General features: G+C 47.0%; 1 protein-coding gene across 1 annotated transcript; it reads right to left on the reverse strand.

Moving 5' to 3' along the window:
- Nucleotides 1-163731: 163731 nt before the first annotated feature.
- LOC147709803 (uncharacterized) lies at nt 163732-165711 on the reverse strand. The gene has a single exon (XM_086928268.1). It carries the CDS (start codon nt 165290-165292, stop codon nt 163931-163933), a length of 1362 nt encoding a protein of 453 aa, XP_086784394.1. The 5' UTR covers nt 165293-165711; the 3' UTR covers nt 163732-163930.
- Between the last annotated feature and the right edge of the window lie 122647 nt (nt 165712-288358).

A 288358-nucleotide genomic window follows, 5' to 3' on the forward strand; every position in this document is an offset into this window, starting at 1 on the left:
AGTGTCAGTCAGTATCAGTCAGTCAGAGTCAGTCAGTGTCAGTCAGTGAGTGTCAGTCAGTGTCAGTCAGTCAGTCAGTGTCAGTCAGTCAGTCAGTCTTAGTCAGTCATTGTCAGTCAGTCATTGTTCAGTCAGTCAATGTCAGTCAGTGTCAGTTAGTGTCTGTCAGTCAGTCTGTCAGTCAGTGGCAGTCTGTCAGTGTCAGTCAGTGTCAGTGAATGTCAGTCAGTGTCAGTCAGTCAGAGTCAGTCAGTGTCAGTCAGTCAGTTTCAGTCAGTGTCAGTCAGTCATTGTCAGTCAGTCAGTGTCAGTCAGTGTCCGTCAGTCAGTCAGTGTCAGTCAGTGTCTGTCAGTCAGTCAGTCTGTGTCAGTCAGTCAGAGTCAGTCAGTCCGTGTGAGTCAGTCAGTGTCCATCATTGTCAGTCAGTGTCAGTCAGTCAGTGTCAGTCATTGTCAGTCAGTCAGTGTCAGTCTGTCAGTGTTAGTCTGTCAGTGAGCAGCTCTGCTGACCTGATTCTCTGGCACCACAGCAGCTCTGCTGATCTGTTCTATGGCTCTAAAGCAGCTCTGCTGACCTGGTTCTCTGGCTATAAATCGGCTCTACTGGCCTGCTTCTCTGGTTCTAGAGCAGCTCTGCTGACCTGGTTCTCTGACTCTACAATGGCTCTGCTGACCAGGTTCTCTGACTCTAAAGCAGCTTTGCTGACCTGGTTCTCTGGCTCTACAACAGCTCTGCTGTCCTGGTTTCTCTGGCTCTACAGCAGCTCTGCTGACCTGGTTCTCTGCCTCTAGAGCAGCTCTGCTGACCTGCTTCACCAGCTCTAGAGCAGCTCTGCTGACCTGGTTCTCTGGCTCAACAACGGCTCTGCTGACCTGGTTTTCTGGCTCTAAAGCAGCTCTGCTGATCTGGTTTCTCTGACACCACAGCAGCTCTGCCGACCTTGTTCTCTGGCTCTAAAGCAGCTCTGCATACCTGGTTCTCTGCCTCGAGAACAGCTCTGCTCACCTGGTTCTCTGGCTCTACAACTGCTATGCTGACTTGGTTCTCTGGTTCTGAAGCAGCTCTGCTGACCTGTTCTATGGCTCTAAAGCAGCTCTGCTGACCTGGTCCTCTGGCTCTAAATCAGCTCTACTGACCGGCTTCCCTGGTTCTAGAGCAGCTCTGCTGACATGGTTCTCTGGCTCTACAATGGCTCTGCTGACCTGGTTCTCTGACTCTTGGAGTTCTGGACTTTTTGGTTCCGTCCAGAGGTGTCAGGGAACAACACCCAAAGACCCCGGAGTTCCACCTGCCTTGGTGCGCAAATGAACAGAAACACGGGCTTCTCGATGGTGGCGTCAAAGACCAAAGGTTTATTACTGCAGGGACACAGAAGTCACAGAAACTACGCATGGGCAGTAACTAGGAGCCTGTTCAAATTGTACAAAGAGGGTTGCTCCTTATATACTAAATTTTGGCCTTCAGGCGAATTCTTCACATGTTAGTACATTCCCAAAACCTTTGTGTCATAAACAATAAATATTTGGCGTTGCACAGGAATCGTCGACAATATCTGATGTCAAAACATTACGAACGAGGGGTTCCCACTTTTCCATCATAATCTCATGTCAACTTTTCATTCAAGACCCGGACCGCCTCATCGTAAATTTCGTTACCTCCCCCTAATAAAGGCCCAGAAGGAAAGGAGCAGAGCCAGGTGCAGAAGATAGAAAAGCAGGATAAGGGATGTTTGTGGGTTGTAAATGGGCAAGGCTACCGGCTTCGGCCGCCTAATCGTGATCAGGACAATGGACACGAAGACCAGTTTAGCAGGACTGGCCTCGGGCAGAGGAGGCAGCCTTTGTCGAGTCATGCAGCTACAGCGTGATCTGGTTTAAGGTGCACGTGTCATGAAAGAGGTGAATCTCCGGCTAAGGCTACGTGTCCTTAATCGAAATGAAGTGATCAGAGGTTATTGCGTATGTGAGGGCAAGGAACACAAAATGGCGGCCATGATCTAAGATGGATGCCGTGGGTAGATCAGAAATGTGTTTATAAAAGGAGTGCTCTTGCTCGTAGCGTAGCGAAAACACCAGGATATGCTAAATGGATCATTTGCGGTTCGCTGATACCAATATTATGTATTTCCGACAATATTGAAAACACGGGTTCAAATCGTCACGGAACCTCAGACCCTCCTTTTGCCCTTACATAGGCAATTAATTAATCTATGTCAGAATCTAATTCTATGCTCATCAGGTCAGTGACATGCTGTTGTATCATCATCCTTTCTCGTGCCTTTTCTCCAAACGCAGGTGGTTTTCTAAGACAGGTTGCAGCACAAAGACTACACAGAGCAGGACCACACTGGATAATCAGGCAACATGAGAACAGGAATACTAAGATGACACCAATGACCATTAGAACCTTCCATCCCCACGCTGAGATCAGAGTCCAAAACCACTCCATGAAGGACCAGTTTCCCTTGTCTACGTGAATAGAGTCGGAAATCTTGTGTAGCTTAGAGATCGCCTCATAGACTGTTGGAGCATTATTAGGAATAAAGACACAGCAGCTCGATTGGATCATTCTGCATACCCCACCTCGATCTGCAAGGATAACGTCTAGAACCATACGGTTCTGCAACGTCATGAGTCTATCCGCCTGAAGCTCAGCTGTCAAATTGCTAAGGGCACCAGCAGTTTCGGTAATAGTAGATTCAACTACGCGTGTTAGCTGACGTATGTTTCTACTATTGGCCATAGGCCCCCAGAACGGAAGGAAGCCTTTGAAGAAGTCTCCATCTTCCTGACCAGCAGTATCTTCCTTGCTGAAGACACCTCTCGCTACTCTGGTTCTGTGGTAATCAGATGAAGCAGTGTATGTCGGAGGCAACAATCGAGCAATATAGCATGATCCTGAAAAGTCGGCAGGCAACCATGTATAAGCTCTATCTCGACAGATGAAGTAGGTACCCCTAGCAGTAAGAAAGGCAGGGGAAGAGTTAGCCGGAAACACATAAGTCTCTACGCACTCACTCCTCCCTAGCTGAGCTCTCGGATTTCTCCCATTCCCTTGCAAACAGACCTGACCTCGGTGAGGTACGACCCAGATTGGAGTTGAGCTTTTGCGCTTGCTTTCTCCTAAACTAAGGCGATACTCTGAAGTATTCCAACTTAAATATACTCGCAGTTCGTCTCTAGGGTAGGATGGAGTATTATTGACGTCCTTGATCATGTCAATAATTCCCTGGACTAAAGCTTTGTTGGCAGAGTTATATTTAGTGGAACGTGGTGGACGTGGAGGATAAGTTTCAAGGGCATAAGCAAAGATGGTTTGAAGGGCCTGAAATGATCCATTGTAGCTGAAAGGCAAAACCAGATAGGGAATACCTTTATCCACATTGTTGGGTATCAAGCCACACACCCAGCAGTCTGTAGTGTTAACTACCAGTTGGTGTTGATGCAAGAGCTGTACAAAAGTGTTGTTAATGAATTCTGAGCGTCGGGCTTGCTCATGTTCAGGAAACGAATGAAAAGAGTGTATAGAAGAAACAGTAGAAGTAGCAGGATCAAGGGGAGGTGCTGTAGTAACTGGCACAAAAATCAAATTTATACTGAAAACGATTCCACCCACCAACACTATCAAAACAATCAAGAATGTAATGGCACATTGTATTAAAAAGCATTTGCTGTGAAGGATTCTGTAAAGTCTGTTTCTGTGAACATAAATCACATTTTCTCGTTGCAGCGCAGGAAGCTCCATCTTCTACAATCCGCTCGCGACCACTGATGATGTGTACGTAGATGAAAATGCCTCTATCAGCCCTGGGAGTTCCCAGAACCAACAGAAAGATCGACCTTGTGTCAGACCCCCGCAGATTCAACTAGGCACACAGCCACGACCCTACGGCTACCCAGACGGCAAGGCAATTTTAAAACAACAAAATAATAGCAAACTTCCTGGCTGAAGGCAAAAGTTCAAAATTTCAAAATATCACAATGGGCAGTTGCCTGCTTTATTTGTCCATTTTACGGTTTCGTAAATTATATCTTTGCTTCGCAGGTACTGTCTGATCGGCAAATAGCGTTTCACTGGTAGCTGTTGCAGTGTTTAAGTTCGCAGATGACAGAGTTTTTTCTGATGCAGGGGACAAATGTTCAGAGTTCAAAGGAGTCTTTTCTGAAGGAGAGTCAGAGCTTGGAGTGTCAGTGATTAATTCGGCATCGCTGAAAGGGATGAATTTTGGCGTGCTTTCAAATTCGGAGGAACCAATTCCCTTCTTCACCCAGTCGTCGTAAGGAAGTGGCAAAGGTACACGCTTTACGTGGGATGCATGCACCCAATGCTTGCGACCAGCCACACGAACTGCTGTTCTTGTTACAAGCAGGACCTGGAAGGGGCCGACGAATCTCGGCTGAAGGTTCTTCGTCCTCGCGAAATTCCTGATAACCACAAGATCTCCTGGTTTCAGCTGATGCCCTGGACTCTCCGGAGGCTTTGGTAAAGCATCGAAAACCTGTTGGTGAATAAGACTCAATTTAGCAGTCAAGTCGTAAAGGTAGTCTATCAACATAAGATATTCTAGAGAACAAAACTCCTTAGGCCTCGGCACACCCCAAATATTTGCCGGACGGCCAAACACTATCTCATAAGGGCTAAGCCCCACTCTAGAATGTACAGTTGCTCTCGTTGATAACAAAGCCAAAGGAAGTGCGTCTGGCCAGGCTAAACCTGTGGATGCTTGTATTTTAGCTAGTTTCAGATTAAGGGTGCCATTGTAACCCTCCACTAAACCAGCAGACTGGGGATAGTTCGCACTGTGGAACTTTTGTTTCAGACCTAGGCCAGCACACACACTCTGCATAACTTTCCCTATAAACTCACTTCCGTTATCTGACCATACAATCCGTGGCATACCGAATCTAGGGAAATATTCTTTGAGAAGAATCTTGGCAGTTGATAGGGCAGTATTGTCCTTTAGTGGGTATGCTTCAATCCACCTGGAAAAAGCACAGACTACCACCAGGACATATTTCAAATTATTACAGCGATCCATGTGAATGAAGTCTAACTGAATCACTTCAAAGGGGCAGGAAGGAGGAGCGAAGTGACCAGCTGGAGTTGGAGTTCCCTTGCCAGGATTATGCATCAGGCATACCATACAATTTTTCACCACTCTCTCTGCACACTTACTGATTCCATCATTCTTCCAGACTGGAGCCAACATTTTACATATTCCTTTAGAACTTATATGTGCTACTCCATGTGCCATCGTCACTACTGCAAGCACATACGCATCAGGCAACATCCAACGCTGCTGTTCTGTCAAATCAATCCAACACCCATTCGAATCCAAATTGCCCATACTTTCTTTCCATACACGTTTTTCCTCCTCAGTTGCTTCTTTCTGAATCTCTTTCACACTTTCCATAGTATCCTCACACATTCCAGACTCAGCAATCCATCTTGCAGACGTAGCAACATACATTCTGCTCATCGCGTCTCTAGCTGTCTGTTTAGCAGTTTCATCAGCAAAAGCATTCCCGCGACCAACATCATCCGTGATTGCTTTATGAGCACTGCACTTTACAATCGCAACTTCAGTCGGCAAGGTTAGAGATTCCAACAAGTCGTTAACTAGCTGACCATGTTGAATCTTAGTCCCATGGGACGTAATGAAACCTCTTTCTCTCCACAAACGGCCAAAACTATGGGCCACGCCAAATGCGTACTGACTATCTGTAAAGACATTCACTCTCTTTCCCTTAGCTAAAACACACGCTCTTGTTAGAGCTATTAATTCTGCAGCTTGGGCAGAATTCTGACTCACTCTTGCAGTCTCCACAATCGTCTTCAAAGTCGTTACTGCGTAAGCAGCAGTCACATCACCATTCTCCAATTTAAAACATGACCCGTCCACATACAGCGTGCCATCTGGATCGGATAACGGAGTATCCTTTAAGTCAATGCGTCCTTTTGTCTCTTCCTCCGTTTTAAAACAACAATCATGTGGTTCGGAATCACTCGACTCTTGATCAGTCGGCAACAGCGTTGCTGGATTCAATACATTACATCTTTTGATCTGAATATGACTCGCTAGTAATGTTAGCTCATAACCAGATAGTCTCGCACTGGTAAGGTGTTGTGTCTTCGTTCGATTCATGAGTGTATCCACCGCATGAGGAACCATGACCACTAGCATGTTGTTCATCACCAAACCAGCAGATTGTCGAATGGAAGCCGCAGCTGCCGCTGTAGCTCTCAAACAACTAGGCAACGCTCTAGCTACCGGATCTAATGTTGATGAAAAATACACACAAGGGCGTTGTTTATCACCAAACTTCTGTGTCAGAACACTCAACGCGCAACCTTCTCTCTCATGAACATAGAGCGTGAATGGCTTACTGTAATCAGGTGTACCCAATACAGGAGCTGAACACAATGCTTTTCGTAATTCAATAAAACTTTCTTGACATTCATCAGACCATGGCACCGGACTCGGAACATTTTTCCCAGTCAAAGCTACCAACGGTTTTGCTAAAAGAGAAAAATTTGGGATCCACTGCCTACAGTAAGAGGTAATACCTAGGAAGGCACGTACTTCTCTCTGTGTGCGTGGAACACTCATCTGCGTAATTGCTTTTATTCTTTCTGGGGTCAACTTCCTTCCCTCCTTTGACAAGAGATGACCTAGGTAGGTCACTTCTTGGCAGCAGTATTGCATTTTCGAAGGTGACACCTTATGATTCAAATTAGACAAATGATGCAATAACGAAATCGTAGCTGCTTTGCAAGTTTCCTTGTCATCGGCAGCCACTAGAAGATCATCTACATACTGTACTAGAGCAGAACCTGGAGGAAGGACAAAGGAATCTAACTGGCTTTTTAATGCTTGACTGTAAATAGATGGGCTCTCACAATAGCCTTGTGGAGCGCGTTTGAATCTGAAACTTCGACCTCCTAGACAGAAGCCGAAAATATCTCTGCTTTCCTCGGCTATCGGAATGCTGAAAAAGGCATTCTTCAAGTCGATGACTGAGAACCAAGTGGCTGTAGCAGGAATTAATGTTAACAAGGCAGTAATGTCTGGGACCACAGGAAACTGTGGAACTACAATCTTATTAACTTCTCTGAGGTCGATAACAAACCTATACACTGGAGGCTTTGTGGGATCAGTTCGTTTCAAAATCGGTAGTACAGGACTGTTACAGACATTTCCTCTAGTTTCTTCAACCACACCTTTCTTAATCAAATCTTGCACAATCAATAAAAGTGCACGCTCACCTTCACTAGATATTTTGTATTGCGGAATTCTTGGAAATTTTACATTTGCTTTCAAAGTTACTACATAAGGTGGTATTTCTAAAAGGCCTACATCATTAGGACCAGTCGCCCAAAGAGAATCAGGGAGTGAACGCAGCTCTGGCGGGAGTGCATCCATTGACAAGTACATCGGAGAAGTGATATTTTTACCCAATGTAAGCTGTACTCCTTCCGGAGAACAGTACAATGTTGCATATAGTCGTTTTAACAAATCTAAACCAAGCAGATTTTCATTACAACCCGTTGTCAAAATCAGAGGTGCTTTCAAGTGACACGGTCCAACAGAAATAGACAAAGGACCAGATATCGGGTTGTAAACAGGGGCGCCTGAAAAACCTACAGAAACATTTGTTGAGCCGGACAAAGGTGCGCCAGGGAGTTTCGCATGAATGATAGAACTTTTTGCGGCACCAGTATCCAACAGAAACGGTTCGACTTCACCTGATGTTGCTACTGCGACATAAGGCCCACTCTGATCCACTGGAACTGATACTACTCCCTCTCTCTGTCCATGGCTGTCCTAGTACCCAATTTGCTGAAATCCCTCATCCACTTCACAATAATCTTCAACAAGATATTGTTGAGATCTATTTTGCTGAGTAGACTGTCCATTTCGTTGATCAAAGTGATTGGAAGGACGATCATTCGTTTGTGGAGGCATAGTACCTCGCCCTCGACCTCTAGAATTCTGCACAAAACCACCACGACCTCTCTGAGCTGCTGCTGCATTATTTTGCGCTAAGATCGGACATTCATTTTTATAGTGACCCTCTTTCTTACAGTACGCTCATTGGTTCCACTGATATTGAGGTCTCGATGTACTATAATCTGTCCTTTGATACGAACCCTGTTGCGTATTAGTCTGATTCATGCGAGGCGGATACGCCTGTTGCAAAAGAACTTTAGTCTTTAAGTCTTTCGTTTTCTTGTCTGATTTCTCCTTTTCCTCTTTATCCCTATTTTCGTAATACTGTGCAGTTGCAAGTATTTGCGCAGTTGTGGAAACAGCCCACGCACTCTCTGAATCCTTTAATTTATTGCATAATTCAGGTAACAAATTATGCACAAATTTATCGACAAACAGTCTTTGTCCTCCTTCTGTGCTCATGTCCTGACCACTATGATCTACAAAAGTCTCTTCGAACCTCGTGAAAAAGTCGGAGACACTTTCGTCTTTCTTCTGCCTGCATGCGGATAACTTGTCCCAATTAACACGCAATGCGGGCATCAGAGTCTTCATTAGATCAATTATCCTACCTGGAAGATTAGCAATTAAGGGTTCAGGTTTTGCACCACCTGTTTGCTGACCATCCGCTGCAGTGATAGCTGCCCAATCACCACCTAAGGCAACTTGATGATCCTCTCTACGAATTTTAGCCCACACTGGTTGCGGAACTACATTGCCAAATAACATATCGATGTCTGCTAAGTTCATTATACAAGCCTCAACTGTCTGTGTTAATTCCTTATAGTATCCAGCAGGATTCTTACGTGGATCTGGCAAGGCCTGCTTCACTGCTAGCACTTCAGCTCGTTTCCACGGAATGTGTATCCACACCCTTTGGAATTGCGCTGGAGCAGCTACAATACCATTATTATGATCAGCTTGCACAGCTTCGCGCCAAATTGGAGGAACCTCCCTCATTGGATATTGGCGACTTAATTTCATTTTGCCTTTCTCTAGATCTCTCGGTGAACGAAGTGATGGGTCATTCCTATAACTTAAAATCAATTCCATCGCTTCTCCTATATTATCACCCACTATCATTCCAGCAGCAAACTCTTTCTGAACCTTAATTAAGTCTTCTAAATTTGATTCAACATCGTCTTCTTCTATCTCCTCACGTAGCAACGAGCACATCTCGTCAAATACATACCGTTGCGTTGGTTCTTTCCACTGCATAAATGTTTCTAGCACGTCTCTCGTACTATATCTCCTACTCTTCGAAATCCATCTGAGAGCCGTGGAATCTAAAATTCCCCGTTCCTCAGTACTTGGAAGCTGACTACGTCTCTGAACAGAGTCGGAAGTAGGAGTCTTGATTAAGGTTTTATAGAAAGGAGACAGCATACTAGACACAGAATCAGTGATTCTCCGACGAACAGAAAGTGGAGTCAACACACTCGCAGATGTAGAAAACACAGTAGAGGTAGGAACAGATAATGGAACAGTAGGAGTATCGAGAAAAATAGTTTGTGGAACAGTAGATGTGAGTGAGACAGATACTGGTATAGAAGTCGGCAACCCAGGAAGAGGAGGAGCCGTAGGAACATTTACATTGACCACAGGAGGTACGGGAACCTGATTCTGAGGGACAGGAGCAGGAACACCAGGTTGTCCAGCAACCGGCAATTGAACATTTGGCACAAATTGGGCCGTAGCACCTTGTGCATACGGTGGAGGTGACCGTAACAAATAAGACAGCAGAGGATCGTTTTCAGAATCCTCCAGTATCTTAGCTGTTTTAGATGGCAAGGCAGGATAGCACTTGTCAATCGCTAAATTGTGCTCTCTAATGGCCACCTCTATGGCTTTCTCACACTCGTTATCCTGCAACTGCTTAGTTGCTTGTTCTAGAGTCAACTCTTCCTTCTCTTTCTGTTCTTTCTTTAACCTTTTCATTTCTCTCTGTTTGGATTCTTTTCGCCAGTAACGGAAAGAATCAAACATTGCCGGCCGGGCTTTCTTCCTAAACAATTTCGCTTCTAAATTGTCAAGAATTTCGGGTTCAAAACTACCATGCAGTGGCCAACTAAGGACACCATCTTTCTCAGTGTATCGGACCCATACCTCATTATAAGATATAGGACCCACACCATGTTTACAATACAAGTCATATAGGGGAGTCCCAATCGGAGGAACCAGACATGAGTCCTCCAATCGTGAGTCACTGTTGCAACCAAAACACGACAACATACAGTTTCTCCGACTTACCATTTTTCAGTCCGGAACACAAAACAAATAAAACACGAAACAGATATGTGCACTTGAACCAAGAACTTAGGCCTACCAAAACGAACTGATGTATCGATACCCAAACTAAACCAAATAGATTATCGTAACCAGAACAACCAGTGATAATCTTACGAGACCAAACCAAACCAAGAACCAAAAAGGATTTTAACAACCCTCACAAAGTAACTAGCTAGCAACCACTAAATACTTAACTGAGGCACTGAAGACGTCACCAAGGAGAAACCCGTCACGTTTCGCTGTACTAAGGACTGCACCTCGGGTCCAAGACAGGGCGACGGTCAAGGCAACGGCCCACTGCAGCCGTCTTGAACGGGAACCCTCGTGGAAGAGAACTTCGGGCCACTTTTGCGATATGCCGGGATCGATGAAGTGGGGCGCCTCCCTCAGGAATCTTCACACGAAGCTTCTCGAACTCTTCAGGCTTTTGGACCGGTACCGAATGACGTCGCCCCACGTTGGGCGCCAATTGGAGTTCTGGACTTTTTGGTTCCGTCCAGAGGTGTCAGGGAACAACACCCAAAGACCCCGGAGTTCCACCTGCCTTGGTGCGCAAATGAACAGAAACACGGGCTTCTCGATGGTGGCGTCAAAGACCAAAGGTTTATTACTGCAGGGACACAGAAGTCACAGAAACTACGCATGGGCAGTAACTAGGAGCCTGTTCAAATTGTACAAAGAGGGTTGCTCCTTATATACTAAATTTTGGCCTTCAGGCGAATTCTTCACATGTTAGTACATTCCCAAAACCTTTGTGTCATAAACAATAAATATTTGGCGTTGCACAGGAATCGTCGACAATATCTGATGTCAAAACATTACGAACGAGGGGTTCCCACTTTTCCATCATAATCTCATGTCAACTTTTCATTCAAGACCCGGACCGCCTCATCGTAAATTTCGTTACCTCCCCCTAATAAAGGCCCAGAAGGAAAGGAGCAGAGCCAGGTGCAGAAGATAGAAAAGCAGGATAAGGGATGTTTGTGGGTTGTAAATGGGCAAGGCTACCGGCTTCGGCCGCCTAATCGTGATCAGGACAATGGACACGAAGACCAGTTTAGCAGGACTGGCCTCGGGCAGAGGAGGCAGCCTTTGTCGAGTCATGCAGCTACAGCGTTGAAGGACTGGGTTCTTTTGGACCCAGCGGTGCCAGGGCACAACACCTGAAACCTTCGTGGGTAACCTGCTCCGGCGTACAAGTCACAGAGACACGGGACACTTCCTTCGGCGTCAAAGAGTCAAGATTTATTTACTGCAGGGAACACAGAAATCACGACAAGCACACCACGTGCAACTTGGGGAGACTGCTTCAAATTGGTTTTGTGGATCGCTCCTTTTATACAGTTTTTACCCATAGGCTAACATTGAACACAAAGGGTTACAACTCAGTTCCCACATCAAGCTCCCAGAGGGGTCGCTTTGGTCGCTTTGAAACATACAAGGTCCGGAACATAAGTGCGGAAACATTTGGCGGTTCCCAACTGTAAAAACCCATCTTCCCACCATTAACAAATTCCAATCAGCAGTAAAGTAGATCGAAACAGGGACGAAGACAGGTGCAGAGGAAGACGGAGACAGTGGGGAGATCGGAAAGGGTGTAAAAGGGGAGGTGCCGGGAAGCACGAGATACAGGCATCAAAGGGATGTGCCTAATGAGATGCACGGCTGAGACAATAAGTCCGTGCGGCAAGATGAGCCTCGAGCGGCGCCACCTGCCTTACAGTAGCAACCCCCTCGTCATAAAGACACTTTCAAAGGACATGTGTCTTCCGCAAATATCTTGGGAGTCCCAGGGTCGCGAAGCGGACAGTGTCCGTTCGCTGACTACTTGAGGGCAAGAGACAAAATGGATGCCGTATCTAAGATGGAACCCGTGGGTACAGATGAAAAGCCCACGAAACAAACGAACGGTTTAAGTTAGCACAGCGAAACTGCGCACACTTACTAAACTCGTCATTTGCGGTTCATAGATACTAGACTCGACCATATTCGTGCGAGTCGAAAACACCACTTACAATTGTCACGGAACCTCAGACGCTCCTTTTGCCCTCATGTAGGCAAGCACTAGTCGGAATCATATTCGATATTCATCAGACCATCAAGATGTCGTTGTAGCATAGATCTGTCCGACCGAGTCCCCTTGGTAACAGGTGGTTGTCTCATACACGTTGTAGCACAGAGGCCACATAAGGCAGGACCACACTGCACACAAAGGCAACACGTGAACAGGAACACTACCACAACCCCGATGATCGTCAGAATCTTCCAACCCCAAGTCGACATCAGGCCCCAAAACCAACCGAGTAGCGTCCAATCCCCTACATCCACGTGTATGGATTCGGAGATCTTATGCAACTTCGAGATGGCTTGATAGACAGTAGGAGCATTATCAGGTATGAAAATGCAACAGCTCGAATGGATCACTTTACATACCCCACCGCGATCTGCCAAGACGACATCTAAAACCATACGGTTTTGTAACGTCATAAGTCTCTCCGCCTGAAGTTCTGTGGTGATATTACCAAGGGCACTGGCAGTAACATTAGCTGTCGATTCTACCACTCGAGTCAAATGTCTCAGGTTCCTACTATTAACCATAGGTCCCCAAAACGGGAGGAAACCCTTGAAAAAGTCTCCTGCCTCTTGACCGGCAGTATCCTCTTCGCTAATTACGCCTCGTACAACTCTAGTCTTATGGTAATCGGCATCTACAGTAAACGTCGGAGGCAACAGATTTGCAACAAAACATGAGCCCATAAAGTCTGAGGGCAACCATGTATATGCACGATCATGACAGATGAAGTACGTACCCTTGGCAGCCAGAAGCACAGGGATCGGGGACATTGACAGAACGTAACTTTCAGTGCAAGCACTTACTCCAAGTGAGGCTTGCGAACCACGACCCACGATACAAAAATTACCAGTGTGGGGTACGACCCATATCGGAGGCGAGCTTTTAAGCTGCATTTCATTAATGAACGTAGTATATTCCCCTCTATCCGGTGCCCTATAGGCTTGTACCTCTGCCTTAGGGATGAGAAAAGCATCATAGATCTCATCTTCCAAATCCTGTATTATCATCGATACCACCCACTGCCACGAGGTAGGACCCGGTTTGGGGGAACGTTCTGGAGAGGGGTGGAAACCTAGTGCGCTTCGAAGCATTGTTTGGTATGCTCGAGCTGACCCTTGGGAACTATACGGTAACACCAGATATGGAATTCCCTTACCCGTAGTATGTGGCATCAACCCACACACCCAACAATTAGTAGTATTAACCACTAACTGATGCTGATGGAGGAGCTGGATAAAGGAATTATTGCGGAATTCTACACGTCTAGCCTGTTCGTGTTCCGGTAAAATATGAAAGGAATGGGGAGAAGCAGTAGTAGCAGTAAGAGTAACGTTAGAGCAAGAAGTAGGAGTAGGGGTAGGAAGTAAAAAGTAAGACATAGCATAGTACACCCCACCCGCCAGGAATGCAGAAGCAGTTAAAAACAATACAAACAATTGGAATACAAAACATTTAGTACGACTAAGTTTCTGCAGTTTGACTCTATACGCCTGAACTCCTTCCAAATCGTCCAGCTTCGAAAATGCCATTTCCCTACGACCGTCCGCAACGTTTCTTGACGCACTTCGTTCTGTGCAGCAATAGTCAATCCCCAGGAGTTCCTAGGAACCGACGGCCTTTAACCTAGCGTCAAGACCTACTGTCCAGAAGGAAGTACGCGCGCGGCCCTACGGCCCTCAATACACAATATGTATTTTATTTAGCACAAAAAATCAGCTGTGGAAGGAAAAAGATGTAAAAATCTCAATATATGTATAAACAATTTTCAATCATACGGAATGTTCAGAGTTGATCAGGGGAAACGAGGATATTGCAGCTATCAGTTTCAGCAAAGCAAGAAAACAATTTTATTTGTCCTTATTATGAGAACGCAAAGAATATCGATGTTTCCCGGGACGTGTCTGCTCGTCAAATAAAGGATCCGTTGAAGAGACAACGTCCTGCTGATCAGTTTGTTGATTTGGTCTTGAGTCTTTTGCTGACAATGTTCCAACAGTGGCTTTCTGCTGCGCTGAGTGTTCACCAACAAGTTGTGCGTCGCTAAAGGGTACAAACGCCGGCAATGTCTCTGCTTCTGTTGACGCAATGCCTTTCCTCACCCACGGGTCTGCCGACAAAGGAATAGGGACTCGCTTACAATGGGTAGCATGTACCCAGTTCTTCCGGCCCTCAAGACGAACGGCAGTCCTCGTGGCCAAGAGCACCTGGTGAGGTCCAACAAAGCGGGGGTCCAGATTCTTCTTGCGCGAAAAATTACGGGTGACAACCCAATCACCAGGCTGGAGCTGGTGGCCTGGACCCTCCGTCTGCGTCGGCAAGGCGTCGTAAACCTGTTGATGAATTAACCTCAGTTTAGCAGTCAAGTCATGTAAGTAATCAATCAACATCGGATACTCAAGATCAACGAATATACCTGGCCTAGGAACCCCCCACACATTCGCAGGACGGCCGAACACTATTTCATAGGGGCTAAGCCCTATTCGGGAGTGTACAGTCGCCCTAGTTGACAGTAATGCTAGAGGCAAAGCATCAGGCCACGAAAGTCCAGTCGTAGCCTGAATCTTCGCTAATTTTAGTTTAAGGGTACCATTGTAACCTTCAACCAATCCAGCTGACTGGGTATGATTGGCGCTATGGAATTTTTGATTAATTCCAAGGCCCTTACACACACTCTTCATCACGCTTCCAACAAACTCACTTCCGTTATCTGACCACACGACTCTAGGCATTCCGTACCGAGGAAAGTATTCCTTCAGTAGGATTTTCGCAGTAGACAAAGCAGTATTATCTTTGAGGGGATAGGCCTCAATCCATCGGGAGAATGCGCAAACCACAACCAACACATATTTCAGGTTATTGCATCGCTCCATATGGATGAAGTCCAGTTGAATCACCTCAAAGGGACACGAAGGAGGAGCAAAACTGCCAGGGGGAGTTGGGGTTCCTTTGCCAGGGTTGTACATTATACACACCATACAATTCTTCACCAGACGTTCAGCACACTTCGTAATACCATCATTCTTCCACACATCAGCCAACAACTTGCAAACACCTTTCGCACTAATATGTGCTAACCCATGTGCCATTGTCACAACGGCTAGTACATACGCATCCGGTAACATCCATCTTTTCTGATCCGACAAATCAATCCAGCAACCATTCGCATCCAACCTTCCCGTACTTTCTTTCCATTTCATCTTTTCAGTGTCGGTGGCCTCATTCTGAATTGCTTTCACGCTCTCTATAGTATTCTCACACATACTCGATTCTGTAGGCCACCTAACCGAACTCGTCACATACATTCGAGTGCTAAGGTTCCGGGCAGTCTCCTTAGCAATCTCATCTGCAAACGCGTTACCACGACCAACATCATCCGTCACCTTGCGATGCGCACTACACTTAACAATTGCAACTTGAGCAGGCAAAGTCAATGCATCCAAAAGATCGTTCACGAGCTGGCCATGCTGTATTTTCGTGCCATGCGACGTGAAGAAACCACGCTCTCGCCACAACCGTCCAAAGCTATGCGCTACACCGAAAGCATACTGACTATCGGTGTACACATTCACACGTTTACCTTTTGCTAATACACATGCTCTAGTAAGAGCAATCAGCTCTGCAGCTTGGGCAGAATTCTGATTCAATCTCGCAGTCTCAACAACAGTATTCAACGTCACAACAGCATAAGCAGTAGTCACATCACCATTCGGCAATTTAAAACATGACCCATCCACATACAGGGTGCCGTCAGGGTCTTCCAATGGGGTGTTTTTAAGGTCCACTCGACCTTTTGTTTCCTCCTCTGTACGCAAGTAACAGTCATGTTCTGCTACTTCATCTGACTCTGCACTAATTGGTAACAAAGTTGCCGGATTTAGGACATTACAACGTTTTATCTGAATGTGGCTTGCCAAAAGCGTCAATTCGTACCCAGACAACCTTGCACTCGTCAAGTGCTGAGTTTTCGTTCGGTTCAAAAGAGTATCGACTGCATGCGGAACCATCACCGTAAGCATATTATCCATGACCAATCCTGCTGATTGTCGGATGGAGACCGCAGCTGCCGCAGTTGCTCTCAAACAACTCGGCAATGCTCTAGCTACTGGGTCTAAGGTCGAGGAAAAATATGCACATGGACGTTGCTTACCACCAAAAGGTTGCGTTAAAACACTCAACGCACAGCCTTCCTTCTCGTGAACATATAACGTGAACGGCTTGCTGTAATCAGGGGTACCTAACACAGGAGCCGAACACAATGAATCACGTAATTCAGAAAAACTTTTCTGACATTCTTCCGTCCATGGTAAAGGAGTTGGAACATCCTTGCACGTAAGAGCCACCAATGGTTTCGCTAGCAATGAAAAATTTGGAATCCACTGCCTGCAGTACGACGTGATACCTAGAAAGGCACGCACATCTCTTTGGGTTTGTGGCACAGCCATTCGCGCAATTGCTGCAATTCTCTCTGGGGTCAATCTCCTTCCCTCCTTTGACAATAAGTGACCTAAATAGGTTACTTCTTGACAACAATATTGGAGTTTAGAAGGTGACACCTTGTGATTTAACTCACAGAGATGTTGCAGCAACGATACCGTAGCAATTTTGCAAATGTCCTGAGTATCAGCAGCCACCAATAAGTCGTCGACATATTGTATTAAAGCCGCACCAACCGGCAACCTAAACGCATCTAGTTGACCCTTCAAAGCTTGACTGTAAATCGATGGACTTTCACAGTAGCCCTGAGGAGCGCGTCTGAACCGGAAGCTACGTCCTCCAAGAGAGAAACCGAAAAGGTCTCTGCTCTCCTCGGCAATCGGGATGCTGAAAAACGCATTTTTCAAATCAATCACCGAAAACCATGAAGCAGTAGCTGGAATCAGAGTCAGTAGCGCCGTGATGTCAGGCACAACAGGGAATTGAGGAACCACAATTTTATTTACCTCCCGTAAATCGATAACAAAACGATAAACAGGCGGTTTGGTAGGATCAGTACGTTTAAGAATGGGCAGTACAGGGCTGTTGCACACGTTTCCCCGAGTCTCCTCAATAACATCTTTCTCGATCAAATCATAGATGATCGCTAACAAAGCTCGTTCACCATCAAGGGAGATACGATACTGGGGAATACGTGGCAATCGCACATTCGATTTCAACTGAACAACATAAGGGGAGATATCAAGTAGGCCCACATCGTTTGGACCCGTCGCCCACAAAGACGCAGGAAGAGAATCCAATTCCGGTGGAAGCTTATCGAGGGACAGATACATGGGAGAGACTACTTTCTCTCCGAACGTAAGCTTGACACCCGCAGGAGAACAATACAAAGTTGCATACAAACGTTTAAGCAAATCCAGACCCAAAAGATTTTCACCACAACCAGTGGTTAAAATCAACGGAGCTTCGAGCTCACGAGGCCCAATTTTAAGGGGCAAAGGGCGCGAAACTGGATTGCTAACGGGGGCGCCAGAGAATCCAACGGATACATTTGTTAAGCCAGACAAAGGTGCGCCAGGGAGTTTCGAATGCATGATAGAACTTTTCGCTGCACCAGTGTCCAACAGAAAAGGCTCAACGACGCCCGATGTAGCAACTGCGACGTAAGGCCCTCTCTGATCAACCGGAACTGATACCACTCCCTCTCCTTGTCTTTGGCTGTCCTAGTAATTACTGTCGTCAGTTCCCTGATCGACGTAATAATCGTCTACATTGTACTGCGCAGATCGTCCTTGTGATGATCCACGTTGCTCGAAACAATTATTAGAATTTGATGAGTTGTCAGAGCGGTCGTTCTGAGCACCACGACCTCTACCACGTGATGCATTCTGCGAACCACCACGGCCTCCTCTAGACGAATTACCACTATTACGATCATTTAAAGCAGGACAATCAAATTTAATGTGTCCCTCCTGTCTACAATAAGCACATTGGTTGTACCCTAAGGAAGATCTGTTGAAAGAGGAATCATTACGCGATTGCGATCGATTCGATTGCGACTGTGATCTATTCTGCTGAGACGCATTCTGATTAGAACGCGGCGGATATGCTTGTTGTAACAACACTTTAGTTTTCAGCTCTTTTGTCTTTTTATCAGCACGATCAGTTTCCTCTTTTTCTCTATTTTCGTAATATTGCGCCGTAGCCAGAATCTGAGCTGAGGTAGAAACGGCCCACGCACTTTCTGAATTCTTTAATTTATTGCACAAGTCGGGCAATAAGTTCGATACAAATTTATCAACAAACAGCCTTTGTCCACCCTCAGTACCCATATCCTGTCCACTATGATCAACGAATGTTTCCTCAAACCTCGTAAAGAAGTCTGAAACACTCTCATCTTTCTTTTGCTTACAGGCTGACAATTTGTCCCAATTTACCCTCATAGCTGGCATGAGCGTTTTCATTAATGTAATGATTCGCTGGGGAAGAAGTTCAATCAACTGATCGGGTTTAGTAGCAGCCGCTTGTCCAGCGTCTGCCGCTGTAATGGCAGCCCAATCACCACCTAATTCATTAGTGTGATCTTGGTGACGAATCTTAGCCCATACCGGTTGCGGTACGACATTGCCAAACAACATGTCGATATCGGCAAGATTCATTACCGTAGCATCTACAAGCTGCGACAATTCCTTATAATACCCAGCAGGATTTTTGCGAGGATCGGGCAAAGTTTGTTTCACCTGAAGCACTTCCGATCGTTTCCAGGGGAGATGTATCCATATTCTCTGGAAATGTGCCGGAATTGGAGCGTTAGCATTAGTATTATCAGCGGGTACCCAAACCGGCGGAACTTCACGCATAGGATATTGGCCAGACTCAGCTTGTTGGCGTTCAAGATCCTCTACAAACAGTGCGCGAGGAATGGGAGCTAGACGGAAAGACAGCAACTGCTCGATAGCACGTCGAACATTAGTATCGACTATCAGTCCAGTTGCGAACTGAAGCCGAAGATTAGACAGGGCGGTCAGCACCTCGTCAGGCGCAACAGCCGCTATCTGATCATGTAAAAGTTTACACATTTCGTCAAACACATATCTCTGAGTCGGTATGTTGAATTGACTAAATGTTTCAAGAACAACACGGGGTGGATTTCTCTGCGGATTGTCCATCCAACCCATCGCCATATTATATAGCGCAACACGTTCTCTATTACCAGGAAGCTGACTACGCCTCTGCGGTGGACCATCAGAACCAGCGGACCCAAAAACAGGTCCGAGCGACTGAAAGAAGCTAGCCGCAAGAGGAGAATTACGGTTACGAGTAGAGGGACAAGAGTAAGACACAGGACTAACAAGAGAAGGAGTAGAAACATTAGCAACAACAGGGGTTAACAACACAGGAGCAGTAGTGTGAGCAGGAGTATATGGAAGCGGAGGAGCAGTAGGGATAGACACAGGCACAGGAGCAGGAACAGTCGGAAGAGCGGGTGCAGGTTGAGGAATAGGCGGAGGAATAACAGGTGGGAGAACAGGTACGGCAGGGACCACAGGAGCTGCGGTACCCTGTACGTACGGGGGTGGCGACTTCATAAGATAGGACATTAAAGGATCCTCGACTGCCTCTTCCTTCTTATCCGACTCCGTAGGCAAAGCAGGATAGCATTTATCTATGGTCATACGCTGCAGCCTCTCAAACACTTCCTTATCCTTATCTTCCTTATCACGCTGAAACTGCTCAGCTTTCTTTACAATAGTAGCAACATTATCTCGCTCACTACGTTTATTCTGTCTGATCTCTTTCTGTCGGGCTTCTTTGCGCCACAACCGAAAGGCATCAAACATGGCCGGCCTAGATTTACGTTCGAACAACTTTATCTCCAAATTATCTAAGATCGACGCTTCGAAGCTACCGTGAGGTGGCCAACGAAGATCGCCGTCTTTCTTTGTATATTTTATCCAATAATCGTTAAAAGCAATCGGGCCTAGCCCATGTTTGCTATATAAGTCATAAGTAGGAGTTCCTACCGGAGGTATCGGACACGAGTCCTCCAACAGGGAATCCGCACCACAAGGTCTAAAGCAACTGAACAAAGTACTGCGACCAGGCATCTTGCACGCTAGCCGAGTTTCACAAACTTCAAGGGTTACGGGATTTACCAAATCCCAGCAAGAACAAAACCCTCGGTCTTTGGCGGCTGCAGTCGTCAAACAAATACAACAACAAAGTTACGCTAGCAAAGTGTCACCGACAAAAACACTCACACAGCGTGTACAACAACAACAAACCACTAGTGTTTACAACAAAGACACTCGCTAAAGTGTCTACAACCAAGGATTCTGGGAGCGACCCACAAATACTTAACTCAAAGATCAATGGCGTCCTCAGGAAGGCCCGTCTATCGTCTCGCTATACCAAGGTCTACGCCAAGCGCCAAAACAGGTCTACAGTCAGGGCAGCAGTCCGTCGCAGCCGTTAGGAGGCGGGAATCTTCGCGGGAAAAGTCTTCGGGCCACTTATTTCGACAACAGGATCGATGAAGCGGGGTGCACCTTCCCTCGGAGATTTCACACGAAGTTCCTCACGATCGTCGGGCTTGGACCGGTACCACTGATGCAGCCCCACGTTGGGCGCCAACTGAAGGACTGGGTTCTTTTGGACCCAGCGGTGCCAGGGCACAACACCTGAAACCTTCGTGGGTAACCTGCTCCGGCGTACAAGTCACAGAGACACGGGACACTTCCTTCGGCGTCAAAGAGTCAAGATTTATTTACTGCAGGGAACACAGAAATCACGACAAGCACACCACGTGCAACTTGGGGAGACTGCTTCAAATTGGTTTTGTGGATCGCTCCTTTTATACAGTTTTTACCCATAGGCTAACATTGAACACAAAGGGTTACAACTCAGTTCCCACATCAAGCTCCCAGAGGGGTCGCTTTGGTCGCTTTGAAACATACAAGGTCCGGAACATAAGTGCGGAAACATTTGGCGGTTCCCAACTGTAAAAACCCATCTTCCCACCATTAACAAATTCCAATCAGCAGTAAAGTAGATCGAAACAGGGACGAAGACAGGTGCAGAGGAAGACGGAGACAGTGGGGAGATCGGAAAGGGTGTAAAAGGGGAGGTGCCGGGAAGCACGAGATACAGGCATCAAAGGGATGTGCCTAATGAGATGCACGGCTGAGACAATAAGTCCGTGCGGCAAGATGAGCCTCGAGCGGCGCCACCTGCCTTACAGTAGCAACCCCCTCGTCATAAAGACACTTTCAAAGGACATGTGTCTTCCGCAAATATCTTGGGAGTCCCAGGGTCGCGAAGCGGACAGTGTCCGTTCGCTGACTACTTGAGGGCAAGAGACAAAATGGATGCCGTATCTAAGATGGAACCCGTGGGTACAGATGAAAAGCCCACGTAACAAACGAACGGTTTAAGTTAGCACAGCGAAACTGCGCACACTTACTAAACTCGTCATTTGCGGTTCATAGATACTAGACTCGACCATATTCGTGCGAGTCGAAAACACCACTTACAATTGTCACGGAACCTCAGCGTGATCTGGTTTAAGGTGCACGTGTCATGAAAGAGGTGAATCTCCGGCTAAGGCTACGTGTCCTTAATCGAAATGAAGTGATCAGAGGTTATTGCGTATGTGAGGGCAAGGAACACAAAATGGCGGCCATGATCTAAGATGGATGCCGTGGGTAGATCTGAAATGTGTTTATAAAAGGAGTGCTCTTGCTCGTAGCGTAGCGAAAACACCAGGATATGCTAAATGGATCATTTGCGGTTCGCTGATACCAATATTATGTATTTCCGACAATATTGAAAACACGGGTTCAAATCGTCACGGAACCTCACTCTAAAGTAGCTTTACTGACCTGGTTCTCTGGCTCTAAAGCAGCTCTGCTGACCTGGTTTTTCTGGCTCTACAGCAGCTCTGCTGACCTGGTTCTCTGCCTCTAGAGCAGCTCTGCTGACCTGGTTCTCTGGCTCTACAACAGCTCTGCTGACCTGGTTTTCTGGCTCTAAAGCATCTCTGCTGACCTGGTTTCTCTGGCTTTACAGCAGCTCTGCTGACCTGGTTCTCTGGCTCTAAAGCAGCTCTGCTGACTTGTTCTATGGCTCTAAAGCAGCTCTGCTGACCTGGTTCTCTGGCTCTAAATCAGCTCTGCTGACCTTGTTCTCTGGTTCTAGAGCAGCTCTGCTGCCCTGGTTCTCTGGCTGTAAAGCAGCTCCGCTGACCTGGTTCTTAGGCTTTACAACTGGTCTGCTCACCTAGTTCTCTGGCTCTAAAGGTCTGACCATTCAAACATACCTCTGCAGTCCAATCCCGCCTCGCACGAAATATACTCATCAGCTCATCATAATGTGCAAATGAATGCATGAATAGATTGCTTTAAAAAGCTAAATACCAGAGAGTTAAGGTGTGTTGATGATGCAGCAGAATTCCGCATTTTGCAAGGGTGGGGCCTGAAGCGGGAGAGGCTGTCAGCTGCCATTATAAGTGTTTGGACGGCGCTGCAAATTAGAAAAAAAAGTGCTTCGAGTCCATTAAAGGAAAAAGTGTACATCCGCCCGTAAATGATCCAATCCCAGTGGGCGTGCCTAAAATGAGACAGTCTGGCAACAAGGAATGATTGGCATGCCTTCAGTGCAATCATTACACTGCTTTAGGCATAATATGCGACGCCAAACGACGTGCACGAATGAAAGCTAAAGCAGAGCTGGGACGAGGCTTCTGAAATCATATTGATTCCAAGAAGGCTCATATGACGAGTGAGGCGCATACGCTGCTGACGTCAGGCCGAGACCTAAAAAGGAAGACGTCAGGGTCAAGAGAAAGGCTAGTTGCAGCACCAACACCAAAACCCACACTCTTCAATTTTGGCAGTAAAAATGGAAAACAGACATTTTTCTTTCTAAAGGATCCAATGGCTGCAAATTATGCTCCAACAGAAACGTTATCAGGACTGCCTAGCCCAATAATGCCAAGGAAATCAGAAAAAAAGGACACCACAGCCCAGGATGGTCAGAACAACAGGGCACGTCGGTTCCTATCAAAACGAGTCCCCCTTCCCCTAAGGCAGACTGAATCAAAGTTCAAATAGAGAAATCAGCCCAGCAAGGAATAATCGCAGCAAGTAGACAGTTAACCACTACAGCACAAGTTCACTTGAACCTATCCCCACTGAGTAATAATAACGAAATAGGAAGAAGCTTACATATGGGCAACAATAATGTTGCAACAGAAGATCCAATAGAAAACCTCAGCAGTGAGGCAGTCCTTTTGGACGAAGCTTGGACCTGCTCCTTCTCTTTTGCCACTGACGCCAGTCTCCTTCAAATCCTGGAAATAAATATGATAAAACAATATACAACCACTTCAGCCAAGCAATGGGAATTTCCATCAACCATCTCCCCAAAGGAATGGACATCTGGTGGAGGGGGGGGCGACATCCACCCCCCTAAACCTGACCCCAGAAATAACCCAAAAGAGGAAAACTCAAAAGAAGGAAGCTTCCTAACAAAAACCAATCCTATATGCCAGTCACCTCCAATAACACTTTCATCAGTAAGCAGGATTTAGTTACAGTCGGGCTATCGGGAGTGTCCACCCAAGAGATACCAACTGCCCCATGGAGCAAATCCTTGCTAGGAACACTGGAGCAAGCAATAAGGACTCTAAAGTTTCAATCGGATAAAATGGAGGTGCAGATTGACTCCATCAACTTGATTGCAGAACCAATAGCAGGTATAAACGTCAAACTGGACTTAGTTACAACACTACTCAACAGCAGGGCCTGCTTAGAACTTCAACAACAGGTTACCTGCGGTTGCAGTACAATTATCAACAAATTGGCCAAGCTACCAGAAATACTCACAAATGTATTGGGGGTAGTGCAAATAACTCGCAAAGTGGAACCTACAGAAGGCCTGCAAGAGATAGACCTTAATGAAGCCAAAGCAGAGCCCCTAAAGACACCAAAAGAGACCACAGTGACTAATGGTAAAAACAAAGGGGAAGCAGAGGAAGAGGAAATATCAGGTGTAGGGGTTAACCAAATAGAGGCAAAACTGTCTTCCGTCAATCTCTCTCAAACTGCAAAACCAAGTAAAAGACAACAAAAGCGTGCAAGGAAAGCAAGACTAAAGCAAACCACTCGCACCACTTTAGGTCCAGGGAAAACCTACTCAATCTTTTCCAACCAAATTTTGTGTAAGAAAAAAACCAGGAACCAAAAAGAAGGAACGTCAGACGGTAGTGGACCCAAATAACCCAATCAAAATTCACTTGCTTCCGGCTGTAAATATTTCCAACTCCAAAGAGTAACCTCGACAGGAACACACCAACACAACTAAAAAACAATAGGACCACAAAGGAGTGCAAAAGATAGGTCACAAGAAGCGGAATCCATGGTTCCATGGTGACCACTGCTGCTTCAAAATCTACCCTACTCCAATATAACCCACTCCACTACTATCCACTCAATTTACTCTAGCCCAGTCTACACCAGTCTACCCTCCTCCAATCTACTCCTCCCCAATCTACCCTAGTCTGTTCCATGCCACTCTGCCCCAATCCAATATATCCTACCCCAATCTACCCATCAACACTCTATCCCTATCTACCCCAATTCATCCCAACCTACCCCACTACACCCTACCCAATCTTCCACACACAAATCTATCCCAATGTACCCCCACTCTACCCTCCCACTATCTACCCCACTCCACCCAAATCTCCCAGTTCCAATCCAACCCATTTGAATCTACCCAACTCCCATCTACTCCATGCCAATCTACCTCACTCCACTATACTTCATTCTATCCCTCCACCCCACTTTTCTGTAGGCATACAACTTTATTCTACTCTACCCCACTCAATCTACCCTACTCGTCTCTACCCCATCTACACCTCTCCATTTCACTTTATTCCAATCTACCTGATCCCACTCTACCCCAAACTACCAGATTCCACTCCAACCCACTACACTCTACCCTAATCAGCCCCACTGAACTCTACCCCAATCTACCCACTCCACTCTACCCCACTTCACTACAATCTAGACCAATCTACCACCCTCCAATCTATCCCACTCTTTTCCAATATACTCCACTTCGATCTACCCTACTCCACTCTACCCCATCCTATTCCTCCACTCTACCCTAGTCTACCTCACCACACTCTACCAAACTCCACCCCAATCTACCCAACTCCATTTTCCCAATTTATCTCACCCCACTCTACCCCAATCTACCCCACTAACCTACACTCTACCCAAATGTACACCACTGTACCCCAATTTACCCCACTCCACCCCAGTCTGTCCCAATCCACCTCAGTGTACCCCAACCCACTCTACACCACTCCACCACACCAATGTATTCCACTGTACACCAATTTATTCCACTTTATCCCAATCTACTGCACTCTACCTCATCTACTCCACTCTACTTGATCCCTACTTTTCACCAATCTACCCCACCCTACCATGCTTCCATCCACCAACTTTTAGCCATGCTGAACAGCAGCCAAATTGGTTTACAACATGGTTAAAACACTATGACAAAAACTTAGCTTTCGCATAGACGAGAACTATTGGCTTTGCAATTGCTTGTTTTAAAATATGTCACATACTTGAGGGGCCAATTAACCATATGGAGAGATTCATTGTTATAGACTATGCTCCTAAGTATTCCATGCATGTCTTCATTGTAGCCTTTCTTGCCAACTTATGATTGGTGCAGAAAGAGATATCCCTTACACAGCATAGCTCCACCATACAGAGCATAGTTCTTTGAACCACGGCATAGTTCCTCCATTCCATGACAGAGTGTAATAAAGCTGATTATTTCATGAAATAAGGATGAAAGCTGGAAGTAGTTTAACAGGTTCACTTTAATCGCCTCACCCACGAACAGCCAGGATACAACTGACAATATTCACATAGGATTCTCCATTCTAAGAATTATGACTAAGGAAAGATCTAAACTCTAAGAGGAAGCAGGAACTCATGAGTAGAGTAAGACATCACACATCTCCCTCCTTTACAAATTGTGATAAAACTGATAGGAAAATGAAAAAAGAGATAAAGAAAAAGAACAAACAACTTAACGTTACTAATGATGGAAACAAAAGTGGGTCAAACATAATCTTTCATATAAGACGGTGGTCTGCGTAGTCTCTGACTTCTCAAGCGATGATCGGTGAAATTGTTAGAACTGGAAACAGGAAATTTGATAGTGGAGGAGGATTCACCATCAGAATCAGAGTCACTTTGAGAAACATCCCTGGATCTAATTACAACCACACGACTTTTGTTCCAGATCCTTCCATCTTGTGTCTTAATGGCATTTCCAAATACCTTAATAACAGGCCTGACATTAGTGTATTTGGACCAAGATTTTCTCCCAACAGGTGCTTTAATTTTGACAAGATCACCTACTTTAATTTCATGAAACTGAACACATTTTTTTTATCAAAATACACTTTTCTACGAGCTTGCTTATCTAATTCTTTCTCCCTCCAAACACCAACATGATTGTCAACCAAACCTTTGTTCAGATTCATTCAACCAGGACACCACATATTGTTGGGTACTCTACCTTTAAATAATTCAAAGGGAGATTTACCAGTGGTAGAGTGAGGGGAACAACGATAAGCCTCAATTCTTTCTTTAAGTGCTACTTTCCAATTTAGACCATTAGCCCTAGCAAGCTGAATACATTCTTTTAATGTTTTGTTGACCCTCTCAATCGCCCCATTAGTTTCTGGGTGATATAAGGAGGTCCGTTTGTGCACAATTCCACATTTAGAAAGAAAAGCATCAAACATTGCTGAACAAAATTGAGGACCATTATCAGATAAAATACTGTTTGGAAAACTTTCTCTCATGAAAACCTCAGACAAAACTTTGATAACAGAATTCGAAGTTATCTCATTTACTGCACTCACTTCGATCCAACGTGAATATAAGTCAACCAATACTATCTAGTACGGAGTGTCTGAGACACCTGTAAGAGGTCCCAAGATATCAATTGCTATTTCGTCCCAGGGATGGTTGGGTAAATCTCTGCAAACCATAGGCATCTGCCTTGTCTTCAGTATTTTGTCACTTGCACAACATTCTACACAATCTCTCACCATGCGTTCTATTTCCAAATCCATTCCAGGCCACCAAAACTGTGTGCGTAGCATTTCTTTTGTTTTCACAATACCTAGATGGCCTGAGTGTGCATGTAACAATAATTTCTTTCGTAATGTAAAGGGAGGCACAAGTCTCAAACCACGTGTTAAAAGATCGTCAGTAATGGACAACTCCTGAGCAACTAATGACCAAGGCTTTTCTAAACATTTATTGTCTCTTAGTAAGGATATTACCTTGACTAACTCCTCATCCTTTAACAACTCAGCTTTCCATTCATCTTTCCCAACCACACCTTCAGTGACCTCACAAACATTGAGAAAGTCATCTACATTCTCAAATACCTCATCATTACAAAGTTCATCACCTTTTACAAGTCTTGAAAAGCAATCGGCAGCTTTATTTGAAACACCAGGTAAGTATTGCACCTCAAAATCAAACTCCTGCAACGATATGATCCATCTTCTAATTCTGGAGGAAATAGAGTCCAAACCTTTCTTACAAAAAACCTCTTTCAAAGGTTTGTGATCTGACTTTACAACAAACCTGGTACCCCAAATCAAATTCTTAAATTTTTTCAGAGCCCAGAAAATAGCTAATGACTCTTTCTCAATAACTGAATAATTAAGTTCTGGTCCACGAAGACACCTTGAGGCACAAGCAATCAGAGACTCATTGCCATGCTTATTTTGCACTAACACAGCTCCCAGACCTTTGTTACTAGCATCCGTAAACACATAAGTTGGCAAACCAGGAACAAATGCTTGAAGGCAGGGAGCTTTTTTCAACTCCTCTTTGATCTGATCAAATTCTTTTTTACAGTCATCAGGCCACTCATATATTACATTTTTCACTGTAAGTCTTCTCATATTCTTTGTTTTATCGGCAAAATGTAGAATAAACTTACCATAGAACTCTACCATTCCAAGAAATGACAGTAACTCATCTCTGCTTACAGGTTCAGCCATGTTATCAATAGATTCTACTAGATCTGACTTTGGAAATACACCTTCGCTCTTAATGCAGTGGCCAAGATAGTTTACTTCTTCTAAACCAAACTTGCACTTCTCCTTTTTAAGAGATAAACCTGCTTCAGATAATCTTTTCAAAACTTTACACACTCGTTCCTTATGCTCTAGCATACTAGCACCATAAATTAATAGATCATCTTGGTAGCATTTCACCCCCTGAAGTCCTTTTAAAATATGTGTCATAATTCTTTGAAATACGGAAGCTGCCGATATTAAACCAAAGGGCATCCTTTTGAATTTAAAAGTTCCCATTGGAGTTATAAAGGCGGTCAAATCTTGGCAAGAGGTATCTAGCTCCACCTGGTGATAAGCAGATGCTAGATCCAAAGTGGTAAAATACTTTGCCCCTTCTAAAGTTCCAACAATCTCATCTATGTTAGGCAAAGGAAATCTGTCTACTACTACTTCTTTATTTAATGCTCTTAAATCAATACATAAGCGAATCTCGCCAGTTGGCTTCTTAGCTATAACTATTGGAGCCAACCATTCTGTAGCTTCAACAGGTTCTATAATTTTGCTCTCAATCAATTTTTCAATTTCCTTTTGTACTTTAGCTTGATCCGCTAAAGGAATTCTTCTTACCTTTGCTACTATGGGTATTGCATTTTTTTAGCCTTATGCAATGTTTGTAACCTTTTAAACATCCTAACTGTTCTTTGAACACATTTGGAAATTTTCTTGCAAACATCTCAGACAAATTTTCCACCTCTTGTATTTGTACTTGAGGTGAAGCATTCGGATTGAGTGTAACACCTAAGTCACGTTGGTCTCTCCAACTAATTAATGCATCACCAACATTAGAGACATAGATCTTACCAGGAATAATGCGACTTCCCAATTCAAGAGTGGCCATGAAGTAACCCAATATTTTAATTGGTTTTTTCCCATATCCTAAAGGTATGATATCGCTTTTGAAAAGTTTGACATTCTTTCCAAAAGTCTTACATAATAATTCTTCATCAATCATAGTGATTTGGGAACACGAATCGAACTTAAACTCAATCATGGCATTATCCACCTTCACTAAGTGCGTGGGATGATCTAATTGACCACTATTGACTTGGAAAGTAACAGTTTTCTCTTGGGGCTGAGACCATCTCCTATTCACATTATCTCTCTTATTGCCTTTAGTTCTGCGACATTTTGAAAAATTACCTCTTCTACCACAATTATTACAAATTGACTTCAAAGCAGGGCAACTTGGCGAGTTAGCTAGATGACCAGTATTTCCACACCTAAAACAAGAAAATTTGTTAGAAACATTAAAGTTCGGATTGAAAGTATTCATCCCATTTTCATTTTTTTCTCCAGACATTTTTTCTTCTTTCTTTACTTGACACACAACTTCTTCAACTTTGGATCATCTTTCTTTTCAGATTCAATCGTCTTTTCCTTTTCACCTTTCAATTCATCAACGCACTTCGTCATATGTTCAACCTGCTTTGCTATAACCAGAACTTCTTCTAGTGGTGGTTCATCCTTCAACCATAATTCCTTTCGAATGCTATCGTGTGCGCATTTCAATACAAATTGATCCCTTATTCTTTCCTCCAAGGTCTGTCCAATTTTACACGATGAAGCCAACTTTCTTAGTGCAGAAACATACTCCTCAACTGACTCATCCTTCTTTTGCCCTCTTAAACCAAAATGATACCTTTCCATTATCGTACTCAATCTTGGGAGATAATGTCTGTCTAACTGTTCAATTGCTATTTCATATTCATTTAAATTCCTTTGTTCTGATGCGGTGAGTTCTGGTAAATGTTCTAAGACATCTTGACCTTCTCCTCCTAAACAGTGTAGTAGCAATGAATGTTTCCTTTCTGCACTTAAGTTTGTGCCACATACTCTTGCATAGTTTGCAAAGATCTTTTTCCATTTTTGCCATTTCACATTAGATTCACCCGGACTTGTTAAAAAAAATGCGGGTTGTGTTACATTCTGCATCTTTTTTTTTTTATATATTATACTTCTCCTTCTTTTTTTTTATTTGTGAGGATTTAAATCATATATATTTTTTTTAAGTAATAATATAAATGCTCCTTGTAAAAATGAATTAACTGCCTCCTGTTAATACCAAAATAAGAATATAGTAAACATCACTTATGTGGATTTCTATTGTATTTCCATGTGTTTTCTGCAGCAATAACTCCTTTCTTCTTTGTAAAAAAATATTCTTTCCTTTTTTTTTATGCCATTATGAGGACATAAGCAGTGAATGGGTTCTTTATAATGGAGTTCTCCTCTTGTAAATGTTCTTTGAACTGTCACAATGCCATTGTGAAGACAGACACAGTGAGCATGTTCTTTTTTATTTTTTTCCTCCTTGGTTCACTTACGCGCTGCAATTACAGTTCGTTTTCTCGCTGATTGTTCAGAAAGCTGCGACTATTGCATCAATGACACGCAGCTGATACGTCATTGAAACGCACGGCAATCACGCATTCGTTTAGTGCGTGTGTACGTCATTGAAACGCACGGACATTGCACTTCTGATCTCTGCGCGAGTAACGAGAGCGCGAGCAGATGCGCAAGCTATTTTAACAGTTAACTTGATCACGCGGGATTTATACCCTTATATTTCCTTATTTTAATTTAATTAAAACCCTCTTTTCTCTTCAACCTCCCGCTTTACTCCTCACCGTACAGGCTTCCTTTTTAAACGGTGATTTTGTAGATGAACTGCCGCTGGGAAGACAACGCTTCCTTTTAAGTAAAAGACAGCCGCTGGAGAGGTCAGAGAAGGCTGCGTATTGAGGCGGAGAGGTAGGATGATCGTCACCAGTGTAATAAAGCTGATTATTTCATGAAATAAGGATGAAAGCTGGAAGTAGTTTAACAGGTTCACTTTAATCGCCTCACCCACGAACAGCCAGGATACAACTGACAATATTCACATAGGATTCTCCATTCTAAGAATTATGACTAAGGAAAGATCTAAACTCTAATAGGAAGCAGGAACTCATGAGTAGAGTAAGACATCACACAGAGCTCTCTTTCCACATACCTGAACCCCCTGATGAATGATGCGCCAACTCTCATCCCTAATAATGTCGCACGTAAGGCCCACAGATATATAGCTTGTCTTCCATCCTTCCTCATGTATCCCTCCACACAGCTCACTTGTGTCTGCATCTCTCCGTTACACGTGGTGACCTCACTGGAAAATATCAGTAGATCCTCCTAAAGCAACAGGGCACATTTAGCCTAGCCTGTCTTATAACTGCCTTTATATATCACTTATTCCTATAGATGAGGCATTAAAGCATTGTATGATGAGTAACACGCTACTACCGAAGCCAAGGATAGATGTTAATCTACTAGTCACTATTGTTGGGGATCAGAATTAGACCTGTGCTTCCAGTAAACCCTGTCATGCATTTACTCCAGTGTCTTTTTGGTAGGTTTAATGAAAATGAGGTAGATGTCATCATTCGTGGGGGCTATGTGTTTATTTAAATGGTTTGTCGGATGAAAGATCGGCTAGTGAGATTCAGAATGCTTAGGTGGCAGCGGCGTGGACAATTTGAGATTCCCCTGGACTAAACGCCCACTTCAGCATTTCAACTAACCCCCGCCCTACAGGCTCATGCATAAGTCAATCACCAAGGCAAGCCCTCTCCCCACCGCACTGGGCCTCTGACTTGGTCCCCATCATTGTGACATCACTGAACTTGCCCATCTGCACAGGAAGCGACATCACTGGATTCCTATCATCCATCTGCACAGGAAGTGACATCATTGGATTTCCCATCCTCCACCTACACAGGAATTGACTTCACTGTTGTTCCCACCAAATCTGCTTTTAAAAGAAGTAATTTCCATCATCCAGCTTAATGGGAAGTCACTTCACTGGAAATATCTTCATCCATCAGAGTAGGACATGACCTCACTAGATTTACTAGCATTCATCTGCATAGGAAGTGACATCACTGGATTTCCCATTGTCCATCTGCACAGGAAGTGAAATCATTCCTCTCCCCTGCTTAGTAGTAAACCTGTGTAATGGTGGCTGCAGTGTGGAGGTACCCCAAAGGGAAGCCAGCCTGTACCTGGACCTTGTGCAGCAAACAGAAACATGTCTTACCCCTTCTCCCTGCTACCCAGCAGAGCCTTCCATGACCTCAAGCCATCTCCATTCCATACCCTACTGATTGCTGTACCACACAACATTGAGAGACCACTCTCCGGCGCTTTCTGCACATTTTCATGCACTTATCCACACCCAAAACTCACTGTACCCACACTGGTAACTCCAATACCCCACTCGTGCACAGTCCTGTAACCACCCACACACTCGCATGCATGCTCTTCGACATCCCTTCAGTCACCTAACACACTACAGAGATATAAGACATGCTACACGACAGCACTCCAGATCTGCATTTCCTCATAAAAACCTGCCAGACGCCTACATCGGCAGCTGATATCTCGACAGCCGTCCATCTCCCCCCAGCTATAAGATCTGTGGGTAAGATAGACTTCACAAGTCTGGAGGAGGAATCACTATCATCTACAAGAACACCATAAGTTGCACCACCTCAATGAACAGCTCATCCTCCAACATGGAGCACCGGACTTTCAAGCTTCATGTCACAGCTAACTTCACCCTATGCGGCACACTCAACTACAGGCCAGTGAGACCTTTCACCAAATTCACGGACTCCATCAGGTTCTTTTTCGCACCACTCACCCTTGATACAAGCCATTACATCCTACTCAGAGACTGGAACTTAGATCTGGAAGACCACCCTACCTCAACTCAAAAGCACTCATTGAAGAGCTTGGAAGCCTGGGCCTCACCAAATGAATAAAATGTCCCATTTGGAAATAATATTAAGGACAGGAACACCATTCTCAGTGGCCACCAAGCCGAACACAGCAACAGCCTTCACAAACGTTTAACAATTTCTTCTATGCCAACTTCATGTCCTCATCTTCGGCACAGTGAAGTATTTCACCTCATCGAAGGCCTCCTCCAAAACTGTTGTTCCTTTGCAAGATCTCTACAACTATCCGTCTCAATTCAACTACAAAATCACTCAAAAAGACATCACCAAACACCTGATCTTATCCAAAGAACCAATGCAACCACATTTCCCATTATCACTCCAGAAGAAACTGCTGCTACCAAGAAGTACATCCACTCAGGGAGCTCATCGGCCTCCTGCACCACCATGCGCACTCCATAGGACTGCAACCCATCAGCAACATGCTCACACCCACTCTGTATGCCTCCATCTCTTGCATACCGTTCACAGACACTTGCAAACAATCAACTGTCCTCCCATTGTTCAAGAAACCCTATGCAGATCCTTCAACTCTCACCATCTTCAGACCAATCTCCCTACTACCATTCCAAGCCAAGGTCTTAAAGAAAATCAATAACAGAAACCTCAGAATACCGCAAGCAAATAGTCTTGTGCTCCCAGTAAACAATTTCATGCATTTACTCCACTTTATTTGTGCGAGATTAAATTAAAAGAAGGAAGATGTGATCATTAGACCTACTCCTCAACACCACTCAGTCTGGTTCCAACGTCTACACAACCTTGGAATCCAAGGACATGCACTCCAATGGATCTTCTTCTTCCTTACTGGAAGGAGCCAGTCAGTCAGCCTGGCACCGCACATCTTAGACACCCATGACTTTATCTGCTAGATTGGAGTGTGACTGCAAGCACACAAGCACGGGTGGGAAAAGTGGACCCTGCAATGTGTGGTGGTGGTGATGGGGCTATCTCTACTGTGGATGTGGCAGGGCCCAGAGACTACGTTGGACCCGACCGGACCGCACTTGGTGGGTAGATGGTGACTGAAGGGGGTTCTTCGTTGTGTAGTGTGGAGTCAAACTTGCAGCAAAGGCCCAGCAGAGCCGGCAGTGAATGCAGTGTGACAGAGTGCTGTGTAACTGTGAGGGAGCACTGAGGAGAGGTGCTTCCTGTGTGAGGGAGGGTACAGCAGTCCTAAAAGACTGCAGCAACGCATAGCATTCAATGGCCGCTGAGGAGGGGGCCCCTGGCCAGCCCCGCCTCCCCTCCTATTTAGTATTTACTGGAGAGGGATCAGGCCAACCAGTGTGTGTTGGCACCTGGGCTTGCAGTGGAGCAGGAAGACTGGGATTGAGTGAAAAAGACAGCGGGGAGTAAGATACGGTGCACTGTTGGAGCCTCCTCCTGTCCTGGAGTACAAAAAGTAACTTAGTGTCTATTATATTTGGTGTTCCTGGTCCCCTGTGCACTGCCTTGATGTTGTTTTCGGTGAACTACTACACTTTTCACTGATCAACCTTGTGAACTTGGGCCCCACCCGCCCTTCCTCTGCTCATCACTCATGCCTTAGGGCAAAGACCTGAAACCACCCTGACAGGGCAAAATTGACCGATATAAATTAAACAGTGGTCTGAGAGCCCAGAACACCCTGAACTGCCAGACAATGCTGCATTGCCCAAGGTGATATAGACCTCTATCATGACCCTAGAATCAAGAATCAGAGAATTGTTGTGAGTGGCACCAGCCAAGAGTAGAGTATCTGAAGTCGAAAATATGGTCCATACCCACAAACAATAAGTCTCTTGGGTCAAGATGATTACGAAGGATCTTGCCTGGCATGTAGATGATGCCAAAAACAGAGCAAGGAGAAACAATATGAGGTTTGTGGGATTCCCCAAAGGGGGTGGAAAAAAGCAACATGGTGGACTTCCTGGGCTAGTGGCTCTGTACCACCTTTTCCACAGACAAATTATCCACTTGCTTTGTCATTGAACGAGCACATACTGCACTCAATGTGAGACCCCACTCGGTAAAACCCCCCTCCTGAGTAGTCATCACAAATTTTCTGAATTCAAAACCGTGAAATGAGCCTCAAGGATGCTAGACAGAAGGGAACTATCTGCTATGATGCATACACAATCATGATAATCCTGTACTACTTTAGAGAGGTGCAGAAACAGATTAGCACTTATGATGCAATTAATGGTAAGCTACGTGCACTCCAGTTATAAAACATGCTATTCTTCCCAGCAAATTTTAAAGTGATATTTTGGGACCAGACCATCATCTTCCAAACTCCAGAGGAGGCATGGCACTGGCTGGAGTAACACTCCCTACTTGAGACACCTGGTTACCACACACTAGATAGGACTGGGAGCCTGAACCAAATGTTAAAGTTCATTGAAGCGAAGAAGAGGGTCCCTGTGGGAGGTGGGGGACACACCAAGGAGGAGAGATGCTCAAGATTAAAAGGAGTGATCTATGGACTCCGGTGGAGGTGCACCACAGCTGGTGCGATTGACTCACTAGGCTGACTCCAATAGAGACATGGCACAAGACAGGAGATGGAGGGGAATAGAGCTCATCCTGAAACCACAGACAATGGGGTCCAGGTGGCAGAACTATAAGGACAAGTTGACTTTTCTTGGTAGTGAGTTTTCACAGCTACTCCCCTCATGCTGGATGGTACAGTGTGTCTTGCTTTACACTCCCAAATAAAAGAAATTCAGCACTCCCAAGCATAGACACTTGGTAAAGCAAGAAGAAAACACCTGGAAAGGGGGCTCCACTCTCATAAAATGAGGCACATCATAAGACAGTTTCAAAATAAAGCGTAGGGTTTTATTAATGCAACACTCTCTAAAAGAAAGACTTTCCCAGATGTCAAATGTCAAATTAAACCATCAAAACAATATGCATATATATATATATTGGGGCTGGCAACAAGTGGTAGTACTTGCCGCTGAGCCGCCCGTCTGCGCCGATTCCCGCTGCTGCCTCCCTGCGGCCCCGCCCACCACCAGCCCATTGGCCGCCCGCTCCCGCCTCCTAGCTGACCCACCCTCCCGGCTCCAGAGTTAAGAGAAGTGCTGCTGGCGATTCAGGAGTGACCACTGTGCCTTTTACTAGGCCGGGTCACCCCTCCTGCTGCCAACGCCTCCCTGTCTGCCTGCCTGTACCGAGTGACCCAGCCGCCGCTGAGCCGCCCGTCTGCGCCGATTCCCGCCGCTGCCTCCCTGCGGCCCCGCCCACCACCAGCCCATTGGCCGCCCCGCTCCCGCCTCCCAGCTGACCCGCCCTCCCGGCTCCAGATTTAAGGGAAGTGCTGCTGGCGATTCAGGAGTGGCCACTGTGCCTTTTACTAGGCTGGGTCACCCCTCCTGCTGCCAACGCCTTCCTGTCTGCCTGCCTGTACCGAGCGACCCAGCCGCCGCTGAGCCGCCCGTCTGCGCCGATTCCTGCCGCTGCCTCCCTGCGGCCCTGCCCACCACCAGCCCATTGGCCGCCCCGCTCCCGCCTCCCAGCTGACCCGCCCTCCCGGCTCCAGATTTAAGGGAAGTGCTGCTGGCGATTCAGGAGTGACCACTGTGCCTTTTACTAGGCCCGGTCACCCCTCCTGCTGCCAACGCCTTCCTGTCTGCCTGCCTGTACCGAGCGACCCACCCGCCGCTGAGCCGCCCGTCTGCGCCAATTCCCGCCGCTGCCTCCCTGCGGCCCCGCCCACCACCAGCCCATTGGCCGCCCGCTCCCGCCTCCCAGCTGAACCGCCCTCCCGGCTCCAGATTTATGATGCCTCCAGAGCGACCGCGCAGCGGACGCGCACAGCGGTAGCACCGACTGAGCGCCGAAGGTGCGCCAAAGGTAAGCCCGTCTGCGCCCGTCCGCGCCTGGACCGCGCCCAGTGCCAGGACCCCTGACCCCCGCAGACCCCAGCCCGCCCGCCGGACGTACGACGCCGCCACCCTCAACGCCGGCTGAGTCCCGGGCTGCTACCGAGCCACCCCGAGACGCACCCACGGACCCTTCTGCTGCAACTCCTGCAAGTTCACCTGCATCCGGACCTGCTCCACTCCAGCACCAGCCATGACCAAGACGAGCAACAGCAGCAGCCACCTGAAATGCATCCTGCTCAACACCCGCTCCGTCCACAGGCACGCCATCGAGATGTGGAACCTACTCGACACCACAGCCCCAGACGTCGCCTTCTTCACGGAAACCTGGATGAATGCCTCCTCAGCGCCCGACATCGCCATCGCCATCGCCATCCCAGACGGCTACAAGATCATCCGAAGGGACCGCATCAACCACACCGGAGGAGGCATCGCCATCGTCCACAGGAACACCATCTGCATCACGACCAACAACGACGACACCCTCGCAACCGCCGAGCACCTGCACTTTCAGGTCCACAACAAACCCCAGGACCACCCTCAGAGGCACCCTCATCTACAGACCCCCGGGACAACGCACACAATTCAGCGAAGACATCGCTGACTTCATCAGCCCGCACGCCCTCTGCTCCGCTGACTACATCCTCCTAGGGGACCTCAACTTCCACCTGGAGAACAACAACGACCGCAACACCACCACCCTGCTGGACAACCTCGCCAACCTGGGACTCAAGCAGCTGGTCACCACCCCCACCCACTACGCCGGACACACACTCGACCCCGTCTTCTCATCCAGCAAGGACATTGCCTTCAGCCACGCCACCGGACTCCACTGGACGGACCACAGCTGCGTCCACTTCAGCTTCGAAAGGACCACGATCCACCACCACCAGCAACAGGTTGCACGCATGAGCTGGAACAAGATCACAGCCGACCAGCTCGCGACCTCCCTGAGCATGAACCCTCCCACCAGCACAACGAACCCTAGCCAGGCGGCCACCAACCTCACGAAGTGGATCAGCGACTGCGCAGACGAGCTCGCCCCCCTGAGGACCCCGCCTAGCAGACCCGGTAGCAAGAAAGCCCCATGGTTCACCGACGAACTCAAGAGCTCCAAGAAGAACTGCTGAGCCCTCGAGAGAACCTGGTGCAGAGACCCAACACCGGACACCATGACTGCCCTCAAGCTCGCCACCCGAAAACACCACCAACTCATCCACGCCACCAAGAAAACTGCATTCAAGGAACGACTGGACAACAACGCACACAACAGCAAGGAACTCTTCAACATCGTCAAAGAGCTCTCCAACCCCAATGCCGGAAACAACGACATCACCCCTTTGCAAGACCTCTGCAACTCCCTCGCCTCCTACTTCCACAACAAGATCGCGGACATACACAACAGCTTCAGCACTCAACCGACGAACGCCACGACCGAACCACCGCCCCCCACCACCACCCTCCGCGCCTGGACTCCGATCAGCACCGAAGACACCGTCCGCACGATGAACTTCATCCACTCCGGATCTCCGACCGACCCCTGCCCTCACCACGTCTTCAACAAAGCCGACCCTGTCATCGCACCCCACCTGCGGGACATCATCAACACCTCCTTCAACACCGCTACCTTCCCGGAGAGCTGGAAGCACGCCGAACTCAGCGCCCTACTCAGGAAGCCATCGGCCGACCCCACCGACCTCAAGAACTACCGCCCCATCTCGCTGCTCCCGTTTCCTGCAAAAGTCATCGAGAAGACCATCAACAAGCAGCTGGCCGCCTTCCTCGAGACGAACGGATCCCTCGACCCCTCGCAGTCTGGCTTCCGGGCCAACCACAGCACCGAGACCGCCCTGATCGCAGCCACCGATGACATCCGAGTGCTGCTCGACAATGGAGAAACAGCGGCCCTCATCCTCCTCGACCTCTCCGCGGCCTTCGACACTGTCTGCCACCGTACCCTAGTACAACGCCTCAGCAACGTCGGAGTCCAGGAGAAGGCACTGGAGTGGATCATCTCCTTCCTCGCTGGAAGGACACAGAGAGTCCGCCTCCCTCCGTTCAGATCTGAAGCCACCGAAGTCATCTGCGGCGTTCCTCAAGGCTCCTCGCTCAGTCCAACCCTCTTCAACGTCTACATGAGCCCCCTCGCAGACATCGCACGCCAGCACAACCTCAACATCATCTCCTATGCCGACGACACCCAGCTGATCCTCTCCATCACCAACGACCCCGCCACCGCCAGAGCCAACCTTCACGAAGGGATGAAAGAGGTAGCCGAATGGATGATGAACAGCCGACTGAAACTGAACTCGGACAAGACGGAAGTCCTCATCCTGGGATCCTCACCTGCCGCTTGGGACGACTCCTGGTGGCCCCCCGCCCTAGGCAGCGCACCCAAACCAACAGACCACACACGCAACCTGGGCTTCATCCTGGACTCCTCCCTCTCCATGACCACACAAGTCAACGCCGTCTCCTCGTCGTGCTTCAACATCCTGCGCATGCTACGTAAGATCTTCCGGTGGATCCCCACCGAGACCAGGAAGACGGTCACCCAGGCCCTCGTCACCAGCCGTCTGGACTACGGCAACTCCCTCTACGCCGGAACCACCGCCAAACTCCAGAAGAGACTCCAGCGGATCCAGAACGCCTCAGCACGACTCATCCTGGACATCCCCCGTCGCAGCCACATCTCCGGACACCTGAGAGACCTGCACTGGCTCCCGGTCAACAAGAGAATCACCTTCAGTCTCCTCACCCACGCACACAAAGCCCTACACAACCAAGGCCCAGGATACCTCAACAGCCGCCTCAACTTCTACGCTCCCAATCGCCAGCTTCGATCGACCAGCCACGCCCTCGCCGCCGTCCCCCGCATTCGAAGAGCCACCACAGGGGGACGGTCCTTCTCCTACCTCGCCGCCAAGACATGGAACTCCCTCCCCACCCACCTCCGCCTGACCCAGGACCACCTCGCCTTCAGGAAGCAACTCAAGACCTGGCTGTTCGAGTAGTAGCGGACCCCCCCCCAGCGCCTTGAGACCCTCTGGGTGAGTAGTGCGCTATATAAATGCGATGATTGATATATCAAGTGCAATAGCCATGTCTGCTGCAACGCTGAGGGATCGTGAGTCGGCAGCTTAGGAGATGTTTTTGGATTCTCCTTCGGAGCAGCAGCATAGAGAAGGTAACACCATTGGGGCAACAACTGGAGGAGCCAAAAGCTTAAAGGATAGTTTTCACACCCTTGAGAAATGTATGCGCCAGGAACAAGCCAAGTGGTAGGAAGGAAAATCCCTCCAGAAGTATCTCAACGTGGGAAGGATCCCTAGAGGGCTCCGGATAATGCTAGCCCCTAGTTATGAGACACCCAACCTGCGTATGACGGCAGAATGGGCCAAATGCAATCTTGAATCCTCCCGCAGGCTGGTTCAGGGACCGGGTTGATCTCCAGGCCAACATAGACGCTTTAAATCAAGAAATCAAGGGGCATGGTGAACCACAGCAGAAGCATAAATTGCACAACAAAATGGTTGCCAGATTAAGAAAAGAGGGGTAAAAAATTAAACAGAGAAAAATATACAAATTAAAACGGGATAAGGACGATTTACACAAATGGCCTAATCTTCACTTTAGCCCACAAGTACGACTCATTTGGGAATGTCACTGCAAATAAAATCAAGCTCCACACGGAAAAATCTACACAGCAGGGGGGATAACATCAGCATCCAAGCTTAGCTATGCATTAGACAGTGAATCTGAGATGGAAGCAGCAACAAGGAGACCTGATCATTGGGAGGGAAAGCGGGGGCAAGCCACACGGACAACCAATTCGTGAGTGTAAAAGGCTGCTTTATTGAAACAGGTGCATATCACAATTTTATTAACACTGGCACTTTGCCTTACAAAACTAAAACCTCTCTATACATAAAATACCTGACCCCTTGTTTCTCCCACATCATAACAGCCCACCCTGCAACATACAATAAATAACTTCCATAACAATAATATTACACAATCTTACAATATATCATTTATAAATCCTAACCTCCCATGACCTAAAATCCTACCTGCCTTTATGCAACTGTAACTAACAAACCTCTAATGTAATCTTCCTGCCTGTTTAACTTTTCCCTGCTCCTGTTCACAAACTCCCCAAACTTAACAAAAAACTACAAAACTCCAGCCAAACTTGGGCAACTTCCAATCAACCCCGTAAGCACCTGCTTCAAGCAACAAGTCTACAATATATCGACCCCCTATGAACCTGTTCCAATAAAACCCCTGCAGAAAAAAACTGCCCTAACTGCCTCCCACTAAATCTCCCAAGGCCAGGGAGAGAGTGCGGGGGCAAAAAACCTGTCTCTACAGCGCTCCCAGCCACCAGGTCACGATACATAAAATGGTGGCTGGGAAAGCACGCAAACCCCCTAAATAGCTTGGTCTACTAACTAAAATTTGTGATACAATTGGGCTAGTCCCAATGTAGCCCAAAAACCACAAAATGGCAGCGCCCAGCTGGCCCCACCCCCTCCCAATCTGCCCCGGGGGGCAGACCTCGCGGTGCTCTGCTGGCCCCCAAACTCCCCTTGGGAGGGAAAGGGGGAGCAAGCCACACCAACAACCATTTTGTGTGTGTAAAGGCCGCTTTATTGAAACAGGTGCATATCCACAATTTTAATAACACTGGCACTTTGCCTTAAATAATAATAATAATAATAAGGCATTTATAAAGCGCATGGCTGCACAGACTGTGTATCCCCGCGCTTACTGCTTACAAAAACTGTCAGAGGGAGTGGGGCGGAGGAGAAAACTGAATATAGTTATTGTGGGAAGAGGTGAGTTTTTAATTTGGCTCTGAAAAGCGTTTCTGAGGGTTCCATTCGCAGATGAACTGGGAGGGCATTCCAGTGTTTAACTCCAAGGTAGCGAAAGGATCTGCCTCCCATTTTTGCTCTGAAAATACGGGGAAGTTTGAATTGTTTCATTCCAGAAGATCTTAAGTCTCTGATAGGACAATGGATAGTCAGTAGATTTCTGAGATAGATAGGTCCTTTATTGTGGGCAATTTTATGGGCGTAGCAGAGGCTTTTGAATCTGATTCTTTCCCTAACAGGGAGCCAGTGAAGTTTGGACAGGGCCGCTTTGGAGGATGTTCTTCTGGGAAGACCTAGTACCATGCGGGCGGCTGCATTCTGTATGCATTGTAGCTGGTGTAACTGCTTTTGGTTAAGGCCTAATAAGAGAACATTTCCTTACAAAACTAAAACCTCTCTATACATAAAGTTCCTGACCCCTTGTTTACCTGCCACCTCTACGATCCCCACATCATAAACCTCCACCCTGCAACATACAATAAACAACTTCCATAACAATAATATTACAAAATCTTACAATATAGCATTTATAAATCCTAACCCCCTATGACCTAAAATCCTACCTGCCTTTATGCAACTGTAACTAACAAACCTCTAATGTAATCTTCCTGCCTGTTTAACTTTTCCCTGCTCCTGTTCACAAACTCCCCAAACTTAACAAAAAACTACAAAACTCCAGCCAAACTTGGGCAACTTCCAATCAACCCCGCAAGCACCTGCTTCAAGCGACAAGTCTACAATATATCGACCCCCTATGAACCTGTTCCAATAAAACCCCTGCAGAAAAAACCTGCCCTAACTGCCTCCCACAAAATCTCCCAAGGCCAGGGAGGGAGGGCGGGGGCAAAAAACCTGTCTCTACAGCGCTCCCAGCCACCAGGTCACGATACATAAAATGGTGGCTGGGAAAGCACGCAAACCCCCTAAATAGCTTGGTCTACTAACTAAAATTTGGGATACAATTGGGCTAGTCCCAATGTAGCCCAAAAAACACAAAATGGCAGTGCCCAGCTGGCCCCACCCCCTCCCAATCTGCCCCAGGGGGCAGACCTCGCAGTGCTCTGCTGGCCTCCAAACTCCCCTTGGGAGGGAAAGGGGGAGCAAGCCACACCAACAACCATTTTGTGTGTGTAAAGGCCGCTTTATTGAAACAGGTGCATATCACAATTTTAATAACACTGGCACTTTGCCTTACAAAACTAAAACCTCTCTATACATAAAGTTCCTGACCCCTTGTTTCCCCGCCACCTTTACGATCCCCACAACATAAACCTCGACCCTGCAACATACAATAAACAACTTCCATAACAATAATATTACAAAAACTTACAATATAGCATTTATAAATCCTAACCCCCTATGACCTAAAATCCGATCTGCCTTTATGCACTGTAACTAACAAACCGCTAATGTAAACTTCCTGCCTGTTTAACCTTTCCCTGCTCCTTTTCACAAACTCCCCAAACTTAACAAGAAACTACAAAACTCCAGCCAAACTTGGCCAACTTCCAAACAACCCTGTCACCCAGGAAAAGGCAGGAGAGTATGCGGAAACGCCACATCCCCATGTTCCTGCCCCCCTGCCTCCTAGTCCTGATTCCTGCCCCCCTCATCCCCTGTCTAGACCCCTACCCCCTATGGACCCTCCAGAAAAGTGCCCCGTTCAGCCTCTACGCACACCCAACATCCTGGCCAGTACTTCTCTTAACTCCAACAGATACAAGTCTCCTGGCCTTGTCCACAGCCCCTGGGTTCACCACCCCCTCCAAACTCTACGTGGGACAAACTCCATCCACAATACTGTGCACCCCGACCAATGCCGCTTGATCGCATCCACATCGCATTTCATACACCTCATCAGTGCCAAGCCGGTCTCCCTCACCATAATATTTTCGCCGAGGTGAATGACCAAAACGTCGGGGCACCTACCAGCCACCAACATCCTATTCAACACTTGCAAAAGTTCTTTCCAGAGCATTCCTCCCTTCCCTTTCCAACAAACACTGAACAGTTCTTTATTAAAACCAAGGTCCGAAATAGCTGGTGCAGGCCTGGACCTGAGCCCACTTCACAAAAGAATGGCCCAGATGGACCTTTCCCTGGCGATGGAACCCATTACCGAATCTGAAACGAGAAACACGAATGAACACAGGGAAAACACAGAACCGTGCTACACTGGGACGGGGGCGCTGCCCACATAACGCTGGTAACAGTCGGACGACCACCTGCCCAATCTCATAATATCCCTACGCCCCCAACCCTGATTGTTTGCTACTGACGCTGCTCCGATCCTGAAGGAATGAGTCTCAAAACCTTTGTCATCTAACCCCAGCTGAGACAGCCCCTTCCTCAATACAGCCAGGGGCTGAGACCCCTTCGCCACACGTCCATCAGAATGTCTGAAAACCAATCCCAAGGTGTCTGAGTTCAAAAACCTCCATCTCATCCCTCACCTATACGGGCAGGTCAAGCCTGAATCTGCTGCCTGTAAAGAGACCCATGGTCCCCCACCCCTATGGTCTGTTTTCCTTTTCCTCAGCCACAGGCAGACCCTGTTTCCCTGGAGGGAAACCTCAGTCTATAACAAATCCTCCCCCCATTTGGAACCCAACAACTCAGAAACCTGAAATGCCCCAAAAAGCATCCACGACATCAACGTGGAAAACAGACACAGCTCCGAAACATCCCTGCATATCCTTGGCAAAGGCTGCAACACCCTCTCCAGAAGTTCCCATGACAGGGGATTCCAGACCCGGGCCACTCAACCACACTCTCTGGCCCAAACTTCCAACATGCGCGACCCTATTTCCCCGCGGACGGCGCGTAACCCCACAAAAACTTTCCCATAAAAGCGATCTCTGCCAGTTTACCCGCTATTGTCACCTTCGTGAGCCCTTTTTCGATCAAAGACAGGGTAAACTGTATTACATCTTCCCGGTAACCTGCCAGTGAAGCCCGCTGCCTTGCACCCGAGCCTAAGAACTTTACCCATGCCGTCATGTATGCCACCTTCGTCGATTGCGCCAGCAAACCTACCCCTGGCACATGCACTGCGCGAAAGGCAATATCATGCCGCAAACAGCCCATCACAAACACTCTTAGCAGTTTCAAAACTTGTGCATCTCTTTCAGACTGCTGATTCACAATTTCCACTACTGCCATGTTGTCTATTCTGAACGTCACCCGTCTGTGAGCCAGCAATTCCCCCTTAGCGAGATCGCCACCACCAGCGGGAAAAACTCCAGAAATGCTATGCTTCGTCAACCTCCCGCCCACTCAGGGGGCCACCGTTCTGCGCACCATTTTCCCTGCCAGTATAGGCCAAATCCCTCGCTACCTGCCATGTCTGAAAAGATCTACACTTCCCAAACCATGTTGTCATCCTGCATCATTGGTAAGCCATTGAAGTTCTGTAAATAGAATTGCCACATCCTCAGGTCCTCCCTCACCCCTGTTGACAGTTGCACGTGATGATGCAGAGGTTTCTGTCCCACCAGTGCCCTGTCCAGTCGCCTACAAAAAGTCTGCCCTACTCTCACTACCCTACAGGCAAAGTTCAGGTGACCCAATAGCACCTCTATGTCCGTCACTGTGACTTTGTGTCATGCCAACATAGCTAATTACAACAAAAGGTATCCAGGAGTCACAACCATGTTTTGCTCTTAGACTGACCACCACACGACAAACAAATTAAATTGTGAATTGAAAACAGTTGTATGTAAACACCATTCAAACACTCATACATATAACATGCAATCAAGGTAGGAATTTTTCCCATCAGTTGTCGTTCTGTACCACCACTATTACATCATTTGGGTTCTCCTTACCCAGGAGTTAGTATAAAGACAGTCACACTAGTTGGAAAGTGGAGACTGTGTGAGAAAGGAGACTGATGTTAGTTTTTTACTGAGTGGTGTCAGTATGGTGTTGGTGTGATATTTACAACTGAAAAAAGCAGTGCAAGTGGAAGTAAGTGAAGTGAGTAAAATTAGGTGGAACTGAGTAGAATAGGTATTTTTAATGTTTTCTCTCAGACCCCTAAGTTTTAAAAACAAGTGAAAAGTGAAAGAAAGTAGATTTAACATAATATCTACTCAGCAAGTGGTCGACATGTTTCTGCATATAAATGGAGATGATCCTATGCATTCATCAGGACCTAGATGTTGCTACTGCTGTACATAACTATGTGAAGAAAGAAATAAAAGGAAAAATATCACCTGTTTGTCAGGTGTTGATTCTCCACCACAATCCAATTTCTGTGGGGATGGCGCCTCACCTCACCTGGCTGCAGCTCAGGTAAATAAGGAGCACCGCTCTCTCCGTCGGTGTCTCCCAACGTCCCTCTGGGCTATACTGGGCTATACTGGGGAGGCCTCACTCACACAGTGAGGTTCCGTGACAATCGTAAGTGGTGTTTTCGACTCGTACGAATATGGTCGAGTCCGGTATCTATGAACCGCAAATGACGAGTTTAGTGGGTGTACGCGTTTTCGCTGTGCTAGCCTAAACCGTTCGTTTGTTTCGTGGGTTTCTTCATCTGAACCCACGGGTTCCATCTTAGATACAGCATCCATTTTGTTTCTTGCCCTCAAGTAGCCAGCGAACGGACGCTGTCCGCTTCGTGACCCTGGGATTCCCAAACTCTTGCGGAAGACACGTGTTCCTTTGAGGGTGTCTTTATGATGAGGGGGATGACACTGTAAGGCAGATGGCCCCGCTTGAGGCTCATCTTGCCGTGCTGGTCTATTGTCTTAGTTGTGCATTCATTAGGCACGTCTCCTTTGATCCCTGCTAATCGTGTTTCCTGATACCACCCCTTTTACACTCTCTTCGATCTGTTCGCTATCTTCATCTTCCTTTGCACCTGTTTTCTGTCTGTTCCTTGAGTCGTTTACGGCTGAACGGAATGTACTAATGGTGGGAAGATGTACTTTTACAGTTGGGAACTGCCAAATGCTACTGTAATTATGTTCCGGGCTCTGAATACATGAAAGCGACCCCCTATGACATTTACTGTGGGAACCAGGTTGTAATCTTTTGTTTGTCATGTTATCCTATGAAGGAAAACTGTATAAAAGGAGCGATCTACAGATACAATTCGAAGCAGTCTCCTCGAACCTACACGTGTTGTACTTCTTGTGACTTCTGTGTTCCCTGCAGTAATAAACCTTGAATCTTTGACGCCGAAGGAAGTGTCCCGTGTCTCTGTCATTTGTACGCCGGAACAGGTTACCCACAAAGGTTTTAGGTGTTATCCCTGGCACCGCTGGGTCTTAGAAAAACCCAGTCCTTCAGTTGGCGCCCAACAAGGGGCTGCATCAGTGGTACCTGTCCGAAGCCCGACAATCGTGAGGAACTTCATGTGAAATCTCCGAGGGAAGGTGCACCCCGCTTCATCGATCCTGTTGTCGACACAAGTGGCCCGAGGACTTTTCCCGCGAAGATTTCCGCCTCCTGACGGCTGCGACGGACTGCTGCCCTGACTGTAGACCTGTTTTGGCGCCTGGCGTAGACCTTGGTACAGCGAGACGATTGACGGGCCTTCCTGGTGACACCATTGATCCTTGAGTTAAGTATTTGTGGGTCGCTCCCAGAGTCCTTTGTTGTTATGGGTGCTTAGTTGTTGCATGGTTCCATTGCATTTTTGGTTGTCCTTTGTTGTGCTATTTGATGTCTGCAGTCGCCAAAAACCAAGGGTTTTGCTCTTTTGCAGGGTCATTTGTAATCCTATAACCCTTGACGTTTGTGAAACTCGGTTAGTGTGCACGATGCCTGGCCGTAGTACTTTGTTCAGTTGCTTTAGAGGTTGTGGTACGGATTCCCGGCTGGAGGACTCGTGTCCGATACCTCCGGTTTGAACTCCAACTTACGAATTATATAGTCGACATGGTTTGGGTCCGATCACATTTAATGAGTGTTGGGTTCGTTACACCAAAAAAGACGGTGTCCTTAGTTGGCCACCTCATGGTAGTTTTGAGGCCCTGATTTTAGATCATCTTGAAGCTAAATTGTTCCAAAGAAAAGCAAGGCCGGCCATGTTTGATTCCTTTCGGTTGTGGCGTAAAGAAGCCAAGCAGAAAGAAATCAAGCAGCCTAAACGTAATAAGAGAGAAGGTATTGTTACAACAATGAGAAATGCAGAGCAATTTCAGCGTGACAAGGAGGTGAAGGAAAAGGAAGTTTTCGATAGATTGCAGCGTATGACAGTGGACAAGTGTTACCCCGCTTTACCGACGGGTACGGATAAGAAGGGAGAGGAAGTAGTAGAGGACCCTTTGTTGTCATATCTATTGAAGTCACCACCTCCGTATGCACAGGATACCGCAGTTCCTGTGGTTCCTCCTGTTCCTCAACCTGTTCCTGTTCCTCAACCTGCTCCTGTTCCTCAACCTGTTCCTGTTCCTCTACCTTCTCCCGTCCCTACTGCTCCTCCGTCTATCCCTCCTCATACTCCTGTTCCCGCTACTTCTACTCTTGTGGTTACTCCTGCTGTTCCTTCTGTTTCTGACACTTCCCTTGTTACCCCTTTGCTTTACTCTTCTACTCCGTCTGCTCGTCGTCGTGTCCCTTCTGTTGCTGCTAACTTCTTCACTTCTCTTGGACCGATTATTGGGTCCGCTGGTTCTGATGCTCCCCAAAGACGAAGTCAGCTTCCTGATGGTAGGGAAAGCGATACGCTATATAACATGGCGACAAATTGGATTAGATACCCCCTTAGGAATCCTCCACGTGTGGTGGTTGATACGTTTTCTCAATTCAATGCGCCAACACAAAGATTCGTGTTTGAGGAAATGTGCAAGCTTTTACGTGATCAGATATCAGTTGATGCGGCTGATGATGTACTGGCTGCTCTGACTAACCTTCAGCTTCAGTTTGCAAGCGGAATAATGGTGGGTAGCAATGTTCGACGTGCGGTTGAGCAGTTGCTATCTTTTCGTCCTGCTATAATGCCTAGAGCATTGTTTAAAGATGAAACTGAGGAACTGGCAGCAGCACCTGGTCAGTATCCCATGCGCGAGGTTCCACCAGTGTGGATGCCAGGAAATCCTGGTGGTAATCCTGCTGTCTTGCCACATTTCCAGAGAGTGTGGATACACCTTCCGTGGAAACGATCGGAAGTTTTACAGGTGAAGCAATCTTTACCTGACCCTCGCAAGAATCCTGCAGGGTACTATAAAGAATTATCACAGCTAGTGGTTGCTACGATAATGAATCTTGCCGACATCGATATGCTGTTCGGCAATGTCGTACCGCAACCGGTATGGGCAAAAATTCGTCAGCAGGATCATGCAGCAGTATTAGGTGGTGACTGGGCTGCACTTAGAGCCGCAGATGATTTGCAAGTCGGTGGGGCTAAGCCTGACCAGCTCATTACCGATCTTCCTCAGAGAATAATCACCCTTATGAAAACGCTTATGCCAGCTATGAAGGTTAATTGGGACAAATTGTCCGCTTGCAAGCAAAAGAAGGATGAGAGTGTCTCTGATTTCTTTACAAGATTTGAGGAGGCATTCATTGATCATAGTGGTCAAGATATGGGTACTGAGGGAGGTCAGAGATTGTTTGTGGACAAATTTGTGTCGAATTTGTTGCCGGACCTAAGTAACAAATTAAAGAATTTAGAGAGTGCGTGGGCTGTTTCCACCTCTGCTCAGATATTGGCTACGGCCCAATATTATGAGAATAGAGAGAAAGAGGAAAGTGATCGTGCGGACAAAAAGACGAAAGAGCTTAAAACGAAAGTGTTGTTGCAACAGGCGTATCCTCCGCGTTCGAATCAGAATGATTCGCAGCAGCGGAACCGATCGCAGTCTCATTCAAATAGGTCACAATCGCGGAATGACTCCTCTTCACAGAGATCTATGCTTGGGTACAATCAGTGTGCCTACTGTAGGGGTGAGGGTCATTTGAAATTCGATTGTCCAGTTTTGCGTGATCGAAATAGTGGTAATTCATCTAGAGGAAGTAGCAGTGGTCCTCAACAGGCCTCATGAGGTAGAGGTCGCGGTGTTCAAAATGATCGTTCTAACAATTCTTCTGATTCTAATAATTGTTTTGATCAGCGTGGATCATCATCAGGCAGATCCGCACAGTACAATGTGGACAATTATTACGTCGATCAGGGTACTGACGACGGTAATTACTAGGACAGCCATGGACAAGGAGAGGGAGTAGTATCAGTTCCGGTTGATCAGAGAGGGCCTTACGTCGCAGTTGCCACCTCGGGCGTAGTTGAGCCTTTTCTGTTGGACACTGGTGCAGCGAAAAGTTCCATCATGCATTCGAAACTCCCTGGCGCACCTTTGTCTGGCTTAACAAATGTTTCCGTTGGATTCTCTGGCGCCCCGTTAGCAATCCGGTTTCACGCCCTTTGCCCCTTATAATTGGGCCTCGTGAGCTGCAAGCTCCTTTAATTTTGACTACTGGTTGTGGTGAAAATCTTTTGGGCCTGGATTTTCTGAAACGTCTGTATGCGACTCTGTATTGTTCTCCTGCGGGAGTAAGGCTTACATTGGGTGAGAGAGTTATCTCTCCTATGTACTTGTCCATCGATAAGCTTCCACCGGAATTGAGTTCTCTTCCTGCATCTTTGTGGGCAACAGGTCCCAATGACGTGGGCCTGCTTGACATCTCCCCTTATGTTGTTCACTTGAAAAACAATGTGCGTTTACCACGTATTCCCCAGTATCATATCTCTCTTGATGGTGAGCGAGCGCTGTTAGCGATCATCTATGATTTGATCGAAAAAGATGTTATCGAGGAGATTCGGGGAAATGTGTGTAATAGCCCTGTGCTGACCATTCTGAAACGCACTGATCCATCTAAGCCTCCTGTTTATCGGTTTGTCATCGATTTACGGGAGGTGAATAAAATTGTGATTCCTCAGTTCCCTGTGGTGCCCGACATTACGGCTTTACTGACTCTGATTCCAGCATCTGCGTCCTGGTTCTCAGTGATCGATCTGAAGAATGCTTTCATTAGCATTCCGATTGCTGAAGAGAGTAGGGACCTTTCCGGTTTCTCTTTAGGAGGCCGCAGCTTTAGGTTTAAACGCGCTCCTCAGGGCTACTGTGAGAGTTCATCGATATACAGCCAAGCCTTGAAGAGCCAACTTGACATGGTGCAGCCTTGATCCAATATGTCGATGACTTATTGGTGGCTGCGGACACTCAGGACATTTGCAAAATTGCTACGGTGTCGTTGTTGCAGCATCTCTGTGACTTACGTCACAAGGTGTCTCCTTCTAAACTGCAATTTTGTTGACAAGAAGTAACCTATCTAGGTCACTTATTGTCAAAGGAGGGAAGAAGGTTGACCCCAGAGAGAATTGCAGCGATTGCTCGAATGACTGTGCCAACAACTCAGAGAGATGTGCGTGCCTTTATAGGTATCACGTCATACTGCAGGCAATGGATTCCAAATTTTTCATTGTTAGCGAAACCATTGGTAGCTCTCACGTGCAAGGATGTTCCAACTCCTTTGTCATGGACGGAAGAATGTCAGAAAAGTTTTTCTGAACTGCGTGATGCGTTGTGTTCGGCTCCTGTGTTAGGTACTCCTGACTACAGCAAGCCGTTTACACTATACGTTCACGAGAGGGAAGGTTGTGCGTTGAGTGTTTTGACGCAACAATTCGGTGGTAAGCAGCGTCCATGTGCATATTTTTCCTCGACCTTGGACCCAGTAGCTAGAGCATTGCCGAGTTGTTTGAGAGCAACAGCGGCAGCTGCGGTGTCCATCCGACAATCTGCAGGATTGGTCATGGATAATATGCTTACGGTGATGGTTCCGCATGCAGTTGACACTCTCTTGAATCGTACGAAAACCCAACATCTGACAAGTGCAAGGTTGTCTGGTTATGAGTTGACGCTTCTGGCAAGTCACATCCAAATAAAGCGCTGTAATGTCCTAAACCCGGCGACTTTGTTGCCAATCAATATGGAATCAGATGAGGTAGCACCCCATGACTGTTACCTACGAACTGAGGAGGAAACAAAAGGTCGTGTGGACCTAAAAAACACTCCTTTGGAAGACCCTGATGGTACCTTGTATGTGGATGGTTCGTGTTTTAAGTTGCCGAATGGTGATGTGACGACTGCGTATGCTGTGGTAACGTTGAGTACGGTTGTGCAGACTGCGAGATTGAATCAGAATTCTGCACAGGCGGCAGAGCTGATTGCCTTGACTAGAGCGTGTGTTTTGTCGAAAGGGAAACGAGTGAATGTGTTTACAGACAGCCAGTATGCGTTAGGTGTTGCTCATAGCTTTGGACGGCTGTGGAGAGAGAGAGGTTTTATGACATCGCATGGTACAAAGATTCAGCATGGACAGCTTGTGAATGATCTTTTGGACGCACTTACATTGCCCAAGCAGGTGGCGATTATTAAGTGTAGTGCACACCGTAAGGTGACGGATGATGTTGGTCGTGGCAATGCGTTCGCTGATGAGACTGCTAAGGAGACTGCAAGGAATCTTACAACTAGAATGTATGTGACGAGTTCGGTAAGGTGGCCTGCAGAAACTGGTATGTGTGAGGACACTATCGAGAGTGTGAAAGCGATTCAGACTGAGGCCACCGAGACTGAAAAGATCAAGTGGAAAGAGAGAACAGGAAAGTTGGATGCAAATGGTTGTTGGATTGATTTGTCGGAGAATAAAAGGTGGATGTTGCCGGATGCATATGTGCTAGCTGTTGTGACAATGGCACACGGCTTGTCACATATTAGTGCGAAAGGTATTTGTAAGTTGTAGTCCCCTGTATGGAAGAATGATGGTATCGCTAAGTGTGCTGAGATATTAGTCAAGAATTTTATGATATGTATGATGTACAATCCTGGTAAGGGAACTCCTACACCCCCTGGCCATTTTGCTCCTCCTTCATGTCCCTTTGAGGTGATCCAGTTAGATTTCATCCATATGGAGCGATGCAATAACCTAAAATACGTTTTAGTTGTGATTTGCGCATTCTCCCGATGGATCGAAGCTTACCCTCTCAAAGACAATACTGCCCTGTCTACAGCGAAGGTCCTACTGAAGGAATACTTTCCTCGGTATGGAATGCCACGGATTGTATGGTCCGATAACGGAAGTGAGTTTGTGGGGAGTGTGATGAAGAGTTTGTGTAAGGGCCTTGGAATTACACAAAAATTCCACAGCGCCAATCATCCCCAGTCAGCAGGTTTGGTTGAGGGGTATAATGGCACTCTCAAATTAAAACTCGTGAAGATTCAGGCTACGACTGGTCTCTCGTGGCCTGACGCTTTGCCTTTAGCTCTTTTTTCAACTAGGGCGACTGTACACTATCGAGTAGGGCTCAGCCCATATGAGATTGTGTTCGGCCGTCCTGCTAATGTTTGGGGGGTCCCTAGACCGAGTGTGTTTTCTGATCTTGAGTATCCAATGTTGATCGATTATCTTCATGATCGGACTGCTAAACTGAGGTTAATTCACCAACAGGTCTTTGAAGCACTGCCGACGCAGACGGAGGGTCCAGGCCACCAGCTCCAGCCCGGAGACTGGGTGGTGACGAGGAATTTTGGTCGCAAACGAAATCTTGAGCCAAGATTCACCGGACCCTACCAGGTGCTTCTTGCCACGAGGACTGCTGTTCGTTTGGAGGGGCGCAAGCACTGGGTGCATGCCACCCACACCAAAAAGGTACCTATACCTTTGCCAGCAGACTCGTGGGTGAGGAAGGGCATCGCCTCGTCTGAAGCTGAGGTTGTTCCGAACTTTGTCCCTTTCAGCGACGCTCAGCCTGTCGGAGATACCTCAGTGCAGCCGGATGATATCGTTGAACACTTGTCATCAAGGAACTCAAGATCTGAACAATTGTCTGGTCGACAAGACTCTGTTTTATCATCGGACCAACTGTTTGAAGATCAGACACGTCCTGGGAGAAGTAGATATTTTCTTCGCTCCAACACCAGAGACAAATAAAAATATTTTTGCTTTCTCCCCTGACATTCACGTAACCCCATTACCACTTTGAACATTTTTGAATAACTGATTTTGTAAATTTTGAGTCTTTTTCTGCATATGAGTATTTGTTTCCACAGCTAGGAAATTTTGTATATACTGTCTGATTAAAGTACCTTACATCCGGGTAGACCGTAGGGCTGCGCGGGTACTTCCTTCTGGTTAGTAGGTCCTGACGCTAGGTCGGAGACCGTCGATTCCTAGGAACTCCTGGGGATTGACTATTGCTACACAGAACGAAGTGCATCAAGAACGTTGCGGACGGTTTTGGAGGATGGCTTTCTCGAAGCTGTCGGAATTGGAAAAGGCTCAAGTTCAAAGATTCGAATTGCGTAGAATTGCACCTACAAAATGCTTCATGATTTAGGTGTTCCTTCTATTCCTAACTGTTTCTTCGTTATTGGTGGGTGGGGTGTATTACATGATACAGTCATTGTTGCCTTCTGCCTCACCTACCTCTTCTCCTGAACCTAAGCCTACCTCCACTGTCTCTCCTCATTCCTTCCACATCCTACCACAACACGAGCAGGTTAGACGTGCGGAATTCATGAACAATTCCTTCGTTCAGCTCCTTCATCAGCATCAGTTGGTGATGAACACTACCAATTGTTGGGTGTGCGGGTTAATGCCACATACCACCGATAAGGGAATTCCGTACTTGGTCCTTCCTTACAGTTCCCAGGGTTCAGCGCGAGCATTCCAAACAATGTTTCGAAGTGCACTAGATTCCTATCCCAATCGAGAGCCACGTTCTCCACACTTTGGTCCCGGTCCGTACCATAAGTCTTTGGCAATAGCGATTACTGATTTAGATAGGGATGTCTATGAACCATCGCTTATCCCAGAGGAAGAGGTGTGAGCCTATAGGGATCTGAGTGAGGCTGAGTATAGTGTGCTCGTGGGTGATAGACAGCTTAAAAGTTCATCTCCAATATGGATCGTACCCCACCTTGGTAATTTCTGTTTGAAAGGTCGTGGCCGAAGCCCGAGAGCTCACCTTGGAGAGAGTGCTTGCACCAAAACGTATGTTTTACCAATGCTCTCTTCCCCTGTACTCCTGACTGCCAAGGGTACGTACATTGTCTGTTACGATCGTGCATATACATGGTTGCCGCTTGACTTCTCAGGCACCTGTTATATTGCAAATTTGTTGCCACCGACTTTTACGGTTGCCTCAGATTATCACAAGACCAGAGTTGTGAGAGGCGTGATTAGCAAAGAGGACACTGCCGGTCAAGAAGCAGGAGACTTTTTCAAAGGTTTCTTGTCGTTTTGGGGACCTATGATCAATAGTAGGAACCTGAGACAGTTGACTTAAGTGGTGGAATCGACCGCTAATATCACTGCAAGTGCCCTTGGCAACATCACAGCAGAGCTTCAGGAGGACAGGCTTATGACGTTACAAAATCGTATGGTTTTAGACGTCGTCTTAGCAGATAGAGGTAGAGTATGTAAGGTGATCCATTCGAGCTGTTGTATTTTCATTCCAGACAATGCTCCGACTGTCTACCAAGCCATCTCGAAGTTGCATAAGATCTCCGAGTCCATGCACGTGGACGTAGGGGATTGGTCGCTACTAGGATGGTTTTGGGGCCTAATGTCGACTTGGGGTTGGAAGATTCTGATGATCATTGGGGTTGTTGTAGCATTTCTGTTCACGTGTTGTCTTTGTGTACAGTGTGGTCCTGCCTTATGTGGCCTCTGTGCTACGACGTGTATAAGGCGGCCGCCTGTTACCAAAGGAACGCTGATGGATAGAATTATGTTGCAACAGCATCTGGATGGTCTGATGAATATCGAGATCGGTTCTGATTCCGACTAGTGCTTGCCTACATGAGGGCAAAAGGAGCGTCTGAGGTTCCGTGACAATCGTAAGTGGTGTTTTCGACTCGTACGAATATGGTCGAGTCCGGTATCTATGAACTGCAAATGACGAGTTTAGTGGGTGTACGCGTTTTCGCTGTGCTAGCCTAAACCGTTCCTTTGTTTAGTGGGTTTCTTCATCTGAACCCACGGGTTCCATCTTAGATACGGCATCCATTTTGTTTCTTGCCCTCAAGTAGCCAGCGAACGGACGCTGTCCGCTTCGTGACCCTGGGATTCCCAAACTCTTGCGGAAGACACGTGTTCCTTTGAGGGTGTCTTTATGATGAGGGGGATGACACTGTAAGGCAGATGGCTCCGCTTGAGGCTCATCTTGCCGTGCTGGTCTATTGTCTTAGTTGTGCATTCATTAGGCATGTCTCCTTTCATCCCTGCAAATCGTGTTTCCTGATACCACCCCTTTTACACTCTCTTCGATCTGTTCGCTATCTTCATCTTCCTTTGCACCTGTTTTCTGTCTCTTCCTTGATTCGTTTACGGCTGAACGGAATGTACTAATGGTGGGAAGATGTACTTTTACAGTTGGGAACTGCCAAATGCTACTGTAATTATGTTCCGGGCTCTGAATACATGAAAGCGACCCCCTATGACATTTACTGTGGGAACCAGGTTGTAATCTTTTGTTTGTCATGTTATCCTATGACGGAAAACTGTATAAAAGGAGCGATCTACAGATACAATTCGAAGCAGTCTCCTCGAACCTACACGTGTTGTACTTCTTGTGACTTCTGTGTTCCCTGCAGTAATAAACCTTGAATCTTTGACGCCGAAGGAAGTGTCCCGTGTCTCTGTCATTTGTACGCCAGAACAGGTTACCCATGAAGGTTTTAGGTGTTATCCCTGGCACCGCTGGGTCTTAGAAAAACCCAGTCCTTCAACAGTCTCCACTTTCCAACATGATTGTGACTCCTGGATACCTTTTGTTGTAATTAGTTCTGTTCTTGGGGGCATGTATCCAGTACAGAGTCATTAAATTAGCCCTTAGACCCTCATTTAAATAGTGTGTGTTTCATGCCAACATAGCTGCCAGCAACCCAACGTTGGCTGCTTTTTGTCTGCTGGTAGACGCGCTTCCATCGCCTCAGAGTCCAATTCAATTCCTAGAACTGACAGTGCCGTACAGGACCCCACCATCTTTTGCGGTGCCAGTGGCACGCCCAACTCCCCCATGATCTCTTGGAACCTGTCCAGAGCATCCTGGTAGTCCGCGGAGCCTGGGGGGCCCACAAAGAGCCCATCAGAAGTGCTTTGTCCACATACCAGCATCCGTTAAACTGGATCCACAGTAAGTCCCAATTGTCTGGGTGGACTGGAAGCAGCTGGAAAGCTGGCTTAATGTCGCACTTGCCATTATTGCCGTTGCGCCCGCGGTCACTACGAGTGACATGGCTGCGTCAACCGATGAATATGACACCATGGTCTCCTGCTCCTCAATGAAATCATTTACTGAGCCACCTTCGGGACACGGCAAATGCTCAATGAGGCGAAACTGCCCCTACTCCTTTTTTGGTACCACTTCAATGGGTGACACAATCAATTTACTTAGAGGCCAATCCTCAAAGGTTCTGACCATGAGGCCCTCACTCACTTCCTTGTTCAGTTTTACCTGCACCACCTCGCGGTGCTCCTTTGCCGACCTCAAATTGTCAGCCCAATGTCTTGGCCTCGGTCCGTCTTACCCAAGTCAAAACCCCTCTCGAAATCCGTTGATATCCCTGCAGGGCTGCTACCAACTTATCTCCTCTAACCGGTGTACGAGCCCTTTGGCCCAGGCCCCTTGGCCCCTCGCCCACCCCCTCGCTGTTGTTGAGTCCCTGACCTAAAACCCCCAGTCTGTCCCTGTTCTCCCCCTTGTTGATGACCACTCTTCCCACACCCCGAGCACTCTTGGCAAAACCTACAGTACTCATGCGTGCAGGAACCCTTATTATAGTCCGAACAGGTCCCTTTAGATCCCGATTGTCCACTCCCCGCACCTCCCACCCCTCCTCGTGTGGGATGGCCCTGAAAGGGCTGATACACTATGGGCAGCCCGCTGGCCGTAAAAATGGTCTTTCGTGACCCAGCTAACCCCATCGTATGCTGCCACAGGTCTGTGTCTAGCTCGCCCCATTTTGTCTCTGTGTCCCACGCCATGCGAGCCCAAAACTCTTCATCATATTGGGCCCAGGCATATCCCTCCCTCCCTGGAAGAGGTGCAGTGCCTGGTGAGTCAAACCAAGAGTGGCAGTCCTTCGGACTCTATTCCAGCTAGAATGATGCCGGTGTTGACTAAAACCCTGGGCACAGAGATTCAGTGCCTTGTGAACCTATCACTGACCGAAGGCCGAGGGCCCATGGCATAGAAAAAGGCATTGGTAAGACCTATTAGGAAGAATGCTACAATCCCTTGGACGGATTTGTCAAATCTCAGACCGATATCCCTCCTTCCATTCATGGGAAAGCTCACTGAAAGACATGTGAACAGACATCTTTCGAGCTATATCGAACAGACCGGCAGTCTAGACCACTCGCAATTTGGCTTTAGGCCGAAGCACAGTACTGAGTCGGCGCTACTGTCAGTGACGGATGATCTACATATGTACCAGGACAGGGGTCATTCGGTAGTCCTGGTACTGTTAGACTTGTCGGCAGCCTTCGACACTATATCCCATAATATTCTGCTCGAACGGCTCGCTAAGATCGGTCTTGTGAGTACAGCACTGGCCTGGTTAAGAAGTTTCCTATCTAACCAGACTCAATCGGTTAGCATGGGCACATTTCGTTCGGTGGAGACTGAGATTACCAAGGGGGTACCACAGGGCTCCTGCTTGAGCCCAACTCTTTACAACATCTACGTGGCCCCCCTGGCTAGAATCTTGAGAGAGTTCGGTTTCATCCCGGTATCCTACGCAGATGATACCCAGCTCCTGTTTCCTTTTAAAACTCTTACCGACGAGGTGAAAACATATTTTTCCAATGGCATGAAGGTGGTAGCAAATTGGATGACATCTAATTGCCTCCAATGTAACGTAGGCAAAACGGAGGTTATGCTCTTTGGGGAAGCAAAGATCCTGTGGACCCCGGACTGGTGGCCGCAAGATCTTGGCCGGGTCCCAGAACCTAAGCTGGTTGTTAAAAATCTGGGTGTGCGCTTGGATCATGAACTCTCCCTTAAACAGCATTGTAACATCACTGTGGGTTCCTCTTTCCATGTCATTGGCTTGCTGCGCAAGGTTTTTCCCTTGCTACCTGACTTCACCAGGAAAACCCTGGCGCAAGCTCTTATACTTAGTCGTTTTGACTATTGTAATGGCCTCCTGCTATCGACCAATGATGGAGTATTGGCCAAACACCAGATGATTCAAAATACTGCTGCCAGGCTGGTACTAAATGCCCCCCCTAGGACACAGTCTAAACCCCTCTTGGAGAAATTGCATTGGCTCTCAGTCCGTAACAGGGTAAAATTCAAGACCTGCTGTCTAATCCACAAGAGCCTAAATGGATTAAGTGGGTGGGTGGAGTGGTGTGGCTCACTGGTTAGAGGCGGCCGACCCGGAAGCAGAGGTCAGCCCGGGACCAGGGTTCGATTCCCGATGCGGCAGGGTCTTGGGCCATGGTCAGCGGACTCGATAATTCTCGCCTCGGTGCCTACTCCAACCATGGGTCCACTCAGAAACTCTGGGCAATAGCTTGCTTAATCTCTACTAACGGCCCCATCAGTGCCGGGGATGCTTGTCTTCACCTTGGAGATGCCCAGGAGGGACCATCTCACAGGGAAAGCCAGGATGGGTTCCCCAGCAGTATACAGCGCCGGGACGCCCCTTTGCTGGGGCAGCTGTGCGCTTTACAAGTATACGACATTTAACATTTAACATTAGGGCCATCGCACTGGAGAGATAAATTCATTCCATACAATCCGGTGCGGTCCCTTAGGTCCAGTAACCAGCTTCTCCTGAGAGTGCCAGCTGTGAGAAAGGCCAGACAGGGTGGCAAGGCCTTATCAGTAGTTGGTCCCACTCTATGGAACAAGCTTCCCCTTGCTTTGAGGCAATGTCCTGAACATTTGAGCTTCAGGAAGAAGCTCAAAACATTCCTGTTTCAGAATTAATCCGCTATCCATTGACTGCTTGACCATGCTTTTGGTGTTTTTTGGGCGCAGAGATACTCCAGAAGGAGTCGATTCAAGCGCCATACAAACCCGCAAATAAATAAATAAATAAATAATCTGGGCCTTCCTAATCACATCCATGTATTTAAACTTGGCCACAGACCTCTCTGGGAAGTTCTCACAGTACACGTTGGCATAGATAAAGAAAGCCTCCGTCCAGTTCTCTATCGTAAGAGGCACCTTCGGCCATTTATGAAGATCGTATTCCTCTTCTTTCGATCCTTCCTTGGCCCTGACCTCCCTGTGAAGGAGCTTAAGTATCTACACATACTCTCCCTTCCAAATACGCTCCTTGGTGGACAACATTAAATGGGCCCCCAACAGTTTTGTGACACCCATATATGGTAGCCGTTTTATCTTCAACTCCTTACTTTCCAATTTGACATCTCCATCCCCGGTCGGCCCGTCGCCCAACCCCATCTTGCTCACCTTGGCCTCGTCAGTCCCTTTGCCCCCTTCAGTACCCTTGGCCGTGGGCCCCTTTCCCGGGCCATCCTTCCCTCCAGATGCCTTACCTGCGCCCTCCGGTGCCCCCTTTTCTAGGTCCTCTGTCCCTACCCCAACATCCATCACATATGTACCTCTCCGTAACCTACCCCCGTGTCCCACACCCCTCCCCTCACTCCCACCGATACCATAAAAGTGGCCGCCCTGGCCGCCCGTTTACCTGGAGCTAGGTATTCCACTCGCCGTTGTCTTGCCCATCCCCCTGGAGGGGCCAACCTGTCCTCCAAGCGCGATGTCTGACCCGTGGGCTGCGCCTGGCATCGTGACACCTGAAACATACTATGCACAACGTTACTCAGCCCCCTCTCCCTCTCTCCTTCTCTCAACTCCTCCTCCTCCAAGCTATCATCATCATACATCAAATCCTCATTCATAGAACACCCAGCCCTCAAAGCCGGCGGCGCTGACTGCACCCTCTTAACAACATGCAAATCAACTTTCTCGTCGTTCCTCCTCCGAAGGTGCTCCCCGGGCTGTAGCTGCCCTGTGGGTGTTGGGGCCGGCGAGCCCGCTGTAGGCCTACTTCTGCCGGCCTCGACGGGATCCCCCGTGGGTACCGGGCACACCACCCGAGGCTCAACCCTCCCTTCTCCTTGGCACCAGAGGGCCGTTCCCAGCCCTGCCAAGTCTGATGCCCGCGTCGATCCGCTACCTGCAAAATAAACGGAAGGTCTGGTGTACTGAGACCCACTCTCTTCCCCCTACCTGTCCCACTCCACGTCACACCTACACCCAAAGTGCTAGCCGCCCATTCCCTACCTACCACGCTAAGGTCAACCCCTCCTTCTGCATCCTCCCCCTATCCCCTCTTTTTCCCTCCAAACCAACCCCCCCCCCCCCGCCCCACGGCCCCCTCCCGGTAAAAGCAGGTCCATGCAGCCGGCTCGCTGAGGAGGCGGATGGCCTCCAACACCCAGTAATCCTCTGCAGCCATAATCGTTATGTGACAGCACTAGCAACAATAATAACCACCACTAACTGGACTACACAAGGCTCTGACAAAGCTAACTACACTCTGACAAAAAAACTGTCTCTACTGCGCTCCCAGCCACCAGGTCACCAAACCTAAAATGGTGGCTGGGAAACCACGCAAACCCCCTAAATAGCTTGGGCTACTAACAGAAATTTGGGCTACAATTGGGTTAGTCCCAAGGTTATGTTATGTTAATATATATTTATAAAGCAAGCGCATTATCACCCAGGGGTCTCTAAACGCTATCAACGGACGTTCAATACTAGTCGAGAACGAAGTGACCTGCTCAGAGTGATCCCCATGCCTCTAAAAACAGTACAATTTTCAAATTCTTCCTGAGTTGAAGGAGATTAGTTTCCTTACGTAATTTGACAGGCAGGGGGTTCCAAGCCTGGGGGACTATGGTTGAGAAGGCTCTACCACCCAGGGACAAGCGATTAAACCGGGGGCGGGCCAAGTATCAGGTACCAGCCGACCGGAGAGCCCTACTCGGGATGTAATTGGTCAGTTGGTCCTTAATGTAGCTGGGGGGCTAAACCATGATCGGCCTTATGTGCAATACAGAGACTTTTGAATTTAGTTCTCTGTATGATCGGGAGCCAATGTAGGTCCTGCAGTAAGGGCGTAGCATGTGCATGTCAGGTTTTTTAAAGATTAATCTCACTGCGTCGTTCATTACCGCCTGGAGCCTGGCCAGAAGGTTCTTTGGTAGGCCATGATATAAAGAGTTACCATAATCGAGACGCAAAAGAATCAGGGCTGAAACTGCCAGTCTAATGGTGGCAAAGGACAACAGTGGAGACAGTTTCCGAAGCTGATGCATTAGGCCCACAGTGGTTCCGACCACAGCCGACACTTGCTGTGACATAGATAGCAAGGCATCAATCTTGATACCAAGGCTTTTTACTCAACAGCAGATTCGGGAAAGGGTCCCAGTTCTGAAGGCCAGAACAGATCATTCCAAGGGTTTGAGACTGTGGTGACCGCTAAAACTTCTGTTTTATCAGGGTTGATTTTTAGCGAATTGGCCGACATCCAGTATTATGGTAAACTTGAGAATATCTTGCATTCTCACGTGAGCCCTGGGTGTATGGTCAATCTGGATTAAAATTTGAGTGTCGTCGGCATAGTTATAAACCCTGCAATCCAATCGGTTCAGTGCTGCAATCAATGGCTATAAATTGGAATTGAAAAGCAGAGGAGATAAAGCTGGACCCTGAGGCACTCTGCATACCAGCGTGGCTGGATGGGACACCAAATCTGCTAGTTGGACTCACTCGGAGCGGTCCCCAAGGAATGAGGTCAGCCAGGCCAGAGCCATGCCCTGGATCCCTAGATCCCGATCCGAGATAGTAATTGGCAATGATCAACAGTATCAAACGCCACGGATAGGTCCAGTAATACCAGAGCACACAACACTTTATAGTCAGCCTTAAGTCTCAAATCGTCCAGTACGGAAAGCATGACCAATTCCGTACTGTGATGGGCTCTGAACACAGCCTGATTAGACTTGAGAAGCTGGTTAGATTCCAGATGATGAGTGAGGGAGTGTAGTACATGTTGTTCAAGGATTTTAGCCAAAAAAGGCAACTGGGAGATTGGCCTGAAATTCTTAAAATTTTTAGGATTGGCACCTAGTTTCTTTAAGAGTGGAATCACCCGTGCTTCCTTAAAATCAGACGGAACAAGCCCTGTTGCTAAAGAGCGATTCAGAAGGGAGAGCACTTTGTCCTTGATGCCCGGCCAAGCCATCTTAAAGATTTTAGGGAGCAGGGGTCAGCTGGGGAGCCTGATTTCACACATCCCACTAAGATGGACAGAAGCTCCTTGGTGAGTAGGGGCAGGGTAGTCAATAAATTTGATAGCCTAGGGGAGGGGTAAGGGGGCTCCAATGAGCAGTGCAGGGTAGGATTTTTGTCATCAGATCTTTTATCTTACCCAGAAAAAAGGATTGGAAATCATGGCAGTCCTTTTGACTGAAAGTAGTTTCTTGCATCCTAACCTTCCTTAACTCGTTTAGGATCCTGAAGACCTCTTTCTGAGGGTTAGCCGCCTGTGCGATGGCAGCCTCATAGAATTCGGCCTTCTGTAATTGGATGGCTTTTTTTGTAGGTGACAAACTTCAGTACATAGGCAGAGTGGGCACTGGGTTCATGGGATTTGCACCATGCTCTCTCACACTGACGAAGTGCTTGTTTTAATTCCCTCAGTGCGGAGTTGAACCAAGGTGACCCCATACCCTTGTCTACTAGTCTGATCTTGCGGGCCTGTGCCACAACCTTCACGGCTTCCCTGAGTTTGGACAATAGGGTGACGCACTCCGACTCCAAACTATCCTTACCGAGTGAGGTATTATCTGTGTGCAGTAGGATAGCTGTCAGGTTAGTCGCGTTGACCTGCGTCTAACTAACTGCGCAGTGTTTTCCATTCAGGCATGGCAATGATCTTTTTTGTAGAAAAGGGATATTGGCAGGCAATTAGATAGTGATCCGGCCAAGAGCAGGGAGAGATAACTATAGGGCCAATCAGTTGGCAGGAAGACCAGACCAGATCTAATATTTGCCCTTTCTCATGAGTAGACCCACCCACCATTTGGCTTTGGCCTACAGAGGTTAAAACCTCTTCTAACTGCTTTGCCTGACCATCCTTTGGGATTGTTTCCCAATGAAAACTAAAATCTCTGAGTACCATCATTCCTTGGTAACATGTATGGAGATCATGAACTAGTTCCAGGAAGGGCTCTATAAACCTAGTTGGGGTAATTGGTGGGCGGTATACTAAGAGAAACACAGCACAGTCTGTAGGGGAGCAGAATTTCACTCCTAATACATCGGTGCCTTCTATACTTTCAGAGCAAAGAGTTTCAGTTTTAAGTGTATTATTAAAGAGGAAAGCTATGCTCCGCCCTTTTACCATTAGGTCGATTAAAATGAATAGCAGCAAAGCCCTCCACTCAAACGGCACAAGCTGTGGTGGGCCGAGGCCTATGACCGCCGAGAAACGCGGCGCCAAGCACCAGAAGGAATCCTAGCCGGGGGGTAAGTCAATGCAGGGTTTTTTTTTATAAAAACAAGATCAATTAGCAGTGCAGTTTATTCCATAGGCGAACAGTATTAAATTAAAATGTGCAAAAGAAGCAAATCGGGCACTTTTTAAAACGTTATGTAGGAGCCAGAGGAGCTCAGAAACAGCATAGCAAGCGCCTCACCAGTAAGCGCGTCGGAGCCGGCATTCCCCTAAAATAGAGGGTGACGGGGGGAAGGCCCGCCTTCGCCGTCCCCGGAAGTACGTCACACCGAGGGGAGCCCCAGGCTATTGGTCAATGAAAGCCCTCCACTCAAACGGCACAAGCCGTGGTGGACCGGCGCCTATGACCGGTGAGAAACGCGGCGCGAAGCACCAGAAGGAATCAACAACCAACCAACGCACACCATGACCGAACAACCACCCCCCACCACCACCCTCCACGCCTGGACCCCGATCAGCACCGAAGACACCATCCGCACGATGAACTCCATCCACTCCGGATCACCGACCGACCCCTGCCCTCACCACGTCTTCAACAAAGCCGACGCTGTCATCGCACCCCACCTGCGAGACATCATCAACACATCCCTCGACACCACCATCTTCCCCGAGAGCTGGAAACACGCCGAACTCAGCGCCCTACTCAAGAAACCAACAGCGGACCCCACCGACCTCAAGAATTACCGCCCCATCTCGCTCCTCCCGTTTCCAGCCAAAGTCATCGAGAAGACCGTCAACAAGCAGATGGCCGCTTTCCTCGAGACGAACGGATCCCTCGACCCCTCACAGTCCGGCTTCCGAGCCAACCACAGCACCGAGACCGCCCTCATCGCCGCCACCGACGACATCCGAGCCCTGATGGACAATGGAGAAACAGCGGCCCTCATCCTCCTAGACCTCTCCGCGGCATTCGACACGGTCTGCCACCGCACCCTAGTACGGCGCCTCAGCAACGTCGGAATCCAGGACAAGGCGCTGGAATGGATCACCTCCTTCCTCGACGGGAGAACACAGAGAGTCCGCCTACCACCGTACAAGTCAGAGGCCACCGAAGTCATCTGCGGCGTCCCCCAAGGATCATCTCTGAGCCCCACCCTCTTCAACGTCTACATGAGCCCCCTCGCGGCCATCGTACGCAAACACAACCTCAGCATAATCTCCTACGCCGACGACACCCAGCTGATCCTCTCCCTGACCAACGACCCCGCCGCCGCCAGAGCCAACCTGCACGAAGGGATGAAAGAGGTAGCCGAGTGGATGACGACCAGCCGCCTGAAACTGAACTCGGACAAGACGGAGGTCCTCATCCTGGGCTCCTCTCCCTCCGCCTGGGACGACTCCTGGTGGCCTCCCGCCCTGGGCACCGCACCCAAACCGACAGACCATGCACGCAACCTGGGCTTCATCCTGGACTCCTCCCTTTCCATGACCAGGCAAGTCAACAACGTCTCCTCGGCATGCTTCAACATCCTACGCATGCTACGGAAGATCTTCTGGTGGATCCCCACCGAGACCAGGAAGACCGTCACCCAGGCCCTCGTCACCAGCCGACTGGACTACGGCAACGCCCTCTACGCCGGGACCACCGCCAAGCTCCAGAAGAGACTCCAGCGGATCCAGAACGCCTCAGCCAGACTCATCCTCGACATCCCACGAACCAGCCACATCTCCGGACATCTGCGAGACCTTCACTGGCTCCCCGTCAACAAAAGAATCACCTTCCGCCTCCTCACCCACGCACACAAAGCCCTACACGACCAAGGCCCGAGCTACCTCAACAGCCGAGTCAACTTCTACGCTCCCAAACGCCACCTCCGATCAGCCAACCACGCCCTCGCCGCCGTCCCCCGCATCCGAAGAGCGACTACAGGAGGAAGGTCCTTCTCCCACCTGGCCGCCAAGACCTGGAACTCCCTCCCGACCGACCTGCGCCTGACCCAAGACCACCTCTCCTTCAGGAAGAAGCTGAAGACCTGGCTGTTCGAGCAGTAGCGGCTCCCCCCCCCCAGCGCCTTGAGACCCCACGGGTATGTAGCGCGCTTTACAAGTGTCACTGATTGATTGATTGATAGCCTCGGGTAAGACAAAGCAGGCGGGGGGGTTTTGTAGCCCAAAAGCCACAAAATGGCTGCGCCTGGCTGGCCCCACCCCCTCCCAATCTGCCCGGGGGGCAGACCTCGCGGTGCTCGGCTGCCCCCCAAAACCCTCAAGTGCCATCAAGTTGTTGTTGCAGGAAGAGTTAAACTTCTTTGGTAGAAGCAGGAGAGAGACGCTAAGACCAAGAAACAACAGATCGGCAAAAAAACAATGAACCAAGAGCAGGCGAGAACGAAGGCAAGCAGCCAGAAAACGCGGGTAACAGTGGCAATGCAAGACCAGCGAGGGGATGGGGTCAATGGAGACGCAAAAAGAAATGACATCCCAATCCCCCCCGGATCATCCTAAAAGACAACACCATTATAAATTTGGCTAATGGGAATCTGGATGAAGCGGAGCAACAGCTATTATCTTTGGGACTTTTTTACTGCCCAGAAACGAATTTTGACTGCACCAACACACAGGCAGACATATACAAGTTCATCAGGAAATGGACGCTCCAAAAATTCCATCAGCTTCAAGACACTCTCAGTGAACGAGCTTTTGTATTCTATGGATTCTTGTCTATGCTTATAATCTTGAGCTTGTGTATTCTTTTATTAGTCATGGCTAGAATAATCTATTGCAGAGCATTATAAAGAAAATAAACATTTTTAACTGTTTCAAAGACTCTGACAATTATTGGTGTGGACAAGTGTGAGTAAGTGAAAAGGTTGTTCTTGATCCGGTGATTTCCTGAGATATATCAGGAGCGTTCATGCTCTGGGTTGTCTAATCAACTGTACCTTCTTGTATGTTTAGAGAAGCTCGTGTGAGACACTATAGCTAGCCGGTGGGAGTTTTGGGGCTCTGAGGTGATAGGTGGTACACCCCTATTACTGAGGTCCTTTTTCTCCTGTGCATAGTTCTGTGTATGTGCAGAAACCCCACAACATGGCACCGCCAACGTATTGGTCTGTTCCGTAATCTGTGAGATGCTTGAGTGACGCTTGTGTTTGTCCACACGACCCTTACTTTGGTTTCCAGGAGCCGTTGTGACGGTATACCTCCTATATAGAAAATAATATAGGTTTGTTCAAGCTTGAAAAAAATATTAAAAAGGTGTTTTAAATATTTAACCCGGTATTGTGCTGCCGTTCTTGTGTTGTTTTCCTTCTGTACAAAATGGCTCCTGTGGCTTTAGCTGCACATGCCAGGGCTCCGTTAAAACAACATTTGGCTCCTCACGGGGTGCCAGATGCCGGTGCCGATGTAATCTTTGTAGTACAAGCCGATCCATTTTACACTTTTGAAGTCTTTTACTCGTGAGTTTCCCCGCTGTGGATGACTCTGACTTTTGCTTTCATGCCTATGAACACACAGCTGTCCCACAACGATACACGCCTAATAGTTGTGTCGAAATTCCTTTGTCAGCTTGGCAACATACAGTTTGGTTTGATGGCGCCCTCCCATCCAGTCTCTCCGGATCGAATGGGTCCCTTGTCCATTCCCGGGGCCACATGGCCAGTGTTGGTTGGATTTACCCCTCATCCTCTCTATTTGACTGTCACAGTTGATGCACTTAGGCTGATGTATACACAATTACTGAACATCCATTGTGCAGTGATTCAATATGTCTTGCGCACGGTCTAGATGAGACCACCTGAGGCACCTGCGCCCCCTGCGGGTGCTGGTGGGGTTTCCATCAGCCCCGTTATGGTTAACTCAGTCATGTGCAGGCCACCACAAAGTAAGGATGATTATCCTTACTGGCTGGCCGAGAAATGTGCACAGTTCGAAGCTGTTTTTCCAAATACCTCTCTTGTGGATAAACACAGGATACTGACAACTAGTCTTCCTAAAGGCATCATTCCAGATGTAGCTGATTGTAACACCTGGGGCAAGGGGTTCACAGCTGTGTATTCTATGTGTTTCGGAACTCCTTCAATGACTGTCCTCCCCACTGTGATTAAACGTGTTCTAGAAGAACACGGCGCTGAAGCCGCAGTCGAGGTGGGGTTGCATCTGGTCGTGGTGATCAATGTGGTTGCTGATATGATTTTAGCAAACGTCAAGGGTGATGCACTGAGCTTTCAAGTGGCTAATGGCTTCGAGGAGGTACCAGCCCTTGACAAACCATGAGAATTACCAAAAATAATTGCAAAGGCTTATAAACCAGTAGGTCGCAATAGCTTAGGCGATAAGCCTTTTCTACAAAATAAGCAACAGTCACAGTCTCAGGATCAAGAGCAAACCGAATCTGAGAAAGATGGGCGTCCTCCTTTCCATGAGAAGAATTGGAAAAATAATAAAAATCACGGACAGCAAAAACAGAAGCAAGGGCTGCGTGCGGAAACGGCCCTCCTAAAACTTCTGAGCGAACTTATGACTTGCGGGACCGTGAAAAAATTAAGTCCCCTTAAAGGTTTTACGTTCCTGAACAGCGTTCTTCTCGTTCTTTACAGGAAACATCAAGCTCACAAGCTGGGGGCGGAGACCAACAGGACCGAAGCAGCAGTCAACATGCGTCACAGTCTTGTGACCAAACTCGTCAATTTGAAACGAAGGGGAAGCAGGCTGACTAAACACGTACAAAACCACAGTTTGCATGGACTAAGAAAAAGGTGGCTGCATTAGCAGCCAAATATGCACGACTCCTGGACCAGTCATGGGCAGTAATGCTGCTCGACATCGCAGCGAAAGTTACCATAGTTCGTGCAAATCTGCGTCCGCATCTGGATGCAACAGCAACTAACTAACTGGCGGAAGAGTGAGCATTGAATCTGGCCCCAGCAGTGTATAGCAACCAGGTGGGTTGGGATGTGGATTTACCAGCTTATGATATTCCATTGTGCTCTACGTCACAACCACAACCACAATACCCAATCAAACGTGAAGCCAAGGCTTCCATTTGTAAAATGTTGTCTCAGCTAGAGTACCAAGGGGTTATTACCTCTTGTACTTCTCAAATGAATAATCCTTTGTTTACGGTCCCCAAACCTGACGGTTTCTTTAGGATCATATTGGATTACAGAAATTTGAATAGTCATTGTCGCATTTTCGCAGTACAGAACGCACACAGTTCTGCGCGTGTGCACAAAAAACAAAACTACCCTTGACATTTCAAATGGTTTCTACAGTTACAATCTTTCAGATTCCAGTAGTGACTTGACCGCATTAACATGCGTCAGAAATCAGAAAAAAAATTAAGAATACCCATGGGGTATAAGAACTCCCCAGGTGTCTTTACTTCTCGGATAGTGTCTTTGTTACATGACATTGACCCCAAGGCACTCTTGTACGTTGATGATAGTTATCTGTCGGAGGATGAGAGTGACCATCATCTACTCCGGGTCAGCAATATAATAACTTGCTTCTCAGACCTGGGTTACAAATTCAATTTTGCAAAGTCGCAAATTGCCCATTTAGCAGTTCTCTTTTTGGGTTACGAACTCAATAATGAAGGGAAGGGACTAGCTCCTCACTTCTTGGAGAAATGTGCACTTTTGCAACCCCCTTCCTCTTTGAGGAAACTACAATCTTTGCTGGGTTTTCTGAATTTCGAGCGTACCTACATTCCTGAATATGCCCAGCATATCAAACCACTATATGCTTTGATTCAACCGAAGTTTTCTTTTGCCAGCTGGCTTCCAGAACATACAGTGATCTTGCAATCTTTACAGGCAAATCTGCTTCCTTCTAACTTCTTGATAACACCACAAATCTTGTGATCCGTATCATCGTGGGCACCGCGGGTTTCACATACTTAACATATAATGAAGGTGACACAGTACCTATTGCATACAAATCACATTTGTAAACAGCTGCGGAAATGCGTTTCTCGCCTACAGAAAAAATATTGACGGCTTTGCAGATGGCGATTCTGAAAGAACGTGCACTAGACCAGGGTAAAAGCATTCAACAAAATAGAAGGGGGTTCCCCAAAGGGATTTAGGATACTGGCAGGAAACAGGGGAAAGAACAGCTGAATAGAAACAAGAACTACCCTGCCAGGGTTGGTTTCAAGGTCCCAAAAGGGGATTCTTACAATCAGAAGGGAGGTGACAAAGAATACGTATCAGAGCAGACAATACATCACACAAATTCAATACACCTTTTTTATGAAAATATATATGATTTATTTGTTATTTGTTAGGTTTGAGTTCATATAGTGAATCCATATAAGTGCTTCAGAAAAAATATATATACATTGATTTAGAATCTAGCATAATACATATCATAATTGGAGTTAAGCAGAATGTATTCATTCAGGTCCCACACACTCCCACAGTCATCCACTAAAAATACACTCACTCTCAACCTCACTCACTACAATAATTATACAATCACACACATAAAATTATAAAGGTACATTAAGGTCTGCAGGAGAAATGTCTTGTGGCTGCTAAGGCTGAAGTTACAACATGGAGGCAAGACGATGTGGACAAAGTGGTTTAACAAAGACTACACTTGAGGCCATTCATGTGGATCATGCCAACGCACGTTTCGATGCAGGGTCTATTTAGGCTGCACCTTCATCAGGGCGAGGAAGACCAGGGGGCGGGGATACACACACACTTTTAACGCTATGTAAAGGACGCTTGGTAGGGGTTTTATCAGCACAGGGGGGAGTTTCCTGCGTCAATAATAGGGGATTCTCTAGGAGAGAGGGTGTTGGTTTTCGCTGGGTCCAGCTGCTAGGTTTCTAAAAGGCTCAGAATTCATGAGTCAGGGATACGATGAGGGGTCCTAGAGTTAGCAGATCAAAGGCCGTGGGGTTCACGGAGACTGGACGGGAGGAGTCTCTTATCCCAGGGGTTCCGTAGAGATGGCGCCTCGAGTGGATCAAATATTCGAGGGTTTAGTACCGGATTTGTTCCCCGTCAGGTGCGGGATATATACAGGAGCAAGGGGGGCCAGTGAATAACCCCCAGGTATGCAGAGATGGTGGCGCCTCTGGCGGGTCAAATCATAAAGGATCCAGCGCCGGAATGTTGTCCTGTCGCGGGTAGAATACAGACAGGATCAAGGGAAGAACAGGGGATGGTCCTGGGTCGTCGGATTTAGCACGGACCGCGGAGCAGCGTCTTCTCTCGAAGGGGGAGAAGCTTCTCCCCCTTCGAGAGAGGACGCCACCATCTCTGCATTTTTTCACTCTATTTTTTCGAGCACCTTCGGAGGCTTACCATTGATCCTAGTACTTGTTGCTGGTATCCTGATATTAATAATTGTGATTCGCAGCCTTGGGGGAGCTAGCGGTAGCTTAAAGGCGCAGAAAGGAAGCACCATCGCAGCGGCCATTTTGAATTGGGCTCAGAACCATACGATAAAAACAAACAAAACCACTCAAGTATCTGGGACTACTGTTTGAGAGAGACCTAAGTGCCACCCTAGAACACAACGAAGAAGCAACATTGAAGAAGATAAAAGAGAGACTAGACATATGGTCGCCCAAATACATCAGATGGTAGGGTAGGGTTGAAACCATAAAGATGATGGTAACGCCGGTCGTAAACTACACACTCAGCATGCTACCCCTGGCCATGACAGAAAACTTCCACAAGAAGCTCGACAAATTATTAAACAAATTCTTATAGAGGGACAAGAGACCGAGAATCAGCCTGCAGAAACTGAGACTAACGAAAAACCTGGGCGGGCTGAACATAATGAACTTCAAACATTTCCAAACAGCCTGCCTAGTCAAACAAGGCCTATTATGGGTCACAAACACACAAAACTACGAACCAGAATGGCTGGAAGTAGAAAGGAACATTTTAGGTGGGCTAAACCCGATAGCACTGCTTACTGCAAACAAACACCCCCTCAGACTGAACCCTATCATCAAACACACCAAAGAGGCCCTGCTGAAGGTAGACAAACTTATGGAACAACGCATCGGGGGAACAAAATGGGACTCAATTTGGTACAACTCAAGGATACTCTACCAGGGCAAAGTACTGGACAACGAACTATGGATGAAGAGTGGAGTACCATGCCAAACCAGCTAGAAACGAAAAACTCCCCACTCACCTTCCAGAATCTGCAACAGATCCACGGCCTCCCAGACACAGAACTATACACATTTCTAAAAATAAAGACGGCCACAACAAAGTCAAACCTAAGCAAGACACCACCAACGATCATCAAATACATGGACACCCTCAACACCACAGGCCATCACACAGCAAAAATATACAAACTACTATGCCCCCAAACATCCACGCTGAACAAGAAAGTGATGAACACATGGGAGGCACTAACAACGAGACACCTCAATGACGAGAAAAAAGCAAACTGTGGAAGTCAGCGACCAACAACAAAGTCACGCCGCAACTGGCGCAAACAACATTCTGGCTCCTTCACAGAGCCTACTGGACCCTGGCGAGGCTCCACAAAACAGCCATAAGAGACACTGGAACATGCTGGAACTGTGAAAGAGAGAATGGAAGCCTGGAACACCTCATTTTCGAATGCCAAAAAGTCAGGAACTTCTGGAAGAAAGTAAACAAGTTTATCAACGACGTGACAGGCAAGGACATACCAATTACTTTCGTAGATCTAGCCACAGGGTTCATGACACACAGCCTAGGAAACAAAGAGGAAAGGGACCTAGTGGATATCCTACTGACAGCGTCAGTTAAAATCATATTAACAAACTGGAAAAACACTGCCAAAGCCACCTTCAAAAATTGGATAAACTGGGTCACCTTCCGCAGAGGCGCAGACAACATCACGGGCAATTTCTCGAAGGAGCACAACGCCAAGACTGACATGTGGGAGGCCCTTGACGCACATTTGGAACAAGCCTGAGATTGCCCCCCCCCACCCCCACCCCACCCTCACCTCTGTCTTCTTCTTTCTCTTCCCAAGGGGAGGCATTACTGCACACGGAATGTCAAGCTGAGAAAGATATCTCAACATGTACAGCGCACAACCTGGTGGCAAGACTATGCCCAATCCCGAACATACCCTCCCCCCCCACCCCCTGCATACTCTGTACTGTTTGTATCTTCTGGTATGTATATCTATATTTTAATTTAAAAAAAATTGAAATAAAAAAAATAATAATTGTGATTCGAAATGGCTGCATACCTTGCGGTCCCAAAGCTGCAAAATCATTTGCTCCTATATCATGAACGTATGTTCGGCGTGTGTATGTGCCTACCCATGGCTAGGCTTGGAATCAGCTACACACTCAGTTTACGCTTTGCATATCACACTTGCGTGCAGCCTGTGTTTACATGCAATAACTTCCAGTTTTCATTTTCGTTCGATTTTTGCCTTTCTAACACTTGGTGTCCTGCCTCGGATTTTTGCCAGTTGTTGGGTACCTTAGAGACCCATGACTCGTCATAAACTGTGGATGATCGACTACCACGTACAGCTTTACTTGGAATTATGGAACAATGGGATTTCTGCGCGGCGGCACAATCCTTATTACAACGCAGTTTCATTGCATATCACGCAAGTATCCCTCTTGCAGTGCTGGAGGCTCCTGCTTATGCTGAACATTCTTGTTCCTTCGATCGAATTAACTGGATGTCATCTCTCTTTTTGGCTGATGATAAAGATGATCTGCTGGAAGGTATCTCTTTTCTTTGCACCCAAACCTTCATGGATTGACTGTTTTTGCCGTCCATCCGAACACACAAGGATCTCTTTGCCACATACATTACAATACCATTGGGCTTCCAACACGTTTGTTTATAATTTTCAAATTTTAAAAGTTTTTTTTAGCAAGTAGCAAAATGATAGTTTGCTGGAAAAAAATATTCTCTCAAATTTCTGTCAGGGTTGTTTGGTTTGCCCTACTGACTTGAACTCTCCATTCATTGGATGCTGACGCGAACTTGCACTGAATACCAACTGCAGTTTCTCGTTATCGCATATATAGATACCACACTGTAGCACATTTCCAAATGGTGATTTTCCTTGCTCTTGACTAGAAATAATAAAGATAAAAATATTCTTTTTTTTTTTCTACTTTTCCCCATTATCTTGTATTCTTGTTTCCTTTTATTCGTTACTGCCTATTGCTATCTGCTCATTATTCACACCTTCTCTTTCTCTAGGTTTGAATGACAAACCAAAGGGAGGGTGTCGTATGGTTTTTGGAATATGTACTCGTCTTTGCTTAACTTAGCATAACCAATGTGTGATTTTGCCTCGTGTTTCCTTTCATGTTTTCTGTTCTTATTGCATTGCTCTGGTCAGCCCTTTGAACCTAGCCATAACATCGGGGGGCAGCTGCGCTGAAGGTGTTTTCTAAGGTTTAATCGGGCACTGTGACATGTTTTCAGACACACTCGAAGCAAGACTTTCTCGGACATGAGCAACGGCCCACAAGATGTAAACTCCATCCTTTTAGTCTATAGGTAAGGGGCTCTGCCGTCAAAACCGTCAAAGTGGCCCTTCGTTTATAGAAGATCTCACTGACTTCATCAGCGACCAATACACACAAAGTGACAATCAGACCTTCGTGGGTGACTTTCATCTCCACTGGGGCGTACTGCAAGACTCCTCTGCGAACTCTCTGGCCACCTTCCTCTCTACAAACGATCTTATCCAACACTGCATTGAACCAACCCACTCTAAGGGCGCAATCCTGGACCTTGTTATTTCTAAAGCAGGCATGCTTTCTACCTCTACCCCAATCCATGTAGATTGGTCTGACCATCACCTCATCCCATTCTCTCTTCAACTCTCACACTCGATAACTCTTGGCCAACCCAAGAGGGCCATCTCCTGGTTCCGTGATGCCAAAAATATTGATGTCGGCCCCCTCTGTGAATCAGCTTTGCTTTCACTTCCAAGGCTAGACCCAAACATAGCTGTTGACGATCTCACCTCCCAATGCCTCACAGTGCTTGCAGCTGAAATTAATGACGTCGCTCCACTCAAAAGCAAAAGGATAAGGCCTACTCCCTCAGCACCTTGGTTCAACAAATCCCTTTATGAGGAAAGGAAGCAGCTAAGATTTCTGGAGAAGCAATGGAGACAAGTGTCCTCCACAGACAATTTAGCCATGCTTCGCACAGCAAGATCCAAGTACCACAAGCATATCTTCCTTGAGAAAGCGGCGCACTTCAAAACCCTCCTTGACTCCGCCAAAAATAGACCCAAAAAACTATTCGATCTCATCAAGATTCCGAGCTGCTCTCCCCCATCCTCCGAGGTGGAGGATTCTACTAAAAGAGCAGCGGACTTCGCTATTTTCTTCGATGAAAAAGTGAAATCACTTGTGGATCAGGTCGCTCATCCAACACCTCCAGAGGAGCGCAAATCTTTAGCCATTTGGCAGAGCTTTGACCCCATCTCTGAAGATGCCCTTCTCAAGTGCATACGCGAAACAAAGCCCTCCAACCATTCTCTTGACCCTATCCCCGGGCCCAGTGCCATTGCCTTGGACTTCTATACCCATTCCCTTTCCTATTGGACCACTCTGATCAACCTCTCCCTCTGGCAAGGCTCCCTTCCTGTCTCCTTCAAAACTGGGCAGGTCACCCCTCTGCTTAAAAAGCCCACTGCTGATGCGAAGGACCTCAACAACTTCCGCCCAATCACTAACCTTCCTTTCCTTGCGAAGATCACAGAAAGATGTGTAGCAAAACAACTCTCTCGTCATATCAAGGACAATGATCTTCTTGACAATTGCCAGTCTGGCTTCATCCAAAACTGCAGCACTGAAACAGCCCTACTGCAAGTGGTTGATGACGCACTGAGGATACTCGATTCGGGGGGGTCCTGTCTTCTAATTCTCCTTGACCTCTCCGCAGCCTTTGACACTGTCAATCACAAAACCCTCCTCAATATCCTTCAACAGAGAATGGGCATGGAGGGCACTGTGCTTAAATGGTTTGCATCCTTCCTCTCTGACAGATCCCAAATGATCAAAATAGCGAACAGTCTTTCTCCTCCTGTGGCGGTAGGTCAGGGTGTTCCTCAAGGTTCTATACTTGCACCCACTTTGTTCAATCTCTACTTAGAACCACTGGGAAACCTCCTAAGCAAATCCGGGATTCACTATCATCTCTATGCAGACGATACTCAACTCTACCTCAAGGTTGCCTCCACTCATGATCTCTCCTTCCTAAGCTCTACTCTGGACTCCATCCAAAACTGGATGTCAACTCACCAACTGATTCTGAATCCCTCCAAAACTGAATTCCTCCTCTTCTCCTCCTCACTCTCTCCTCCCCCGGTCCAATCATGGATGGATCAGATGAATCTACTAAACAATAAACCCAGCATTGTCGACAGCGCCAAATCCCTTGGAGTCATTCTAGACAAAAAACTCAACCTAACTCCCCACATCAATTCTATTGCTAAATCTGCTCGTTACCAACTGCGCCTTCTTTGGGGAATCCGACGCTTCTTCCCGGAGCAGGACCTCATCACCCTGGTGCAATCGCTGGTCCTCTCCAGACTTGACTACTGCAATTCTCTTCTTACTGGCCTCCCCAAATCTCACCTGTCCCCACTTAAGTCTGTTTTCCACTCTGCAGCTCGCTTCATTTATGGGGCCAAAAGAAGCGATCACATCACACCAATGTTATCCACCCTCCGCTGGCTTCCCTTCGAGGCTAGAGCTATCTACAAGACCGCTTGTATCACCCACAAAGCCCTGCACTCCTCCTCTCCTCGCTACCTGGCGAATAAACTGAAACTCTCTGGAGGCTCTAGACCCTCACGCAATGCGGAGAATCTACTACTTGAACCTCCCACCTTCAAGAAGGAGAGAACAATGGCCCAATCGTTTTCAGGCAACGCAGTGAGAATCTGGAACTCCCTTCCGCCTCAGCTCCGGACCACCGCCTCCTCCCAGGCCTTCAAAAGGGACCTCAAAGTTCTCCTCCTCCAGAGACACCTCCAAAAGTAATTCACGTCCTCTTGTTATTTGGAGGAAGGCTTCCCACTACTGATAATTTCCACGACCATGGAAGTGCCTTCCCAGTGTTTCCCTGGGGTTGGAGTGTCTGCCTCTTTGGAGTATTTTCCATGTACCTGTGTTTTGTGCCCTTTTGTAACATGCACACACCACCTTGCCCTTGTAACACACGATTTGCGACCTTTCACATGTTTTTACCTTTGATACTTGCACAAGTGCCACCTCTGCCTACATAACACTTGTTCTTGTGCCGGAGTGTCTAGCAACTTTTGCAGTATTATACCCCAAATGATACTTTGTCCTCTCTTGTAACTGCACACTTGTCACTTTTTTTCCTGTGCACTTTTTACTACCTCATGTATTTTTGGATGCGCACAATTTTTACTACCTCATGTATTTTGTTTGCTCACAATTGTCACTATTCCCTTTACTACCTCATGTATTTTTGACTGCTCACAATTTTTACTACCTCATGTATTTTGTTTGCTCACAATTGTCACTATTACCTTATGTACTGTAACGTATGCGTTTGAAATCTGTTTTGTAATGTTTCTCATTATGTTTCATTTCTGTTCCTTATGTGAAGCGCTCTGACACCTTCGGGTAAAGTCCGCGCTATATAAAAATGCATAAATAAATAAATAAATAAAACCCAGAGGTCTTCATACTTAGAATAAACTTCTTTCTACCAAGGGGAGAGGGGATAGCCTTTGTACTCTAATGATTCCCCAATCTAACAAATATTATTCCTCCCTTTGTACTCTATAGAGTTGTGTCTGTGCTTATAATCTTGAGCTTGTGTATTCTTTTATTAGTCGTGACTAGAATAATCTATTGCAGAGCATTATAAAGAAAATAAACATTTCAAACTGTTTCCATAACTCTGACAATCATTGGTGTGGACCAGTGTGAGTAAGTAAAAAGGTCGCTCTCCACCCCGCGATCTCCTGAGATATATCAGGAGCGTTCATGCTCTGGGTTGTCTAATCAACTGTACCTTCTTGTATGTTTAGAGAAGCTCGCGTGAGACACTATAGCTAGCCGGTGGGGGTATGGGGCTCTGAGGTGATAGGTGGTACACCCCTATTACTGAGGTCCTGTTTCTCCTGTGCATAGTTCTGTGTATGTGCAGAAACCCCGCCACACTGGGCTTACCAAGGGACCTGCACAACTTGGAACAAGATCAAGGAGCAGGAGGAGTTGATACAGGTCAGGAACTTGAAGGAATTTCCCAAAGTCCAGTACTGGTACTTGTGCTGTTTATTACTTATATCTGGCTTAGCCTTGCTGGGTTAGGAGTCAAGACCCTGTTTTGTTTATCCCCTTTATTCAATGTAGTGGTGCAAGTGAAGATATTGTACATTGAAACTAACAAATCTAGTAGGAACATTTCCAATCAAGAAAGAACGTATCGTCAGCTGATAGAGAAACTCAAAAAAGAAAAAGATGAAGTGGTCAGGAGCTCTGATAAAAGGGGGGACATTGTGTTGTGGCCCCTGAAAGATTACATGGAGGAAGCAGCTTCTCGGTTAAACAATCCAGACTGCTATAGGAAAAGTTCATTGCAACGGTTCGAAAGCACACAGGACCAGTTCTTCACAAGACTATTGGCATGGAAGAGCTTGGCCCTTTTGAATTTGGAGGAATATAGGTACTTAAAAAAGGAACACCCCACTATACCTGTAATATACTTTGTTCCAAAAATCCACAAAGGCCTAAGCAAGCCACCAGGTAGACCAATCATTGCTGCGTGTGATGGGCCACTTGAAAATATGTCTATTTATATAGACTTTTTCTTACAAGAACATGTTAAAAATGCAAAATCGTATGTGCAGGATACAAGTGATTTTTTGCAGAAAATAGAAGCTATATAATGGCAGGCTGGTTATCAATTGATGGAATGGAATCAGATTGGTAAAGCGAGTGGCTGCCCGGAGGCGTCCCAACGCTGAGTTTATGGAGCTGGCTAAGGAGCAGAGGTGACATAGGAGACAATGCTAGTTTTTAGGAGTTTGCGGAATTTCAGTAAATTGGCTTCTTTCCGAATAATGAGGGAGAGGGAGTTCCAGAGCTTTGCAGCGTTATAGGAGAAGAGGCGTCCACTGATGGGGCCTTCCTAATTCTGTGAGTGTGTGCGAGGAAGAGGTGGTCAGGTCTTATCTTATTATTGGCTTTGTAAGGAGTAATCAAGGCTCTTAGAATAGGGGGGCCCTTGCCCTGGAGGATTTTGTGCATTATGCAGAGGGACTTAAATGTAATTCTCTCCTGGATTGGGAGCCAGTGGAGGAAGCTTAGGGCAGGTTTGGCTGAGAACTGTTTTTTTTCCCGATGAGCAATCTGGCTGCAGAATTCTGGACAAGGTGGAGTTTGTATATGACAGTTACCGGGGCGCCTAGATAAAGGGTGTTACCGTAATCTAGTCTAGATAGGATGAGACCCTGAATGAGGAGTTTCCTAGAGTGGGGTGGTAGTATGGGTAGGATTTTCTGTGAGTTGGGAAGCAGGATAAAGCAGACACCAGCGGTTTTCCTGGCTTGGGTTTGGAAGGTAAGGTCCTGGTCGAGCCAGACACCTAGACTTTTTATTTCATTTTTTTGAAAGGGGGGCTGGTCCCATGCATGTCGGCCACATGGTGTTGGGGGTGAATGTAGATTTGTTGCCCAGCAACAGAAGCTCCGTTTTATCTCCATTGAGTTTGAGGAGAGAGTTGTTCATCCAACTGAAGATTTCTTTGAGGTAGGACCGTATATAGGGAAGTGATCCGACTGGTTTAATGAGACGACCAGTTGGGTGTCGTCTGCGTACGTGATCAGTTTGATACCGAAGGGGGCAACAATTTCCTCCAATGGGGACATGTACACATTAAAGAGTGTAGGGATCAGGGATGAGCCCTGCGGCACCCCGCATTGGAGATGGATTGCTCTGGAGCGGACGTTGCCTTCAGAAACCTGATAGGTTCTGGTTTCTATGAATGATTTAAGCCAGGCTAGAGCCGACCCTGTGACTCCCAGACTGCTGAGACGGTGAGTCAGGATACGGTGATCAACCGTATCGAAGGCTGCGCTTACGTCCAGGAGGATCACAGCTGCTGAGCCTCCTGAGTCCAGGATCTTCTTTGCCTCTTCTACAACTGCCACCAGAGCAGTGTCCGTGCCCTGGCCGGGGCGAAAGCCTGTCTGGGAGCAGCATAGGACCCCACCGGCCTCCAGGAAGGCGGAGAGTTGTTGGTTGACAAATTTTTCCACAACCTTGCTGATTCCTGGTAGTAGAGAGATGGGCCGGTAGTTAGCCGTCTCCAGGGGGTCTAAATGAGGTTTTTTTAATAGTGCTCTTACTATGGCTCTTTTCCAATTGGTGGGAAGAGTGCCATGTGTTAGAGAGGCATTAATTAGGTAAGTGATAAGGGAGGCAATAGTGGGTGTCACTAGCTTCAGGATATTAAGGGGCGCAGGGTCTAAAGGGGAGCCAGCTTTTATTGATTCTAAAATAGGGGGGAGTATCGCCACTGTGAGGGGGAAGAAGGAATCTAAGTGGGGGGTGTCATTTGAAGGAGCTGGGGGAATGTGTTCTGGTAGCTGATCGTTGGTTGGGAGAGATTTTAGAATATTTTGGATTTTGGTCAGAAAGAATTCTGCCTGTTCGTTACATCTATGGCCTGAGTGGTCGGGGGTGGGGGCGGGTCTGGGACTTTCAAAAGTTCTTTAACAATGCGGAATGTTTCCTTGGATGAGTTGGCGGAGGCTTGAATTTTCCCTGGCTGGGTTGTTTTAAGGGAGGCTTAACAGGACCTGATGGCTGCTCTATATTCAGTTTTTTATTAGTAGCCCAGTCTTTCCTCCATGAACGCTCTAACTTTTTGCATTGTTTTTCAAGTCACAAAGTTATTGGGTGAACCAAGAGGATTAGAAGGGTTCGCTTTTTTTAAATAGGATTTTTATAGGCAATACTAGGTCAAGTGAGTTTTCTATCCAGGTTGAGAATTTCTTGTCTGCCACCAAAGGGTCTGAATCGTATGTGGGGGCGGTAAATTCTAGTTTGCATCTCCAGTCTTCAAGGGGGAGTTTGGACCAAGGTCGTTCTGGATTGTATGGGGCCGGTGCCTGGGGGGGTCTCAGTAATGATTTGCCATGTAAATGGGACTAGAAAGTGGTCTGACCACGGGATAGGTAGGGGATCCCTGATTTTTATTTCGGTGATGTTTGAAAAGATCGGATCTAATAAATGCCCTTTTCCATTTATTTATTTAAAACACTTGTATAGCGCGGCTGTCACCTTACAGGCATCCTGGCGCTGAGATATCTCCGGGGGGGGGGGGGGGGGGGGGGGAACGTGGGGAACAGTAATACAGTGGCCAGCAGGTTAATATTTAGGAAACAGCCAAGTCTTGACACTTTTCCTAAAGGGAAGGAGTTCTTTCGTTCGACGGATATCTAGGGGCATACTATTCCAGAGTTTAGCAGCCTCAACTTTGAAAGATCAGCCTCCTGTCCAAGCTTTTTTAAATCTCGGCACTTTTACAAGGCATGCCGTTGTAGAGCGATGTGCTCTGGTTGGAGAGTACCAGTGAAACATGGCTTGCAGAGAGCTGCGCCCAAGTCCATGCAGGGCCTTGAAAACAAGACAGAGGGATTTAAAGGCCACTCGTTGTTTCAACAGGAGCCAGTGGAGTTCGGCCTTCGCTGCTGTGGCAGAAGATCTCCTCGGCCAACCAAGGGCCAGTTTAGCAGCGGCAGATTGTACTCTTTGAAGTCTGTCCAACAGGAAGGCCGGAGACTCTAGTAGCAGCGCATTACAATAGTCAAGGCGACTTAGAATAGTGCACCTGACTATTAACGCTCGGGCCTGTAAGGGGAGTAGTGGCAGGATCTTACGTAGGGATCGAATGAGGGCCGAACAGGTGGACACTGTTTTCGCAACCTGGGCTTCCATGCTGAGTTTATTGTTCATCATAACCCCCAGGTTGCGAACAGCAGCGACCGGCTGGGGTTTTTCCGAGGATTCTGGGGGCCAAAAACCCATCGGGAAAGGGCGAGGGATCCGGCTTCCAGCACAGAACAAGACCTCAGTTTTGGAGGCATTAAACTGCAGTGAGTTGTTGTGTAGCCAGCCAGCCGTGTCTCGCAGACAGTCATGAAAGGATTCCAGAGGAATCGATTCCTCACCCTCCCAAGAGAGGATGAGTTGAGTGTCGTCTGCGTAGTTGATAGCCTTCAGCCGGTAAGATTTTATCAACGTGATCAATGGTTTGAGATACACGTTAAATAAAATCGGGCTGATGGACGAGCCCTGAGGCACCCCGTGAGATACCGGGGAGAAGACTGATTGGGACGGAGGAAGGGATACAGCCTGCTTCCTATCCCGCAGGAAGGAACGAAACCAATGCAAGGCAGTACCACCCACCCCGGCTTCCCCTAGTCTCTCCAATAGAATCCCATGATTAACCGTGTCGAATGCGGAAGACAGATCCAGCAGAATCAGAGCTACTGCCTGACCCCTGTCTGCACGCAATCGAAGGTCCTCCATAGCAGTGAGTAGGGCTGTTTTGGTGCCGTGGGCTGGGCGGAAACCGAATTGTACTTCGTCCAGGAATTGATGCTGCTCCAAATGTTTGGAGAGACTTGAGCTCACCCAACGCTCAGCGATTTTTGCAGGGAATGGTAGCAAGGAGATGGGTCTGTAATTCTGTAGGCACTCCGGATTCAGGGAGGGCTTTTTTAAAAGTGGCGAAACAAGAGCCTGCTTCCAAGAAGCAGGAACTGTGCCACTTCACAGAGATTGATTACAGATCCTGCAGAGAGTAGGAAAGAGTTCCTCTCCGGAGGTCTTCCAGATTTTATGGGGGATAGGGTCCAGAGGAGATCCAGATGATATACTGCGAGCCAGTCTGTCGAAGTCCGCCTCAGTAATAGGGGGAGCTCCAACAGACAGTCTGCATGCTGCCATCCTGGGTTCCCCGCTCCGATGTCTATAATACCTTCCCCAGAGTGAGGGGGACAGACCAGAGTAGGGGAAGTACTCAAGCTGCGAATAATGGTTTCAATCTTTTCATTGAAAAAGAGAGCTAGATTATCGCAGAGGGCCTGTGTGGGAAGGGTCAATTTTTTTGAGCAGTCAGGGTGGGTTAGACTGTTCAGAATCTGAAAAATGCTTTTGGAGCTATTAGAGGCTGTGCATATTGTTGAGCAAAAATATTCAGATTTAGATTTCTGGATCAAGGTTTTATATTCGGAGAGTTTAATTTTCCAGAGCAGTTTGCTGGCTTCAGTGTAACCCTGCCTCCATTTCCTTTCCGCCTGTTTGCAGGCAAGTTTTAGAGCCTTTAGAGAGTCATTGAACCACGGGGACAACACTCTGCCCTTATGCCTGCCTTTTTTTAGTGGAGCAAGAGAGTCAACCCTCGTGGTTATCCTGAGATACAAAGCCTCATAATTGTCATCGACTTGACGATCCGGGGAGAAGCTGTCATCCACTTTGAACACAGCCTCAGTAGTTCTCAGCCTTTCAAGAACTTTCCAGTCTCTGTACATAAATTCAGAGGTGGTGCCATGTGCCTGAAATCTAGCCCCCTTACTATTAATATGGAATTTAAGAAGGGAATGATCAGTCCAACCCATGGGCAAGATTTCATCCAGGTGTACTAGCTGTGGGACCGAAAAGATAAGGTCAAGCTGATGCCCTGCTCTATGGGTGGATTCCCTGACTAATTGCTGAAGACCCACACTTTCACAAGAGATCAGAAGATTATGCAGCCCAGTATCTAAGGTGCCATTCGGCCAAAGGTTAAAATCGCCTAAGATAATCAGTTTGTTGTGGGAGGTCGCCATGTTGGAGAAGGTATTAAGTAGCGATTATTGCTGCTGGATGCTAAAGGCCCCGGGAGGTCTATTACAGATAATCACCGTAAAGATCGGCCCTGTGTGACTGTTAATGGAGAGGCCGAGCAACTCTGTCCCAACAACCGAGTACATATCAAGAATATTGATATTCCAAGAGGCTCTATAGATAACTCCTACCCCACCAACTCGTCCTTTCGGTCTGGGGAGATGCAGGACTTTGTATGGGCAGCTTGAGGGCTCTTAAGGTGGAGGTGGTAAGTGTTCAGGTCGAGTGCTAATTCGCCTGCAACTTTGTCCGCAGGATCGTCGAAGTGGAGGTTTAAATCTCACAGCAGAGTGAAGTTGGAGGAAGTGCTGGCTCGAGAGATGATGGTTTCCAACAGTGAACTGCAGAATTGCCCCAGTGCTCCAGGGGGTCGGTACAGGAGAATATCCGAGAGTGATTTTGTGGGGGATAGTTGAATAATAAAGTGGGCATTCTCACAGTCTCGGATGGGGCTGTCCAAAAAGCGGCAGGAGAGGTTGTTTTTATAGATGATCACAAACCCACCACCCTTGCCGCTTGCTCTTTTGAAGAGCTGAATTAAGTATCCCGGGGGTAGGGCCTGGACAATGTCAGGGACGGAGCTAGGGGACAACCAAGTTTCTGTTAAGAACAGCATATCTGTTTTTTTGTCCTGAAGGAGTAAGGAGATTTCCAGGGAGTGTTTGGGTAGGGATCTGCAGTTCAGCAGGGCCATGCTGACTGAGGTTTCGGTATGAGGTGGGGTTTCCTTGGAAAACAGAGTATACCTGCAGTGAGCGCAGAAGCTTTGTGGTTCCTCTGGGGAAAGTGAGTGGAGGCATGATGGGTTTGTAGCCTGCCTCAATTGTAGTAATACATTCCGTGTGTGTGGGGACTGAGGGAAGGGGGGCAGAGGTTCCTGGCCCTGGGCCTGGTCTGGCGCAGTGGCCATGGAGTTTTAAGCCCTAGCGTTAGAGACTAGAGCGCTAACCACTAGATGTATCTGCACTCTACACATGTATTAGGAATCAAGATGGCATCAAAGCTCTGGAGTACTTCCTCGCCAACAGGCCAATGAAATTTGCCCAACCTAACAATATGTTATTAGACATGATGTTGTTTTGCTTAGAAAACAATTTATTCCTGTACAAAAATCAAATGTATCAACTGATACAGGGTGTAGCCATGGGGGCCAGCCTCTCTCCCAGCTACGCATGTCTCTTCATGGGCTGGTGGGAGGAGCTGGTCCTCATGAAGCAATACAAGCACATTTACAATAAAATTGTCATTTCATGGCTGAGATTTATCGATGATTTGTTTATTGTGAGGAATGGTTCCAAACAAAGTGCTAATGATTTTATAGGCAAATGAATGATAACAATGTCAATCTGAGTTTCACCTCATCTATCAGCAATGAGAGTATAACTGTTTTGGATATACAGGTATAGACTGTAAACAACAGATTCTCAACATCTCTCTTTCGCAAAGAAACAAACTGCAGGCAACGCAGTGTTGCATGCATCCAGTTCAACCCCCCCCCCCCAATCTTGTACATAGCATCCCCTACAGAGAGATGCTCAGGATAAGGCATATCTGTAGTGAAGACAATGATACACTGGTCAAACAATCTGAATGCAAAAGCAAGATTTTTAGAGAGGGACACAGTACTAGAACCATTGATGCAGCAATTCTGAAATCTAAAACGCGAGCCAGACTGGATTTGCTCCAGTACAAATCCAAGTACAGGGTGTAAAAGATAAAAGATCAGATGAGTCAACTCGATCGATACTGTCATTTTCCAGACAAGAAGGACAGATTATATCCATCATAAGACACAACTGGCCTATAATATTGGGGGATCCAGTTAAAGGAGGGCATCATCCTAAGAAGCCAGCAATAACATATAGAAAAACTGTGTCTATGGGCAAATCATTGGTTAGGAAAAGCCCTGAAGACCAAGAAGCTGGTATGTGGTTGACAGCTAGAAAGGGGTTTTATAAATGATCTATTTGTAAGTCCTGTTAATATGGTATTAATAAGACTTCATACCTGACAGCCTTTAGTGACCGTATACATATGATAAACCAGCATCTGTCCTGCAAGACCGAATATGCATTATATGTTTTAATATACAGTTGCAACTTGAATTACATAGGCAGTCAAAATTGGCGTATCCAAAAGGATTCTACAATATACTAGGGCCATTGTAAATAATGACCCCAGTTACCCTGTTGCCAGGCATTTAAAATTTTAAAGAAATACACAATAGCTGTCTTAAACATTTTAATTATTTTCTTTAGATGCAATACCGCCACGAGAAAGAGGAGGCAACAGGGAGGCCAAACCTAGACGTCTTGAGACTAGATATATACTGGAACTAGACACTACACAACCAGGGGGATTAAATAAAAGTGAGGATATGTACACATACCTGTAGGTCCATATGGGTGAATTAACAATGGAAAATGTTTTAACAATCGTGTTTAAGCAGGTTTTATCTAATTGTATACAGTTTGAATGTATTTATAATAATATTTATAATATTTTATGATAATGTATTTATATCCGCATTTGTGGGAGGCAACTGTGAAAATTGGACATGTTTTAACACTATTGGTACCTCTTTATAATATTGTTACAAATATATAAGTATGAATTTATCTGAGTACTCCGGCAATGAAAAAGACATCAAAACAAACATGCAATAGTTACAAGGAATTTTATCCCAAAACGTTGTGCAGTTGGAATGCATTTTGTAAAGATGTGTACACATAATGTTCTACAATGTTTAATTTATAAAATTGTATATTTATGTATTTATATCTGCATTTGTGGGAAGCAACTGCCTAAGTATATTTTTGTGATGACCTCATGTAGGCCCCCATTTGGAAATAATGAGGGCAAGGAAACAAGGATTTATCCAAGAATGATTTGTTACATTACAGTAACTCTAAGTACTGGAATCATGCTGCTGAGATCAATAGAAAATATTTTGCACATAATTTTGCACTATGCAATTTATATTGACTTGCACTGTTATGGGGATCAAAGCACTGGACACTTTAAATAATTTACAGCTGAGTTTGTATGGATAATTAAAGGAATACGAGTACATATGGTATTTTACCACATGAAAATCTGTACACAATGTAAATAATTTTAAGGCAGGTTTAATAGATTTGTATCATGTCCTTTTGCCAACTTTTTAACAATGTATTTATACTTGTTATTGCTATCGCGTTTAAGTCGACATTGACAAATATGACAGTATGTCGTTTATGTCTAACACCTCAGCTACATGAGCACTGTCACTTTAAAAGGGAAGACCATGCCCTCTTGTGTTGTCAAGTGATCAAAGCCAGCAACAGCTGAAATGCATTATGGCAGAATGGCAGAGTGCTGAATAAACACTTAAAATTGGGCCCACTCTCGTTTTTCTCTGCGGAAAAGCAGGTGAGCGTTCCAGATGTATATAGATTACAAAGAGATCCTTTTGCTTGAAAGAACCAGCGGGACACCATGGGGTACTTCAAACAGGGGATTTATTTCAAAGAGCATTGGCATGACGTGTTTCGGACATTGCCTTTCTCAAATACCCGCTTTTCCCCCAATCAACCACAGTTCCATTTAAAGTCCTCCAGTCGTTCCACCATTGGTGGCTATATATATATATATATATATATATATATATATATTTACCACTTGGCTCCCTTCCTCTCCCGTTAGGCGCTGCTTATTCTTTGGCAGCGTTACTCCTGCGGTTGAGCCCAACCGCTAACAATTTCAACAGGTTTCCCCAGTCCTGGGGAGGTGTGGAGTCGCAAAGAATTGGAATCGTTCGCTTGTTATGGTGATAGTGTTATATTTATTCCATCAATCCAGGGGGTATCAAAGCAAAGACAACCAACGCGTTTCGACAGCGTCGGCTGTCTTGATCACGGTCAGTTGTGCTCAGTGCTCACAAGTTTTAAAGGAAAAAAGACCAAACAATAATGGATGCACCCATGTGGGTGTGTTCATGATGTTTTACAGATCACATGGTATATCTTACAAGTAATTGGAATTCTGGGAATTGTAGTTTCACATATAGTTAATCGAAAAAATCTTTTAAACACATAGGTTTGCATTCGGATAACTGTACATTAGAAACCATTTGTAAGGTGATCTGAAATGTCTCAAATTATTGTCCGCTTTTAACAAAAGTACTGCCCTCCAGTGGGCAAATCAACAAATACTGCCCTCCAGTGGGTGATATTAACTAGCTCGTAGCTAGGTTGGGAACAGTATTCATGTGATTTGTGAGCACATCAAAAGTGAGAAAAAGTGATGGGGGTGAAAACTTAACGGGTACATAAATTTTTAAATTGAATTATTATGGCAAGCAGGATGATATAAGGAAGTCAGTTTTTAGTCAAAGTCATTGTTAATTTTCAGAGATGTATATACAATTCTTCAGATTGGTTTAGCCCATACGGAGTCATAGTTCTGAAATTTAAGATGTGCTTGGACTCTTTGCGTCGAAGAAGCTTTTCATTGTGACCACCCCTTGCTGAAAGGCTCATTGTCTCAATACCCCAGAAGCGTAGTTGTTTCCAGTCCCCGTTGTGGTTCGATTCCATGTGCTTGGCAACTGCATTGCCACTGTCCTTATGTACCGTTGCTCGTACATGTTCCAGAATGCGCTTTTTCAGCTTGCAGATGGTACTGCCGATGTACCTCAATTTACATGGGCATTTAATCATGTATATAGTGTATTTACTATTGCATGTTATGCATTCCTTAATTTGCCAGATCTTATTATTCGGCATGAGTATTTCTGTTGTGGGTTTGGCAATCTCGCAAATTTTGCAGTTGTAGCATTTTATGAAACCTTTTGTTTGTAGCCATTGTTTCTTTTTCGTAGTTTTTTGAAAATGACTGTGGACTAGTTGGTCCTGGAGGTTTCTCGCCCTTCTGTATGTTATTATGGGGTGTTTGCCCATTTTTTGCCTATAATTGGATCTAACTGCAGGATCTTCCAGTTTCTTTTCAAGATTTGGTTTATTTGTTTGGTTTCTTTGCTGTAGTTCAGAATTAACCTGATTGGTTCATCCGCTGTCGTAGGTGACATTTCTTTTGGCTTTAGGCAATCTATTCTTGTTGTTTGATTTGCCCTTTCCCAGCATTGTTTTATGATGTGATGGTTGTATTTTCTTTTTTGGAAACGTATCATAGAGTTTTTGCTTTGCTTATGCCATTCTTGTTCTTCACTGCAGATTCTTCTTAAGCGAAGAAATTCCCCGTAGGGGATACTTGATATGAGGGATTGTTGATGGAAGCTCGTGGCCTCCAAGGTTGCATTGGTTGCAGTGCACTTTCGATGGAGTGTCGTTTCCACGTGGTTGTTGTTAATGTACACCTCTGTATCAAGAAAAACGGCTCTGTCGTGGCTGATGGTGTGGGTGAATTTTATACAGGGCGTTGATGGAATAAATATAACACTATCACCATAACAAGTGAACGATTCCAATTGTTTGCGACTGCACACCTCCCCAGGACTGGGGAAACCTGTTGAATATATATATATATATATATATATATATATATATATATATATATATATATATATATGCGCACTAATGCTCCCGCAGCATACCGCACAAGACAGCGCTCTCCAGGAGAACAAACGGACTCCAAGTTTTAGTGGTAGGTGTAGCAGAGTTTTTTTATTTTTTCATAAGCATAGTGCCAAAGGTGCCACGATCCAACGCGTTTCGGCAAACCTGTCGCCTTGCTTACCAGCGTTTGTGAGTGTGTACAATTTAAATAGTAAAACACCAATGGTAGCACTTCTTGTCATAGGTCACATGACCTTTTAGTCATTGTTGTATAGAAATAGAAAACAGACTCATATTTACGCTGTTTCTAAATGCTAATAATCACACCTGTCGCCTTGCTTACCAGCGTTTGTGAGTGTGTACAATTTAAATAGTAAAACACCAATGGTAGCACTTCTTGTCATAGGTCACATGACCTTTTAGTCATTGTTGTATAGAAATAGAAAACAGACTCATATTTACGCTGTTTCTAAATGCTAATAATCACAACTGAACTAATATCTGTATAAATACACAGTACACATCAACCTTATTATATTGACGATAAAAATCTCATTTTGATTGCATTGCTCTATTCATTCTAAAACAATAAATACTAGAATCATTATTAAAATCATAACAATACCTAGCAATGAAATGATTGTGTGCTTATATCTGCTTAATATAGTTATTTAACAGCATAATGGAACTGTTTTCAACTCCCAAAAATTCGCTCAACAATATATTTGGTCATGTATTCGAGAAAGTATTTCATGAAAGTGCTGCTGTGCAAAAAAGGTCAACCAAGTGAATAAAGTGCAAAATTATGTTAAAAAATCAATGGGAGATCCCAGCCAGGAGCCCCATGTAGCGGAAAAATCAGCAGTAGTGATCCCAATTGATCTGTAGAGTAATTTGCATTAAGATTCAGTCCAGAAAATGAAAGAAAATGCAAGAATACGAGCATAAAGTGGTCAAGTGCATAGCAAATGGGTATTTGTATGTGCAAAATACATATAACAGTTACATTCATACATTCGAGTGCCAATTAAAAGTATAAAAACCATAAATAAATAAATATTTCATGATAATTTATATACAACAACCAGCACCCCATAGAAAACATGAATATAGTTATGTACAAAATCTAAAACCCGAAACCTGCTATACAGAAATTCAATCATGACCACTTAAAATTTCCACAGATCCGAATGATTACTTAAATATAAGGACACATTCAATTATAGGTAATGATATATATCTTCACACATGTTAAGACCATTGGGGTTCTTTGTATCTAGTTCTAAGATATATTTTGTTTCCAGTTGTCGCAGTGCTTTCTCCCTGTTTCCTCCTCTTCTGTTTATGGGGACACTGTCAATGACAAAATAATATAAAACATTAAGATTGTTCCCATGTTCAGACTTTACGTGTCTTGCGATGGGATATGTTTGATCTGAATTGACAGTTGCGCGCAAATGTTGTAGTATGCGAGCTTGTACAGAAAGTTTTGTACTTCCTACGTAGCGGAGACCACAAACACAATTTAACACATAGTCTGCATACTCAGTCTTGCAGTTAAAATTGCCCTTGATCTCTATTAACTCATCAGAGAAAGCATTCTTGTAGGATTTAGTGTTTGTTCCAAACTTGCATGCCCTGCAGCTACTGCATTTAAAGAACCCATTCTTAGTGGAAAACCATATATCTTTATTGAGCAGTTCGGGGCTATTTTTGACCAGATCTGACCTCATTGAATATGCCTTTCGGTAAGTAATGTTCGGTTTAACAGGCAAGACACCTCTAAGAACCCCATCAGTTAATACACTGTTATGTCCAGTGTAAGTAATACCATATCATCTGTCCAATGCACATTATTTAGTTTGTTCAAAAAGTCTCTTGAGTCTTGAAGAAAAGTGGGCAAGGTTGTAACAAACGTCTGCAGATAGAAGTCAACATATTTAGAGGTACTTTCAAGGCAACTATTTATAGCGGAGATAATAGGTCTCCCTTGCAGGGGGTTCAGTCCTTTGTGAATTTTCGGGATCAGGTAAAATAAGGGTAGCACCGGATGTTCATTATACAAAAATTTGTATTCCTCCTTAGTTATTAACCCTTCCCTCTGCCATTCCGATAATTCGGTTTTGTAATCATTATTAATTTTGCGGACTGAAATTCCATCACTGCGTTCATAACAGTCTGAATCAGATAGTTGTCTAAATGCTTCTGCTCTGTAAAGTTCCTTGTCCAATAGGACTATGTTGCCCCCTTTATCCGCAACATTGATAACAACCTTTTTGTTCTCCTTCAATTTCTTCATGAGTTGGAAATATGCTTTTGTTTTGACATTATGCACATATCTCGTTTTACAAACATTTCTGTACAAAGTTTTAAGCTTGTCTGTTATTCTTTCATGGAAAATATCCAGGGCATCCCTCGGCATGATGGGCACGAACATTGATGGTGGCTTGAATGGACTATTACCAGGTAATGAAATATTAATACCTTCATTTTGTGCCACCACTTGTGAGTTTTGTGTATCCGTGCTGTCATGCATCAGCATGTGTAAAGTTACTAGTGTTGGTATTGTTCCCGCTGTTAACATTGCTGGTGTTTTAGATATTGAGAGATTATTCTTATTTGTGAGTTTACCCTGATTTTTTTGTAGAAAAAACTTTTGTAATTTTAACTTACGAATAAACTTGTATACATCCACTCGTGTGCGCACAAAGCCAAAATTACTTTCTGGGCAGAAACTCAAGCCCAACGATAACAACTGTTGTTCTGCAGAGTTAAGTTCAATGTCAGTTAGGTTTACGATAGTTTTGTTATCATTACCTGGAATTATCTTCGCCAATTCCTCTTCTGACGACCTCTGCCTGTTGAGGTTTGAGTGTTTGCGCCTTTGTTTCCGCCGTCTGTTCCTTGCTTGCCGGTTTGCGGTTGTGTGCCCCTCGACCGAAGGGACTGAAGTCTTTCTTCCCGGATAAAATCCAGTTCGTCCGCATATGTCGTGGGACCCAACGATATTAAAGATAAGCTCGACATCCCAGAGACACTGCCCGAGTCTGACTCCTGGCCACTCGCTGTCAGACTGGTGATGGACCCCAACTCATGACTGCTGGTGTTGCTAGCAGGGTCCGTTACATTCACACGTGTCGTTGGTGGAATAGAACGGGTGAGGGCCCTGTGTTTCTTAACAGAGTCGTACTTTCGTGCGAAAGTGAAGACTTGCCCCCTCTCGTAGTCGTTTTTGTCCCAGGCAAATTTCCAGACCTTTCTGGCTTTGATGGTGTCTTCTAATTTTTTTTTCTTTCCATGATATCCTTTATTAGTTTATCGACCATGCTCTTATTTTCAGGCTTAATAAGCGCATCAATCTCCGCGGTCAATCTTGCAATTTCCTTTAGATCGACTTCGCGGTCCACTTTGGCGTACTTTATCAAAAGACAGACAAGTCGCATCGATGCGTCGAGGTTGCTCTCCGCCCAGTCTTTCATTAGTTGTGGATTAGGATTGTCAAAGCTGGGCGCCAACATTATGCGCAATCCTCTTGGTACTCCCCCTGCTTCATGATATTTTTCTAACGACTTGATTTCCCACCACTTCGTCATTTCACTCCTGTGGTGTTTTTCCAAAGTCTTAGCCAAATTTTTAACATCCCCTGGTGTCGATAATGTTTCCACTCGTGTGGAAGGAGTGACAACAGACAGCAAGTTTGCAAACAGATCTTATGCTGATTTTTTCTGCAGTGCAAACGCTTCCTCCAGTACGTGGCACCTTTGGGTTTGATTAATGCTCGATATATCCACAACACGCCTCTCGTTGGCGGTTTGAGTAAATATACTGCTTACTACCACATCCTTTTCACCTGCTCTCAATATCTCGGTTCTATCAGGTCCCGTGTATTCGCTGGGGTTTCACGTTAACCGGCAACAGTCAGCCGACTCACCGGCACGTCCCACACCTAGCGCGGGCTCCTCCTTTGATGATGTAGCAGGGGGCTGATCGGAAATGACTCTCCATGAGCCTGCCTCCAAATGACTTGTTATGACGATCAGCCGCAATACGAAAAGGGGTCCGTTGAAGAAAAGCCAAGTCCAGCTCCTCTGATAAGTGCGCTAACGCTCCCGCAGCATACCGCACAACACAGCGGTCTCCAGGAGAACAAACGGACTCCAAGTTTTAGTGGTAGGTGTAGCAGAGTTTTTTTTATTTTTCCATAAGCATAGTGCCAAAGGTGCCACAATCCGACGCGTTTCGGCGAACCTGTCGCCTTGCTCACGAGATACCAGCGTTTGTGAGTGTGTACAATTTAAATAGTAAAACACCAATGGTAGCACTTCTTGTCATAGGTCACATGACCTTTTAGTCATTGTTGTATAGAAATAGAAAACAGACTCATATTTACGCTGTTTCTAAATGCTAATAATCACAACTGAACTAATATCTGTATAAATACACAGTACACATCAACCTTTTTATATTGGCGATAAAAATCTCATTTTGATTGCATTGCTCTATTCATTCTAAAACAATAAATACTAGAATCACTATTAAAATCATAACAATACCTAGCAATGAAATCATTGTATATATATATATCACTCCAGGTTGCCCCTGAGCTCAGAGACGCCACTCCACAGAGCTACAGGAAACTCCTTTTATTAATTAAAACCAGCACACTTCGCAAATGATTCATGGTCCCTTACGCGTTTCAATGCACCTGCATCTTAATCATAGGGCGGGGCAAAGTCAAAAACCACGGAGCAGACTGCAATCGTTTTCACCCTTCAATTATAGCCACCCTCCAATCCGTGGTATGCTGGGTATTGCAGTCCAAAATTACTGCCCTTCGGTGGGATCCGTGTGATTGTTCTTATTTTAAAGGCCCCCGAATGTTTTCCTCAATGTTTATAGCCCTCCAGTGGGCTCCAGGGAAATGCTCCGGTTTTCAATAGAATTTCTCCGTGCTGAAAGGCAGCTGCCGTTTTTTAAACAGCCACACAGACCTGCTACTGCTTTATGAGGTGGTGCAATCTCCCACGGCCGAGGCCGCCGTGTCCAAACATCACTCCAGGTTGCCGCTGAGCTCAGAGACGCCACTCCACAGAGGTACAGGAAACTCCTTTTATTAATTAAAACCAGCACACTTCCCAAATGATTCATGGTCCCTTACACGTTTCAATGCACCTGCATCTTAATCATTGGGCGGGGCAAAGTCAAAAACCACGGAGCAGACTGCAATCGTTTTCACCCTTCAATTATAGCCACCCTCCAATCCGTGGTATGCTGGGTATTGCAGTCCAAAATTACTGTCCTTCGGTGGGATCCGTGTGATTGTTCTTATTTTAAAGGCCCCCGAATGTTTTCCTCAATGTTTATAGCCCTCCAGTGGGCTCCAGGGAAATGCTCCGGTTTTCAATAGAATTTCTCTGTGCTGAAAGGCAGCTGCCGTTTTTTAAACAGCCACACAGACCTGCTACTGCTTTATGAGGCGGTGCAATCTCCCACGGCCGAGGCCACCATGTCCAAACATCACTATATATATATATATATATATATATATATATATATATATATATATATATATATATATATATATATTATATATAATATATATATATATATATATATATATATATTTAAAATTCATGAGAAAAAACTAAGTTTACAGAGACGTTATAGTTAGGCTGGCATTTCACTTGTACAAACCGGAGAAATTCAGCCGTTATAGTTAGCTGAGCTAACAATAACTCGTGCCCCCGCAATGCACTGCGATGATGTCACATATTGCATCACTCATGACATGGTCAGTGACATCACTGATGACATCTCTAATGACATTACTGAATAGAGAGAGTGTTTCTAAAAATTTTAAGAATGTTATGTATATATACGCCATGGTGTATTGAAGAATGAATAGGTGTATAAGTGTCTGTATGATGTTTCAATGGGTGAGTGACTGACTGTGTAAGTGAGTGATTATATGCCTCTAAGTAAATGTATGGGTGAGTGTTTAATCTGTGTGAATGTCTGTAAGTGGCTGCATAGCATGGGTTGGCGACAAGCTACATGAGTTTCTATAGGAGTTATTGATTGTATCAGTGCCTGAGTGGCTGTGTGTGGGGGGGGTGAGTCCCTGTGACTCCCTGCATGGATGTATGAGCGGGTGCTTCATTAGGTGTATGGATTCATGAGTGCATCTGCGAGGGGCTGTATGGGTGAATGAGCATGGGTATGGCTGTGTCTTTGAGGAAATAGATATCTCAGTGGTATATGGGTGAGTAACTGCATATGTCTTAGGCAGTATATGAGAGCATATAAGTGACTATATATGTGAGTGACTGCATGGATGATTGTGTGCTATTGTTAGTCATTGTATAAGAAAGTATGTGTTAGTTTCTGTATGAATAAGCAAAGTGGTTTGTGTATAACTGTATAAGCGAGGAAATGGCAGTGTGATTGACTCTGGGTGTATGACTAGGTGTGTGAGTAACTCTATGGATTACTGGCAGTGTGTGAGTGTCTGTATGGGTTTATGAGTACATATATCAGTGGCTGTATTGGTGAGTGACTGCGTGTCCGAGTGGCTGTATGGGTAAGTGAGTAGATATGTGTGTAGACCTATGAATCAGTGAGTGGGTATGTATTAACTGGTATTGGTGTGTCTATGGTTTCGAGAACGGTAATCTGAATTTTGGAGTGGGTGTGTGAAAGGTTATATTAGGGTGTGAGTAGGTGTATCGTAGATTATGTGGATGATGTCATCAGTGATGTCACTAACCATGTCATGAGTTATGTAATATGTAACCCCATGAGCAGTGCATTGCAGGGGCGGGCGTTATAGTTAGCTCAGCTAACTATAATGCCTGAATTTCTCTGGGTTTGAAAAAGTGAAATGTCAGCCTAACTATAAGGTCTCTGTAACCCTTGTTTTTTTCAGTGAATTTCTAACGTTTTTTAAAATACTAATTCCTAACTATAACGTCCTTGAAACCTGTAGCCGTTTCACTAATTTTCGAAGGTTTTTTATGCTAATTACCAACTATAACATCCCTGAAACCATGTGTTTTTTCCAGTGAATTTCTAAGGTTTTTTACGTACCAATTCCTAATCATAATGTACTTGATTCCTTACCTTTTTTATCTCTCTCTCTCTCTCTCTCTCGGTGTATATATATATTTCTTTTCCGAGGGATCGGATGTTCCGTGGCCCGCCTCGTCAATCCTGGGTGGCAGTGGTCTGCGAAACGTAAGGCAGGCTGCATTTCACCCCTTTCTCTGCCTACTTGGTCGCCGAGAGCAAGGGGCTGATGCGGTATACAGGGACTCGAGGAGACGCCACAAGTATCATCTTTGCAGGAATTAGAAATTACAAACACTATGGTGAGCCCTGCTCTCCGCTGTTCCACTGTGAGTGCTACCTTCCCTCAGCAGCACCTACTTGGATATTGCATTCTGGGACCAGTAGTTCCGATGAACTGCGGTGGGGTGAGCTTAACATTAGAAGGGGGTGGAGAGGATCCCCACCAATGGAGAAGAGGCAGGGCATACTTACGTGGGTGTTTCCAAGGACTCCTGATTATTCAAAGGCATCTGAGGAAGGCTGATGGAATTGCCGAAATGCATTTTGCCGTTATCTTGAAATAAATGTGTCTCCAAGCTGCTCCCCGTGTGGCCTCCGCTCTTTTCTTTGGGAGGAGTTTTTGTAGATATTATTCACGCTTGGCCAGTAGCGTGATACGGAGGCCCACGCATTACAAGATGGCCACGGACTCAGCTGTCTGCTGCCGCTTCGGCGGGTTTTTCTTTTCCGAGGGATCGGATGTTCCGTGGCCCGCCTCTTCAATCCTGGATGGCAGTGGGCTGTGAAAAGTAAGGCAGGCGGCATTTCACCCCTGCCTCTGCCTACTTTGTCGCCGGGAGCGAGGGGCTGATGCGGTATACGGGGACTTGAGGAGTCGCCACAAGTATCATATTTCCAGGAATTAGACATTGCAAACACTATGATGAGCCCTGCACTCCGCTGTTCCACTGTGAGCGCTATCTTCCCTCAGCAGCACCTACCTGGATATTGCATTCTCGGACAAGTAGTTCAGATGAACTGCGGTGGGGTGAGCTTAACATTAGAAGGGGCGGAGCGGATCCCCACCAATGGAGAAGAGGCAGGGCATACTTACGTGGGTGTTTCCAATGACTCCTGATTATTCAAAGGCATCTGAGGAAGGCTGATGGAATAGCCGAAATGCATTATGCCGTTATCTTGAAATAAATGTATCTCCAAGCTGCTCCCCGTGCAGCCTCCGCTCTTTACTTTGGGAGGAGTTTTTGTAGATATAGATATAGATATATATATATATATATATATATATATATATTCACTGAAAAAACCATAGGTTTCACACCAGTTATAGTTAGGAATTAGCATTTAAAAAACCTATTAAATTCACTGACAAAACCAGTTATAGTTAGCTGGAAATTTTACTGATATAAAACCAATGAAATTCCACGTTATAGTTAGTTGGACTCACTATAACTTGCGCGTGCAATGCACTGCTGATGACGTCACATATTACATCACTCATGACATGGTCAGTGACATCACTCATGACATCACTGATGACACCATCCAGTGAATATGTGTCTTTCTGAAAAATAAATATTAGTGAGTTATGTTTAAATATTTAAATTCATTTATTAGTGTTTCACTTTGTGTATAAGTGGCTACATGTGTTGGTAAGTAGCTACATGCGTATGTATATGGGTTATTAGATGTTTCTCTTAGTATCAGTATGAGTGTCTATATGGTTTGGTGGGGGTATTACTTAGCACATAGATGCATGAGTGACTGACTCGCTGTTTGTATGTGTTTTGAAGACAGCATATGTGCAGGACTGTATGGATGGATGAGTGTGTATATGTGTTTGTTAGTGAGTGAATGACTGTCTCACTAGTGTCTTTATCAGTAACTACATATGTTTTAATCTAGTATATGTGAATATTGATGTATATAAGTGAGTATATGTGAGAGTAAGAGATTGTAAGAGTTCCTGTTTAAATAAGTATGTGTTTCTATAAGTGATTGTTTAAGAGAATAAATATGTGTAATTTTCAATACAAGTAAGGTGGAAGTGTGTGTATAACTCTATATTCAAATAAATGGATGTTCAATAGTTTATTTGCACGTGTGAGTATGTGTGTGAGTAACTTTTGGATGACTGTCGGTGTGTAACAAGATGTATAGGTGTATCACTTCATATGATAAGTGAGTATATGTATGAGTGACTATATAGAACTGTTGGTGAATGACTGGATGTGCATATAGATGGTGGAATTACTGAATTGCTTGTTGTAACTGATATGGGTATCTCCATTTTTTTTAAATTTCAGTTTCTATTTTTGAATATGTGTTTCAAGGGTTACATTACAGTGAAAGGAGGTCTGTCACTATGTCACAAGGATGGTGTCATCAGTGATGTCATGAGTGATGTCACTGACCATGTCATGAGTGATGTAATATGTGACGTCATCAGCAGTGCATTGCACGCGCAAGTTATAGTGAGTCCAACTAACTATAACATGGAATTTCATTGGTTTTATATCAGTAAAATTTCCAGCTAACTATAACTGGTTTTGTCAGTGAATTTAATAGGTTTTTTAAATGCTAATTCCTAACTATAACTGGTGTGAAACCTATGGTTTTTTCAGTGAATTTCAAAGGTTTTTTAAATGCTAATTCCTAACTATAACTGGTGTGAAACCTGTGGTTTTTTCAGTGAATTTCAAAGGTTTTTTTAATGCTAATTCCTAACTATATAAGACCTGAAAGCCCACCAGGAATCTCCAGTATGCGCCAGGGGACTGCATTGCAGAGAGGTGTAATGAAGCCACAACCCTTTTTACACCTCTCTGCAACGCAGCCCCCGTGCATGTTTGAAGAGGGGAAACTAATTCCCCTTGCATACTGGGGGCCCCTGGGGGCCTATTAGCCCACCTGGAACCTCCATTATGCACCTGGGGCTGCATTGCAGAGGTGTAATGAGACTATGCCCCTTGTTACACCTCTCTGCAACGCAGCCCACTGCCGCGTTTGCAGAGGGGGAACTAATTCCCCTTGCATACTGGGGGTCCCTGGGGTCAACTAGTCCACCAGGAGCCTCCAGTATGCACGAGGGAGCTGCATTGCAGAGAAGTGTAATGAGGCCACACCCTTGTTACACCTCTCTGCAATGCAGGCCACTGGCGCCTTTGCAGAGGGGGGACTAATTCCCCTTGCATACTGGGGGTCCCTGGATCATATCTGCCCAAACACCGATATTCCGAACGATAGTAAATGACTTTTCTTGAGAAACATTTGGATTTGGATTATCATGTCCTATACTTTGGAATTTTTGAATGACTGACTTTGAGGATGCTATAAATTACTCAAGTCTGCCCGAATTGTGTGGGTAAAATTGATACCTAGTCACTTTGAATAGGAATATACTTATGTCTCGTCTAACATTTGGAAGAAATATCTAGTTATATGACAACGGGATACCGACATAACTTGAAGGAAATAAGAACGCCCTGAAGAAGTTCTGTTGTACAGAACGAAACGTTTCGGCTGGCTGTGGTACATAAACTTAAGGACAATAAAAGCATTTGAATATACACCAAGATTCAGCGCTTCAATAAGTACTCTAAGTGATATGATTTGATTGGACTCATTGTGAAAGTGGTGCTGTGCCAAACTTTGGAATATTCTCCACTACTCTCTACTACTTACTCTCTCCCACTCTCTACTACTCACTCTCTACTGCTCTCTACTACTCACTCTACTACTTACTCTCTACTACTCTCTACTACTCAGTCTCTACTACTCACTCTCTACTACTCTCTACTACTCACTCTACTATTCACTCTACTACTCTGTACTAATCACTCTGCTACTCTCTCTACTGCTCTCTACTACTCTCTACTACTCACTCTCTACTCTCTATTACTCACTCTCTACTCTCTACCTCTCTACCTCTCTCTTCTTCTCTCTCTACTAATCTCTACCTCTCTACCGCTACCTCTCTACCTCTCTACCTCTACACCTCTACCTCTCTACCTCTCTCTACACGCACACATATAGACATATATGCATATATATATGTGCATATGCATTTATATATATGTATGTGTATGTATAAAAAAAACAACAAAACATTTTTTTTTCTAAACAGCTACTTTTAAAACTGTCATTCTTTTTTCCCATGGTACGCTCCCAGGTACGCGCACAGGTGCGCGTACCGGGCGCTCCCCCCGCGAAAATCAAAAAAAAAAAAATTTTTTTTTTTTGCCTTGCGGGGCCCTTTTATGGCCCCCACATCAAACCTAGGGGGTCAGGGGGGGTCTACTCTGCCCCCTTATGGTCATTTCCCTCTTTGTTTTGGCCACCTCTTGTGTCTCGATTTTACCGAGACACAAGATGGCGGCCGCTCCGGACTGTTTAGAATGTTTACAGACACCCGAGAGCCAATCAGCTTTCCTCGCGCAAGTCGCGTGGCGCGCCCGGTGCGCGTACCCGTGCGCGTACCCGTGCGCTGCTATAGATATATATATTTTTTTGAACCTTAATTACTCAAAATCCACTGGAGCACATATCTTGAGACATAGCAAAGGCACATCGGGCTACCAGTCCCTACAATTTTGCCAAGTTTGGTGGAAATCCATTCAGCCGTTCGGGCTAAAAGTGAAATCGACCGCCCTATGGAAATTAACATGGGGAAAACGCGTTTTGGGACCCCCCTTTTATCTCGGCCCCCGCTTGATGAATCCCCCCCAAACTTTCAGGGAAGGACCGGACCGCCATGAGACCATTTTCCTGAAAATTTCAGGCAGATTCGTCAACCGGCGCCAAAGTTATTCAAAATAGAATGTTGAGATTTAACATTGAAAATTATCCTAACTATAACTACCTACTGGCGACCGCCAGTAGGTAATATATATATATATATATTTTTTTTTTCTGGCATGCAGATTCAGTAGTAAAATGTCAGAGTATCCCAACCGCACAGGTGATAAGAAACCCAATATAAAAATCAAACAGTTGCTCAATTGCAACTCAGAGTACACCATCTACTGTCTAACCTGCCCCTGCAAGCTGCGATACATTGGCAGCACTATAAAACCTGCAAAACTAAGAATCCTAGAGCACATGCGGGCAATTACCAATAAGGACAAAACATACCCTGTTGCCCGCCATTTTGCCGAACACCACCAAAGTGACTGGGAGAAACTTAGTTTCTATTGTATTGATCAGGCACCCAAACTAGAGCGGGGTGGAGATAGAGACAAATCCCTACGCATCCTAGAGTCAAAGCACATCATCAGCCTTAAAACCATGACTCCGTGGGGACTAAACAATAGTGAAGAACTATGGGTTCACCTTTGAAATATATATAGAAACTGACACGTATAACAACAGGACTAATATTATTTAAGATCACTTCAAAGAAATAGTCCATATGGCCGGGATGCCTGTCACCCCCTCCCAACACAATCCCCAAGGATGGGAAGACGGACACAGTTCTTGAACTTTTGGAAGGCGGGAGGGAGTTACCCTCCCGGCCGTATTTATTAAAATATGAAACAAAATTAAAACATTAAAATAACAGTTTCATATTATGTACAATTTTTCATTTATGACATTACGATGCAGACACGCGTATTGGCTAACCTTAACAAATCTCTAATACAAAGGTTCTCCTAGCAGAGTCTAGACATCCTGTAAATGCATACTTTCTAAATAAAAATTGTACATCCTAACATTACGGGCCAACGGCAAGGTCGTAACCGGTGTCAGATCCCTACTCCACAACTCCCCCCTCACTTGTGAGGGGCGGGCGCACAGAGGACTGTACCTCTGTGCCAACTTCCAATTTCCCTTGTCTTAGCGGGGGCCCCTTATTTAACTCAACGCCATCTTAGTGGTCGTCCGAGGACTCGTGTGAGGTGTCTAGAAGGTAGCGTAGACCCCCCTCCCACCCCACACTGCTTACCACATCCGCCGTCGCGGATGTCCTGGCCCCGAGAAATTCCTAGGAGGGGCCCGTTGCCGCCTCCTCCCCTGGGAGGAGCCTATGACCGCCTTCCCTTTCGGCGGCCCCATACTTCGAGGGTGCCGCCTCCCCGTGTGAGCGGCCAATGGCCGCCTCCCCCCGGGCGCTCCCATCCATAATGGGTGGCGCCTCACCTCTAGGGATCTTGAAATTACTGCTCACCGATCATGACCTTACCGCCCGACCAAAATAAATACGACGTTTTTTTAACCTAATGAAGAGCGGAAAAACAGTTAAACTGGACATTTGTGATCTAACCTTTATCTACACATGTACATATCCTTAAAACTAGACTGTGATACTCCGCTTAATTAGAGTGAGAAAACATGCTATGAAGCAAATCATTTTATTGCATCAACAAACAATCCAAATTTTATTACACATAAAACCTGAAAAAGAGATATTATCACCGCAAATCGACTGAATTGCAATACTAATCGTTGCCATAAGGGGATGGTGGGTGGGTCAAAATTGGCTCCTTGTTCCGTCGAGGGCTCACGTGCAACGAGGAGGTGCAGCTTCCAAGCACAGGAACAAGAGGACGCTTCCTTGGATTGTTGCTCCTTTTATCCTTCTTTGGGAGGGCGTGTACCCTCCTCCTGTCTGCCTACAGGGCGTGGCTAACGGTGTAGGTGTCTAGGACAACCCCTCTTGGGCGGGAAAAGGCGCGCCCCGGCTACGCCGCTTCGGGCATACCAGCCGAGACACGCCTCCCGCCCAAAATGGTTTCCCGGGGGGATCCAGGCCCCCTACCATACGTTCGGGGGACCGAGTGGTCACCCCTTTCCATATGGCCGGGATGCCTGTCACCCCCTCCCAACACAATCCCCAAGGATGGGAAGACGGACACAGTTCTTGAACTTTTGGAAGGCGGGAGGGAGTTACCCTCCCGGCCGTATTTATTAAAATATGAAACAAAATTAAAACATTAAAATAACAGTTTCATATTATGTACAATTTTTCATTTATGACATTACGATGCAGACACGCGTATTGGCTAACCTTAACAAATCTCTAATACAAAGGTTCTCCTAGCCGAGTCTAGACATCCTGTAAATGCATACTTTCTAAATAAAAATTGTACATCCTAACATTACGGGCCAACGGCAAGGTCGTAACCGGTGTCAGATCCCTACTCCAGAACTCCCCCCTCACTTGTGAGGGGCGGGCGCACAGAGGACTGTACCTCTGTGCCAACTTCCAATTTCCCTTGTCTTAGCAGGGGCCCCTTATTTAACTCGACGCCAATGTTAGAAATGGGATCCTGGCTGGCCAAGACTCGCGTCAAGGTCAGTCAGGGATCACCATTCCTAAGGTCAGGGCAAGGGAGTTACACGCCAAGATAACCCCTACTCGCCCTCTAGGTAACGTGGCGCGAGCAGCAAGGCTAAACTTGGAGGCGATATGAGTTAAGTATTTGCGCACGCACCCCAGCAACAACACCCACGGCCCACCACAAAGGAAACTCCACACAAGGGTATATATAAAAATAGCCTTTGTATTCCAATAAACACATTAGATAAAACACACTTTACAATGTGCCAGAGGCACGGGCAGAATTTACAGGGGATATTTACAAGACAGGGCCACCTGGACCACTGTCAGGAATCAGAAGTAACACTTTCAGAAATAGCACCTAGAATGTAAAATTACATTAGCACAAAATAGCACACAACCAGTAATCACTGGTCACCAGGACCTCACTAGCACCACCTGTACTAGGGAGAAAACAACCACCTACATATCACACTACCTGTAGGGGTGTAAGAGCATAACACATGATGCAATGCATAACATTCATTCAGAGGTGTAAGGGAGGAAAACACATGATGCATCCCAATACATTCAGAGGTGTAAGCAAAATGAACAATTGCGCCAAACTCACGTAAGTCACCACCTGTGACTGTCCCTAGGCCCTCTCGCCTTGTTGGGGCTAGGACGCCCTGTGTCCAATGTCAGGGTCCTAAACGTGGCAGCTGCCCACGAAGTGCTGGGCAGCTGAATCACTGTTGGGCCACTGCTGGAGCCTCGCAGGCTCTGGCCAGAACAATGTGGGCAACAAGGGAGAGCCTCTCAGGGCTCTAAAACAACAATGGGGCCAATGTGGGAGCCTCGCTGGGCTCTCAAGAACTAAATTGGCCCCCTGAGCCTCTCAGGGCTCCAAGTAAATCAATGCAGCCCCTCTGGGCTCTGAATGCACAGATGCAGCCTTGTTGCGCCTCGTGGGCTCGGAGAACAAATGCCCCCCTGAGCCCCACTGGGCTCTGCACACAAGGCCTGGAGCCCCTTTCCGGGCTCCGAACACAAAATGGGGGCGTAGTTGGAGTCCCCCTCCTGGGGACTCAGCGAACCAAGTAATGCCCACACGAGCCTCTCGGGCTCTGAAAACAACTGCTGCCCTGAGCCTCGCAGGCTCAAACAACAGGTAAGGCCCCCACGAGCCTTTTACTATGGGGGGAGGGGCGGGCACCGAAAATGCGCCCCGACACCCCCTCCCCTCCCGGGCACTCACCGGTCTCTGCAGGCTGCAGCACTTTCTGCCTCTGACTCCTGGCGGGCGGGGAACTCCTCTTTCGTGCTCCGCCCGGGGCACACGTCCAGGCTCTGTCTCTCCCTCGGGGCTCTCCCTGCAGGCAGCAGCTTCCGCCTGCCTCTCTCCTGCCCCCGGCCTGCCTGACTTCCAGGTCGCGGTTGCGGGGCGGGACTTCCGGTCGGCCCGCTCTTGGATTGGCCGGCCGGCAGAAACACTTCCGGGTCGTCGCGGGCAGCGCGGCGGCCCGTCTCCGGTGCTTCTAGGCGGGGGCTGAATTTACCGAGGGGTGGCCTCCCTCGAGGTAAATTATAAAAACAGCGGCAAGGTCCCTGGCAGGGTGGGCACCTGCCAGGCGACAAAACACTCGAGAATAAGCGAGGTGGCACTCGCTTGGGGCGGCCAATGCCGGGTGGGCACCGGCCTCTTCAAATAAAGCGCTCCCCAGCGCTACAAGCCACAAGAAAGCGCTCCAAAGCGCTATAGCAGAACAAAAGCGCTTCCAAGCGCTAAGAGGCAATTCCAGCGCTCCCAGCGCTAGAGGACAGCCCAAAGTCCAGCAAAAGTCCTCCAGGGGGGCAGGGGGGGCAAGGCTGGGCCCAGAGCCAGCACACTGGGTCTCCAGGCAGGGAGACACCCCAAGTGGCGGTCCTCTGGCCCAGCAGCAGCAGCAACAGCCCCCTCAGGATCCTAGAAGAGAACAACTTCAGTGGGGACACAGCCCCATTTTTATACAGTGCATTCCTTTGTCCAAGGGTGCAGAGTGGGGGCGGAACCAGTCGCAGCTGGTTCTTGAGTACTCTGTTTACCTCAACCACCCTCTCTATTCACTGGCAGGGCTTGGGTCATTAGACGCACCACAGGGGGGCGGAGCCAGCATTGTGTGGGGAAAACCCAGCCCCTCCAGGACACAGGTACACTCCTCCCACACATCACTCATGCTAATCTCCCACTCACCACCGGGGCAGACCCATCCAGACTTCCTGGAGCCTGACATGCCAGCCAGCTCCAGCCAATCACACGCCAGCACCCTCACAGCACACTTACAGCCATGTCTAGAAATGGCGCTTCCCTACTAGACACATACATGCTGCATACACCATCTCGCAGCATTCACTCTCACGAGTTCACACATACCAGACTCAAGCCTGTACACCCCACGCATCAGGAACTACCAGGGACACATACATTCCCCATGCATTCCTATGGACGGGCAGGCCTAGCTCAGCACATGCACTCAGAGTGCGCACGCACTTTCCACTGGGACACAGTGAAAGTGCGCAGAATCCCTAAAATCATCATTGCCAGGTCACCATTTCACGCAAAAAGTCTAGGGGTGAACCTGCCCTAAGGGCCAAAGTCCAACACAACCCCCTTCCAGCCAAAACGCAGGGTAGAACAATCACCACCGTGATGGACTTCCCTGCTTGGGGCGATAGAACACGGACGCGGGCCCGCAACTGCAGGGACACCCTCCTGTTCTATGCCACGGTGAACCCGTGGGATTCCTTCTCAACACATTGTCTGGACCAACTGGGCTACCCCACTGGTACTCCCAAGCTGTCCGCGGCCAGGACCAGGCCCTGGGCCACCCAGGTGCCACCGGTCCTTGCCTATTCACAGAGTGGGGGGTAGTAACCCCTGGTACGTAGTAGCCATTCTCCACTCTTCCTGTCTGCAAGACAGGACTAGACTGCCACTGGTTCACCAGCCTTTGGTCTACAACCTCAGGCGGACCAGGAGTCTCAGGGAAGGCTCTCCTCCCCCTACCTCTTCTTCTAGGGTTCCTCCTCCTCCGGCGAGGGGTACACCTAGCACGCCATTCCAACCCAGGGTTTAACCCCTCAGGTTGCACCGGGGTCAGAGGTGGGCTCTCCCACCCTCTGCACCCCCTTCCAGAGGTCTGCCCTCTCCCAACTGGAGAAGTTCCTCTGGAAGAACCGGTCAGGACACTGGTTACAGTCGTCCTACCCTTCAGGTCAGGCTGAACCTGAACCTGGCCTCCCAACCTCCGGTCTAAAACCTTTGGCGGAATAATTGCCTGGCACTCCAGGACTTCTGGGGACTCACACGCAATCCCCCTGAGGCTGACACATGACCCATGTGTCGTGTGACTGTCTGCCTGGCGCAGATCTCCCGCCTCCTGTCCACCTGACAGTGCGCAAAGATCCCCCAGCACAGAAGTGGCGCCACCCGGGTCCCCCCAAGAAGATCTAGCCCAACTGGCTAGTCTCTGGTCCACTGGTGCATCCACTGGGAAACTCATCCCCCAATCACTCCTCACTTCGGACTTCTGTGCACTCCCTCCTGGAGTAGCACTGCCGGACTCTAGAACCACAGGAGCTCTGGTTACAGACGCTCCAGGTCCTCTACTCACTAAGAGATCCTCCTCAAGTGTACTAACAGGACAGCCTAGGTCCCCAACCTGGTGTTCCCTCAAGAAACCACCCAAGTTCTGAGACAGGGCTTCGGGCCTCTGGGGGCTCTCAGCCACCCACTGACTCCTGCTCCACTGAGCCAGGTAGTCAGCCCCTCCACCCTTCTCACTATACTGGGACCTAGCTGGGCTACACTGAGCCTCTTCCACCACACTGGGCTGGAAGATACCTATACCACTACTGTTGGACTCACTCACTAGGGACTCTAAAGAACCTCTGGCCCTCTCCCAGCGGTCTGCTTCCTCTGCAAGATCGTATGGTTCAGACAATCCACACCCTACTAGGTGTTGGCGCAATCCTGGATAAACAACACTGAGCAACTGCTCTCTGAGAAACATATCAAACAATAGGTCCCAATCACATTTCGTGGGCTCCCGTACCCAATCACACAGGGCTCCACAACAGTCATCCTCAAAATCTACCCAAGACTGGTGAGACGGTTTCCTAAGGTTCCTAAACCTCAACCTATTCTCCTCCTCTGGGGAAACAGGAACCATACTCGGGGAACTGGGAGTGGGATTTCCTACACTGAAATCTATGTAGCTGCCACCACTGGACTCAACCCTCCCTGGAGAATCCAGACAAGCAACACTGCGCGCAGGGGATAGTCCACCCTCCAGAGCTACTTTGCCTCTGGTGGAGGCCCTCTCAGCCTCCTCCTGCGCTAAGACCCTCTCAGTCTCTAGCTGTTGCTTCTTAACCTCCAGCTGTTGCTTTCTAACACCCAGCTGTGCCATCTCCCAGGCATGCTCTAACCTGAGCTTCTCCATGGCCAGCTGGTGCTCCCTCTCTTCTCTCCTATCCACCCACTCCTCTGGGGACAGGGAAAGGGATGAGGCGCTGCCTCCTACACTGGACCCAGCAAGGGACTCCCTATCTATGGGGTCCTCACTATCTGCTGGCATCCCTGTGCTATCATCTTCTTCCTCCTCTTCTGAATCTTCAGGGCTCCCCACAGACCCACCACCCTCATGGTGTGAGACCCGGGCCCTTTCCTCACTGCGCGCAAGATCCCACTGACCCTTTTGCCATAGGATCAGGCTGCTCCTAAGTTCAGACTGAGTATCTGACTCATCCACTCCTATGCCTCTCTCTCCACAGAACCTTACCAACTCTCCCATACTGTATCCAAACAGATCACAGAAATCAAAAGCAGGCTCCATTCTGGCGGACGTTCTGGAGAAGAGATTACACAGGGAACCTAGGGGTCTGAGCTTACACAGGAGTACACAATTCACAAAGGTTCAGCAAGTTCCCTCTCCCAGAGAACTCACACTCACTTGCCTAGTGCCACACACCATTCATTCACACACAACCCCCCCCTCGGACTGGTAAGGCAGTTTCTACCACCCCTGATTCCTCAACCTGACCACATGTGACACAGGTACCAAACTCTGGGCGCGGGGCAGGGGAACAAATGTACTGGACACAATTGCACAATGATACCTCAGGAGAAGAAAATAATGGAACTTCAAAAACAATAATCCCCTAAAATGTGGTCATCTAAAATGCAGAGTTTTGTAATGTGGCCTGTCGCCACTGTGGTACAACGCAAACACAAATTCTCATCCTCACCGCTTGCCGCCAATGTTAGAAATGGGATCCTGGCTGGCCAAGACTCGCGTCAAGGTCAGTCAGGGATCACCATTCCTAAGGTCAGGGCAAGGGAGTTACACGCCAAGATAACCCCTACTCGCCCTCTAGGTAACGTGGCGCGAGCAGCAAGGCTAAACTTGGAGGCGATATGAGTTAAGTATTTGCGCACGCACCCCAGCAACAACACCCACGGCCCACCACAAAGGAAACTCCACACAAGGGTATATATAAAAATAGCCTTTGTATTCCAATAAACACATTAGATAAAACACACTTTACAATGTGCCAGAGGCACGGGCAGAATTTACAGGGGATATTTACAAGACAGGGCCACCTGGACCACTGTCAGGAATCAGAAGTAACACTTTCAGAAATAGCACCTAGAATGTAAAATTACATTAGCACAAAATAGCACACAACCAGTAATCACTGGTCACCAGGACCTCACTAGCACCAGCTGTACTAGGGAGAAAACAACCACCTACATATCACACTACCTGTAGGGGTGTAAGAGCATAACACATGATGCAATGCATAACATTCATTCAGAGGTGTAAGGGAGGAAAACACATGATGCATCACAATACATTCAGAGGTGTAAGCAAAATGAACAATTGCGCCAAACTCACGTAAGTCACCACCTGTGACTGTCCCTAGGCCCTCTCGCCTTGTTGGGGCTAGGACGCCCTGTGTCCAATGTCAGGGTCCTAAACGTGGCAGCTGCCCACGAAGTGCTGGGCAGCTGAATCACTGTTGGGCCACTGCTGGAGCCTCGCAGGCTCTGGCCAGAACAATGTGGGCAACAAGGGAGAGCCTCTCAGGGCTCTAAAACAACAATGGGGCCAATGTGGGAGCCTCGCTGGGCTCTCAAGAACTAAATTGGCCCCCTGAGCCTCTCAGGGCTCCAAGTAAATCAATGCAGCCCCTCTGGGCTCTGAATGCACAGATGCAGCCTTGTTGCGCCTCGTGGGCTCGGAGAACAAATGCCCCCCTGAGCCCCACTGGGCTCTGCACACAAGGCCTGGAGCCCCTTTCCGGGCTCCGAACACAAAATGGGGGCGTAGTTGGAGTCCCCCTCCTGGGGACTCAGCGAACCAAGTAATGCCCACACGAGCCTCTCGGGCTCTGAAAACAACTGCTGCCCTGAGCCCCGCAGGCTCAAACAACAGGTAAGGCCCCCACGAGCCTTTTACTATGGGGGGAGGGGCGGGCACCGAAAATGCGCCCCGACACCCCCTCCCCTCCCGGGCACTCACCGGTCTCTGCAGGCTGCAGCACTTTCTGCCTCTGACTCCTGGCGGGCGGGGAACTCCTCTTTCGTGCTCCGCCCGGGGCACACGTCCAGGCTCTGTCTCTCCCTCGGGGCTCTCCCTGCAGGCAGCAGCTTCCGCCTGCCTCTCTCCTGCCCCCGGCCTGCCTGACTTCCAGGTCGCGGTTGCGGGGCGGGACTTCCGGTCGGCCCGCTCTTGGATTGGCCGGCCGGCAGAAACACTTCCGGGTCGTCGCGGGCAGCGCGGCGGCCCGTCTCCGGTGCTTCTAGGCGGGGGCTGAATTTACCGAGGGGTGGCCTCCCTCGAGGTAAATTATAAAAACAGCGGCAAGGTCCCTGGCAGGGTGGGCACCTGCCAGGCGACAAAACACTCGAGAATAAGCGAGGTGGCACTCGCTTGGGGCGGCCAATGCCGGGTGGGCACCGGCCTCTTCAAATAAAGCGCTCCCCAGCGCTACAAGCCACAAGAAAGCGCTCCAAAGCGCTATAGCAGAACAAAAGCGCTTCCAAGCGCTAAGAGGCAATTCCAGCGCTCCCAGCGCTAGAGGACAGCCCAAAGTCCAGCAAAAGTCCTCCAAGGGGGCAGGGGGGGCAAGGCTGGGCCCAGAGCCAGCACACTGGGTCTCCAGGCAGGGAGACACCCCAAGTGGCGGTCCTCTGGCCCAGCAGCAGCAGCAACAGCCCCCTCAGGATCCTAGAAGAGAACACCTTCAGTGGGGACACAGCCCCATTTTTATACAGTGCATTCCTTTGTCCAAGGGTGCAGAGTGGGGGCGGAACCAGTCGCAGCTGGTTCTTGAGTACTCTGTTTACCTCAACCACCCTCTCTATTCACTGGCAGGGCTTGGGTCATTAGACGCACCACAGGGGGGCGGAGCCAGCATTGTGTGGGGAAAACCCAGCCCCTCCAGGACACAGGTACACTCCTCCCACACATCACTCATGCTAATCTCCCACTCACCACCGGGGCAGACCCATCCAGACTTCCTGGAGCCTGACATGCCAGCCAGCTCCAGCCAATCACACGCCAGCACCCTCACAGCACACTTACAGCCATGTCTAGAAATGGCGCTTCCCTACTAGACACATACATGCTGCATACACCATCTCGCAGCATTCACTCTCACGAGTTCACACATACCAGACTCAAGCCTGTACACCCCACGCATCAGGAACTACCAGGGACACATACATTCCCCATGCATTCCTATGGACGGGCAGGCCTAGCTCAGCACATGCACTCAGAGTGCGCACGCACTTTCCACTGGGACACAGTGAAAGTGCGCAGAATCCCTAAAATCATCATTGCCAGGTCACCATTTCACGCAAAAAGTCTAGGGGTGAACCTGCCCTAAGGGCCAAAGTCCAACACCCCTTATTTAACTCGACGCCATCTTAGTGGTCATCCGAGAACTCGTGTGAGGTGTCTAGAAGGTAGCGTAGACCCCCCTCCCACCCCACACTGCTTACCACATCCGCCGTCGCAGATGTCCTGGCCCCGGGAAATTCCTAGGAGGGGCACGTAGCCGCCTCCTCCCCTGGGAGGGGCCTATGACCGCCTTCCCTTTCGGCGGCCCGATACTTCGAGGGTGCCGCCTCCCCGTGTGAGGGGCCAATGGCCGCCTCCCCCCGGGCGCTCCCATCCAGAATGGGTGGCGCCCCACCTCTAGGGATCTTGAAATTACTGCTCACCGATCATGACCTTACCGCCACAGGCCGGATAGTTGACCGGCTATCCGAACCCCCCACAAACTCCTACTAAAGGTCATGGATTTACAAACCCCTTAACCAAGCTAGGAAGTCTCCTATGAGTAAGACATTCCCCTCCCGGGACAGATGAACCCCATCTTTGAGATACATGTGTTCCCCCCGAATACATCCATGCGGAATACAATGCAACTGTCCTGAGCGAAACAACCTACCCAGTTTGCTATTGACTTTCTTCACTGAATGATTCAAAGCGGTCACAGAGAGGGCCCCCCGCCACACCTTCCTGGGAATCATGTGTGACCATGCTATCGTGCACCCTGGGACCCTTCTTGCCAACCAACTAACAGTGGATAGAATTCGCTCGAGTAGAACTCGTCGACCAATGGTCACCAGATCATTGCCTCCCAGGTGTACTATGATTACAGACGGCGTTGACCTCGTCCGCCCTAACAGTCCCTCTATAAAACATTGAAATTGGTCAATACAGAGCCCGCCCCTTCCGTGGAAGGTCACCCTGTACCCGTATTCCCCAGCCACGTGAATCATGTCACCTGCTTTGAATACGTCCCCGGCACGTCTCACGTATGAGTGGCCAACGACCCACACCACTCTCTCCTCAGCCGGTGATCTTTGACCGCTGGTCCCCAGGTGTCGGGTCCACTGCACAGTCCGCCCCGCATAGCCTGCTCGCGAAACTGTAAACCAAACAGAAGACAAGAAGCGTGAGTGCATGACATTGGCTTCACAACATGTGCAACCGCACATACCTTTTATAACAGTTCGAGGACCAACGTCCCAATTGTTTCACCTTTTCCACACTCAGACCCCTGGCTGTAGCCTCTGTAGCAGCCCCTATCCGAAAGGAATGGGTCCCAAAATCGCTCGGGTCCAAGCCCGCTGCCGCGATTGCCATTGTTAACACCCGCTGAAACTGAAACCTAGTCAGTGGGGTGGCGTCGTTGTGTCTCAGCAAGCTTCCCCCCCATGATACCGCCCTTTGCGCTAAATATTCCTCCACGCATTTCACTGGGCACATGGGAGACCCCCGCACGCGCTGGACAACAACACTGTCCCCGATAGCTCCTTGATCGGTTTTGGACCTGGCTATTGTGACTACCATTGAATCACCCTTGATCAGAATGTGTTCTTGACACAGACCTCCCCCCGTATCCTGTTTATTCTTCGCCACCAGCTCGCTCACACGCATAGCCCCATGGAATGCTAATGCAAAAGCGGCCCGGAACAGCACTGCCTCTGACTGGGATGAACATGTCGCAGGGAGTACGGACATTAACAGGGACAACCTTTCTAGCCCAATCGGGCACCTCTCGTCCATTCTACGACCCTCGAGGCGTCGCCACCCACGCAGTGCCTTCTTTACCAGAAAGGACGATGTGGGGTCCTTGATGCCATGCGCCTGCGCCATGAAGGCAATGGCGGCCCGGTGCCTATTGGCCGTTACCGCTGATCGGCCTGCCTGGTGGAGTGACACTAGGAACTTCAGGACATACTCCTCCTGCCCACAATGATCCCCTCTTGCTGGACCCAAAAATGACCAATAGGAACGGAACGCCCCTTCGTATGCCTTCCTTGTCCTGGGGGCTAGACTTGCTCCCACGAGGTCCTGTAATCCGGGGCACCGAGTAACCAAAGAGCTTCGGGAAATGGTGCCGCCACCAAGTCCGCGGAAGGTAGATAACCCCTGAAGGCCTGCATGTGGGAACGAGAGAGTGCATCAGCCGCATGGTTCAGTACACCCGGCACGTGTCTTGCCCTAAACTGGACGTTCAGTCTCATACACAGTAGTACAATTTCCTTCAGTAATCTCAATATCCACTTGCAGCGTGCTGCCTTAATTATTTATACATTCGACCACGGTCATGTTGTCGGACCAAAACACCACTGTGCGATCACGAAACTCATCTGGCCATGCATTCAAGGCCACAAAGATGGGGAACAGCTCAAGAAACCCAATGTTACCTGTGAGTCCACTGTCGTGCCACCACGTCGGCCATGTTTGTGCCGACCATTGATTACCGAAGATGGCGCCAAATCCCACACTCCCCGCCGAGTCGGTCCATAACCCCAGCTCCTCTGAGGAAGCTGGGTGCTTGCTCCACACCACTCGACCGTTGAAGTCCGCCAGAAATGCCAACCATATGCGCATATCCTGGCGAACCTCTGCCGACAGTCTTGTGCGGTGGTGCCCTTCCTTGAGACCGACCATGGCTTGTGCAATAGAGCGGGAAAAGGGGCGAGCCATTGGTATCACTCTAAGGGCAAAGTTAAGCTGTCCCACAGTTTGCTGCAACTGATGGAGAGTTACTTTCTCTTTGCTGATGCATAGTTCTAGAGAAGCCCTGAACTTTACCACTTTTTCTTCGGGCAGACGGAAGCATCCCTTCACAGAATCGAGCTCAATTCCAAGAAACTCGAGTGAGGTCGATGGCCCCACCGTCTTCCCTGGTGCCATTGGCACACCAAACTGCTTCATGAGCGTGCAAAATTTCAGTAAAGCCTGTGCGCATTTCGTGTCACCGGCTGGCCCCAAGAACAGGAAATCGTCTAGGTAGTGCATAACCTGGGCATAGCCCGTGGCCCTGGTGAATGCCCATTGCAAAAAACAACTGAATTTCTCGAAATATGAACACGAGATTGAGCACCCCATTGGCATACATCTATCCATGTAATAGCGTCCTTGAAAAACAAAACCTAACAGACGCTGATCCTGTGGGTGTACCGGGAGCAACCGGAACGCTGACTCAATATCCGATTTAGCCATCAGCGTTCCAGGCCCCAGGCGATTCAACATGGCGACGGCCTCATCAAAAGATGCGTACCGTACCGTACAGATTCCTGGATCAATCGCATCGTTTACCGAATGACCCCTAGGAGCCGATAAGTTATGAGTTAACCTAAACTCACCTGGGTCTTTCTTGGGAACTACACCCAGTGGTGAACACACAAAATCATTGACTGGCGGGTGCCCATATGGGCCAGCAACCCGGCCAAGGGCAACCTCTTTTGCAATCTTACCTTCCACCACCGTCGTATGCTGCTGAACCGACAGTTGGTTTTTACACCGTGATTCCCCCCGAAAATCCCCCGCCGGGATGTGGAAACCATACGAGAAACCGTCTCGCAACACCCCAGCGGAGACATGATCAGGGTATTCATTCAGCCAGGGGATCATTGCCATGATGTCCACGGGGGTAGGTAGCGGTGCCCCTTGGTCGATATTAGACCTGTTTGGCCCCTCCTATACCCCCTGTATCACCATTCTTGGCTCTGCACGAACTCTCAGGGTGTGAAGAGTGTCCGCACCCCGCACACTCATGCCTGAATTTACATGTCCCTTGTGGCCTCGTGCACTTGCCTCTGTTAAAGCTCCAACAGACCCCTTTTCCTCCCCCGCTCCCACCACTCCTTGGTTGGTGCTCACTAGTGGTGCCCGCTCGAAAGGGCGCCGCCGAATAATGGCGGGAGGACTCCGACCCATTCCCGCCAAGCGAAGACGACTTCGTCGTGCCCGGCAGGAGCTGTTTCTGCCAAGAGATGGAGTCGAAACAATCCCACGTCAGGGATGAGTCGTGCTCCTTTGCCTTACGAAACTTACTATCATAACCCAACCATTGATTGCCTTCATAAGTTTCATAGAAATCCATTATACATGTCTGGTAGCAAGCCAATTCAGTCAACACCTCAGGCTTTCGTTCCCCCATGATCGCAGTGAACATTGCAAATGCCCTGGCCCAATTAGAGATCGTCTCATCCACCCTGAATCCCGCCATTTTTGCACGCCATGCGCTCGGGTGCAACAAATCCTTCTGACTTTTAACATGCTCCACCTCGTGGTGGTCAGTCAAGAGAGAAAACATATTCACATATTTATCAGCCCAAATCAACTCTTTCGTGGCCAGCGGGATATGCTGGACCACTCTTTCCCTTCTTGAGGGTAACGATCCCTCCCTTGCCATTGGCAACGGCTGCTTACCCGAATCGGTAGCTGGTCGCGCTGTTGTTCCAACGCCAGACGCCGGTTGTTCCGAGGGAACCTGAGGGGAAACAAGAGGGAGATTCGCCTTCGCAGCATCTCTCGATTGCCGCAACTGCTTCATTAGTAGCTTGGCCTCTTCGGCCGTGTCTCCTGGCGCCGTAGCACCCTCGGTATTTTTTCCCAGCCATGCGGCTAACTGGGCGGCCAACTCCGGAGGCATATCCCCCTCATTATTAGGCGTGACTACAACAGGGATCGGTTGTCCCGCGTCCAGGATCGGAACCGGGGCCTCAACAGGACTAACCAGGCTTGCCTGGGGTGACTCGGGAACTGGGGCCTCCCCCCCTGCCGCCCTATTCCTGGCCCTTTTACCTCTCCCAGTGGGGACTACTCCCGGCAATGCTGGTCCGATGACTTTCTTCGGCCTGCCCGTATTGTTCATTGCCGCCATCTGTTTTTTCATGCTCGCCATATCTTTCATCAGCATGCGAAGCATCTGCTCGGTTCCAGCCTTCTTTCCGACCTTTTTGCCAGGCATCGTTGTCGGATATTCGAACCTTGCTGCTCGACGAGGTCCTGGATCCAAAGATTCCGAGTCGCTGAAAGAGAAAAACAACAATTACAAGTTCTCAAAATTGGCTCCTTGTTCCGTCGAGGGCTCACGTGCAACGAGGAGGTGCAGCTTCCAAGCACAGGAACAAGAGGACGCTTCCTTGGATTGTTGCTCCTTTTATCCTTCTTCGGGAGGGCGTGTACCCTCCTCCGGTCTGCCTACAGGGCGTGGCCAACGGTGTAGGTGTCTAGGACAACCCCTCTTGGGCGGGAAAAGGCGCGCCCCGGCTACGCCGCTTCGGGCATACCAGCCGAGACACGCCTCCCGCCCAAAATGGTTTCCCGGGGGGATCCGGGCCCCCTACCATACGTTTGGGGGGACCGAGTGGTCGCCCCTTTCCATTCTTCTTCTGATCTGTATGCCATTAAAGTTTACTTGTGCTGCTAATTCAATTGCCCATCCAGGGCAAAATAACTAACACCATGCTGAATAGGAAACTATTTTTCCTAACAATTCTGCACTTTATTGGTTAAAAGTCTATAAGAGACACTGGTAATAGAAAATTCACATGAATTCAATGAATAACAGAATTGTTTGCACTTATGAATTTTACTGTGCTCAAGAACTGTTAAATAATTGATTTACGTTACAGGTTTTTAATCAGCCCTATGCACTTTACCTTTAGTCACCATTGATAGCCACGTATTACAATGCAATTTGCACATTACAAGATGGCTTCCATCTTTTTGTATGTTAGTAGCCTTTTTCTATTTCTATGACAATGTTCAACTGGCTAATGGCTTAAAATGGCGACATGTATTTTGCACTAACGTAACACTGACGAAGCCTGCAAAGGCGAAACGTGTCTGTTGGGGTGAGGGGGGTTTGGTGTAAATAAATCTTGAATTTGGATACCAGTGTGCCAGCCATTTTTTCCGAACTCGTGGATGAAAGTAGGAACGTGCAGCAATATATATATATATATATATATATCGGTATCACGCTTGTTGTACACAGAGCCCTACGTGTTTCAAAGCTTCTTTGCTTCTTCATCAGGGGCTGATTAGTTCAAAAACATGGAGCCACACGGACTTCCTTTCATGCAACTCGTGATTTATTGTGCGTAGTGCACTTACAAACAGAATGCTGGGACATGTGGTCCTTTAAGGAAAAAGTATTGCCCATAGTGGGTTCCAGGCACCAAACATGAAAGATTATAATTGTCCTTAGTAGGAGCGTGTGTGCCGAGGCATTTTTTCTTTGTAGAAAGGGTTTACTGAGCTGTACCTGCTGCAGATAGTTCCGAGCAACAGCCTCTCCAATCCTCGAGATAGTGCTCTCCTGCACGACAGAGAGGTTGTGTCATCATTTTGTTTTCCAAAGTACCAAGCTTCCCAGGGGGCATTCGATCAGTTTACCCAGAGCCTCGGTATCACGCTTGTTGTACACAGAGCCCTACGCGTTTCAAAGCTTCTTTGCTTTTTCATCAGGGGCTGATTACTTCAAAAACATGGAGCCACACAGACTTCCTTTTATGCACCTCCTGTTAAATATATATATATATAGATGTACATTTGTGATCTGATAAAGAGACATTTTAATGAGACCTTGATTTCAATGTGTGGGACTCTATGGAACGTTGGGAGTGCTGTCCCTTTGATGCTGGAATTTGTACATGTTTTGAATAACTTTTCAGAACCAGAACCGACTAATTACCTAGATCCTAAATAACTTTTTCTCACTAGAGGATAATAAATGTGGGGAAAGATGACTTATAAAACTTCGATAACAGTAGAAATTTTAAGAGAGAATAAGCTAAGAATATAGTACTTTACATAAATCATGTGTTTTCTTGCACAGGAAAAATTGTCGAAATAGTGCATAAAATTATAAACGATAGGTTGTGCAATACCTGGATAATGACATTATGCGCTACTGAAACTCATTCCCGTGGTTATATGATACTTTATTTAGATCACTGCAGCAATCACTGAACTTTAAAAATCTTGGTTCTTCTCTCGTAAAACTCTATGAATTGACTGTTAAATGATTGTCGAAGAAAATTTAAAATCATCATCCACCTTGAATTAATTTAATCCTCAGTTTAATATTTCACATGGAAAAGTATATTTCAATACCTTGAAATGATTAGATGGATCTAGGTGTAAATAATTATCTTTTGTGAATACTTCATTTAGAATTGTCGGTACTGTATGACAACTGGTACTTCACATTAATTTCTTACATTGATATGTAAAATAGACCATGAAATTGGGCAAATACTTTATTTTGAATGTATGGTCATAGATTTCAGTTATGGTACTTTACGTTAATTGTACATATTAGTGTATATACCTTTAAACATGTACTGGCCATGTGCTCACTATGCTGGGTGGGTTGGTCTAGATGACCATGGAAATGGTAGAGGGTACTCACACTGTTCACGCTATTTAAGCAAGGTCTAGACCTAGGGACTCTATGGTCCAGTGGAAGGCAGGAGCCGAAACGCGTAGACCGTCCATTTGATGCACGTTACTTTTTGCACTGGTGTGTAAATAAAGAGCGCTGAAAATCATCTGTTGCTGTGCCGTGTCCTTTAATCTACTTAACGTAGGAAGAAGAAGCTGTGGCAATATATATATATATATATATATATATATATATATATATATATTACCTACTGGCGGTCGCCAGTAGGTATATATAGTTAGGATTTTTTCTCTATGGGATTTTTGAAAATTCTATGTCTAATAACTTTGGCGTTTGTGGACGGAATTGGCTGAAATTTTCAGGAAAATGGAACATTTTGTTTCTGAGCAGCCCCTGACAATTTGGGGGGGTTTCATCAAGGGGGGGCCGAGAAAAAAGGGGGGTCCCAAAATGCGTTTTTCCCATGTTAATTTCCATAGGGCGGTTGGCCTCACTTTTAGCTCGAACGGCTGAATGGATTTGCACGAAACTTGGCAAAATTGTAGGGACTGTTAGCCCGATGTGCCTTTGCTAGGTCTCAATATATGTGCTCCAGTGGATTTTGAGTAATTTAGGTTCAAAAAAAGATATATATCTGGGCGGAGCCTAACCACACATCTGATCTGATTGGCTGTCAGCACTTCATCCAAGAAGTGTTGGCAGCCATCTTGGGACCAATATACATGATAGCACCTCATTAAAAAGCATTGTAGTTAATAGAGGGTTTTAGGACTTTAGTTACATTATAAATCATTTGTTGATGGTACCATACTCATTTTAAGAACTGTGGTGGGTTCTAAGGTGATTTTACCATGTGAAAAAACCTTCTGCTGTGATATCATGAATATTGTTTGAAAGAAAACTAATATCTCATGATTTTCCCACAGTGGTTTGGAAGGGGATCTATAAGCTAAACTGAAAGCATATTTTCTGTAAATTCACATTATCTTTCTCAGTCATGTGAAAATGAAGTCTGACATTCTCAGTAAAACATGTACATCCAACAAGGACAGAGACTGTCAGTTGATTCCTTTGTGTTCTACTGCAGTCTCCTAGAGTGTTCTAAAGAACAACTAGAGCGCTAACAGTCCTACTTATTACAAAGGTATGGCACACCTGAAGCCATCTTGATTGGAATAAAGTGGTAACTCTTAAAACATTTAATTTAAAAAGAAACAACATGAGGGGGTATATTTTGCCATAGAAAGTATGATTAGTGCTGCAGAATGAAAAATTAGGGCACATTTTGAGTGACTTCTCAAATCCTTTTCTATTTCATTAAAACATTCTGACATGCAGTCTCCCAAAATGGCCACCAGAGACAAAAGAGCCCAAATGTAGCCCAAATATCACCCAGATGTAGCCCAAGTATAGCCCAATGACAGAATGTCCCAGAGTGTTCTAAAGAACAACTAGAGCGCTAACAGTCCTACTTATTACAAAGGTATGGCACACCTGAAGCCATCTTGATTGGAATAAAGTGGTAACTCTTAAAACATTTAATTTAAAAAGAAACATGAGGGGGTATATTTTGCCATAGAAAGTATGATTAGTGCTGCAGAATGAAAAATTAGGGCACATTTTGAGTGACTTTTCAAATCCTCTTCTATTTCATTAAAAATTCTGACATGCAGTCTCCCAAAATGGCCACCAGAGACAAAAGAGCCCAAATGTAGCCCAAATATCACCCAGATGTAGCCCAAGTATAGCCCAATGACAGAATGTCCCAGAGTGTTCTAAAGAACAACTAGAGCGCTAACAGTCCTACTTAATACAAAGGTATGGCACACCTGAAGCCATCTTGATTGGAATAAAGTGGTAACTCTTAAAACATTTAATTTAAAAAGAAACAACATGAGGGGGTATATTTTGCCATAGAAAGTATGATTAGTGCTGCAGAATGAAAAATTAGGGCACATTTTGAGTGACTTCTCAAATCCTTTTCTATTTCATTAAAACATTCTGACATGCAGTCTCCCAAAATGGCCACCAGAGACAAAAGAGCCCAATTGTAGCCCAAATATCACCCAGGTGTAGCCCAAGTATAGCCCAATGACAGAATGTCCCAGAGTGTTCTAAAGAACAACTAGAGCGCTAACAGTCCTACTTATTACAAAGGTATGGCACACCTGAAGCCATCTTGATTGGAATAAAGTGGTAACTCTTAAAACATTTAATTTAAAAAGAAACATGAGGGGGTATATTTTGCCATAGAAAGTATGATTAGTGCTGCTGAATGAAAAATTAGGGCACATTTTGAGTGACTTTTCAAATCCTCTTCTATTTCATTAAAAAATTCTGACATGCAGTCTCCCAAAATGGCCACCAGAGACAAAAGAGCCCAAATGTAGCCCAAATATCACCCAGATGTAGCCCAAGTATAGCCCAATGACAGAATGTCCCAGAGTGTTCTAAAGAACAACTAGAGCGCTAACAGTCCTACTTATTACAAAGGTATGGCACACCTGGAGCCATCTTGATTGGAATAAAGTGGTAACTCTTAAAACATTTAATTTAAAAAGGAACAAAATGAGGGGGTATATTTTGCCATATGAATTATGATTAGTGCTGCAGAAAGAAAAATTAGGGCACCATTGGAGTGACTTCTCAAACCCTCTTCAATTTCATTAAAAAATTCTGACATACAGTCTCCCAAGATGGCCACCAGAGACAAAAGAGCCTAAATGTAGCCCAAATATCACCCAGATGTACCCCAAGTATAGCCCAATGACAGAATGTCCCAGAGTGTTCTAAAGAACAACTAGAGCGCTAACAGTCTTACTTATGACAAAAGTATGGCACACCAGAAGCCATCTTGATTGGAATGAAGTGGTAAGTCTGAAAACACTCAATTTAAAAAGGAACAACATGAGGGGGTTAATTTTTCCATAGAAAGTATGATTAGTGCTTCAGAAAGAAAAATGAGGGATCATTTTGAGTGACTTCTCAAATCCTCTTCTATTTCATTAAAAAAATTCTGACATGCAGACTGAAACATGCACTTTGAATACCAGCAGCAGACGTCCCTGGTGAGCAGTAGCTTTACTACAGTGATCTAATGTGCAACTAGAGTGCTAACATTCAGAATTTATGGCAAATGTGTGACACATCTGAATGCCTTCTTGATGGAACCAAAGTAAACAAGCATTGAAAATGCAATAGATCTCGCCCTCGTTTAAGTTAAAGCCATTCTGTTTCTAATGAGGTGGCTTTTTAGCTTTGCTTTTATTAGTGTTTTTTCAACTTTCATGTAAATAACATGCATCTGTATGCATATAAGTATATGTATGCATGCATTTATGTTTGTATTTATATAGATATACAGATGATATATGTTTATATATGTATGTATATATATATATTCACTGAAAAAACCATAGGTTATAGACCATATATAGTTAGGAATTAGCATTTACAAAACCTTGAAAATTCACTGAAAAAAACATAGGTTATAGACCATATATAGTTAGGAATTAGCATTTACAAAACCTTGAAAATTCACTGAAAAAACCATAGGTTATAGACCATATATAGTTAGGAATTCGCATTTACAAAACCTTATTTTACTCACACAAAACCATTGAAATTCCATATATAGTTAGTTGCACTAACTATATATCGCGCACCCGCAATCCACTGCTGATGATGTCACATATTACATCATTCATGACATGGTCAGTGACATCACTGATGACATCACTGATGACATCTCAAATGACATCACTGATGACATCACTGATGACAACATCCAGTGACTGTATGTTTCTGTAAAGTTAAAATATGTCTTACATATTGAAGAATGAGTGGATGTATAAGTGTCTGGATGAAGGATTTAGTAGGTGCATGACTGACTGTATGAGTGAGTGATTAAATGTGTCTCACTGAGTGCATGGGTTAGTGACTAAACTGTCTTAATTTGTGCATTATTATGTCTGTTGTTCTGTAAACTGTTGCATGTGTTGATAAGTAGCTATATGAGTAACTATATGGGTTATTGATTGGTTGCCCAAGTATTTGTATGGGAGACTGAGTGTGTGTGTGGGTGGCTGGGAGGTGTATGACTCTGTGCATAGATGTGTGAGCAGTTGATTCACTAGATGTATGGTTTCAAAAGTGCATGTGGAAACAGCTGTATGGGCGGTTGACTGTGTGCATGAGTGTATTGGTGAGTGAATGGATATCTCAGTGCTACATGTCAAAGTAAGTACATATGTAAAACACAGTACATGTGAGAGTTGACATATATAAATAACTGTGCATAAGAGCCAGTGAATGTGTGAGTGGCTGTATGGATCATTGTGAACTTGTATCAGGGATTGTATAAGAGAGTAAATATGTGTTAGTATATGTTTGAATAAGTAAAGTTTGTATAACTGTACAGTTGAGGAAATGGAGGTGTGATTGATTCTTTGCATGACTGACTAGGTGTGTGAGTAACTCCATGGATGAGTGACAGTCTGTGAGTGTCTGTTTACACTGATTGTATCTAAGGTTATATTAGAGTCTGAAGAGTTTCATCGTATTATCACATGAATGATATCATCAGTGATGTGATCAGTAATGTCAAATGAGATGTCATCAGTGATGTCATCAGTGATGTCATTTGAGATGTCATCAGTGATGTCATTTGAGATGTCATCAGTGATGTCATCAGTGATGTCACTGACCATGTCATGAATGATGTAATATGTGACATCATCAGCAGTGGATTGCGGGTGCGCGATATATAGTTAGTGCAACTAACTATATATGGAATTTCAATGGTTTTGTGTGAGTAAAATAAGGTTTTGTAAATGCGAATTCCTAACTATATATGGTCTATAACCTATGGTTTTTTCAGTGAATATATATATATATATATTACCTAGTCATAGTTAGGACCGTGTTTCTATTGAAAACGCGTTTTTTTTTTTCCCAATAACTTTGGCGCAGGTTGATGAATCTTCACAAAATGTTCAAAACTTATGGCCCGCTCTGGTCCGTCCTTATCTTGAAAGTTTCGGGGTGATTCGGCAAGCAGGGGCTGAGAAAAAAGAAACATGTTTTGTCCATGTTAATTCCCATAGGAAACTTTAGACACGGCTACAGCCCAAACTGCTTAACGGAATTACACCAAATTTGGCAAAAAGGTAACCCTTGATTCAGAAATAACTCTTTGTTAAATGGTGTAAATCCGTTCAGTAGTTACTGAGATAATCAAAATTAAAAAAGTATCGATATATAGAGGCGCAGTGGATCCGTGCACCCTGCCGATCACAAGCTGCCTTACTTCACCACTGTGCAAAGGCACCCCCTGGTGAGTTGTAAGTTGAGGAATTAATTCCCCTTGAATACTGAGGGTCCCTGGTGGCCAACTAGCCCACCAGGTACCTCCAGTATGCGCCAGGGAGCTGCGTTGCAGAGAGGTGTTCAGAGGCCATGCCTCTTTTTACATCTCTCTGCAATGCAGCTCTGTGGCACTTACTGGAGGTACCTCGTGGGATATTTCGACCCCAGGGACCCTCAGGATTCAAGGGGACTTTATCCCTCAACTCAAATGCACCACGGGTTGTGATTGCACAGTAGTGAAGGGAGGGGGCGGGGCCTGAGTTGAAATGTGTGCAAACACACCCTGTGGTGAGTTTTAAGTTAGGGAAATAATTCCTCTTCAATCCTGAGGGTCCTTGGGGGCCAACAAGCCCACCACTTACCTCCAGTAAGTGCCATTGCACTGCGCTGCGTTGCAGATAGGTGGCCCAGGCCATGCCCCTTTTTACACCACTCTGCAACGCAGGCCTGTGGCACTTACTGGAAGTAAGTGGTGAGCTAGCTTGCCACCGGGAACCCTCAAGGGGACTTAATCCAGGGGGTGCGTTTGGTCAGTGGAGATTCAGGTAAACTAGGTGAAATCATCCGTCTACCCCTTGTGTAACTACCTGGATCACACAAAATACACCTTGGTGATGCCCCCTTAGGTGGTGCGAGCCTTCGGTCCTCTGTCTTGGGATCCTTCTCTCTCATACCCCCTTGGATTTGTATGAGGGTAACCGCCGGATGGCTTTAGCGGACATAAAATTACTGTTGCTCTTCTGGAGGACTTTACCCTTAGCCCTAGCGGCAAGATAGTGCTGGCCAAGATGGTGAGTCTTCCCTGACTTCTTTATTTCTTCGCAAACCTCTATGTAGTTCCACCAAAACCATTTGTCAGGGAATTAGACACACTGGTCTGTGATCTTATAGGGGGAACCAAGTGCTGCAGAACCCCCTTGAAAAAATTGCAGCTACATGGATGTTTCAGTGCAAAGCTTATTACTTGGTGATGCGACTACAGTGGGTGGTACACTTGACAGTTGGGCGCCACTTGGGAGAAAGATGTCTTGTACAAGGCCCTCTATCTCTGCCACGATCAGGAGACTCTTACTCCCCTAGGTTGCGCCCCCATCCCCTGGTTAGCATTCGTCTCATACGTCACATCCCTGCTTATTCTCTAGAGATCCCTATAGTGGGCCACAATGCTGGAGGGAGCCATTTCTTGGTACCATAGGGGATGGACAGCGCCTTACTTTCGAACAACTTGTTAAAGACTACGGCATTTCAACTGGGCGATTCCTCACCTACAGACAGCTCCACTTAACCTGTCAGGCCCTTTGGGACATCAAGACACATAACCCAATACTCACCCTGCAATACAGACTGTACTCACCATGGGGGAGGGTCGCCTCTTGATCTCTTGGCTATATAAACCCATTTGAGAACTCACTGAGGCCCTTACGACATAGATGCGAGGAGGATCCTGGGAGGGCACTAAACGACTAAGAGTGGGAACAGGCCTTCAAATTCCTCCAGTTTGTCTCTAGAACCACTAGCTTTCATAATTTATAGTTCTTTATGCTTCACTGGCCTACCTGACTCATGCACAACTCAATCGATATTTGCCTGCAGCTCATCTTAACTGTCCCCCCTCTCACTCGCCTGACGCAGACCTACGGCACATGCTATGGTATTGCATGCCATTCAGGATTAGTGGCAGTTGATACATAATACATTGCAAGTAATCTCTGAATTTCCTGATATTTACTCTTGGGACGCTCGCGCTATGGGTATTGTTAAATGTAGGAAACAACACAGGCTAAGGACTCACTGTGCTGCCGAGGCACTTTTGTGGCAAAAAGGATACTTACGATTTAATGGAAGGCCACAATAGTGCCTTCAGTGGTGGTATGGCACAAAGCAATGAGAAAGTGGATGAGAACGGAGGAAGATGCTTTACGATAAGAGGTCTGCCGACTCTGTAAACGGCCTATCTCTCCTGATTGGGGTACACTTCTTACTCAGTTCCTGTAGCAGCTGGTACTACTGGGGGGGGGCGGGTCGCGTGGGGACATGGCGGGTCGCGTGGGGACATGGCGGGTCGCGTGGGGACATGGCGGGTCGCGTGGGGACATGGCGGGTCGCGTGGGGACATGGCGGGTCGCGTGGGGACATGGCGGGTCGCGTGGGGACATGGCGGGTCGCGTGGGGACATGGCGGGTCGCGTGGGGACATGGCGGGTCGCGTGGGGACATGGCGGGTCGCGTGGGGACATGGCGGGTCGCGTGGGGACATGGCGGGTCGCGTGGGGACATGGCGGGTCGCGTGGGGACATGGCGGGTCGCGTGGGGACATGGCGGGTCGCGTGGGGACATGGCGGGTCGCGTGGGGACATGGCGGGTCGCGTGGGGACATGGCGGGTCGCGTGGGGACATGGCGGGTCGCGTGGGGACATGGCGGGTCGCGTGGGGACATGGCGGGTCGCGTGGGGACATGGCGGGTCGCGTGGGGACATGGCGGGCCGCGTGGGGACATGGCGGGCCGCGTGGGGACATGGCGGGTCGCGTGGGGACATGGCGGGTCGCGTGGGGACATGGCGGGTCGCGTGGGGACATGGGGGGGTCAAGTGGGGTGGTCACGCAGGGAGAGGGCAGGGGGAAATGTAGGGAGAGGGCATGGGTCACATGAGGAGGGAGTTATTATTTAAACCTACCTCTCTGCCGGCCTGGGTCCTTCATCTTCACTGCTCCTTCTCTCTTGCTTCTGCCAGGCACAGGAAGCAGGCAGCCAGACTCCCTCCCCTAATCCAATCACAACACTCCAGTGGAGCCTTGTGATTGGTTGGGACGCTGCCCTGCCAGGGGCTGTAGGGGATGGCATGTTCTCCATGCAGGCTGTAATGCAGAGAAAGGCAGAGTGCACATGACTGGTTTGGGTGGCCAGAGAGTGCCGACCAAACAGTCTTTGTGCACTCAGGAGTGGGCAAACAACTCCCGCCTTGGTCTGCTTGGAGAGCAGGGCAGCTCTGCCCGCCCGCCCGAAATGGGCAAAGAAACATAAAAGGGTATAACTAAAAGTTATTACCATTTTATGTTTTGGCTTTCTCGCACTGCACTAGCAAGGTACACTTTCTACTTTGTCAATAACTGCAAATTTGCAAGACATTTGAAAATCACAGATGTTGTGTACCTCTTGTTCAGGAGAATTGTTTTAATGCTTTTTTTATAGTTAAAAAGGCAACAAGTTAGAGCCCACTTCAAAATATACAACACTTTTAAGGAGGAGTCAATAGAGATATAGTGTATTTCTAAATCATAATATTGTCACACTGTAAAGTATAGCAGTAGTTGTTTCAACTTGGAAGTGTGTGTTCATGACTACCTCCGAGTGGTCTGTCCAGATGTGAATGGAAGTCACTATCAAAATTGTATCATTATTTAGGGTTACTTTGTGTCCTTTTCGTAGAGTTGATGTCCTTGTATGGAAAGTATTTACATGTGAATCTTTGCAATTCATTGATTAGGTGTCATTGGCTAGGATGAGACAACTTATGTATGATATATTAATTGTGTACTAGAAAACAAAGTGAGGGTAAATTAAAAATACCTTCACCAGAATCAGTGTATTATTTATTCCTTCATACCGATCGTTGGTTATTCCTACTTTATCTGATACCCAGGTTGAGAAGGGTTATTTGGGTATAACCCTGTTGTTTTTGAACACTTCAAAATATACAGCAACATTTGGAACATGACACAGGTTCCCAAGGGCAGAGAAAAATACATAAGGCGTGCAAGCTCAGGTTATAAAATTTACAACTATTCGATCAGTTTAAAAGCTAGAGGGTTAATATTTTTATAATCAGAGTAACATTACATATACAGGCAAACATGAAAAGCGTACATATGTCTACGATTTAGGATGATGTTATATATACAGATTGACTGCTGGGCAGCCAAGGTTGCCAAGTAACTTTGGAATGGTACCTAAATATCTATAGGGCCGGAAGCATGAGGTAATAAGGATCCGAAGACTCTAGATTGCTCTTAGAATGTTGTAGGCTCTCTAAGCCCGCTCAGGGCCCCTCTCTTCCTCCAGTAGATAGAAACCCTGCCCTTAGCCAGTAAATGGGCAATGGCAGTAAGCTTCAGAGACAAATGGTGACATCCTTTACATATCCTAGCAGTGCCATCATGGGGGAGGTGACGAGCTCAGCAGAGAGCATAATCCTGATTGCTACCAGCGTGCATATGTGTGTGGACACTGCCAGGCCATGTGCATGAAATATGAATTTGTTGCACTACATCTCTAGCAAGTAGAGTCTACAACTAGTGTGCTAGCCAGATATAATTTGCTCAAAGCATATATTTGAACTGCATAAATCTAAATTTCCAGCTAGGGTGTAATATATTTAATGTTTGGGCCGCGTTATATCCACTTCACTTATGCAATCTCATGGCCCAAGTCTAGTTCCCATTTTGTCTTCATACGTAAATCCCCACTTGATGTTCATTCATACTACAACTGTACCTTCCTGTAATCAGCTTTTCAGGGCTAGGAATTGCAATGACCAAACTGAGGACAACCCAACCGAATGGACCGCATGGCATCTCCAGGAATAACTAATTCATATCGCATCGAAGTTGGTGGTGTCAGAAAATCTATAGCTGTGATAGAATCACATTGCAAGCATTCTGATACCATAATACATGTGTTAATATTGAAGATGTCCCCCAATGTTACCATTTTTTCTACTACGCAGACGTCTAATCACCCCAAGGATAGTTAATTCTTATCTACGGTTATGGTTCAAAGGGAAGTTTAGTGAGTAAGGCCTATCCTTCCTAACCAGTTTAGCCAGCCTATCACATGCCCAACAGGTACATCTTAGTGTATGGACGTCACCACATAGGTGTCTGACCTTCTGCCACAGACTGGTACCCAGCGGAACCGGGGCTGCTAGTTCCACTTCAATGTCAGTGTGGTGGTTGTCTTGTGTTGGGGAAGCAGTGATGGCCCAACTGTGCCTGGGCCGTAAGGTGATATACCTCATAGTTGGGAGCTCGAATCCCCTATGCTTCCATGACACCTGCATCTTGCTCCACGCTATTCAGGGCTGTCTCCCTACCCACGCTAGTCTGATCAACTGAAACCTAAGCTGTGTGAAACAATTCTTTATTTAGCGATGCCTGGATATTCTCAAATAGGTATAACCGTTTAGGGAGCAGCACCATCTTCATAAGGCAATTCCCCCACCACTGATATCAGCACTTTGATCCATTTATCTAAGTAGGGGCTTATTTACAAGCCCCGTGCAACACTTTTGCACCACCACTGCGTCACTTCTTGTGGCGCAGCGGTGGCATAAACAATTCACCAGAGTGTGGCCTATTCACAACGTGACGCATCTAGGCAGATGCATCACCTTGTACATCCCAGCGCCACTTTATACCTAATTTTCAGTTAGTGCCGGATGGCATAAAATGCCGGATGGCACTAACTGAAAATTCTTTTGAATATGAGGGACAATTATATTTACAGAAACATGGAACTTCCATGGGAAGTGCATTCGCTCCTTCAGTGGCAGGTTTGTATGTCAGCAATTTTGAGACCACCAACGTATTCGCTGCTGACAATCCCTTCGCTTCCAGTATTATTTACTGGAAGCGATATATTGATGACGTCCTTATGATTTGGAGAAAAGACACAGACCTGAATCTCTTTATAGAATGGCTAAATACAAGAGATGAATGTCTAAAGTTCACATTCACATCAGACGAGACCAGTATCGACTTCTTGGATCTCACTATCTTCATCAAGGACGGACAGATAGAAACTAAAACATTTACAAAACCTACAGCGAAAAATAGCTTGTTGTCATATAACAGTTTTCATCCTAAACCCCTCCGAGATAACTTACCTTACAGCCAATTCTTACGATTAAAAAGAAATTGTAGCCAGAAAAGTGACTACAAGGAACAGGCCCAAGAATTGAGTCAAAAACTTGAATGTCGCAATTACAAACCACAAACAATTTCCAAATGCCGTAAAAGAGCTAACAATCAACCAAGGTCATCCTTGCTGGAAACCAGAAGAAAAGAACCAACCCCTAACCTAGTCACCTGTGTAACAACATACTGCCCAGCCACGTACAAGGTTCAGAAAATAATAAACAAAAACTGGCGGATTTTAACTTCAGGCAACCTCAACTGGCCCAAACCGCGGTTTGCAAACCGACGTACCAGAAACTTGAAAGACTTATTGGTCCATACCCGCCCCCAAAAACAAATCCTGAGTGGGCAGCACAGAAACACAGATATGACCATTGTCAAAGGACACTATCCATGTGGAACCTGCCAAGTTTGTAATTCTACAACTACAACTAAAACATTACAACTAACAGAAACACTACTTTGGACCCAAAAACAAACAACATACCAATTGTAACTCATCACATGTGATTTATATGATCATGTGTCCTTGTGGAAAGAAATATATAGGAATGACCTGCAGGAAAATAAACTTGAGAATTGGTGAGCACAAAAGCAACATCAGGCTAAAGAAAAATAACACAAAACTCTGCACGCATTTTGTTGAATCAGGCCACACGGTGGAAGACATAAAATGGACCATCCTTGAAATGTTGAAGGACAAAACAGGCAATGCGGAGAAAGTCCTATATGAAAGAGAGCAACGATGGGTTAACCGTCTTCAAACTCAACTAACAGGGCTCAATGATACTGTCCCATGGCATCATTTTGCGTGAATCATGTACCCCCTTTTTTGAAATTGACCGTACAAAAATTTAGATAGTTCGCCATATCAATATATTATTGATACGAATTTCCATCAGGTACTGTCTCTATTCTTGCCACGTATGTTATAATGATGTTCACAATTACGAGCTTAAGATTTCCAATATTCACACAAATGTAAAACACACACATTGGGACAATTGACAATAATATTGGCCGTTTTTCCATGACTCTGACATGTAGAAATCTAATGTAGTCCCTTGTTAGTGCTCTTCGACTTTTGGTCCGTTTCTGCACCATTTCTTAAAGTTGAATGTAGTCTCTTGTCTATATCTATGCCCTCCCTACTACAGAAAAACCGGGAAACAGACACATTTCCGTGTCCGGGGGCAGCGCCAGCACAAGACGTCGGAGACTCTCCAGACTGCGGGTAAGAGAACGTCGAGGCAGTGTTTCTAACTGAATCGACCCGACTGACTCACAACTTGTTTCTCACTAAGTACTCGCTTTTCCTTTTTACTTTAGCCTGTTTTAATAACCCCGAGGAGACCTGACTTTGTGAACAATAAGGTAATTTAACCTGTGTGCATTAGCACCGACTCTGCGTGTCTGATCGTGTACATTTCTTACCTTTAGAGTTAACTGCAAAGAGCCTGGCCGTTAACTTTAAATTTCACTCACGATTAATTTAACAGAAAACTGAGACCAATGCCATTTCTCACTTATATAGTTCCCTTATGCAATTCGCTGATTGCTCTCTTCAATATGTTCTACATATCAAAAAAAAATTCTGATATTGAGTAATAATGTTACTTTAATAAATGTGGTTGGTTAACTAGCATGCCATAAATAATCTCACAGAACATTACAATTTGTGATTTTTATTGCAGGAAAATCAATTCTTGTTTACCTAACACGGTGGGTACAATACAGTCCACCTATATACTACACAAGTAGTGTAAGTATATATATTTTTATCCTTGTTTTGTTCTGACGAAAGCTCCACAGACCTGGCTGGGTAATACGGAGCTGAAACATGTCGACTGTATGTTTTAAGTGATATACCAAGATCTAGTAACTTGATCTGATAGTATACCCCCAACAATTTTAAATACAAATCACACCTTTTTGAATAAAATGGTAACACGGGTGATGACTTGCTTTTTAATATAATTCTACCCTCAACATTCACCTAAGTGGTAACGGCCAAACTCATTTCTGGACACTGCTACGCTGCTCCAGAGTGGTCCTCAGGCTTGAGGCAGGCATGCTGCACGAATAGATTACCCAATGACAAATGCCAAACGTCTATGAGGGGCGGAGAATCAAAACATACCGCACTCACGATAAATCATAGCGTTTATGAGGGTTCTCTATACCACTCCATGTAACCTAGTTACAAGTGTCCTAGTCTAATTCTTGATAGTGTACATCTTTATTGCTTATTCACTTTCTGAATGAACAGAACACCTGTTTCTTTTCAGCCTAAGTTCATTCGCCAGAGCGACAGACTAGTATGTAGTAAGAATAGCCTGACCTGATAAAATCTGACGCTCCTTAGCGACTGAGCGAGTAGATTCTTAGAGCCCTGCTATGGTGTTGCTCCCAGGGTGGATTTGTTGATGGTGCTTGTTAGAAATAAGGGTCTCTAGTTGGCACTGGCTGGCGCCACTGTCCAAATAGGGACCCTTCTTCCTAAGCCAGGGCAAGTGGGTTACCCCCTTTGACAACCCCTGCTCAACCCTGTGGTATAGTAGAACGAGCAGTTAGGCTCAGAGGCAGAGAGTGAAGCGTTTATGATCACATACCATAAGACAGTATAGACACCACAAAAGGACACCACTCAGGTAGATGTAGAAAAATAATATCTTTATCTAACAGTTCAACTCAAAACTATGAAAGCGGTTCTACAACTACAATTTACGTCAACCCATAGGGACTCAAAGAAACAACAACGTATTCATTCAAGCGTGACACGGACGGAGTTCAGGTCCGGGGCCTACGCAACCCGCTGCGCACCAGATACCTGTCGTGGAATGGGGTTACAGCACGCAGCTTCTCAAAGAAGCGGAGATGGTGACAGGCGAACTCCAGGCGACCACCAGTCTTAGGGGCAGAGGTCTGCAGCGTGCACGCACAGAGGTTCAGGCACTCGGGGACAGGCGGGCGCTCAGAGGCAGGCGGGCGCTGACTCGTCATGCAGCTCAGTGGTGTGCTTACAGCAGCAGCATCTCTCTCTCAGTTGCGGCGGCCCACAGGACAAATCCAAAGATGCAAAGTGATCAGGGGTGCAGGCGCTCAACATCCACAGCTCTCTCTTAGCTGCGGCGGCCCACAGGGTAAATCCAAGGATGCAAAGTTATCAGGGGTGCGGGCGCTCAACGGCCACAGCTCTCTCTTAGCTGTAGCGGCCCACAGGACAAAGCATGATGATGCAAAGTAGCAAAGGTGGCGGGCAATCAGCGGCGACAGCTCTCACTTAGCTGCAGCAGCCTGTGGGGCAAATCACGAGGATGCAAAGTAACCAAGGTGGTGGGCACTCAGCGGCAACAGCTCTCCCCCAGCTGCAGCGGCCCATGGGACAAATCACAGTGATGCAAAGTAACCAAGGTGGTGCGCACTCAGCGGCTACAGCTCTCCCTCCGCTGCAGCGGCCTGTGGGACAAATCACGAGGATGCAAAGTAACCGAGGTAGTGGGGCACTCAGCAGCTATAGCTCTCCCTCAGCTGCAGCAAAGAAGTGGAGATGGTGACAGGCGGACTCCCAGCGACCACCAGTCTTGGGGGCAGAGGTCCGCAGCATGCACGCACAGAGGTTCAGGCACTTGGGGACAGGCGGGCGCTCAGGGGCAGGCGGGCGCTTACTCGTCATGCACCTCAGTGGTGGGCTTACAGCAGCAGCAGCAGCAGCTCTCTTAGTTGCGGCGGCCCACAGGACAAACCCAAAGATGCAAAGTGATCAGGGGTGCAGGCCTCAAGGGCCACAGCTCTCTCTTAGCTGCGGCGGTCCACAGAGTAAATCCAAGGATGCAAAGTTATCAGGGGTGCGGGCGCTCAACGGCCACAGCTCTCTCTTAGCTGTAGTGGACCGCGGGACAAAGCATGATGATGCAAAGCAGCAAAGGTGGCGGGCACTCAGCAGCTACAGCTCTCCCTCAGCTGCAGCGGCCCACAGGACAAATCCCGGTGATGCAAAGTAACCAGGGTGGTGGGCACTAAGAGGCTACAGCTCTCCCGCAGCTGCAGAGGCCCATGGGGCAAATCGCGGTGATGCAAAGATTGGCAAGGGTGTTGGCACTCAGCCGTAGCAGCTCTCTCTCAGCTGCTGCGGCCCACGCAGCAAGGGTGGGTCACCACTAGACTGGCACAACAGTGGACGCTCAGCGGCCACAGCTCGCTCTTAGTTGTAGTGGACCGCGGGACAAAGCATGATGATGCAAAGCAGCAAAGGTGGCGGGCACTCAGCAGCTACAGCTCTCCCTCAGCTGCAGCGGCCCACAGGACAAATCCTGGTGATGCAAAGTAACCAGGGTGGTGGGCACTCAGAGGCTACAGCTCTCCCGCAGCTGCAGAGGCCCAGGGGACGAATGACGGTGATGCAAAAATTGGCAAGGGTGTGGGCACTCAGTGGTAGCAGCTCTCTCTCAGCTGCTGTAGCCCACACGGCAAGGGTTGGTCTCCACTAGACTGGCACAACAGTGGACGCTCAGCGGCCACAGCTCGCTCTTGCTGCAGCGGTCCACACAGATCCAGCGACCGGTCCAGAGGTGCAGATTCCGGCGACGGCTCTCTCTTAGCTGCAGCGGCTCACACGGATCCAGCAGGACGGGGAAGGCACAGACCTCGGCGGGCTCTCAGTGGTGGCAGCTCTCTCTTAGCTGCAGCGGCCCACACGATGGTAGCACCACGGTTCAAGGGTTTAGAGACATGCGGGCTCGCAGCGGCGGCAGCTCTCTCTTAGCTGCGGCGGCCAACACAGTTGCCACAAAAGGTTAGAAATTTGCACATTAGGTTCGGGCGGGCTCTCAGCAGCGGCAGCTCTCGCTTAGCTGCAGCGGCCCACACAAGTTCAGCAAGAAGGTTAGAAGGTGCCCAGTCTGGGGTCCTTACAGTAGAACTAGAGGCTCCGGAATACTCGGCAGAGGCCTCACCTGTACGTTGAATTACTCGCACAGGAATTCCGACGGCTAACAGGGTGAAGTCTAATGTCCCTGAGACTTCTGCAGGAGGCGCTCTCGATTTAGGCCCTCGGATAGTTTCTTCGGCAAGCTTGCAAAGTACTTTCCTCTTTTCACTCTGACAGAGTTTCGTCTTGACATACAGAAGGAACACACTTGGCCAAAGTTCCCAGCAGCATTTTATACCTACAAAGTCTTTGTTCTCTAAGGTAGCAAATCACTGGCTCCAGTCAGAACCAGTTTGGTGGGGTTGGAGAGAACTTGGTTTACGAGGCAACACCCTGCCATTTCGGAATGAGGGGGTCTGCTATTAGGCACCCAGTGGGAGGTAGAGACATCATTCACCTTGCCAGGCACGGCATCACTCGGATCAAAGAGTCACCCCTCCCCATGCTTGGAATACCGATCTCTCTCTCCAGCCATGTCTGACCCAGCTGGCCCTGCTGCTCCAAAATCAGACGGCCAATACACATACTCGCAATAGCCTGAAAGAAAGCTTAAGGCCAGAAACTACCACGTTTTCAGGAAAGGCATTTTACAACATGTACTATATAAACAATCCTCACCAAAAGATGGCCCGAGCATAAGCATATCAAACTCGAAGTTACAATAAGGCCGGATAGAGTGATAGAAAGTGATTCTTATTTATACGGCCATTTATGTACAGGGAGCATCCACCCTTTCACACTGAGGAGCAGTGGCACGACGCACAGAACATCTATATCCAGACAATACACAAGAAGAGTAGAGGGGAAAGGAGATCCACGCCAATGATGCCAGGTCTAACACGCATCCCCTCCAGCTGAAATGTGGGGAGAACTAACCACTCCCTTGGGGGTTCTCCTCACTAAGGCGAAAAAATCTGGACAGACCGTCAGCATTGGCGTGCTCTGTATCAGGGTGGTGCTCCACTGTGAAATCCATCCATCACCTTTCAGAATCGCCCTTTGCACTGCAGTCAAAACTTTTTCCACAGAGGAAAATCGCATTTCAGCCGAAGTGTACAAGTGTGACTTGTAAGCCATAGGGACTGCGTCACCCTCATTAAAAGTTAGGTACGTGAAACCCACCCCCCAGGTACTATTCTTATTACCTAGTTGGTGTGGTTCTCACGAGTCAACAAGTACTTAGGTTCAAGAAGATCAGACTGCAAAGATTGTAAAATTGCAGAATGTTCAGGCAGCCAGAAAGATTTGGTAAAAGTAAGTTGTACCAAAGCGTAAAGAGGCTTGCTACGCTGGGCATATTCGGGTATGTAAGTACGCCAGAAATTTAGAAAACCCATTAAGATTGTAGTTTTTTCAGAGTTGTCGGAGAGTGCAACTGTGTGAATTTCTCCAGGAAGTGAGGCGCTAAACGTCGACCTTCACTGTTGAGCTCATAGCTCATGAACAACACTGTGTACTCTGCAATGTGTAATTTTTCAAAGTTACATTTGTAACCGAAGTCCGCAAACATACAAATGATGCATCAACGCGACACAGATGCGGCCATAATTCGTAATCTGTGAGATAAATATCATCAACATACGAACACGCATCAGGGTCGAGCCTTTCCAAAAGTGAGACAATGGGGGCGGCAAAGACCCCTGGACTGTTCTTGTAGCCCATAGCGAATCTTCTGAACTGTTTTTGTTTACCACCACAGGTAAAAGCTGTCCATTGACTACTAATTGAGGACAGGTTATGGCTAAAAAAGCCCTTGGATTTGTCAAGTGTGGCGTTAAACTGTTTACGCACCAGACTATCCACATGGGCTGAACTGTGAGTATTCTGTACTGCGCAGGTCTGACAATGGGAGTTTAAGTGCCGGTAATCCAGTACCAAACGGTACGAGCCATCAGGCTTGGTCACAGTAAAAAGGCGATTATTCATCGGAGACACACACGTTTCAATCACACCTTGATATTCCAATTGATCAAGGATTTCTGCCACTGGAGCTTACGCTTCATGTCGCTTGGGATATTGGGGTTGGGGCTGTGGCATAGACCGCGATGGAATCTCATGTGTGGGGTAAAATTTGTCCCATCCACATTGAGTAAGGTACACTGCTGGTGCAAGCACCTTAGCCCACTCCTCTGCAAAATGCAGGGCCTGCTCCTTCGGGACTGTGGGTGCGAAAGCAGGGAGGATTACTTCCTCCCCTTGCGGAGCAGTCAGGACAAAAGGTGGGGGCCAATCGGCCTCCTCCAACAAACTGTCATATGAAGTAGTAAGATTCTCCCAAAATACCCCCTTTATAGTACGTCGCATGTCTCCTTCTATTAAAAGGCCTAAGTCATAAAGTCTTTCAGGGGGAGCCACTCTAGTGTCGGCTGTCTCAACAACAACAAACTTGTCTGTTGCTGTCACATTCGGAGAGGCCGCAACGCTTCCCGCACTATGGTAATTTCCGCTGCGCTATCCAGCAGCGTCAGCGCCAATGTCAGATTCCGAAGCTGCGTTCTCACTATCCGTGGCATATCCCGCTGTTAAAGCTGCAACCTTCTTTTTCTGAAACTGGGGCCTTTGGTGCGGAGAGTCGTCCTGCTTTCCTTTATCGTCGGTCTTGCGGGGCTGCTCACGGCTTTGTTGGGCACCCCGACCTCTGCCTCCGTCTCCTCCACCGGTTGGCGAGACCGATGTTTACTGCAAAGAGCGATGAGAACGTTGATAAGGAACCTGAAAACAATCAGGTGACTTAATCGTAAAGTGGTCGCGCAAATCATATGTATGATCAGTAGACACAGGTATTGGTGGTGCAGGACGGGACCCCTGTTTCTGATGCTGCTTCCCCTGTTTTTTATTTTTATTCCAATTCTGTTTTGGAACAGTCTGGCAATCATCCTTATCAGATTTGTCCATCTGAGTTTGCTGCTGTGCTGGCTTTTTAGCAAAAGGCTTTACACCCAGACTATTGCGGCCAATGCTTTTATATGCTGCTACAATGATCTTCGGTAACTGCCGGGGTTTCGCAGCCTCTGGGACATCGCGCAAAGCATTAGGCACCTTAAAGTTCACCGCATCTCCCTTATCATTAGCAAGGACTAGATCGGAAACTACATCAAACACGCCAACGAGTCGCATTCCCAATTCAACAGATGCCTACGCTCAGTGTTCATCCTGAAAATGCTTAATGACGGAGGGCAAGACAGCCATGGACGGTGTGCCGATGCACTTAGCATAGACTGCCCCAAAAATCTTACCCCAGGTACCACAATCGGTCACCTCTGGTACTAAGTCTTTCTGCAAGCTAACTGTCAGAATCCTTTGTTTTTCAACAGGAGTCGTATTAGGAAATACTGCTGCCAGTTGGTCAAATTTCTCGGCAAGCCAAAAAGGCATATCATTCTTATCCTGGGGGCGCTTGCCCATGACCGCATTAACCATGACAGGACTAAGCTTCATCCCGCCCGGCCCAACTGGATGCGCCGCAGCTCCAGGTGCCCCGCCCTGGATGTTGCGGGATATATTTGCACCAAGACCCTAATAACCCCTATAGCAGAGGTATAAAGGGGACTCAATTCACCAACGGGAACTAGCATGTAACGCGGGTGCAGAGTAAACCCAGCCAAAGCAGGCCAAGAAGCGCCTGGGATGGACAAAGGACCTAACTGAACCGCCGTTACGGAGTGGGGAAGGGTGCCATTAAACCAAACTGGTATACTCCATAGGCACGGCAGTATGAGTGTAAACATGAAACGTACTGCTATCTGCATTCACCGCAGGGAATGTAACCGATGAGTAAAGAAGCTCAAACGGGTATGCCGCTTCAGCACTCGCCACAAAAACAACTGCCATGTCCTCCAAGGGGACGGCAAATGATTGCGGACCGCCATCCGACTATGCTGGGGTATTTCAACATCACCCATGACGACACAGGAGACAAAGGAACAATGTAAAGAATTGTAGCACTAATGGGTAGCAATTCAATAGAAAACGTTTTAAATTATCAAGCTTGAAAAGACCTATGTAACTATAGGTAGGTTTATCCGTCACCACTGTCAACCGGAAACAATAGTGAGGGGGTCGTGGACCCATATACGCACTAAACGAGAGTCTCAAAATAAGACCACCACGTTAGGTGCGCCATGTTGCAGGGATTCTGTTCAGACACAGAACTGTGCACAGAGACCCAGGACATCAGTGAATTGTGGTGGACCAAAAAACTCACCTCAGTACTTAGACCCCCTAACCGACTAGCATCAGAGTCACATTAGCTCTTCGTCCTATAGCAAAGGAACCAATGATTAGACAACCCAGAACATGCGACTTAGGTTACTCTCAGGAATGGTGGGAATCAAGAACACTCTTTCGTTATATCCTCATACCAGTCCACAACATGGGTAAGAAAGAGACACAGTAAAGTTTAAAATATTTATTTTAACGACGTGCTCGAAGATGCAGTATTTTTGCTAACATAAGCAGGCATATGATTAAAAATAATACGATCAGCATTGTTACAATTTAATAAAACACAAAAGGAGAAATCATATTATAATGATAGTGGAAACAGGTTTTATAGTGCCTTGTATGCCACCCTCCCTAGCGATGACTATGTTTTATAAAATATAGAAGGTCTCTTAGGCTTGTATAGGGGACCCCATACCTCTAAGATCAGCAAAGGTGAATCACATCAGGATCTGCAAAAGCTCCCGCTCTCTGGTTACGGATTTTTCTCCAAGTGTCCAAAATCATGTATGCAGTGTAATATTAAAGGCGCCAGAATTTCAGCTTACTGCAGCTGCGTACATGTTGTGTCTAGAGCATGAGCTGATCAGCCTGAACAACACCTAACAAGGTTATGATAACCTTGGAGGCTTCAGCACTCACTGTGCAGACTAAGGTCAAAATGTAAGTCTAGGAACTTGGAAAATAAGACATTCTCATGTGAAGAAATTCACGCAGCCTAACTTACAACAACAGTTACATCTAGTGTCGTGTGCAAAAGCAGCCAAAAGGTAAAATGGCATTTAAACTTCTAATAAGCTTATGCTAACATAGCAATGTGCGCAAACAAGGCCCTGCCTTCACTTCAGTCAGCATCGGCGTGCTCTGTACCAGGGAGGTGCGCCACAGTGAAATCCATCCCCTGTAAGGAAATGGACCACCTCAATAACTTGGGGTTCTCACCCCTCATCTACATCTACCATTTAAGGGGCCTGCGGTCTGTCTGAACCCGGAAGTGAGTCCCAAACAGGTATGGTCTCAACTTCTTTAGCACCCAGACCACAGCAAATGCCTCACGCTCAATGGCACTCCACCTCTGTTCCCGGGGAAGTAAACTCCTGCTTAGGAAGACTACTGGTTGGTCTAGTCCCTCCTCATTGATCTGTGACAGAACAGCCCCTATACCATGCTCTGAGGTGTCTGTCTGGACAACAAATTCCTTCGAAAAGTCAGGTGCCTGGAGCACGGCTGCAGTGCACATAGCAGTCTTCAGGGCGTCAAAAGCTTTCTGACAGGTGTCAATCGGTTAACATTCTTTGGCTGCTTCTTAGAAGTCAGCTCTGTCAAGGGTGCAACAATGTTGCCATATCCCTTGACAAACCTCCTGTAGTACCCGATGAGTTCTAAGAAGGCTCTCACCTGCGTCTATGTCTTGGGGGGTTCCCTCGCCGGGATATTTTCAATTTTAGGCTGAAGGGGGGCGACCTGGCCACTCCCCACCTGGTGCCCCAAATAGACTATGGAACCCTGCCTAATCTGGCACTTACCAGCTTTGATTGTGAGGACAGCACTCTGCAGTGGTGCCGGTGGTCCTCCCAAGAGGAGCTAAACACCGCGATGTCATCCAGGTAGGCGGCACTGAAGTATTCCAGCCCAATCACCACCCTGTTGACCAACCTTGGGAAGATGGCAGGGGCATTCTTCATTCCAAAGGGCATCACCTGGAACTGGTAATGCCCATCGGGTGGAGAAGGCGGACCTCTCCTTGGCTCCCTTGGTGAAGGCGATCTGCCAATACCCAGACGTCAAATCAAAGGTACTGAGCTATTTGGCAGCCCCCGATCTACGAGCTTATCCGCCCTGGGAATGGGGTGCGCGTCGGTCTTGGTGACCACATTAAGGCCCCGATAGTCCACTTAGAACCGAAGTTCGGGGGTGGCACCAGGCGCAGCAGCTTTCGGACCCAGAACCACTGGGCGGGACCACGGGCTGCTTGAGGACTCAATCACCCCCAGGGAAAACATCTTGGTGACCTCCTCCTTAATGTAGGCCCGTACCCGGTCAGTCACTGGGTAAGCCTAATGCTTAATGGGAGGACTGTCCCCGGTGTCCAGATCATGGAAACATTAATCAGTGATACTAGGCACCAGGGAGAATAGGTCACTGAATTGTCCCAATAGTTGGTGACAATCACCCTGCTGCTCAGGAGTCAGGGTGGGAGAGAGGACCTCACCTTCTACTGACCCATCTAGCTGCCCGGCACACAGGAGGTCAGTAAGTGGCTCGCTCTCCTCCTCCATCCCAGCATCTGTGGCCAGAAGCATGCAGTGAGAGGACCTCACCTTTTACTGACCCATCTCGCTCCCCGGCACACAGGAGGTCAGTAAGTGGCTCGCTCTCCTCCTCCATCCCAGCATCTGTGGCCAGAAGCATGCCCACCTCAGACCTCTCAAAGTGGGGCTTCAGGTAGTTAACGTGTAGGACCTGCAAGGGGTTCGAGGGAGACTGCAAGTCCACCATGTAGGTAACAGGACTTTTGCTCTCCACCACCTCAAATGGGCCAGTCCACCTGTCCTGGAGCGCACAGGGCTCCATGGGGCCATGACCCACACCTTTTGTCCAGGCTGAAACTCGATCAGAGTGGCATTCTGATCAAGCCAGTGTTTCATTTCTTCCTGGCTGGCTTCCAGGTTTGCCTCAGCAAGCTTCCTGAAACGCCGTATCTGGTTTCTGAAGGGCAGCATGTAACTGAACACATCCTGGGGTGGTTTCCTGGGAGATTGCTCCCAGCCTTCCTTGACCAGACTCAGAGGCCCTCTAACCGTGTGACCATAGAGCAGCTCGAAGGGACTGAACCCTAAGGATTTCTGTGGCACCTCACGGTAGGCAAACAACAGGCATGGCAAGAGGACATCCCACTTTTGCCTCATGGGCTCACTTAGACCCCTAATCAAGCCCTTGAGGGTCCTGTTGAATCTCTCAACCAGCCCATTACCTTGGGGGTGGTAAGGAGTGGTGAACTTATATGCTACCGCACACACCTCCCACAGAGACTTCATGTACTTGGAGACGAAGTTAGTTACCCTATCGGACACCACCTCTCGGCGGAATCCCACGTGGGATAAAATCCCCATCAATGCCCGTCCCACCACGGGGGCCATCACTGTCCTGAGTGGGATGGCCACAGGGTACCGGGTGGCATGGTTCACCAAGACCAGGATGAACCTGTTGCCCATAGTTGTCCACAGGCCCCACAATGTCAATGCCCACTCTCTCGAATGGGGTGCTCACAATAGGGAAGGGCTGTAGGGGGGTCTTTATTTTCCCCCCACTCTTACCACTTGCCTGGCAAGTGTCATACGTCCTGCAGTGAGCATCTGAGCTCGTGCGCATCTAGGGCCAATATAAGTGGGTGACCAGACTTTCAAAGGTCTTGGTCTGCCTCAGATGTCCGCCCAATGGCACATCATGAGCCAACCCGAGTACGAAGGTCCTGAAGCGCAAAGGTACCACCAGCACACGGGCTGACCCAGGCTTTGCAACCTGAGGTTTGCTATAAAGGAGGTAATTCTCCCTATAGATCCATTGTGATCCAGTCTGATCACCTGCTGCCTGGGCGGAAGCCTGTCACCGCACATCCTCAGAGAAGGGCTGGTTCTTTGCTGCTCGCAGAATTCCTCCCTGGAGAGCCCCCCTTCCTGCTGCCAATGGGTCAGCTCGGGTAGGTCCCCCAGTGTTGTGTTCGATTTTAGATTCCGAATGAATTTCACAATTCATACCCTTATATAGGTACAATTCGCATTGCCCTTATATAGGTATAGAAATCCAGTCCTTATTTAGGCATAGCCCATGCTACCCAAATACAGGCATGGATACTTCCATACGTTTATCTACCTCACAACGAGTTCTTGGAAAACCAGACTCTTAAGCCATTAGGGACTTCCCCTTGCCTGGATATTGATTTCGCCAAGTACTCATTTAATATGCATGAACATCTATTCCTTAGGGGTTCATTCATGACATTCATATGCCCAACTTTAAGGTCAATACTTCAGGATATAAATATACCTTCACTTGCTATGGCAAAGAACGGTGTGGTTCGGTGCAGTTCGACTACCTACTTGCACGACACAGCTCGCTACAGCAAGCGCCGAAGGAAGCCAACTCTCCTGCTGATGCACTGACTAGAAGCTGTCATCCTCCTGCAGAGAATCCAGCTCCAATGTTTCGGACTCCCCTTGCGGGGTGTTGGGAAATCGAGTCCAATGAAAGAGATGCCAACCTCTCTCATGCTAAGGTATGGAGCTGATTAGAACCTAAAGACACCTTTGGCAATTCTTGGCAAAACTAAACCTTATGCTAAGGCAACACCTACCTCTTCCCTGGTACTAGATCTAGGTTAGGTACACTGGGGTAGGCATATTTTAGAAGCACCAGTTGAGTATTTTAGCCTGTTATTTATGTATGTATTTGTATATATGTCATAGCAACAGACAATGTTTTACAGTATTATTTTATATTACTGTTTACGCTGGACGCATTATAATTCGCATTCTGTCTAACGATTGTAGCAGTTCACCTCTCTTGTATGAGAAAGAAGACTGTTCAATAAACCCCTTTTATTGAAACGCCAGTCTCTCTATTTCTGTGCAAACTCTGTAGAAACGAAGCATACACGATTGACTGAGTGAAATAGTTATCTATTGTTTCCACAACTCTGAAGATATTGTTCCAGTTCTAGGGGAAACAAAGTCGTCATGTTTATGCGGTTGTCAGAGACTAATCCCTTCTTGTTTATTCGAGAAAGTTTCTAGTGACCTTTGAGTTAGCTGGCAGACACAAATAAGTTTAATATACTCAATAGAGACGTACTGATCTCAGTCATATGTCAAATCTATAGTGTATATTATTCAAATGCGCAGAGCCTATTGGGAATATAGGAACTACACTACATGGAGACCAACGGTTCGGTAAGGCACTAATTTAATGCTAGATACTGAAGTAACTCAGTCGTGCTTTTCTCAGAGACCCTTTACTCATAATACTCCAATAGACGTCAGGAGTGGGTAAAGGATAAATATCCGCCATAGCGGAGTAGGACGAAAATCCTATGTATTAGCTTTTTTGGTTGGTTCAACGTAATAGGATACAGTGTTCCAAAATATGTGCACCTTATCTTTATTACCATGAAACTTGCTCTGCAATTTTTCATTAAACAAAATGTCCCTAAACGGGGATAACAACACCGAAGCCGGTGGAGCTGCAGCTGTTCAAACCGATGCAGCTTTCAACCTAACAGGTTTCCAAGAAACTGATGAAAATGCTATAATCATTCCTCCAAATTTAAGGAAAGCCATCACTATTAAACGTATAAAACATGGCCTATCATCAAGAGGTGGTAGAGCAGTCTTGGTGATAAAGGCACATGAATATCACCAGACAGAGGTTTTCTATTCATGGATAATCTTCCCAGAAACAAATCCAGTAACACATGTGTTTCACTTCTACAAAGAAGATGATCCACCAATATATTTCTTTCGAAGATATTGAAATTCCACTCACATACCAGGAGCATGACCTCTGGTTTAAAGGCGCCCTAAAACATTTAAATCACATTACCAGGCTCGGTCTACTAGGTAGACCAGGAGCAACATGGCCGATGTTAGCCGGCTATACACCACATCCCGACATTTATGATATGACAGATGTGGACTTACTAGCTCAACTCAAAGAGTTAATCAAAATTTACGGACAATTGGTTCAATATGTCATGCAGACTCTCACAGTCCAACCCACAGTAGTTATTCCACAACATACCTCTCACCAGGGGAATACACTAAAGATTACACCACAGACTTTACTCTCAGTCATAGGTAAATTACCTACAAAACGTGAACAAATTCCATTCTCGATAGCTAAAATAAATACTCAAATTGAAGCAGTATTTCCTAATACTAGCCCTCATGAGAAACACTGAATTTTAACAATCTGTTTACCAATTGGGATCACACCACATCTGGAGGACTGAACCACTTGGGGTACAGTCTTTGCTGCAATCTACACTAAAACACATGGTGTTCCGTCTATGGCGGTAATACGTGACGTCCTGAAACAAATTAAAAATGAATACGGGGCAGAGCCTGCTTTAAATTTGGGTATGAAACTACTAAAAGATTTCAAACAGGTCTCAGCAATATTAGCTAATATTAAAGGAGAAGCAGCATCAGTGGCGATCCGCCAGAAGTTAAGGGAATTTGACAAAACAGAGCAACCACAAGAACTAGCAAGAATAATTGAGAAATCATATGAAGAATTAGGAAGAGACAGTCTAAGTGGAAAACCAGTGAAACCACAACTGATGAAAGTCCTGAAAAGGTCTTTACTAAAAGCACTCCTACCTCTTCTAAAAAGAAGTGAGAGAATAATAAACAAACTTCCAAAGAGAAACGTTCTCCATCCTGAGATAGGTCTCCTCAAAGGAAGCCCTCTGAAAGGAGGTATAACCTCAGGAATAGGGATAATTTGAGAAAACCTGATAGATATCAAGATACTGATATACGTTCCTCTCGTACCTTTCTGACTTCGTCACAGAAATCCGAAAGAAGAGGACAGTCAGAAAACAAGGAAGAACGTGTGAAGTCCAAAGACGATGAACACGTTGAAAAAAACAAGAAACCTCAATTTACCAAAAAGAAGGTAGCAGGTCTAAAAATCAGACATGCCAAGGATCTTGAGGGCACAACTCAAGAACAGAGAATGGGCTCAGACAATGTTGGACAGCGCAGCAGAAGTCACAATAGCTCGCCAGAACCTGAAGGGACTTCTGGAGACAGTGGATTTGAATGAAGATATTGAAGTTGAAACTGCAGATACCAGGGTTAGTTCTCCAAATAGGTTATATGAAATATTGCTCCGGATGGAGGGAGACATACAAAAGGAAAGTGAAAGCACTCTTTTGGGAGCGACTTTCGAGTGGTTATGACATACTTCTAGCTGAAAAAGACTGCCGGCTCAGGATTCACCTCACCATAAAATCAAACTACAAAAATCAACCAACTGCACAAAGGCAGTACCCAGTTAAGAAAGAAGCTAAAAAACAGGTCAGGGATATCTTGGATCAACTTGAATACCAAGGGGTGATTGAAACATGCACCTCGTCAATGAACAATCCTTTGTTTCCTGTATCCAAACCAAACAATACATATTGTCTAGTTTTGGATTACAGACAACTAAATTCTTGTTGCAAAACATTTGCAGTGCAGAACGCACACAGCACAGCACTAATGAATAACATTGTGCGTAAAAAATATAAAACCACATTAGATATTTCTCACTGTTTCTTTTGTCAAAATATTGCATCTGAAAGCAGGTAGTGACCGCTTTCTCAATAATGGGGACACAATGTCACTTCTGTTGTCTCCCTGAAGGATTCAAGAATAGTCCAGGGTTATTCTCAGCGAGAGTAACAGAGTTACTACAAATTTATGATGATGAGGCATTGTCATATGCCAATGACATCTATCTGACAGACGATGACTTGGATAGGCACTTGAACAGGGTAAACACCATTATACTGGGCTTCGCCTCTTCAATTTTAAGAAATCACGAATTGCCCATCTCAACGTCCAATTTCTAGGATATGAGTTATCAAGTGAAGGCAAAAGCCTAGCAGCCAACTTTTGAGAAAAGTGTGCACTGCTTCAACCTCCAAAAACGCTGAAAAACGTAGTCAATTCTAGGTTTACTGAATTTCGGAAGAACCTACATTCTAAATTACGCAGAAAGGGTTAAACCTCTCTACGAATTAATCAAACCTGATTTTAAAACAGTAAATTGGACACAAAAACAAACAGAAATTTTGCGTTCATTGCAAACAGACATGTTAGCAACTAAACATTTACAAACACGCGTACATGTACGCAACTTAGTGATCCGAATCATTCCAGGTCAATGAGGATTCACCTAGTTAACTTTTAACCAAGGTGAAAAAGTACCAATTGCATACAAATCACATTTGTATACACAAGTAGAAATAAAATTCACTTCAACAATAAAAATTCTGACATCTGTTCAGAATGCTGTAGCAAAAGAAAGAGCCCTGGCACAGGGGAAACGCATTATGGTAGTAACTCCTGCACCTGCCTTAGAGGCAGAAACAAAAGCGAGCATTCCTAATGCTAAAGCTTTACATTCGAGATGGATACAATGGGTTAATTCTCTTACTGCAACTGATGTTGAATATGTTTTTGATCCTTATTTGAAAACATAAGCATTTCTACAATACTAACAAGAATGTCCTCTGCCTACTGAAATTCTGCCTCTTGACCAGTATGAATGTATAATTTATACTGACGGATCAGCTCAACCCACTACAGAGGGTAAACAAGCCTATAGTGCGGCGTGCGCGTTCTTTAAAGGTCGTTGGCGCGATGGCAAATTTAGACCAATGGTCACTAAAACTCTATCCCTAGGAGATTGTACAGCTCAGCGAGCTGAACTACAAGCATTCAAGATGGCACTTGAAAATACGGATCACGAGTTCCCCACACTCATAGTGTGCGATTCGTTTTATTGTGTTCAATCTTACAATGAATACTTGCAAAACTGGCTTCAAAACGGTTTCAAAGATGCAAAAGGTGACACAATCAAGCATAAAACGCTTTGGAAACAAGTAGATCAGTTACGAGAAGGACTACAAAACACTCATGTGATTCATATGCCGAGTCATCAACGTGATGGTGTTCACGTTGAAGGGAATTAGTTGGCTGATGAAGCTGCAAAGGGGGCTGTACAATCGGCTTCCGTAGCTGCAATCACTCGTTCAAAAACGAAAATAGACAGTGAAATAATGCTGGCTGTCAATTCTACATGCAAAGGCAGCGGTGCTGGGTTACCTCAAAAGTTTCCACTCATATATATAATTGATGCAAACAGAGTTCCTTTTGCTCGAATTCCTGGAGTTGGGGATAAAGTAATTCCACACAAGGAATGAAGGACAACTTTGATTTACGAAGCACATCTGGGAGAGGGTCTGATACATCAAGGGATCTCTAAAACGATATTAGAGTTAAAAGAGATGTACTGGTGGCCAGGAACGAATGCACACATTCACATATTTGTAATTGACTGCATAAACTGCAATAACTGCAATAGAGATCGCAGCACAGAACGCCGCCAGATACCTGACTATAGCATAGCCAGCCCAGTACAGACACCATTGTTAGACAGCATTAGACTTTCTACACGCAGGCGTCCCTATGGACAAATGCGGTCCTACAATTATTAAGACAAGGTTCATTTGGATGTGGCCTTAGCGCTCAGCTGGCGCTCGAACTGTTATAAAAGATTTGCGTGTCTTTATCGGCACATAGGCAATCGGCACGCTACATTTATTTATTTATTTATTTATTTAACTTATATAGCGCGTTATAACCACCGGGGTCTCTAAGCGCTGTTTGTCCAGATTTACATAGTGAGGTATGGCATTCACTTGATCCCACTCGTGCGCCTAGGGTCTGCTCCATGCTTGCCTAAAAAGTACAGTTTTTAATTTTCTCCTGAAGGATAATAAATTGCTTTCCTTCCTAAGTTCTGGAGCCAATTTGTTCCACAAGGCTGGGAGTGTGTTGGAAAAAGTACGTCCCCCCACCGTGGTCAGTTTGAAACGGGATTGGGACAAAAGGGTAGCGTCCGACGAGCGCAAGGTCCTGCCCGGTATATAAGGGAATAGGCGGGATTTCAAATATCTTGGTGCTTTACCATACAGCGCCTTGTGTACGATGCACAGTCCTTTAAAGACAACCCTCTGACGAATCGGGAGCCAATGTAGCTCCTGCATCAGGGGGGAAGAATGGGCAGTCCTGGGTTTTTTATAAATCAACGTGGCTGCATCATTCATAACCCCCTGTAGTTTATCCAGCAGCCGCTGGGGTAAACCTATATATAGGGAGTTCCCGTAGTCCAGCCTAGCCAAAATTGTGGCTGAGACCACGTGTCTCAAGGTAGAGAATGAAAGTAAGGCAGAGATCTTCCTTAGTTGTCGTAACAGGCCTATGCAAGTACCCACTACCGTGGTAACTTGCTTTTTCATGGATAGTTTGTCATCCACATATAGGCCTAGACTTTTGACTGCGGACGCCGGTTTCGGTGGCACACCCAGCTCCACAGGCCAAAATTTCTCGCTCCAGGGGTTGCCCGAGATGGAGATGGGCAACACTTCCGTCTTATCCGGGTTGACTTTTAAGGAGTTCTCGGACATCCAGTTGACCGTAGCTTTAAGTATGTCCTGCAACCTGGTGGACGCTTCCACGCCATCATCCAGCCGAATGATTATCTGGGTATCATCGGCGTAGTTGTACACTAGGCAGTCCATCCTGTTCAGGAGAGCAATTAATGGCTGCAGGTAGATATTAAAAAGTAGGGGTGACAAGGCAGATCCCTGTGGAACCCCGCAGGTGATCGGAGCAGAGGTGGAAAGTAAATCTCCCAACTGTACTCTTTGCGTCCTGCCCTGCAAGAATGATGTAAGCCATGCATGTGCTGTACCCCTGATACCAAAGGATCTCAGCCGCGACAAAAGCTGTTCATGACACACGGTATCAAAAGCCGCGGAGAGATCCAGTAGTACCAGGGCGCTCGGTGTTTTTACATCAGCCCGAGTTCTCAGTTCATCTAGGATTGATAGCATAACTAATTCCGTGCTATGGTTAGCACGGAACCCTGCCTGATTGGTCTCCAGCAGGTTGTTGCTCTCTAGATGACCTGAGAGTAATGCTAACACATGCTGCTCGATCACCTTAGCCAAGAAAAGCAACTGGGAGATGGGCCGGAAGTTTTTCAAACACTTCGTGTCCGATCCGGATTTCTTCAATAGGGGAATCAGGCGAGCCTCTTTAAAAGCTAGAGGGACCTGTCCTGTACGAAGGGAGGTATTCAATAAATGCAAAACCTCTTCCTCAATTCCTGGTAATGCCAACTTGAATACATCAGGAGGGCATGGATCCACCAAGGAACCCGATTTGACTCGGTCCATGATTTTGAATACTTCCTGTTTAGAGATTGGGGAGAACTCAACTAATGGTGGGATATCTAGCGGGGCAGTAAGGTCCGGTGGGCAGGGACATTCAAGGGGTGTAGTTGCAGCAATATTGCCCAGAATATCGGAGATCTTGTTTATGAAGAAGTCCTGGAACCTCTGGCAGTCCTCCTGGGTGAACTCAGTACTTTGCTCTTTGTTTATCCTGAGCTCCGCCAGGACCCGAAAGATTTCCTTCTGCGGATTTCTCGCTGCAACTATTCTTTCCTCGAAGAAAACAGCCTTCCTGGTTTGGATGGCTAGTTTGTAGTTCGCTAAGGATGAAATGTATTCTTTCTTGGCAATGGTGTCATACTTTTTGCGCCATGCCCGTTCTTTCTTCCTCACCCCACGTTTCATATCCCTTAGGGAGTCATTGTACCAAGGGGCCCCAGCTCCTCTCGCCACCTTCTTCACCCTGCGAAGGAGTGCCACCACATCAATGGCGCTCCCCAGTTTATGCTGAAGGTGACCACAAACGACATCAATGTTGACATCCTGCTCCTTTGCTGAAGGGGAGTGTTCCAAGAGGTAGACCATTTTTTCCCCATCAAGGTTTCTCCACTTCCGGGCCATTTTCCAGCCATCCCCAGGCCTGGGCAAGTGGCCCTTCAATAGAAGTCTGCCCTTTATTAAAAAGTGGTCAGACCATGCACAAGGCAGGATTTCCGTAGCACCCTGGGCTGGCATGGTAGTCCAGACTAAGTCAAGCACATGTCCTTTCTCATGTGTCGGTCCCTTCACCTGTTGGGTAAGACCTAAGGAGGAGATAGCCTCCTCGATCTGTAGTGCTTGTCCCTCTTTAGGGTATTTTTCCCAGTGATAGTTAAAGTCCCCGACAACAACCATTTTATCGTATCTCGTGCGCAAGTCCTGAACCAGCCTCGTGAAGAGAGCCGGGAAATCTGGCGACACCCAAGGCGGTCGGTATACCACCAAAAACACCACACATACCGCTCCCCGCCTGAGCTTGACCCCCATAACCTCTGCTCCCCCTAGGGTTTCGGAAAGAAACCTTTCGGCGCGGAGACGCGCCTGATAAAGAAGGGCTACTCCCCCTCCTCTCTTAGCTCCCTCCCTGTTGAAATGGAGTGCCAGATAATTATCTGGAAGGGCCGCCACTAGATCCGGCGCCGAGCAATCCTCCAGCCATGTTTCGGTGAGCGCAAGGGCATCTAACTCCCCTTCTTCCAGAAGTGTAAAAACCTCCAACTTATGGCTCTGCAAAGAACGCGTATTCAGCAGGCCATAGTTCAAAGTATAGGTGTTAGAGTCGCGCTGCCGCGCTCTTATGCTCTTTGGTGAAATCAACAAGCCCTCCCGAGCCAGCCGATGTATAGTATCCTGCTCAAGGTGAGACTTGCCCATATTAAGCTCCAATAGTTCACCTCTGGAGTAGGGCAAGATTGGACCAGGGGTTCTGGCCCCGAGCCCCGGATGGTCACGGATGGGCAAAGATGGGCTCGCCTCTGGCTCGCCTCCGGCGCGCCTATGGCGCGCCCGCTGCGCGTCACCGCTGCACGTCATCATAGGGGCGTTTAAATAGCACCCAATCGTGCTGTGTGTGCAGCAGCAGCTAGAGCGTGAACAAAGATGGCGTCTCTTGCCGGCACTTCCCCTTCCAAGATGGCGCCTAGCCCCCAGTCCAACTAACGGGCCGCCAAACAGCGGTGCAAATCAGAACCAATTTTAGGTGCAGGTATGTCCTAAGAAGCCCCCTAATAGCAGCCTAGCCAAAAATGAAATTTTCTATTTAAAATGCGCTGTAAATAAAACGCACAGACCGCGCTACACGCGCCAAGCATGTGGTACAGTTTAAAATCAATTACGAGCTCCACGAATGGAATTACTAATCAGCAGGTAAAAATAGCAAGCGCAGCAGCAGGGAGTCAAAAGATGCTTCGCCTACACTGGCGCTTACCTGGACAGAGCGAGCGCCTAATGCAATCGACTTAAATAGCACCCAATCGTGCTATGTGTGCAGCAGCAGCTAGAGCGCGAACAAAGATGGCGTCTCTTGCCGGCACTTCCCCTCCCAAGATGGCGCCTAGCCCCCAGTCCAACTAACAGGCCGCCAAACAGCGGTGCAAATCAGAACCAATTTTAGGTGCAGGTATGTCCTAAGAAGCCCCCTAATAGCAGCCTAGCCAAAAATGAAATTTTCTATTTAAAATGCGCTGTAAATAAAACGCACAGACCGCGCTACACGCGCCAAGCATGTGGTACAGTTTAAAATCAATTACGAGCTCCACGAATGGAATTACTAATCAGCAGGTAAAAATAGCAAGCGCAGCAGCAGGGAGTCAAAAGATGCTTCGCCTACACTGGCGCTTACCTGGACAGAGCGAGCGCCTAATGCAATCGACTTAAATAGCACCCAATCGTGCTATGTGTGCAGCAGCAGCTAGAGCGCGAACAAAGATGGCGTCTCTTGCCGGCACTTCCCCTCCCAAGATGGCGCCTAGCCCCCAGTCCAACTAACGGGCCGCCAAACAGCGGTGCAAATCAGAACCAATTTTAGGTGCAGGTATGTCCTAAGAAGCCCCCTAATAGCATTCTGACCAGGGTCCCGTGCTTAGCTCTCGAGCTTACAAGGAGGCCATGGCCAATTTGGGCGTTGCATTGCGGTATTCTAGTCCATTCCATCCTGAGGGAAATTCGGTTGTGGAGAGAAGAAACGGGACATAAAGCAATCAATAACAACAAGGGTATTACGTTCGGGTGACGGGTGAATTAAACATCTAATAAGTGTCCAACGTAGTCTTAACAACTTGCCAAGAGGTTCTCTAGGGGATATCACTCCATATGAGGTCCTTTTTGGGACAAGAATGTTGGTCTCGGAACTTGATTGTCAGACATCAGTGGTGGAACAAAAACATGTGATATCAAAGATCGTTTGGCTGTTTTACAGGACTTAAATGAATTAAGAACGAAACAAAGCAACGTGTTCCTGAAGCCAACCACCACTGGGGAAAAACCGACCGTCCCAGCCAGGCCTGTCTGGATCCCAAGCTTGGTGATCTAGTCAGAGAAAAGATCGCAGACATGAAGGAATTTGGGCCTTCTTACAGACAACCAGTACCTGTCCTAGCAATCAACGGATCAAGAACAGTTTTACTGTCACCCCTTGCTGGTAAAAAGGAGAACAGGTTTGTGTCCATCAACCTGATTAAACCACACTATCTTACGATAAGCAATAGGCCAAGTGGATTCCGACCAAGTAGCAGACGCACTCCTCTAGCTACTATCCAAGAGGTTCAAACTGAGAGACTCATCACCTTTGAGGAATCTGCAGTGCGAAAAGAAAGACTATGCAACAAAGCTATGGAACTTGTACCTCTTGAAATCCAAATAACAGTTTGTCAAGAAACACCTGTCTACAACGAAGTAACAAGTGATCAAGTGGTTCCAGCGATTTAAACGAATCCTGATGCAATCCCAACAATTGACAGAATTGCCTCTGGCTATTTCATTACCTTTGATACGTTTTCTGAGGATCCCAGCGAGCTGAAATGACGCCAGAGAAAATAACTTTCAAAGAACAAGCCACTGACCTTTTTCATCACCTGGAAAAGACTTATCTGATTTCACCATGAATTGAACTATGGATTGTGTTGGGAATATTTGTTCTTCTACTTTGGTTGACTCTTGTAATAACTCTGGGTTTGCTGATAAAAAGAGATATGTCAAAATGGACACAGCAAGTAAGAACATCAACTTACTACTCAAACCACACAAATCATTGTATCGTGAACAAAGAGACTTGTCATCAGTGAACATCACAGCCGTTCCTATACCTGGTGGTATAGCTTGGGACAAAACAGAATATGACATTTTTGGCCCGTCGGAGCTGTTGAGGATTCCATATCAGTTCAAGATTTCATTAAGTGACTTTGTTTCATCTAGTACATTTTCTGACGATTGGGACTTAGAGACTTCTAATAACATGATGTCTGATATAGAAATGTCAGCAGTTTTCACAAATCATGAATATTTAGAAGGTTCAAATGTATTGTTATAATCATTATGGTTGTTATTACTTGCACAAATCTGCAAATCCTAGAAATGTATTAATTTATAACCAATGGGAACATTGTCCTACACCTCCAAAGGGTAGCTCAAAAACCTTTGCTATGAAATTTCCATACTTTTCAGGGTTCAATGTATCCAATGCTGAATCATTTTACTTTAAAAATGTGAACAGAACAGGAATGAAAAGTATGTTGACCAATACAAAACAGATTTATTCTGCAGCCTTTTTTGCCCAATGGTCTAGTCATGGTTTTGACTTTTCGAAAAGACAACATTGAGACAAAAACTGTCTGGGGTACAAAAGATTGGCAAGTGCAGGGGGTAGAAGCTTTATTTAAAGCCTGTATCATCCCTGAAACAATTATGTTTTTGAATGACACTGTCCAACAGACGTCTTGCCTTGGGTTAGCCAAGATCAAATTCATGACCAATCCGTCCATACCTACACCTACACCTGAGAATGAAGACACTTCAGAGTGGGAGGTCGACGTACATACTATTTTGCATCACAACAGAACAGATCCAGATTAGAAAAAATGGTTAATCTGGCCCACAGAAACAAACAACTGTCAAGATAGATTCCTGAATAAAACACAAGGGTTAAAATCAATAGGCTAGACCCAAGATATGTTCAAAGACAGCATCCTGGTATAGTAACAACATTCAGAGTAGGGAAGCTCTGCCTTGATTGGCTACAAAGATCTACACTTAAGGATGTAAAGCAACACGTATCTTTACTTAAATATGGCACAGCCCTCAGGTAATTCTTGCTAGGACCAAAAATAAACGCGTCATAAACGGTTTATATATGCCGGTATATATGCTGCATATAACAAAGCATAGAAAATTACACAAGCAGAGACTGCAGAAATAATATGAGAAATTGATCGTATTAATTTAGAGAAAACTCTCTCTGTAGTTGACAATGGGTTAACAACTCTGTCGTCCAGGATATATTCATTGGACAGCATAGTGTCTCCTGCCATAGACATCATGGAACAGGACTTGGTCATGCTGCAACATGGTAGGTCACAACTACGTTCTATCATGCTATTAGGCTGGACGTTGCAAAACCTTTGTTCAGGCTATGTGCCTTGGTGTTTAATCAATACCACGTCACTGTTTTCAGAATTTAATCTCACTGATAAACAGATCAAACCGGCACAGAGGTGAGCAGACTTTACGGTGCTGAGCATGGAAAAACTGGAAAGATTGCCATTTACGGTAGCAGAGAAACCAGCTACTGAATGGATTATACATGGAACAATCACCCTGCCTGTTACAATTTTCCATTTTCAGTATTGCCTAAAACACATACCAGCAGGCACATATGAAAGGTTGGCTAAAGAATACATCAAAACATCCTGGGAATTACCATACACACACAGATGTTGGAGTGGGGGACGTAAAGTGTTTTTTAGCGGTAAAAACTGTGAAAACGCACTAAGCGGTTCTCTTCCTTGTCAGGGTGTAAACTTACACAGAGCCTGCAATGGTTCCTCTAACAATTTATCCTGTCACTGCAAGGTTCACCGGCTGCAGTGATTGCTCCACTATTTCGACAACTTTCAAATGGGAGTTCTCATGTTGAACGATCACAGCTGCTGTGGCATGTTGCCAGGTATACCATATCTAGTAACTGTCAGCCAGGTTCACTTGCTGTATGCAAGTATTGTTTCCTAAAACCAAGGCAGCCAGGGAGTTGCCTTTATGGCCTTCACTGAACATCTCTTCTATAAGAATTGATACTCTGAGCAGAATGAAAGCCATTCTTCTGCAAAAAACTGTGCCACTGACCTTGGCCAAAGAAACCTATAATCTACAAGTCGCAAGCACTTCTGCTGAGATACATGCCCTTTTAACTACAAACTGCCCTGTCCATTTCTCGGAAATGTTAAGTCATATCTTAAACATGTCTGATACGAGCGGTATTGTACATCTATTTAAGAACGTATGTTCCGGACTATTAGCACCTTTTCAAGCAGTCCTCAGAATATTTCCAAACTTTGTGCACTCTGTGTTTGGCGGACTGCCCCTCCTTTTGGGACTCGTTGCAGGGATACTATTTTTAATCCTACTGCTATGATATGACAAGCCAAATCACCACCGCCACTCCAAGCACCATAGAGAGAGCTCTATTGGAGATGAAGTGTCGTGAACGCATCGTCCAAATTTTGGGAATAACTCGTCTACGAGAATTAAATACCACATGGTTTCTGTCATTCAGACCAATCTGGCAAGATTGCATCTTACCTGTTCTACGCTGCCTGCTATGCAGAGAAGAATGCGTGCTAGACATCTGTCTGACAATTCCATCAGTAATGCCAACGGATGTCTATACTTTTCTGGACCCGGTAACGGCCCATGTGCATTGCTGTCACCAGTGGCTACCAATTGTGATGACAGCATTCATTGACTCACAGATGCAAAATGCTGATACTGAGGTACAAGAGAAAACTACAGGCACGCAGGTAACATCCGATTCGAACATTGCTAATGCGACCCATGCTGAAAGCGATGCTTCACATCTATGTGCAGTTAATCTTTTGGAAGAGGTAATCCAACTGTCACCAACAATGATAGACAATTTTTTTACGGAATTAGAAGATTTCATGTTTTCTCCGAACACTAACACTGACATTTGAGTTCAGCATACAATGTTCTAAGAGACTTTGAATTTGACCTTCATTTTTGGAAACAAATTATTATTTTTCATTTTTTGGCACAAGTAATCTGCTTAAAGTAGAACTATTTATGAAGAATAAGAATTCTTTGAATACTTCCAATATAGGAAGAAGTCTACAAACAAACAGTATATGTAACCTGACATGAAATGGTTTCAGCTTTTTTTTCTTCTGTATTTACGAGCCATTTCATAAATGTATATTTTTATGCTTCATTCATTTAGCATTAGAATGGAACATTGCTTAGATTCGTACAGCACCAATGCATCTTTTATGTGTACAACCAGTTTTAATGCATTTATTATGTATTTTGGATGGGTTTTCACACTTCATTTGTAAATATGTTTCAACATGTTTAGAATTTAGTAACGTTGTATAAAGAAAGTGGAGTGGGTGTTGTGTTCGATTTTAGATTCCAAATTAATTTCCCGATTCATGCCCTTATACAGGTACAATTCGAATTGCCCTTATATAAGCATAAAAATCCAGTCGGTATTTAGGCATAGCCCATGCTACCCAAATACAGGCACGGGTACTTCCATCCATTCATCTACGTCACAACAAGTTCTTGGAAAACCAGACTCTTAACTCCTTCGATGCCCATGACGAGCTCAGCTCGTCATGCAGTACACTGCTCATGTGCTCATGACGAGCTGAGCTCGTCATGAACAATGGGAGTAAAGGATCTGCAGCACAAAGGGGGAATTGCTGCAGCACTGATGGTGTTAAGCCGTTAGGGACTTCCCCTTGCCTGGATATTGATTTCTCCAAGAACTCATTTATTATGCATGAACATCTATTCCCTAGGGGTTCATTCATGACGTTCAGAAGCCCGACTTATAGTCAATAGTGGCATTCCTATAAATATACCTTCACTTGCTATGGCAAAGCACGGTGCGGTGCGGTGCCGTTTGACTACCTACTTGCACGAAGCAGCTCACTACAGCAAGTGCCAAAGGAAGCCAACTCCCCTGATGACGCACTGACTAGAAGCTGTCATCCTCCTGCCGAGAATCCAGCTCCAGTGTTTCTGACTCCCCTTGCAGGTGTTGGGAAATCAAGTCCAGAGAAAGAGATACCAACCTCTCTCATTCTAAGGTTTGGAGCTGATTGGAACCTAGAGAAACCTTTGGCAATTCTTGGCAAAACTAAACCTTATGCTAAGGCAACACCTACCTCTTCTCTGGTACTAGACCTAGGTTAGGTACACTGGGGTAGGCGTATTTTAGAAGCACCAGTTGAGTATTTTAGCCCGTGTTATTTATGTATGTATTTTTATAAACGTCATAGCAACAGACAATGCTAATACAGTATTATTTTATATTACTGTTTACGCTGTACACATTATACTTCGCATTCTGTCAAACGTTTGTAGCAGTTCACCTCTCTTGCATGAGAAAGAAGACTGTTCACTAAACCCCTTTTATTGAAATGCCCGTCGCTCTATTTCTGTGCAAACTCTGTAGAAACGAAGCATGCATGATTCACTGAGTGAAATAGTTATCTATTGTTTCCAAAACTCTAAAGATATTGTTCCAGTTCCAGGGGAAACAAAGTGGTCCTGTTTATGTGGTTGTCAGAGACTAATCTCTTTTTGTTTATTTGAGAAAGTTTCTAGTGACCTCTGAGTTAGCTGGCAGACACAATTAAGTTTAATATATTTTTCCAGTTTAATATACTCGATAGAGACGTACTGACCTCAGTGCTTTGTCAAATCTATAGTGTATATTATTCCAATGCGCAGAGCCCATTGGGAATATAGAAACTACACTACACCAGTTCGGCCACTTGTTCCCCTGTAGGCTCCAGGGCATCCCCCTAAGGGTATGCTCCCTCCGGGACTGTGGGAACCGCGGGGGCCGGTTTCCCGCACCCCCTACCCCTTCTCTTTAAGGCAGGGGCCTGGGCCATAATTTCAGGCTCCAGGCCCTCCTGAACACCCTTCTGAGCTGTCATGGACCGAGTGGTCACACACGCCCACTCAGGCAGGGCCAACATTTCCAAATGAGATTTCCTCTCCACCGTAGCCCAAGGGGAGTTCTCTAGATCATTGCCCAACATACAGTCTACAGGAATGGCGGGCCTCACAGCCACCTGAAGAGTTCCTGAAACCCCCCACCCCCTCGAAGGGAGCCTAAGCCACCTCACACTGTCTCTCTGAGTTGTCTGCTGACACTATGGGGTAGAATGCATGGGGGACAATCTGCTCTTTGAACACCAACCTGGAGCTGATAGAAGTCACACTAGCTCCTGTGTCCCTGAGAGCTTCCACCCTATGGCCATTGATGGTCATCCACTGCCGGTACTTCTGAGTGTTATTAGGCAGTGTGGAGTTAGGGACCTTCTCAAAGTCTCCTAGCGAGACAAGGGTTAACTCCATGGGATCCCACCCACCTTGGACCTCCATCTCTTCTCCACACCGGGCAACACTAGCCATCTGGCGGGGTGGTGAACGGTGTGGTGCACACAGGGGTGCATGGAGGTCCCTCTGGGGGCACTGGGGATTCTAATACCGGTGGCCACTTGACCACACTTGAAACAAGTAAGTGGTCCCCTCTGAACTGGCCTACCCGTCAGGGACACTGGCTTCTTCTCAGGGGGAGGCTGGGACACCACTGCTTGGTTTCCGGGGAAATTACTTTGGGGCCCTTTCTGGAACTCCCTCGGTTTCCCCGTGTCCTCCCCACTTCTCTGCTGGGGACCCTGCCCACCTCTGATGGAGTCTCCCACAAAACCTTTGCGGACCCGGTTGCACACCCAGTGGTCCGCCTCCTCAGCAAGCTTTTTAGGGTTGGTCAGCTTGCTATCAATCAAGTGCTGGAGTAGCTCTGGAAAACAGTTACTAGAGAAATGCTTCCATGCAAAAAAACTTACAAATGCTCAAAAGTTTCCACCTTGCTACCTTTCACCCAGCGATCCACTGCTCTACAGAAATAAGAGACATATTCAACCCACGTGGTACCCTCTAACTTCTTACAGGTTCTAAACTTCTGCCTGTACATTTCTGGGGTCAAACCATAACTGTTTCAACAACGGGAGAGGGAGGGAAGAAAACCAACGGGTCATCTAAGCTTCCTTCATATGTGCATACACCATCCTGCTCTCCTCAGGCAGGTCTAACAGGGTATTCCTACCATCACTCACAAAGAGTCCCCACAACCCCACTCCACAATACTTCTCAGGGACCCGGTGGGACACCATTGCTATATCATATGCGGCAAACCATTGCCCAATATCCTCACTCTGGTGAAAATCCTTAATAACATTTTTGGGAATATAAACTCTACTCTCAGGAGTTACCAAAGGTATGCTGCTACCAGAGGGGGCGACCGGGACACTCCTCGCCCTGATCTCTATCTCCCTCACCATCCTCTCATGCCCCATTTTCATTTTCTCAAGTTCAATTGACAATCAATTCTTCTCAATGTCTAACTTCTTACTCTCAAGGTCCTTCTGACCTTCCAATTTGGCCATCTCCAAACTACACCTGCTATCTCTCTCCCTGTCCTCCAGCTCTTCTGGGGCCGGGCTCCTTTGGGATACACTAGTACCTGGATTGGAGGGTGTTCTATCTCCCCCCTCTACTGAACCATCCTGCTGCCCTCCAGCATTCTCTTTCTCATCCCCAGCGGACTCTCTCGCTTCCCACCAGGCCTTCAACGCCTTCTGGTACTCCTCCTTCCTAGAGAGGCATATCACAGGGACAGCAAATTTCTTACAAAAGGACTTCAGCTGTCTGGCAGTATAGGTATCTAATCTTTCCTCTGAAGCATGGGACGTTGGCCTTCCTTTACTAGCAGTACTCATGGCTGCTATCGACAAGTCACTACTAAGGCAACCAATCAAAAAACACACACAAAAAAAATTGTGGCTGCGCTTAGTCTACACTCACCAGTGGCGTTTACCAGTTATTGTACGTGGATCATAAAGGCAAGTCTTGATCCTCACCGCTGACCGCCAATGTTAGAAATGGGGGTCTCTAGTTGGCACTGGCTGGCACCACTGTCCAAATAGGGACCCATCTTCCTAAACCAGGGCAAGTGGGTTACCCCCTTTGACAACCCCTGCTCAACCCTGTGGTAACATAGCACGAGCAGTTAGGCTTATCTCAGAGGCAGAGAGTGAAGCGTTTATGATCACGTACAATAAGGCAGTAAAGACACCACAAAAGGACACCACTCAGGTAGATGTAGAAAAATAATATCTTTATCTAACAGTTCAAGTCAAAATTTTGAAAGCGGTTCAAAAACTACAATTCACGTCAACCCGTAGGGACTCAAAGAAACAACAACGCATTCATTCAAGCGTGACACGCGACCCACTGCGCACCAGATACCTGTCGTGGAATGGGGACACAACACACAGCTTCTCAATGAAGCGGAGATGGTGACAGGCGGACTCCCAGCGACCACCAGTCTTGCGGGCACAGGTCCGCAGCGTGCATGCACAGTGGTTCGGGGACTCAGGGACAGGCGGGCGCTTAGGGGCGGGCGGGCGCTGACTCTCGTCGTGAAGCTCTGTGGTGGGCTCACAGCTGCAGCAGCTCTCTTAGCTGCGGCGGCCCACAAGACCAATCCAAGGTTATCAGGGGTGTGGGAGCTCAAAGGCCACAGCTCTCTCTTAGCTGCAGCGGCCCGCGGGGCAAATCACGAGGATGCAAAGTAACCAAGGTGGGGGGCACTCCGCGGCTACAGCTCTCCAAGGTGGTGGACACACAGCGGCTACAGCTCTCCCTCAGCTGCAGCGGCCAACAGGATAAATCACGGTGATGCAAAGTAACCAGGGTGATGGGCATTCAGCGGCTCCAGCTCTCCCTCAGCTGCAGAGGCCCAGGGGACGAATGACGGTGATGCAAAAATTGGCAAGGGTGTGGGCACTCAGTGGTAGCAGCTCTCTCTCAGCTGCTGTAGCCCACACGGCAAGGGTTGGTCTCCACTAGACTGGCACAACGGTGGACGCTCAGGGGCCACAGCTCTCTCTTGCTGCAGCGGTCCACGCAGATCCAGCGACAGGTCTGGAGGGGCAGATTTCGGCAGGCTCTCAGCAGCGACAGCTCTCTCTTAGCTGTGGAAGCCCACACGATGGTAGCACCACGTTTCAAGGGTTCAGAGACAGGTGGGCTCTCAGCGGCGGCAGCTCTCTCTTAGCTGTAGCGGTCCGCACAGTTTCCGCAAAATGTTAGAAAGTTGCAAGTTAGGTTCGGGAGGGCTCTCAGAGGCGGCAGCTCTCTCTTAGCTGCAGCAGCCCACACAGGTTCAGCAAGAAGGTTAGAAGGTGCCCAGTCCGGGGTCCTTACAGTAGAACTAGAGGCTCCGGAATACTCAACGGAGGCCTCACCTGTAAGTTGAATTCCTCGCACAGGAATTCCGACGGCTGACGGGGTGAAGTCTAATGTCCCTGAGACTTCTGCAGGAGGCGCTCTCGATTTAGGCCCTTGGGTAGTTTTTTCGGCAAGCTTGATGAAAGCTGCAAAGTCCTTTCCTCTGTTCACTCTGACAGAGTTTCATCTTGACATCTAGAAGGAACACACTTGGCCAAAGTTCCCGCGCAGCATTTTATACCTACAAAGTCTTTGTTCTCTAAGGTCGCAAATCACTGGCTCCAGTCAGCACCAGTTCGGAGGGGTCGGGGAGCACTTGGTTTACGAGGCGACATCCTGCCATTTCAGAATGAGGGGGTCTGCTATCAGTCACCCTGTGGAAGATGGAGTCATCATTCAGCTTGCCAGGCACAACCCCACTCGGATCAAAGAGTTACCCCTCCCCAAGCTTGGAATACCGATCTCTCTCTCCAGCCATGTCTGACCCAGCTGGCCCTATTGCTCCAAAACCAGACGGCCAATACGCATACTCGCAATAGCCTGCAAGAAAGCTTAAGGCCAGAAACTACCGCGCTTTCAGGAAAGGCATTTTACAACATGTACTATCTAATCGGTCCTCACCAAAAGATGGCCCTCACTGGCCCTCACACAAGCATATCAAACTCGGTTACAATAAGGCCGGATAGGGTGATAGAAAGTAATTCTTATTTATACAGTCATTTATATACAGGGAGCATTGCGTTGTGGCACTGATGAGCAGTGGCACGGCACCAAGAACATCTATATCCAGCTAATACACAAAACAGGAAGAGTAGAGGGGAAGGGAGACCCACGCCAATGATGCCAGGTCTTACAGTGCTTTGTGTTGGTCTTCTTTCGGCACAACCTTCTTACATTCTAGAGATGGATATGGTTGCTTGGTCACATTCAGGACATTCATAGGGTTTCTTCCCAGTGTGGACACTCTGATGTTGTGTTAGGTGTCCATTGGTAATAAATGTCTTGTTGCATTCTGTACATTCATAGGGCTTCTCCCCGGTGTGGACTTTCTGATGTTGCATTAGATTTGACTTTCTAATGAATGCCTTGTTACATTGAGTGCAGTTGAATGTTCTCTCTCCAGTGTGGACTATTTGATGTCGCTTCAGCTCTTTATTTGTTTTAAATGCCTTGTCACATTCTGTACATTCATAGGGTTTCTCCCCAGTGTGGATCATATGATGCCGCCATAGCTTTGCCTTCCATTTGAACACTTCATTACATTCTGTACATTGATATGGTCTCTCCCCAATATGGATTTTCTGATGTTGTCTTAGCATTCCATTTGTTATAAATGCTTTGTCACATGTTATACATTGATATGGCTTCTCCCCTGTGTGCATTTTCTGATGTTGTTTTAGATGCCAATTTTTTATAAATGCTTTGTCACATGTTGTACATTGATATGGTCTCTCCCCAGTGTGGAGTTTCTGATGTTGTTTTAGCATTCCATTTCTTATAAATGCTTTGTCACATTCTGTACATGGATATGGCTTCTCCCCAGTGTGGATTTTCTGATGTTGCTTCAGGGCCCCCTTTGTTATATATGCTTTGTCACACACTGTACATTTATATGGTCTTTCCCCAGTGTGGATTTTCTGATGTCTCTTCAGCACTCCATATGTTATGAATGCTTTGTCGCACTCTGTACATTGATAACGGGGTTTCTCCTCTGTGTGGATTTTCTGATGACGTTTTAGATCTCTATTTATTATAAATGCCTTGTCACATTCTGTACATTTATACGGTTTCTCCCCAGTATGGACTTTCTGATGTCGCTTTAAGTCTCTACTTGTTATAAATGCTTTGTCACAGGCTGTACATTCATATGGTTTCTCCCCAGTGTGGATTTTCTGATGTTGCTTTAGATCTCCATTTGTTATAAATGCTTTTTCACATTCTGTACATTCATAAGGTTTCTCCCCAGTGTGAATCATTTTATGCCGCTTTAGCTGTGTATTACTACTGAACACTTTATTACATTCTGTACATTCGTACGGTTTCTCCCCAGTGTGGACTTTTTGATGTTGCTTTAGCTCTCCATTTGTTATAAATGCTTTGTCACATTCAGTGCATTTATATGGTTTCTCCCCAGTGTGCACTTTCTGATGTCTCATTAGGACTCCTTTGGTAATAAATGCCTTATTACATTCTGTACATTCATATGGTTTCTTCTCTACATGGACATTTGGATGCTGCATTGAGCCTTTCATTGCAAGGGACGCTTCTCCACAGTTAGTTCATCAATATGGTTTTTCTCCAGTATGAAGTTTCTTATGACACACTTGCTCTTTCTCTCTCTGTCTAATAAATGTGTTGCCACATTCTAGATATTCATACGGTTTCTCGCCTTAGTGTCATTTCTGATACCAGGTTAGCTCTTCCTTCATAATGTGCAGCTCAGTCTTGCTTCAGTATGTCAGTGTGTTATGTCTTCTGTTCATATCAGCTGATGCCTAACATCCAAGTACAGGCCTCACTGGGCAGTTTGGGTTTTCTGCTGTAAAAAAAGACTTGGACGAGGCATTAGCCTTTGAGGGAAGATATTTCAAGGTATACTGTTTTTAAATCACTTCCTACACAAGTGATGTTTAATGCCTTTACCGTTTTTGTTTAGTAAGGCCTTTATTTCACCTGTTAAATTAAGAAAAAGAAATACTGAATAAGCAGAAATGCAGAGTACATCACAAAAAACTTCTTGGCATTTAGTGAAACATTTAAATGTTCATATAGACGTGTGTGGAAGCAATTCTAGAATACACTTTAAGTGTGAAGATGCAATAGGCAGAGTAAAGTCATACATCACTCCATGATCCCCTTCTATTGAGGAGTGTGGACTAAAGGAGTAACCAAGACACCAGAGAAGGTACCGTGTTCAGCGAGTGAGACCCTCTCCCCACGACACACTACAATGATAAAAACGTAGCGATAAGATGCCACCCTTCTTATCCAGGGAATGCTTCCTATTATCACATGGCCTAACACATAATACAAGATGGGAGCCTTTTCCAGTGACTGGACCATGCAAGTCAGAGCATCACCATAATGGAGGGAAACATAAGCAACTGCTAAAAGGGAGTCCTTTATACTATCAGAGAGCCTGGGATAGGACCTGGACAGGTAATCAGAGCATCTTCCACATAGTGTAGCTCCAGAGGGCTGAGGCTCTAACCAGAGCTACACAAGGAACAGGAGGTTTACAAACATTTCGAACACACATTGGCAAAGTCGATAAGTCTCAACTTTTAGATGTATAGGCTTTCCCAATGATGCACTACATCAAGAAAGAAAAACAAAGGGTGCAATCATGTGGCTACTATTGCATCATTATGTAGGCATGCAGATGTTTCTCCACAAATGTGCACACTTACAGAATGACATGTGCACCATTTCCCATTTTTGGTCTCATGTTGACCGAGATCTTTTATTTTTTAATAATTACATGTATAATATACTTACTTAATGGGGCTTGAAGCTCTCCATCCATTGGTTGGTTGTGGTGCCATTCACATTTAGCTTCTGCCCACTACAGAATACAGCATGGGGTAGTGGGTTTCCCTACTTCACCAACTGGCTAACTTCACTTTAAGTGACTGGATATTACTCTTTCACAAGGAGGTAGTTCCCTTCAGTGCTAATATTTTTCTTTGTCCTTACTAATTACGTTAGCGTTGCCTCTGTGTTTAGAGCCTTATGTTATAGCAGGACACTTTCTACCAGCTCTTCACAACACAGGACACATATCAGCTTTATCAGTTCCTGCCTCCTTTTAATGATCTTGTAAATTCCTTTAGAGGCGGCCTATTGCTGCTATATCAGAGTATACCAGAAGGTGTCCATATAAATCTATTCTTTATAAAGTAATTACATTTTTAGAATACACGCAATAAAATGCATTTATAACTGCACTCCTGCATGTATTTTAATTGAGGACCACAGCTGTGCTTGTAAACCAACTTAGTCTGTATGTCCTGCTTGTATGTCTTGCTAGTTTGCTTTCAGTGTTCTTCTTTATGGTGCTTAGATATATATTTAACTATTACATTTCTAATTTAATCTGCACTGTGCAGTCTATCTATCTTTGCATTCCTAGCTATCTATCTCTGTGTGTGTGTGTGTGTGTGTGTCTGTAGATCTAGCCTCAAAGTTCAGACATGTGCATCACCAAAATACAAAATCAAATACTTTTTACTTTCTCATTTTTTTTAAATTTAAATTATTTTTTCATTATTACTTCTTTTCACATTATTTTCAGCTTAAGGGTTTCATCAAAAAAATATACACAGTTTGTCATCAACAATCCATAATATAAAGTTCATTGTTCATACTATAATCCATTCATTACCAGGTAGAGAACTAACACAATCAATCCACTCACTCCTACTTCATACACATTCACACCTCAATCTATCTGTGCAAGTTAACACGTTTCGTTGGTTCTCATCTATTGCCCAGTACAGGGCCACTACAAACAGTAGGATTTTACAAAGACTTGGTCAACGCGTTTTCAGTGGCAAACGGCAATAATAGGAGCCACCTTCATCAGGACCTGCCAGATATGTCAACACTTGTTCTCTACACCCTGGTTTTTCCTGTAAGAACGTATATAAGAAATCCACGATAAATGTTATGCCCATTACATATTACATAAAAAGACATCGATTGGACCAATCTGCAATTCACAACATATATAAAACCACCATCCACCAGTGCCACCTTTTGCCCAAAAAGAAAAAACACCTGTGATTCATATCAACAGAAGTAGCAACATTCTTCTAGTTTTGTTGCCCCCACTTACTCGGGGCAAAGAGACAATCTTTTACTCCTCTAATTGTCTCTTAGGGTACTATAGACATCATCATAATTCTCATGTTCACTTTTATTACACTTGGTCATATTCTATTAATACTTACTCTTGTTAAGTCTTTAATACGGAATATCAAACCTCCAAAGTCTAGCAAGCCATTCAAAGTTGCAATTGCTCGGCCAACAGGGCTTACTACCAGCTGGGTAAAAAAGGAACAAAAAATGCTGTCACCTTTTTACCAACAGAAAAGCTCTTGTTGTCTGGCTCTAATCTATCAACCTTATTACCTGACATATCTTGGCCCAGGAAGTCTAAAACATCACTCAGAATCGCAGTTAATCAGCAAGTAGGACCTTGTATCCTGCTGGATAGATAAGGGGAAAAGGATATAGTTACCTCTCTGACACCAAGAGTGTTTTCATTCTTTGACCCTGATCTCTAAGCCTTGTTACCTTAGATATCTCGCCGCAAGGTGGCGCTTTTTATCCTGCCATGGTTCAGCCAGCATGAGCTGCTACAGGGTTCCATTACATGAAGATAATAAAATTCAATGTCATTCATTGGCAACTAATTACAAGGATATGCAATCTCAAATGTAATTTTTTTCTCATATACCTGGAAAAAATGTATTTATATTTGCAGTGTCTGCCAGCTAATCCTTTCATGCCATATTCCCGCACTCCATCGATAATCAATGAGATCGCGTTGTGTCGATGTTTTCGTGGGATTACTGCCAAAGTAAAAAGGACTGGGTCACATTTCCCTATTCACTCTTCACGGGGTTTTAGACTTCATTGCTTCTAGTCTACATTAATGCTCTCGATTAACATTTATCTTATTTAGATACTCTTTATTCACATGGGGACCTCACCCACGATTTCTCCGCTTCCTTTACTGATTTGCACATAAAAACTTGAGAGGGATTTACTCTCTTTAGTTCTACTCCCATAGTTCTTAGTTTCTATCGGCATATGCTAAACAGCTGTTCCCTTACTGCGAGGTAGACAAAGTGTATCGAGATCTTTTGTTTTCCAGTCTGTACCCTCTTGTCTCCGTATATAATCTTACCACTATTCCCCTCATTTTTCTTGCCTGAACCTTGCAACCCAGAGACTTCTCCCGTTATTCTAATGTAGCAGCACAGCACTCACCTATATTATTCAGCTTATCTGTCCATAAAAGTTCCGCAACATCACCCACGTCTCAACGAGTAAAAGGCAGTCTCCAAAAGATCGCAATTTATAACGTGCCCGCGCCCAGCACTTTTGCGCCAATTTCAATAATCTTAGGCACTTGAGTTGTTACTAGAAACAAACTACGGACTTCTCTACCACGTGGTGGTGGCCGCCATCTTTTTAAGATGGGTGGTTTTCTCTGTCCCACTACGCCGCCAACTTTCTGGCGTAATTCGTCGACAACACTGACAAAGGACCAATATACCAACAGATTCTGCAGCGCCATATTGGAACGGGGTTTAGGCGATTAACCACCTCACGTGTTAGTTCTATTATCCAAGGTGGTACAGCCATATTTCCCCACCATTCATAACAAGATTTTCATCAATACAGATAGCGTATTTGCAAATCAGTAAAGATAGCGTATTTACAAATACTAGTATTACAACTACTTTCGACGCCAGCGTTCTCTGTCCACACCACTATCAGACAGTGATGTCTCTAAAAGAAATCCAAGTGCGCAAATTTATATTACCCTATTGCAGAGGAATCCAGTCACTACATAACTGCTGCAGTACTTACAAAACAGTGATTGTCAATTCCAACATCTGGTATTTGATACAAGCCACCACTGGATAACTGATATCATTTATACCTTTGCTTTAGAAAAAGAGCCAAACCTTAATTACTCTGCACGTCTAAAAAAGCCTTTCCATTCCTTTCTATCCCCAATGTTTTCCCTGCAAGTTATTGGGTAGATCTCTTAATAGGCATCATCTAGATTTAAAAAACAGACAGCCGTCTGTTATTGACTCACTTACATCATTCCCCATATCCCATTAATCACTCTTCTCAACTTTATGTCAACCTGAAGTGAATTCCAAATCCATTGTTAGCGACCCTATAAAGCAGTGACATATCTGAACGCTAGCAGGCACCGGAGAAAACAGCCGTCTACTCCTCTCAGCCTAGTTATATTGTAACATTATGTATGTATCTGCCTGTCTATCAACCCTATCTACTTGTTTGACTCTATATCTATGCAACTTCTGTCTTTGCAAATCTATAATTATATCTAACAATCTATCTTTTCAAGTGTATCTATCTATCTATCACGGTTATCTCTATCAATCTATTTATCCAGCCCGTCTGCCTGTCTTTGTGAGCCGCTCTATCTATGTTGCAAGCCTCTCCAGTTATCTATCTTTTCAACCTTGTCTATTTGTAATAAAGATATACCATTAGCAAAGACAAGAGGCTGATAGCCAACACCAGATCAATTGGCTTGCTTAGGTTGCTTGACCTTTTGATTTGACCACATTTATGTATAAAACATAGTTACTTATAGTGGCTTTCAGTCAGACGTCATCCATAAATCTGTTATGTCATTCACATTTTAGTATGTTTCCCTTTACTTAATGTGTTTTAGATTGATGAGGGCCCGGCAACTTCCTCAACGATAACATTTTGCAAAGATGATAACAGAACAAATCAAGAATTACCAGAGTCAAAAGGCTGGCAGCCAACACCAGATCAGTTGGCTTGGACTGCAGCATTTATAGCACCATCCACTAGAGTGACAACGAAACGCAGCTTTAGGCCTGGACTGCAGCAATCATAGTGCCATCCACTAGAGTCACAACGAAACACAGCTTCAGGCCTGGACTGCAGCATTTATAGCACCATCCACTAGAGTCACAACAAAACACAGCTTCAGGCCTGGTCTGCAGCCATCATGGTGCCATCCACTAGAGTGACAATGAAACACAGCTTCAGGCCTGGACTGCAGCCATCATGGTGCCATCCACTAGAGTGACAATGAAACACAGCTTCAGGCCTGGAATGCAGCATTTATACTGCCATCTACTAGAGTGGCAACGAAACCTGGCTTTAGGCCTGCCTGTGTAGCCTGGTTGGAAGGGACAATGGAAAAGTAATAGGAAAAAAAATTGCATATGGAGCTCGGCACCCTTGAACAGAAATACCAGGGAGTGAGGGAGGGGGGTCATTAGTTTTCTCAATAACTACATCTGGAGTTTGCTTTTGGAAAATAATTAATATTATATGTTTAGTGAATGGCCGTCAAAACCAACAACTGGCTACAAAAGATTTTTTATATTGAAGGGAACTGCTGTGCAACATACAGAGCTGACTGCTGGTCAGCTGTCATCTCTATAAAGGAGTAACTAATGTCTGCCAGGATGGTGAGCATTAAGTCCTACGCCACCATGATGGAAGGTAGCCATCCTCCATAGTCTATCAGTAAACTTCCAATTTGTTCACATATATTAAGTATTTTAGGATCTTATAACTAAACGTAAATCATAATTCACTTTAAACTTCTTTCTTTTTCAGTGAATTTCTGGGGTCCTTTAAAAATGTTTCTGATGTTTGTGGACTCTAGTCAAGCATTTGAAAACTCTTGCCGGGTCCTGGCCCCTTGGCCAATCTTACATGGGGTTCGCAAAACTCAAAAAGGTCCAACAAAGGACCATAACCTCTTGATGCCCATTTGCATAACCCGAGAGTCGTGCTGAAGCATGCTATTCCTCTAGTGTGGTCTGCAAATTCGATAACAAAATATACGTTTTAAAAATTGTCTGTTCTTTGAACGGGAACCCTTCGGGCCCCCAACATGACCCAGGAGTCAGGCTTTACTTACCCTTCGTTATTATGCCAACTCTATTTTTTCAGGACGTGGTGAGCGAGTATCTGATTTCCTATAATGACAGCCGCAACATTTGTCTAATGTTGCAGCCAATCAGATTCACAGACAATTTCCGGGACCAGATATGGATGACCCAAAAATAGCTACCTCATCACATACGATTGTGTTATTCTTTTAAACTCTGGATCCACGGAAGTCCAATAACACAGATTTGTGAATCTCAGTGTATTAACAGTTTAAATAATTCAACTTGTTCACCATTTCAAACCGAACTAAAATGTTTTTAAACACTAATTTCTCAAAAGCTAGAGAATAGATTTATACCAATCCAAGAAAAGACAGTTCCTTGAGTTAGGTTCTATGTTCATGCAATGTGTTATGTAAATTCTTTAGAGTTTTGTTTCTGTATAGAGAGCAAAGGTTACTCTGTGAATTAAACTGGGAAAGATCACTTGTGTCCCCCACTTGAAGGGTCTGCACAATGCTGAACCGAAACTTGATGAACTTTTACAGGGAAGTTTTGTGCAGATTCTTGGACGGTATTACCCCTGCACTTGGGGGCTCCACATTAGCATCCAGTAGAAAGATGTGTGTGTTTCAGGGCATTGAAAACAGAGCCTTTCGTGAGATGGACCAACCTTTTCACAATCTAAACTCAACCTATGCACTCAAATAAAGACCCTCATTTCAAGAATGGTTCCGCTCCTGGCACAAACTTTGCATTGGTGGGTGGTCTTTCTCTGTACAGACATACAACTCGTGGCGCAAACTTCCAAAGAAAATACGGACCATCAATACTGATCTAGATTTCAGAAAAGCAATAAAGACTTAGCTGTACCCAAAATCATGGCCTCTTTTTACAGCAAAATCAAAAACCGGGGGAGGCAGAGGGAAATGCTAGGTCAACCCTCCTGATGCAATAGTAGACCTACAAAATCCGAGATATGGATAGGAACCTAGCAGAACAAGCATTTGCAATGGAATAGGTCTCGCATTAGGAAAGTTTGAGCTATTGGTCTTGTAAATGACATATTTTATTTATGTGTTGGTTTTGAAAATAGTGAAATTAATAGCTTTGTCATTTACAATGCCAATAGTTTTAACTTTCGCAAATGTGACACCTATAGCATTTGTAGTGCAATATATGTTGTATTTACGTGACTTAGCTGTATTGATATTACAAATAACAATGGCTTTTAATTTTTTTTAATAATTAATACTTAAATAAAAGTTATTATAATTTATAATGGCAAGGTTGAGAAACATTTATGCCCCCCAACACCACAGCCCCGACAACAATGCTATTAAGGAACCAAAAGGAAAGACAGCTTCGTTTTGCGTGGCTTAGAGTGTTACTTTAGTTGGAGAAACATTATAGCCTTCTGCTTGTATGCAGCACACAGGATAAGTGATGTATTTCAAGTTGCTGCCATAATATAGGAAAATGCATGGGTACCTTAAAAGTGCAAGACTAATCCAATAACCATCAATAAACCAAAAACTTGCTGCCTCAAGTAAAGAACTACAATACCTCTTCAGGAGTAGTAAGTGCTATATTAAGTGCAGTTCCAATAAAATATATTGCACACACTAATACTATAATACTCGGCGGCTGGGCATTCAACCGTAGTCCACAAAGGTTGCATAATAATTTCCTTATACTGCTTGACACTCACACTCCCATAAAACAAATCTTCTATGGGTCATGTCAATCACCTAGGTCTGTACCACTCCACAGCAATAAACCACCCATCGAAATAGCAGGAAATGATGCACCATCATGGGTGTGAAATACTGTGCAAATGCTATAATACTGTCACAATAGCAAGATCGCAAGTTGTGTTAACATTAGTAGACTAATATAAAATGTTCTAGTCTACGCCTATCACAGACCAAGCCTTCTTAGTCCATCAGCCTTGTCAAGACAGCCACCGGTCTGCCAGGATGCATGAACGCAGTTGTAGAAGGAGCAGATAACGGAAGATGCTTCAAAAACACCTCACTAGCCCTCTAACTCACAACGCCTGTTGTCATCCACCACTAGGTCTCCTGTCCCCTTCCACATGGTGTGGGGTAACACTCCTCCTCCACCAGGTGTCACAAGCCATCTGACCCATAAGGGCCCGAAAAGCTTCTTCAGGGACACCTGCTTCTCCGACCTCTCACCATCTCCACTCAGTCCCCTCACCTTGCATGCACTGAAGACTCCCAGCTTTTCCAGCTTGCGGCCCCGGGGAAAACCCCGCACCTGCGCCTTTCTCTGTTGGGCTCGCTGCTGCTGGCTTAAGCCAGGCCGGGCGGGGTCGCTGGAGGCCGTCGCGGGCCCAGCGCTCGCGCTCCCCAGGGCCGCCCCTCCCAATGGCGGGGGCTGCAAGCCGCTCGGGCCGAAGAGGCCTGCGCCGTGTCCGCCATAGGAACGTTGTCAATGCCCGCACGTGTTTACATAAAGCTTCGCTTGTTTTGTTGAATGAAGACCTGGTGACACCCCTCCGTTTGCGTTTCAACTTATCGGCATGCTGGGAAGTGTAGTTTTCTAAACAAAAGAGCTGAAACGTAATAAAAGACGGACTTATTTGATGTCGTTAGAAACAATGTGTCTCTCATTAGGAGCCATCTTGAAATGGAAATAGAAATGTATCTTTTTAGGTACGTTTAAATCTCGTTTATGCATATGGACCCGTCTGTTAACAAGCCAGCAACAAAACAAAAATATTATAGGGCGCCGCCGTGCTGCCCGCGCCGACCCGAAAGCTCTTGGCCGGCCGGCCAATCCGCTCGCGGCCGACCGGAAGTCCCGCCTCCCGAGGTCCGCGAGCTGCCGGCGCATGGAGCGCCCTGCCGGTCCGGGGTAGCCCGGGTCCCCAGGAGGGGGCCGGGGAGAAGGAGGAGTGTGGCGCCTGTTGCGGGGCTCCTCTGACCTGAGGGAGCCCCGATTTAGAAGAGGAGACGCGAGGAGCGGAGCGCGAGAGGAGCCCTGCCGGAAGAGCGCAGTCGGTGAGTGGGGCCCAGGGCTGATGTGAAGTCCGTGCGTGCCTGTGTGTATGCCTGTGGGGGAGGGGAGGGGAGGGGAGGGAAGGGGGGGGGGAGTGTGTGCGCGCGTGTGTGCGCGAGGGAATGTGTGTGCGCATGCGTGACTGTGTGTGATTGAGAGAGAATGCGAGGCGGGGGATAGTGTGCCGTGTGCCTGTATGTGTGCCGTGTGCATGCGCGCGCCTGTGTGTGTGTGTGTGTGTGTGTGTGTGTGTGCGTGCATGCAGAGGGGTGGGGGCTGCCTGTGTCTGTGTGAGAGCCAGGGCTTTGCACCGCGCATGCGCAGCTATCAGACGCGCGCTCCCGAGGTGAAATCTGACAATGGGAAAGCGCGCGTCTGATTGCTGTCCACTTTCCTAAATACGGGCAGCATAAGTTGTCGAGCTGATGCATTCATGCTTCGCATGAATGCCACATCAGCTCGACCTAAAAAGGAAGGGTTTTTGCTTAATCGGAGTTAGAAAATCTGTTAGAAAGGAGAAATTTCCTTTGTTGAGTCCCCGCATTCACCAGGGTTTCCCCACAGTGACATGCTTCATCATAGGGCACATCTCAATCCGCTGCGGATTGAGGCGTGCTACGACTTGCGACGTAACGTAGGAGCTCTATATAGTGAGGAGCTATGTGTAGTGCAGTGGTGTCGTGGAGTGGAGTGAGTTAAAAGTACCTAACTAGTGGGCGAAATAACTTTATTCTGGCTACTAGTTGGTATATTAAAAATGGGGTGAGTTTCTAGGGGGCTTATCTATAATGAGTTAGGGGTCCCTAGTCAACGTCAACATGTTTCAAGCTTCCCTAATGCTCTTCTTCAGGACAAACACAGGGTCCAGCCCTGTGTGTACCACTCCGATGGTGACCTAAAGTGAAGGTAAAGTGAAATACAAAAACGCTGCAATAATAAGCATTAATAATACATACAACACATATTAGTCATGTTGTATCTATGAAAAAAGAAATAGGAACATTGTTATCAGTAACAGTCCCCCCAAAAAGGGGTAGGTAAGTTTGAACCGCAATCCCATGTTGCTCCTCATGGTGTGTGCCTAGATGCTGCATTCTCGTGTTTCGCCATGCTGAGCTACGAAAAACAACATACTACGTAGCTCCTCACTATATAGTGCTCCTACGTAATGCCGCAAGTCGTAGCACGCCTCAATCCGCAGCGGATTGAGATGGACCCTATGATGAAGCATGTTACCGTGGGGAAACCCTGGTGAGTGAGGTGTCTCAAGAAAGGAAATTTCTCCTTACTAACAGATTTTCGAACTCAGATTGAGCGAAAATCCTTCCTTTTTCTGCTAGGTTCCTAGCCGATATCTCGGATTTTGTAGGTCTCTTTTTACAGCATCCAGTGGTTAATAGAGGGGTTTGTTAGTCCTTGCCGGGTATGTCAATGTCTTTATATGGTTTCAGAAAAACTGACACCAAGCAGCAGGTCGCAGGGTAAACGAGTATAGCATTTTTTAGGTCAAGCGTAAGCGTACAACCTCCTGTATACTTTAGTATACTTCTCTCATGGGCTTTAAGCCATCTCCTTGCTTTGGAGTTGTCAGTTTCAGTGCCCTTTAAAAATCATTGCTTGCTAGTTGTCAGTCCTGTTTCTTTGTCACTCCTTTTCTGTTTCGTTTCTCCCACAGAGCAGGGACTAACTACGGTATCATTACGTTATGGGTCAGAGCAAGGGTTTTTTTCTCTAGGAAAGGGCGCACAGCTATGTAATAACGCTAATATACCAAAAGTGGTGGTTCCCTGTAGAGTTGAGGTGCAAGCGGGTGAGGGGATAAGCCCTATAACCCCCCAGAAAGTACTAACAGGCGCTAGTACTGGAAATTTCAAAACAAAATACCCATGCACACTCTAAAAATAAGTTAAACAGTAATATCAGTATTGGCTTGTGAACCATTACAGAGACAAAGGCCTGAAAAAAACACACAATAATGATTACATATTTAGACGATTCAGGCGTTGATGTGAAGTGTCTTTTAATATTCAGACACGAAAATCCAGCCGACAAGTGTTTCGTCGCGTGTGGCACAATCAGCCTGCGACTCTTCAGGGCTGTACAAAGGGAGTTTAGGATTAGAAGGCCGCTCTGTCGGTGATAATTCCGACCCGACAGGGCCCTGGACCAGATCAAAACCGTCTTGACAATAGATAAATACCAGAAAGGAAGTGTCCTATTAGGTATCCAGTAGGGTCATAAAAACTATACATTTTAGTTTTAGCGTTCAATTTGGTGTGTGGTCAGAAGGATAGAAACACGGCGTAGTAAAAGCACGTGGATCAGCTATCCCAATTAGCGGTACAAGGTTCTGGACGGGTGCGTCCGAAAACAGTGTCTCTTCTGGGCGCCAGATATGGTCAACTGCAGAATCGTCTAAATATTTAATCATTATTGTGTGTTTTCTGAGGCCTTTGTCTCTGTAATGGTTCACAAGCCAATACTGATATTACTGTCTAACTTATTTTTAGAGTGTGCATGGGTATTTTGTTTTGATACTGTATCATTACGCTTGTCATATTTACGTGTTCTTTGGGGAACTTTTGTTTTCTTGGTTTCCAGCTTTTGTTTGGCAAAGCTTTCCTTTTCATTTGCAGAGCATTCTTGCTCTGAGCTTAGGTTCGCTGCAATGTTGTTTCTGTAAGCTGGGCTTTAAATCACGGTGTTATCTCCATCACATTTACAAGGCCCTTGCCCCACTTGTGTTTTATTTTCAATCTTTCCTCAGGCCGACTGCTGTGCTCGGTTCTGCTCTCCTTGCCGCTGGGTCCGCCCTCCAAACCTTCCTGGCCACGATTACTTCCTCGGGTCTGCCTGCCACGCCCTCTGCATATATATATTTTTTTAACTTTCCATCCTTGTTTAAGAAAGCTGCTGAGCTGGGAGCCCCCTCCAGCCCCATGCCAGAGCCATGGCATCCCAGGAATGCCTCAGCGATGACCATATACAACAAAGGCATGAGCAGGAACTAAGAAAAGACAGGGGCGGGCGAGGCTCCCCTATGACATCCTAGTGTATTTTTAGCATTTCTGATTCAGAACAGGGCTGTGGGAGACCACTGTACCAGCCCCTGCTCCCTGTGAGCAGCGGTGATCACACCAGAGCAAACAGTTTGTATTGACACCATAGCTGCCAAATTAATTTCTCCTGGTTAATTCAGCTTCAGCGCCATAGCTGGCATGAGGCATTGCAGCCCCTTCGACTCCTCCTTGTGCCTGGTGCTCCCGTCCCTCACCCATCTCACCAGGTTACTGGTTTCATTAAGCAGTTGCTTCTAGAGCTTCCGCATCTTCACGGTGTATAAGAGGAATGCAAAACATTCCCAAAAGCATTGACTGACGTCAGAGCAGTATTCCCCCTCCCAGCGGTCAAAAGAGCCTGGAAACTCATTTTTCAACTCAACACAATTAAACAACACACCACACACATCCGAATCACACCACAGAATTCCACATCATGCCACAAAATTCAACATCAGACTACATAATTAAACTCCACAACATACCACTCACAACACAAAATGCTATTCTGCATAATTACACTCTATGACACACAATCCCACTCCACATAATTCCAGTACACTCAATACCACATAATTATTATCCACATATTTCCACTGCACACCATATCACATAATTCCACTACACAAATCCACTCCACACTACACAATTCCACAGCTAACCATTCCAAACCAACCCACATAATTCCACTCCACACCACATACATCCACTCCAATCTATATGAGTAAAACACATTGTCATTTACAACACCAATACCTCTAACTCTCACAAATACACGTTCAAGACAAATTTGCATTGCAAATGCTTGGGTTTTTATTTGGCTTTAGATGTGCTTTATATTTTGATTGTAAGTTTGCTCCTGCAGCTCAGAATGGCCTAAAATGTGGTTTAAATTGGCATTACAATTCTACAATAAGGGCTACTACCTTAAAAAGTAAACAATAATCTCTCCTTTGGCAGTCAGGTGAAATCCTTGACTACATTGACCTTCTTTGTTCTTAGAAAGAGTAAAAGGATCTTAAATTTCACTCCTCCTGACTCCCAAAGAACTGTAATATGGGCCTTGATTTTGGCGAGGATACATCACTGCAACAGTCTGTACATGAATATAGAGCAACAACACCGGAAGAAATTACAGGTGCTGCACAATGCTGCGGCAAGACTTCTGTTGCGCACCCCCAAATTTTGTTGAGTGAAAAATGTTATCCAAAAACCAGTGAGAAACAGGGTAAAGTTTAAAACGCTCTGCATTGCCTACAAGGTACTTCACAACATAGGACCGGACTGTCTTATCTTACTCAGAAGCTCAAATGTATGTATGTATGTATAACACACTTATAAAGCGCTTTCTGTCACCCGACGGGCATCCTGGCGCTGAGATCAAAACAAATCCTGAAACACGGTCAGAGAAGGAACATAGAGCAATTATCCTAACCTAGGAAATAAATGAGTTTTTAATAGTTTTTTAAAAGAAAGGAGGTCTCCTGAGCATCTGAGCGACAGTGGCATGGTATGTATCTAATAGGGCACTTCGGCTAGTGCTAAATCTTTGGTGGTAAATAGGTGTAAAAAAGCCACCTGGGGAGGTAGAAATTTCTGCACAGGCACGATAAAGGCCTGGAATTAACTACCCTTAGCAATCCATCCTGCCGCGAACATGCTGGCCTTTAAAAAGGCCCTAAAAACCTGCCTCTTTCACAAATAAGATCTCAAATAGGCCTTGATCAGAAAGCTAGTGGGAGGACATCTCAGGGTAACAGTGTGCTCTAAAAGTTCAATTAACATTTATGTTAACAAGAGGAGCAGGGGAGTACACACTAGTGCATAGGGTCAGATGGAATGAATACCATGCGGTGAAGCCACCAAATGTGGAGAATTCGCAAAAAAGCAAAAATAATTTTACAAAATTTACATTCACTATCTAATACTGGGGAAATTGGATACTGGGCATAGGCCCTGCCCTCTTGAGGCGGGCCAGGAGATCAGAAACCAGGGCAAAACCTGCAATACAACGAAAGCCTAAGAGATTGTACACGCAAGCTAAGACAGGCAAAAAGCATCCACCAAAAAACAGGCCCACTAGATTCTAGGAAAAGGTTAATAGAAAATGCTGTAACAAGAAATCAAAAAAAAAGTAAATCGTGGAGGAATGGATTAAAATCTACAAACTATCCAAGAGCCATAAACATAAACAATCCTAAGAATATGTTGACTGTTTAGAAAATTACAAAAACCGACAGATGTATTTCCTTGACTGTTCAAGCACGGCTAACTCATGTAGCGAACATCTATACAGAAAACCACGTGGAGACCCAAAAAGTTAAGAACAAATCTTCAGGTGGTGGAGCAGGCGGGGATTACACCCCTCGGGTGGAAGAAGCAGGCTAAGAGCAGGAAGCACCCGCCGCTAGGAAAGTAATTTTAAACAAGCATTTGCAATGCAATAGGTCTAGCAATTGCGAGATTTTGAGCTACTGGCACTGTAAACGGCAATGCCTTTTATTTATGCGTTTAACCAGCAATAATAAAAGGCATTGTCAGTCACAATACCAATAGGTCAAAGTTTCTAAAATCTGAGACCTATTGCATTGCAAACGCTTGTGTTCTTAGCGGCCCCTGTTTCAGTCTTGTCTGGGATCCTTACCGCAATGAACCCCTTTTGGATGATTGCTGTGGTTTATAAACTCCTAAATTAGGCAAGATTACTCAAAAATTAAAAAATACACCAATATTTAAGAAGGGCTATGACACGGACCCAAAAAATCATATTAAAATAGTTATAGAAGGAAAAGTATATGCCAGCACTCTACTAGATGAACTAACCAATGGATTGAGGAAAAAGAGATGCTTCCCATCTACCAAACTGGGTTACGTAAAGGTGTCTCAACATTTAAAAATATAGTTGCACTAGCCTATATAGCCCAGCAAGCAAACACAAAAAACAAAAAGGTCGTGTTTGCCTGCTTTGTGGATTATTTGGCTGCACTCAATGCAGTCTCTCGTAATAAGTTGTGGAACAAGATAACAAAATAAATCATTCCAGCCTCCATCCGGAATATAATCATTTCATTGTAAAGCATAACTTACGTAAGAATTAAACTGTCCGGGAAACGATTGAGGAAATTATACACTGATCGGGGTCTAAAACAGGGCTGCATCCTAGCCAACACCTTTTAATTTATACACGGCTAACTCGGGCAAGACGCTTCAAAATGCAAACCTAGCCTTCCCGAAAATTGGACCAAACAAAGGGCACTTACAACATCATACAGATGACTTGGTATAACACCAAAATAGGACTACAAAGGGGGCTGGATGCTCTTAACATCTATAATGAAAGTAACACGTTGATTGTCAACCCAAACAAGACCACAGTGGTGGTTTTCAGACTTAATGTAAAAAAAGCTTTACTTAGGTGGATATTGAGGGCCCAGACCATTACAACTGCAAGAGCGTATTACTACCGCGGGGCATGGCTCACACTGGGAAGCTATCCTCACACCAACAAAGAATGAAGTCTAAAGTTCAATCAACTATCTATGCTTTATGCAAATTCCATGAGAAGCAGTACAGTCCAATGACGGCGCCAATTAGGAGGGTCATAAAAACCAAAATACTGGAAATAGCAGGTTATGCACAACAAACGTTCCTAGGCCACATGGACGTATAAACAACCCAGTGTCAGGTGTACAAACGTATCTTCAAGATACCTAAATGCACGCATAACAGCCTGATCCACCTGGAGTTTGGACTTGTCCAGTAAAACTACGAATGTTTGGGAACGCAGGCGAAATACTATTACCAAGTCCTCAAAGCACCAGCAGAATTCCTAAAAGATGTACTCTAAGCAATATACGAAGGAGAGGCCAATCCCAGGAACAACCACATGCAAAAAGCTTTGGAAGTGCTTGGCTTGGCAACAGAAAACTGGTTCAAGGAAGGTCTGAGCTTTGCAGCTATAAAGAAGGACATTAACAAACAAACCTATCAGTTATCACGGGATTCAGATATAACCAAATCAGCACTGTCTTCCAGCAGCTCGGTTAAGTGAACTAAAAGGGCCTGAAGGTGTCACTGTGGCAAGCATGACCAAATGGCAAGTAACCAAACACATGGCTGGACTGCCTTGGGAGGCGCAGAACTCCGTAGGCATCAAACACATGCACTTTTTGAACTGGCTGAGGCACAGAAAGCACCCTAACCGTTTAGAGGCCATGTTTTTTAGCTAGGAATCAATCACCTTTTTTCACTCACTACAATTAACATGCATGAGAATACGAAAAAAACAGAATGGTAAATGTATGTTGAACTGCTACTATACTTTTTAACTTTCTCTCTTAAAAAACTGTGAATTGTGTATAAGCGATAACTGTAGGTCCTACAACCTGTTTGCCTATTAATTTTTTGAATACTGTTTTTATTTCAGATACATATGATCGAATTATCTTAGAACATTGCAAGGGTTTTAAGTAATCGTGCAATAAAATGTGTTCATTCCTTTTCAGTATTGTACTTTGACGTACTTTTAAGATGTGTTTTTTTTTATCCTGATGATTTATTCCCCCCCCCCCCATAGTTCAAGGATGTTGCATTACTTTTGATTTATTCACAGTGTACACAATGCTTTTATATCTTAACGAAACATATGTCATATGAAAACAGGATATATATACTCAGTGTAAATGCCATTTTTGAGAATAAGAAAAAAAAAGCAGTTTAGTAATAAGTAACTTTGATAATGATATTAGATCAGTAACATACAGAATATAAATAACACATGTTCCCTTTTTTATCACATTAACCCCTTCCATGCTGGGCCGTTTCCGCCGCTGTGCGGTAAACAAAAGAACAGGGCGGGGCCGTGACGAACCCCAGGCGTCATCAGCACACGAGTGCCGCAGAGCGTGACGGCTGGGGTTCGTCACCAGCAGGGAAGGGGTTAAAGAATATCTAAGATGACATAGCATTGCACAGTACACTCAGTCACTATACATGCTAGCGAACACGGTCATTCTATTGAGATCTGTTACCAAGGGGAGGGCAGTCTGAAGGTCTCAGTTCTTTAGTAGAGTCTATTATACATTTTTATACCTGGGGAGTACTGTCATACAAGAGGTGAATGTGTTAGTATATGCTTCTATTTTCAGCTATCACCCTAGTAATGTTTCACACTGAGCAGGCTATACGCCTACCACACTCGACTAATTCTTCCCTGTGTTTTACTGTTACTTGCCCGCTAACCTCTCCCTACTCCGAGATTTCAACAGATGCTATTCTTGTAAGCATTCTATAGAGAAAGGTAGCCACAGTGTTAGACACTACTACATACACAAATAACTGTTAACAGATGTCTTAGGTTAGACATCGTAACGTGTACAGATTATACTACACAAACTTCTGAGACAAGAGAGAGATTTTAGTAGACATGTGAATTCCTGCATGCAATCTACTACAAAATAGCGATTGAAAAGAGGAGTGTGAGTAGACAACACCCTTTCTACACCCTAGTACAGACTTTCAGCGTTGGACACAGGGGTGTGAGCACAGAGGTCCCTCTCTTGTATGTAGACTACTACATAGAGATTTCTTTAAGACAATAGGTCTAATGCAGAGGCAGTTATGACGTATGATTGAATATTGGTAAAGTTTATGTCCTCTAGCTCGTGCGGGAATCTCGCAGGAGTAAGTTTCGTTTTTGGAGGGGAGGTAATAATATGAACATGTTTGATAATGATATCAAAAGGTAGCTCTTCTAAAGCATTTTTTTTAACCTTTAAATTTCCTAGGGATTTTTCAAAATGGTATGGGGTTTTGTACTTTTTTTGTTTTCTAGGGAAAAACAAGCATGGTGGTGTATCAAAAAACAGGAAATAAAACTTGGGGAAAAAATACTTTTCCTGGTGGCATTTGTGCTCCTGAACTAGTTTGTCCCAAGCACTGTTGCACGGCTCAGAAACAAAAGTTATTGTGCCTGCTGCATTTATTCTTAGATTTTTCTAGTCTCATCACTGCCTGGCTTCACAATCACTGCATCTGATGACCACTTATTCCTATGGCTGGTGTAGCATCACCGACTTCTTGCAGTCACCATCTTTTATTTAATATGTTTTCATTCATCGTCCACCTGCCAAATACTACCTGCGTCTTTAAAGCGGTTGTGTTGACATCGCCACCCTGAGCAAGTAAGCATTGCAGTGTCCTCTCCTGTCTCTATGCAGGAATCACAGGTCACTGTTCTGACACCCAACAGCATTCTTTCACAACTTACTGTTATATCACTGGTTGTTTTTGGTCGTTAACTGCTTTGGCATCATTAGCCAGCAACTTAAAAGTATTGGCTGACTTTTGGACACAGCTGTTATTCTTTTATTGGCCCAGGCTGTTTTGCAAGCTGATGATTTGTATATGGTCACTATATTATTGTATATGTATTTTTTTGTATATCTTTTGTCTATTAAAAGCTGGAATGTGCTGAAGGTTATAGATGTCAGTGCATTACCCATTGTGCTTTTCGTTTCCCCATTAACACCCGAAAATGTTTAAATCTTAAGACCTATTATGATCCTAGTTCCTTGCCTAAACATGTAATTTGCAAACAACTTGGCACACAGATGGGATGCCCCTGTCCAGTGAAACAAGTCTTTTCTCTTGCCAGCCTATTGCGGAACTTCTTCGCCCTAAAAACCTAACTCATCTCTTAGTAGCAACACACGTTTCTTCAACACCCCACCTTCTTTCAAAACCAACGATTTCCCTATATAACCAGCGTGACTTTAACTTCGGTATGGTTTGCGACGTCTGTGTAGCTGTTAAGTCACTGGTGATAAAGGAACAGATGGGTTATGATGGATGCTTCCTTGCCCAATAAACGCTGAGATTTTAAGTTGCTGTGCTTGATAGCATTTAAGTAGGCAAACTGTTTTTCCTCACTGTGTACTGTACTTCTCCATGCCTTTACCTTCATATAGTCCCAGGCAGAGGCACAACTAGAGCCAAATTTCAGGGGGGGGGCAGATACTACAAATTTCGGGTGGGGCAAATTCTTCCAGCAATAGGCAGAGTGGAGATGAAGGGGTGAAAAAACAACAAAGCCTCTATAACATGCAAATGGTCTTTTAAAGACCTGTGAAGTAATCAGGTGCGGCTGCAATAAGCTCTAAAACTGCTTGTGTGTATGCCTGGGAAGCGGTCTCAGTCCGGGCTGACACACACGGCGGGGAGGGGGGGGCTGGAACCCATTGAGCCCAACAGGAGTTGCGGCCTAGTCACAGATCATTATTCTACCCTCCCAGTACTCTGACCCTACATATTACCACTCACTGTATAATGCACATCTTGGTCAAAGCTGTACATCATTTGAAAAAGGTACCGAGAGCTGCAGTATATAAATAAACAGTTGAGCGGCCGACCACCCCACCCCGGTGCGCCCCTATAACATGAGAGTCAGTTGAGCACCGGAGTCATTATGGCTCCGTCTAACACAAGCAATATTTCTCACAGTCATGTGTTTACTTTAATAATAATAACGCCCCTCACTCTGAAGCACTTTCTGATGACTCATGATGCAGAGGACTCCTTGGTAGCCGGCTGCTGGTTTTGGGCCTGGTGGGCTGGGATCAGGTACTGCACAAGCCGCCGCGGCCCTTCATTTGTCCGGTGTGCGGCTTAGAGCTATATTTGCTGCACCCACTCTGTCCACTTTGACTGGCCTGCCTCAGTGACTCTGTTAGACGGGGACCCGGAGGGTCGGCCGAGCAAAGGGGGAGAGACCTCCTGGCGAGGGCCCTCTCCGGTAATCGTACAGGCAAGTAACTTCCCCCCCACAGACGGACACCACACCAAGATAGGTTACGTATACTTTTATAGGTATTCTCAGGCAAGGTAACTTGACGATACAGCAGGACCAGGATACGAGGATCCTGTCAATTCTAGTCTCTTTGGGGAAAGGGGTAGCGGGACAGTCTGAGTACCGGTCCGGTACAGGGGTAGCGGGTGTATAGCTCACAATCCTCAAGCTAGAAGGTTCGCAAGGAGGGGCAGCGGCAGCGCCAGCAGGCCTTCGGGATGGTTCACGACGAGGAGGGGCCACGGCAGCGCCAGCAGGCCTTGAAGATGGTTCACGAAGAGGAGCTGCGGCAACGCCAGCAGGCCTCCAAGGATGAGTTTGTCTCTGTGTCTCTCGACTCCAGGATACAACTGCCTTCCTGCTCTGGAGCTGCCCCAGTTATAGGTCTGGCGCCCTTTGATGTCCGGGCCCTCGCACTTTGAGGTCGGGAGGTCCGGGATGAGGGAGTACAGACATCCAGCAGGGGGGTGGAGCCAGCGCCTCAGGGAGGCTGGGGGCGATCGAAACCTGGCGGAGGGGAGCCATCGACACTCCTTCTTCCATTGACTCGCCAAGTGGTCTCTCTACCCCCTGGGTGGATGGTGGTGCCTCGATGTCGGGGCCTGGCTGGGCCCGAGGCCGAGGTCGACCCGAGGCCACGAGGCCTGTTCGTGCAGTGTCCAAAATGGCGGCTGGACCGGAGACAGTGGTTCGGGAAGGGACCCGGGCCAGCCGTGACTGTTGTGATCATGAGCCAAGGTTCCGCCGGGGTAGAGCCGTGGGTTGACCCGGCGGGTTGCAGGGGTTGTTCTTGTCCGGGGAACAGGGGTAGCAGTGGTCCGCGACCCGCCATGCGGGGAGGGGTCGGGCCTGCCACGAGGCCTGTCCAACAGACTGACTGAATCAGCCGCTTTGGGCCTGTGTAGAGGTGCATGGGCAGGAATCCCATCCAGATTGGAATCCATTCTTTACCGACAGCAGCGGTGAGCACAGCTCTCAGCCTGGCTTGGGCCTGTGTAGAGGTGCGTGGGCAGGAATCCCATCCAGATTGGAATCCATCCTTTACCGACAGCAGCGGTGAGCACAGCTCTCAGCCTGGCTTGGGCCTGTGTAGAGGTGCGTGGGCAGGAATCCCATCCAGATTGGAATCCATCCTTTACCGACAGCAGCGGTGAGCACAGCTCTCAGCCTGGCTTGGGCCTGTGTAGAGGTGCGTGGGCAGGAATCCCATCCAGATTGGAATCCATCCTTTACCGACAGCAGCGGTGAGCACAGCTCTCAGCCTGGCTTGGGCCCGTGTAGAGGTGCGTGGGCAGGAATCCCATCCAGATTGGAATCCATTCTTTACCGACAGCAGCGGTGAGCACAGCTCTCAGCCTGGTTTGCCCTGCAACAACCCAGTGCGGAAACGACAGCAAGAGAGTCGGTGTGATGGAAATCGATCCGACTAACTCATGAACCCCACGATCCAATCTGTCGTGCTGCGAGCGGTGAGGTTGGACTGCAGCTGTGAATTTGACTTACCAAAAGGATGCGAAGCAACACAAACTAACTTTATGAAATGTCAACAGCAGGAAGGACCAATGACTCACTGACGGCACTAGCCTAAAACCGTCTCTCTAAACTCACTCACTGTTTTCATAATAGTTAAGCCATCTGGCCGCACTGAACGTGACAACACTTTAAGTTTTGCATGTGTACCGGCATGGGGGTGTGTCTCTGTTATTACAATTTACATACATTGTAGCAATACTCGCAGAACTATGAGCACTCAGCAGATCTTGAGCAGCCCCCCTTAGCCTGTCGGGAGCAGCCTACACCGCGCTCAGTCACAGCAGCTCAGTCTATGTGCCATTATAGCAGTGCCCGTTTTACAGCTGAGGAGGCGCTCTAATGCATGTTTCCATTTCAGTTCAGTGATGCGTTACTAATGCCTGATGCATGGTACTTGGCAGGGCTGCCAAAGGACACCATAGGAAGCTTTACCCCTGCACCACTGCTGTCCGCTCTCCCATCACCTCCTGCCCCTCCCCACATCATACACCGGTTTACTCTGCACCCCCCCACCTACTCCCCGGTCATCCCCTCCCCAACTGTGAGTACCCCATGCACAGCTTCAGCTCTGCACCACCCCTCCTGCTCCTCCTATCACCCCATGCCCCTCCCCATCCCAGAGCCACATGCACAGCTTTACCTTTGCACCACCCGTCTGCTCCTCCTATCACCCCCTGCCCCTCCATGAGGACCCCATACACAGATTCACCTCTGCACCACCCCTGTCTGCTACTCCTATCACCCCCTGCCCCTCCCCACCCCCAGAGCCTCATACACAGCTTCACCTCTGATCCACCCCTGCCTGCTCCACCTATCACCCCCTGCCCCTTCTTACCCTGAGGACCCCCTACACAGCTTTACCTCTGCACCACCCCGATCTGCTCCTCCTATCACCTCCTGCCCCTTCTCACCCTGAGGACCCCCATACACAGCTTTACCTCTGCACCACCCCTGTCTGCTCCTCCCATCACCCCCTGATCCTTCTCACCCTAAGGACCCCACACACAGGTTTACCTCTGCACCACCTCATGTCTGCTCCTCCTATCACCCCCTGCCCTTCTCACCCTGAGGACCCCATACACAGCTTCACCTCTGCACCACCCCTGTCTGCTCCTCCTATCACCCCCTGCCCCTTCTCACCCTGAGGACCCCATACGCAGCTTTACCTCTGCACCACCCGTCTGCTCCTCCCATCACCCCTTGCCCCTTCTCACCCAGAGGACCCCACACACAGCTTTACCTCTGCACCACCCCTGTCTGCTCCTCCTATCACCCCTGCTCCTCCTATCACCCCCTGCGGATCCAATACACAGCTTCACCTCTGCACTGCTCCTCCTATCACCCCCTGCCCCTTCTCACCCTTAGGATTCCATACACAGCTTCACCTCTGCACCACCCCCATCGGCTCCTCCTATCACCCCCTGCCCCTTTCCCTTCTCACCCTGAGGACCCCATACACAGCTTCACCTCTGCACCACCCCTGTCTGCTCCTCCTATCACCCCCTGCCCCTTCTCACCATGAGGACCCAATACACAGCTTTACCTCTGCACCACCCCTGTCTGCTCCTCCTATCACCCCCTGCCCCTTCTCACCCATAGGACCCCATACGCAGCTTCACCTCTGCACCACCCCTGTCTGCTCCTCCTATCATCCCCTGCCCCTTCTTACCCTGAGGACTCCACACACAGCTTCACCTCTGCACCACCCCTGTCTGCTCCTCCTATCACCCCCTGTCCCTGCTCACCCATGGAACCCCATACACAGCTTCACCTCTGCACCACCCCAGTCTGCTCCTCCTATCACCCCCTGCCCCTTCTTACCCTGAGGACCCCACACACAGCTTCACCTCTGCACCGCCCCTGTCTGCTCCTCCTATCACCCCCTGCACCTCTCCCCTATGAGGATCCCATACACAGCTTCACCTCTGCACCACCCCTGTCTGCTCCTCCTATCACCCCCTGCCCCTTCTTACCCATAGGACCCCATACACAGCTTCACCTCTGCACCACCCCAGTCTGCTCCTCCTACCACCCCCTTTCCCTTCTCACCCCGAGGATCCCATACACAGCTTCACCTCTGCACCACCCCTGTCTGCTCCTCCTACCACACCCTGCTTCTTCCCACCCCCAGAGCCACATGCACAGCTTCACCTCTGCACCACCCCTGTCTGCTCCTTCTATCACCCCCTGCCCCTTCTCACCCCGAGGACCCCTAATCGTGCTGCTTTAACTGTGTGCATTACTTGGTCACTTTATCATTTTGGGCTTTATAGGATCGTACTCTGTTACTGTTTCACTTTCTATTCGCCATTTTGGTTGTTTGTGTATCCCCCTTGGCCCGCCTACCCTCCCCGCTACCGCCTCCCAGCTGCCCCTCCCACGCTCCGCCCCCTCCTCCATCCACTTAAGGACTGATGTCCCAACACGCAGCGTCCACGCGCTACGGCCGCGCCGAAGGTGCGCCAAAGGTAAGCCCGTCTACGCCCGTCCGCGCCTGGCCCGCGCCCAGCGCCAGACCCCCTGGTCCCCGCAATGCCCAGCCCACTCGCATTACATACGACGCCTCCACCCTCTTAGCACTAAACCCCGGCCGTCTCCCCAATTGCGCCCAAGCCGAACCTGGACATACCCATGGACCCTTTACATGCAACTCCTGCAAGTTTGACGGCGCCAAGACCAACTCCACATCCACAAACACCAAACAGAGATCCGACACCAACCACCTTAAATGCATCCTGCTTAACACCCGCTCGGTCCATAGACATGCCATCGACCTTTGGAATCTACTAGACACCATCTCTCCAGACGTCGCCTTCCTAACAGAAACCTGGATGAACGCCTCATCATGTCCAGACATCACCACAGCCATCCCAGAAGGCTACAAGATTATCCGAAAAGACTGCACCAACCTAACAGGAGGAGGCATCGCCATCGTCCATAAGAATTCCATCCGCATTTCAACCAGCTCAGACGTCAACCTCGCTAGCGCCGAACACCTCCACTTCCAGATCCACACCGACCCCAAGACCACACTCAGAGGCACCCTCCTCTACAGGCTGCCAGGACCCCAATCACAATTCAGTGAAGACATCACTGACTTCTTCAACCCTCACTCCCTCCCCTCCGAGGATTACATTCTACTAGGAGACCTCAACTATCACCTGGAAAAGAACAACGACAACAACAACACCACTCTTCTGGACAATCTCGCCAACCTCGGACTCAAACAACTAGTTAACACCCCCACCCACTATGCAGGACACACACTCGACCCTGTCTTCACCTCCAGCAAACATATCTCCTTCAGTCACACCACAATTCTCCACTGGACGGACCACAGCTGCGTTCACTTTGTCTACAAAAAAACCACAACCCACAACCATCCTCAACCTACTCTGCGAAGAAACTGGAAAAAAATCACCATCGACCAGATCTCATCGCTTCTTCAAAACCCCCCTGCCCACTCATCGAACCCCAACCAAGCAGCCATTAACCTCACTCAATGGCTAACCATCAGCGCCAACAACCCAGCACCTTTGATAAAACGTCACATCAAACTAGGCAGCAAAAACGGCCCCTGGTTCAACGATGATCTAAAGAAATCCAAGAAACTCTGTCGCTCCCTTGAGAAGGCTTGGAAAAAAGACCCAAACAACAGCACCAGGGACGCCTTCAAAAACGCCACCCGTTTACACCACCAACTGATCCGGACAGCCAAGAAAGCCGCATTCAAAGACAGACTTGACAACAACGCCCACAACAGCAAGGAATTATTCAACATCGTCAAAGAATTTACCAACCCCACTGCCAACTCCAACGACATCACTCCCTCTCAAACCCTTTGCGACTCCTTAGCTTTGTTCTTTCACGACAAAATCGCAGACATCCACAACAGCTTCGACAACCAAACCAGAGACCAACCCTCCCAACCGTATGCCGAACCTTCACCCCCCTTGAACATCCTTAATGACTGGAACCCAATCTCCACGGAGGACACCATCCGCCAGATGAACTCCATCCACTCAGGATCCCCCACTGACCCATGCCCTCACCACATCTTCAACAAAGCAGACTCCGTCATAGCACCACACCTCCGAGACGTCATCAACTGCTCCCTAAACACCGCCACCTTCCCGGAAAGCTGGAAACACGCCGAACTCAGCGCCCTTCTGAAAAAACCCACAGCTGACCCCACCGAACTCAAAAACTACAGCCCCATCTCGCTCCTTCGATTCCTGGCCAAAGTCATCGAGAAGGCAGTCAACAACCAGCTCGCCGCCTTCCTCGAAACCAACAAATCCCTCGACTCCTCACAGTCCGGCTTCCGAGCCAAACACAGCACTGAGACCGCACTCATCGCAGCAACAGACGACATTCGAACTCTACTGGACAATGGAGACACAGTCGCCCTCATCCTCCTCGACCTCTCTGCAGCCTTCGACACAGTCTGTCATAACACCCTGTTACAACGCCTCAGAAACATCGGAATCCAAGGAAAAGCACTTGAATGGATCACCTCGTTCCTTGCCGGAAGAACTCAGAGAGTCCGCCTCCCACCGTTCAAGTCAGAGGCCACTGAAGTCATTTGCGGCGTGCCACAAGGATCTTCACTCAGCCCCACCCTCTTCAACGTATATATGAGCCCCCTCGCGACCATCGCACGCCAACACAACCTCAATATCATCTCCTACGCTGATGACACTCAACTGATCCTCTCACTCACCAAAGACCCTAACACCGCCAAAACCAACCTACATGAAGGAATGAAAGAAGTAGCAGAGTGGATGAAGCACAGCCGCCTGAAACTGAATTCAGACAAAACAGAAGTCCTTATCTTAGGTACCTCCCCCTCCGCCTGGGACGACTCTTGGTGGCCAGCGGCCCTTGGAAAAGCACCCATCCCAACGGACCATGCACGGAACCTGGGCGTCATCCTGGACTCCTCACTCTCGATGACCAGACAAGTCAACGCCGTCTCATCATCTTGCTTCAACATTCTTCGCATGCTCAAAAAAACATTTTGCTGGATCCCCACCGAAACCAGAAAAACGGTCACCCACGCACTGGTCACAAGCTGCCTGGACTACGGAAACACACTATACGCCGGTACTACCGCAAAACTTCAGAAAAAACTACAACGCATCCAGAACGCATCTGCCAGACTCAAACTAGACATTCCGCGTAAAGACCACATTTCTGGTCACCTGAAAAACCTCCACTGGCTCCCTGTCAATAGGAGGATAACATTCCGCCTCCTCACCCACGCACACAAAGCACTTTACGAACTTGGACCCGAATGCCTCAACGTGCGACTCTCCTTCTACACCCCCCCACCCCCGCCAGCTACGCTCTTCCAACCAAGCCCTTGCTGCTGTTCCTCGCATCAACAAAACCACCATGGGAAGAAGATCCTTCTCCCACCTGGCAGCTAAAACCTGGAACTCACTCCCCATTCACCTTCGCCTCACTCAAAACCACCTAGCATTCAGAAAGCAACTTAAAACCTGGATATTCGACAAGTAATTCCCCACCCTTCTTCAGGCGCCTTGAGACCCTCTGGGTATGTAGCGCGCTATATAAATAATTTGACTTGACTTGACTTGATACACAGCTTCACCTCTGCACCACCCCTGTCTGCTCCTCCTATCACCCCACGCCCCTCCCCACCCCCAGAGCCTCATACACAGCTTTACCTCTGCACCGCCCCTGTCTGCTCCTCCTATCAACCCCTGCCCCTCCCTGAGGACCCATACACAGCTTTACCTCTGCACCACCCCTGTCTGCTCCTCCTATCACCCCCTGCCCCTTTTCACCCTGAGGACCCCATACACAGCTTCACCTCTGCACCGCCCCGGTTTGCTCCTCCTATCACCCCCTGCCCCTCCTCGAGGACCCCACGCACAGCTTTACCTCTGCACCACCCCTCCTGCTCCTCCTATCACCCCCTGCCTCTTCCCACCCCCAGAGCCACATGCACAGGTTTACCTCTGCACCAACCCTGTCTACTCCTCCTATCACCCCCTGCCCCTTCTCACCCTGAGGACCCCACACACAGCTTCACCTCTGCACCACCCCTCCTGCTCCTCCTATCACCCCCTGCACCTTCTCACCCTGAGGACCATTTGCACAGCTTCACCTCTGCACCGACCCTGTCTGCTCCTCCTATCACCCCCTGCCCCTTCTCACCCTGAGGACCCCACACACAGCTTCACCTCTGCACCACCCCTCCTGCTCCTCCTATCACCCCCTGCCCCTTCTCACCCTGAGGACCCCATATACAGCTTTACATCTGCGCCGCCCCTGTCCCCCTGCCCCTTACCACCCTGAGGACCCCATACACAGCTTTACATCTGCACCGCCCCTGTCTGCTCCTCCTATCACCCCCTGCCCCTTCTCACCCTGAGGACCCCATACACAGCTTTACATCTGCACCGCCCCTGTCTGCTCCTCCTATCACCCCCTGTCCCTTCTCACCCTGAGGACCCCACACACAGCTTTACCTCTGCACCACCCCTGTCTGCTCCTCCCATCACCCCCTGCCCCTTCTCACCCTGAGGACCCCATACACAGCTTCACCTCTGCACCGCCCCTGTCTGCTCCTCCTATCACCCCCTGCCCCTTCTCACCCTGAGGACCCCATACACAGCTTCACCTCTGCAACGCCCCTGTCTGCTCCTCCTATCACCCCCTGCCCCTTCTCACCCTGAGGACCCCATACACAGCTTCACCTCTGCACCGCCCCTGTCTGCTCCTCCTATCACCCCCTGCCCCTTCTCACCCTGAGGACCCCATACACAGCTTTACCTCTGCACCACCCCTGTCTGCTCCTCCTATCACCCCCTGCCCCTTCTCACCCATAGGACCCCATACGCAGCTTCACCTCTGCACCACCCCTGTCTGCTCCTCCTATCATCCCCTGTCCCTTCTCACCCTGAGGACCCCACACACAGCTTTACCTCTGCACCCCCCCTGTCTGCTCCTCCCATCACCCCCTGCCCCTTCTCACCCTGAGGACCCCATACACAGCTTCACCTCTGCACCGCCCCTGTCTGCTCCTCCTATCACCCCCTGCCCCTTCTCACCCTGAGGACCCCATACACAGCTTCACCTCTGCAACGCCCCTGTCTGCTCCTCCTATCACCCCCTGCCCCTTCTCACCCTGAGGACCCCATACACAGCTTCACCTCTGCACCGCCCCTGTCTGCTCCTCCTATCACCCCCTGCCCCTTCTCACCCTGAGGACCCCATACACAGCTTCACCTCTGCAACGCCCCTGTCTGCTCCTCCTATCACCCCCTGCCCCTTCTCACCCTGAGGACCCCACACACAGCTTCACCTCTGCACTGCCCCTGTCTGCTGCTCCTATCACCCCCTGCCCCTTCTCACCCTGAGGACCCCATACACAGCTTCACCTCTGCAACGCCCCTGTCTGCTCCTCCTATCACCCCCTGCCCCTTCTCACCCTGAGGACCCCATACACAGCTTCACCTCTGCACCACCCCTGTATGCTCCTCCTATCACCCCCTGCCCCTTCTCACCCTGAGGACCCCATACACAGCTTCACCTCTGCAACGCCCCTGTCTGCTCCTCCTATCACCCCCTGCCCCTTCTCACCCTGAGGACCCCATACACAGCTTCACCTCTGCACCGCCCCTGTCTGCTCCTCCTATCACCCCCTGCCCCTTCTCACCCTGAGGACCCCATACACAGCTTCACCTCTGCAACGCCCCTGTCTGCTCCTCCTATCACCCCCTGCCCCTTCTCACCCTGAGGACCCCATACACAGCTTCACCTCTGCAACGCCCCTGTCTGCTCCTCCTATCACCCCCTGTCCCTTCTCACTCTGAGGACCCCACACACAGCTTCACCTCTGCACCCCCCACCTGCTCCCCAGATCACCCTCTGCACCCTGAGGTCACACACAGCTTTACCTCTGCACCGACCCTCCTGCTCTTCCAATTACCCCTGCCCCTTCTCACCCATAGGACCCCATACACAGCTTCACCTCTGCACCGCCCCTGTCTGCTCCTCCTATCACCCCCTGCCCCTTCTCACCCTGAGGACCCCATACACAGCTTCACCTCTGCAACGCCCCTGTCTGCTCCTCCTATCACCCCCTGCCCCTTCTCACCCTGAGGACCCCATACACAGCTTCACCTCTGCACCGCCCCTGTCTGCTCCTCCTATCACCCCCTGCCCCTTCTCACCCTGAGGACCCCATACACAGCTTCACCTCTGCAACGCCCCTGTCTGCTCCTCCTATCACCCCCTGCCCCTTCTCACCCTGAGGACCCCATACACAGCTTCACCTCTGCAACGCCCCTGTCTGCTCCTCCTATCACCCCCTGTCCCTTCTCACCCTGAGGACCCCACACACAGCTTCACCTCTGCACCCCCCACCTGCTCCCCAGATCACCCTCTGCACCCTGAGGTCACACACAGATTTACCTCTGCACCGACCCTCCTGCTCTTCCAATTACCCCTGCCCCTTCTCACCCATAGGACCCCATACACAGCTTCACCTCTGCACCACCCCTGTCTGCTCCTCCTATCACCCCCTGCCCCTTGTCACCCCCAGAGCCATATACACAGCTTCACCTCTGCACCACCCCTGTCTGCTCCTCCTATCACCCCCTGCCCCTTCTCACCCCCGGAGCCATATACACAGCTTCACCTCTGTACCGCCCCTGTCTGCTCCTCCTATCACCCCCTGCCCCTTCTCACCCATAGGACCCCACACACAGCTTCACCTCTGCACCACCCCTGTCTGCTCCTCCTATCACCCCCTGCCCCTTCTCACCCATAGGACCCCACACACAGCTTCACCTCTGCACCACCCCTGTCTGCTCCTCCTATCACCCCCTGCCCCTTCTCACCCCCGGAGCCATATACACAGCTTCACCTCTGTACTGCCCCTGTCTGCTCCTCCTATCACCCCCTGCCCCTTCTCACCCATAGGACCCCACACACAGCTTCACCTCTGCACCGCCCCTGTCTGCTCCTCCTATGACCCCCTGCCCCTTCTCACCCATAGGACCTCATACACAGCTTCACCTCTGCACCACCCCTGTCTGCTCCTCCTATCACCCCCTGCCCCTTCTCACCCTGAGGACCCCATACACAGCTTTACATCTGCACCACCCTTGTCTGCTCCTCCTATCACCCCCTGCAAATTCTCACCCTGAGGACCCCATACACAGCTTCACCTCTGCACCACCCCTGTCTGCTCCTCCTATCACCCCCTGCCCCTTCTCACCCATAGGACCTCATACACAGCTTCACCTCTGCACCACCCCTGTCTGCTCCTCCTATCACCCCCTGCCCCTTCTCACCCATAGGACCTCATACACAGCTTCACCTCTGCACCACCCCTGTCTGCTCCTCCTATCACCCCCTGCCCCTTCTCACCCATAGGACCTCATACACAGCTTCACCTCTGCACCACCCCTGTCTGCTCCTCCTATCACCCCCTGCCCCTTCTCACCCTGAGGACCCCACACACAGCTTCACCTCTGCACCACCCCTGTCTGCTCCTCCTATCACCCCCTGCCCCTTCTCACCCTGAGGACCCCATACACAGCTTCACCTCTGCACCACCCCTGTCTGCTCCCCCTATAACCCCCTGCCCCTTCTCACCCTGAGGACCCCACACACAGCTTCACCTCTGCACCACCCCTGTCTGCTCCTCCTATCACCCCCTGCCCCTTCTCACCCTGAGGACCCCATACACAGCTTCACCTCTGCACCACCCCTGTCTGCTCCCCCTATAACCCCCTGCCCCTTCTCACCCTGAGGACCCCACACACAGCTTCACCTCTGCACCACCCCTGTCTGCTCCTCCTATCACCCCCTGCCCCTTCTCACCCTGAGGACCCCACACACAGCTTCACCTCTGCACCACCCCTGTCTGCTCCTCCTATCACCCCCTGCCCCTTCTCACCCTGAGGACCCCATACACAGCTTCACCTCTGCACCACCCCTCCCTCCTTCCTCTTTATTATTTCAACGCGCTGAAGATCACCATTGACTCGTTATAAACTTGGTCGGATTCACTCATTAGTGCTCGTGAACTCCCGCACACACATTGATATAGCGGCTGCACTTACTCCTGCGGGGATACTGCTCTTTGATGTCTTCAGCAAAGCCTGGGGTCAGGAGGGGGGGGTGCAACAACTGGTCACACTGCGCATGCGCACACTTCTGAACGTAAGTCTCGACATCAACTATGATCTGAGGGTTGGCGCATGCGCAGCTTGAATCTTTCGGTCTTGGCTCGCGCGCAGTTATTAATTTTTAGTCTCGTTACACCCAGAACTTGGGTTTAGCGCATGCGCAGACTTTAACTCCCACTTTACTACCTAACCCGATCTCCGCGCATGCGCAGATCTACATTGACTGCCTCCGATCAGAGTTCCCAGGTTGAGTGAAATATGTCGCTTATTTGTGCGGGTTTCAACTCTCGTGTCGGGTGCTCAAAATATGTGGCCTTTACATGCAGCCGTTTGGCGGCGGCGAAAGCGAGCCGTCAATCATTGGTAGCACAAAAGCGCTGACCTATGTATTTGTGCTGCTTTCATAACTCTTGAAAATGTATTTTTCTCATTGTTTACATTTCAGCTTCCGCATCAAGACGCACAACATTGTATTTCAGTGTTTCCTTTGCATGTTTTTATTACATGTGTAACACCAAGCACACAAGAATGAGAGAATCAAAAGGAGAGTGAGGTGCTCCATTTGTATCTCCTCCTTGTGACACTCAATCTCTTGTACATTTGCATTTTTTTCTGTTTGTACCTTTTTTATAACGTATGTAATCCTAAGTCCGTATGTTTTCAACTGGTTATTATGTAAGTCAAAAATGTGCAAATTTTTTTGTCCGCTTGTAACCTTCAGTCCTTATGTTTGAAACTGGGTCCTATGTAAAGCGCTCTGACACCTTCGGGTAAAGTTCGCGCTATAGAAAATCGCACAAATAAATAAATAAATAAATAAGGGAAACAGCGGTGGGGGACAGTATGACTAGAGTGGCAAGGGTAAATCTGCGGGCTGACCGACGACGTCCCCGCAGGGGACCCTCATAAGAGGGCGGTCCCTTTAGTGCCACAAGATAGCACACTGGGCAGCCTAGTGTCCAGAGACCCCTTTAGGGTCCCACTCGTCACTTCCGGCCGGGGTTGGGATGGGGGAGGGGTGGGGGAAGGTATAAATTCCCCCCCCCCACCTGGCGGCCTCTTTGTCCCTTCGCCCTGACGCCGTTTGGTCGTGCTGCGAGACCGCTGTTGGTCTGAGTGACAACGAGGTTAGTCTTCTCGCTACCCTGCCGTCCTTCCCAACTGGGTCCCACCACATGAGGGGCTGGTCCCAAGCATCTTTTCTAACCCTGGCCCTAATTAGATATGAGCATGCGAGCGTGTGGGTACCCAAAGCTTGGGACTGGGAGGGGGCAGTTGGAGCTTTCTCTTCGCACTTTTACTTCTGCACAGGCTAGAAGGGGGCTGTAGGGCATTGAGGTTCCTCCCTGGGCCATGCCGGTTCGGAGGGGGTGCAGGTCCGAGGCGAGTATCAGGGCCTACCAAGGCTTGTAGGTCCCGGTGATAGAGCGCGCAGGTCGCCCGACTCTTTATTTCACCAAAATTAATTTACGCACTTGGGCCCATAACGTGTGTTTGATCGCTGTACTCTTGTGAATCGGGTGAGCTTGCACATCACTATCAGTAATTCTTGTGTTTTCTTTACTATTATTTCCTGTTGTACCTGACTTACCAATCCTTGTCACAGGTACCTATATTCCTGATGAATCAGGAGCTAGCAGGGGTAGGAGATAAGGCTAACCAGAATACCTAGTACATTTGAATAACAACTTATATTTTAATAACCACAGACTCCTGAAGGGTTTTCAAGACTTTATATAGTAAAAGTTACATTTCATATGCCATGAGAATAAAGTTTATACAGATTAGAACATCAATAACTAGAATCAGGACTATAATATAACTATGAATGAGAGTGAGTACCATTGAGTAGGATCAAACTATAGGAATAGGGTAACAGGGAACATGCTATTCAGTTTACAGGCTTACACTAAGTCAGGTAAAGTGGGAAAAAAAACATCCTATTTAGTAGAGTTCTAGAATTCATCAGTATTTAAATCAGACCTTATTCTAACTTCTATTTAAAGCATAAATTCTAAAGGAAGAAAAATAGGTCACGCTGAATAAGTAAACAGTTCAACAATATCCTAAAGGTAGGGGAAACAATGGAACATAACTAATGAAACAATTGGCATGTAAAATCTTTTGTGAAAGACAAGGAAAATAACATAGGCAATGATGCTTTATTAAGAGGAGGAGAGGAAAGAGAGTGGATAGACAGACACCCACAAATATATATTTACCTAGGACGGGAATGAGGACTAACCCTGGCCACGGGTCAGTGAGGAAAACAGGCGAGGACAAGGACCCTCAAGGACTTAAGATGCCAGTAGGCGAGCAGGTACCGCTCATGGACAGTCAGGACAGGATACCCCTCAGGATTTGGATCAGGACTGGGCTCATCAAAGGGTACGACCAACACCTGCAGCTTCGGATGCAACGCCTGCGCTACTCCCTCTCTGCACGGAATCTGCCAATAACCCCGATTGGGTTTTCGAATCTCCCAGCAAAGTGCTTCGCCAGCACTTAAGACTATTCCACCCCAGTGAGTTTGTGGAATTTATGGACAGAGTGCTCCGCAGCTCTCTGTATCTATTACCTATAGAGTTCCTAGGGTCAGTGACAGGTCAGCTATTCGGACAAGTCGGACAATTTCTTTAGCTAAAACTAGACTAGTTATACTGTTTTTGGGTCAGTGGACCACCCACAAATGTTGCAAGTGACAGGATCCCCAACTTGGGATTGGACAAGTGAGGTGGGTAGGCCATTGTCACCACCTAGAATTTGGTGTTCTCATAATTAATATTCATTTTTCGTACCCACCACTTACATTCCTGTTCCCATGGCATACGTGTAAAAGAGAACAATAGGACACACAGTGGAAAGACAATTTTGTATCATTTTCAGGTGTAGTACAGCTTCTTCTCGCTGGGTCAGAGTGCAGGTTCCCAGGAGCATCTCAGCTTCGGCAGCCAGCTGGCTGAGTTCCACTGATGCAAGGCTTAGTTCTCATGTCACGTGGTCAGTTCCACTCAGACTTCTAAGATGGAGAAGCTCCCTGCTCCCAGGCCCACATATACGCGGTACGTGAAAAAAGTAAGCGAAAACAAATTAGAAACACAGAAAAAATGAATACACTGTATACCATGATTTGCTATACTACTCCCCTTACTGTATCATAACTATAGCATTAGGTGTTATGCAGAAATAAACAGCTGAGCCAATACAGCGGTAGCAAGCAGAGAGCGTGTTAAAAAACAAAGCGGCCATTTTAGAAGTAATGCGCATGAGCGAAAAAAATCCCTCCAGAACTACGAGTGCGTCACATCACATGGGTATGACCGACGCATGCGCAGACTGAAATCCCGCATAGCAGCGACCAAGTAGTGTGCAAGCCTTGTTAGGATTAGAAAACACATAAGCAAGCGTCTCTGGGACACCCGCGTGTAGTGTAAAAGTGCGATATTAATAACAGAACAGGTTGATTAATAACGCTATGGATTATGCGAGGTTCTTGAATGTATCGTATCGTATCGTAGGGGGAGCTTATAAAGCGCGCTGACACCATGGGTTTCCTGGCGCTGGTAGAGACCACATGAGGGGCTGGTCCCAAGCATCTTTTCTAACCCTGGCCCTAATTAGATATGAGCATGCGAGCGTGTGGGTACCCGGAGCTTGGGACTGGGAGGGGGCAGTTGGAGCTTTCTCTTCGCACTTTTACTTCTGCACAGGCGAGAAGGGGGCTGTAGGGCATTGAGGTTCCTCCCTGGGCCATGCCGGTTCGGAGGGGGTGCAGGTCCGAGGCGAGTATCAGGGCCTACCAAGGCTTGTAGGTCCCGGTGATAGAGCGCGCAGGTCGCCCGATTCCTTATTTCACCAAAATTAATTTACGCACTTGGGCCCATAACGTGTGTTTGATCACTGTACTCTTGTGAATCGGGTGAGCTTGCACATCACTATCAGTAATTCTTGTGTTTTCTTTATTATTATTTCCTGTTGTACCTGACTTACCAATCCTTGTCACAGGTACCTATATTCCTGATGAATCAGGAGCTAGCAGGGGTAGGAGATAAGGCTAACCAGAATACCTAGTACATTTGAATAACAACTTATATTTTAATAACCACAGACTCCTGAAGGGTTTTCAAGACTTTATATAGTAAAAGTTACATTTCATATGCCATGAGAATAAAGTTTATACAGATTAGAACATCAATAACTAGAATCAGGACTATAATATAACTATGAATGAGAGTGAGTACCATTGAGTAGGATCAAACTATAGGAATAGGGTAACAGGGAACATGAGCAAGTCGCATTACGTGCAAATCCTTGCTCCATCAATCCCCTCTTTGATATTTACTATCATCACTATTAATGGAAACAGATGCCAACTTTTATATCTCATTCATCTCAACAAACTTGTTATTGAGCCTCTTCTCTGCATCCTTTTTAGGATGGGAATTTTTGGCTCTTTTATAAATTTCATTTCTCAGCTCTTCTAATTCCAGCTCCTCAACATTCCGTTTCACTCCTCTTTTATTCACAGTATACTTCTTTCTGCACTTTTGACATTTGCAGCAAATTATTATTATTAACACAATTAAACTTATTCCAGCTATTGGCATCAGTATCTTACTTATGAGACTTTTACCTATGTTAGCAAACTAACTACCTACAGAGGAGAGACCATCAGTCAGTCTTTTCCAGGCACTATCAACCTCCAGTGGTTTGAGTTCCTTTTCCAAGTTAGTTATGTTACTCACATATTTCTTAATTTCAACACTTTTATCAGGAATGTAAGTGCAATAATGTTGCGCCTTCAACATTCTACAGACTCCGCCCTCTTTTGCCAGTAAGGTATCAAGAGCAAGTCTATTTTGTAAAACCATCGACCTGATCGCAACCATTTCGGTATTGACCAGTAGGAAACCAGCAGCAGTGTCAGTTGATAACCGATCCACTACTGTAGACAATTTGCAAATTCGGTGTGTATTCAGGACTACCCCCACTCCAGGTATCAGTGCACTAAATATATCACCTATAATTTCTCCTACACTTTCTCGTCAACTACGTACTAACCCATTAGTATTTTCATTGCTTCCAGCGGTGTTGTTCACATGGTATATTTTCGGGAAGACAATGCCAAAATAGCAGCTCCCATACCAGTGATCTGGCAATTTGAAATAAGCCTTGTTTCCAAATATATAATAAATTCCGGGAAACACAGGTTCTGACCCATTTTTGAAACCCCAACCTCCAAATACCTTGTAATTGTGTTCGCATTCACTGGAACCGATGAATATATTGTTATAATAACTAGTCTTTTCTCTATTAAGACAGAGTTTCCCTTTCCGTTCGAAGTCCAGCAACAGTGCAGGATTAGCTTCACCATTTGAGGTGCTTTCCATGTTTTCTGCCCACTTAGGGGTTTTCTGTCTTTTATCATTTGCCTCTTTCTGGAAACTCTCCCTCCTTTTCTCTGCCATGTTTAAAAATATCTTCTCTTCTTCGTGTAATGAACATGTTAAATTATCTCTGTGTGCTTTAATTAAATCTATTTCACCTATTGTTAGAAAATATTCTCCCATATAACGTGTCACCTCACTCTTTGTGTGTACAATGTTCAGATTTCCCTGAATAGGAAGTTCTGAGAAAATGACGTCAGTGTTAGAATAGTAATACTGTAAGGTGTTTCTGTAAAATAAGCTTGCTAATATACTACAGGAAATTCCATAGGTAAGGGGTAAATGGTGATAGGTCACACCTTCAGCTACAGAAGTGGGTAGCTTCATGCAGACATAACAATCCTCTATTTCCATAGCTTCTACATATTTTACTAATAGATTTGCAAATACATTTAAATGTGTTCTGTTTTTGATCCTGTGAAAATGTAGTCCTCCCTCATCTGATGCGTCTATGTCCGTTTTGGTCTGTCTAAGGCTAAGAGTCTTCTCGTGTCTTTCTACACTTCGTGGTGTTTCTTCAGTTTGTACAATTTCTGTGTCTGTCGTCATTTGTTTAGTAGGGTACAGGTTAGTGTCTTTACTTATCATAAATGGAATAGTAATTGTTAGTCCTATCCACAATATCAGTACTATGGCTACACTACACAAACATACTTTGCAGCATGTTTTACAACAGTTTCCTCTAGGTCTTCCATTCACATTGGAATCAGACATTTTAGTTTAAAGAAGCTTTTCAAACCCCTCTTTGTAACTTTTATACAAGGGGCTTACGCCGTTTTATTCTCAGGTTGGGTCTTCTTCTTCGGATCCCTGATCAGCAATCGATTCTTTGTCGCTTTTGTCGCTTATCTCGAGATCTTCAAATTCTTCCAACACCAGGTAAGTCCACTCGGGACTCCGATAATTTTTGTTTTGTCTTTTTATCCTGATACTTCTCCTTTTAGGTATGGCTCCAGCTCTTTCTTTTTCACTGGCGGCCCTTTTCCGGTCTTCTATCTTTTCTTCTACAGTTTTCAATCTCAGTCTCAGTCTTTTAATGAATCTCGGTTCACTCTTCTTCTTCCTAAGCCTTTTAGCTGTCACTGTAGTTTGGCTCTCCTCACGAGCTCTTTTATTTTCGCTCAGTTGCGGTACTTTTTCTTTGACGGTATTTTCGTCCCTTCCTGTCTGACTAGTTCCAGGTCTTACTTCCACGTCTTCCGCCTGGTCTCTAAACTGGCCTTGTTCAGGTGTATTTTGAATTTGACTTTGAACTTCAACTGTTTCAGACTCTGTTTCCTGAACACGTTCGTCTATTTCTATCTGTTCCTGTTCATGCACTTCGAACCCTTGATTTTCTTCCGCATGAACCTCAGCCCTCATTATTATCTGTCCCTTTTCAGCTTCTGGAGTTTTTGGAGGGGTGTCGATGACTTGTTCTGACCCTACCTGACCTATCCTCTTATCAGGTATGATGTGATTCTCGATAACCTGATTTTCTCCGTCTGTTCCTGTCTCGTCCTCACTATCCCACTCTCTATCTAGGTAGGAGTATTTCCTGGTTCTTATTGGATCAAGAATCAGATCGTCTGCTGGGAACCATTTGTCTTGACTGCTGCTCGGTTGTTCGACATCAGCTAGTTCCGGACCCTCATCTGGAGACTCCTCAGCTGCACAACCTTCAGCCTCAGTCGCTTCCTCTTCGGTCACCCGCTTGCTATGACTGGCATGGATCCACTTTGGTACTCCTGCAGACTTTACTGCAGTTGTGGTGATAAGAATCACTTGTCTGCGTTTTCCCCACCATGGTGCAAGGCAACTCTTCCGAGTGTGTTTCTTCAACACAACCCAATCACCTGGTTTCAAATTATGGACTGGAGTTGTTGGCCAGGCGACGGCGTCCTCCCCAATCTGGTGAGAGATAGAACGCACTTGGTCACCCAGCTGCTTGCAGTATTCTAATACCAAATCATCAGAAATACTTAGCAGCTTGTGTCCTGGTACCCATGCCTGTCGCATCACTCTCCCCATTAGTATCTCATGGGGACTCAGGCCTGTCTTTCAGTCTGGAATGCTTCTCAATCCCATCAGGACAAGGGGCAAAGTGGCTATCCTGTTCAATCCTGAAGAGTCACATAATATTCCCAATCTTGACTTTTTAAAATTTCCATTCACCTGTTCGACTATTCCAGAAGCCTCTGGATGATATGCACAGTGCAGTTTTGGGGCAATTTTGAATGCTTTATAAAGTTCATTTAATATTTATTTGGCATAATGCCCACCTCTGTCTGATTCAATCGTGTCTGGAAAACCGTACCTAGGTATCAGTTCCCTTAGTGACAATTTGGCTACAGTAATAGCATTATTTTTCTTTGCTGGGTAAGCCTCCACCCATCTTGAGAATAGGCAGACTATAACCAAAACGTACTTATATCCTTTGCACATGGGTAACTGAATAAAGTCAGCCTGCAGTCTGATGAAAGGGCCTTCTGCCTTTCCAATTGTACTTTGTAATACTACTGTTCTCTTCCCAGGGTTAAACTGCTGGCAAATTAAACACCTCTGGCAAAGTGCTTCTGCAATGTTTCTGAACTTCGAATTGTACCATACTTCTTTGAAAACACGGACCATCGCATCTCTCCCTATGTGTGAGTCTCTGTGTATCAGTCTGGCCATTGGAGCAACCATACTATTTGGCAACACAGGCGTACCATTACTACAAGCAATGACACCATCTCTGTTCCTGGGTCGGCAGCCATCCTTCTCCCATCTTTCCTTTTCTTCTGGTTCTGCTGCCATTTGCAACCCTTTCAGTTCCTCCCAAGTAGATTCACTCTCAAACACCATAAGTTGGCAGCGGTTTCCGCCTCCCCACAATTTGATGTTTAATGACATTTTGTGTCGGGCACAATATTGGGCTACTTGGTCAGCATATCTATTTCCAGCTGTCACATCGTCGTTTCCAGATTTGTGAGCAGCACATTTGACCACTGCCAATTCTTTTGGTAACTGGATTGCTTCCAGTAGGTTCTGTACCACTTTTCCATTTCTAATAGGGGTGCCTGAGGAAGTCATGAATTCTCTTTGCAGCCATAACTGGCCGAAGTCATGCACAACCCCATAACCATACTGGTTGTCAGTATATATGGTTATTCTTTTGTTTTTCCCTTGTTTACAGGCTCTTGCCAATGCAATCAATTCAGCTACTTGTGCATATTTTATTTCTTTTAAATAGGAGGCTTCTAGTGTCTTTTCCAGAGTGACTACAGCATAGGCAGCACTCAGACCCCCATCCTCATGTCTTAAACATGAGCCGTCCACAAACATTTCAAGGTCTTCTATTGGCAAGGCCGTTTCTTTTATATCAGGTCGTGGTTTAGTGCTAAATTCAGTTAGGTCAATGCAATTATGCTCAATGTCACCCTCAACTTCTGCACTTTGGGTGTTTGGTAAAAAGGTTGCTGGATTTAGTATGTTACAGCGAGAAATTATCACATTTTCTGCACCTATAAGAATTCTCTCATACTTAGTCAGCCGACTGGGTGTGAGATACTGAGTCTTTGTTCTGGTCAGCAGAATCACAACTGAATGTGGAACATATACAGTTACAGGATGTCCCATAACAATGTTTTCACTTTGTTCTAAACTAGTGCAAGTTGCAGCTACTGCTTTCAGGCATCTAGGCAATCTAGCAGCCACTGGATCTAAAGTAGCCGAAAAATAGGCTACTGGACGTCTGGTCAGACCATGTTCTTGTGTTAGGACTGAGAGTGCACAACTATCTCGTGTATCACAAAACAGTTCAAGGTTTTTAGAATAGTCAGGCATTCCCAATGCGGGAGCAGAACACAGACAATTTCGCAATTTTATCCAGGATGTCATACTGTCAGCGTCCCATTCAACTGGATCCTGTACTCCTTTCTTGGACATTTTTATTAGTGGTTTTGCTAGGACAGCAAATCCCACAATCCACTGTCTACAGTAGCCTACAACTCCTAGGAACATTCTGACTTCTTTCTGGGTTCAGGGTAACTCCATATCTCGAATTATTCTAATTCTCTCTGATGTGACCTTCCGGATACCTTTTTCTATCTGGTGCCCCACATATTTCACTGAGTTTTTACAGAAATGCAATTTGTCAGATGATACTTTATGTCCTCCTTTGCCTAGATGATTCAACAATGCAATGGTCTCAGTAACACAGTCGTTCTGACTTTTAGATGCCACTAGGAGGTCGTCTATATTCTGGACCAAAACTGATTCTCTAGGTAAGATTAGTGATTCAAGGCATCTTTTTAAAATCTGATTGAAAATCGAAGGACTCTCTGTGTACCCCTGAGGGACACGATTCCAGACATAGACATGACTGTCGAATTCAAATGAGAAAAGAAATTTGCTGTCTGGATGCAATGGAATGGAAAAGAATGTGTGACATAAGTCAATAACGGTAAACCATTCCGCATTCCATGGAATTTGGTACAAGATCACTGCAGGGTTTGGCACAATGGGACAGCAAGGTACAACAATCTGGTTTACCTTTCGCAAGTCCTGCACTACCCTGTACTTTCCACTAGGCTTTTTAATTCCAATAATGGGTGATTTACAAGGACTGCTCATTACTTCCTGTATAATGTTCGCTTCAAGCAGTCTTTTTACTTCTATGGCAACTCCGGCTTTCACTTCTGCATTCATTCTATACTGCTTAGTATTTGGGTAAACTGCATTTGGTTTTATGGCTATTTGAATCGGGTCTACATTTGCCATTAATCCCACATCTTTCCCAGTGAAATCCCACACCTCTGGTATCACTGCCTGTTGGAGCTCTTCAGGTAAGTCTTGTATTGTCAATTTCTTAATTTCTGAGTCAGGCCTTAGTAACATCAACTTGTACAGCCCATCTTCATCTGGGGTCTGAATTTCAACGCCCTTTGGTGTACAAAAGATGGTACAGTTTATTTTGCACAGCAAATCACGTCCCAGCAAATTCACAGGACTGGAGTCACAGACGACAAATCTGTGCATCTCTTTAAAGTTCCCTATAGAAATCTCCATTGGTTCAGTTACAGGAGTGCTAATTATCTGGTTTGACACGCCCACTACTTGGATAGCTTCTCCCGAGAGGGGTAGGTTAGGAACGTCTGCTGTTCTCACAGTAGAACGGGTAGCACCAGTGTCCAACAGAAAGGTGACGTCATTTCCTTCAACCTTTCCTTCAATGTATGGCCCTGTCTGGTCTACCGGTAAGGAGGCGCCAAGCACGCATTCCTCGTCCTCCCCCCTCAGGCCCCGTCGGTATGGTTCATCACAGAGAAATGTATCATTCAACAGAAATTGCGAGGTTGCTGTATTTCTATCTTTCCTTCCTTCCCATAACTCCACCTCTTCATTCTGCAGAGCCTTGTGCCTAAAATTTTGCCTAGGGGCACAAGGCAACTGATTCGGTTTTACCTGTTGCTGGGTCTTTTGTGGCCCCTCTTTCTGCACCTGTGGATTTAAACAATTTATGGGGACATTACCAGCCTGTAAATGTGGACATTCGTCACTCCAGTGCCCTATCTGACCGCACCCGTGACATGGAAACTTCTTTTTGGCCTCTTCACGACTCATTTTTACTCGGGGCTTCCCCCCTCCCCCAAAGTTTGTGTTCATGGTATTATTATTCACTTTACTTAACTGTTTCTCTTGCTGTTCAGCCAATTTCACTTGTGCCCACATCACCTTTTCCTTCAGGGCTTTTCTTTTGTTCTCCCTCTCATCCTCGCAGTACTTGGCGTACTTGAGGACCTCATCTATGGGCTTTCCCTGCCAACAGATTTTATTATCCCTGATCCACTGGGATATTTCAGGTCTCAACCCCTACACGAATCGGTAAATGAAATGGGTCATATCCTTCATTTCAATATTATCGATTCCACTGTAGGTTTTGAACACCTGTAACAGCCGTTCATAATAGGAATGTACAGTTTCATCACGTTCTTGGATAGTTCTGTCTATTCGGGTCCAATCAGTTTCTTTAGCAGGCACCTTTCCTTTTAAATGCTGTATTACCTGCTCGTACTTTCTCATTACCTCTGCAGAGGGAGCTCCTGTCCTCGAGTCTCGGGGGTACTCTTCACTAGACCAATTAACAGCAATTTTACATTCCGTCCATAAATCTACGGGAACTACAATGTCAAAGAATCCATCTAGGTCTTTCAGGAGGCATTTCTGGACTTTTATAAACCTCTATACCTGCCTATACCATTCAACAGGTTTCTCTCTTAATTTTGGGAAATCATTAGTAAAGGACACAATATCCTGTCTGGACCATGGGACATGTACATATTTCCCACCTGGTACTTCTATCATGGGATACAATTTTTCTGCCTTGTCAACTTCTTGTAAGACATATTCAGAAGTCTTTGGTCTGGCCTTACTATCTTCCTTTTTCTCTGCCCACCTGGTTTTCCATTTTTCTAAGTCCCCCCATTTCTGTAACAGACTCAGCAATTCTTTTATCTGTACCCTTTTCCCGGACACGTTCATGTTCTCTAGACCTTTGTCAGAAAATTCTGCTCTGTAGAGCTTTTGTAAGACTTTGGATTTGCTAACATCTATTCCCATATTGGCTGCAGTGTCCATTAGTTTCTCATGGAACACTTTGGTGTTCCGGGTGAGACTCTTACATAGAAATAATAATTCTTCTTCATCAAAGGTATTCAGCCTGTCTAGTCCCACGTTTCGAGCCATCAGTTCTTCCAGCTCTATTCTTAGTTTGTAAATATCTAATGGTTTGGGCTGAGGAGTTTCTTTTTCTATTTCTCGGGTCCATCGATCTAGCTCCTCCGGAGTCAAGACTGTGGCTCCTCGGGTACCTGAAGCTGTTTCAATCAGGACTTCCTTAGCCCTAGTCTGATTTCCTGTCTGTGGTACACTGGTTCCTGGTTCCCTTATGGGCAGATCTATCAGGGAAATCACAGATTCGCATTCACTTTCCTGATCATCAACTATAAGAGGTTCTTTTCTGGGCGGTACTACAACTGGGGTAATAACTGGTGTTTTTCGGACTAGCCTGTCTGTCCCCATAAAGAGGAATAACCGGGCCAATGGTTACTGGGATTGTCAGAGCTTCAGGACTGGGATGTATCTGAGCAATTGTCTGAATCAGTTCATTTCGCTGTTTGATTAAGGCTTCCTTTTCTCGTTCATGTAAGACCCTTTCAATTGATGTATCATGTAATACTTGTGGAACTAACTGAGGATACAGATTCGGGGCAGTTGGGACCGTCATACTGAGTCTCTCATTACCAAATGGTCTATAATTCGGGACTGTTGTATCAGGCATGCAAAAATTCCCTTTACTATTAGACCTAGTACCTATACCTGCTGTATCTGTTTCACTGGCCCTTCTACTTCTAGGATGTCTGAAGGGGTTTCTTGAGCTCAGGGACCTAGACTCCTCATATGGCGGCGGATTTTTCATAAATAAATCCTCCAGGTATTCATCTTTTGAATCACCTGCAACCATTAGGTGTCGGGTTTTCTCTGTCCTTTTCCCTCCTACAGGTTCGTCTACAGGGAGTACTGGAAATAGTCCCTCAACCATCATATTCTATCTCCACTGTTTCATCTTTTTCTCCTTTGTTTCTTGCTGCAATTTTGAATACCATTTGCTTACTCCCTTATCCATCCTGGGTCTATCTCGCTCTAGAGCCTCAATCTCCCACTCCTCTAAAGCCTCATATTGAGTCAATCTGGGTCTGGGGTGTAAGTCATTCATTCGGGTCCTCAAGTTTAACAGAATTCTACCATTAAAGGTACCATCGATAGGAAACGCCAGGATTCTGTCCTCTTCGGTATACTTTACCCAATTCTCCAACCATACACAGGTATGATACCCTTTGTCAAACATCATAAAGGATGCGGGAGTGTTAGGTGGTGGAATGATTACACCCTCTCTAGTTCTGATAGGTTTGTCTTTCTTGAAATAATTCTTGATTTTGTCAGCAAATGACATTTTCCTCTTATTTCCGTACATATTGTAAGGTCTACCTCTTAGCATCTGCTCCTTATAAAACCCTAGATTTTTCGGATCCGGTATAAATTCAGGATACCACTTACACCTCTCCAAGCTATCTTCAAGCTCCGATTGCTTAATTTTGTTTACAAACGTGCTTCCAATGCTAGCACGTCTTTCAATTATCCGACAACCAATCAACGCAGAGGTTGCAAACACTCTCGACCAATGGGTGCGCGGCCTCTTCGCGAGACGCGGTCTCAGGCTTCGGCACTCACCCCTCCTTTACAATACCAGCTTCGTTACACACCAGCTGTTTCCACCAATACCAGCGCGGCACGGAGTGACGTCAGTGCGGCTTTGCGACCGACTCCCTCCTTCACAAGGTAACAGAAACTTGAATTTTTCTTAAAGTGCAAGTGCTCAATTTAGTTAACAACGTATAACATTCGCCACTGTGCTCGAGTGTCTTAAAAAGAAAGAAGGTTTTTGTTTCACTGCAAGTAAACCACTTCTGTCTACTTTTCATTCACTACGGATAGATCCTTCTACCTACCCTTTCACGCAAGCATTAGAGAACCTGCTACTTCTTTGACTCATCCACTCTTTCCGGGATATATACTAAGTCAAATGTTTCGCCAGCGCACTCTTTTGCTATCACTCAAACTCCGATGACTCTATTACTCCTTCCCTGTGTGACCCTTACTAGGTAATATCACAACCAAAGTTTCTATTAGCTGTCTCGTTGCTGTCATTTATTCACTAACTCACTCAGAAAAAGGTCCTAATTAGCGCTTCTGGTTCTACCTAACCATGCACTAATTTTCCTCGCAACCAGTGACTTCACCACTAGATGGATTCTGTTCACCAGCCGCTATACTATTCCCCGGGGATTCCAGACAACATATATAACAACCACAAACAATTTTGTTAATTACATAAAATCAATAACAGCATTTCATGAAAAACAATTTTAAACATTTCAAAATGATAATTTCACACGATCGATCGATAAAAGGAAAAAATTATTTAATAGCACATTTTATGATTTTCACCATATAACCAAAAATATCTCATCTACCTATCTTAACTAGTCCTAACCATACTACTGCTACCAGAAAATTACTGATAGAGCGTGCAGGTCGCCCGATTCTTTATTTCACCAAAATTAATTTACGCACTTGGGCCCATAACGTGTGTTTGATCACTGTACTCTTGTGAATCGGGTGAGCTTGCACATCACTATCAGTAATTCTTGTGTTTTCTTTACTATTATTTCCTGTTGTACCTGATTTACCAATCCTTGTCACAGGTACCTATGTTCCTGATGAATCAGGAGCTAGCAGGGGTAGGAGATAAGGCTAACCAGAATACCTAGTACATTTGAATAACAACTTATATTTTAATAACCACAGACTCCTGAAGGGTTTTCAAGACTTTATATAGTAAAAGTTAAATTTCATATGCCATGAGAATAAAGTTTATACAGATTAGAACATCAATAACTAGAATCAGGACTATAATATAACTATGAATGAGAGTGAGTACCATTGAGTAGGATCAAACTATAGGAATAGGGTAACAGGGAACATGCTATTCAGTTTACAGGCTTACACTAAGTCAGGTAAAGTGGGAAAAAACCATCCTATTTAGTAGAGTTCTAGAATTCATCAGTATTTAAATCAGACCTTATTCTAACTTCTATTTAAAGCATAAATTCTAAAGGAAGAAAAATAGGTCACGCTGAATAAGTAAACAGTTCAACAATATCCTAAAGGTAGGGGAAACAATGGAACATAACTAATGAAACAATTGGCATGTAAAATCTTTTGTGAAAGACAAGGAAAATAACATAGGCAATGATGCTTTATTAAGAGGAGGAGAGGAAAGAGAGTGGATAGACAGACACCCACAGTTATATATTTACCTAGGACGGGAATGAGGACTAACCCTGGCCACGGGTCAGTGAGGAAAACAGGCGAGGACAAGGACCCTCAAGGACTTAAGATGCCAGTAGGCGAGCAGGTACCGCTCATGGACAGTCAGGACAGGATACCCCTCAGGATTTGGATCAGGACTGGGCTCATCAAAGGGTACGACCAACACCTGCAGCTTCGGATGCAACGCCTGCGCTACTCCCTCTCTGCACGGAATCTGCCAATAACCCCGATTGGGTTTTCGAATCTCCCAGCAAAGTGCTTCGCCAGCACTTAAGACTATTCCACCCCAGTGAGTTTGTGGAATTTACGGACAGAGTGCTCCGCAGCTCTCTGTATCAATTACCTATAGAGTCCCTAGGGTCAGTGACAGGTCAGCTATTCGGACAAGTCGGACAATTTCTCTAGCTAAAACTAGACTAGTTATACTGTTTTTGGGTCAGTGGACCACCCACAAATGTTGCAAGTGACAGGATCCCCAACTTGGGATTGGACAAGTGAGGTGGTTAGGTCATTGTCACCACCTAGAATTTGGTGTTCTCATAATTAATATTCATTTTTCATACCCACCCCTTACATTCCTGTTCCCATGGCATACGTGTAAAAGAGAACAATAGGACACACAGTGGAAAGACAATTTTGTATCATTTTCAGGTGTAGTACAGCTTCTTCTCGCTGGGTCAGAGTGCAGGTTCCCAGGAGCATCTCAGCTTCGGCAGCCAGCTGGCTGAGTTCCACTGATGCAAGGCTTAGTTCTTAGGTCACGTGGTCAGTTCCACTCAGACTTCTAAGATGGAGAAGCTCCCTGCTCCCAGGCCCACATATAGGCGGTACATGAAAAGTAAGCGAAAACAAATTAGAAACACAGAAAAAATGAATACACTGTATACCATGATTTGCTATACTACTCCCCTTACTGTATCATAACTATAGCATTAGGTGTTATGCAGAAATAAACAGCTGAGCCAATACAGCGGTAGCAAGCAGAGAGCGTGTTAAAAAACAAAGCGGCCATTTTAGCAGTAATGCGCATGAGCGAAAATAATCCCTCCAGAACTACGAGTGCGTCACATCACATGGGTATAACCGACGCATGCGCAGACTGAAATCCCGCATAGCAGCGACCAAGTAGTGTGCAAGCCTTGTTAGGATTAGACAACACATAAGCAAGCGTCTCTGGGACACCCGCGTGTAGTGTAAAAGTGCGATATTAATAACAGAACAGGTTGATTAATAGCGTTATGGATTATGCGAGGTTCTTGAATGTGATCAAGTCGCATTACGTGCAAATCCTTGCTCCATCACCGGCATCACACGAGGGGTTTGTGGAGCGGGCCTAGATGTCGGGTGCCCCCACTAGCTACTGGGACGGGAGCCCCGCAATCGCTTACATCTTTGTTGGCTCGGCAGGTAGGCGCGAGATGCGCGAGTCAACAGGCCGGGGTGCCTGCTCCACGGAGCCGTGTCTGGTAACCTCCCCCCCACGCTTTTGGTAGCATCGAGGACAGAGGGGGGTCATACCGGCATGCAAGGATCTTATGCTCAGAGCTAGGCACGCCGTCTTGGGAAACAATTTCTCAAATTTGATGTCTGGAATCACGTCGGGAGCCGCGTGGGGCAATTGTGTTAGGGGAGAGGGTGGTGAGTCAGTCTGTGCTATCCCGTCCCCTACTTAAGGCAGTATATCTGTCCCCCGCAACAGCTTTGCAGCAGTTGCGTACTTTGAGGCAGAAAAGAGACGGCATTGCCGAACAGGGCAGGTGATATGCGTTTTTTAAAATCACACGCAGTTGGCCGGTGCAATTCCTCCTCTCCTTGCACACCCGCTGTCATCAGTTGGGTACCTTGTTTGGGGCAGTCAATAAATGTGTACGCTTCAACAGCTCTACAGCTGTCGCATTCGCTTATACCGCGAAGAAGTGGCCTTGGGAGAAACAGGGGGGGGTTGCAATCGAGGTTGGTTAGCTCTGCTGATAGAGCGTGGGCTAGTCACACCAAGGTCGTGGGTTCGATCCTTATACGGGCCAATATACTCTTGTAGCCGCATTCATCCACGCCGTCGGGTCGGGTCCAGGAGCTGTATCTCCGGGTTAGGGTAGTTCATGTACTACCACCCCTCCCTCAACGTTCAACTCGGCCACCGCATGGCCATTGCCTGGGCTGGGGTCCGCGGTGGGGGAGGGGTGCAGCTCCCCGGTCCGGGGTTTTTTTTTCATTCGATTTCCTCTATGTATGTCACTGCTTTTTAGGTTTTGACTGGCGATGCGTACGAAGTACGCATGCGCCAAAAAACCTTATGAGTTGTGTGTGGGATCGGGTCTACGCCCCCTCCTCCCATTGGCTAGCTCCATAAATGGAGGTTAGCCATTGGGAGAGGGCTCCGTCCGTCAATCTCGGACCAGATTCGGGGGCGTTCCCGAGAATTTTTGGCTTTTGGCGACGTCACTCTACGTCAGCCAAAAGCCGAGAACGCCCCCGAATCTGGTCCGCCATTAAAGGCACCCGGAAGAAGTCCAGGTGAGTGCTTGCTTTTTGTTTTTGCCGGTTCCCACCCCCTCTCCCGCTCTCCGTGTCTCCCCGGCCCCGTTCCCGCCCCCCTACCGCTGCCTCGGCTCCCGTTCCCGCCCCCCTACCGCTGCCTCGCTCTCTGTGTCTCTGACCCCGTTCCCGCCTCCCCCCCTACCGCTGCCTCGCTCTCCGTGTCTCCCCGCCCCGTTCCCACCCCCCTACCGCTGCCTCGGCTCCCGTTCCCGCCCCCCTACTGCTGCCTCGCTCTCTGTGTCTCTGACCCCGTTCCCGCCTCCCCCCCTACCGCTGCCTCGCTCTCCGTGTCTCCCCACCCCGTTCCCGCCCCCCTACCGCTGCCTCGGCTCCCGTTCCCGCCCCCCTACCGCTGCCTCGCTCTCTGTGTCTCTGACCCCGTTCCCGCCTCCCCCCCTACCGCTGCCTCGCTCTCCGTGTCTCCCCGCCCCGTTCCCACCCCCCTACCGCTGCCTCGGCTCCCGTTCCCGCCCCCCTACTGCTGCCTCGCTCTCTGTGTCTCTGACCCCGTTCCCGCCTCCCCCCCTACCGCTGCCTCGCTCTCTGTGTCTTTGACCCCGTCCCCCCCCCCTACCGCTGCCTCGGCTGCCGGAGTTGCAGGAGGGAGCCTGGCTGCCTTGTTCCGTTCCTGTCGGATCCGGAGGCCAGAGAAGACATGGGAGCAGAGAAGATGCGAAACCCTGCATCAAGGTACTTTTTTTTTTTAAATTCTGAACATGTGCGACCCTCCCCTCCGTGTGACGCCCCACCCCACGCCTACCTTGCCTCCCGTGAGTTATGCCGGCCGCCACTGATCTCTTCTGCCTGGAATTTGTTGTATTGTACTGGGGAGGATGGCGTTATGTCTGATCATATAGATTCATTGGTTAGTCACAGTACACATGACTGCTGCTGCTGACATTGTGAACCTAGGGTGGCATTGAAGCAACTTCCTAGGCACGCCATATCTAGGCTCGAATGCATCCAAGACCTAGCAGCCAGGCTGATACATGGCCTAAGACACCGTCCCCGCATTACTCCTCACAAGAAAGCTTTTCATTGGCAGCCTGTTCACAAACTCCTCTTCAAATCATTGTGTCGCTGCTGCAATGCTGTTCACAGCCATGCTCCAATCTATAGAGACTTTTTACTCTCTATAATTCTGAATTTGCTGTTCAGTCTATGAATAATCATCTCCTTTGACTAACCAAGATTGAAACGATCACACTCTGGTTGCCTGACCTTCTTCTGTTGTTGCTGCTTAGATTGCCGTCCCTTCTTGCTGCCCAGCCAGCAAATCATAACTTTTTTTTCTCGACTTACCTAAAATCTCACATATTCTCTTCCATTTAAACCCACTTCGCTATGTCGACCATTTGCTATCACTTTTTTGTTTTTCTGTGCCAGGTTGCCATGTTCTGGTGCAGAATGCTTTACAAATGTTACATTCATTCATTCATTCACTAGACTAAGAACATGACTGTAGTATGGAATATGTTATTTGGGGACAGCTGTCTGGTTTTAATCAGTGAGTGTTATATGATTGAAAGCGTAAGATCACATGTGAGGTTTGTAGCAAAATGTTTTATTATGGTTATTTTTGTACTGACTATGGAACTTGAAAATGTATTCTTCGTCTAAGAAAACAATCAGTTATTATAGTGAAGTCAAGTACAATAATTGTTACATTTGTTTACATAATTCATGCAACGGATGATGATTTATATCCCGTGCTGCAAGCTGTCCCACTACTGTAAGATGGATAGGTAATTAACTAGCAAAGAAACAGCATATGAAGCCAATACTTTGGAAAGGTATTCAGGACCCGGGATTCTTAGCACCTTCTTTACCCCATCACTCAGATCTAACATGTAGGGGAAAAAATAGATCTGCCCTGAAGTTCTTAAAGCCTGTCAATCAAAAAATGGAAACTCCTTTTTAATTCGTTATTTTTTAATGTATGTACAAAGTGTTATTTATTGCTGGACCCCAGCTGTTCAGCACATGGTACCGCCCAAGACACTCTAGCTGCATCCGAACTCTGTCATTGTGTAAGAATAGATGTTTGTAGCCTAGAACACAATAAATTGTCCATAACACATCACACCATGGCAGAAATTCTTGTAGTATGTTTACTTTCTGTGGTTTCCGACTTGGACATTACAGATGTATGGAAGATGTGCCACAGCAGCTAATGTTTTATTGCAGCTGGAAAGATGGCTAGTCTCTAGTCAAAATGTTGATACGGTAGCCTGTTGGGAGAGTAAAGCAATGAAGCTTATGTTATCTAGCACTGAGTTGTTGTCTATATTAAGTAGAAGTGCAAAGGTGCCACTGAGTGTTCCAGCGCCCACAGACAATTGTAGCATGAGCCAATGTAACCTGTGGATTGAGTTGGAAAATATGAACTATTTTTATGTATGCCAGGGATGGTTGTGACCAAGCTGTGAGGAGGCAGACTCCAGATTACATCTTTTAGATGGCGAGGTCGACAGAGATCCAGAGTAGGGACTAATTCGATAGTGACGGTCACTTCTGTCAAAAGGTGGTTAAGAAGAAACCATAAGCGTATAGTGAAGTTCACTTCTGTCAAAGGGTGGGAAATAGGAAGCTTAAGTACATCCGTGGGTAATACCAGAGTGGGCAGTGACCTGCTTATTGATAGTTTTACCATTTTCCTCCCCAAACCATTAATTTTAAAATGTGGGAATTTTATCTCAGTTGATATGTTGTGCAGCCATATTTCTGTGTTGAATTTAAGGGAGAACGTTTTTTTTGGTATTGCACACTTCATGCATGCTTCAGCCAGCTACAAATTTTTACCAGTACGTAACAAGCAGAGGGTATAGTGGGTGGGATTTATATGAACCACCGTTCCCAAGATTTTTTTATCTTGGTTATTAGCCAATGTCCGCCTTGAGTTGCATCTGGCTAGAAGGAAAGGAGAGATTCTTTTGTACTGAAAAGGGAGATGAGGGAGACAGACAGCTAAGGACCAGGCAGGCCCTTCTCTCTCCATGGTGCCTGCTACCTGAAAGAAATGCAAATGTGTGCAATTGGTTCAGCAATCAGTAGATCTAAAGGCTGCTTGGGAGCCAGCAGGAGCTTTAATTGATGGAGTCACTTAAAGCTTCATGGTGACAGTTACTCTGTTTAGAGCACTGTATAGACGTTGCAGCTCATTTCTGGAGTGCACCCTTCCATTGGAACGTATGAAAAAGGTGTGCACTTGCTGCAGCACGATTGCCTTTTACTAAATAAACATTTGACAGCACTTGTTTTGACTTTAACATGGAATCTTTTTGTGTAATGCATTTTTTAAATTCTGACTTGCATATTCACTGTGCTTTCTAGCGCAGGGTGGGACATCCTAGCACATCCTAGCACTATAAATACACATATACACAAACCAAGATAAAGATGTGAATCTCTGTTTGCACAGACAGACTTCTGTAGTGATCGCATTAACCAAATAAGCTTTACCACTAGAACAGTAGTACATCTGCACAGATTACTTTAACATACATTCCTGTCTCGCGTATGGTGTTTGTGTTCTATTTTGTATGCTGTTACGTTTAAGAGAAAGACCAAGAAAATATACTATTTAACTCAATTGTTTGTTTTTTTTGGTCCTTGTCTCTGACCCTGCCTCCACAGCGCTCTGAAGCGTAGTAACCTTACTCGTGGTCGCTTTGACTGCGTATACAACAACAGTTTGGTTATGTTTGTTGTAAAATTATATATTTCTGTCAAATGGCTTCAGATTTATTAGCAAAACAAAATTTTTCGCCCAATAAATAGCGATCATAAATATAGACGCACTTTCCCCGGTTTTGTAAAGCAAGTCCAAAATCAAACTCTCGAGCAGTAAAACTGATCGGGCGTGTACTTATTTCATCTACATTAAAAATAATGAGTGAGTCGGCCCTTGGGCCTGGAATTTTTCGCATGCCGGTTGCGCCGACTTCTTTTAAGTGGGCACATTGACCCGCTGAGCTGCCTCGCTAGCCTGCAAGCCAGGAGGTTATTATGGGTCACCAGAGCTGCAATGCTGCATTGTTTTACGCCACATCAGCCTCTTGCGGAGGCTCGCGCAGCGTACAAAGGGGGTGTTGAACGGCTCCTGTCAGGATTGGGAGGTGGGGGCTGCGTCATGCGCGCGCAGTTTATTTTTCCGGGTATCTCGCGCTCTCCAGTGACGCCGAGATTGATGGATCGAATACAGACTGCGCAGAATGATAACTAATGCACACCAGAAGGGTCTGGTATCCTCTGTGGATGAGATCTAAAGCCAGAGTGTTATAATGTCACTACTGTCTCACGGCTCATCAACGATGTTGTAGAAAGCCCTGTGACTCGCATTAAATGTAGCATACTTCTTCTCTGTGTGGGGGGGCTCTGTGTGGGGGGGGCTCTGTGTGGGTGTGTGTGGGGGGGCGCTGTGTGTGTGTGGGGGGGCTCTCTGTGGGTGTTTGTGTGTGGCATTTGCGAGAGATTAAGCTATTGGCATTGTAAATGACAATGCCATTTATTTATGTTAAAAAAAACATAAATAAAAATAATGTCAAGAGCAATGCCAATAGCTCTAACTTTAACAAAGGCAAAACCATTGCATTGTAAATGCTTGTTATATATAGATTAATTTCAGTGATGACAGGGAACAGGCAGGGCCTCAGGTGTTTTTGTGCGGCTGCAAGGTGCGTTCTGGTCGCACTGTCGGTGATCCACGGCCGCCCCCGCGTTCAGGTGTGTCGTCTGTGATACTGCGGTGGCACTGGGTGCTGGAGCTGTGTAAGGAAAACACAGGGAAGCACATCTCAAAGAACTAAATGATGACTGTATTTATGTTCTTTTCTTTTAAATGGGCTCGCAATTGTATGCTTTGTGGGGTAGACAACTGGGCAACTTGTGTGTATGCAGGGTCGAGGCTTTCCAGTGAATTTAAAGCAGTGGCATGTTTGGCCCTTTCTTTCAGCCAGTGCGGCTAATCAACCTCGTCCAGGAAATGACCCTACATAGATTAGTGGCACAATCACAATGCATTGTCCACCACAAGTTGCTAGAGCATAGGTGGAACATGGTTGTGCATCTAGAGGGAGGCCCCTTGCTCGGGAGGCTTCTTGCCGATCCTAGTCTGTTTGTAGCAAGCCTTTGGCAGGATGCGACACAGTGTGCGCGTTTGCACATCTCTGTGGGAGCACGGGTGGACAATAACAATCACGCTTTCATCCCTAAGTGTCATCGTTGCACGTGAAATGTTTTATATCCTTCTACGAATTATAGCTATGTAAGTAAAGCAGAAAGCTCTCAATGTATTCACATTTTGTCAGGTGTGTGTACCTCGCGTTCTGCTCGTGGATTCGCACAGGCGTAGGACACAGGCTCACACAGGACAAGGGTTCTATTCCCACCTATGCTTTAAGTATCTTATGGGAGAACGGTTAGTCCAGTCGGGAGAGCATGAGGCAGTTAATCTCAGGGTCGTGAGCTCAAAAACGAATAATTTGGCACATGCAGACCCAGTCATGCGGTATCTTTTCACATCCAGGGTCGCCTTTTTCTGGTCAGACCAGCGTGATGTAAGCCTCTGCTGGGTCAGCAGGTTCAGAGGCGAGGATGGGAATGTGCCTTAGCAGGGTGCACCAAGTGAGCCTGAATTTCGGAGGTTGGCAGGCCTGTGGATGGTTTGAGAAGTTCCCCAGGGACAGAGAAACTCCATTGTGTGGGGGCCATACGCACAGTGGACGATGTTATATCTATTCCACTGCAGCTCCAGCTGGTTTGGGGCCAAAGTCTCAGCACCAATATTCAGAGTGAACTTCATTTAGACCACATTGTTGAGCCATCTAGTCCGCACAGGCAGGCTTGTGGAGTACGTATTGGGGGCCTAGCAAGACCTTACAAGGGCACTTATACTTTAATTTCACTGCAGTATCATTTCAGGGTCCCGCCATACTGTTACGCAAGGCTACGGCTGTTTTAAATTGTTAGATGTGCATAAGAAGTGAGAAAGGGTCTTGACTCTACTGTCTTTGCCTTCGGCAACAAGCCCAAGGTTGGCAAGGTACAAGGTGACACTCATTGCTGTGCTTAGAGCCTTTGTGTGGGGCACTACATTTATTGGAATGTTCCAATAGTTGGGAACGGTCGCAATCCACAAAAGTCAAAAATGTATATCAATTGGAGTATGTGGGAGAGGTTTGCTCCCCCCCTTCAGCCGTTCATCCTCCTGGGGTCGCTAAAATGAGTAGCTTCGAGCTGGATAGCAATAAGGGCCTGTTATCAGGCCAGGAGATCCTGGCACATATTGTCAGAGGCTGCTAGACACCACTTATGTCAGTCATTCACATAAAGGGGGCTGAACTAACACAATTTGTGCAAAATGAATTCATGACTCTCGCACAGGGGCAGGATCAGTGTGGTATATGAACTGTGTGGACTGTGCTGTTAGTCCTCTCAAAGATTTCAATTGAATTTATGAATGAATGAAGCCCTTTCCACTGAGGGGAGGGTAGATGCACAGATAAGTGTAGAGTAAATTTAGAGACCATGAAGGTACTACGCCCTTGGCCCTGTCTGATCTGTTTAGAACGGTCGAATTTTTATATTCGTACACGATAGCCACAGTTGTTACTTAATTAGCTTATTCAACTACCAAACAGCAACAAAGACAATAGTCCCGGCTGGCCACAGCTCCTAGGTGAAAGGATGAGTCACCACATGGGTAGAATAGTAGAAGACTTGTCGGGTCCTCATTGTGGGGTACATGTAGGACCTGTTAATGAAGTTATCTTCAGAACGGTATATGTGATATATATTTGGTTTGCACTGTGGAGGGGCCCTAACATTACGCATGAGGTAATGCGGTGTGCATTTGCGCATGAGGTGACACAGTGTGCATTCATGCATGAGGTGACGCGGTGTGCATTCACGCATGAGGTGACACAGTGTGCATTCACGCATGAGGTGACACGGTGTGCATTCCCGCATGAGGTGAGGCGGTGTGGATTCACACATGAGGTCACGCTGTGTGCAGTTACACATGAGGTTTCGTTTGTGCAGTAACACAGGAGGTTTCGCTTTGTGCAGTTACACAGGGGGTAACGCTGTGTGCAGTTAGACATGAGGGATGCTGGGTGCAGTTAGATATAAGATATCAATGTCTGCAGTACACAGGAGGTGTCGCTGGGTACAGCTATCATGGGAGACATTGCAGTTACACTTGGACGCAAATACATTAGAACACAGGGGCCAGCAGGCGGGGAAGATTGCGGCACTAGGATGGGCAGGCTTGTTAACCTATACTTTGTTGGATCGAAAGGTTCACAGATGCTTGAACTAAGAACCGACGGATTTAACTTTGCCCACATTAACTTAAGTTGTACCACAACATCACTATTTTCTTAGACTCAGGGCCAATGGCATTATGGTAAGGCAGTAGCAAATTGCACAAACCTGGGGGCCTGCAGTAGCCTCTCATATACCTCCTCCATTCTGGCCCACACTTAGTCCATTCGGCTATGACTCCACTATTGGTCTGGCTGATACAACAAAGCCTTGATTTGTTTAATCTCTTTAAAGTTAACGGTTTGTTTTATTTTCTGTTGACCAGAAATACAGTTGCAGAAAAACAAACACGATTTTAATATCTTTCTGTCTTGGCAATCCACCTGTGTCGCACAAGGGGGAGTGGCCCTTACATTTTCTCCCCGTCTAGTTAGTTGCGGGGTATGCACTTGTCAAATTTGTAACTGGTTTTAACCCCACAAGGTGAGAAAGTCAAGTCTGGACTTCCGGAAGTGCGGCAATGGACCGCCACTACTATTTTCAGCAGCAAGTTCACCGGTGTGCAATCTGACAGGGTGTCTGGTGCCGGGCACCATCTCTCAATTGTCACCACTGGTGCCTCTGACAGTCGGCCACCAAGTGACACTGTTTGGCTTTCAGAGAGGACCACTACGAGAGGCACTGAGTAAGTCAAGATCATCGGTGACTATTGCCTTTAGATTTAACGGTTTGTTTTAATTTCTGTTGCCGTTACATTGGACACATATTGGCACGTTATGGCCATATAGGGTTGTCTTAGCAGGAGGGCCAGCGATTGATTTGGCTGGTTTTACTTGTAGGGTCCGGATGTGGGCAGGAAAAAACAACAGTCTAAAACGCGACAGCAGGGGTTCGGCACACAGTGGAGGGCCCTTGGCTAGGTGCACTAGTAATCTTTTTACCTGAGACAGTATTTAGTTAGTGGTTATTCAGGTACTAAGATCTTAGGCAGTATTTACATGCCAGAAGGGGCAAGTATTCGTTCATGTGGTTCCCCCTTTTACATGGCAAGTACACGAGGACACCTGTGCTTATGTCACATATCCCATGGCAGAATAGTCACCAAAGGGGGGGAAGGGCCATTGACATGCCTTGAAAGGACAGGGATAGCCACTCACACTAACTGGAGCCTGTAGGGGAGATAAATGTTCGAAACACAGACTGGGGTGTGCTGGGCCCAAAATCCCTCACCAAAGCTGCAGGGGGCATCAGGATGTCAGGTGTCTTTGAGGGACGGGCAAGGGCATTAAAGGGCTGTAGTGTATGACACAGCATTCGCAGGGACACAGAAGGGTCCCAGCAGATCCACCAAAGGGACTACAGCGTAACATGTGACACATAGTGGCCCATTAGGATGGCAGGCGGACTTAGTCCGCCCGCCATCCTCTCGGTTATTGGGACCGCCGCCATAAGGGCGGGGGTCCCGTGGGGGGTATTACGATGCGCCCGCCACCGTGGCGGGCGCATCCTGCATTTTTAGCATTGTGGTGGGCGGTGCTCTCAGCACGGCCTGCCAGAATGCTAAAAATACACATATGCATATGCAAATGCACGGGGGGTAACACAGGTACCCCCCGTGTGCACCCCCCACCTCTCCGTCACTCTGGGGACCCGCAGGGGGCCCCCAAAGTGAAGACCGCATGGCCACCACAGAAAGGCATCTAAAAAGCGGAAAAGCGGCGGATGGTCTTTCGGTCCGCCGCGGTCCCCCCGCCATACTAATATGGCGGGGTGATTTAGGTGAGGATGGCGGGCGGATTGCCCCCGCCAGGCCGGCGGTGGCTACCGCCAGCCTGGCGGGGGCAATCTGCCCGCCATCCTAATGGGCCCCATAATCTTGTAGTCTGACACTATTACTGGCGTAAGTATGAAGTGTCACAGGTGGATAGCAGGGACCGGGCATCTGTGACCGGTTGAAGGTTCAGCAATCAGGGTAGGCTGCGTAAGTTGTCACTGCACGAAAGGGGGCAGTGTCTAATATCTTGCACATACACTTATTCCCTCAACCCTGTTCTGACACCATTACTATGTTCACCAGGGATAAATCGAAAAAATAACTATGAAATTGTCTGGTCAGTGTGGTGAAGTAATGCACCCTAGGAGAAGACCGCATGGTGCAAATTAGCAACAAGTGGGGGACAGGTAAACTTCAGTGGTCGGAAATGACCCCCGGCTCCCGTGGCATGGAGCTCGGCAGGGGAGGCGATGGAGCCTTCGCGCAGGAGGTTCATCTGCGCTATGCGTAAATTCACTGAGCAGAGGAGATTTGGCTTCATTAGACTTGGGTGCTTCACGCCGAATTCACAGGGTGTTTTGAGGGCGATGGGGTACATATGTCCAGTATAAGCATGGACCTGTTCTTACTGGATAGGGGAGAGGCCCTAGAAATAGCAGGATGTAAGTAGGAATGCCGGCCTTGGTGGGGGGCCCTGGCTGCAACGGTCACCACACCCGGGGCTGTGGCGGAGTTACATGGCGATCCAGAGGTGGAATGGTACTCAGGGGTACCCTCTTCAGGAGCACAAAGGGTGCTGAGGCCGAATATCCCCAGGAAGTCTGTGCGGTGGACCCTGGGGTGCGACGGCACCCCATCTGTCTTACGGGCGGTTGGAAACCTGTACAACAGGGGGTCGCTTGAACGCTCCGCCCCTCGTAGGGGGGGTGGCGTTAGTTATGTGGTGGACCAATGGTTCATCGGAAGTGGGAAGGGCTATCCCCTCACCACAACCACTAAGCACGGATTTGCTAAGGCCACAATGCAAGTTGGCTCATCAGGCGAGGGGCGGCTTGCCTTTGGATCGCCTGTAAGATAACCCACCATGTTAGCATATTTGGTATGCTAATAAACCTGCAGCAATTTTCTCCACAAAAAAAGTTGTCTTGTCTGCTTATTTATGCTACCTGTATGTTCCTGTGGGAGGGCTGGTGAGTGTGGCCGATATTAGCACTAATTCTTGAAGCCCTTCAAACCTATCCCACTATTGAGGTCTGTGAGAAGTATAAAAAGAGCCTATGAATAGCTGTTGATACATAGGTAAGCAAAGCCCTTCCCATAAACTGTTACCTACAGGGTACACAGTCCAGACCCACTGAAAGAAGTCAGGAAGTCCAGTGCCTGCTGGGGTGGTTTGTGGATAACAAGCAGGTCACTTGTTCTAAGTCTGGTTAGAATCACATTAAGGAAATTGCTTTACCTTACACAAATGTAGAATTTCAGGTGCATGGAAATGCAACAGCTGAAACGCAATCACATGCTCACATGAGGTTACCTACACTATTTTTAGCACGGTGAGTGAGAGAAGCAAACCTTAAAAACGTGAAGGGTTCTGGGCATCAGTGGGTTACAGAGCCATCAGGTTTCAATCACTGCTGGCACATCAGCTCTTACACTGGGGGCTGTGCCCGATAGTGGCAACGCAATACACCCCTCACAATACACCCCTAGGTGTTCTGAGCGAAACCTTGAATCACTGCAACAGAACAGCTGTAGTGAACAAGCCAACAGTCACAGCCACTTATATTTCATTGTTCAAAACATTAGGGTGCAATGAATCTTTTGAAAAATCTAATTTTTCCAAATGCAGTACTTTAAACCTGAACAGGGCAATGTAGCTGAACGTGAAAGGGACACTTGTCCCAGGTAATGCAACAGGGACTAAGACACTGAATGTGGCAGGCAGTGAACAGACCCCTTGTTTGCAAGAGATAGTGACACGAGAGAGGTGTGGGTGCAAGAGATGGGGATATAGGAGAGATGCTAGACAGAAGTCACAGGCACCTCTGAGGGGCTCCTGTACTCTGCTGTGACTCATCTTTAACAGCCCCCATAAGCATATAGAGCATTGGTATCATACACTGCATTTTAGAAAAAGCCGTCTGCTGTGAAGGCACAGTTATAAAGAGTCTAGTTTTTACACTTAATTGTGTCAAGTTCTCAGTAGAAAAATGCCACAATGGGTGGCATCATAGCAATTTATATTACAACACACCTCATCCATAGTGTCATGAAATAAAAGCACAACTCAGCCACCTATTCAGATATTATTCCTTTTGCATGCACAGTATTTGTAGCTTGGAAGTGGCTTCCTATCTCTCTGAGATTAGTTCCATTCTTTCTAGGTGGGTAGGACACACCAGGGCCACTCAGGTCAGTTTCCGCTTCCTTCTGCACAAATAAATGAGTGAGTGAAAGGGGGTGGGTTCATGCACTTGACTCATTCTGCCTTTTCTATCTCCTTCATTTTGGTGGCAATGATGTTGGTAAACTAGCATCTACAGCACCCCTCATCTATATAGACACCTACACTCATGTTCCGACTATGTACGCTTTATGGTAAACTAGTATCGCAAGAGCTTGTCTCAAGAATTTAAATTTAGTTTAGCACTCCTCTTGCTTTCTACTAATAGCACTATACATGGCTCTGAATGCACATGATGTATATGTGAAGGTGGTTTCCTCTTCCACCGTCATGTCGTCCATGGGTATGAGCACTGAGAACTAGTCCCAGAGATATCCTACAGCATCCTTCATCCAGTGTGAGTGAAATTTTTGTTACCCTACAGGGACAGTTACTATACTTCGAAGTAAATGCAATGGGTTGCCCCATAAGTAAAAAGGGTATAGTAAGCAGCAAGATAGCCTGCCTAAAAATCCCCGCCTACCAGGTGGCCATACATCTTGTTCATAATGATGTTTATTTTGAAAAATGGCATAAATTGACAGCGAGGACGTCAATGCCCTATCCTTCATCTCTGGCGCCGTCAACTTGACCTTGTTCGACTCAGGCTGTGCCACCGGATCCAAGTTTGCCGCCGGCTCCGGATCCATCAGAGTCATGTCTGGTGCCGCCGACGCCTGTACCGAGGATAAGGTCGAGGCGAGAGGCACAGAGAGTTTTGGAAGAACAATGCTATCAAACAGAAGTAGAAATGGAGGAAGGTGAGCTTGAAGAGTCAGATGACTTATTTGAGGGATTGAAGGAGGCAAGTGGACTGGAAACATTCCCAGAGTGGGAACTTCCTCCCTCTACAGATGTTCCTTCAAAGGATGTTGCTCTTTGCCACACAGTTATTAAGAAGGCAACACAACTTTTAGATCTTCAGCTTCCAACAGCTGAGTATAAGTCTAATATTTTAACTGAGGTTCTACATTCTCCCTCCACTGTGATAGAACCATTATTGCCTTTTAATGATGCTATCACTGAACCAGTTTTGGAAGTCTGGCAGAAGCCCTTTTCTGCTCCAGCAGTGTCAAAGTCTGTCGCTAGAACATACAGGGCGGCTCCAGGAGACCCGGATTTCCTTACATCCCAACCTTCTCCTGAGAGCCTGGTGGTTCAAGCTGCTTGTTTTAAGAATTCATCTGGGGCTTTTCCTCAAGTTCCTGGGGACATAGATTCTAAGAAACTTGGTCAATCGGCTAAAAATATCTTTTCATCAGCAAGTATGGCCTTGAAGTCTACAAATGCCACCTGTCTTTTGGGCCGTTACATATATGCTCTTATGGATTCTGGAAAACAGCTTGCTCCTAAGTTATCTGAGGAGGACAGAAAAATGTTTAACGAAGTCTTGGCGGACACTCAGGCAGCTGCACGCCAGGTTATACAGAGTGGTCTGGACACTGCGGACTCTGTAGCTAGAATTATGCGTTCTTCAGTTGCCACAAGGAGAAGTGCTTGGCTCTTCTTGACCTCCCTTTTGATTGTTCTGGACTGTTTGGTAACAAAGCAGATGCAGCCACCGCTAAATCTTTGGGCCTGTAGGTGCAGCCTAGAGGTTCCAGTTACAGAAGATACATAGGGTTTTGGGAGGTTGTCCTTTCAGACCTACAGGCAGCCTCAGCAGCAGCAGCAGCAAAAAACTCTGTATAAATCACATAGATGCAAGAACAGAGAATGTCCACGAGGTCGTCAGCCCTCCTCCTCCTCCTCCTCTGCCTTCCCCCCTTACCACAGCAAAGCATCCCTCGATCCACCATTCGGTATCATGCGGGCCTTGTGGGGGGTTGGCTTACCCATTTTCTGCAAGATTGGGAATCGGTCACTACGGACCTTTGGTTCCAAGTTTTGTGGAAAATGGGTGTGCTCTTCCCTTTCGGGAATTCCCTCCAAATTACCCTCTTTGCCAAGGGGTATGTTCAGAGGACCACCTTCTTCTCCTGCAGGAAGAAGGACTTACATCACTAAAGAAAGATGCGATACAGGTAGTTCCAGAGCGGGAAAGGGGTCAGAGATACTACTCCCGGTATTTCCTGATTCCCAAGAAGGATGGCAGATTATGTCCAATTCTGGATATCAGGATCTTGAATCTTTTTCTGAAGCAGGAAAGGTTCAAGATGCTCACCCTAGCACAGGTTCTTCAAGCGCTGCAACAGGAGGACTGGATGGTGTTGATCGACTTGCAGGACACGTATTTTCATATCACAATCCTGAAGACGCACAGGAAGTATCTCCGTTTTAATGGTAGGGTCGCAACATTATCAGTTTGCGGTTCTCCCGTTTGGACTTACTATTGCACCTCGAGTCTTCACCAAGGTGATGGCAGTGGTGGCAGCCCATCTCAGGAGATCGGGGATTCTAGTTTTTCCTCTATGTGAACTACTGGCTGCTCAAGGCGGAGGCGCCAGAGAAGGTGCGTCATCATCTGTAGGTGACAACGCAGCTATTGTAGAAAGTGGGCTTCTCGATAAACATGCCCAATTCTCACCTGGTGCCTTCTCAGTGCAACCTGTTCATAGGGGCGGTACTGAACACTACTGTGTGTCGAGCATTCCCACCTCCTCAAAGGATTCTCGACATACAGGAATTGATTCCTTTGTTTTACAATGGAGCGGTCTTTTCAGTCCTGAGGTCTTTCGCCTGGTCGGTCTGTTTGCTTCATGCATTCTGCTGGTCAACCATGCACGCTGGCACATGAGGGCACTCCGGTGGGGCTTCCGCAGGTAGTGGTTTCAGGACAACGGGGATCTCAGGGAGTCGATCAAGATCTCCAGAGACACTGCAGTGGATCTGTCTTGGTGGAGCTTGGAGGGCAATCTGTCTCAAGGAATTCCTTCCACCTTCCTCCATCGGTGGCCACAGTGATAGCCGATGCATCCACTCTAGGGTGGGGTGCTCATCTGGGGGATCTGGAGATCAAGGGTCTTTGGTCTCCTGAGGAAAGGTTGCTTCATATCAACCTTCTAGAATTGCCTGCGATTTGTTTGGCACTCAAGGCCTTCCTCCCTTCCCGGTCAGTCTGTTCAGGTCCTGACGGACAACACTACAGCAATGTGGTATGTCAACAAGCAGGGAGGAGTAGGGTCACATCATCTCTGCAGAGAGGCTCTGCATCTCTGGTCCTGGGTTCAGGACCACCGGATTTGTCTGATGGCAAATCATCTGGCCGGAGTTCTGAACGTACATGCAGACAGTCTCAGTCGGCAGTTCTCTGCCGACCACGAGTGAAGGTTTCCCCCGGAGGTGGTTCGTTATGTCTTGCACACGTGGGGAACTCCTCGGGTGGACCTGTTTACCACTCACGAGAATGATCACTGTCCATCATTCTGCAGTCTCCAGTATCCGATGCAGGGAGCCTTGGGGGACACATTTCAGATGAGTTGGGGCTCGCAATTCCTTTACGCGTTTCCCCCCATACCCTTGATTCCTCGATTTCTGAGGAAGATTCGCCAAGACCGGGCCCAAGTCATATTGATCACCCTGGATTAGCCAAGAAGGGTGTGGTACACAGATATATTCCACCTCTCATCGCACCCTCCGCTCCGTCTCCCTCTCAGGGCAGACCTCCTCTCGCAGTCGCAGGGGCAGGTTCTACACCCCCACCTCCAGAGCTTGCACCTTCATGCCTGGAGATTGAACGGGGCAACCTGAACTCTTTCTCTCTCCCGCCTGATGGTGTGGACATTATTTTATCAGCCAGGCGACACTCCATCAAGTCTATCTATTCCTATAGGTGGTCCAAATGTGTTAAATGGTGTGGAGAGAAGTCTATTGATCCTTTGAGGGCTCGTTATCCAATATCCTTCAGTTTGCTCTCTCTCTAGCCCAGCAGGGTTTTGCTGTGGCTACTGTGAAGGGCTATTTATCAGCTTTGTCGGCGTTCCTTTGCTTGCCGGATCAGCCCTCCTTATCCAAATCACCGATTGTATTAAGTTTCATTAAGGGCCTTACTAATACATTTCCACCCACTCCCTTTATTGTGCCTCAGTGGGACTTAAATCTTGTCTTAACCTACTTAATGGGTTCTCCCTATGAGCCCTTATAGAAGTTTCCCTTGAGACTGTCATCATTTAAGACAGTATTTCTTGTTGCCATTACCTCGGCAATGAGGGTGTGAGCTTCAAGCTCTGAGTTCAAAACCCCCGTTCTTGACCATTCATGCTGATAGAATGGTACTCAGGACCAGGGCTGCTTTTCTGCCTAAGTTGGTAACTCCCTTCCATCTGGGGCAGTTCATTACCCTTCCTACCTTTTATCCTCCCCCGCACTCTTCTAAGTAGGAGGAGCGGTTACACCGACTTGACCCTAAGAGGGCGGTGAGTTTTTACCTTAATAGGACTAAAGACTATCATTTGGATGACCAGCTCTTTGTGGGTTTCATTGGTTGCAGGAAAGGCAGAGCAGTGCACAAGCACACTCTTTCCAGGTGGATTATCTTGTGCATAAGATCTGTTACTCTTTGGTTGGTAAGGAACCCCCAGAGGGTATTAGAGCACACTCTACCAGAGCAAAGTCTTCTACATCTGCCTTGACTAGGGGTGTTCCTGTGTGTTGGACATTTGTAGAGCGGCAAAGTGGGCCTCCCTCCACACTTTTGCAAAGCATTACTGCTTAGATTCCGAGGTGAGGAGGGACGGACATTTTGAGCGTTCTGTCCTACAGGACTTTTTGGTATAGAAGGGTGGACACCCTCCTCCAGGTAAGGGAATTGCTTTGCGACTCTATTCACAAGGTGAGAAATCCACTGGCAGATGTATCCATCAGAAGAACAAGTTACTTACCTTCAGTAATGGTTTTCTGGTGGATACAGTATCTGCTAGTGGATTCCTCACTGACCCAACCGCCTCCCCGTTGTTCACACTTGTATAACTGCAATAGTGACAATGTTTTTATGTCTATCTGTTATTTTTAAAGGAAGTGTATTATTCTTTTTGCTTTCTTGCATTGATTTCACACTATGTGTGTTGGTTTGAAAACTTTGTACTGTGTATACTGTATATTTGTCGTCGGTCCACCCGTATGCCTCTAAGGCACGGGAATAAAAGGGCGGAACTGACATCATCACGCCGTCGAGGCTCTGTTATGGCTCTGGTGACGTCAGCGGAGCCGCGAGTGGAGCCATGCAAATATGATGTCGTCCTCGCCGGCGTGGAGAGCTACGAAAAAATTCCCCATGCTGCTGGCGCAGGGGATATTCACAAGGTGAGGAATCCACTGGCAGATACTGTTTCCACCAGAAAAAAGCATTATCGAAGATAAGTAACTTGTTCATTGGCTCTGCGTCTAATGTAACTACTGTTTCTGGATCCTGAACGTCCAGACAGCGCAAGGCATGTGTTTGCTAAATGGATCAGAGCATTTCCTTGTTGGTTAGTTTTCCCTTCTTGTGAGCTCGGTGCACTTTTCTTCTCTCTACTTTGCTGAGTTTGACGTCCAATATTCGTATCCAGAAGTGAGGTATCTATCCTATTCAGGGTTGTTGTAGCCATCATTATAGGACATGGACCCACCACTATTTCATGTTCTGCGCTTTATCTAACAGACGGCAGAACAATTTGTGCATTGCTGTGGCTAAAAGAAAAGGAGGAAAAAAGCTGTACTTGGTTATGCCCATTTTATGAGTTTGACATAGCAGCTGGCTTGGCCTCCTGTTTGCCTTAAACTATTGTGTAGAGCTGTCTGTTTTTGGAGTCCGAGTGGAAGGGGGGTTGGTCTGTGATCAGGGGCTGTAATAGTCTCCTTGAGTTGTTTCCTTAGCTTCTTCTTTGCTCTCTTTGATAGGGGTGCATCTGCCCTCACCATGGGGCTCTGGGCACGGGTATCTTGGCTGATTGCTGTTGGTGCCTCTGTGTCCTTTGTGTGCCAAATGTGGACTCCAGCTCTTTTGATAAGCTCCCAGCTATTTGTGCAAGGTCATATTCATTTCTGGCCCTTGACTTCAGGTCCTGTAAGGCTGATTCCTTCTCTCTTAGGTCAGTGTGATTGTTGCTTTGGGGTGCCATGCAGTCAGTAGTGCTGGTTGATAGAGAGCCTCGTCTCCCTCTCACTAGCTCTATGATGTCTCCTAAAACATCGGAGAGGGATGCCCATTTATCAACGAGTATTGTGCAAGAGCATGTGCATGTGCTGGGTTTGGCGTCAAGACACCTGGCAATCTTATTTTCCAAGGCGGTTTACTAGGCGGAGTGCTATGGATTGCAGGAGGTCTATTTGGACCTCTATCCTTGTTGCTTGTCACAGTAGTGCTCTGCTTACTGAATTGTGAGATGCGTTTGTGGGCGTTGGTGGTGCATCTTCATTGCAGTCATTGAGGTGGTCATTCGGTATGTGACAATCCAACTGGGTGCCACGTGGGAATATTGAGAGCCCCAGTAGTTTTGGGGTTAGCTCCAGAGTTCTTTCGATCTTTTGGCCCAGTTTTTGAAGAAAGGAAGTGGTAAGGCTGATAGTTTCGAAATCTGAGGTCGAGTGACCTCTAGATGAGCAGGAGTTTGGTAAAGGTGATGGGGACTCAACTTTCTGGCCATTGTGGACGTGGCTGCCAGTCCAGTGGATATGAACCACAGTCTCAAGGGCGTATTCCGCTTTTGGCACTGCAGTCTCTTTGTTCCTGTTGATTAAAGGGTTGGGTGCCATTTCCTTCATAGTTTCCTGTAGGCACCCCTGGAAATGCTTGTGAAGGGCCGCCTTACTGCTTTCTCAAGCTTGCTGGGCTTAATAGCAACCTCATTTTGGGTGTTTGTGGGCACTGGGAGACTCTCCTCCCCTCCTTGTGTTGCTTTTTGCCTGTGAGATGGACGTGTTTAAGTCAGGAGAGGCTTCCTCTTGAGAGCAGTCTGTTTGGTCACTCTGGGAGGGGCTGAAGTTGCTGGAGTTAGCTATTTTTTGGAAGAAATGCGTAATTGAGCCTCTTTGTGGGGTGGGCTGGTGGATTTTGTTTGGGCTCGGAGGCTGGGTGATGCTCCTTGTGATCCTTTTTGTTTGCAATTACGGACTATTCTGGCCTACTGGGGTCATATTTGAGCAGCCGATATCCTTCTTTTTAGGGCCCATCCCTTTAAGACCAGGCAGTTTGGTGAGTTTGGTGAGCTGTCCTCTTGGAGAAGCCACTATCACCGTGCGCTGCTGTGCCCTTCACTTGGATTGCTTTGGCAATGTGGGGGGTGGGGGAGTGTGTGTGCAATGAGGAGATGCAGCAGGTTTTAGGCCTCGCAAACCCTGGCACCCAGCGACATGCATACCCTAAAACTGTGGAGTGAAGTGGCAGATGTGTAAGCGGTGCGCGAGCAGGAGCTCACCAGGCCCCCTTCAAGCTGCACCCAGGCCTAGCTGGGCCGCTTCCGCAGGGTCCTAGGCTCACACTCAGCAGCACTCAGGCCTAGCTGGACCGCTTCCGCAGGGTCCTGGGCTCACACTCAGTTGCACCCAGGCCTAGCTGGACCGCTTCCGCAGGGCCCTGGGCTCACACTCAGCAGCAGGCTACAAAGGCTGCCGCACCCGTGCCCTCACTCACCCCCCCCCCACACACGTTTGGCTAGCACTTCCTTTAACAATCAAGTACACTGTAGCAGGACCCCCGGATGTCAGTCTCTCTCCTACCACCTGGTTGCCCTGCTGTAGGGTGACCTGTGCTGTTCATGGAATTCGCTTCCCTTGGCTCGCCATACTTATGCCTCCCTGGCAAGATGCAAGGGCGGGTGCCTGACCCCCGTGCACTCTCCTGGCCCTGGTAGAAGCTTGGATGCGCACCGATGTTTCCTGCTGCAGGCTTGAAGGTAAAATCAGTAAAATCAGGGCGGGCCGAAGTCAGCAGGCGCCAGCAAATGCTGGCAAATCCAAGTAACAAGGCCGTCCCCTTGGAGCTTACCGCAGCCGATCACCGCTCGTAGATGCGAGGTGGAGACGCAGTGCGGAGACGGAGCAGAGCTCCTTCCTGGCCTCCTTCGTGGCCCCTCCTCCTCACGTTACGGATTGCACGTCTGAACAGGAACGTACTAGGTCAACCTGCACCTTAGTCCTTCAGTGTGCACCCCATGACACATCCTCTCTGCCTGCATCTACAGTTCTGTGTTGGACCCGGCCTCGTGGCGTGGTCACCCTTGAACAAGACCGCTCCCCAAGACCCTGAACCACCCGACCCTTCCCGCCATGATACACATCCCCGACCCTGGGCTTCCTGTCCTCGTCCCCCATTTTCCTGGCATCTGAGGCCAAGGCCCATGTCCCTGCACCTAAAATTGCCGCCCCGGCCCCAGCCCGACCTCGGCCGACGGCGCCATCCCCAGCCAGGGGGTAGAGCGCTCCCTGTGAGTGAGAGAGGGAGGAGTAGCTTGGTCACACCTTCCACCTCCCCTCGAGAGATGAGTTTCGATCACCCATCTGGCCTCCCTGAGGGCTGGCTCCAGGCCTGCTGAGTGTCTGGGATCCCTCCAGACCCAACTTGAAAGGATGAAAGGAGCCGCCGAGCGGAACCCTCAACAACCAGCCCCAGGTGCCGGACATCAAAGGAAGGGAGTCCTATATCAAGGGCGGCTCTGGAACAATCAGGCAGATGTATCCTGGACTACGAGAGCCCTGCTGACCTAGTCGTGGCTCCTCCTTTGCAACCGAAGAGACCCCCGAACCCTGCTGATTCCTCGCGGCTCTCCTACTATCCGAAGAACTATCTGAGCCCTGCTGGCGCTGTCGCGGCTCCTCTGCAACCGAGAAGATTACCGAGCCCTGCTGACGCTGTCGCTGCTCCTCTGCAACCGAGAAGATCACCAAGCCCTGTTGACGCTGTTGCGGCTCCCCTGCTACCTTGAGTACTCTTGAGCCCTGCTGATTTATTCGCGGCTCCCCGAAACCGTAAGACAACGACCTCCTTGCTCGAGCCCTGCTAATTCGATCGCGGCTCGAGAGACTACTCTGGTTCAGCTGGACCCAAGATCACTCTGTATCCCCGAGCTCGAGGATTGAGAGCTGTGCGCCGGATACTTTCAACTTTGAGACTGTCCCGCTACCCTATCCCTACCAAGACTCTTCGAGCCCTAGCTCGCTTGTACTTGAGAAACTGCGGATCATAAAGGCCCATTTTTATTTGACAAGATGAAGAATACGTTCTCTTAAAACCTCCAGTGTGGTGTCTCTCTGTTGAAATGGTGCTAGCGCAGCGCGTAGGATTCTAGATTAGAGATCCTCAACCTGAGGGTCTTCCGCCAGTGCTCGGCTGTGTTCCTAAGAGAGGTGAGTCCCAGGTTGGTCAGGTGCGAAATCTGTCCTCTCCTGAGATCGTCCCTCTAACATTCTGGAAGTGGGACTTAATTTTCTGTGATTTAAAGGCAAATAATAATGTAAAGGCGAAGGTTCATAACGAATTGTTGGCGTTGGAAAAGAGACCAGCAGTGCAGATTTACGATCAGGTGTAGAATAAGATTTGGCACAAATTTCAGCTGGATGTCAATGGAGTATACCCCTGCCTTCGTGTGGCATGCGTGCGGCCAGAGGGAGATGAGGAAGGCACAGATCCTCTGCTAGAGGGCATCATTCCAGGACAAGTAAGAAGAGCCCCCTCCCTATGCACCAGTTGTAAAGGCTCCTGCAGGCCAAAGCCCCCCCCCCCCCAGGTGACAAACACAATGAGCTGTCTCAAGCTGACCTGGCCCGGAGCTGAGCACAGCTGCATGAGCTCCAAAATGAGCAAATGAGCAGGGTAAACCTTGGCAACAGTTCAAGCCTTCCATCTCTCTCCATTATGAAAGCGGACCCTGCATCTGTGGCTAGTACAGAAGAGAGTTAGAACGTAGCAAACTGATCGATCAATGCAAACATAGAAACATATCGCTGCCCCCAGGCTTACACATCATCATCATCACTGCAGGTCACACCTAAACAGGCGTACTTCCTGGAATCAGACAATGCAAAGCGTGCCACACTTGACAGATCTAACCGAGAGCCATTGGAAGAAGAATACAATACGCCAGACCAACAGGGTGTGATAAAGTAGGGTAAGACAAGCGTACTTGACAATACAATACAATGGGATTTGTAGAGTGCGCAGCTACTCCAGAGGGAGCGTCCCGGCACTACCCACAGGGCTACCCTGAAGCATAGAATTAGGAAACAATACCCCAGCCCAGGCACTAAACAGGAGGGGTCTTCAATACTTTTCTGAAAACCCTTTCAGAGGAAGAAAATCGTAGGCTGGATGGAAGCGCATTCCAAAGCTATGCAGTCGAGAAGGTGGAAGATCTCCCACTGTGTCTAGCCCTGTCCACCCTCTGGATGTGCGCCTAACCCTGTCCACCCTAGGGGTATGTGTCTAGCCCTGTCCACCCTCTGGAAGTGCATCTAGCCCTGTCCACCCTAGGGATGAGCATCTAGCCCTGTCCACCCTAGGGATGAGCATCTAGCCCAGTCCACCATTGGGATGTGCATCTAGCCCTGTCCACCCTAGGGATGAGCATCTAGCCCAGTCCACCATTGGGATGTGCATCTAGCCCTGTCCACCCTAGGGACGAGCATCTAGCCCTGTCTACCCTCTGGATGTGCATCTAGCCCTGTCCACCCTCGGCCTGTGCGTCACATCCTGTCCACCCTAGGGATGTGCGTCTAACCCTGTCCACCCTAGGGGTATGTGTCTAGCCCTGTCCACCCTCTGGAAGTGCATCTAGCCCTGTCCACCCTAGGGATGAGCATCTAGCCCTGTCCACCCTAGGGATGAGCATCTAGCCCAGTCCACCATTGGGATGTGCATCTAGCCCTGTCCACCCTAGGGATGAGCATCTAGCCCTGTCTACCCTCTGGATGTGCATCTAGCCCTGTCCACCCTCGGCCTGTGCGTCACATCCTGTCCACCCTAGGGATGTGCGTCTAACCCTGTCCACCCTAGGGGTATGTGTCTAGCCCTGTCCACCCACTGGAAGTGCATCTAGCCCTGTCCACCCTAGGGATGAGCATCTAGCCTTGTCCACCCGTGGGATGTGCATCTAGCCCTGTCCACCCTAGGGATGAGCATCTAGCCCTGATCAACCCTCTGGATGTGCATCTAGCCCTGTCCACCCTCGGGCTGTGCGTCACATCCTGTCCACCCTAGGGATGTGCATCTAGCCCTGTCCACCCTAGGGATGTGCGTCTAACCCTGTCCAACCTAGGGGTGTGTGTCAAACCATGTCCACCCTAGGGATGCGTGTCAAACCCTGTCCACCCTAGGGGTGTGCGTCTAGCACTGTCCACCCTAGGGATGTGCGTCTAACCCTGTTTACCCTCAGGCTGTGCGTCTAGCCCTGTCCACCCTAGGGGTGTGCGTCTAGGCCTGTTCGCCCTTGAGTTGTGTGTCTAGCCCTGTCCACCCTAGGGATGCGTGTCAAACCCTGTGCACCCTCTGGATGTGCACCTAGACCTGTCCGCCCTAGGGATGTGCGTCTAGCCCTGTCCACCTTCTGGGTGAGCAGGAGCCTCGAAGAGTTCGACCTGAGGGATCTACTCTGGTGGTAGGCCTTGAGGTGCATCTCAAGTATTGAGATCCCTACTTCTCCAAGGCTCTCTTGGCGAGTATCAGAGCTCCACTACAGAGGGCCAGTGAAGACGTAAGAGTCTAACCACACGACAACTCCAGTCTCTGGGGAAAGAGCCAAGACCGGTGCCCCCGCCCACCCAAATCTTTCCTAAAAGATCATCTGAGTTTCACATCATCATAATTGAAGAAAAGGGTAAGTGGAATCCGACACTAGTGATGCCTGCGGCGCCCCAGCCCCTCTAGCCTCGTGGCAACTATTCAGTATGTGGCAGAGTGAGCAATAGAAGAAGGAAGCACATGAGGGAACAAGGCTATCGAAAGAAGGGCGATAGAATGGCAACATAACCTCACTCAGCAAGCGGGGCACAGAAAGTATTGATGAGATGCAATCATGTGTTCCCCCCATACTTGTTACAAACACATCACATTTTTTTCCTTCTTACCTTTGGGCTTACCATATGTTTAATGACTGTTTTTGAGTGCTAGGAGCTCCCCAATGATAATCAATTGTACTTTTGATTATGCTGTGTTCACTATGGTAAAGAGCAGACATTTCAAAATGTTTTCTGCTTTCTTCCTACTGGTCACACAGACGGGTGACACATTAAGTGCTGTCTAGGGAGCAGCACCCAGGGGGACCTTCTGCAGGATGTGCTTCTCAGCGCTGTCTCCTAAGAGCACCAGGCTTGTATTTACAAGCGAATCAGAGACATGCTGGGGATATTTAAGAATTTCGGGTTGAAGTATGTGAAAGAGTTCTGGATCTTAATTCAAAATGAATGGACTGAGGTCAGCAACACCCAGTGAACGCCGACAGCACGAGAAGAGGGTTGGGGCAGCGCTGAAGAGAAGGAGCTGTGTGCTGTGCCGAAGGCTGGTGACGGTTGTGTCCTGCTGGACACAGTCTAGTGTTTTGCCAGCCACTCCCTCGAGGGCTGGCTCATACACCCGCTCCACACCCGTCCAACACAGGCGTCACTAGTCAGGTGACCCTGCCAATAAAAGAGCCGGAGTGCACGTGCTCGGGCCAGTTCTAAGCACCATACACCCTGTGTTTGCATCCATCGTTTTCAAAGTATGTGGGCCTCGAGCCCACAACATCACTGCGACAGTGGACATTTCAAATACCTATCGCGGCCCCGGCTCCGCGGGAGCCGCTCACGGAGTGCTGCTGTTCCCAGGCAGCGAGGGCAGGTCATCATCGAGGGATTCCTGCGCTTTGCTAGCGCTCATTCAACCCGTTGGGACTGTGTGAAGGGGAAAGGACCTGGTTGGACACAGACGCCGAGGGACTGCGAGGTTCAGCAGGCTCTTTGCTACCCAGCTGCTGCCTCTACCCTTGGCGTTCCCGCCCCCTCGCTTGGACATTTCAAATACCTATCGCGGCCCCCGCTCCGCGGGTGACGCTCACTGAGTGCTGCTGGTCCCAGGCAGCGAGGGCAGGTCATCATCGAGGGATTCCTGCGCTTTGCTAGCGCTCATTCACCCCGTGTGGACTGTGTGAAGGGGAAAGGACCTGGTTGGACACAGACGCCGAGGGACTGCGAGGTCCAGCAGGCTCTTTGCTACCCAGCTGCTGCCTCTTCCCTCGGCGTTCCCGCCCCCTCGCCTGGACATTTCAAATACCTAACGCGGCCCCCGCTCCGCGGGAGCCGCTCACGGAATGCTGCTGTTCCCAGGCAGCGTGGGTAGGTCATCATCGAGGGATTCCTGCGCTTTGCTAGCGCTCATTCACCCCGTGTGGACTGTGTGAAGGGGAAAGGACCTGGTTGGACACAGACTCCGAGGGACTGCGAGGTCCAGCAGGCTCTTTGCTACCCAGCTGCTGCCTCTTCCCTCGGCGTTTCCGCCCCCTCGCCAGCAGTGATTTAATCACGCTCCTATTCCCGCGACGCGGGACGCGCTCGGGACATAGCCCGGGGCAAAGCCCGGGCAAAGGGCGGGCCCTCTAAGGCCCTCATAGGACCGAGGAGGATGGGACGGGCCACCTCCCTTGGCACCGCAACAAGTGAAGGACTGGGTTATTCTAAGACCCAGCGGTGTCAGGGATAACACCTGAAACCTTCGTGGGTTACCTGTTCCGGCGTACAAATAACAGAGACATGGGACACTTCCTTCGGCGTCAAAGATTCGAAGTTTATTTACTGCAGGGAACACAGAAGTCAAGAGAAGTACATAGCATGTAAGTTCACGGAGACTGCTTCAAATTGTATCTGTGGATCGCTCCTTTTATACAGTTTCCTATCATAGGATAACATGACATTACAACCCGGTTCCCACAGCAAATATCATATGGGTCGCTTTCATGTATTCAGGGCCCGGAACATAATTACAGTAGCATTTGGCCGTTCCCAACTGTAAAAGTACATCTTCCCACCATTAGTGCATTCCGTTTGGCTGTAAACAAATCAAGGAAGAGACAGAAACAGGTGCAGAGGAAGACGAGGATAGCGAACAGATCGAAGGAAGTGTAAAAGGGGTGGTGTCAGAAAACACGATTGCAGGGATCAAAAGGACGTGCCTAATGAAATGCACAACTAAGACAATAGAACGGCACGGCAAGATGAGCCTCGAGCGGGGCCATCTGCCTTACAGTATCATCCCCCTCATCATAAAGACACCCTCAAAGGAACACGTGTCTTCCGCAAGAGTTTGGGAATCCCAGGGTCGCGAAGCGGACAGCGTCCGTTCGCTGGCTACTTGAGGGCAAGAAACAAAATGGATGCCATATCTAAAATGGAACCCGTGGGTTCAGATGAAGAAACCCACGAAACAAACGAACGGTTCAAGCTAGTACAGCGAAAACGCGTACACCCACTAAACTCGTCATTTGCGGTTCATAGATACCAGACTCGACCATATTCGTGCGAGTCGAAAACACCACTTACAATTGTCACGGAACCTCAGACGCTCCTTTTGCCCTCATGTAGGCAAGCACTAGTCGGAATCAGAATCGATTTCGATATTCATCAGACCATCCAGATGCTGCTGCAACATAATTCTATCCATCAGCGTTCCTTTGGTAACAGGCGGCCGCCTTATACACGTCGTAGCACAGAGGCCACATAAGGCAGAACCACACTGCACACAAAGACAACACGTGAACAGAAATGCTACAACAACCCCAATGATCATCAGAATCTTCCAACCCCGCGTCGACATCAAGCCCCAAAACCATCCGAGTAGCGTCCAATCCCCTACGTCCACGTGTATGGACTCAGAGATCTTATGCAACTTCGAGATGGCTTGATAGACAGTTGGAGCGTTGTCAGGAATGAAAATGCAGCAGCTCGAATGGATCACCTTACATACTCCACCTCTATCTGCTAAGACAACGTCTAAAACCATACGGTTTTGTAACGTCATAAGCCTGTCCGCCTGAAGCTCTGCTGTAATGTTACCAAGGGCACTCGCAGTGATATTAGCGGTCGATTCCACCACTCGAGTCAACTGTCTCAGGTTCCTACTATTGACCATAGGTCCCCAAAACGGCAAGAAACCCTTAAAGAAGTCTCCTGCCTCTTGACCGGCAGTGTCCTCTTCGCTAATCACACCTCTCACAACTCTGGTCTTGTGATAATCCGACCCAACAGTAAAGGTCGGCGGCAACAAATTCGCAATATAACATGTGCCTGAGAAGTCACGAGGCAACCATGTATATGCGCGGTCGTAACAAACAAAATAAGTACCCTTGGCAGTCAGAAAAACAGGGGAAGAGGTCGTCGGCAAAACATAAGTTTCGGTACAGGCACTCCTCCCGAGCTGAGCTCGCGGACTTCGTCCTAGGCCTTTCAGACAGAAATTTCCGAGATGGGGTACGATCCAGATCGGAGACGAGCTTCTAAGCTGCCGATCACCCACTGACGTGCTATACTCAGCCTCACTCAGATCTCGATATGCTCGCACCTCCTCCTCTGGGATAAGCGATGCGTCAAAGATATCCCTATCTAAATCGGCAATCGCTCTTGCCAAAGGCTTATGGTACGGGCCAGGCCCATGATCTGCAGTGCGTGGCTCTCGATGGGGGTAAGAATCTAGTGCGCTACGAAACATTGTTTGGAATGCTCGAGCTGAACCCTGGGAACTGTAAGGAAGAACCAAGTACGGAATCCCTCTATCAGTGGTATGTGGCATTAACCCACACACCCAATTCGTAGTGTTCATTACCAACTGATGCTGATGAAGGAGCTGAACGAAGGAATTATTCATAAATTCCGCACGTCTAACCTGCTCGTGTTGTGGTAAGATGTGGAAAGAATGAGGGGAAACAGTGGAAGTAGGTTTAGATTCAGAAGAAGGGGTAGGTGAGGCAGAAGGCAACAACGACTATCATGTAATACACCCCACCCACCAATAACAAAGAAACAGTTAGGAATAGAAGGAACACCTGAAACATGAAGCATTTTGTTTGTGCAATTCTATGCAGTTCGAATCTTTGAGATTGAGTCTTTTCCAATTCCGACAGCTTCGAGAAAGCCATCCTCTAAAACCGCCCGCAACGTTCTTGACGCACTTCGTTCTGTGTAGTAACAGTCAATCCCCAGGAGTTCCTAGGAATCGACGGTCTCCAACCTAGTGTCAGGACCTACTAACCAGAAGGAAGTACCCGCACGGCCCTACGGTTCACCCGGATGTAAGGTACTTTAATTAAACAATATATACAAAATCTCCTAGCTGTGGAAACAAATACACATATGCAGAAAAGAACTCAGGATTTACGAAAATTGCAGTTATTCAAAAATGTTCAAAGTGAAAAGTGATAACGAGGTAACGTGAACGTCAAGGGAGGAAGCAAAAATATTTTATTAGTCTCTAGTATTGGAGCGAAGGAAATATCTGCTCCTCCAAGGTCGTGTCTGATCTTCAAACAGTTGGTCCGATGATGAAACAGAATCCTGTCGACCAGACAGTTGTTCAGATCTTAAGTTCTTTGATGACAAATCTTCAACAATATCGTTCGGCTGCACTGAGGTATCTCCGACAGGCTGAGCGTCGCTGAATGGGGCAAAGTTCGGCAAGACCTCACCCTCAGACGAGGCGATGCCCTTCCTTACCCACGAGTCCGCTGGCAAAGAGATGGGTACCTTCTTGGGGTGGGTGGCATGCACCCAGTGCTTGCGACCCTCCAAACGAACAGCAGTCCTCGTGGCAAGGAGCACCTGGTAGGGTCCGGTGAAACGAGGCTCAAGGTTGCGCTTTCGGCCAAAATTCCTCGTCACCACCCAATCTCTGGGCTGGAGCTGGTGGCCTGGACCCTCCGTCTGCGTCGGCAGTGCTTCAAAGACCTGTTGGTGAATTAACCTCAGTTTAGCAGTCAGATCATGAAGATAATCGATCAACATTGGGTACTCAAGATCAGAAAACACACTGGGTCTAGGGACCCCCCAAACATTGGCAGGACGGCCGAACACAATCTCATATGGACTGAGCCCTACTCGAGAGTGTACAGTCGCCCTAGTTGACAGAAGAGCTAAGGGCAAAGCGTCAGGCCATGAGAGACCAGTCGTAGCCTGAATCTTCGCTAATTTCAATTTAAGGGTGCCATTATACCCTTCAACCAAACCCACTGACTGGGGATGATTGGCGCTGTGGAATTTCTGTGTAATTCCAAGGCCCTTACACACACTCTTCATCACACTCCCCACAAACTCACTTCCGTTATCAGACCATACAATCCGTGGCATTCCATACCGAGGAAAGTATTCCTTCAGTAGGACTTTCGCTGTGGACAGGGCAGTATTTTCTTTAAGAGGATAGGCTTCGATAGGCTTCGATCCATCGGGAGAATGCGCAAACCACAACTAAAACATATTTTAGGGTATTGCATCGCTCCATATGGATGAAGTCTAACTGAATCACTTCAAAGGGACATGAAGGAGGAGCAAAGTGGCCAGGGGGTGTAGGAGTTCCCTTACCAGGATTGTACATCATACATATCATACAATTCTTGACCAATCTCTCAGCACACTTAGCAATACTATCATTCTTCCATACAGGGGACAACAACTTGCAGATACCTTTCGCACTAATATGTGCCAAGCCGTGTGCCATCGTCACAACAGCTAGCACATATGCATCCGGCAACATCCACCTCTTATTCTCCGACAAATCGATCCAACAGCCATTCGCATCCAATTTTCCCGTACTCTCTTTCCACTTGGTCTTTTCAGTCTCGGTAGCCTCGTTCTGAATCGCTTTCACACTCTCAATAGTGTCTTCACACATACCAGTTTCTGCAGGCCATCTTACCGAATTCGTGACATACATCCTAGTTGTAAGATTCCGTGCAGTCTCCTTAGCGATCTCATCAGCAAACGCATTACCACGACCAACATCATCCGCACTACATTTAATAATTGCCACCTGCTTGGGCAATGTAAGTGCATCCAAAAGATCATTCACAAGCTGTCCATGCTGGATCTTCGTACATGCGATGTCATAAAACCTCTCTCTCTCTCCACAATCGTCCAAAACTGTGCGCAACACCAAATGCATACTGGCTGTCCGTAAATACATTCACCCGTTTCCCTTTCGACAAAACACACGCTCTGGTCAAGGCAATCAGCTCTGCCGCCTGTGCAGAATTCTGATTTAATCTCGCAGTCTCCACAACCGTACTCAACGTTACCACAGCATACGCAGTTGTCACATCACCATTCGGCAACTTAAAACACGAACCATCCACATACAAGGTACCATCAGGGTCTTCCAAAGGAGTGTTTTTTAGGTCCACACGACCTTTTGTTTCCTCCTCAGTTCGTAAGTAGCAATCGTGTGCTACTACCTCATCTGATTCCATATTGGTTGGCAACAAAGTCGCCGGGTTTAGGACATTGCAGCACTTTATCTGAACGTGACTTGCCAGAAGTGTCAACTCATAACCAGACAATCTTGGACTCGTCAGATGTTGAGTTTTCGTACGATTCAAGAGAGTGTCAACTGCATGCGGAACCATCACCGTAAGCATATTATCCATGACCAATCCTGCAGATTGTCAGATGGACACCGCAGCTGCCGCTGTTGCTCTCAAACAACTCGGCAATGCTCTAGCTACTGGGTCCAAGGTCGAGGAAAAATATGCACATGGACGCTGCTTACCACCGAATTGTTGCGTCAAAACACTCAATGCACAACCTTCCCTCTCGTGAACGTATAGTGTAAACGGCTTACTGTAGTCAGGAGTACCTAACACAGGGGCCGAACACAACGCATCACGCAGTTCAGAAAAACTTTTCTGACATTCTTCCGTCCATGGCAAAGGAGTTGGAACATCCTTGCACGTGAGGGCTACCAGTGTTTTCGCTAGCAATGAAAAATTTGGAATCCATTGCCTGCAGTATGACGTGATACCTAAAAAGGCACGCACATCTCTCTGAGTTGTTGGCACAGTCATTCGAGCAATCGCTGCAATTCGTTCTGGGGTCAACCTTCTTCCCTCCTTTGACAATAAGTGACCTAGATAGGTTACTTCTCGGCAACAATATTGCAGTTTAGAAGGTGACACCTTATGATGTAAGTCACAGAGATGCTGTAACAAAGACACCGTAGCAATTTTGCAAATGTCCTGAGTGTCCGCAGCCACCAATAAGTCATCGACATATTGGATCAAAGCCGCACCAGCCGGTAACACAAATGCATCAAGTTGGCTTTTCAAGGCTTGACTGTAAATCGATGGACTCTCACAGTAGCCCTGAGGAGCGCGTTTAAACCTAAAGCTGCGGCCACCGAGAGAGAAACCGAAAAGGTCCCTACTCTCCTCAGCAATCGGAATGCTAAAGAAAGCATTCTTCAGATTGATCACTGAGAACCAGGACGCAGATGCTGGAATCAGAGTCAGTAGAGCCGTGATGTCAGGCACCACAGGGAACTGAGGAATCACAATTTTATTCACTTCCCGTAAATCGATAACAAAACGATAAACAGGAGGCTTAGATGGATCAGTGCGTTTCAAGATTTGTAACACAGGACTATTACACACGTTTCCCCGAGTCTCCTCGATAACATCTTTTTCGATCAAGTCGTAGATAATTGCCAACAACGCTCGCTCCCCATCAAGGGAGATACGATACTGGGGAATACGTGGCAAACGCACATTAGATTTCAAATGAACAACATAAGGGGAGATGTCAAGCAGGTCCACGTCATTAGGATCCCCCATCGAACCCTGTTAGCTCGCAGAACTTGTCTTTTTGGGAGGAAATAAATTCTCTATGCGGCACTAAGTATGCCCTAGTGGCATCCCCATCCCCTGTAAAAAGCATTAGCACTTTTACCCAATTAGGAAATCATGTGACTCATTCCTACCATCTCTAATAGACAATACCCAAGGTGTTGCCTTGTTTCAGGACCCAAATGATAAAAGGAAGCATGACGAGACTATTGAAAGCGGGAATCATCTAAACACACCAAAACCGTGCGCTGGTCCTACATCGCCAGTCACCAACCCCCCCTTAACTACGGCTGAGAGTGGAACTTATGTAGACCAAGTACTTTTACTGTCTCAGATAGAGGTATTGTTTAATTCTATCGTATCATCACTGGTAGAAAAAATCAATGCCCTGGGTGATAGAATAACGGGTATCGAGAGAATAATTCTAGCCAACCCCCCTCCACTTATTAATGATCCATCTAACGGGGGAAGAGCCCTTCCGGCTATCTCCATAACAAAAGAGATAAATACTACAATTAATTCTCCGTCCACCCCCAAGAAGGCAATACCCAATGGTTCTGACTTATTTACTGCCACAAATGTTCCCTTGCCTATTAACCTAAGCAAAAACGCCCAAACTTCTCCACAGCTTCCTAAAAAATCTGTTATAACCAAAGTCGCTCCTAAATCTGGGTCTAATAAGTATACTGCTGCCAGAGCAGATCCAAGTAGAGTAGCATCCATACACTTGCCCCCTGAAGCCGCCCCATTTGTTCTTGTTCTATCAGGAATACCGGCACCCTGCCATGGGAAATTTGAAAGCCGTCAGGAACTTTTAAACAAGGTCATATTCTGGCTTTCCAAAAACAGACCACTCGCACCCAATCATGATGGTGGTATCCTGAGTGTTAGAAGGGTGGGCTGGCTAGGGACTCTAACCAAAGACATTAGTTGGGATCTGGTCCTAGTGAAATTTAGAAACAGGAACATTGTCCCCCTTCTACGATCCTACCCGCCCCAAAAAGGAGACGGCCCCATATCCGTCTGGGACTTACATGACTTCTACCCAAAGTACACTATATATCCGGTCAAAAAGGTCAAAGGCGGATTATACCCAGTTGTTGGGAAGGGGTCTCTATGCAGTTTAATGTGTTCTTAAAAACTTTTGTATCCGCAGCCACTTTTCCTCAACTGTAATGTTATATTTATGTACATTATGTATCGATTTTCTGTTGATGTTGCTTTTATGATTTTTTAATTCTACAAAAATCAAATAAAGCTTAAATCACTGCGACGAGACTCTGGCTGTGAGAGTGAACAACGCCCTCTCTGACAGCACGAGAAGAGGGTTGGAGCAGCGCTGAAGAGAAGGAGCTGTGTGCTGTGCACAAGGCTGGTGATGAGACTGACAGTGAGCGTGAACACCGCCGTCTCTGACTGCATGAACAAGTTAATGATATATGTTCAATGGCACTGGACATTTCACTACATTCAGAATGATGCGGATGCCTGTTTTTTTGGATGGCGCTAGTGGAAGTAATTAGCTAGGCCATCTAATTGCAACTTTTGTTATTTACCCCGTTCAAGGTAAAAAAGCAACTGTTTTGTAATAAAGAAGCTGTTTAGGCATGAAACATATTCAGGCAAATTACTTTAAGCATTGGTCACATCTTGAACAAGCAGTTGCAAAGCAATAGGTCTCGCATTAAGGAAACTTTGAGCTATTGACATTGCAAATGCTAATGTTTGTTAAATAATTTTTTTGGTTAAGAAATATCCCATCAGTAGCATAAGCAATACAAGATATTCCATGAAGCAAGGGAAGGGTGCAATACACTATGTGTCTAATGGAGGAATGTTACAACTCCACAGGGGCACCAAGCACCAGACTGTGGTACTGCATCCTTTCCTTGCTTGGTGGATATTTGTTTTATTACTTATGCCTCTACAATTAATTACAGCACAATACATGGCATGTGAAGAGTTTATGGTGAACCGTCATTTCCAATTAGGAAGGCCCTTGTTGGGGGGGAGGAGCTACGTTACGATCCAAGATGGCCGCATAAGCTCCCGGCTCCGCCGACCTCCACCGGCAGCTCGTATATCCTGTCCTTTATCCTTCAAGCACGCCGGACTCCCACGCGTATGAAGTGCTCCTGACTCCTGCGGTGCAAGCCCGGACCCTCCAACTTACCGGGTGACAAAGTTACGTCGAATTTACCTCTCGGCCTACTCCAGAGCTTCCACCGGGACCTCGATTTCTGACCCATCCGGGTTGGATGTGATCAACATCGGCTGTGGGACCAGGGTTGCTTCCGGTCTCCCGACCTCGGTCCAAACCCTCTAATTCCAGCTGGCAATTGAGTAATCGGCTTCATTCAAGGACACGGAACAGGGACGCTTGTGATATCGGTGACCACGGTCGGGGGTCCTATACCCGGTGACCCCCTGGGGGGCCCGGGTTGTCGGGCTGGCCCCCGCGAGTGGCGAAATACCGACCCTGCCTGTTGTGTGAGCGCTCGTTGTTGTCATAAGCCCAGTGTGGGCCTGGTTCCTGGACGGTGTTTTAGGGATCCAAATCCTGCCTCGTCTCATGCTGGAGGAGATGGGGGATACTGACGGTACACCAACACTGAGGTCCGTAATGGCCGCCATTGGGGCGCTCCGCTCTCACTTTGCCGTCCTGTGCCAACGGATGTCTGTAAAGCTGGATAACGAGCACTTGGAACCAGAAGCGGATAATCCGACGAATTGTCAGCATACCTCGGACCCCGTGGATTATTCCCCGCACCATTTAGAGGCCCCCGGACGGAAGCCTGTTTTAGCCTATTTTGATGACTCTGGCCTTATGGAGGATGCACCCGTGATCGTTGCTGGTTTTCCCTGCTCCATTCCTGTTCGACGGAACATTGTTACTAAAGGTTTTTACAGCCAAGGACAGTTCTTCAGTGACTTTCGGAGAGGTTTGCCTTCCTTCTTCATCCTCAAGTGTCGAATTTTCAGATGCCGCCATTTTGTCTCCTCTCCTCGATCCATCGCCATTGTTTTGAACTGTCTTGGACGCTTCGCCTTCTTCACCTTCTTCGCGATTGGTGTGGCTTGGACGACATGGGCTTTTGTGAAGAACCGAACTGGCCAAGGTTGACTTTGACATTCGGGGTTACCTCTTCTATCTGTTTTATGCCGGATATGCACCGTGTATACTACTGGGAGACGGAGGGTTTTACCGGAGTTCTCCCCATGTACGTGTTCGATACTTGCTTTCATAGTTGACATGGAATTTGGGGAGGCTGCTGCTGGTGGGGTGTAATGGGGACCGGGAGTGTGTCTTTTGCTCCCCTCCTCCGCTTTCTTCCTTTCTTTAGGGCAGTTCTGGGGCGACAGGCACGCTGTTAGTGGGGTTGTCCGTAGCCATTACAGGGGTGCAGGGTGGAGGGTGTTGGGAGGGGTTTATTATTTTAGCTTGTTTTGTTCTATGGTCTCTTTCTTTTTCTTTTCCTATCTCTTAGGCGGGGCTTTCCTTCCTCTTCAGTAGGTTGGCTGTCTCTCTCTATCTCACTCCTTTCTCTATCTGGCGTCTATACTTGCCTATGCCTTACTTCTCTGGAGGGTGGGTTTTTCGGGATGGTGCTCTAGCTGAATCGCTTGCTATTATGCTGATTTTTGCTCCTTGTTTGCCTTAGCAGGCGTAGTATGTTTAAGGCTGTAATGTTCATCACCTGGCTCTGACTACATCGCGGGGTGCGTCCCCCTCATCTCTCCTTAATTCCATTCTGTGGTGTGACGCCATCGATAGTGCAGCCACTACTGCTTCTTCATAACCCAAAAAATGAAACCTTTGATATCCTTTGCGTAATGGCACGTAAATCATGAGCTATGCTTGTCTCGTTGATATTACGAGGTGGTATACATTAGCATGCCACTTGAATCTATATCCTGAGTCTGCGGCTGGCCCCTGTGGTTGTAGGCCTGCGCTTGTAAAGTTTTGATAATCTAATAAAGGTTTTCAAAAAAAAAAAAAAAAAGGCCCTTGTTGCAACTTTAACAGCCATGCTTTCTCTCAGACCCGATACTTAAGTAGCTATTTGCTTACTCTGATTAAAAGCCCATGTCACTGTAGGATGCATTTATCTGCTGTGTAGTGAAAGTTTCATGTAGGGAGCAGGCGCACACATGAGATGAATGGTTTCTAACGCTGCCTGTATGGCTATCGCCTACGTCACGCAGTTATTGTGCTGATTATCAGTGTTCATTATTCTGCACTCGCGTGCCGACGTCACCAGCACGTCATAAGTTATAAGGAAGGCTCCTGAAAACTGGATTTCCAAAGCGGAAGGAAGTGTGGAAAGCGGGTACAGGTGTTATGAAAAGGGAGTGCAGGTAAGCAGCTCTTTATCAGGGTGGAGGGGAAGTGCGCGTGCATTTAGCATGCCAGGAACATGCGCAAATAGCAGCATGGTTGTCGAATGCTGTAAACAAAAGAAAGTTCATCTCGTCCCTAATAAAAATGAATTAAACAGTGACGCTTCTTTGTGGCAGCTGAGCAGTCCTTGGGACAAATTATATCTGGAAATAATATTTTGTAAACTTTAAAAAGGTGGAAATAAGCAAGTGGAAGGAAGAGATGAGGCTGCACGAAGGATCAAGACAATGACACATGCCAATGATGTGCAGATGGTTTTGGTGGGGCTAAATAATAAAAATATCATTAAACAGTGAGGATTATAGATTTCATACATAGGACGTGCAAAAGTCATGAAATAGGGCTGACACTTGTTTTGCTCAACACACAAACAACGTGAGGCTAAACTGCTTGGAGGTGCTTTTGTAAGCAGGCTTGGCGCTCTTTGCTATTTGTGAAAGAGACATTCCTACTAGCCAAAAATGGTGTAAATTTCTCTCTTGATTCGTCGCCTTCTGAACTATTCCTGACTCTGCGTGCAGATCCATGCACATAAAAATCCCTTGTTTTACGTACCTATCATAGTGCCAATTTAGGGACATACACAATAGGGGTTCTACCCAAATCACCCTCATATACCTGAGCAAAAGAACATCAGCGATGTACATTCATAGAACAACGGTATAGAGGGATGAATCAAACATTTATTTTCATTCAGAGTACAATTAATTACCATGAGTATCCCAAGTCTTATTAACAACAAATTAATTTCCACTATTCCTACTTATATATGTGTCAAGAGACGGGGCAAAGCACAATATAATCAAAACAAACATATATAAACTTCATATATACAAAATATACACATTCATTCTAAACACATTTGAATCACCCTCCTATTGGGAGACTGGCTGGTTTTCAGGAACGGCGGTTCTGCGAGGTAAGCGCCAGTTTGAACAGCAAGGGCACGGTTACCGCATACGGGAGCTGATGGGGTCATTCAATCCCTTGAAGAGTAGGCATGATTTTGGCCTCAGCTGTAATCCGGGGGTGAGCGTTAGGGCATCGAGCACAGCCAGAGGCCCTCGGGTCAAGCCCCTAGGCGGACCTCCCTGCATTTTTATCTAGAATATTAGATTGTGAGAGGGGAGGTAGCTCAATGGTCAAGCGCATCCTTGGAGCCTAGGAGGCCCTGGGTTCAGATCCCGGCTTCGCGAGGGGGGCTGTTCGGTTTAACCAAGCCGATTTCCGTTTGTTGTTTCGATAACTGTAAGGCAGCTCTCTTTGGAGTAGCTGCCTGAAATATGTGGTAGTCAAGAACAAACCCCTTAGAGCCAAACCACTCTTCCCATCCAAACTATTACCAGGGCATAACACCATCAAAGGCTCAATATATCCACAGTATACAAATATTTTATTAACATTTCAAATATTCATGAACATGAGATCATTATACATAGTTAAAAAAGATAAAAATATACACAAAAAAAATTCAATCTATACAATTGGTCACAGGGAGAAATTGCTAGAAAATTCTTTCTAATCATCAAAAGGCTAAACGTTAGATCAAGATCATCTGTGAGACATTGACAGTTTGATACATTTGATATTAGCAATTTCACAAATGTCACCACAATCTATAGTCCGCCTTTTCTAATATGCGTCGGCGCGTTTCGGTGGGTATCTGTATTCAAAGAAACACCTTCCTCAGGACAAAGACATAATCACTCCCACATGAACATATGGATCTGTAGCGGATCAGAATACACATCTAATTGCAACTGCAATACATATTATTTGGGGGCCAAGTACGAGGATTATAAAGTTTCACTGTAGGGCATCCCCTTCGCATATAGAAGTAAATCTTAGAGTTTAAATAAAAATCCTCATGATGCTGATCTCGTTGTGAGACATAAATCCTTGCCGCTTCAGATTGTTTTACGCTATTTAGCATGGCATGTTTGTCTATACAATGTCCAGTATTAGGTTAAAACACGATGACTTCACGAATTCCTTAAACCAGTCCTCTTCTTAACACGAACAAGCAAGGATGGCTGGGTGATAATTGCGCTGGGTTATTTGTGATGATAACAGTATTATGACTATTACAGAAACTCAAAGGATAAGGTCTAGGCCACCCATCTACAACCAAATAGGCATGATCCAATCAATACCTTACAAACATGAACATAATGTATATCCTGAGCTAACAGAGATAAAGAAGTATAAATAAACAGTTGACAAATCGTGTGTGTCTTCTCTTCTTTTTTATTTTTGTGTTTTGCAGTAATTCTTAAAAACCTCTGGCCGTTGCCAACACGTGTTTCGTCTTTGGTGGTAATAGACCACAGACTTCTTCAGGGCTAGAACAGTACAATATGTATCTATCAGTCAAAATGTTTGACATACGACAGAATCACAATAATCACCATATCTACTCAGTTAGGTGAATCCATGCCGTAATCATAGGTGTAAAACAGCAGTCTGTTTAAGTGAAGGATTTCCGAATCTAAAGCTTTTTGAGAAGTGCTGTTGAAACAAGATAGCAGATTCTAGGGCCATGATCTGTGAGTTATAACATCCCAAAGAGTGAAGCAAATAGTGGGAAACACCAAGATCCAAGTAATGCTCAGAACATCCACCTCTGTGCACAAATTCCACATGTTTAAACTGACAGTAACCAACCCGTGTGTAAAAAAATTTCAAAATCAAAACTAAACACAAAAGGAAGGGATAAAGTTGAATTAGGTCTGTCTCACCTAAACCAAATTTCAGGTCTTATTCTTGTAACCCAGGTAATAACGTGCTTGACTGTGCGGTCTCAATAGCCTGCCAAAACCAGTATTAAGTCGACATTAGAACCATAAAGCAAATGGACTAGTAAGTCCCATATTATTCCATCATCAATCAAGATCAAAACTCACTCAAAATTATGTGTCTCCCGGCTCCATAACACTGCAATTCAAAATCAAAATCCAAACTCCAAGTGTGAGGAGTAATCATATGTTCTTCCTAAGAGGAGTTAGGACAAAGAAAGCAAAATAGATAAATACACGGAGTCAAATCTCCACTCTATAATTTTAGATAGTGTTCTCTCTGGACATTAAGCCTGATGTTTCTTTACCGAGGATACCTACATTCTTGTTTGTATAAAGATTCGAAATTCTCGCATGTACATAGCTCTATCATTCCGCTCTGTATCTCTTGGAGATGCCCTCACATGAGTCAAAAGCGGCCCAAACTAATGTAATGGCTTTGGGTCATGTCTTATACCACATGTTGAACTCTATTTTTAATTTATGTGTATGATGGCCATTGTGTAGACCCAAACATAAACCTTTAAACATTAACCTTAGATACAAGAGATGTAACCCAATAAGACGCTGCGCGTTGTTTCTTCTTCCACACAATATGGTCAATATTCGGGGCACACAACCTCCGAAGTTCTGCCAAATATCCAAGTATCCCTGCTTTCATAGGAGTCTGCCGTTGTTAGCAAATAGTTTCCACCTCTTTCTTCAGAAATATGGGGCGCCATGAAGTGGCTCTTACTAGAGTTGGAGAGGGCGGGCAGACTCCCTTCTTACCCTCCCTCTGCCCCTTGGCATATCTTTACATCTCGGTTAAAAGCTTTCCAGACTGCAAGACAAAGATGGCAGCGACGGCTCACCTCCGTTCCACTGCATACGAGCTCTTGTGGGCAGGGGGGCTCGCCGACTGAACACCAAGCTGTTTGATGAAGAAAATGAAACGTAGGCTAGCTAGAAGGGGTTATTATTAAAATCATGTACCACAATTTAGCCACCAATAGTGGCCTAGATAATTGCAGCTGATGTGAATCCATCTTCACCTGCATTGTAACGATAGCGAACATATCTCTGAATGTCCGACAATAACTCCTGTGTCGGCCGGTTAGCTCAGTTGGTTAGAGCTTCCTGCTAATAGTGTCAAGGTCACAGGTTCGATCCCCGAATTGACAGGATTTATTCATCATTAAAATAAAATCAAAAGTCAGAAAGTTTATTCTGGTAATTAAGTGGGCTTTGATGTTTGTACCAGGAGGGGTGCTGATAGTGCCATGCCAGTGATAACTTCCGCCCTTATGTTTTGTGACTGTAATTAGAAAGGTACACCGTTGGTAGATTGAACGATGGCAGGACGTGGGAAGGAAGCGATCCAATGTCCTGTGCACATTGCGATATTTGGCAAAGGGGCCCATCCCTTGTATGGGTCTTTTGGAGGGGTCACTTATCCTACACTTAACTCCTTTTCTAATTCGGAATTGCTCAAAAACATCTATTAAAGTTTGGGCGCCGGATTCAGATGCGACTGTACTCTTAGCCGACACCGTAGGCGAATTGTGAAGGGTAGACACGGCACGTGCAATGGTTCACCTACGCTATATTGCGCGTGCGCAGTCATCCAAAACTTCGGGCCTGCCCGGGGGTAGGACTTCTTTGGAATGGTGAAAAAATATGTGTCAATGGAAACATCATGATATTTTTCATGTATATAGCAGCAGAATCTCAAGTAGCTTCTTGCAAATAATCAAAAATTCGCTAGCATTCGCGACAAGAATTTTCAATTCTATTAAGGACACGGAGGCGAGGATTATGCTTCTCTTTCTTTTTACTGTAACTCACAGCAGCCAATAAACGTACAGTTTCATAAAAATAAACCACAATAACCATGATGCTCCGTCCAAGCCACGCCTCCTTAGCCCTATAAGAGCCCTGGTAAGTCAAGTCAAGTCAAGTCAGAGAATTTATATAGCGCACTACATACCCAGAGGGTCTCAAGGCGCTTAGGGAGGGGAGGACGCTTACTTGTCAAATATCCACGTTTTAAGTTGCTTTCTAAAAGCTAGGTGGTTCTGGGTAAGGCGAAGGTAGGTGGGGAGTGAGTTCCATGTTTTAGCTGCCAGGTATGAGAAGGATCTGCCTCCCATGGTGGTCTTGTTGATGCGGGGAACAGTGGCGAGGGCTTGGCTGGAAGAACGTAGTTGGCGGGAGGGGGTGTAGAAGGACAGTCGTGAGTTGAGGCATTCTGGTCCGATGTCGTAGAGTGATTTGTGTGCGTGGGTTAGCAGTCGGAAAGTGATCCTCTTATTGACGGGTAGCCAGTGGAGGTCTTTCAGGTGGCCAGAGATGTGTTCGTTACGTGGGATGTCTAATATGATCCTGGCTGAGGCGTTTTGGATTCGTTGGAGTTTCTTCTGGAGTTTAGCGGTAGTACCTGCGTAGAGGGTGTTTCCGTAGTCCAGTCGGCTCGTGACCAGAGCATGGGTGACTGTTTTTCTGGTTTCGGTGGGGATCCAGCGAAATGTTTTTTTGAGCATGCGAAGAATTTTGAAGCAGGATGAGGATACGGCATTGACTTGTCTGTTCATTGAGAGTGAAGAGTCCAGGATAACGCCTAGGTTCCGTGCGTGGTCTGTCGGGATGGGTGCTTTTCCAAGGGCTTCCGGCCACCAAGAGTCGTCCCATGCAGAGGGGGATGTACCTAAGATGAGGACTTCTGTTTTATCTGAGTTCAATTTCAGACGGCTTTGTTTCATCCATTCGGCAACTTCTTTCATTCCTTCGTGTAGGTTTGTTTTGGCAGTGCTGGGGTCATTGGTGAGAGAAAGGATCAGTTGAGTGTCATCCGCGTAGGAGATGATGTTGAGGTTGTGTTGGCGAGCGATGGCCGCAAGGGGGCTCATGTATACGTTGAAGAGGGTGGGACTGAGTGAGGATCCTTGTGGCACGCCACAGATGACTTCAGTGGCTTCGGATTTGAATGGTGGAAGGCGGACTCTCTGGGTTCTTCCGGTGAGGAACGAGGTGATCCATTCAAGTGCTTTTCCTCGTATTCCGATGTTTCTGAGGCGTTGTAAAAGGGTGCTGTGGCAGACTGTGTCGAAGGCTGCAGAGAGGTCGAGGAGGATGAGGGCGACTGTGTCTCCATTGTCCAGTAGAGTTCGAATGTCGTCTGTTGCTGCGATGAGGGCGGTCTCAGTGCTGTGTTTTGCTCGGAAGCCAGATTGTGAGGAGTCGAGGGATTTGTTGGCTTCGAGGAAGGCGGCGAGTTGGTTGTTGACAGCTTTCTCGATGACTTTGGCTGGGAAAGGAAGGAGCGATATGGGGCGGTAATTTTTGAGTTCGGTGGGGTCCGCTGTGGGTTTTTTCAGAAGGGCGGTGAGTTCAGCGTGTTTCCAGCTTTCCGGGAAGGTGGCGGAGTTGAAGGAGCAGTTGATGACGTCTCGGAGGTGCGGTGCTATGGCGGAGTCTGCTTTGTTGAAGATGTGGTGAGGACATGGGTCTGTGGGGGATCCTGAGTGGATAGAGTTCATCAGGCGGATGGTGTCCTCAGTGGAGATTGGGTTCCAGTCGTTGAGAGCGTTCAAGGGGGGAGAATGTTCAGCATATGGTTGGGTGGGTTGGTCTTCGGGTTGGTTGTCGAAGCTGTTGTGGATGTCTGCGATTTTGTTGTGGAAGAATAAAGCCAGGGAGTCGCAGAGGGCTTGAGAAGGGGTGATGTCGTTGGAGTTGGCCGAGGGGTTGGTAAATTCCTTGACGATGTTGAAAAGTTCCTTGCTGTTGTGGGCGTTGTTGTCTAGTCGATCCTTGAATTCTGTTTTCTTGGCCTTTCGGATTAGTTGGTGGTGTGTGCGGGTGGCGTTTTTGAAGGCGCCCTTGGTGCTAGTGGTTGGGTCTTTTTTCCAGGCCTTTTCAAGGGAGCGGCAGAGTTTCTTGGACTTCTTAAGATCATCGTTGAACCATGAGGCCTTCTTGCTGCTAGGTTTGCGTTGACGTTTTTTCAGTGGTGCTAGGATGTCGGCGGTGTTGGATAACCATAGGGTGAAGTTGGCGGCGGCTTGGTCTGGGTTAGAAGAGTGGGCTGGGGTGTTTAGAAGGAGCGATGAGGAGATCTGGTCGATGGTGATTTTGTTCCAGTTTCTTTGCAGAGTTGGTTGGAGGTGGTTGGTGGGTTTCGGCTTGTTGTAGGTGAAGTGAACGCAGCTGTGGTCAGTCCAGAGGAGATCCGTAGTGTGGCTAAAGGAGACATGATTGCTGGAGGTGAAGATGGGGTCGAGTGTGTGACCTGCGATGTGGGTGGGGGAAGTGACCAGTTGTTTAAGTCCGAGGTTGGCGAGGTTGTCCAAGAGGGTGGTGGTGTTGCGGTCGTTGTTCTTTTCAAGGTGAAAGTTGAGGTCTCCCAGAAGGATGTAATCTTTGGAGGGGAGCGCGTGTGGAGTGATGAAGTCCGTGATGTCTTCACTGAATTTTGCGCGGGGTCCTGGTGGTCTGTAAAGGAGGGTGCCTCTGAGTGTGGTCTTGGGGTCGATGTGGATCTGGAAGTGAAGGTGTTCAGAGTTGGCGAGGTTGACGTCAGAGCTGGTTGAGATGTGGATTGATTTTTTATGGACGATAGCGATTCCTCCTCCTGTGTGGCCGGTGCGGTCCTTGCGTGTGATCTTATAGTCTTCAGGGATGGCAATGGTGATGTCTGGGGCGGAGGAAGCATTCATCCATGTTTCTGTTAGGAAGGCGATGTCTGGAGAGATGGTGTCTAGTAGATTCCATAGGTCAATGGCGTGTCTGTGGACCGATCGAGTGTTGAGAAGGATGCATTGTAGGTGGTTGGGGTCGGGAATCTGTGGTGTGGTTGTAGCGGAGATGTTGTTGGTGCCGATGAATTTGCAGGAGTAGCAAGAGAAAGGTCTATGGGTGTGTCCAGGAGCGGCTTGGACGCAGTTGGGGGCGCGACCGGGATTAAGGGCTAGGAGGGTGGCGGCATCGTAGGTAATGCGGGAGGGCTGGGCAGCGCGAGGGGCAGGGGGTCTGGCGCTGGGCGCGGTCCAGGCGCGGACGGGCGTAGACGGGCTTACCTTTGGCGCACCTTCGGCGCGGATTGGGCGCGATCGCTGCACGTAAACGCTGCACGCGGGAACTCCTGTCATATATGGATAGTGGAGGGGGAGGGGCGAGGGGGGGGTCAGCTGGGAGGCGGGAGCGGGGTGGAGCTCAGGTCAGGGGGGCACAACAACAACAACTAAAATGGCCGCAGGGATTCTAGTTTCAGGATTGGGCTGACCACTCGTGAATGGCGCTAAGCTGACGGTAATGGCGCTGGTACAATCAGGCACAATTTTACAGGCAGCACAGATAATTGTTTAGTTAAAGCGCACCTTGGCAGACAAGCGCTACGAGTATTTTCTAGGCAGTGAAATAATTCTGAGGAACAAGGCGAGGCAGTCTAGCGCAAGCAGTGATATTATAATGATAAACAAGGCGAGGCAGGCTAGCGCTACGATCTATGTGCAATTATTAAATAATTAATCCGGTTAATGCGAGCACGGCAGGTTAAGCACTTAGCAGTCTGGAGGTGCAGCGAAGCAGGGATCAGCAGGGAGCAGCGTTGGAGCGACCAGCTTCCTCTTTCTGTGCACGAACATGCAGAATAAGTTTGATATCAAAAAGTCTTATACAGTCTCCAACATGGAATAGCACGGAAATCTCTTTCCAACTTCAGTATAGTCTCCAACATTAGATAGCAGGGAACAGCGTTCCAACGTCAGTCTTAAACAGAAGAATCTTCAATCTTTTTCTTGTCATTACCTAGAAGGAAATATAAACAACCCGCAACTTCTGTATAAAACCAATGTCAAGCATACAATAACGGATGGGTAAGCATGATCATACCATGACATAGCCGGGTGGGATAATCCTCGCCTCCGTGTCCTTAATAGAATTGAAAATTCTTGGTGCGAATGCTAGCTAATTTTTGATTCTATTACAGGACCGAAGGCTTCAGATTATGCTAGTTTAACGCTGAATCAAAAACAACAGATGTAATATCTCCCACCAGCTTATAGTAGAACTGTTTGAATGTCGATTCCGACGACCAATCAGCACAATGCATAATATCCTGAATATTAGCTCTTAACAAATATGACTTTGAAGCCATAGCACCCCTCACTGAGTGCGCCCCAAACAGTTGAACATCAGCACAAGACTCTTTCATGATAAACTTAAGCCACCTAGCAATAGTGGCAGAGGACACAGGTTTAAATGGCTTTTGCACAGCGATCAAAAGCTGGGTAACCCCAGTCGGTCTCAAAGAACGAATACACTCCTCGTAGGCTTTCAAACATTGGACAACACAAAGTTTTTGTGCGACCTGTAATAGTAGAGGAAACTCCCTCCGGAGTAAATACTCTACCTGTAATATCCAGTGCAAGTACATCCGAAGATCTCCTGCATGCAGACAAACATAGTAGCATAGCTAATTTCGCTGATAACTGCTTTCTAGAAAGCAAGTCATTAGAGGTCCAACTATCCAGCAGTTTTATTACCAAAGAAACATCCCACAGACCCGAATATTTGGGCTTGGGAGGGTTTACGACACGTATGCCCTTGAGGAGTTTGCACACCAAAGGGTGCACTCCCACTGGCTTCCCATCAATGTGGGTGTGCCCCGCGGAAATACCCGATCGGAAGTTATTCACCGATCGATAGGCTAAGCCGCTAGCTGCCTTCTCCGACAAAAAATTCACAACATGTGAAAGGCTTGCCCCCACGGGATCCAAGTCCCGTTCCACGCACCAACATAACCATCCCTTCCAGGCAGAAGAATACCTTTTTCTCGTGGAAGGGGCCCAAGCCTGTTTGATGAAGTCATTAGCCATTCCTGAAACGCCAGGCAAATTCCACATTTGCCTGAAAGCCTCCATGCCATCAACATTAGGCGCTGAGACAGGATCAATGGATATTGTTCCCGTAGAGGTCCCAGAAGAAGGGATGCCGACCATGGACACATCCTGGGAAGGTCGCAGCACATCCCCAACAGTGTCGGGAACCAAGGTTGCGACCTCCACAGGGGCGTCACCAGGACCACCTCCGCTTTCTGCTTGAGAATGTACGAGGCTACTCATGGAATGAGAAAAAAGGGAGGGAACGCGTAGTTCACTGCCCCCGACCAGTCCTGCAGAAAAGCATCCGTCGCTGCCCCGCTGGGTCCGGCTTCCAGCTGAAGAACTTGGGCAGATGGCTGTTCAGCCTGGATGCGAACAGGTCAATCTGACAAGGGCCCCAAAGGTCCTGCAGCCATTGAAACATTCTGGGATACAGCTGCCAATCGCTGTAATCCCGCAGGTGTCTCGAATTCCAGTCCGCTACCACGTTGGACTGTCCCGGTATGTATTCCGCTATAACCGTGAACTGACGGTTGAGGCAATAATGCCAAAAATCTTTGGCTATTTGCACCAGCATGGACAATCTCGTCCCCCCAGTTTGTTTATGTATTGTACCGCAGAGACATTGTCCATTCGGAGAAGAATGCAACACGATGTCTGCTGCGGGGAGAGGGTCTTTTTATTTTTATTTATTTTTTTATTTTTATTTTTATTTTTGGAGTTTTCTATAGCGCTGGCCAGACCCCAGGGTATCAGAGCGCTTTACATTCAGTCAGGAAGAAACAGGTGCGAAAAATAGTGCAGCATACTGTAAACAGGGTATATACAAGGTCAGAAATTAGCTCAGTGGTCTTCTGCCTGGGTGGCGGTTTTGAGGTAGAGTTGTTGAGGTAGTCCGAGTTCCAGGATGCGCTATTGAGGTAGAGTTCGGGAATGCGCGGTTGAGGTAGAGGATTTTTAGTTGTCTTTTGAATTCGGGAAAGGAAGGAGTGGTTCTGATGTCCACTGGGATGCAGTTCCAGATTTTTGGTGCGTTGCCGGCAAAGGAGCGGCTGGCGGTTTTTTGTTTCCGGGTTTTCAGGGGGATGAGTAGTAGAGAGTTTGTACTTCTGAGGTTTCTGGATTGACCCGCTTTCTTGAGCTTGGAGGCTAGATATTCCGGTTTTCCTGTGTGTAGGGCTTTGTGTGTGAGGCAAGCCGTTCTGAAGTTTGCGCGCATTTCCGCTGGAAGCCATTTAAGATCTTTGAGTGCGGGGGATATGTGGTCAAATTTCCTTGCACCTGAGACCATTCTGGCTGCTGCATTAAGGGTGGTTTTCAGTGGCGCTAGGTGGGATATGGCTGTGCCGGATAGTGTTGCGATCCCATAGTCCAGTCTGGATAGGACCAATGCTTGGGTGGCTTGTTGGAGATCTTTTTGTGGGATGTGTGGTTTGATTTTATTGAGGAGCTTCAGATTGAGGAAGGCGCTTTTCGCGGAGTTCTTGATGTGGTTTGACATAGTAAGTTTGTTATCCAGGGTGATTCCCAGTGATTTTACTGTGTTGGTCGGGGTGAGATTTCCTTTGAGAGCGTCAATGGCTTTCACCCATTCAGTCAATTTGGGGTTGTCATCTTTGTTGGAGATGAGGAGGATCTCGGTTTTCCCTTGGTTTAATTTGAGGTGATTCGTCCCTAGCCATTCTTGGATTTCATTTAGAGTGTTGTTGAGTCTTAGAATGTCGTTATAGGAAGTGGCTTCTATGTAGATCTCAGTGTCGTCCGCGTATAGACGGAAAGGGATATTAGCTTTCTTCAGTATGATGGTGAGGGGAACCATGTATATGTTGAACAGTTGAGGGGAATGGACGGATCCTTGGGGGACCCCTCTGGTCACGGGTAGAGGGTCTGATGTGAAGGATTTTATTTTTACTCTTTGAAAGCGGTTCTTAAAGAAGGAGTCGAACCATTTCAGGACCATGTCCTCCGCACCTACTCGTTCTTTGAGGGCTTTGATGAGGAGCTTGTGGTCAACCGTGTAAAACGCCGCTGACAGGTCAAGAAGGATGAGTAGGCAGCATTGATCCGAGTCAAGGGAGTTGCGGATGTCATCTACTATGTTCAGGATTGCAGTTTCGGTGCTGTAGCCTTTTCTGAAGCCAGATTGGTTTTGATCAAGCAAGTTGATGCTGTCGAGCTGGTTGTTGAGTTGGCGTAGTACGCATTTTTCTAGGATTTTGGCTAGGAAGGGTAGATTTGAGACTGGTCTGAAATTGTTGAGGTCGTTGGAATCCAGGCCTGGTTTCTTCAGGAGGGGAGTGACCTGGCCAACTTTAAGGCAGTCCGGGATGGTGCCAGATTTTAGGGAGCTGTTGATGATTTTACACCAGAGAGGGGCAAGGGTGAGTTTGAGGTCTTTGGCCATTTGGGCGGGGATGGGATCAGAGTTATGGGAGGAGGGTTTGGAGGATGAGATTAGGTTGAGGACCTCTGCTTCTTGGATGAGGTCGAAAGAGGACCAGGCAGTAGAGGTTGTGTCTCCAGCGGTGGTGGATGTTGTAGTTAGGTTGATGTTGATGGTCGGGGTAGGGCTGATGTCTAGGGATAGTTCGATCTTGGCGATTTTTTCATTGAAGAAGGAGACGAAGTTGTCACATAGCGTTTTGGAGGGTTGAGCCTGGACGGTGGATGGCTTGGAGGTTTGTTTTTTGATGATCTCAAAGAGTTCTCTAGGTCTATTTTTTGCCTTTTCTAGCGCGTTGCAGAAGAAGTTTGTTTTTTCATTGTTGATGTGGTTTTTGTACCTTCTTCTTACTGCTCTGAGTTCTTCGCGCCGGCTGCAGGAGGGGTCTTTTCTCCACTGTCGTTCTGTGGCTCTGAGAAGTCTCCTTTCCTCGTTGATGTCTTTGTTGAACCAGGTTCTCGATGGAATGTTCCTGGGTCTTTTTTGTTTTAGAGGTGCCAGTTGGTCTAGGATGGCGGTAGTGGTGGAGTTGTAGTGAGAGATGAGTTCGGTAGTTGAGAGACCTTCTGTGTGGCTCAGCAGGGAGGCGGCTATTTTTTCTTCTAGTTCTTTTGGGTTGATTTGTGAAAGACTCCTGGACCATGTGCTGGGGGCTGTCCTTGTGGGGTGGGACTGGACCGGTTGATTGAGGTGGAATAGGATTAGGTGGTGGTCAGACCAGTCTACCGGGAGGATGTGTTCAATAGAGATTGTATCGTTCCTGGCGATGATGGCGTCCAGTGTTGCCCCTTTGTTGTGGGTCTCTTTTGAGCAGTGTTGGGAGAGGTTGTTTGCGTGTAGAAGTTCGTTTAGTGATTTTATAATGGCATTGTTCACGTTGTTCCAATGCAGATTAAGATCCCCTAAAATGATGGTGTTGGACTCTTTGAGGGAGCAGTTGGCGATTAGGTTTGAGAGTTGTTCTGTGAATATAGTGTTGTTGCCTGGGGGATGGTATATTAGGTGGCATTGCAGTAGGTTGTTGTCCGTGGTTCTGATGTTGGCTGTAAGGCATTCGAAGGCGTTGTAGTTGAAGGTGTCGCATTCGATGACTGAAAGGTTGTTGTTGTGGATAATTGCCACACCTCCACCTTTTTTTTGGTCCTTCCTATCTTTGTTGATGATGGAATAGCCTGGAGGGACCAGCATATCTAGGATAGGTGGGGAGGAGTCGTCTAGCCAGGTCTCAGTGATGAATGCTAGGTCTATGCTGTGGTTGAGGATGGTCTCAGCTAGTTCAGTCGAGTGTTTAGTGGCGGATCTACAATTTATGAGCAAGCAGTTGGTCCGGGGAGCTTCTTTTTTCATGGGTTCGGTGGGAATGGTGATGAGGGCGATCGGGGGTCTAGGAGGTTTGCGTATGGGATGTTCGTTTCTGAGACTGGTGACCACCTGTATAGCGGACTGGGTGGGGGGGGGTGGAGGGTGTTGTGTAAGCGGCGGCCAGTTCTAGCGCCTCTCTCCAGGTCATGGCTTTCGCCGTTCTGCTAGGTCTCCAGGCCTGGGCCGGAGGGAGGGGGATTGTGTTGGAGTGGGCTGTAGAGTTCATTGTTCCTGCGGGGTTGTGTGTGACTGGGGGGGCTGGATGGGACTTAGTGGAGAGTGGAGAGTGGGTTGTGCTGTTAGACAGGACTGTGTCTGTGTTCTTTTGGGCCTTTGGGAGGGGTAAGGGATGCACGGGGGTGGTGAGGGTTGGTTGAGCATCATGCTGGGCTGTTGTGCCTGGCGTGGGATGGGTGTGATTGGGTTTGCAAGGGGGGAGGGGAATAGGCTGCGGTTGTGCGTGACTGGAGGGGCTGGTTGGGGCATAGGGTGGGGGTTGCGGGTAGTTGCGAGGTTGGTGAGGATAAGGTTCATACCGTGAATTATAGTGTTAATTTGGTTTTCGACGCGGGTGAGGCGGTCGAGAGGGACCTCCTGCGGGGGGGTGGGGAGTTGTTTTACGGCGATGTTGTGGTTGTGTTCGGTTTTGTGGTCATTAAGGATGTCTGATTGAGCTGGGATGCCTGTTTGGGTCCTGGGCTGGGGTGGGCGGGTGTGGTGGTTGAGTTTTGCAGGGCGGTTATTCAGGAAAGGGGAGGGTGCGGATTGGGAGTTGTGGGGCTTAGGTCTAGCCTTATAGCGCGCTGGGGCTGTTGGGATGGTGTTCTGCATCGAGGGTGTTTCTGGAGAGTGGGTCGTGCTGTTAGGCAGGACTGTGCCCGTGTTTTCTTGGTCCTTTAGGGGGGGTAAGGGGTGCATGGGGGGTGGTGAGGGGTGGTTGAGCATCATGCTGGGTTGTTGAGCCTGGTATGGGTTGGGAGTGCTAGGGATTGCAAGGAGAGAGGGGAATAGGCGGTCAAAAGCCTCCAGGTTGGCGTTGTTTGCTTGGATCAGGACTGTGCCGTTTGAGTATATGGTCATAGATGTGATCCCTAGGTTAGGGGTGCGGAAGGAGAGCTTGCAGCTGTGGGTCGTCTTCGTTGTCTTTGTGATTAGGCGCTTTTCTCCAAGGTTGGAGATCCAGTAGCCTGGTCTGGTAGTATGAAAGATAAGGTCCATTTTTATTTGACCTTTTGCGGGGGAGTGGTATATATCTGCGAAGAGGGATTCTGGGAATTGCCTGATTAGTTTGTGCTTAAGGGCTTTTTTTGCATTGGGTGAGATGTTGTGAGGGGGGGTGATGGAGAAGGAGTTAGGTCCGTGACGTTTAATGAGGGGGGAGGACAAGGGGTTGGAGTCGATAGTCATAGTGACGGGGGGCGTGTGGGCGATTGGGCGGTCTGCTATAGGGGTAGGGAAGTGGAGGTGATCGCAAAGGATCCTGCTAGAATTTCCAGACAATTTATGTAACTCCAGCTCTTGAGGAGACCATCTTCCTCCTGTTGAAACTAGGCCACAGCGCACCCCCCAGCCCCAACGGCTGGCGTCGGATTCTATAGCCACCTCGGGAAGCGACCCGAAAATGGCCCTGCCGTTCCACGCCTCCACGTGGTTCAACCACCATTGCATTTCGTCTCTCACTTCCTGTGACAGGGTAATCATGTCCGAGTAAGCTAGCCCTCTTTGAAGGTGCTAGATTTTCAATCTCTGTAGCGCCCTGTAGTGAAGGGGCCCTGGAAATATCGCTTGAACGGACGACGCCAATAAACCCTCTCCTCTGGCAACCATCCTGAGCGAGACCATCTGATTGTTGAGAAGAGATAGAATCGCTTTCCTTATGTCTTTCAGTTTCGACTTCGGAAGACTCAACTGTGCCGCCTGTGAACTGATCACAAAACCCAGGAAGTCCGTCAATTGTGACAGAATCAGAGCCGATTTGGCCTGGTTGATCACGAACGCCAGATTCTGAAGCAATGATATTGTCGTTTGCAGACGTTACGACACCAGATCCGTGTTCTGAGCCATGAACAGGATGTCATCCATGTAGATTATCAACCTTATGCCCTGTTCTTGAAGGTGTGCGACCACCGGCTTCATCACCTTGTTGCAGCACCAAGGAGCCGAGGAAAGCCCGAAAGGAAGGGCCGAGTATTCGAACCATCGTCCGTTTAGCTGAAATTGGAGGAATCAGCGATGAGGTGGATAGATGGGAATAGACAGGTAGGCGTCTTTTAGATCCAAACGGACCATCCAGTCGCCTTGCCGCCGAAGATCCGCCAACAGATGGATGCCCTCCATCTTGAAATGGTTGTATACCAGGAAGTAATTGAAGTCCATCAAATGTAACACAAGTCTGTGACCTCCTCTCTTCTTCTGAACTAGAAAGATATTGCTCCGTGTGGATTGTAATCGTACACCGCTACAGCGCGTTTGTGAAGCAATTCATCTATCTCGTTGTCTATAAAAAATCTCTCTTGTTGGTAAAAATGGAGAGTTATCGGACTGGACCTTTGTCTGGGAGTCTCGTAGAACTCTAGCTGAAACCCTTGAACTGCAAGACCCACGCATCCTGGGTCAGAAGACCCCAATTGTGAATGAAATGTCTTGTGCGACCCCCCAATGGAATAGGAAAACAATCGATTGCGCTTGTGGAATTCTGGGCGTGGAAACCTGCTCTGTTGCCACCTCCTTGGAATCTGCCTCTGTTGAACCGGCCTCGTATGGGGTAGAAAGTACCACCTCTGGTAGAATCCCAGTCACCTCGACCTCTACCAAAATCACCTCTGGGAGGACCTTGGTTGGCAAAGCAGCCTGGCGAGTGTCGCCGACCTCGTCCGGCCCTGTTAAAAATTTGCTGGTGAAACACACGGTTGATTCCGGTCTGAGCCTTATCTAGCGAAGTGAAGGTCCCCACATACTTGGAGACGCCCTTCACGAAGTGGTCCCCAAACAGGTTGCCCTCCGCTAAGGGTCCTGGTTCGGCCGCTGCCAACTCAGTCAGATTAGAGTCCATTCTCATTAACAGTGATTTGCGCCATTCCGTGGACAGTGCGCAATTAGCATTGCCTAATAAACAGATGGCACGCTGGGTCCAACCAGCAAGGATATCTGGGTCAACTGGTACGTTGGATTCCTTGGCCTGCAGCGCCATCTCGAGGATCTTTGCCAACGGACCTACCACGTCCAGCATTTTATCCTGGCAACCGCGCCAGGCGCGGTCGATGCCTTTCTTAGGATCCTTTGCAAATTTTTTCAAAAAGGTTAGCAGGCTAACGTCTATTTCGGGAGTCTCGGCCACCTTATGGGCGAGCTCGGGTCGAGGGCATTCAGATCTCAGGCGGTTACGGACCTCTTTACCAAACCCCTTTCTAATGTTTTCCTGTAGGTACTCCGCCACAGCCATGGCCGGGACCCAATCCGAAGATCTAGGGTGAACGATCTCGCTAGGGTTGAATGTAAAAGGGGTATTAGGAGGAGGGACTGAGGCCGAAGAGGCGCATTTCTTTGCCTTCTTCTTCGGGGGCGGTTCCTCGTCCGTATCTGTGGTGTCGGTACCTGTGGTGGTAATAGTGTCTGTGTCCACATAGTGTTCTTTGCTCTTAGCTTTGCCACCGCAGAGTAGCATTGATCTTGCCCTGATGTCGCTGGTAGGGAACTTAACGCGTCAGTGTGTGGCCATTAGTCAGTGCTGCCTGCCTCTGTAGCTGGTGGAGCCTTTTTTGTGAACTTGTCTTTTGTAAAGCCATGGCGTTTTGAAAAGTTCTCCAGTTGTTTAGTAATAGGCTTAAGTGCCACCAACAATGCTTGTTGCACAGTTGTAGGCACTGTCCTCTCTACTGCCTTGTTGACCGAGGCTTGTACAGAAGCGTCCAAGGCCTCAACAATTTTGTCATCCACTGCAGCAGCAGGCTGCTCCTCATAGGTTTCTTCCCCTGCCTCCTTGTCAAAATACACCCACTCTTCCATAGCTACAACACACAGTGGGGTAGATAAGTAATAAAATCTGAGGTAGGCACAAGAGGAGTAAAAAGGGGCGGGGGGGCAGCCCCACTGCACACCAGCAATGTATCAAGACTTCAGTACCGGACCCCCTCAGCAAGGCTGTATTCAGATTATTGCAGCCCAAAGGGCGTCAGAGCCGAGAAAAACAATTATAAGGAGCGTGTGCTCACTCCCCAAAAGGCAAACTACTGATTGCAGCCAGTTAGGCATCTATCTCCACCAGCTAATGCGAAAAAAAGCGGTGCAAATCAGTGGAAACGGTCGAAAACGTGTGTAGCCCAATTCAAGTCCAAAATCCTACCAAATAGTAGCCCAATGGACGTGATTGACGCTACACGCGTCTGCCGAGTGGTTATCGGCTCTCCTAGGCGTTCGGGCGATTAGGGAAGCCCTGCGCCTTCCTCGACCCGGCAGAAGCGCTGGCCGAGGAGTTACAATCCCGCAGAGCGGGTCGGTACTGTAAGCGCTGAAGCGCGAAGGGCAAGGAGCGAGGCTCCGATCACGAGCGCTGAAGCGCTCCTCACACGGCCACTGCCGCAGTCCCACTGAAAAGCCCCGGAGCGCGGGAACACCGCAATATAAGCAAAATTGACAAATATGGTATAAATACGACTTGTGCACAATACAGCACCATCCACAAAACCTCAATCAGGTCAAATGTATCTCAATTAAGCATAAACGCTACATTAAGCATACTAATCAGTCAAATGTAAAAGAATAGGGAGCATAGCACTTATCTCTTGCTGTGTGAGCAGCAAAGAAAGAGGAAGCTGGGACTGTTACCAGGGCTCTTATAGGGCTAAGGAGGCGTGGCTTGGGCCGAGCATCATGGTTATTGTGGTTTATTTTTATGAAACTGTACGTTTATTGGCTGCTGTGAGTTACAGTAAAAAGAAAGAGAAGCATAATCTGAAGCCTCTGGTCCTGTAATAGAATCCAGAGTTCACTCGCTACTGTTTTTTCCCTTTTATTCTGTTCTGTTCTTTTTCACCATTTACAAAAAAGGCACAAGTATCTCTAGTGCCTATTTCAAGGTAATAAAAGTCGATATGATCAGTTTAAATACAGCCAGAAAAACCTGGTTTATGGCTAGTTCTGCTTATGTTTTTGAAGGTTTTCTTTATTAGGAACTCAGATAAAACCGAATTTGGCTGTTGAATGCTCCTACGTTAGTCTGCGCTGGTGGTTCTAGGGAATAAAGCATTCACTCCAGGAATATTTATTTAACCCCTTCGCTGCGGGGGCTATTCCGCCGCAGCGCTAAGGGGGTGGGGCGGTCGCGCGGCGGTCCCGTGCTTGTGACGGAACCGCTCCGTCACGGCTCGCGGGTGAGCTGTGCTTGTGACGGAACGGTTCCGTCACGAACTCGCCTGCTCAATGGAACGCACCGCGCAGGCGCGAAATCAGCGCCGCGCAGGCGCGCCGAGCAGGCCGTGACGGAACCGTTCCGCCACTAGCACAGCTCACCCGAGGCTTGTGACGGAACGGTTCCGTCACAAGCATGCAAGGGGTTAATGGCATGGTCACAGGTTGAACCCTTTGACTCCACTCAGCCTTTAGGAGGGGTGTGGAAAAACAGAACAGATTGGCTGGTCAGGATGATTAGCAAAAAACTCTGGACCCACGCAGCCAATGTGTACTACGTGGCCAATAGAATTATATTCCAAAATAATTTATTTTCATTTAAACTTAAATTTCATTGGTTTCAAAAACAACAGACATAAACGGAAGACTGTCAGTACAGTTAGTTCAGCAACATGCAATCGTGTATACGATATATACAAATGTACAAATGTACAAACAATTAAGGTGAAGAATCAGACAAAAACATGTTATCACACCAAAAAAGATACAACGCATAACATTCCAAATCAATTGCAAAGTACAAAATGCTGTTAAGGAAAGTGCATTATTTGTGCATGAAGGGAAAAGAAAACCAGTCCTTAGAACTAAAAACCAATGGACAGGCGGAACTGAGGTGGAAGGAAGGTGCCTGCCTGTCTCACAGGACCTGTGGTCGAATGTTTGTAGGATTTTACAGCTAGGGCCCGCAGAAGTGGTATGATTTACACCCTAGCTGCACCCTTTGGTCTTGCCACAGGTTGGGGATGTCAACGCGTTTCGAACCTTGGATGTTATAGGTTCTCCTCAGGACAGGGACTGGGAAGGGATTGATCTGCAAGGAAATTAAGGAATGGTGTCAGATATATACAAAGTAGCACTGCATGGACCTACTCTTGTCGTAATTTGACGATGGCTGGGTTAGTGCTTAGCTTTGCTACACGTTATTATCCTTATCTTGGCCTTACTTGAAAACGCCATTTTGTATGTTACGGCGGCCATTTTAGGGAATGAGCGGCCTCGTGGTCAGCATGCCCTTTAGTCCTTTGTCCGTGCCACTGACCACTCGAGTTTGCCCAGCAACAGGCTATTTTTAGTAACGGTCAAGCCTGTACATGCGGAGTTCTTACTGACCAGTCACCCCTTTGGAATGTTCCGCCAAACTGACCAGTGGTGTTGTAACCCCTCCCAAGAGTTGGCTGTGTTCCAAAAATGACCATATATGTACCTAAAACTCTGTAACCATGTACCGCCTACCTTTCTTATGTTTGAAAACTGTATAAAAGAAGGACTCGCACCGATGATCGGTGTGATACTTCTTGCATTGCCGAAGGGTGCTGTAGGAATGTACCACCACCCCATGGGGTCTTAATAAACTTGTCTTTTGCATTTTTCAGTTTCCGTGCCAACAGTTCTTACGGTGTAGTGGGTATTCTGTGGAGTATGTAGGCCTGGAGAACCCAATACCACAAATTGGCGACCACGAAGGGACTCATCTGCGACTCGGATGCCCGAAGGAGAGGTCGTGACGAAGGATTGGAAACTCGCCATGGACGCGTACGCTGCCACTGGTGACCCGAGTCTTGGCACCCACGGTGTTTTCTTCCCTTCCTTCTGATCTGACCTTCCAGGTGGCGCCGGTCCCCGACTGAGATCCTGCTCGTCTGTGTTGCTGTACAGTGCCCGTTTGGCTGATTCGATCAAAGACCTTGGCAGTTGGAATCTGGATATTTGAGATTTGGGTAAGATTTGTGATCGGTAAGGTAGTCTGCGGACGCTTACTGAAGTTCTATGAATGTGACTATGATTTGAGTTAGCTAACATTTTGACTTTGTGAATTTGAATATATATGTGTAGTGCACTTCACATAGGCAGGCATGTAGAGATGTTTCTCTAACTTTGTTCGTACTTTGAGCGGCACATTTGTGTGAAGTATTGTAAGTGCCATTTTTATGGTATCACGCTTTTGTGGTACTTTTTGAACATGCCTGTTTTAAGCACACTCCGAGGGATGTGCTGTCTTGGAAATGGTACCACATATAGGTTAAACGAATCTCAGCCGGCTCACCCAGAGGGAACCCCTAATCGTGATATGTATGTCAAATTTGGCCTTCCCCCTATATTGTACAGTAAATTATGGCATAAATATACTAGAACTGATCCCGAGTTGCAATGGCCACTACATGGGTCGTTTGATTTACGAAAGGTTCAGTTTGTGGAGCAATGTTTGTTTCAGCGCAGGTCTAGACAGGATATGTTTGATTGTGTGCGAATGTGGGAGAAAGCAGTGCGTGAACGTATGAAGCGTGAGATTGCCTTGGCGGACAAGGAGCAGCGCAAGGCTGCTCGAGACAAAGCTTTACAGCCGGAGGAAAAGGAGGCGCAGGAGAAGAAAGAGAGGGAGGCACGGGAACGTAATTTGCAAACGACCGGTCAATTTCCTGTTCGACGCCCGCTTTATCCTGTCCTTAATAATGAAATTGATGATTTTTCGTTATTAGATCGATCTCCGCCTCCGTATGTTCAGCCTACGGCACCGTCCAAGGATTCCGGTGATGAAGGTCAGGATAAGACGAGTACACGGTTAACAGCTGAGAGAGGAGCGGAATTGCGTTGTTTAGCTAGGAAATTGAATTTGAATAGAATAACTATGTCAGAGGTTGTAGCTGAGAAGGATAAGTGGTCGGAACGAGAATTGATGTGTTTTTTAAATACTTTTGCAGATGAAGTTATTACTCGATACCGTAAAAATTCAGTGGACTTGGAACCTAAGGATGTATCAGTCAATCATGAGAATATGCGTAAAGGTTTATTTGTTCTTACAGATGCTGATGGGTTTTTCTTACGATTGCTCCAGCTACGGGATGAGGCGTCCAAATTGCGGGAAGCACGAAAGGCATCAGAGCAGCTTGGGCCAGAGTCGACGGAGCAGTCCAAACAGTGTTCTATCCTGGGAACAGATAAGAGTCCTAAAGTGCATGTTATGCCTATGCGTGAAGCTGCACCTTTGTATGTTCCCCATAAAGGGCAAGGTACAGACGAGGATAAGACGTCCGCAAATGCGAAAGGGTATTTTATATATAATTGGGTGTACACGCCTTGGAATAGAGCGGATGTTATGGCATTGAAAAACTCTTTACCTGATCCCCGTAAGAATCCGGCAGCTTTTTATGAAGGGGTGGAGGGGTCCATTTCTTCTTGTGTTATGACTCTTGTTGATATAGATCTTTTCTTTGGATTAATTCTTCCCCCTGATATGTGGAGAGCGATTCGTAAGTCTGATGATCAAGCGATGTTTGGGGCAACTTGGAAGGAGATAGGCCAGGCTGACTTAGACAGGGAACCTGCATGCAAACCATGTGACCTAATTTTAGAACTTCCAACGGCTATTTTGAACAAATTGAAAACGCTTGTTCCCCCTAAAAAGATCGATTGGACTATGCTAGCTTCGTGCAAACAGAAGCAAGACGAATCGGTATCTGACTTCTTCACACGTTTTGAAGAAGCGTTTCATGATTACAGTGGTCAATCATTAACAGATGATGCGGGTAGGCATCTGTTTGTCGATAAGTATGTGGCTAATCTCCTACCGGAGATTGCAAAGCGGTTGAAAACAAGTGAAAGTTCCTGGACCACGGCGACCCCTGCGTCTTTGTTAACTATGGCTCAGTATTACGAGCGGCAGGAATTAGAGGCTAAAGAAAGTGTTGATAAGAAAGCGAAGGAATTGAAAACGAAGGTGATGTTGGCACAGGTTCGCGGTGCGCAATTTAGAGGGAATGATAGAGGCAGGCGAGGAGGGGGTAATGCGTCGTACGGTCGTACCGATATTGCTGAGGACCAATGCGCATATTGTAAAGAGTTTGGGCATTGGGCTGACGATTGTCCGGTGCTTCGTGAGCAACGCAGTCAGCGTGGTCGAGGAGGTGGAAGGTCGAGGAATAGTTATTCGGGAGCGAGAGTTGGCGGAAGTGATCGTGGTAGGTTTGAAGCGAGGGGTCGTGGTCAGGATGAACGAAACACCTTTGATAGACGGAACCAGTATCAGATATCGGAGGGTGAGAATGTGGAGCATCAGGATTATGTGCATGCATAGGATTGCGTAGGATGGGGTGTGGAATCGGTTGAAGGGCCAGTAGATCAAAGAGGTCCATATGTATGAGCGGGCATTTTGGGTTCTACTGATCAGTTTTTAGTTGACACAGGAGCTACTCGTAGTGCTTTGTCTAAAAACCTGGTTCCAAGGGCTCCCCTGTCTGGCGAAACGATAACATGTATAGGGTTTGACGGCACACCCTCTCCTAGCCCATTATCACAACCTCTTGCACTTTGTATTGACAAATTTTTTAGCTTTTGCCCATTTTTGTTGTCGCCCCACACTCCAGATAACAATATGGGCATTGATTTGCTCAAATATTTTCGAGCAACGATACGCTGCGCTCCTGAAGGAGTGCGCATTATTTTGAATGACAATTACCCAGATTCAGGCAGATTTTGCACTATGAAGGAAATTGAAGCATTAGCCACTCTCCCACACACGTTATGGGCGACTTCGGATACGGATGTGGGACAGATGCTCATCCCGCCTATTCGAATTACTGTCAAGGAGGGAGTACTTTTGCCACGTGTACCGCAGTACAAAATATCTAGGGAAGGTGAAATTGCCGTGACGCACATCGTTCAGGATTTGATTATTGCAGGAGTAGTGGAGGAAGTTCCTTACAATGTCTGTAGCAGCCCTATTCTTCCGATCCTTAAGAAAGACACTGACGACAAGGTCTATCGATTTATTATTGATTTGAGAGAAATTAACAAAATTGTCATTCCTCAATATCCGGTGGTGTCTGATATCACGGCATTGCTTACATTGGTCCCCCCAACTGCAACGACCTTTTCTGTTATTGACCTTAAGAACGCGTTCTTTTCCATTCCCATTCATCCTGACAGCAGATACCTATTTGGCTTCACGTTAAAAAATAAATCGTATAGATTTTGTCGTGTTCCCCAAGGTTACACAGAGAGTCCTAGCATTTATAGCCAGGCCTTAAAAAGACAGCTTGATTCATTTGAATTGCAATCTGGAGTAGCCCTTATCCAATATGTTGACGATCTCCTGTTAGCTGCAGACACCTATGCACAATGTGAGGAGAGTACACTTGCTTTGCTTTCCTTTTTGGCTCAGAATAACCATAAAGTTTCTAAGAAAAAGCTACAATACTGTAGACCCAAGGTGACCTACCTCGGTCATCTTTTGTCTAAGGAGGGGCGTGCATTAACATCAGATTGAATTCAAGCGATTTTAGATACGCCAGTCCCCCGCACTCAGAGAGATGTACGTGCCTTTATAGGTTTAACGTCTTTTTGCAGACAGTGGATAATGGGGTTTTCGCACATAATAAAACCATTGTTAGCGTTACTGTCCAAAACTACACCAATGCCCCTTGAATGGACAGATGAATGTCGAAATGCTTTTGAACAATTGAGACAAGCTCTTTGCTCTGCACCCGTGTTAGGTACACCAGATTACACAAAGATTTTCACGTTGTATGTGCACGAGAAAGATGGGTGCGCGTTATCAGTGTTGGTGCAGACACACGGGGATAAGCAGAGGCCATGTGCGTATTTCTCAGCCATTCTTGATCCTGTAGCGCGAGGGTTACCTGGGTGTTTTCGAGCAGTTGCAGCAACAGCAGTAGCTATACGGCAGAGTGAGGGAATAGTTTTGTCGCACAAATTGTTGGTGCTAGTTCCCCATGCAGTAGATGCCCTGTTAAATCAAACGAAAACACAGTAATTTAAGAGTGCACGTTTGACAGGATATGAGCTCACACTTCTGGCGCCACATATCACACTGAAAAGATGCCCTACCCTGAACCCTGCCACTTTATTGCCATATCCGGTTGATGAGGGCCAGGAGGAAAAGCACCATGATTGTGTTTTCCTGACCCAGGAACAAACAAAGGGTCGTGTCGACTTACAGGATATGCCACTTCCAGATGTGGATGGGGAACTGTGGGTTGATGGATCGTGTTTGAGGCTGCCAGATGGCACAACTTCTGCAGCATATGCAATCACGACACTTAAGACGGTGGTAGAAACAGCACGAATACCCCAGAAATCAGCCCAAGCAGCGGAGCTGATAGCTTTGACAAGAGCCTGCGAACTGAGTGCTGGCTTATGTGTGAACATCTACACAGACAGTCGGTACGCCTTCGGAGTAGCGCATGACTTCGGCCTACTCTGGAGAGAGCGTGGGTTTTTGACTTCGCATGGAGTACACATTATGCACGGAGAACTAGTGCGTGATCTCCTAAATGCGTTACTTTGTCCAAAGAAAGTGGCGATAATCAAATGCAGTGCACATAAAAAGGTCACTGACAAAGTGGGACAAGGTAATGCTTTTGCAGACAGTATAGCAAGACAAACGGCTATGTCACAAAACGACTCCCACATGTATGTAGTGAAGTCGCAGGCTGAGCGATGGCATGATGCTAGAGCAGAGATATTAGACATCCAGAAATCAGCGACTGAAGCGGAACTTGTAACATGGGCAGCAGAGGGGGTGCTGGATGATGAGGGTTGTTGGAGGAGCAAGGATATGGAACGATGGAAATTGCCTGCAGCTTACTTGCACGCGATGGTCCAGATGACACATGGGTTGGCACATGTTGGAGCTCTTGCGATCACTCGATTGTTAGCACGAGTTTGGGAGCACCCAGAGATTGCCAACACTGCCAAGAGAGTAGTGCAGACTTGTTTGATATGTTTGCAGCACAATCCTGCAAAAGGGACGCATACTCCGAAAGGAGGGTTCGTTCCACCTTCTTCACCATTCGAGGTACTACAAATGGATTACATCCAGCTTGAGCGTTGCAATAACCTTAAGTATGTCTTAGTGGTGGTATGTGCTTTTAGAAAATGGGTTGAGGCCTTCCCCACGAAAGACAATACAGCTTTGACAACGGCTAAGGTTTTGCTCAAAGAGCACTTCCCTCGATATGGAGTTTGCAAATTTTTGTGGAGCGATAATGGTCCCCATTTTGTTGGGAAAATTGTGGAATATGTGCTGAAGGGATTGGGGATTCAGCAAAAGTTTCACGCTGTGTTCCATCCTCAGTCAGCAGGTCTTGTCGAACGGTACAATGCCACGTTGAAACTAAAGTTGGCTAAGATTGTGGCATCCATGTCTTTGAAGTGGCTGGATGCCTTGCCGTTAGCGTTACTCTCTATTAGATCAGTGCCTCACTCTCGAACTGGCCTCACACCTTATGAAGTGGTGTTTGGAAGGCCAATGAATATATGGGGAGTTCCTAAGCCGCGATTGTTACATGATGTGCCTTGTATAATGATGAACGATTATTTGGCACGATTAACAAATGATTTACTTTCTATTCACCAACAGGTTCGAGAAGCGCTCCCTGACAATTCTATTGGAGAGGCTCCCAATCTTCGTCCTGGCGATTTTGTGATGGTCAAATCGTTTGAGAGAGCGAACAGCTTGGAACCGAGGTGGCGTGGCCCCGAGCAAGTCCTGCTTGCAACTCGAACGGCTGTGCGAGGGACCAACAGGAAGCGGTGGGTGCTTTCAACTCACTGCCGTTGTGTCTCTCCGGATCTGGTGAATCCCACCGTGCTGTCTGACTACAGAGACATCTTGGACGAGGAGAAAAGCCCAGCTGTGACGTCGGCCGAATCTGAGGGAGCCTTCCCGGACCACACCGTTTCTGGACAACAGCGATACAATCTGCGGCCACGAGAGGAAGAAGATTTTTTTTTGGTGCGAGACTGGTTGAGTTACCGCTCCAGGTTTGTGAAACGGAAGCCGGGAATCTCAAGGGGGGGGGGATCAGTTCTGCCAAGAGTAGCGACACCCATCTTGACCCCGGAGAAGAAAACAACGGCTACCTCGGAGCTCAGCACTCACATTTTTTTATTTTTTTTAGTTGTATGTTTGAGACATTGTGAACTTTTGAACTATGGCGTCTTCAGCATCACGAGATAAAAGAATTCTTGGTGCTATATTGTTTGTATTGACAATTGTGGTGATAGCAGTGATAGCCTGGGTAGTAGAACTTGTGGTGCCTGTACGAGAACATTTGCTGCCGACTACCCCGGCTCCATCTGAACATTTTCGTTTCACCTTACCCTATCACGAAGAACGGCACCGACAGACTTATTTGAACAATAGCTTCATTCAAATTTTGCATCATACTCACAATATGACGAACACTTCTAACTGTTGGGTATGTGGGATGTTGCCTGGGCATCAGAAGAAAGGGGGCACACCTCTTATCCCACTCCCGTTTTCCCATAATGGTTCCTGCAATGCCTGGTATACTCTTCTGTTCACTCTGCGATGGCCAACAAAAGGCGGGGTGCTTTTCCGTTTAAACAAGATATGTTATCATGATCGGGACGGCTATCCACAAGCTGAGGGTACTCGATTCGAATGGGAAGAGTACCGCCCGACAACGTGTCTGCACCCCGAATTTACAGCAATCAACGGAACATTAACATGTCCAGCTCTCATGTTATTAATGTCATAGATACTAAGGCTGATCTCTGTATACGTAATAAAGGTACAATCCCGGTTGGAAAAAGTGAATGTAACACCACACTTACATTTGACAGTCCGAATGGCATATCATTTGTGGCATCCCGAAACACATATTTTATCTGTGGCAATAAAGGTTATCATCGACTCCCGTTAGGATGGATAGGTAAATGTAAATGTATGTATGTATGTATGTAAATGTATTGCGATTTATATAGCGCACGTATCACCCGAAGGCATCAAGGCGCTTGCCTTGGGAACCCGTCCTGGTATTCCCCTGTGAGATAACCCCAGCAGGGTATCCACAATCTGAAAGCCAGGCATCCCGCCGCGAGGGGCCGTAGTGGAGATTAAGCAAGCTATTGCCCAGAGTCGCAGAGTGTGAACTCGTGAGTCGAGTAGGCACCGGAACGAGAATTATCGAGTCCATGGAATTTTATGAGCCCAAGACCCGCCGAGGCGGGGAATTGAACCCTGGTCCAGGACCGATCTCAGCTTCCGGGTCTGCCGCCTGTAACCCCTGAGCCACACTTCTCCACATGTTATATCTCTTTTGTATTGCCCCCTGTATTCATTGCCCCACCAATTTACCATAATGACTATATTCTGTATCACGATTTTGTGCTAAATAGAGTCAAACGTGCTGTAGTCCTTGAAGATATCGATCAGACCGATACTGCTCTGCAACAATATGTGGATTTTAATTTGGGTTTGTTTTCCTTTGTGGGAGCTGCTCTAAACAGTTGAAAGATACGACGATTGACCCGTGTTGTTGAGGCTGTAGCTAATGATACTGCTTTTGCATTGGGGAATATAACTGAAGAACTTCAAATATCTAGAATTGTAACGCTCCAGAACCGGATGGTTCTAGATGTAGTTCTAGCTGATCGAGGGGGGGCATGTAGAATTATCTGAAGTAGCTGCTGTGTATACGTTCCAGACAATTCACCATCTGTATATGATGCCATATCTAAATTACATAAAATTGCTGCTGAGATACATCCGGACAATGGTACATGGACCTTTTCGGGGTGGTTCTGGTCAATGCTTAGTACATGGGGCTGGAAGCTACTGACAATCTTATGTATCAAAGTTGGGATATTCTTCTTCTTGTGTCTATGTATACAATGTGGCCCTGCATTATGTTCTATGTGTTTATCAGCCTGTATTCCATCCAGACGAGCTTTTGCCCAAAACGAATCAATGCTTCATAAAGAAGTAGCCCAGATTATGTCGATCGATATAGAGGATGAGTATCCTGACTATGTCCATTATGAGGTAGCTTCAGCTAAACGCTAAAAGGGTCGTCTGTCGTAATTTGACGATGGCTGGGTTAGCGCTTAGCTTTGCTACACGTTATTATCCTTATCTTGGCCTTACTTGAAAACGCCATTTTGTATGTTACGGCGGCCATTTTAGGGAATGAGCGGCCTCGTGGTCAGCATGCCCTTTAGTCCTTTGTCCGTGCCACTGACCACTCGAGTTTGCCCAGCAACAGGCTATTTTTAGTAACGGTCAAGCCTGTACATGCGCAGTTCTTACTGACTAGTCACCCCTTTGGGATGTTCCGCCAAACTGACCAGTTGTGTTGTAACCCCTCCCATGAGTTGGCTGTGTTCCAAAAATGACCATATATGTACCTAAAACTCTGTAACCATGTACCCCCTACCTTTCTTATGTTTGAAAACTGTATAAAAGAAGGACTCGCACCGATGATCGGTGTGATACTTCTTGCATTGCCGAAGGGTGCTGTAGGAATGTACCACCACCCCATGGGGTCTTAATAAACTTGTCTTTTGCATTTTTCAGTTTCCGTGCCAACAGTTCTTACGGTGTAGTGGGTATTCTGTGGAGTATGTAGGCCTGGAGAACCCAATACCACACTCTGACTCTGCGCGGTAGGGGGACAATTTTTACCTGCACAGTGGGCACGAAGGCTGCCGGAGTGTAGGTGTACCGCAGTTCAAAATGAAAGTCTAGAAGATTAATTGGAAAGTGCACAGCGCGGTCAATAACCGTTGTGTTAAACAAGCGGCGTGCAACATGTAGCAACACAGGGCATGTGGTGGAAAGATTCGTACCTGTGCTGGACAAGGCAATTTACTGAAGGCACGATGCCCGCGACGCGGTGCAAACTCGGTTTGGAGGGCGGCTCACATGTTTGGCTCTGGTGCTGTAGGCTGTAGTTGGTAACAACAAGAAGAGGCAATTACCCAAAGATTTCACAGGCATGGTTATAGAAGTTACCCACTACATATCAAGCACATGGATGTACAACACAAATACATTATCTCGTAGTTGGTATAGCGACGGCGTCTGGCACAAGATGTAGGGGAAAGAACCCAAAATTAAAATGAGCACAAGAAGAACTAAACAGAGTAGTGATCCATGTGCTTGATATGTAGTGGGTAACTTCTATAGCCATGCCTGTGAAATCTTTGGGTAATTGCCATAACCATGCCTGTGAAATGTTGGGTTCATATCTAGGATGACCCACTACGTGCGTCGTGAGGTCAATCATAGTTGTGAAAAAGGGTTGGTGTAATTATGTTGAACTATATTACCTTGCGCACTTTTTTTTTAAAATTCTGGGTGTGTTGTTTTAAATACTATGCTTCAGACAATTGTGCCAACTATGAGTTAATCCATGTAATTGATGTATGCTGGGCTATTATGACAATTGTGTTGGAAAAAGTTTCGGTTTTAGACTGTTACATCTGTGCTACACTGATTTGTTAAGTATGACTTACCTAGCGTCGTGCCAGGCTGATACTTGTGTAATAGGTCTCACTTAGCGAATAGGACACTAGTCAGTGCTATCACTAAGGGCCGTCAGACTGGGGTGTCCCTGTTAGCTACGCTCTTACGTGTGATGCCCTTGTACTCCATCAAAGTGCCTATAACAAGCCCCTGAGGTGACCCAGTCTTCGATAACATACGCTCCTGTAGCGACGCGTTCTCTCCACCTATAAAACATTGCGATCCAGTCCCCGTTATTCCAACTGGGCCCCCTGCCTCCGCCATTGCATTCATACCACCACCTTGGACTATGAATCCACGCACACATGCAGTTAGTTTTTTCACGATGTCAGTAATATTATGACTACATCTACCAGCATCCTTAAGACTAGAGTGTAGTCCTTCCTCGATCTCCATGAAATCTGATTCGATCTTCTTTCAAAAATACCGCGGCGGTGCCCGCGGCTGACTTAGCCGGGATTGAATTTCCCTGGGAGCGGCAGTGGAGAGGAACTAATCTTCAACACGAGTAAGTGCCCGCGGCTGTTTGACACGAACCGGCTCACCCGTAGCGCGGATTCGCAGCCAGACGCCTAAGCTAATATGCACCTATTTTGCTTATAGCGGGTCGCGGTTGAATGGTCCCCGCTTGCTGGCTTGAATCTGCTTCATTGACCAGTCGTCCCTCGAATTTCATTTTGCAACACAGGTAGGAGCCATTCTTTCGTCCCGTTTAAAGAACTTTTCTATTCAATTTTTGACCAGTGTTGCTCAAATTGTTCCCTTGTGCTTCCCCCCACTCTTCTTGTTGTTACCAACTACAGCCTACAGCACCAGAGCCAAACATGTGAGCCGCCCTCCCAACCGAGTTTGCACCGCGTCGCGGGCATCGTGCCTTCAGTAAATTGCCTTGTCCAGAACAGGTACGAATCTTCCCACCACATGCCCTGTGTTGCTACATGTTGCACGCCGCTTGTTTAACACAACGGTTATTGACCGCGCTGTGCACTTTCCAATTTTTCTTCTAGACTTTCATTTTGAACTGCGGTACACCTACACTCCGGCAGCCTTCGTGCCCGCTGTGCAGGTAATAATTGTCCCCCTACCGCGCAGAGTCAGAGTAGGTCCATGCAGTGCTACTTTGTATATATCTGACACCATTCCTTAATTTCCTTGCAGATCAATCCCTTCCCAGTCCCTGTCCTGAGGCGAACCTATAACATCCAAGGTTCGAAACGCGTTGACATCCCCAACCTGTGGCAAGACCAAAGGGTGCAGCTAGGGTGTAAATCATACCACTTCTGCGGGCCCTAGCTGTAAAATCCTACAAACATTCGACCACAGGTCCTGTGAGACAGGCAGGCACCTTCCTTCCACCTCAGTTCCGCCTGTCCATTGGTTTTTAGTTCTAAGGACTGGTTTTCTTTTCCCTTCATGCACAAATAATGCACTTTCCTTAACAGCATTTTGTACTTTGCAACTGATTTGGAATGTTATGCGTTGTATTTTTTTTGGTGTGATAACATGTTTTTTGTCTGATTCTTCACCTTAATTGTTTGTACATTTGTATATATCGTATACACGATTGCATGTTGCTGAACTAACTGTACTGACAGTCTTCCGTTTATGTCTGTTGTTTTTTAAACCAATGAAATTTAAGTTTAAATGAAAATAAATTATTTTGGAATATAATTCTATTGGCCACGTAGTACACATTGGCTGCGTGGGTCCAGAGTTTTTTGCTAATCATCCTGACCAGCCAATCTGTTCTGTTTTTCCACTTGTTGAGATCCGGGCTGGCCAGTTGGATCCAGTACCTTCACTATTCCACAGTTTAGGAGGGGTGTGGCATAAGAAACAAAGCTGCTGACTCTGGTCCCGGAGACCAGGCTTCGAGCCTCGGCTTAGGCCCCCAGGAAAGTATACTGGCGTTATTAAATATTTGCCAGGCCAGGCTGGTTGCCCCCGCCCACCATGTTACTGAACGGCGCCTGCCTGTGTTGCCCACAGAGGTTGGCAGGGCAGCCTGGCTTTTATATCCTGTAGGGCCTGTACACTCGGCTGGATAAGACCGTATTTTAGGCATGTGCAAGTAAGTCTCTGTTGCACCCCACGACAGCACCGGCCTGTGTTTCCCATGAATGTGGGCAGTGCAGCCCCGCCTTTAATCATTCAGTTCGCTGGACAAGAAGGCTTTATTATTCGTGGGAAAGCAGTGCAGCTCAGCCTTTCATCCTTCAAGGGTCTGTGCACATTACCAGATAAAGAAAGTTGTCATTGTGGGTGTGTGGGCAGGTGTCCGTGACACGCCCTCATGGGTGCACAGTACCTAATTATGTTAGCAAGATGTGGCATAACAACTTGATCTGCTGATTGTGGGATGAGAGACCAGGCTTGATTCCCCTCCAAGGCTCAACATCCGGTGATTCCAGGCACGTCACTTAATTCCTCAGGCATATAAAAAATATGAAGATGCCTTGTTTCCCGCAGAGGGTGTGGCATACCAACTAGTGCTTAAAATGGGAAAAAATAAGTGTGGCAAGTGGGCGGGGCTAAGGACAAGACACATAAGACACTTCTACTATGGAGTACTCATATTGCCCTTGATAGTAGTCTTTAATTCCCCGTATGTGCAGATTCCCTCTGCACATGTGGCACAAGACATATATAGTAATTAACCGCTAGTATGATGTCATGACCTTCAGAAATGTATTCAGTCTATTGGAAGGGAACGATTAGACTGGACAATCATCTTGATGCCTCAGGAGATTCAATGCCAATTTGCCAGGTTTAGAACTGCACACAATACTCGGCAGAATCTTGATGATGATTTCTATCCACTTGTATGTGAACTTGGCTTCGCTCTGTGTTATGTGGTCCAGTAGTGTATGATCTGGGGCCAGCGAGTGGTTGATTTTGGCCCAACAGTGTGTGTCATTGGGTCAGTACTGTGTGAACTTGACCCATGATGTGTTGTCCTAGGCTAGTAATCAGTGGACATGGCTCAAAAGAGCTTGTTTTAAGCCATCCCTGTCTGATCCTGAGACATTGCTGTGATTTAGGCCAGCACTAATACTGAACCATCGATTTACTATCTTGTGCCAGTGACGTGGGGTTTAGCTCAGCCCTGTTTGATCTTTGCTCAGTCATTTTAGATCTTTGCTCAGTGCTTTATTTTGCATAGTTGTCATAATGAAAAGACCAGGGTGAGCTGTTGAAGACCACCATTTATTTCCTAATTGCATGCATACAAAACATCATGCGGGGTAGTGAAAATGATATTTCATCTTTTCCATGCGGTCTTCATTTTGATGAAAGCTAAGAAAAAACAATATAGTTTTTGCAATGTATGTCTCTAAAACTATCAGGCATTCCCAATATGTTGTCCGGTGTAGAGTAGGGTGTGTAATGTGAGTGGTCCTGATCCTTCCACCTATCTTCCCCTACCACAGAAAGAGACTGAGGGTGCGGCTGCTGCAGATCAGCTTCAACACACTCACTCACCCATCACTGCTTTCTCAACCTTTTCTCTTTATACAGGCAACACCAATTCATAGCTGTGAAGTGCTGGGCACCCCCTCTCTTCATCCCCACAGTTTTCAAGTTGTCCTCATTTTAAGGGCATGTTCTGATTTCCCCTGGCACAAAAGGGGCATATTCCTGAGGCCCTTTGTGGTTAGATGGACTGGCCACACCAGCCCTGGCGAAGGATGCTTAGAATGAATTTGATGGATTTTGCAAGGTACACACTGCCATCACTGTGTGTGATATTAGACCTGGACAGGGTTGTAGGCCAGTGTAATATGATCCGACCACTGTGATAGATTGATTGAACAGTATGTGAATGCATGCCATTGCGATATACTGGATGACATTGCGATATACTGGACAAGAGCTGTGTAATTTATATGAACTTTGTGACACCTGGCCACATTTTTGTGATATTATCACAATGTTGAGTAATCTTGCCTGCCACTTTCTATATAGGTGGACTGGGCCAACCCTGTATATTGAGATAAGTGGTACTAATGCACCAACAATATGTACAGGGAATTGACTATACATCTTATTAAATGTTTACCATCTTTGGGGAGAAGTAGTTTGAATTGCAGCTGATGTAGAGGCATGTGTATCTCCAACACAGGACAGAAGAGCATTCCACAATCTGCCAGATGGAGTCATTGTATTAATGATTGATATGAAGTTGCAGTGCAACTGCCATAATACTGATTTGGTTCATTAAATTAACAGTAAAGTGCCCAGAGTTCTCTTCTCTGGTTGCTGCATTTGAAAGCGCCTGAAGAGGCCCACACTGCATGTGGCTACGCACTGTATATAAGGTATGATAGGGATGCTTTCTAGGGGACAGCCTTTCTTTACAAGGTGAAATGGGAAGACTTTGAACTTCATATGTTAAGAAACAGTGGTGTGAACAAATGCTGGGGATAGGCCCTAAATCTCTATTAATGCAGCTAAGCCATCGGCCCCACAGAGTTAAAAATCCGTGCGCCCCTGGAAACGGACTGGAGTAACAGCATGAATGACTTCAATATTAGCTGCATGTTCAGAAATACATTAGAAATGTACTATTAATAAAATAGGTTCCCTTGTTATACAACATGAAGGCCAATCACAATCATGTTAAAATGTCCTGCTTTTGTAATAGCTGCAGCTTCTTAATGCCAACCCCTTATATACTTGGATATGGCCGAATACGTATATATTCGAGAATGTACAGATGCAGCAGCATTGCGAACACAAAGCATTCAAGAATGTCCTTTAAAATACTTTGGGGCATAATATCAAGAAACGGCATTAAAATTGTCGCCGCTTTAGCTTTCGAAACTGCCACTAAAGCGGCGATAATGGGCTTGATAATATGCCCTTGTTATTTTCCCATAGAAGCCCATGTTCTGGTGTGAACATGGGCTTCTATTGGAATTCTCTACAGCATAGTATCAAGCCCATTATCGCCGCTTTAGCCTGAGGTATCCCTTTAGCTGATATGACACATGTGGTGTCCCTCTATGCCAATGATTTACTCTTATACTTACAAGACATCAATACTGACCGTTCCTCATATATACCACACTGAATTAACCGGTCACCTACACGAGAAATGTCTAAGCTAGCATCCGTTAAAACTGTATCAAGATTATTAATATATAAAGTAAATAAAAGTGGGGCTAGAATGCAACCCTGTCTCACTCTAATAATGCAGATGCTACGTGTAAGATTACCTTTTTGATTAAGTCTCACCATGGCTGTACGGTCTTGGTGTAGAACTGCTAAAAAATGTACCATGTTTTCATCGAGGCCTAGTTTTAGTAACACGTGCCACAATTTGGATCTATTAACGCGATCAAAGGCCGGTGAAAGACCCCAGTCATATGTGTTGTGTCTGCAGTTTCAACTCTCTCTTTCCTCAAAGCTTATCTGTCAGATCAGAAGTATCTCTGACATCAAACCACAGTGCCACCTGTGTTCTAGTAATAGTCGCCCAAACAACTCTTGCAGCAAACCCCTACCCACATTGCCTTATTAACCTTAGAAGAGTATTACATTATAGCCTCGGGTGGCTAAACTGGCATCAATCACATTGATACCCAGATTAAAGTGATGCTCCGCAGTGTTAGATTTACCAGTAGTCTTAGAAGCCAGTACTTCTTGCATATCGATGAGAGATGTAAGTTATCTTGAGACTGTGGGTGGTTATTCGAGGCTTAGTAGCTGGTGAATTGTGGCTGGGGGAGACCTTTTCTAGCTCACACACGGAGGGCCTCCCTCTTTTACAATCTTTAAAGTATGAGAGCAAGCCTTGTTCACTGTGGAATTAACAACAGTTTATCTTTCATAAACAAGTGAAGGGAAGCCTCCAGTTTTTAATAGTCTCTATCCAAGTATCAATGTCTTCAGGATGGTGCAACAACGACCTATTAATTGCCCCCTTCTGTCTAGTCAAGGACTGAGGATTTATCTTCGTATTTTCCCGACCAAATAAGTCCATTCACTTCAGTAATATCATGTTTTTTTAGGTCGAGCCTGACCCAGAGCTTTTGCGCTGGATCAGGCCGGACCTTAAGTAAGAAGGGCTTGAGAAAATGCTACCCAAAAAATGCGCCGGCTACAGCTTGCAGTGCTTGGGCGAGGGCTTGAGCAGAGGTGCCATATGGTATTCCTCATGCTCATTAAGCGCATCGCTCGCCGCCCGCTTGATCGCAATCACTTTCACTTTCGCGGTCGTACGTGTTTCTTTTTCCCTTTGAGCGAGGGCTTGTTTTATTTGCCTGCATTTCTTCTTTTATATTTGCGCGTGTCACTTACTATTTGCTTCTTTTTTTATTTGCCCGTGTCACTTACTATTTGTAACAAACAAAAAAAAAGGTATGACATGGTGAACTCTGTCCACGTCATGCTGCTTTTTACCTACCCGCCACATCCTTGTTCTTCTCCCAACACATCCCGGTTTCTTCTTCCCCCAACTTCAACACCCTCCCTTCCATTTCTTTTTTTATTTACCCATGTTGCCTTTTTTTATTTGTCTGTGTTGCTTCTTTGCTAGTGCTGCAAGTCAGGTCCTATTTATTTAAGAAAAAAACACCAATACGCAGTCAACCTCATCCTGGTTCCTCTCCTCTTCGCCCAGCCCGTCCCGGTTTCTTCTTCCCCTCTAACACCCTCCCTCTTGTGTTTTTTAAAAATGTTATTTGCCCAGGTTGCTTCTTTTATTTGCCCCTTCTCTCGCTGTAAATAGCAGACCTGTATTGCACATCTCACTACAGCCATATGCTGCTTTTCTGTAAGTATGGCTATGTACGTCTGTGTAAGGAGTAAGTGCCATAAACTGGCTGCTCCTTCTTGGTGAGGCAGAATGCCATGATGACTGGGGTGCTGGCACGCTGGTCTCAGTCAGGCAGGGTGCCATCTGAATCCAAAGGGGACTTATTCTCCGTCGCTCAATCAGCGTGGGACCGTACCTCCTTTGTCGTCACAGGGCCCACAAAGGGTGGGTCTCCTTTTACTGGCGAGGACCTTGCACTCTTCATAGGACTTGAGTTGGGAAAGCTCATTATCCAAGAAACTCACAATCAGTACCCCCAGAAACTCACAATTAGTACCCCAGGGTGAGGTTAAAGAATCACACCAACACACCCTGCCCTCACTACTTTGTAATGCTTTGTTGCAGCTCAGCACAAACACATGCCTATCATAGGAAGATGCTTATAAACCAGACTCACACATACATCTTTGCAGGTCGATAAAAAAAGTACAATTGAACAAGATGGCTACAGTTATGGAATGCAAGTGCCTAGAGGAGTGTAAGGTGTGCGCTATAATATCATGGTAATTTGTCATGCCTTATGTATTGCATCTCAGATAAAAGGGGCAGGGCTGACA

The sequence above is a fragment of the Lissotriton vulgaris genome, chromosome 6 (assembly GCF_964263255.1).
Source record: "Lissotriton vulgaris chromosome 6, aLisVul1.2, whole genome shotgun sequence".
NCBI lineage: Eukaryota > Metazoa > Chordata > Amphibia > Caudata > Salamandridae > Lissotriton > Lissotriton vulgaris.

Coding starts and splice junctions, on each gene's coding strand:
- LOC147709803 (XM_086928268.1), bottom strand. CDS start 165,292: ATGAAAGGCTCAATGCAGCATCCAAATGTCCATGTAGAGAAGAAACCA.